General features: G+C 35.6%; 17 protein-coding genes and 1 pseudogene across 18 annotated transcripts; 10 read left to right on the plus strand and 8 right to left on the minus strand.

The window, feature by feature from the left end:
- The first annotated feature begins 13,000 nt into the window (after positions 1–13,000).
- Positions 13,001–15,990, plus strand: LOC136818744 (uncharacterized). The gene is made up of 2 exons (XM_067074982.1): positions 13,001–14,456; positions 14,809–15,990. Exons 1-2 carry the CDS (start codon positions 13,022–13,024, stop codon positions 15,960–15,962), a joined length of 2,589 nt encoding a protein of 862 aa, XP_066931083.1. The 5' UTR covers positions 13,001–13,021; the 3' UTR covers positions 15,963–15,990.
- A 12,385-nt stretch (positions 15,991–28,375) lies between these two features.
- On the minus strand, positions 28,376–30,353 carry LOC136818741 (uncharacterized). Its single transcript, XM_067074979.1, has one exon. It carries the CDS (start codon positions 30,297–30,299, stop codon positions 28,929–28,931), a length of 1,371 nt encoding a protein of 456 aa, XP_066931080.1. The 5' UTR covers positions 30,300–30,353; the 3' UTR covers positions 28,376–28,928.
- Positions 30,354–38,903: 8,550 nt separating this feature from the next.
- Positions 38,904–55,663, plus strand: LOC136818813 (mitochondrial import inner membrane translocase subunit TIM50-like). Its single transcript, XM_067075050.1, has 10 exons — positions 38,904–39,215; positions 44,857–44,873; positions 45,034–45,055; positions 45,391–45,449; positions 52,944–53,063; positions 53,258–53,365; positions 53,594–53,692; positions 54,062–54,218; positions 54,865–55,061; positions 55,237–55,663. The coding sequence occupies exons 1-10, from the start codon at positions 38,933–38,935 to the stop codon at positions 55,240–55,242; spliced, it is 1,068 nt and encodes a 355-aa protein (XP_066931151.1). The 5' UTR covers positions 38,904–38,932; the 3' UTR covers positions 55,243–55,663.
- A 549-nt stretch (positions 55,664–56,212) lies between these two features.
- Positions 56,213–65,441, plus strand: LOC136818771 (uncharacterized). The gene is made up of 12 exons (XM_067075010.1): positions 56,213–56,406; positions 56,602–56,694; positions 56,926–56,985; positions 58,656–60,102; positions 60,356–60,441; positions 60,667–60,728; positions 62,089–62,185; positions 62,526–62,704; positions 63,177–63,349; positions 64,230–64,308; positions 65,022–65,090; positions 65,429–65,441. The coding sequence occupies exons 1-12, from the start codon at positions 56,338–56,340 to the stop codon at positions 65,439–65,441; spliced, it is 2,427 nt and encodes an 808-aa protein (XP_066931111.1). The 5' UTR covers positions 56,213–56,337.
- A 6-nt stretch (positions 65,442–65,447) lies between these two features.
- On the plus strand, positions 65,448–86,656 carry LOC136818812 (uncharacterized). Its single transcript, XM_067075049.1, has 6 exons — positions 65,448–65,543; positions 65,970–66,044; positions 66,193–66,278; positions 66,640–66,709; positions 86,045–86,188; positions 86,547–86,656. The coding sequence occupies exons 1-6, from the start codon at positions 65,481–65,483 to the stop codon at positions 86,649–86,651; spliced, it is 543 nt and encodes a 180-aa protein (XP_066931150.1). The 5' UTR covers positions 65,448–65,480; the 3' UTR covers positions 86,652–86,656.
- Positions 86,657–86,680: 24 nt separating this feature from the next.
- On the minus strand, positions 86,681–91,261 carry LOC136818811 (chymotrypsinogen 2-like). Its single transcript, XM_067075048.1, has 6 exons — positions 90,868–91,261; positions 90,184–90,314; positions 89,708–89,843; positions 88,721–88,971; positions 88,024–88,149; positions 86,681–87,244 (listed from the first exon to the last, which is right to left on the minus strand). Exons 1-6 carry the CDS (start codon positions 90,908–90,910, stop codon positions 87,068–87,070), a joined length of 864 nt encoding a protein of 287 aa, XP_066931149.1. The 5' UTR covers positions 90,911–91,261; the 3' UTR covers positions 86,681–87,067.
- Positions 91,262–91,352: 91 nt separating this feature from the next.
- On the minus strand, positions 91,353–112,383 carry LOC136818810 (sacsin-like). Its single transcript, XM_067075047.1, has 8 exons — positions 112,231–112,383; positions 108,190–108,289; positions 107,659–107,741; positions 107,425–107,538; positions 106,566–106,713; positions 104,842–106,332; positions 93,606–104,137; positions 91,353–93,325 (listed from the first exon to the last, which is right to left on the minus strand). Exons 2-8 carry the CDS (start codon positions 108,197–108,199, stop codon positions 93,050–93,052), a joined length of 12,654 nt encoding a protein of 4,217 aa, XP_066931148.1. The 5' UTR covers positions 108,200–108,289; positions 112,231–112,383; the 3' UTR covers positions 91,353–93,049.
- Positions 112,384–114,622: 2,239 nt separating this feature from the next.
- Positions 114,623–137,400, minus strand: LOC136818725 (Bardet-Biedl syndrome 1 protein homolog). Of its 2 annotated transcripts, XM_067074961.1 has the most exons (22): positions 137,313–137,400; positions 124,966–125,015; positions 124,613–124,680; positions 123,882–123,916; positions 123,653–123,710; positions 123,122–123,211; positions 122,534–122,616; positions 122,170–122,258; positions 120,935–120,976; positions 120,686–120,758; positions 120,192–120,323; positions 119,757–119,863; positions 119,271–119,391; positions 118,807–118,891; positions 118,541–118,614; positions 117,910–117,979; positions 117,430–117,495; positions 116,778–116,870; positions 116,510–116,643; positions 116,159–116,293; positions 115,681–115,767; positions 114,623–114,799 (listed from the first exon to the last, which is right to left on the minus strand). In XM_067074961.1, the coding sequence occupies exons 2-22, from the start codon at positions 125,001–125,003 to the stop codon at positions 114,713–114,715; spliced, it is 1,767 nt and encodes a 588-aa protein (XP_066931062.1). In that variant the 5' UTR covers positions 125,004–125,015; positions 137,313–137,400; the 3' UTR covers positions 114,623–114,712. The 2 variants fall into 2 exon arrangements, with proteins under 2 accessions (XP_066931062.1, XP_066931063.1); XM_067074962.1 differs by lacking the exon at positions 124,613–124,680 and having other exon boundaries at positions 137,313–137,329.
- A 7,360-nt stretch (positions 137,401–144,760) lies between these two features.
- LOC136818750 (GON-4-like protein) lies at positions 144,761–171,662 on the plus strand. Its single transcript, XM_067074987.1, has 14 exons — positions 144,761–145,084; positions 152,052–152,219; positions 152,489–152,873; positions 153,346–153,461; positions 153,976–154,127; positions 154,369–154,471; positions 159,504–159,703; positions 160,377–160,819; positions 161,175–161,353; positions 161,794–164,436; positions 165,770–166,002; positions 166,311–169,781; positions 170,477–170,579; positions 171,007–171,662. The coding sequence occupies exons 1-14, from the start codon at positions 144,806–144,808 to the stop codon at positions 171,130–171,132; spliced, it is 8,601 nt and encodes a 2,866-aa protein (XP_066931088.1). The 5' UTR covers positions 144,761–144,805; the 3' UTR covers positions 171,133–171,662.
- On the minus strand, positions 145,077–148,201 carry LOC136818751 (uncharacterized). The gene is made up of 3 exons (XM_067074989.1): positions 148,089–148,201; positions 146,569–147,904; positions 145,077–146,035 (listed from the first exon to the last, which is right to left on the minus strand). Exons 1-3 carry the CDS (start codon positions 148,126–148,128, stop codon positions 145,402–145,404), a joined length of 2,010 nt encoding a protein of 669 aa, XP_066931090.1. The 5' UTR covers positions 148,129–148,201; the 3' UTR covers positions 145,077–145,401.
- Positions 171,663–171,914: 252 nt separating the features above from the next.
- LOC136818752 (ATP synthase subunit s, mitochondrial-like) lies at positions 171,915–175,158 on the plus strand. Its single transcript, XM_067074990.1, has 5 exons — positions 171,915–172,059; positions 173,207–173,245; positions 173,643–173,803; positions 174,056–174,206; positions 174,970–175,158. Exons 1-5 carry the CDS (start codon positions 171,953–171,955, stop codon positions 175,073–175,075), a joined length of 564 nt encoding a protein of 187 aa, XP_066931091.1. The 5' UTR covers positions 171,915–171,952; the 3' UTR covers positions 175,076–175,158.
- An 851-nt stretch (positions 175,159–176,009) lies between these two features.
- Positions 176,010–182,136, minus strand: LOC136818749 (cytochrome b5 domain-containing protein 1-like). The gene is made up of 4 exons (XM_067074986.1): positions 181,924–182,136; positions 177,540–177,616; positions 177,077–177,295; positions 176,010–176,574 (listed from the first exon to the last, which is right to left on the minus strand). Exons 1-4 carry the CDS (start codon positions 182,048–182,050, stop codon positions 176,344–176,346), a joined length of 654 nt encoding a protein of 217 aa, XP_066931087.1. The 5' UTR covers positions 182,051–182,136; the 3' UTR covers positions 176,010–176,343.
- Positions 182,137–190,247: 8,111 nt separating this feature from the next.
- On the plus strand, positions 190,248–192,577 carry LOC136818734 (protein ZNRD2-like). The gene is made up of 4 exons (XM_067074972.1): positions 190,248–190,335; positions 190,561–190,697; positions 191,128–191,257; positions 191,989–192,577. The coding sequence occupies exons 1-4, from the start codon at positions 190,317–190,319 to the stop codon at positions 192,237–192,239; spliced, it is 537 nt and encodes a 178-aa protein (XP_066931073.1). The 5' UTR covers positions 190,248–190,316; the 3' UTR covers positions 192,240–192,577.
- Positions 192,578–192,704: 127 nt separating this feature from the next.
- Positions 192,705–194,438, minus strand: LOC136818772 (uncharacterized). Its single transcript, XM_067075011.1, has one exon. The coding sequence runs from the start codon at positions 194,436–194,438 to the stop codon at positions 192,705–192,707; it is 1,734 nt and encodes a 577-aa protein (XP_066931112.1).
- Positions 194,439–199,611: 5,173 nt separating this feature from the next.
- On the plus strand, positions 199,612–201,360 carry LOC136818773 (uncharacterized). Its single transcript, XM_067075012.1, has one exon. The coding sequence runs from the start codon at positions 199,612–199,614 to the stop codon at positions 201,358–201,360; it is 1,749 nt and encodes a 582-aa protein (XP_066931113.1).
- A 428-nt stretch (positions 201,361–201,788) lies between these two features.
- LOC136818755 (dual specificity protein phosphatase 18-like) lies at positions 201,789–210,914 on the minus strand. Its single transcript, XM_067074992.1, has 5 exons — positions 210,757–210,914; positions 204,699–204,815; positions 203,878–203,938; positions 203,046–203,230; positions 201,789–201,879 (listed from the first exon to the last, which is right to left on the minus strand). The coding sequence occupies exons 1-5, from the start codon at positions 210,857–210,859 to the stop codon at positions 201,830–201,832; spliced, it is 516 nt and encodes a 171-aa protein (XP_066931093.1). The 5' UTR covers positions 210,860–210,914; the 3' UTR covers positions 201,789–201,829.
- Positions 210,915–211,999: 1,085 nt separating this feature from the next.
- On the plus strand, positions 212,000–239,115 carry LOC136818754 (integrator complex subunit 12-like). Its single transcript, XM_067074991.1, has 7 exons — positions 212,000–212,194; positions 222,517–222,691; positions 223,011–223,203; positions 229,092–229,251; positions 230,804–230,944; positions 233,776–234,022; positions 238,039–239,115. Exons 1-6 carry the CDS (start codon positions 212,042–212,044, stop codon positions 234,013–234,015), a joined length of 1,062 nt encoding a protein of 353 aa, XP_066931092.1. The 5' UTR covers positions 212,000–212,041; the 3' UTR covers positions 234,016–234,022; positions 238,039–239,115.
- On the plus strand, positions 216,457–219,210 carry LOC136818767 (putative nuclease HARBI1; annotated as a pseudogene).
- Positions 239,116–242,526: the final 3,411 nt, after the last annotated feature.

Genomic DNA, 242,526 nt, shown 5'->3' on the forward strand with positions numbered 1-242,526 from the left:
AAACTAAAAAAAGGTGAATCTGAGGTTTACTCTTGATATTCAAGCTTCTCCACCGATGAAAAGTTGAAAAAAATGAAGAAAAAAACGAAGAAAAAAATGAACACATATTTGCTTCCTAGGTGAAGTTACTGGGTGAAAATTTGAGTCTCCCAGGCTTAAGCATATACACGTGGGTCAAGCCTGTTAGAATTGACAAATAAACTACGCTATGAATTTTTTTAAGGAGGATATTTATAAATTGTACATATTTGTTGAACAGTGAAAAATAATGTGGCTATTATATTTTGATGTTTACCGACATGTTTCCGATTCGGTCCGTTCTCAAGGAAATGATATTTCTATCATAATTATATTTGTATGCATTTCGTACTTTTGTCTCTCTAATTCAGGGTGTTTGTAGTGTTGCTTTTTTAGGAATCCATCGAAAAAAGCCGCAAAAGGAGCAGAGAAAATGTTGAAAATTCAGTGGCAATGGGTTGGAATGAAAAATGAAAAAACAAAGCTGGACAATTGGTGAAAACAATTCTTGATATTCATGACGTAATGTTTTCTACGGAAAGACCCTGGCTTTTGCCAGTAGTGGCAAATTTTATACAGCTTTTGTTTAGTTTAAATTTGCCACTACTGGCTAAAACCGGGGTATTTCCGTAGAAAACATTACATCATGCATACCATGAATAGAAATAATGTTCACATCGTGGTCATCTTTTCATCGACTTTTTGAAACATAACTGAAATCTCTTATGAGGATGTTCATTGGTGACCTAACTCGAAGGAGGTAAGTGAACTAAAGAAGACAAAATGCAGTTGTTGGCCATTTTTTGGTTGCATTGACTGCAGTATGTGTGCTTCTTCATGCCCTCTTTTGTTATTACATTAGGGAAGCTCAATTTGTTGTGAACTAATTTTTGTAATTTGTCGAGTTCTCACTCTTTGAAATAAGTTCTCACCTCAGGTAAGATTTCAGCTTTATTATAGAAAATAACCAAATTTGTTAACAAATAAGTCAAAGTAAAAAATATTTGAGAGCGTGGTATACGCAAAAATTAGATCTTGCAGAAATTCTTTCCCGTCAAACTAATCTCTCTTTAATGTACTTTTGCACATTCTGATTATGTGATGCTATAAAAAAAGTGTATAGAATAATTAAACCAGAAATTTTCCAAAAGTCCCAAAGCTAACCGAGAAACTCTTCCTTTTCTCTTGTTTAGAATGCAAGGACAAATACTCGAATTGTCCGACCGGATTGAAGAGATATTGCACCAGTACTGCTCATTCTTACGTCAAGACCAGTTGGTGTAGAAAAACTTGCAAAGATTGTACGCCCGAACCCACCCCTCCGCCACCAGGTGAGACAGAAGTAGTTGCCTTTAATAAACATAGATAATGGCTTAGATTGTTTTAAACAATAGATCTTATCGGAGTTTTTTATTATTCTAAAAAAGCTATGCATTGTGGGATTGTTTCGGGGGTACTACAATAGAAATCTCTTAGGGAATTCCTCGAGGGAATTCTATTGTTATACCCCCGAAACAATCCCGCAATACATCGCTGTTTTAGAAAAATCAAAAACTCCGATAAGGTCTATTAGCCCTTCCCGGACGCATGATTTCACGGCTATATGACGCAAACAAAAATTCGATTTTTGACTGGCTTCACTAAAATTGCAATAGAAAGTGATTGATAAAAGATATCACGATAAGTAATACCTCATTTTTTCCACATGTAATAGGGGTTTTGAAATACCAAAAAAAAATTTTTAAATATGGCTGATCCCTGGTCACGTGAACGAAAAATCGGCAGATTTTTTTTCGGAAAGGCAAAATTTTTGACTTTGAATAAAGAAATAAAGTAAAAGGCATTGGCTTTACGCCTTGAACTTTAAATATGATTTAGAAAATTCAATTACTGTCCAGGTAAAAAAAATTTCATGTCATAAGCTTTCCAAGAATCTGAGTAAAGTGATTTTTTGTCCAAATTTTTGAGCAATTTTTCCCTTACAGATTTAGCCTGAGTAAATTTGCAACAAACATTGAAAATTTATAATTCTTGTTGTAAACAAGATATCGAAAAGCGGTTTTTTGCAGGTTACGGGAAATTCATCTCAAAATCATTATTCAAAACCATGTTATTGTATTTTGGCGCAAAAACTGTTAAAACCTTTTACAAAGCTATGGGCCACCTGGTGGCCCGTGCGTCATATAGGAACACGATTCATGGGCCACCCAGTGGCCCGTGCGTCCGGAAAGGGTTAGTCAAGAATAACAATTTGTAAACAAGATGTAAAGGTGTTCCTCGATGAAATTGATTTGGCTTGTAGAAATTATAGCTATTTGACCACCATGTTGATATTCTTCACAGAAAACAAATTAGAAAAGAATTCCGAATGGATAGGGAATTCTTGGGGAATCTCACGAATGAGACACAGAATACCTAAATTATCTGTGAGAAAGAATTGATACGAACTCTGACTCATTTAAAATTTCAGCTTACGTCACTGCACAACCAAAACTTTCCAGACGTGAAAATAATGCTGAAAATTAGAGGTATGTTTAACAGCGTTATTTTTCATTGGGAACTAATAGACTAAAGTTTACTCCTGCGCTGAACTTCCCTTTTTGATAATTTTTTATAAATCCAGTGAAGTAGACTAGCAGCATTTGATGAAGTCGCCATCGAAAGAAAATGTTAAAAATCCAAAAAACAACATGAATAGCAGATTTGCTTTCTCTTATTTTCAAATAAAAATATTGCCTGTATCCTATTTCTACCTTTCAGAAATAACTGAAATCTGGGCGCACTATTTTACAGTCCGCCTAAGCAAAAACTCAAAATTGAAAACTGCCATATTGCCGGGCCACTTAATCGCTCCATCCGGGCTAGGTCAGTAGGGGAAGTTATAACATAATTTCGAATCTTATAAGCAGCAAAAACAGTTTTCACGCAATCACGCAAGAAATAATTTCTAACCAAACCACTGTGGCTCAATGGAATCTTTTTGCCATCATTTCCCAGGGGTTAATTTGGTAAAAATAAGCGTATGATAGATACTGTAGAATTATGTAGATCGCTGTCACTGTTTCTCTCGGGTGCCTAATAAACGGAAGGAGTTAGATATCTAATTATTATTAAGGCCAGGAGGTTATGGAAAAAACTAGAAAACTTATCAAACGAGAGGGGGCGTTTAGTACTCTAAGGACCCAAATTAGGGTGTCCGGATAGAAGGGGGTCCGAGTAGGGACGTTTATTCAGGACCTTAGAGTAGGCGACACAGTAGACAAATATAAATTTAAATGTTTTAAAGAAATAGTAAGCAAAGATATTCTCATTTAAAAGCTCAAAAATGTTTCTTTTCAAACCCTGCTACTAATTATTGTTTTTTTAGCAATTTGCTTGGCAGCTCATAATGCGAAAAGAGCGCTCCACAAAGATACACCACCGACGACATATGACATGGACCTCGCGAAACGTGCTCAAACTTATGCAGAATATATGCTGGAGAAAAAACAATGGAAGCATGACTCTTACAGAAAACATGGTTATAAAGGAGGTGTCGATCTCTACTGGTCATCTTCAGCCTATAAATCTTTAACCCATGGTGTTGATGCACGGTAAGAAATTTACTCTTTCCTATGTCTGTACAGTATATGGCCCCCAAAACGGAGACGGCCCCCAAAACGGAGGTTTTCATTAAAATGAAGATTCTGACTTGTAGATTTATCAGAATTAAACGATTTTTGTTTATTTTGAAATAATGATGGTTATACTTAAAAATGAGCATGTTTTTGCTGGTTTGAGACAGATTCAAAATAACATATTTGCGTCTAAAGGAAATATTTTAACACCAAAATTAGATAAAAATTGCATATAACTCACTCTAGCTCCTTGGATATTGAAAATAAGTTATGAAAACGGGGTATAGGAAACTTTCTACACCTAATACCGTTCAGAAAATGCAAATACATCTGTGACTTTAGAGGCTGGGTAAAGAATATAGCATCTTGAAGGTCAACCAGTATTTTGGAGCCCTAGAATCAGCATTGACAAAACCGAAAATTCTAAATATGAGAACAAGCAAAAAATCTTGGAATTCTATTCCTATCACCTTGAGTTAATAGTTTATAACAAAAAATTAGCATTATATATAAAATTTTCCGCTGAATCAGCAAAAACGGCAAATTCTGTCATTTTTTTGCAAAATATAGGAGAAAACTATCTTTAAAGCTTAATATTTTCAGTTTCAGTTAAGCTTTTTTTCTAAAATTTTCACAGCTTATTCCATACATGAATGGAACTATTTTCAAAAGAGATTTGTTTTCAAAAACTTGATTAAGACGTTGTTAAATCAAAATGGTCATTTTGAAAATTTCTAAATTTTCAGTTTGGACTTTGCAATATCGAAGATCTTGAAATATTTCATAAAAATCATAAATTTTACATCCATCGGGTCGTAATTTTAAGGGGAAACACAAATATGTTCATAGTTTTTCCCCCTATTACCACTGGGCTTAATGATTTGATTTTAAGTACACCTCCGTTTTGGGGGCCCCAAACCTGCATTTTGACAACCAGGGGTATACTGTAAAAATTTTATCAAATAGATTTATGCCCAAAACCCTCTAAATCATACTTCAAAACTATGCTCAAAATTTTGTATTCATATCTTAAAGATATCTCGAGAATTCGCTAAAATTTCAAACCTCCGTTTTGGGGGCCATTAGAAAAAAGCTACCTATCTTTAAGTGATTGAAAAATATTTTTGAAATTGAAAATTTTGAAAAAGAACTTCCAGGAAATAAAGTAGAGATGTTAAAGTTTTTCATGCAGCAAAAATTTTTGTAAAACCTCTTTTCCTCTAGATTTGAGAGAAATTTCAAATTTGATCGCCGTTTTGGGGGCCACATACTGTAGCGGTATTTATACCATTAAATTTTAATTGCCACCGCAGGGTGCCTAAAGCTCCTCGGGGATGGCATTCATAGCTTCACGCGTAAGGAAGTTGGGCAAACATCTCACAGTATTCTAGTTCTGCTTAACGGTAGCATTCTTATCTTACGGTCTCTCTATTGTTTTATCATCATCTAAAAGACTTTTCCGGAGTTATTTTGATCTGATTACTCATTTTGAAATCTCAGTTTGTCTTTTTCTTATTGTGTTTAGTTGAAAACATGACCTTTTAGGTACATAAGATATTCATCTTGTAAAGTTTACCTTTTACCCAAGTTTAAATAATTTTTTTGAATTTCCCTCTTGGAAAAAAACCATCGGGATATTGGGCCCTTTTTACAGACTAAAACTAAACGTAATTTTGTGACCATCAGCAAACGATTGATTTACATTTCTGAATCAAAATCTTTTCTTTTCAATTTTTCGAATTTTCAGTTTTTGAGTATCTTTCTCGTTTTTTTTTCCTTTTAAATTTTTAAGTCCGAAAGAATAGTGACAGAATTAATAAAAATTTTGGGTTTTACCTTATAAAAACGCTATTTCTTTACTGAGCGAAAAGTTTTTAACTAAATTAGAATTCTTTTTCTTTATCAATTTGGAAATAATTGTTTCATTCTTTGTGCAAAATTTTAACATTGACCGATTTTTAGTTCTCTGGATATTTCTATATTTCAGTTTAATAATTTTTTTCCGGTCACGAATAAAAATAACTTCTTGCATAGCATTTTTTTTCATTCGAAATTCAAAATTTCTTCGCCTTCAATTTAGAAACATTTTTCTCGTTCTGTTTGCAAAATTTCAGTTCCAAATTATTTTTGGTTCCTGAGATATCGAGATTCATTTTTTGTTGATTTTCTTTTTTACTCCGTGAAAAGTTTGAATTTCTTCTTTTTTTCTTCAGATGTTTGGAGGAAAATTTTGCGCAAAAATAAATTCGCGAAATTCGAAGAAATTTTCCACCAAAAACCGAACATTGTCAACTCGTTGCGTGGTTTAAGTGGTTACACACTTCTCATGTGGGCTGTTTGGAATGATCGTTTCGACATTTTCGTTCACTTGATGGAATATCCTCAAGTTTTTTCTCTCGTGAATGATGCTGGTCAGAATGTTCTTCATTGGGTTAGTTTGAAAGGAACAGTTCGTCATTTGGAAAACAAACAATCGAAATGTTGATCAATGGAGGAGACGAACTGAAACAAACACCATTGCATTTTGCAGCACGTCACAACAATCATGACGTCATCAGATGGTTGTTGGCCAAAGGAGCGGATCCTGAATTAGAAAAAAAATATGGTCAACGCCCTGATGAGCTTAGTGATTGTAAAGGTGTTTCAAAAGACATCTTTCGATCGTTTCATTCGTCTTGGTAAGAACAATCGGATAAATTTTATCTTTTCGGAGTTCGAATGAATAAAACGGATGAATGAATTTCGATTGAAATTTTTCATTGCGATGGAGCACACATATTTTGGAGACGGTTGAAATTTGCAAATAGATGGTTGTTTGTGAAATGTTTTCTCAGTTTGTTTAGAATTTATTTTTTGTTGGAGGAAAAAATTGTCGTTTTTTTATTTTATCGTACGTCTTTTAAGATATTGTTCATGTTTTCCAAAGTTTTTTTATTCGATACAGTTGACGCTCTCTAATTCGACGTTCTACTATTCGATGGGCTCCCTTATTCGATGAAATTTAAACTCCCCGTCAACAAGAAACTCTCATAAACAACCCTCCCTTATTCGATGAAAATCCAATTCCCCTTGAAGATCGAATTAGAGAGCGTCAACTGTATTTATTTTTCAGATTGATTGAATGTTTCCATTGTTTGTTTCATCGTTTCCAATGACGTCATCGGTTCCAAATTATCTTTACGTAAGTATATTTAATCATGTACTTGGTTTCCAGCTGATGTGAAATTGGCAAAAGCCTAAATTTTTCTGCATACCGGAAATTTTTGCAAAAAGTAAATCTATTCAAAAAACTTAGAAAGGAGGGCTTGGTTAGCCTGTACCAAACTTTTCTTGGTGGACTGAAAAGACCAAGGAAAATTCAGTATGATGTACAATTCGGACTTATGTGACTGAGACGAATCCACGCAAGGCTCGGTTGTAAAGAGTTGAATTATTTTCAATTAGTCGAATAAATGCAATTGTTTCTTTCTGTAGTAAAAATAGCTTATAAAGACTAGAATACCTCAATTTGACCTTGAAGTAAGAAAAGAGGTTATACCTCAAAGAAGTTAACGTATTCCGTGTTTTTCAAACTTTTCCACCCCATCAGATTTTAAGCATTTTTATTAAAACTATTTATTCATTTTCGAGTCAGCAAGTTTTGTTTTGCAATTAACCTTAGTCTAGCAAGCTAGACGACTAATTCATACATAGTTTAAATAAAGCAAAAAGTAATAAAGAGAACAATTTTAGTCGTCTAGAAACCTTTGTGCACTAACTCCAAACAAAAGAAAAGTGTCAATATTTGCAATTATAATTTTTTCCCCGGGGGGGGGGGTACTACCCTTGTCGTCCGACGGGGGTGCTCCGCTGAGGTTCGAAAAATGGACCCTACGTGGAACTCGAAATTTGCGAAAAAAGTGACCCTGAATGGGACTGAAATTTCAAAATTTTCTCAAATTTTCTACTTTTTCCCCAAATTTTCCAAAAATAGGCACCCTACGAGGGACTGATTTTTCTATTTTGGTGTTTTTGCGACCCTACCTGGGACTCGTGGAGGTTAAAAAAGGTACCCTGACCAGCGGAGCATCCCCGTAACCCATCTTGCCCTAGTACCCCCCCCCCCGGGATTTTTTCCTGCTCAAAATAATTCTTGAGAAATGCATGTGTGTGGATTTGTGTATTGAAAGTTTTTCATTTGAGTTGATTTTGTTTTGAGAGTTTGTTATTGCTTGATAAATTTTTTTCTCGCTACGCAAGTTTCTGCGTAGCTAGCCGGGGTATCTATAAGGCTGGAACACCGGATTCTTCCAGTCGTTTATACAAACTAAATCCCGTATTATTATTATTAGTATTGATATTATTAGTATTACACGCATTATAAACGACTCCATTCTAAATTAACCTCCAAAACTTTCAATTTTTTTTTAGATTCCCAGCATGACAGCACGCATGGGAAGTTACACCCGTCATTTTTGACGCCGTGTCTACGATTACGTTATTTATCCATTCCGTCTCAACAGTTCTGTTTGCGTTCAAACATTACTACCTTCATTTTGGCTTGTTTTTAAATGTATTGTAAACTTTTGTAGTACTTCATTCAGATATGCTATGATCATCTACTGATATTTTCATCTAATAATTTTCATTTTCTTTTCGACGCTCACAAATAAATTCTATCGGATATTTTTATACAGTGGCGACCTAGCAGGGGGTGCAGGGTGTGCAGTGCACCACCCGGAAAGATCTGAGAGGGGCGCCAAAAAACCTTTTCAAGGGGGCGCAAAAATTTGTTGATGTTTAATTGGGCGATGTGGCCCTTCGACACGTTTATAGCGTGCCTTCTATAAATGCAATGTTAATTTTTTCATAAAACTACTATCGACATTGAATTGCGAAAAGTCAAAGCAAAAGAAATTTTGCGCATCCACCAGGGGTTAAAAAGGATGCTCACCCCCAAAATGAGAGATTGCCAAAAAGATCGAAACTTAATGATGCTCGCTGTGATTTTTGTGGTCTTATGATGAATAACTTTCTCCTTTTCAGAAGATCTTTTAAGCTGTTTGACCTTTCTTACACCAAATATTTTCCCTGCGGCGCCAAAATTACAAAAGAACCTTATTCCTGCCAATTTTGGGGCCTCTTTCAGCCATTTATCTTTGAAGGAGAGTAAACGGCGCAAAAGTTTAAAGATTATCAGGTAATTTTTCTAATAAATTTTTAGAAAACAAAAGTATATACCAAATCGACTTACTAGGTATAAAATTTCCATTTCAAGTATCAACAGCTCATGTTTTTTATTTGAGAAGCTTTATTCTTCTATTTGTTCAAAAATTTTCAGAAAATTTGAATGACGTCATTTGTTGTCGGGAAAAATTAACATACGTCAAAAAATGCTGACGTCATCATGAATTTTCAAATTTTTTTTGATGAAATATTTTAGAATCGTTAATTTACATCTCCAGTCAAAATTTTGCTTTGATTGTAGTAAGTTAATCGGAATTATCGCCTTTTTTCAATAATGACGTCATTTAAATTGTCTTTTTGACGTGTTTTTTCGATGTATTTTATAACGTCAAAATCAGTTTTTGGCCGATATCTTGAGATTGGCTTGATGTAAATTTTTGACCCAGCACTTTTCGAAATCCTCTCGTTGATACGATTCTTTTGACTTATATATGAACGTTAAGGAATAATTGGAAGCGGTGCGCGTCACGCAAAATATATTTGGGACATGCCTTGTTTCACCCGATGTATAAATTAGCGGGACATTTTAAAAGTTAAAAATCAAAAAATATTCCTTGTTCCGAAAACGATGACTTTTCAAATTTTTATCATTGCTTGTTTTCCTTACTGGAATGAGATTAGTTCTTTCTTTTGTTTAAGAAATTTTTTGTAAGCAAAAGGTGTGAAAGATCCTTTAAGCTTGAATTGTAAAAATCATGCTTAAGGAATTTTATAATAATTTAATTTAATAATTTTTTATTCAATTTAAGGTGTAAAGTCTACCATAGTTTAAGAATATAAACATAAAAGGTCTTAGTACTGATATCAAATGAGTCACCAATAATGTCATATGATTAGGTTTTTTGTAGTTGAATTAAAAATTGAAAACAAAGAGATCTAATTAGATCTGTTCCAACAGAATTACTAATGCTGGTCTTTTATTTACATGCGTCTGTTTTAAAAATACGTTCTTATCCGTTTTTTAAATATCATTTTAACATATAGCATTTAAAATTGGTATTTAAAGACTCTATATTTTGCCATTGATGACTAATCACACTGTAATCAGATGATTTAAATTCACTTTGTTTATAAGCAAAACATAGAAAAAACTAAGCCAGGTCGCTACTGATCTTTAAGTAAGTAAGTTGTTATCTGGCTGCTCGATCAGGGGATGCCATGTGCTCTAGCGACCACCCCGCAACCCGCGGGGTAAGGCCAGTTTGGACGGCGTGTGATGGTCTCACTTTAATTGTAGACTTATGGTAGCTGCTATGTAAGAGATTCTAGCGTTCCACACGATAAGCTAGACACTAAGGAGATCGAATCCACCTCCCCACACTGGACGGTTATAAGACGTGAATTATAGGGCATATTCGTTATCGACCGTCACAGTGCCTGCATCAGATGTTATTCTGCATTCGAATGCTTTACACCTGCACTATTAGACAATGCTGTGATATCACATTTGAATGATGGTGAAATTGCCATTCTTAGTGATCTGACCAGGGATCGAACCAGTGCCATTCGACAACTTCCCCTCTCTAAGTAGCTAGATTATAAATGCGCACCACCTCGCGCACCACAACATTCGGTTTGTTTAAAGCTAAACTAAGGAGGTGGCCGCACGCTACTGTTACAAGAAAAAATAGTTTCTAAGATCTTACTTGGATACATTGACAATAAATTTTTAGTAAAAAAGCAATAAAGAAATTCAGAACCAAAATCAAAAATTGTAAAAATCAAGTATATGAGGAGAAGAATTATAATCTTGTTAAATCTTTGAGACGATCCAATGTTAATGTAGAGATGTCGTCATAGGCTAGGTATTTTTGTATTTGATTCCAGGGCTCCAAACCAAAATAGATTGGTATAAAATCGAGTAATTACCATAAGTCACTGTAGTTACTTCAGGAATTTTTAAAAGACCGGAACGAAAACAGATGCTGATGTATGTACTCTGTCGAGTCTGTAACAATGTGCAGGATGAAATAATTGGCAAAAATGAAAAATGTGTATCATTACCATAGAATTTACTAAGTCTAAGAATGTCATATTAACGTTAGCATTTTAGCGTTTGATGGGCGATATTTCCATGGAGCTGAAGTGATTTTGAGAGGTTAGAACGGGCTGGGATACTCTGTAAGATTACAGCATTGTACTGGTTGATTGCCTACTTGATTCAATAGGATTTACTTGACAATTTTGTACGTATAAGTATAAGTGGTGAGCAATGTTAAGCTGATTGTATTCACAGAGGATTAAGCTTTATTAAGAAAATTTCATATGACGGCTAAAAGTAACTAACGAAGCATTTTTTCCTGAATAGATTTTTAATTAATCAGTAAGAAGTCTAAACGTGATTATAGATAAACGAGTTACGAGTTATGTTATTTAAGGAAACTAAATCAAGAGTTACGAGTGACGATTTGCTAAAGTTACGTCACGAATTGAATTTAAATTACAAGTTGAAAATGGAATCACGAGTTGAAAATAAAACAAGTAAAAGATGAAGTGCTCTGTAAAAACGCGAGTTTAACGTACACGCAAATCATCAAAATGGAATGATATGACTTACCTGCTGAGGAATACCAAGTTTGTCTATTCATTTCGTGCGCTGGCAAATTATTTTGGAATAGACAAAGCCGGGAATCATACAATTTGAAATTTGCTGGCAAAACTTTGATTGGCTAAGAAATCACTTGATAATACCGTTCCCATTCAAAGCATGAAAATTTGATTTGCTAATCTTTAGTAAGGCTTAAAACAAACATGATACCATTCTAACAAAAAATAGCTTTTTGGATTAACTTTGTTTGGAGATTATGGAACTCCAGAGAAACTACCACCTTGTCACCTCTCGCGTCACTAATTAACCACCTCGGATGGGACCTCGAATCACCTTCCCAAATATTACTATGTCTAGGAAAGTTACATAATTGTTTGAAAGAGTATTCAATCCGTTAAAACATTTGAAATTATTTCATCTGCGAAATATTTTTGAAAAAATCCCAAGCACTGAAACAATCTTTGCAGCGGCAAAATCCTAACATCGAAAAACTTGAACTATAATTTTGTTAGAGGATTTTTGTTCAACTCATTATTTTATTTTTAACTCGTGATTTTAATTTCAACTCGTGAAATAAGTTTCTTAAAATGCAGCTCGTAACTCGAAATTTGCGATTTTATTTTCTTGAATTGCAACTCGCAACTCTTAACTGGTAACTCACAACTCATGAATGTAAAATCCCTCGTCTAAACAACCTTTTGAACCTTGATTGAAATATTTGAGATGGAATTCATCCCTATTATTCCGGTTGCTTCGGTTTTATGCTTTCATCCAATCATTAGGCTAAAGAAAAACTTATTATCAATTTCTAATTGATACTTCGCGATGGGGTACCCCATTGAATATAAGTTGAAGGCTAGACCTGAATTTTCTGATTCCCAGGCAAGAGAAAATTTTCCCTTAAGATATCTACGTATAGACAAACTAGAGATTTCATTTAGCGTTCTCTTTGTTTCCGAGTTTATCTTTTTAGAAATTCTAGCCATAACTACTATCTCCAATCCATCGTTTATATGTCCACGCGGGTCATACAACTTTTGTAGGATTTAATTTTAAAAATTTCTCATCTAGCCTTTGGCTAGACTTAATTGATGTACTCCATTGTTCTTTTTTAACAATAACCTCATTAGAAAAAGATCTACGGTATATATAATCATGTGTTCATATCGTAGCAGTGTTAAAAGGATATGGAAATGACTAATGGTTGAAAGTTTTGATGTTATGCAGTACTATTAAAAAAGCGTTTTTTGTTTTGAAGCAAGTGGCTTAAGAATGGGCTCTAAAAGAATTTGCAAAATTTATTTCTGCTGAGTCAGCTGTTATTTTCAGAATTTTGCACCGGGTTATAGTTTACATGAAGAGACTTTGGCTTTATTGAAGAATTTTGCTTTTAAATTTTTGGAAGTCCATTGTTATGTAGCATTTACGCTTATAGCTTAGGGGCTATTTTTCTAAAGGGAATAAATATTCGCCGGGGAAAATGTTTTTCAAAATAGAATCTACCGATAAAGTGAAATCAAGGCTTCCTAGTTTCCTCCATTGAGAAATGTTTATTTTCTATAATTTCATTACTCTTTTGCTGAATAGGAAAAAGTCAGACTTTCAAAACGCAATGGCAAGTGTTGGTGGCGTTCAGGGCAACCCTGGAGAAGCACAGGACGATTTCGGTGTTCGCTTTGGTACGGCTATTATTAAATTCATGGATAGCATATATCTTCTCAACCCTGTGCGTGCAGAAATGAGAGAATGTACGAAAAAAGTCCTCGGCTTGATCGAAAACATTCAAAAAGAAATGGATTTGTCGTATGTTTTGCTATATAATGGCAGCCAAGCTGATGGCTTGTGGAATCGATCAGATATCGACGTCATGTATTGCTACAATGATTTCATAGTTGTTGAAAAGGCCTCACAAATACCTGACAATTATGAGGGTGGTGTATTATTGATTGATTATAAACCATGTCACCCTGGTTTCACTCGTCTCCGCCTGTACCGCCCAAACCCAGATTTACGCTGTTTTCATCTATTTACAGAACTAGAAGGAGAATATTACCTAAACAAGGACAAATATTTAGTATATACTTCTAAAACGTATCCGGAAGATACAGAATTACACGGTCCATCTTTTAATGCTAAGCCCGATATCATAACCGGTAGACGCGATTTGGATCATGTGACATGTCTCAAATGTATTTTTTGGCCATCTTGGTTTCGTGATTTTTCACAAGTCAAAAACAAAATGGCGGATCCCGAACGCGTGTTTGATCATTTCCACGTGGTTTGTTTGGCACATAGAGATAGCCTAAAGCCAGAGCTGGAATTTCGTCTCTCTTTTTCTGTGGCTGAGAAACAAATGGCTCAAAATTGGACAATACCTCAGATGAAATTTTTCTTGTTTTGCAAGAAGGTTATCAAAGAGTTTATTAATATAGATGGTTTGAGCGAAGAAATTGAACCGTCTCTATTGAGGGAGGATCTTTTAGGCTCCAAATCTCTTTGCTCGTACCACATCAAGACAAGTTGTTACTTCTTCTTCGAATTATTCGGTGCAGAAATGTTTGAAAGTGAGGATTACTACTCGACCTTTCGAAACCTGTTTCTTGCTTATTTACGAGATGATTTAAGGAGGAGATCGCTACAACATTACTTTGTGCTTCCCCATAACATCTTTGAAGGGTTGAGCGAGAAAGATTTTAAAATCTATTTAGCAATGCTTACTAATAATTTTGACCCTCTACCAAGTACTGATGAACACTTTCAAAAGAATGTACTTACACTTAACGAGCAATTGTCTAATGTTGTCGAAACGAGGCTGATTACTACTTTACATATCGGCTTCGAGGTTAGCCGGTTACTTACCATCTCATCATATTTATTTGCCGAGCATGAGAAGTTCACAAGTCAAAATTTTGATGAAATCGCTCAAAAATTGATAGTAAATGAATGTTTTGCATCAAAGTGCTTGACAAGTATTGATCATTTAATTAGTGAAATGAAAACGAGATGTTTGGCTGTTTTCCATTTGTACGAAGGGCTCTCAAAACCAGGTTTGTTCATTGTCTTTCTTTAGAGATATTACAAAAAGTTGTTATAAAATCCTAGCCCTAATAAATGAGTTTTGGTCAAAATATGACCCTCAGAGAAGCTAAATTGCTAAAGGAACAAAAGTGTTTCCGATTTTCGAAAATCTTGTTCAAATAGTTTTAACTTTTTATCTCTATTTTTGATTCTAGAAAAAACCGAACCTTTAGAGAGACTGCTTTGGTTCTTTGTTGTTTCAGCAAACTTTAAAGAGAGGCTATATAACTCAGAGGGACTATGGTGGGTGAAAAAAAGCTAACGAAAAGGGGCAGCGCAGTACTTCATACTCACTTTTTTCCTGATTTTCTGTCTATTTAGAGGATGATGAGCAACGTCGCATTCTACTTGCTAAAGCTGAAAAGGAATTCAAAGCAACAGTCTCGCTACAACATCATCCCAGACCTGACTATGGAGTGATCGGGTTTGCTTATTTAGCCCTCTACTATTATCTAACAAACCAGCACGATAAATGTAAGCAATGCTGCTGTTTATGTTGCATTCAATATATGGTTCAACCGGAAGCTTTCTACCAAATACAACACGCAGCTGTTATTTTACCCTCACAGAAAAATTCTGGTCTTTGGCCTAACGCAGGCCCTTCATTTCTCCAGAGTACGCCATTGAAATTATTATTCGGCCTTCATGGAAACACTGTGGAACCTCTACAGCTTGACCCCGTTGTTCTCTCAAAATGTCTTTATCGGTTCCTTTCTCGTGGTGATCCTGACGAGTTTCTTTTGGAAACAACACCGACCTATGAAAATTCTAAAAAAGCAACTCGCCTTGAGGATATTGCAAATTATTTATCACCCAATAATCGATTTGCCTCTCTGCTTTTGTTGAGAATCACTAACTCGGTCATTGGGCCAAACCAAAACTCCCTGTTAGAGAATCTCTTCGATGAAGTCCGTCAACACCAAGATGGGGATGTGTTTGAATCCCTAATGCGCATGTTTCAAGACAAAGAAAATCACTCACTCATACAAGCATTCCTTTTCTCACACGTTGGAGATGTTGATAGTGAAGATGTCGATGGTGGAGATGTTGATGGTGGAGATGTTGATGGTGAAGATGTCGATGGTGGAGATGAGGTACAAGAAGTACTCTATAAATTCCTTTTATTTCGGATGTCCCAAAATCCAATTAAAAGTATTTCAGAATTTATGAAATTAAACAGTATGCATCAGATTGTGGGAAAACCAATGTGTACTGGCAAGTATAACGACTTTGTGGATTCTCTGATAATTAAAGGTTCTTTGAAATCTCCTTCCACCTACAATGCAGTTGATGAAGATGACAATAATGATTTGATTGGTTTAATGGAAGACCTGGAGCAGAATGTGAAGGGTGGATCGGGTTCATCGATTGTTGAATTGATTATGGTTGATGAAATTAACGATTTGGAAGCTTTCAGGTCGACTCTGAAAAAAATCGAAGAAGCTGACATGTGGAAATCATTCTCAAATAAATAAGTGTAAATAAACTTTTCTACGTTTTCACATGATACTGTAGCCAAGATGAGTGCAAATACTTTATGAACAGACTTTGGAAAATAGCCATTGCAAAATATGTTAGGGTATTACATAATGGTGTCATGCAAATCTGTAAAGCCCGAAAGGCTAGATGATCTGTAACTTTGGCTGGATGAAAATTACAAAAGAACAGAACAAGAAAACAAAAAAAAAGAACAATTGAAAGCTAAAAAATGCAAAACTTTTAAGAATAGTTTCAGCCCAAACTCAAACTGCATTTCTCATTATAAAAATAGTATACATAAATATTGGATAGATTTATTAATTTTTAGTTAAACATGAACGTAGTGAAAATATGCCTTGTTTCATAAAACATGATAAATTAATTGGTGAATTTCACTAAAAGTCTGTCCAGATATAATTGGCAGTGGAAACAAGAATGCCTGTAACTTTTGATAGTCAAATATAATTATGGAATATTTTTTTGCTTGTTTTAGAGAATCAAAAGCGCTATATTTGAACGTATTTTTGGTTGAAAAATTCGTGATTTTTAGCGGTTAAATTTGCGATTGTAAAAATTGAGCTTTTTTTCTACTTATGCTATAACGTTCATTTTTACACCAGTTGTAGTTCAACCTTAGGTTAAGAAGTTTGTTAAATTTCAAGGTAAACAAAAGAGTCCTTCGGAAGATATGGGACCCGAAATACCCCTTGGTAGCACTTTTCTGTGAAATATCAAATCTCCAACTTATTACTAAAAACGGGGGTTGTGATATGATTGATAAAACAGTTTTTCGATCATAACACATTTTACGATCTCTTTAATGACCTCATAGCCAAACTGGTCGTGTTCAGACCAAGGTTTAAAGTAATTAAGTCTACATGTTTCTTTTATATTCCTTTTGTATTTAGCTGCAGACTCCTCATAAGTTAAACCAAAGTTTAAAAAGGAATCACCCTCTGGTTTAAAAAAAAAGTTTTTACGATATTATCACAGTTTTCTGAATAGACGAAATCAGAGTTCGCAAGTGAAAAGCATGCTCCTTTTGTAAATTATGAAAGGAGAACGTGAAATTTATGACTTAGAGATGCTCGGAGCGTCTCTAGCAATTTAGGCAGCTAATGGGCTTTTAATGAGAATATCATGGATCGAAGTATGGAGATTCCCATACTCTGCAACAAAACTGTTTGCGATCTCCTCTATCAAAAACGAAGCCTCACTCAAACATACAAAAGGGGATTCCTTTTTCCTCTCTTATGTAATCCATCTAAAAGATGAAATAGCAATTAAGTCGTTGCATTTCTTAATTCCCATATCAACTTAGTACTACTTACGCCTTAAACTTAAACTTTCATGTCTGAACACGACCACTGTGTTTAGTGTTTTGGGAATTAGCAAAGTTCTTTAATGACTTAAAAATAACAAAGGCAATATAAGTTCATGCTTATCTTTTCAATAAAAACAATTATACTGTGATTTCACTTCGTTTCGAAATAATCAATGATACCAACTGCAATACATTAACATTTTCCAACTTTTAATTGCACTGTTCAAAAAAGATAACATAACCCCCGTTTTTAGTAATAAGTTGGAGATTTGATATTTCACAGAAAAGTGCTACCAAGGGGTATTTCGGGTCCCATATCTTCCGAAGAACTTTTCTGTTTGCCTTGAAATTTGACAAACTTCTTAACCTAAGGTTGAACTACCACTGGTGTAAAAAATGAACGTTATAGCATAAGTAGAAAAAAAGCTCAATCTTTACAATCGCAAATTTAACCGCTAAAAATCGCGAATTTTTTAACCAAAAATACATTCAAATATAGCGCTTTTGATTCTCTAACGAATATTCAGGCCCAGATAAGGAAGAAGAAGAAAATGGGAAAAAATATGACAAATTTCGGTTCCGAGAACTCCTAGATGACATCAATGTTCCAGAGATCAATGTTACTCACCACAGATTAGGAGACAGAGCAAACGATCAATATGGCGACAAACATTTGTGATCAAGAGAAAAAACAAGATGTTTTTCAAGGTATTCAACTGTTTGTTCAAATGTTATTAACAATTTCAATGCTTCATTTTGAGATGAAATATCAAGCTCAGATATTCTCAAATATATTTCTAGAACCCACTAGATTTCTATCCTTGCAATTCATAGGGAATCGGCTAGAATTTCTTCAGTTCTTCGGTCTTTTCTCTCTAGCTCCCAGCATTCAGTAAGTAGGCATGATCTGGTATGAAAAGTTTTCTTCAACCTAATGAAGCAAATTTTGCTTTTGTGAATTTATGTTGTGATCTGCATTCTAAAAGAGACTGGATTGGTACAAATGAAATGAGAGATCTGAGAGGAGACACTAGACACTTAGATAATGTAGTTAGTGTGTTAGTCTATTTATATACAGACCTTCTAATCCTCACTGTTGATCAAATAACTATAATTAGTCCCGCTGCTGAGATCGAAAAAAGTGGCTAGAAAACGATTTTCGTGATACATCTCTTAGATCTAACTTTTTTTGGTGGAAACTCGTGAATTAGTATGTGTAGATTACAAAATCGAAAAGTTTCCGCGAATTTCTAGTGCAGGTGTCGAGAAAATCGACTTAAAAGTTGACTTTTTATCGAGTTAATCGATTTTAATCGATTTTCATAAACTTAACAGTTTCTAGGTCATGAGTTTTCACTTTTCTGATGCATTTTGCTTGTAAATACTAAAAGCCATCAAAATATTACACTAATAAATAATTCAAGTAATGAAAATGTAGGAAAAACGGCTAAAATCGATAAACTCATCGATAAAACATCGAATGTCAACTGAAAAACTCCGAATGAGTCTGTAGACTTCAAAAGTTGTCTGATTTGGCTGAAATTTTGCACACTTGGCCCTTGAGTGAATATCTGCAGATCTAAGTTTTAATTTTTTGAAAATTTTGATTTTTGGGGTCTGGGGACGAGTTTTTCGTCAAAACGAGGCTGAACCTTAGGGGCGGCCTGCAGACCTCAACAATGGTCAGAATTGCTGAAATTTTGCACACTTGGCCCTTGGGTGAATATCTACAGATATAATTTGTCATTTTTTGAAAGTTTGGATTTTTGGGGTCTGGGGACGAGTTCTTCGTCAAAACGAGGCTGAAACTTTAAGGCACACTGTAGACTTAAAAAATGGTTGGATTTGTCTAAAATTTTGCACACTTGTCCCTTGGGTGAATATCTGCAGATCCAATCTTTTTTTGAAAATTTGTATTTTTGGGGCCTGGGGACGAGTTTGAGACGAGTTTCTCGTCAAAACGAGGCTGAAACTTTGGGGCAGCGTGGCAGTATTTTGAAGCAGACTTGTTCCCTTGGCTTAATGTTTTGGGGCAACAGTTTACATTTTATATTACATAAACTCTGGCACAAAGGGCCTGGAAGCAAGCGTCCCTAAAAGAAAAATCGCAATTTTTAAAGGGCAGATGCAATTCTTTTCTTCAAGATATTGATTGCGATGTTTTTAAGGTCTCACTTTTTTGATGAAATTGCCTTTTTATTTTGACTGAAACTTCATCATGATCGAATTTCGTGTCAATAAAATAAAAAGTGTACGGCAGTATGCAAAAATTCAAGGAAAATCTCATTTTTCTCTTTTGCTAAATTCCTTAAGCTTTAGCTGCCGCAGTTATTTAAAATGTCGCGCATCCTAGCTTTGTTTTGAAGAAATAAATAAACATGGTACTGCCTTGAAGAAAATTCTTGATCTTGACAACCATTTCCTGCACTCACCACGAGCAATGAAGTCCATTGTTGAGATGACATATCAATCCCGATGATTAAAAATCTATCGAAAATTGCACCTCTGTCTCAATAACTGGGTAAAGACTTTAAAAGTAGAGATGGAGATTCAGCCCCAAAAGTTTAGTTTTTCCTTCTGGAGATAAATCTCATGAACTACTTCATTGGAATTTCAGCATATCTTTCTTAGCGGGGACGATTTTACGGCAACTATTTTCAATGAGTAGGGTGGTCCCACCAGATCGTGACACAGGGATGTACCTCTCTCTCATGAAAGATTTATATCTCGTTTTATTCAGTGCAGTGACAATTCATATTACCTCATCGGTCCTTTTTACGCCACTGCCCATTTTTGGGCCTACGCCAATAAGGGCTGCAAATAACACCAAAACCTGCAAAAACTGCAATTTAATTTAGGCTTCAAAACAGAAAATTATGACAGAACATTTCATCAAAATGACATCTGCGAGTAGGAAAATGCGTAAAATTTTTATCGTCGAAATTCACTTATTTACATTAAGTTTTGGATACGAGGCAAAAATTTCGGTAATTTCCACCTTGAATTTGTTCAGAAAGCCACTTCGATTGCGAAAAAATGGTTCAAAAAAAAAGAAACACCGCTTTTAGGTTTAAAATGTATAATTTTGGCTCTTTTTACGTCGGCCTTTTTAACGCCGGTCCGTTAGGCCACGAACTCTAAAATAACGCCAATAATAGAGCCGGCGTAAAAAGGGTCGATAATTTGAACATCAACTTCCCCATCCCTTGATTCAGTGGCAGAGATCTCTGACCTAAAACCAGTCTTTCATTGAGGGGAAGAACAGGAAACGGGAGGTTTTATTAGGCTGCTATTAAAAGTAGTGCACTGATTACTCTAGGAATTTTTCCTGAATAGAGAATACCGAACGTTGGTCCCGTGTAGAATAATAAAGGAGACAAAGTGAGGTAATAACTAAAGGCTTGCTATTATAAACATTATCTACAAAATCAATTTTGTTTTCTGGTGATTCTTTCTCACTTTTTCAATATTCCTGGATTAATTACGACGTCTTATCGAGCTGATAAAAAATGAAGAAATGTTTAAAGACGTCTATCAACCTTGATTCAACCTCAAGAGTGAAGAAAGCGATTGAGATCTATTTTACTCAAAGAACCAGGTCCCCTCATATTGCAATACGTGATAGGTATATCAATATAATCCATAACATAAAAAACTAGGCTTCAACCGCTATCAAGAAAAAATATACAAGATTAAATGCGATATTGGTCTAAAACGAGTGCTCGTTTGTTCTCATCTACAAATCCTACGGCGTTTAAACCTACTCAGACTATAGATTAGTAATATATACGACAGTCAAAAGCAGCCGACGAGGCGATCTTTTTTAGGAGGTGTTCTGAACACATGTAGGAGCTAGAAAACTTGATGTGTTCTGAGATGCAATGAGACAGGGGTATCGAAAAATTATGAAAAATTGGTGTGTTCTTGTTGCCTGGTAACCCTAGAAAGCTAAAGAAAGCTAAAGAAAGCTTCAGAACACATCTTTCAAGGAAATAATTAGACATTTGTAGGCAAAAGGTTTCTCCTTAATTTCAGAACACATCCTCCATGGAATAATGATAAATTTTGGGAGACATAGCTACAGATTTCCTAGAAATTAGAACACATCATTTGAATAAAAAAACTTGAAGACCATAAAAAGCTCCCTCCTAGCAAATAAGAACACATATTTCTAAAAAATTGCTTCGCCGGCTGCTTCTAGACAGTCCTGGCAGTGATACGATCACTATACGCTCATATCATAACTCCACATAAAGATCTTGAAGAACTTTTTAAGTGTTTGTTCCTCGTGTCAAAGTTTGTTTGTTCATTCGTCTACAAATTTCGCTAACTGAAGATGATCCAGCAAAGTAATTTTTATTTTCTTTGGAGCTAACGTAAAAATTTTCCCATTGATTAAGTGTCGTCGACGGAAAACATGTTTCTGGTCTTTCAAAACAATTTAAAAAAAGGAAAATCAGTATGGAAAAGTTTGCAAAATTTCATCCATTTAACCCTGTCCAGTCTACAGGCTGCCCACGCAAAGCCTCGTTTTCACAAGAAACTCGTCTCCGGACCCCAAATATAAATATTTTTAAAAAACTGGATGTTTAGATTTGCAGATATTCACTAACGCAGCAAATATGCGAAATTTCAGTCAAATTAGACCATTTTTTAAGTCTACAGTGTGCCTTAAAGTTTTAGCCTCGTTTTGACGAAGAACTCGTCCCCAGACCCCAAAAATCCAAACTTTCAAAAAATGACAAATTATATCTGTACATATTCACCCAAGGGCCAAGTGTGCAACGTTTCAGCAAAATCTGACCATTGTTGAGGTCTGCAGGCCGCCCCTAAGTTTCAGCCTCGTTTTGACGAAAAACTCGTCTCCAGACCCCAAAAATCAAAATTTTCAAGGAATTAAAACTTAGATCTGCAGATATTCACCCAAGGGCCAAGTGTGCAAAATTTCAGCCAAATCAGACAACTTTTGAAGTCTACAGACTCATTCGGAGTTTTTCAGTTGACATTCGATGTTTTATCGATGAGTTTATCGATTTTAGCCGTTTTTCCTACATTTTCATCGCTTGAATTAATTATTAGTGTAATATTTTGATGGCTTTTATATTTACAAGCAAAATGCATCATAAAAGTGAAAACTCATGACCTAGAAACTGTTAAGTTCATGAAAATCGATTAAAATCGATTAACTCGATAAAAGTCAACTTTTAAGTCGATTTTCTCGACACTTGCTTGCACTAGAAAATCGCGGAAACTTTTTGATTTTTTTGATTTTGTAATCTACACATACTAATTCGCGAGTTTCCACCAAAAAAAGTTAGATCTAAGAGATGTATCACGAAACGAAACAATTTTCGACCTCAGCAGCGGGACTAAATGATCAAAGTAATCGAATGACGACTTAGAGGGTCATCAAAAAATTGTTCTATTCGCGTCACCCGCCCGCATCATATTTTCCGCTGATTTTCTGGTGCGGAGCTGCGGAAAAAAATCTGGGAAAAGCAATTTGTTCTTTTAAAGTATTATAAATTTTTTCTCACTTGCTCTGACGGCCATTGAAAAATTGTTTTGCTCACGCCACCACCCGCCCCTGAATTACTGGCGTGATAAAAAAACCCAGGAATTTTTTTGGCCGCCCGTCTGCCCGCATGCATTTTTAACACCTGTTGTGGTGCGAACAGAGCATTTTTTCGATGACCGCCTTATCAATTACCGTAACTTGGTCTAATGCTGACACCCCTCCTCTAATTCCGACACCCTTTTCATCAGCTGAAATTTATTATAGAAAGGTTGAAACTGTTTTTCTTTGCTTAGTGGTCAGAGAGGAATAATCCTTTTCCAATCAGTGATTCAATCAAGCTTTCATATTATTCCTTTATCTAAAGAAGGGTGTCGGAATTAGATGAGGCTGTGAGGGATGTCAATATTAGACCAGCAAATCGAAAAGTAACGGAAATGATCAAACAAATCGAAAATGATCAAACAAATCGAAAATGGTGGAAGAAAATGCTATAATTTTGGAGTCAATAACAATCGAACGTGTGATTAGTAAAAATTGTGTCTGTTTGCATCGCAGGGGTTGTTAAAAAAACAGGCGGGGTGGTCAGAAAGATACCTTTTGATTGATATTTATAAAAATGATTAAATGAGATTAATGAATGCCACAAGATCAAGAGAAACCAAATTTACTGTTTTTTTCTTAGTTCCCGCCACTAGCCTTTTCGGTATCACGCTACTTATCTACCATTATGAAGATTGTCGTGCGCATGCTCAGCGCTATAAAGAAGTGAGCGCGATCAGTATCGGTATACACGCTGCTCTGGAAATCTACATATAGAAGATATACTAATGCGTATCGCATACCTTTGACGAGGATATCACGATACTTATAAAGATTTACCTGAATTTTTTTTATTTTCCTTTTGAAAGCCAGTGATCTAAAACATAGTGGTTTTAGCCAAATTTTAATCATTTGACGTCAAATACAATATGTACGGCCACGCTCTTGCGAATGAATGAAAAAGAATGGCAACAATCGATGAAAAATCCACTGAAAATGCTGAAAAATATGGATCCTGTACCGCCAATAAATGCTTCACGAATGAAATAATAAAGGATAATGACATGTTACAATGTAGGAAATGCCAGAGATTCGTTCATTATGCTTGTTCGGAGCTTCCCGCATACCAAATTCAGCTTTGTCTGCAATACAAAAGCCGACGCTTCGAATGTAAAAAATGTGTTACAGTCACGCCAATACTTTTGGAAAAAATCAAAACAAGTAAGCAAAGAGTCAGAAGTAACCAAATAACGCAAACAATAACGGAAGCAGAATGTCAAGATGGAGGTCAGCAAATATTTGAATCTGTTTTCAACACTAGATTGCATAATCTAGAGAAGAAAATGGAGGAACTTATAGCTATGAACAAAGAAGACGTCGCTAAAGAACCAAAACGGGCAACATATGCAGATATCACAAAGGAAGAGGTGAAGAAACAGGAGGTTATCATCAAGAAATTTATCAAAAACGAAAAAGAAGAAAGAGAAGAAGATCGCTGGAAGAACTTAACTAGATGTAACATCATTGTCCATCATTTAGGTGAAAATAAAGATGAGAACAAAGAGGAACAGCGGGCCGGTGACAAAGATTACGTGGAGGAAGTTGTAGGAAATCGTATGGGATTAAAGATAAATGTTGGCACTGCAGAACGAATCGGTGCTCGAAAGGATGATATGTTCAAGACGAAAAGATGGCGGCCATTGAAAGTAACGTTGGCCAATGAAGAAGACAAGAAAAGAATTATGGCCTCAGTCCATAAACTAAACGAAGATAATTTCAGTGTAACAGATGACTTCTCCAAGAAAGAACTACCCTGAGTATCAGAGGTTAAGTTTTCAAAGAAAATAGTAACCTCTGAAGACAAATAATATAAATTTTATCGCGCATGTGTCAATCTAATCACTGTAGAAAAAATCAAAGATGAAGAGCAAATATTACCATATTAATGTCTAGCAGACTGTATCAGTATGCAGTTTACTATTTACGAATTCCCCAGAAACCTCCAAGTGTAGCTGAAATGAGTTTATTTCGAAAGAAATCTTTTACATGATCCCCAAATGTATAACAGTAATTACTAAACTTTTAATTATGGAAATGTCACTTTAATTGAATCGAAATAATAGACAGACTTTATGTTATGATCCTCTATCACTGACTCTTTTTACAAAGCATTGATGACTTTTTGTAAGTTGTGTTTTCAACGACGGGAATAAAAATATCGACTATGACGCTCATCCAAGATCTTGGATGGTCGTCATGGTTACCTTTGTCTTCGCTGATTGCGCGATGAATAGAATCTCGATTCGTCGGCACAGCGTAAATATATGATTTTGAGCTGTGCTTTTCACGGTAAGAAAGAACGTGAAACCATTAAAGAATGGCATGAAAAAGCTAAAGAGAAAACGAAGAATGAGAAGGATGAATGTTGTGTATGGAAAGTGAGAGGTAGCCCTCGGGCTAAGCTCTACTTTAAGAAAATATGTAAAAAGACCGTTATTGATGAACTTTAAATTTGAATTAGATTGTTTCATAGAGGTCAATAGACCTGCGAAATATACTCCTATAATAATAATAACAAGACGACTTAAAGTCGAAGATTTCGCCTAGAATTTAAACTACACAGGAAAAACAAGAAGTAGAGATTGAAGCCAATTTGAAATCTACTTTACATCGAGCCTTGATGAAACAATTTTACAAGAACAACGAGGCTTAAAATCGCTAAAAAAAGAGACCAATTTAAGAACATGTTGTTTAATTTTTAAGAACTAATAAACAAAGTTAATATCACCGTATATCAAAAGTTATTGATTTGATTCTTATAAAGTATATGCATATAAGAAAAATAAATATGCTCGTATTGTGCGCCATACTTTTTTTACTTTGTAAGAACTAATTACCGAAAGGTATATTACCGTCTATCAAGAGTTTTTGATTTGATTCTTATAAAGCAAATGCTTATAAGAATAATAAATATGCTCATAATGTGCGCCATTGCTTGTTTACTTTGTAAGAGCTAATTACCGAAAGGTATATCACCGTCTATCGAGAGTTATTGATTTGATTCTTATAAAGTAAATGCTTATAAGAAAAATAAAAATGCTCATATTGTGTGCCATTGCTTGTTTACTTTGTAAGAACTAATTACCGAAAGGTATATCACCGTCTATCAAGAGTTTTTGATTTTATTCTTATAAAGTATATGCTTATAAGAAAAATAAGTAAGCTCGTATTGTACGCCATCCCTTGTTTACTTCGTAAGAACTAATTACCGAAAGGTATATCACCGTCTATCAAGAGTTATTGATTTGATTCTTATAAAGTGTATGCTTATAAGAAAAATAAATATGCTCATATTGTGCGCCATACTTTGTTTACTTTGTAAGAACTAATTACCGAAAGGTATATCACCGTCTATCAAGAGTTATTGATTTGATTCTTATAAAGTATATGCTTATAAGAAAATAAAGAAAAAATCAAAACTGTGGAGCTAAAGACACAAAGATATATGACGTAATCCAAAGAAAACCCGCGAAAATCGTCCGTGGTTATACGAGCGTGTAATTTGTAAATTAAATTTAGTGAGTTCGTCCACCGTATCAAGCACTTTCGTTTTCTAATTTTTTTTCCGATGACACTGCCGCCGCCGCAGAAAGGCTATCGTAATACTTTCGCTAAGCGAAATTAATAAATTATCGTATACACGTTACATAAAAAGGTGCTACACATCAATATATTTCCAGTAATTTCGATTTTAGATTTTTTGCAAATTTAATCTTACCAGATTTTGAAAGATGAAGTCCTTTTTTTTCCAAGATCCTTACTTGTGATGTTTTTGTTGTCCACAATTTCAATATCGAGTTGATGTAGGTGTTTATTGAGATTTCGTATTGTCAAGGCTGCTTTCCCATGATCGATTCGGGTAGTTGGTGCAAATATGACGACTTTTGTTATATGAGACTCCTTCTCGAGGCGATGTTTTAGGGAAAGAATTTCGTCAACGATTTGGTTTGATGCCATGTCAGTTGCATTGTTTGTCCAACATGTAGAATTATACAATCTGGTTTCTTATTAAGAAGATCATCAATTTTCTCAGCAATATTGTGTACTTTCACTCCAGAAAAATATTTTATATTTACATCAAATTTTGCATCACATACACGTCCCTCTTCTATTCCGTTTAACATCGAATCACCCACTATTATCACAGATTTCTTGTTACAAATGTTTTTAAGAGTGGCAGAATTAGTTTCAGAGTTAACGACTTTCTTTTCAATATATTCATTAAATATCAACTGTTTCCTTTCTCTATATCTAGCGATTTGAGTGGAAATGTCATAGTTTTCAACATTATTAACGACCTGATAATTATTTTCAAGAGAAATGATTTTTTTCCTTAGATTTTGAGTGTTAACTTTTGATACATCAACCTGCGTTTCATTAACCTCTTGTGAAAAAGATTCTTGAACAAAATCAGCCTCTTGTGAAAAATATTCTTGAGCAAAATCAGCAAGCGTGTGTTCTTTTAAATTGTCAGTCAAAGTTCTGATGAGATAATTCTTTTCTCGTATTTCCTCCTTCAAATAAAAATTTCACTTTGTAGACCAGAGATAAGTTCTTCTTGTTCTGGATTTTTCTCCCTCTTTTTCTTCCTGTCAGTAATATTGTTTTGATTGTCATTTACGTGTTGCATTACTTTGTCAAGCACATCTTTATACAATCTTTCATATAAATTGTTATAAGATATTTCTTTGAGAAAGTTGTCTATATATTTCTCCGTTTCATGAATGCTTTCAGCCATCTTGAAAAAGGCGCGTCCTTCCTCTTCGACGTTCGAGCGAGAAGTGAACGCCAGTGAAGGCCTGATAAGCACATTTCAGTCACTGCGTTTGGCTTGGTAGGCTAAATGCGGTGATCGGATAGCAAAATTAGCAATTGGGCAGTGTTCACAGGTCTATAGTAAGGGTTAGAAGGCCTGATAAGCAAATTTTAGTCACTGCGTTTGGCTTGGTAGGCTAAATGCGGTAACAGAACGTGTAATGAAACGCTGAATAGCCCAAAACTATTCATATAAGTTGTGGATGAAAAGAGATGGCTACACGTTTATGTATATATGTCATCTCCCATAGCAAATCTTTTGTATTTCCTGATCCTATCCTCGCTCTTTTGTTCTCTCGTACATGCCCTTGACCATGTATTACTATTAGTGGATTAGATAATTAAATGCGTGAAAAATACAAAAGATTCAACGATTTTTCTCCTGTGTTGCTCCGGGAAATATAATACTTTTCCGAAAAGAAAAAATTAACGAGCAACCATCTCTTTTCATCCAAAAATTGTATAAACAGTTTGGGCTATTCATCCTTTTATGAAAAAGTTACATTAATCCAGTTAGCTTAAGCCGTCAGTGGAAAAACACCCTATACCTCCGACCATCAGAGTGAGTATACATTAGTTGGGTATAGTTTAAAAATGATTTTGAATGTTCTTTTAGCTACAGAAAAACAATTCTCTGGAACACTTTTGTCTTTGAATATTATGAATGTACTAAATATATGAAAATGTACTAAGAAGATACAAAAAATTACGAACTCTGATTCAGTGAAAAATATGAAGTGAAAGCTTACTGATAATGATAGTATAATAAAAATAACTTAATTAATGTAAATACTCTTTGGAAATAAATGCGGATTACATGAGTGGTGTAATAAATAATAGAGCAAACAGACAATAAATGAAAAAACCCCAAAAAATGTAGACCAAACAAAAGACCTGCAAAAAACCTGAACAGACCATGACGATGTAAAACTAAAAAACCCCTGTGAAAAGCCAAACCTATATAATAAATACTATATTTTCAAACGCCGCTCTTCGCACATCACTCAAACATTTGGTGCCAAATGAATTTGGAAACATGTCTTTTATCAATATGTTGTATATGTGGATATGATGTTCTAATTCAGTACTGAATTTTCAACAATTATGTTTTTCTGTTAAATATCTGACGGTGATGTGTGTTTTGTTTTTACGAGATAATCAATTTTGGATTTTGAAAATGTTTCTTTCTCCAAATCAAGAACAACATCAATACCAAAGAAATGACCATACATGATGGACAAACATATAAAATATATTCAAAGGCAAAAGCTGCAGTGAACAAAGCAAGGTTGCTCCTAATCTTGAGAACATCAAACGAATACTTTCAGAAAATGCTTGAATCTTGGATGGAACCATTTGGGCCAAAACACTCATCGTGAGTAACTCATCAACGAAGACAATAGTAGACATCATAAAAGGATATATAACCCATAATGCCACATTAAACCATTCTATGCTGTTAACCAAACGGAAATATAAAAAAATTCCAAACGTGTAGCATGTTGCTATAAAACTGGCAATCCCAATATTGACCAACTGATTCTTTGATGGTGGTTTGAATACCAAGACCAAACAAGTTGAACTGATAATGATGCCGTTGAACAGGAAAATGAGATTGATTTCCAGAACTGTCCAGTTTAATAACTTGATGACTGCCATAGATATCCATAGATCTTGCAATAGTATTGTGATGTAAGCGAAAAACGCGAAAACAAAAATCAGAACGATGTCGATTGAAGAAAACAGCTTCATAATGATCTCCATTATTCCTAATTTGTTGACTTCCGTTCTATTTTCGGAAGGGTCTTCATCCAACAGAGGTTTGTTATCGAGAGCCTTTCTTTCAGAAAGTGTTGTGGATGGATTTTCTTCATTTGCAACACATAAACTATCTAATGATAGTTTGTCAGCATCCATCTTTTGTATTTCCTCCTTTAAGTCAAATTCTTTTGATAGATCACTTACAAAAAAGAGAGACATAGCAAACGCTGCTAGAAATACGATTGATAACGCTAATCCAGCTCCATTAGCATAGTTGATCGGTATACCAAGTATTGTAAATCGTGCTTTCACAAAAGCAAAATTAATCACAGGACCAACTGTGGTACCAATACCATAACTAACAGTCATTGCCGGCAGTTGTGCCATAACTTCATCACTAGGATAAATCCTGGTCAATTCAGATAATATAATCGGTCTCAGGGAGCCTCCAGCTCCGGAAAGGAAACGTCCGGCTAACAAGAGATACGGCGAGTATGGGATTGTGTACAAAACATTCCCAACAAACGTTATAAATATAACGAGAATAAAGAAAAGTTTCAATGTTCGATATTTATCAAACAAACGGCACAAAACCAACGATGCAACAATCTGTGTTGAAACATATATTCCACAAATACTGCTATAGAAAGCATTGAGGTTGTTTGTGACATGTAAAACGTCCTTTAAGTACAAGTACAATGTTGTAAAAGTCATCGAATATTCGATACCTAGCGCAAATTGAATGACAATAAAAACTTTTGTTGTTGTTTTTCGCTTTTTGAGCCACTCTTTGTAGTTAAAATTAACTGCAACCATGCTAAGTTTCGTCCTTCAATAAGATAAAGAAAGGCATTGAGGTATCTTGTGAGCTTAAAGTGTCTTTTGATTAACAAAGTTGGAGAGTAAACGACTCGATAATGGCCAAGCTGATTGATTGTTAAATTCTTTTATAATTTCATTCAATTAGGTTTTCTTTGATTGACCTATTATTGGAAGCAAAAAAAATCCGAAATGTAAATTTATAAGAACAGAAGTGAGAATGTTATCCTGATTGAAATAAACATATTATGCAAAAAGTTCTTGTTCAAGCGCAATAGAAAAATAATTTTCTCAAAGTAAGGTTACGATAGTTCTCTGATTTCATATCGATGTATTTTTGGGCGAACACTGTGCTAATTTTGAGAGTTTCAGCATTTTCTTAATTAGAAATTTTTACGTTTAAAAGGGAGGCTTTCAAATTCTGATGGATGGTCAATTTAAAAGGTTGACAAAGAGTTGAATTCTTTCTTCTTTATTATTCGTCATTTTCTTTTCAAATTTCACGGAAAAAACTAACAGTAAATTAATAAGCTCTTTCCTACCTTCCCAACGATACCAAACTTTTTAAGATTGAAGCATTGTTTGAGAAATAACAAGCAAAGGAAAATTTAGTGCACACTTATCGACTTTAGTAAAAGTAAATTGTTGCTTGAAGAGATTTTTGGCCTAATTTGAAAACTTTATCAAAATTTTCTATTGCATTACATTGGAATTTTAATAAATAAACAAAGTTTGCCTACAGGGGTACGGTTTCGTATCAATACTTAAGCTTGGTACTTACGTTTTTAAACTAGGTCACAGTGTGGATGTAAACACACTGAAGCAACCACCTTCCATATCACGCATCACGCTCGCGAAAGAGCGCACGCACATTAATTGACGCCTACATGTCATCTCCAGTACAGTTTAGATTATTCATTGAAAACAGATTACAACATAGTCACTTTTCATGTCTCGATTATTCAATTCCCAATAAAAGAGATTCAGGAAAAAAAAGAGAAACACCTGGGTAATGGGCTTTCCTAGAAAAAAACCGTACACCCCTGTTGAGGAGGTCAATTTCCGTTCCTAGGGGGTAAGGTTTGAAATGTTGCGGAATTCCATGGGGGTTTACAAAAATCCATTAAAAATAAGTGGAACTCCATGGGGTATTGTTTGAAAACCCACAAGAATTCGGAATTCCAGAGGGTTTTGACACTTAAGTTTCTTGGAATTCCAAGGGGGGTACAATATTTTAAGTTGGAATTCCAGGGGTAGCTCATACAAAAGGTTGGACCTCCTCAACAGGGGGTGTGTGGTTTTTTTCTGGAAAAGCCAAATCTAGTTTTAAAAAAACGAAAGTAAATGGTAGACAAAGTAATGAGCCAAGGCAAAACGAGATTAGCGTACCACTATGAAAAAAACCGCCACCGGCGGTCGATAAAGTGACAATGAGCAGAAGTCGTACGGGTCTAATGTTAGCCGCAGGGGTTTAACTTTCTAGATCATCTATGCTCCCACCACTGGGAGCTTTTTCTAAAGAGATATAGTAAAACAGCTATCTGATATTCCGATGGCGTATTTAGTCCAGGGAAAGTGTGCATCAATTGTGCGTTTTTGACTAGAAAGCATGAAATTTGGTATAGTGGTACCTTAGGGGGTAAGAAACATTTTAAGCCTCTGACCCACTTCCGGAACAGTTGTTTGTGTATTTTACAGACTAGAATGCTTCCCAGGCAAGAAAAAAATTTTTATCTTCAAAGCATGTCATATGATATATCGTTGGAACGGTTTTCTCACACTGATTCTAAAAAACATCACAACATGCATCTCAAAATAGACTGAGTTTTAGGCCATGGGAATATTTTACAGACCACAAACAGGTGTTCCGAAGGTGGGTCAGAGGCTTAAAATGTTTCTTACCCCTAAGGTACCACTGTACTAAATTTCATGCTTTCTAGTCAAAAATGCACAATTGTATTCATTTTTAGCACACTTTCCCTGGACTAATTGGAGGCCGCCAACGCTAAAGCTCTATAGGAGTGGACCAATCTACCATCAGAGAGGTTTAGTAGTCGCCCTTTGATTTACCGACAACAACTGGGTTCAATGGCTTTATCTTCGCTTGAACAATAATTTAGCATGAAAATTTCTGCTCCACTGATAGTCAAAAACTAATTTTATAGTTTCGGCGCTTCGATAACAAAGCAAATTTCGGATTCAAGAAGGGATAGTAGGTAGTGAATAACTTTCGTTATATTTTGGTTGTTTTTGTGGAATTTTCGACCGCCGGAGGCGGTTTCTTTCATAGTGGTACGCTAATCTCGTTTTGCCTTGGCTCATTACTTTGTCTACCATTTACTTTCGGTTTTTTTAACTAGATTACCCAGGTGTTTCTCTTTTTTTTCCGTGAATGTCTTATATTCGGAATTGAATAATCGAGACATGAAAAATGACTATATTGTAATCTGTTTTCAATGAATAATCTAAAATGTACTGGAGATGACATGTTTATCTGGTACATGACATGTAAGCGTTAATAATGTGCGCGCGCTCTTTCGCGAGCGTGATGCGCGATTGCGTGATGGAAGGCGGTCGTTTCAGTGTGGTTTACATCCACACTGTGACCTAGTAATTTCACCTAGCGAAAGTATTACGATAGCCTTTCGCAGCGTCGGCTGTGGTGTAATAAAAAGTTTAGAAAACGAAAGTGTTTCATACTCTGGACGGACTCACTAAGCTAAGTTGAAATAATAATGTTAGCTAATTTACAATTTCGTGTAACCACGACCCTTTTCGCGCGTTTTTTGATACTGGGCCTGATATTGTAGTGATTTTGTGCGTTTTTTGATACTGGCCTGATATCGTAGAGATAATCAGTTAGTGAATGAGTTAGTTATAAGTTGTATCATTAGTTCCACTGTTTATAGCGCACAGATACTTTTCGTCATAAATAAAGTCTGTACAACGTGAACAGGTGAAGCCCTAGCCCGGAGTCCACTTAAAGTTTTTTCATAGACTGGATGGCGCGATTAAGTGGCCCGGTAGTATATGGTAATATGCTTTCGCTTAGGCAGACTGTAAAACAGTCTGCAAGATTTTAATTGTTTTTTGGTAGGTAAAAACAGTACGAAGCAAACTTTTTGCCCCCGCAACGAGCGCAGCGAGTGAGGAGGCACTCATAGCTTCAGGCGCAAAGATTGTTGGACTAGAATCTCGCATTTTTGTTTTGTTGTCGTTGTTGTCGCGCAAGCCTACCCGTAGTTATTTTCTTCCGTAAATGTTCGTTCTTTTTTCGGGACGGCAGTTGCTAGCCTAAAAACGTTTTCTTTTTAATAGCAGGCGCCGCAGGCATTTTACTCAGCTTTCGACAGTAGATTCTATTCCGCTTGTAGGATTTTGTCCGATTGGTGGTCAACATGCAGGAAATGGAATGGAGAAATTTCTGGAAGTTTTTTTAAATTCAAGACCTCTCCACCTCCTGCAGTCAAAATACTTATACGCATTTACTTTTGACTTTTGGGATTAAACAAGATATACATATACCAATTAGTGAATTTGCTGACAGTCAAATTACAATCTGTCTCCTGTCTTAGACATTCAGATTGATTCATTTTTCGACCCAATTAGTTTGTCCCCAATAATGAACAATGATTAGAATGATAATAGAACAATGATTGAATATGGACAAAAGTGATTATTGTTGGTGGTTGAATTGGCAACGAAATTCCACTGTACAGTATGTGGCCCCCAAAACGGCGATTAAATTTGAAATTTCTCTCAAATCTAGAGGAAAAGATATTTTACAAAAGTTTTTGCTGCATGAAAACCTTTAACATCTCTACTTTATTTCCTGGAAGTTCTTTTTCAAAATTTCTAATTTCAACAATATTTTTCAATCGCTTAAAGATAGGTAGCTTTTTTCTAATAGCCCCCAAAACGGAGGTTTGAAATTTTAGCGATTTCTCAAGATAGCTTTAAGATATGAATACAAAATTTTGACCATAGTTTTGAAATATGATTTAGAGGGTTTTGGGCATAAATTTATTTGATAAAATTTTTACAGTATACCCCTGGTTGTCAAAATACAGGGTTGGGGCCCCCAAAACGGAGGTGTAGTTAAAATCAAATTATTAAGCCCAGTGATAATAGGGGGAAAAACTTTGAACGTATTTGTGTTTTCCCTTAAATTTACGACCCGATGGATGTAAAATTTATGACTTTTATGAAATATTTCAAGATTTTCGATATTGCAAAGTCCAAACTGAAAATTTAGAAATTTTCAAAATGACAATTTTAATTTAACAACGTCTTAATCAAGTTTTTGAAAACAAATCTCTTTTGAAAATAGTTCCATTCATATATGGAATAAGTTGTGACAATTTTAGAAAAAAAAGCTTAATTGAAACTGAAAATATTAAGCTTTAAACATAATTTTCTCCTATATTTTGCAAAAAAAATGACAGAATTTGCCGTTTTTGCTGATTCAGCGAATTTTTTTATATATAATGTTAATTTTTTGTTATAAACTACTAGCTCAAGGTGATAGGAATAGGATTCCAAGATTTTTTGCTTTTTCACATATTTAGAATTTTCGGTTTTGTCAATGCTGATTCTAGGGCTCCAAAATACTGGTTGACCTTCAAGATGCTATATCTTTTACCCAGCCTCTAAAGTCACAGATGTATTTGCATTTTCTGAACGGCATTAGGTGTAGAAAGTATCCTATACCCCGTTTTCATAACTTATTTTCAATATCCAAGGAGCTAGAGTGAGTTATATGCAATTTTTATCTAATTTTGGTGTTAAATTATTTCCTTTAGACGCAAATATGTTATTTTGAATCTGTCTCAAACCAGCAAAAACATGCTCATTTTTAAGTGTAACCATCATTCTTTCAAAATATACAAAACCTGTGTTCTTGTTGATACGTACCAGGCACTATTTGGGAAATTATTATCAAAGATCGAAAGAAACTTTTGTGAACAGTTTTTGAGGAAATTTCAGTACACTCAACATATATCATCTAATTTCATGTTTCCTATCTTCCCTTTAAGCTTTTCATGAATGAGGATTCGTTTACCTTGACAACGCAATATTACCCCGTTACTGATACTATTACCACGTTACGTCATGATTTTCCATCCTTCTACACGATATTGCTGTTACAACTGCAAGATAACTGGCATATCTTTTTAATGTAAACAATTTTGTCCATGAGATCCCTTATCATGCCGTTGGAAAAAGTCCTGAATGTACGCTATTTCCTGTTATTAATACCTGCTTCCTGCTCATCAATATTGCCTCGTTACTGATACTATTACCACGTTACATATCCTATCATCTTCCAAAGCTTGAACATCAATTGTTTTCTGAAACAATGAAAATACAATGATCGCTCTCCATCGTTTTAGGGTCGTTTATCCAGTGTATAATAAATCTTTGGTCGGTGTAGGATAAAATTTTGAAAACGAAAGTGCTTGACCACGGTGGCCACGGTGTTAGAAACTTCTCAAATATTCTAATAAAATTCTAAGGATGGACTAACTCGCTAAGATAAAATTTAGCGTTTTGTTTAATAATTCCAGTCCGCAAGTGCTACAATCCGTGCCATAATATATTTGCACTTTTGGATAATTTACCATTTTTCGAAAATTGAAGTTCAAGCGAGAATGTCAATTTTAGGCCCTCGACTTGATTTCATCGATTATTTCAATCTGGGAGGGATTTATTGGTTTTTAGGCTATATTTCAAGCGCTACTGGACCATTTTTGAACTTTTGGATACTCAGATCCTAAGGTGCTGAGTCTTAAGTCTCATGTTAAAGCTCAGAGTTAAAACTCTACCCTTCCAACCTACTTTAGAGCACTTACAAATCGATTGTGGTTTCAAAACACCCCGGTGAATTTCCCTTTTGTGCCAAGTATTTTGTCACTGATTGTAGGTAGACGTAACCAAGCATTTGTAAACATTGCTCATTTTTAACAAAATGGCGTATTCAGCATGCTGTCAGGTTTTATGCTTTGGTTGTTTGTATTTTTATCATGTTTTTGATGTTTTTAGAGTGCTTCAAGAGGTTTATATTTCTTTTAGCATAGTATTTTATGTTTGTGTAGTTAGTACGTATGCACCGATACACGTTTTTTTTTATTAGAAAAATTTAAAATATGTACAGAAGATGACATACAGGCGTTAATAATGTGCGTGCGCTCTTTTGCAAGCGTGATGCGTGATGGAAGGCGGTCGTTTCAGTGTGGTTTATATCCACACTGTGATCTAGTATTATCCAACCCTTCATGATTATAATGGTACAGTCTGTTTACTGCGATTGCGACAACTCTTTTTAAATTCAAGATCCCCCGAAAGTGTTTAGTATTTTCATCTTACTTTAATATACGGCGTTTGTTTGTCATTACATTTTTTGTTTGGAACTTGCAATAATCGAGGAGGCTCTGGATCACTTTTGCAACGTATATTATAAACATGATATTTACGGCTTGTTTTTGTCACTCTCGCATCTTGCATGACTTTGCTTAGACGATGCTATCGTCCGTATAATATATTATTATGATACAACATAGTTTGTATATTATAAAACGTAATATGTTGCGCGGTGGATAGAGTCTGTGTTTACGACAAACAACAGCTATCCCCGAAAAAAAACTCCTGTCTTCACGTTTGTTCCTCTTAGATTAAACTCGTCTTTAGTCTAGTCTTTGCTGTGCAAACAAAGTGAAGGGACGGAAGAGTTCTGAAACACGCGCAACCCCTTTTATATTGATGCATGGAGGTAATAAAAATATAGATGGAGAGAAAACGTCTCGGTAATGATCTAAATGGTCGTTGAAATCTTTTTGCCCCCGCAAGAGCGCAGCGACGAGGAGGCACTCATAGCTTCACGCATAGATATTGGACTGGAATCTCGATTTTTTGCATTTTTCTCCCACTATTAAGGATACCATTTTTTTTTAGCCGTACCATATTGATCGAAAGTATACTAAGCTAACCGAAGAAAATTTTTACCGAAGACAGTTAACTTGGTACGGCAAAACGCACGGGATGGAACAGTGGAATTTAATCTTATCACAGTCTCCTTTTCGTTCTTATGACTTTGAGTTGTAAAGATCAGCAAAATAAACAATCAGATTGGCCAATGTTAACATAATACCTAAGATATGTTAGCCTAGGGGCCAATTAGAGATAAATCATTGAGTGCCCAAAGAGCTAAAGTAGAATCTCTAACCTTTCTCAGGCAAGAAAAAGTGAAGCCTAAAATAATGCGACGTATTTTTGACGACAGATTGAATCTAGCAATTCCTTTGTTTACAATTGATATTTTTTTCGAAATTTAGCGGTAAATTTTAGTTTCTTGAGATCTGTCATTTGTGTAAAAACCAGGCGAGCCGCTCAAGGCCGCGCAATTCAAAGAGATTGACTTCTAGCCTTCGGCTTCTACTTCATTGAGATAAATGCTTTCTGATAGACTGGATGGTGTAACTTAACAGATTTTTTGGGTGGTTGGCAGCACAGATATCTGTAAAGCCCGAAGGGCTAGATTTGCAGCTTTTATCGAAAAGTGAAGCCTAGGTTTGGAAGGATTTCCTACCAAAGTCACGTAACTAAAATATGCAATTTGCCGCCTACGTTTTTTGATCTCGCGCTCCGAAAACAATTAAAATGCTAGATCCTATCCATCGGCACGAAATTTAAAAAGTCAAACGTTTGCCAACCCTTTGCTTGAGGTGGTAGCAAACCCGTACCGTAGTCTGGTTTCACAATCTTGTCTGTGAAATATCTGTTTGGAATATAATGTGGTTTCCAGTTATGGGGAATTCACTTCTCAGTTCATATCATATTGGCTATTGGTATTGGTCAGAAAGTAGGGGAACAATAGGTTCAGGGAAGAAGGAGCATTGATTGGTTAGTCATGTAAACCTAAGTAAAAAGCCCTCAACCCGCAAACCTAGGTACAAAGTACAAAGCGTAAACCCATGTTTTAAAGCGCAAACCTGGGTTTATGGGGCGTAAACCCAGTTACAGAAGCGTAATTAAACCTAGCTTTTAAATCATAAACCCAGGTTTGTGGAGCGTAAACCTAGGTTTAAGGAGCGGAAACCTAGGTTTGCAATATTTTTGTGCATTTCGGCTTCCATACCAAAAGTAGTCTGGAGACCATACTCTGTTACAAAAATATTTCTATCCTGTCAAAATCCCAACAACTTCACTGAAATACAGAGTATGGAATTATTGACTCGATTCAAATCACTTCAAATCACAAAAGAAAAAACCGTTATTTTTTCAAAACAATTCAAAAGCTCGCGCCACTTCTTGAAACAATAGAGCTGTTTGACGTCATACTTTTGTTTATCAAATCATAACAATAAGATATTAGCCAATCAAATTCTGCGATTAATTCTTGCATCTTGTATAATTCCCGGCTACTACTGTCTATACTTTGATATTTTTTTGAAACCACATAGACAGAGAAGTCGGTTCTCCCAGCTATACCAAAAGCGATATTTTGTCCAAATATATTTTGGATATATATAGTAACGCGCGTCCGGTTCGGGTATCGTTGTTCCGGTTGGTACTACCTGTTCCCGGTTGTGACTTTAACCGGTCACACCCATAATATTTCAAAAAAATCCAAGATGGCGGGTGCAGTCGCATGTGTTCGAAGATTTGGAAATTTTTCTTGTTTATGTGGCTTTTCACGTCTATCATCGCTAACGAATCTGACCAGAAATTACTCTAGAACTTTAAATACTCCGAAACCTTCGAATCTAAAAATAATTTGCTGCAGAAAACCATACCAAATTGCACACTACTATGTGAAAAGCAAACCAAAAGATCCTCATGCCTTGTCTTGGAAAGCTGTTTTTGCACTTTGCTCTGGAATTTCGTGTGGAATTGGATTTAGCATCGCCTATTTAGGTATTTTTTATTTGTTTTCATTATAACATAGTTTAAAGAGAAGGGTTGGAGCCAGAAATACAGAAGCAGCCTGGATGGAATTACAGACCTGCCAATAACTAAACCTCTTGATGATTGAGATGTCCATTTTTATTTTGTGTGAGATAAAAAATTTCCAAGTGAAATCCGAAATCTTAGCCCGGTTTTCCGATCTTCAAAAATCGGAAATAGGGGAAACTTTTTCCGAAAATCGAAAAATCAATCAATTAAAACTTCTTTCCAAAAACCAGGCCATATTATTGGGGAAACGTTTTTCCAGAAACCGTTACATCAGGGAAATATTTTTTCGGAAATCACAAAGCCTTTTGATGGCTATGCAAGTTTTCCTCCATTGATGCAAGTTACCCAACTTCACGGTAGTTATCTTTAAATGTGTACCGTGAAGTCGGGTAACTTGCATCAGTGGTAGGGTGGACAGGCCAAAATTTTCCCCTCAATTTTTAGAAACCAAACTAATTTTATTTGAAAGTCCTTAGGCGGTCATCGAAAAAATGCTCTGTTCGCGTCGCAACGGGTGTTAAAAATGCATGCGGGCGGACGGGCGGTTAAAAACATTCCCGGTTTTTTTAATCACGCCAGTTAACTCAGGGGCGGGTGGTGTAACGCGAGCAAAACAATTTTTCGATGGTCGTCAGAGCAATTGAGAAAAAAGCTATACTTTAAAAGAACAAATGGCTTTTCCCAGATTTTAATCCGCATCTCCGCACCGGAAAATCAGCGGAAAATTTGATGGGGGCGGGTGACGCGATTAGAACAATTTTTCGATGACCGCCTTACCTTTGTGAGAAAAATGAGGGGTCATTTATTAGAATTGGTTAAGTATAGACCTTTTTTTAAAGAGGCAACCATGTTGAATAATTATGTACTCCAGCATAAAAACAATGATACAGCCAGCCATGCATAATTTTAAAAATATGCATGATACAGTAATTATGCATGGCTATATCATTGTTTTTATGCTGGAGTACATAATTATTCAATATGGCTGCCTCTTTAAAAAAAGGTCTATTCCCAAAGTTATTATATATATATATAAAATTTTACTATTTCCTATTCCTAGAAAATAAGGACAGAGAGCCCTTTAAGAAGACTCTCTGTCTATCTTGCATTTTTCTTTGCAATAGCCAGTCCACAAAACTTTTCAATCGAACAATTCTCATTTTTAATTACTTGATCGAGTAAAGTCAAAGAAATTCTACCACGTTTGCAATTTTTATCATCGTTAAACATTAACAATTTACTCAAGCGACCAGAAGGCATTCTCACAACATGAGCTGCGTAGTTTCGTTGCTGTTGTTTGATAAAAACATTAACATCTGAGGCACCACATATAGTGTGAAGCTGGTTGTTGCTAATGACGTATCGAAAATCATTATTGACCTCATCTACATAACGAAATCCACCTCTGATCATTCTCCTCAAAAACATTCTATAGGTGACATCGAGGCGATCGTACTGGAGAGACGTTAAGTTCCAGTTCTGACATGAATACGTTAACCGGCTCCTGACGAAACTGTTGAGGAAGAAGATACGAACACGTAGGTTGATTTGGAAGTTTTGTAGCAGGTTAGACATTTGGGCGAATTTTACAATTGCAAGTTGAATTCGTTGATTGAGTTCTGCTTCCCCTGTGTTTGGTTGAAGGTGATTAAGGACAGCACCAAGATATTTGAATTCTTTGACATTTTTGAGTTGCTCTTCACGAAGAGATATGATAGAATCGAGATGTTGTTCTTGATTGATGGTCATTGTTTCGGTTTTCGAGACATTGATTGTCAAACCAAAGGCAGTGAAAGTTAAATCCAAAAGCTCTGTTGCAGCACTGATACCCTCGAGTGAAAGTAGAAAGAGGACGATGTCATCAGCATATCCACACCAAGAGAGAGTCGCTTCTCCCCAAGTTCTTATACCACTTGCTCTCATCTCGAATCTTTCTGCACGAGAGTGTGCTTGTGGGTTAACTCGATATTTGTGTTTGAAGTACTTGATTCGGTTATCATCTTTACATTTTTCGATAAATACTCTCATAACGAAGTCTAGATATAAATTGAACAAAAAGGGACTTTCGGGTCCCCCTTGACGCACACCGGAAGTCGTTTTGAAGGATATCATAGCATCGTCGTAGGTGAGGGTGGTATTTTCGTACAAGGTTTGAAGAATTTCGAAAGTTCGAGGGATGGATCTATCAGGGAAGCGCAGTTTTATACTTTCAAAGAGCCAGCTTCGTGGTATGTGGTCGAAAGCTGCACTTAGATCAACAAATAGAAGAAATGTAGGTTCAGACTTTTTGTTTGAAATTTGGTGAACTCGTTTGACTGTGTAGATACCGTCTGTTGTTCCACGGTCCTTTCTAAAGCCATTTTGCTCATCCGATAACTGATTCTCGTACCAGGGTCTGAGTCGTTCAAGAATCATATTAATGGCTAATTTGCAGACGGTTGATCCTATACTAATTCCGCGGTATTTTGTTGGGTCTTTCTTTGAACCTTTCCCTTTCCACAATGTCTTAAGTCTAGAGTTTCCCCACACACCAGGGATGTCGAGATTATCCCACAGGTTGAACATCATTCTCTGTATCACCTGAAGCATGATTGGTTCGGTACATCCATTTTGCGCGGAACGAGGAAAAATTCACAAAAATGAACTTCAATGCATTAGTACTTACCTTTAGATCATCCAAATCTGTTCATTCTTTTTTTTAAATCAATCAGGAATTATCAGGGAAACAAGTTAAAAAAATTCTGCATCCAGGTATCTATTTTCTTTCCAAAGATATTCATGTTTTTCAATGTCAAGGTGAAAATGCGATTTAGCGCTGACCACGGCACCGGAAAATTCTCGACCCACATTGAAACAAATGGCTGTCGCTATTGAGCTGGTTCATCTTTTCAATCGTGGTTTTTTTTAGTAAACCCAGGGTAAGATTAGGCTTCCGCGCATATTCCATTTTCAAAACACAAAAAAATCACCTTTTCAAAGCATGGCCTCCTTACACCACGCCAGCAAGAAATAGTTTTCGGAAGCACCAAAATCGCGCCAAAAATGGAGGATGAAATCTAGTCTTCCGTATGGCGGGAAGTGGGGAGTTTTGCCGGTGCGGTCTGAAATAAGCCCGACAACTGTTAAACTTTAGCTTATTGCTAATGAGCTGGAAATGATAGCTAAAAACAAATTTCACCACTAGAAAGCTGAAATCCTCAGCTTTCAGGTGGTGTACGGTGCTTAAATGAAAAAATCTGCAATCTTGTTAAAAAATCGCAATTTCTTCTTATTTTTCGAAATTCCAGACAGCCTGTAGATTTTCAAATAAAGCACTTTGTGATAGATTGTAGCCTAATCTTACCCTGGGTTTACTAAAAAAAACCACGATTGAAAAGATGAACCAGCTCAATAGCGACAGCCATTTGTTTCAATGTGGGTCGAGAATTTTCCGGTGCCGTGGTCAGCGCTAAATCGCATTTTCACCTTGACATTGAAAAACATGAATATCTTTGGAAAGAAAATAGATACCTGGATGCAGAATTTTTTTAACTTGTTTCCCTGATAATTCCTGATTGATTTAAAAAAAAGAATGAACAGATTTGGATGATCTAAAGGTAAGTACTAATGCATTGAAGTTCATTTTTGTGAATTTTTCCTCGTTCCGCGCAAAAAATCCCGACGGGTGCGCACCCTATCAGTGGAGGGTAACTTAGGGGGGTCACTCGCAAATCGATTTTAGGTTAGAAGATCGTTAATTGACGTTTTAAAAGCTGACCCACCCACCCACACCCAAACGTCAAACACCTTGATATCCCCGAAAATCGATAAAAACTGCCTTCATCACTGTTTCGTCAGCCATCTTGATTTTCACTACGGCTCGCATACCCTAGAATCGTCTAATATAGACACCCCTCCTTTAAAGTCGACACCCGATCTGTAAAATAATCAAAACAAACCCTGAATGAAATTCTTGGTATCATTCTTATCAAACAAGTTCATCCATCAAACTAGAAGTTCAGTAAACATTGCAATTCTTTCAATTAAAAAAGCAGCCAAATTATATAAGCAATTTCACACAACATATGAAACATGAAACGCATGCAAACTTATTAATAATCGTTCTCGTGCCCATCATTAAAATTTTACATTTTTATTACGCGTGATAAAACTAATTTTCGCGTTTAGTCAGCCTGGTTTGTTGTTAAAGAGGGTCAAAACAGGCCATAAACAGGCAAAAATGGCTTTTTTTACCCATTTTCTCCTTGCGAGCCCTCAGAAAACATAAAAAGATAAAATTTAAAAAGAGATAAAAAGATATGGACTGATGTTACTGGCAAAAAAAACGGCTTCTCAATAGTAATTCCTTACCCGAGCTCTTTTAGGACCCCCTAATTCAAAAGCCCCCTTAAAACGCTATTTACCTCTTCATTCCATAAACTGGATGTTGAGGAGCACGAAAATTGTATAGAAAAATACTACCCCTCTAGGTTGGCGCTACTAGGCACTCAGGAGCTGGTCTAAAAACACATGGCTTGAAGCTGTAAGGAGATTCCCTGCCATTGAGAATAGTAGGGACAGTAGGGTTTTTTCTGATACTCATAACTTTTTCCAGGTCTCAGGCTTATTCTACCTGACTAATTGATCTGAACCCCCTAATCTATAGCGGCAAAAAACATTCACTTTTACTGGCTTGCTGGCTTGTTGCGCTGGCTTATTCAGGCCTGCTGGAACAACCGTTAAAAAGTGAGGAGGCTGAAGGCTCAAAATGAGATAAAATTTGCTAGGGATTGTTCAAAAGTGGTAAGGCTAAAATGAGTTGAAATTTTCATCAATCAACCTAAGGATAAGTGACCTGGGAAACTGCTTGTAACCTTAATAAAAAAGCAGATATTCTCACATCATGTTATATAATTAAACCTTGTTCAACTAGATCAAAGTTATGGTCTAAATTCTAAACATTACTTTTCAAAAAAGGCAAAAAATTAGGGTATAAAATTTATTGTAAAGCAAAAACACAAATGTTGCTCATTCATCAGGAAATGTATTTTCACTTTTTAATCCAAAGCACTTATTTACACGATCAACCATTCCTGCAAAAGCGTTTCAAATCATTTGAGGGTCTAGATTAGCTGCAACATTTCTGATTGAAGCTTTTAAATTTGATCGAGGGTCTGCGGTCGCAAAATTTGGGGTTGCTCCCAGAACTGTTGTTTCTTGTGACCCCACAAAAAGAAATCAACACAGTGAGATCAAGCGATATTTGGGGCTACTAGACATCCCCTTGATTGTTGACCATCTTACTTGGAAACTGGCCACGAAGGGCCACGAAAAGACTTTGATCGTTAATAAATTGATTAAAAATAGTGCTTTTTTATGGTGATTTAATACCCTCGATGTTCTCATTGATTATTTCAGATTATTTAACAGTCCATGGAATTTGAGAAAATTCACTTCAAAGAGGGGGACTTTTTTCTTGGACACCTGGTATTACTTTGTACATTCTCTGGACTGCTTTAAAGTATTTAAAAACAATTCTTTTACTCTTTTTCACACAAAAAACACTGTTTATCCAGGCAAAATTGATACCTTACTAATACAAATCATTTTTTATTATCTTCAGGTCAAGTCAGAGACGAGGTATGAATTGTTTTATTATCTTAATTTCTTTGACCGATCGGATCTTTCTGTAAACTTACCAAAATAGTTTGTAGTTTGGCGTCGAGTCTAAGCTGAGTTATTAGATGAATTTTCACCTTTGTAATTTCTTAGTTTTATATAATCTATTATTTTTCTGCAGGAAAACGATATCTACAAAGATGGTAAGATATTGTTTTAATAAACCTTGGTCAAGAAATTTTGAAAATTCTAATTTTCTTTAAAAACCAAATCCGCCTGATTTTTATTCATTTTTCGTTTCTCAACTTTTCAGCGTTTCTGTTACGAAGTATTAAGCAAACGATATTATGTTTTTGCTGTGCATAGCTTGGTATACCCTGGTCTAGATAGTTGTAAACCCACAATCATTAATTTTTTAAAGTACACATGTATGTGCTGCCTTCTGATTTTAGATCAAGAAAAGTACTTTACTGACTGGATCTTTAGGCTAGATCTACCTTTTAAATACTCTTTTAAAACTTTATCTCTTTTATTACAGAAAACATAGTACTGGCACACTTATACAGAGCTCGGGACTGGCTTCATGAATTCAAAGAAGTATTTCTTTTTAAAATAATTTTTCATTTCTTATGTCGGAAAACGTGATAGCGAAAAGGGGGTGATCATTTTTTATCATGATGTATTTTGGTAGTCAAGATTGCTAATTGCCATGTTCAATTCTCTTTGTATTATTTGAGAAATTTTTATAGTTCGCTCCCCTTTTTTATAGGGGGAGATGCTAACTTTTTGGAGGCCTTAGTAAGGGGGGGTACCAAAATTTGACAAAAACATCTGGGTATAATTCTGGCATGATTAGTTTTCAGTGGTTGCTATTCACAACTCTTAATATTTTCCTTGGAAATGATTTTATGTGAAAATGAGGTAGATCAAATAAGACAGAACAGTCACATTTGCTCATGATGGTTCAATTTTATCCTAAAAGATTGAATACAGAGAAAATCTTTCTTTCAGTCATTTGCAGAACCATCATCAGATCTGTTCTTACCAGACCCTTTATCAGAGAAAATCTTTCTTTCGGTCATTTGCAGAACCATCATCAGATCTGTTGTCACCAGACCCTTAATCAGAGAAAATCTTTCTTTTGGTCATTTGCAGAACCATCATCAGATCTGTTGCTACCAGACCCTTAATCAGAGAAAATCTTTCTTTCAATCATTTGCAGAACCATCATCAGATCTGTTGTCACCAGACCCTTTAATCAGAGAAAATCTTTCTTTCAGTCATTTGCAGAACCATCATCAGATCTGTTGTTACCAGACCCTTAATCAGAGAAAATCTTTCTTTCAGTCATTTGCAGAACCATCATCAGATCTGTTGCTACCAGACCCTTAATCAGAGAAAATCTTTCTTTTGGTCATTTGCAGAACCATCATCAGATCTGTTGCTACCAGACCCTTAATCAGAGAAAATCTTTCTTTCAATCATTTGCAGAACCATCATCAGATCTGTTGTCACCAGACCCTTAATCAGAGAAAATCTTTCTTTCAGTCATTTGCAGAACCATCATCAGATCTGTTGTTACCAGACCCTTAATCAGAGAAAATCTTTCTTTTGGTCATTTGCAGAACCATCATCAGATCTGTTGTCACCAGACCCTTTATCAGAGATAATCTTTCTTTCAGTCATTTGCAGAACTATCATCAGATCTGTTGTCACCAGACCCTTAATCAGAGAAAATCTTTCTTTCAATCATTTGCAGAACCATCATCAGATCTGTTCTTACCAGACCCTTAATCAGAGAAAATCTTTATTTCAATCATTTGCAGAACCATCATCAAATCTGTTGCTACCAGACCCTTAATCAGAGATAATCTTTCTTTCAATCATTTGCAGAACCATCATTATATCTGTTGTCACCAGACCCTTTACCAGAGATAATCTTTCTTTCAGTCATTTGCAGAACCATCATCATATCTGTTGCTACCAGACCCTTAATCAGAGAAAAATCTTTCTTTCAGTCATTTGCAGAACCATCATCATATCTGTTGCTACCAGACCCTTAATCAGAGATAATCTTTCTTTCAGTCATTTGCAGAACCATCATTATATCTGTTGTCACCAGACCCTTAATCAGAGAAAATCTTTCTTTCAGTCATTTGCAGAACCATCATCAGATCTCCCTTAATCAGAGAAAATCTTTCTTTCAGTCATTTGCAGAACCATCATCATATCTGTTGCTACCAGACCCTTAATCAGAGAAAATCTTTCTTTCAATCATTTGCAGAACCATCATCAGATCTGTTGCTACCAGACCCTTAATCAGAGAAAATCTTTCTTTCAGTCATTTGCAGAACAATCATTATATCTGTTGTCACCAGACCCTTAATCAGAGAAAATCTTTCTTTCAGTCATTTGCAGAACCATCATCAGATCTCCCTTAATCAGAGAAAATCTTTCTTTCAGTCATTTGCAGAACCATCATCTTATCTGTTGTTACCAGACCCTTAATCAGAGATAATCTTTCTTTCAGTGATTTGCAGAACCATCATCAGATCTGTTGTCACCAGACCCTTAATCAGAGATAATCTTTCTTTCAGTCATTTGCAGAACCATCATCAGATCTGTTGCTACCAGACCCTTTATCAGAGAAAATCTTTCTTTCAGTCATTTGCAGAACCATCATCAGATAATGTTGCTACCAGACCCTTAATCAGAGAAAAATCTTTCTTTCAGTGATTTGCAGAACCATCATCAGATCTGTTGCTACCAGACCCTTAATCAGAGAAAATCTTTCTTTCAATCATTTGCAGAAACCATCATCAGATCTGTTGTCACCAGACCCTTAATCAGAGATAATCTTTCTTTCAATCATTTGCAGAACCATTATCAGATATGTTGCTACCAGACCCTTAATCAGAGAAAATCTTTCTTTCAGTCATTTGCAGAACCATCATCAGATCTTTTCTTACCAGACCCTTAATCAGAGAAAATCTTTCTTTCAATCATTTGCAGAACCATCATCAGATCTGTTGCTACCAGACCCTTAATCAGAGAAAATCTTTCTTTCAATCATTTGCAGAACCATCATCAGATCTGTTGCTACCAGACCCTTAATCAGAGAGAATCTTTCTTTCAGTCATTTGCAGAACCATCATCAAATCTGTTGTCACCAGACCCTTAATCAGAGATAATCTTTCTTTCAGTCATTTGCAGAACCATCATCAGATCTGTTCTTACCAGACCCTTAATCAGAGAAAATCTTTCTTTCAGTCATTTGCAGAACCATCATCATATCTGTTGCTACCAGACCCTTAATCAGAGAAAATCTTTCTTTCAATCATTTGCAGAACCTTCATCAGATCTGTTGCTACCAGACCCTTAATCAGAGAAAATCTTTCTTTCAGTCATTTGCAGAACAATCATTATATCTGTTGTCACCAGACCCTTAATCAGAGAAAATCTTTCTTTCAGTCATTTGCAGAACCATCATCAGATCTCCCTTAATCAGAGAAAATCTTTCTTTCAGTCATTTGCAGAACCATCATCAGATCTGTTGTCACCAGACCCTTTATCAGAGATAATCTTTCTTTCAGTCATTTGCAGAACTATCATCAGATCTGTTGTCACCAGACCCTTAATCAGAGAAAATCTTTCTTTCAATCATTTGCAGAACCATCATCAGATCTGTTCTTACCAGACCCTTAATCAGAGAAAATCTTTATTTCAATCATTTGCAGAACCATCATCAAATCTGTTGCTACCAGACCCTTAATCAGAGATAATCTTTCTTTCAATCATTTGCAGAACCATCATTATATCTGTTGTCACCAGACCCTTTACCAGAGATAATCTTTCTTTCAGTCATTTGCAGAACCATCATCATATCTGTTGCTACCAGACCCTTAATCAGAGAAAAATCTTTCTTTCAGTCATTTGCAGAACCATCATCATATCTGTTGCTACCAGACCCTTAATCAGAGATAATCTTTCTTTCAGTCATTTGCAGAACCATCATTATATCTGTTGTCACCAGACCCTTAATCAGAGAAAATCTTTCTTTCAGTCATTTGCAGAACCATCATCAGATCTCCCTTAATCAGAGAAAATCTTTCTTTCAGTCATTTGCAGAACCATCATCATATCTGTTGCTACCAGACCCTTAATCAGAGAAAATCTTTCTTTCAATCATTTGCAGAACCATCATCAGATCTGTTGCTACCAGACCCTTAATCAGAGAAAATCTTTCTTTCAGTCATTTGCAGAACAATCATTATATCTGTTGTCACCAGACCCTTAATCAGAGAAAATCTTTCTTTCAGTCATTTGCAGAACCATCATCAGATCTCCCTTAATCAGAGAAAATCTTTCTTTCAGTCATTTGCAGAACCATCATCTTATCTGTTGTTACCAGACCCTTAATCAGAGATAATCTTTCTTTCAGTGATTTGCAGAACCATCATCAGATCTGTTGTCACCAGACCCTTAATCAGAGATAATCTTTCTTTCAGTCATTTGCAGAACCATCATCAGATCTGTTGCTACCAGACCCTTTATCAGAGAAAATCTTTCTTTCAGTCATTTGCAGAACCATCATCAGATATGTTGCTACCAGACCCTTAATCAGAGAAAATCTTTCTTTCAGTGATTTGCAGAACCATCATCAGATCTGTTGCTACCAGACCCTTAATCAGAGAAAATCTTTCTTTCAATCATTTGCAGAACCATCATCAGATCTGTTGTCACCAGACCCTTAATCAGAGATAATCTTTCTTTCAATCATTTGCAGAACCATTATCAGATATGTTGCTACCAGACCCTTAATCAGAGAAAATCTTTCTTTCAGTCATTTGCAGAACCATCATCAGATCTTTTCTTACCAGACCCTTAATCAGAGAAAATCTTTCTTTCAATCATTTGCAGAACCATCATCAGATCTGTTGCTACCAGACCCTTAATCAGAGAAAATCTTTCTTTCAATCATTTGCAGAACCATCATCAGATCTGTTGCTACCAGACCCTTAATCAGAGAGAATCTTTCTTTCAGTCATTTGCAGAACCATCATCAAATCTGTTGTCACCAGACCCTTAATCAGAGATAATCTTTCTTTCAGTCATTTGCAGAACCATCATCAGATCTGTTCTTACCAGACCCTTAATCAGAGAAAATCTTTCTTTCAGTCATTTGCAGAACCATCATCATATCTGTTGCTACCAGACCCTTAATCAGAGAAAATCTTTCTTTCAATCATTTGCAGAACCTTCATCAGATCTGTTGCTACCAGACCCTTAATCAGAGAAATCTTTCTTTCAGTCATTTGCAGAACAATCATTATATCTGTTGTCACCAGACCCTTAATCAGAGAAAATCTTTCTTTCAGTCATTTGCAGAACCATCATCAGATCTCCCTTAATCAGAGAAAATCTTTCTTTCAGTCATTTGCAGAACCATCATCTTATCTGTTGTTACCAGACCCTTAATCAGAGATAATCTTTCTTTCAGTGATTTGCAGAACCATCATCAGATCTGTTGTCACCAGACCCTTAATCAGAGATAATCTTTCTTTCAGTCATTTGCAGAACCATCATCAGATCTGTTGCTACCAGACCCTTTATCAGAGAAAATCTTTCTTTCAGTCATTTGCAGAACCATCATCAGATATGTTGCTACCAGACCCTTAATCAGAGAAAATCTTTCTTTCAGTGATTTGCAGAACCATCATCAGATCTGTTGCTACCAGACCCTTAATCAGAGAAAATCTTTCTTTCAATCATTTGCAGAACCATCATCAGATCTGTTCTTACCAGACCCTTAACCAGAGAAAATCTTTCTTTCAGTCATTTGCAGAACCATCATCAGATCTGTTCTTACCAGACCCTTAATCAGAGATAATCTTTCTTTCAATCATTTGCAGAACCATTATCAGATATGTTGCTACCAGACCCTTAATCAGAGAAAATCTTTCTTTCAGTCATTTGCAGAACCATCATCAGATCTTTTTTCTTACCAGACCCTTAATCAGAGAAAATCTTTCTTTCAATCATTTGCAGAACCATCATCAGATCTGTTGCTACCAGACCCTTAATCAGAGAAAATCTTTCTTTCAATCATTTGCAGAACCATCATCAGATCTGTTGCTACCAGACCCTTAATCAGAGAAAATCTTTCTTTCAGTCATTTGCAGAACCATCATCAAATCTGTTGTCACCAGACCCTTAATCAGAGATAATCTTTCTTTCAGTCATTTGCAGAACCATCATCAGATCTGTCTTACCAGACCCTTAATCAGAGAAAATCTTTCTTTCAGTCATTTGCAGAACCATCATCATATCTGTTGCTACCAGACCCTTAATCAGAGAAAATCTTTCTTTCAATCATTTGCAGAACCATCATCAGATCTGTTGCTACCAGACCCTTAATCAGAGAAAATCTTTCTTTCAGTCATTTGCAGAACAATCATTATATCTGTTGTCACCAGACCCTTAATCAGAGAAAATCTTTCTTTCAGTCATTTGCAGAACCATCATCAGATCTGTTGTCACCAGACCCTTAATCAGAGATAATCTTTCTTTCAGTCATTTGCAGAACCATCATCAGATCTGTTGCTACCAGACCCTTTATCAGAGAAAATCTTTCTTTCAGTCATTTGCAGAACCATCATCAGATATGTTCTTACCAGACCCTTAATCAGAGATAATCTTTCTTTCAATCATTTGCAGAACCATTATCAGATATGTTGCTACCAGACCCTTAATCAGAGAAAATCTTTCTTTCAGTCATTTGCAGAACCATCATCAGATCTTTTCTTACCAGACCCTTAATCAGAGAAAATCTTTCTTTCAGTCATTTGCAGAACCATCATCAGATCTGTTCTTACCAGACCCTTAATCAGAGATAATCTTTCTTTCAATCATTTGCAGAACCATTATCAGATATGTTGCTACCAGACCCTTAATCAGAGAAAATCTTTCTTTCAGTCATTTGCAGAACCATCATCAGATCTTTTCTTACCAGACCCTTAATCAGAGAAAATCTTTCTTTCAATCATTTGCAGAACCATCATCAGATCTGTTGCTACCAGACCCTTAATCAGAGAAAATCTTTCTTTCAATCATTTGCAGAACCATCATCAGATCTGTTGCTACCAGACCCTTAATCAGAGAAAATCTTTCTTTCAGTCATTTGCAGAACCATCATCAAATCTGTTGTCACCAGACCCTTAATCAGAGATAATCTTTCTTTCAGTCATTTGCAGAACCATCATCAGATCTGTTCTTACCAGACCCTTAATCAGAGAAAATCTTTCTTTCAGTCATTTGCAGAACCATCATCTTATCTGTTGTCACCAGACCCTTAATCAGAGAAAATCTTTCTTTCAGTCAATTGCAGAACCATCATCAAATCTGTTGTCACCAGACCCTTAATCAGAGAAAATCTTTCTTTCAGTCATTTGCAGAACCATCATTAGATCTGTTGCTACCAGACCCTTAATCAGAGATAATCTTTCTTTCAGTCATTTGCAGAACCATCATCTTATCTGTTGTCACCAGACCCTCAATCAGAGATAATCTTTCTTTCAGTCATTTGCAGAACCATCATCAGATCTGTTGTCACCAGACCCTTAATCAGAGAAAATGTTTCTTTCAGTGATTTGCAGAACCATCATCTTATCTGTTGTCACCAGACCCTTAATCAGAGATAATCTTTCTTTCAATCATTTGCAGAACCATCATCAGATCTCCCTTAATCAGAGAAAATCTTTCTTTCAATCATTTGCAGAACCATCATCTTATCTGTTGTCACCAGACCCTTAATCAGAGATAATCTTTCTTTCAGTCATTTGCAGAACTATCATCAGATCTGTTGTCACCAGACCCTTTATCAGAGAAAATCTTTCTTTCAATCATTTGCAGAACCATCATCAGATCTCCCTTAATCAGAGAAAATCTTTCTTTCAATCATTTGCAGAACCATCATCTTATCTGTTGTCACCAGACCCTTAATCAGAGATAATCTTTCTTTCAGTCATTTGCAGAACCATCATCAGATCTGTTGTCACCAGACCCTTTAATCAGAGATAATCTTTTTTTCAGTCATTTGCAGAACCATCATCAGATCTGTTGTTACCGGACCCTTTACCAGAGCCGTACATTCAACCCAAATACACATTGGTGCTGGAATTAACGGATGTTCTTGTTCATCCTGAATATACGGTGAGTGAATTCCATAATTTCCTATTGTTGCTGAAAATAGTCATCAGTTTTTTACCTACAGGTTATAGCTGTATCTAAACTTCGTGCTTATTTATCTTTATCCTGGTCGAAATAAAATCAATATCAATATTTTGTGGATTAGATTGTGCATCCGATTTTAGCTTTTCTTTCATATTTTATTTTTATTGCTACAGACTACGAGTGGATGGCGGTTTCGTAAACGACCTGGAGTGTCACAATTTTTGAAAGCATTGACGCTACCCATGTTTGAAATCGTTATCTACACACATGAAAACGGATTTGTAAGTTAAAATTTCAAGGAGAATCACAAAAAAAACTCCTCAAATCAATGCAAAAATTAGTTAAAGAAAATTTAACATAATTTCTTAAACATATCCTGGGAAGTTAATGGTAATTTGAAGAAGAACCTCTAGCTTTATAATCTCTCTGAGCTCCAAAAATTGCAAAGTGAAACTAGATAACCTTTTTCTTTGGAGCTTTACCCTTAATGAAACTTTCTTTTCTTTTAGAGTTCAGCGCCTGTAGTTGATGGGGTAGATCCCGAAGGTTTCATAATGTATCGATTATTCCGAGATGCTACTAAATATACAAATGGAACGCATGTCAAAGTTTGTTTTCTCTTTTTCAAAAATCACCACTCAAATTACTCATTTTCTAAGATATTGTTCGATTATCAGTTTTTTGACTCTCTCCTTTATGCCAAAGATTGCCGATAGCTGTTGGGTGTCAGTAATATTACTTGCTTACAACTTACCGTGTCAGTAGGCCAGATTCGTAGAATGTCATTAGAAATATTAGAAAAATTTAAACAAAGCACTTAATTTTGACCAATTTGCTCCTGAAACTGCCTGAAACCCTATGAATTGATATTATTGGTATATTTTTTATATTGACACATAATTATCTTGGGTCACCGCTGTAATATTAATCTATAGGGAATAACAATAATATAATAACACCAATTGCGTCACTTTTAGGACTTGTCGCGACTGAATCGAGATATCACCAAAGTCGTACTAGTGGATTGTGATTCACGGACGAGTCAATTACAACCAAGGAATTCTCTGGTGTTAAAGAAATGGAATGGCGATCCGAAAGATACTGACCTCTTTGAACTTATTCCTTTCTTCCACAGTAAGTGAATAACATTGTTAATTGGGACTTTTGTTTAGTAGACACAAGATGCTGACTGCAAGATGTTCTATTGATCATGCTTAACCCTTTAAGGCTTTGCGCCCCCGCTGAGTGTCCCCAGGGCAAAAATGAGTTCGTCCAATTCTAATGAAATTAAGAATATAACACAATAAAATGGTGTAGAATTGAATGACAATATTGATTTTTGTGTATTTTGGTCTTATAGGGGGTAAAATTGGGGGTTTTGGGCCCAATTCTGGGCTTTTAGGGCAAAAAATGACCCAAAAATCAAGTTTCTTCAATTTCGATTAGACTTTCCACTTTTATCCAATTTTTCATGTAGAATACGAATATGAAACTCAAAATTCTTCAAAAGTCCTGAAATACCCTCAAAAAGTTGGTTTTTGGCCAAATTCTGGACTTGGGGCAAAAAATGACCCAAAAATCAAGTTTCTTCAACTTTTCAATTTTTCAATTTTATCAACTAAAAGAGATAGGCCAGTTTTATGTGTTGAACTTTTCACTTTTTAATGATGAAGGGTTAAAGTTTGGTAGCCAGAAGTATGATTTACTTTATATTGCTTTTAAACGAAACTTCTTTTGCTACTAATGTACAGTTTTATAACCTTTTTCGTTTACTTTTTAGTGATTGCAACATCAAACGTAGATGATGTCCGGCCCATCCTCGATTTCTACCGGAACGAAGAAGATCCGGTGGCAGCCTGGCGTAGGAACCAAGACCTTTTAAGGAAACAACAGGAAGAACTTCTTCTACAACAGCAACAACAAAAACAACAACCTAGTGGCGGTGGCTTTTTTTCTAGAGGGTTGTTTGGACCAAGGGTGAGTGAAGGGTCTTCATAGCACGGTCTTCATAGCACGAGAGTGTGTTTTTGTATAAAATCGTGATCTCTGAAATATCAATACATTCCGAATTCTTCCTCCTAGCTTTTGAATGCTGTAAAGTTACTGGTAATAAAGCGTCTATTTCATTCACATATTGATTTTTTATTCATAGAGATAAATAGCTGAGATGGAGGTGCTTCGAGAAAGTTGAACGTCGTTTTCTGCGGACGAAGGTAAAATATCGAACAGAATGGTAGTCAGAGATCATGGAATATAATTTACTATTGATTACTTAACCTTCCTACTGAGTGGATTGAACCTGGCAGGGATAAATGCGCTTTGATATTCGAAAGCTGGTGTAAATGATGAACAGTATTTTACTGAAGCTGACAGTGAAAGAAAATGGAATGGTAAAATAAACTATTCTAACGTAGAGATTTAAAATTTAGGAGAAATAAATTTCATATTTTTGTTTTATAATATAACATTTAATTTTGATAGAATTTGAATATAAATTTTGCATCTTTTTTCTTCAAAAAAACCTCAATCAAATGCTGTACCAAACAACTTTAAATAAAGAAAAAAGACAAAGTTTTTATTACAGAATTTTTTTGTTGCAATTGTTATAAATCCTTTGAATTTATTTTAGCCAAAAAACAAGACTAGGGTGTACCACTAAAATAGGGTTTAGGTTTCGGTTCTCTCCTGTAATTCCTGCTGGGATGTGGTCAGTACCAGACCATTGTATTTATTTTTTTACAAATTCAGTCTCGTGTAATCTTTTTTGAATATGTCGTTCTTCTTTGCTTGATATCTAGGATTTTCTTAAAGTCTTTGTTCCATACTTGAAAAAAAAAAGGATTTACCATAGAAACTTCCAAAACAACAACAAAAGAAGAAGCATTATTTATGAAGGACTGTATCGGGATCTCCCTTCTTGTTTCTTGCAACAAGTTACTCCTGTCTAATCTTATCTCATCGATTTCATTGGTGTTCGAGTATTTTTTTGTATCATATATACATTGATTAGCTGGTATGAAAAAATGGGCAAACACATGTATTATGTGAATTATCAATCGAATAAACTGTCAAATGTCTACTTTTAGTGGATAAAATTTCCCCAATATACTAATTTTGAATTTTTCTCGTGAATATTGAATTTCGGGAAGATGGCTGAAATAAATTAATCTACGCAAAATTTAGTCCAATTACTGTCCAGTTACATTCTCATTCATTCAGTCTATCCTAGATTAGGATTCAACTTGGTGACAAAATGATATCTTTATCGAATGGTTCATTGGAGCATCTTCTTCAGCGTATCATACCGACATCCATGAATGAGGTTTTCTATTTTGTTAATTCTCATAACATTTTTTCGTTTCCTCCGGTACTCCTGAACCTATGTATTGTAAGTGTTAGTGTGCTTGTACCAGCTGACCAAACTTTTATGTCAACATTTCTTTAATCAGTTTTAGGCATTTAAAAAAAACTTTGATTGCTGTTTGATAATACCTACTCGTATTCTTGTATTTTTTAGCCTCCCTCAACTCAAAGGAAAGAATATATTTGCTTCGTGAAAAAATCTCCCTTTACTCGTATTCATTTTGATGCACCCGTTAAATTGCAGACGGTTTGTCTTGCTTATTATTGTTTTAAATTTGGTTTGCCAGAATATGAGAACATATCATTGAGAGGGTATCGTTCTACCAAAAACATGTATTGTGTTTTGTTTTGATGTCGCTTATCAGGAGGATAGGTATGAAATGAAAAAAATCTTTGATTTTGTTGTTGCTGAACTTTTACCAAGCCTGGCTGGACAAGCTTGATAACTGGTTATTTTGACTTCTCTTCTTGCTTTCAGATGACAGAAGATGCACCAGAATGCACAAGATGTGTACAAAGAGAAAGAAGATATGAACTGGTAAGTTGCGTGTACATTTTTTGCAATTTTGACTTCTTTTTGAAGTTTGAAAATCCAGGAGACTTCAAAATTATAATCAATTGATTGCAAGACTTGCATTTTTAACCCTTAAAGTCTTATTTTAAAGTCAAAGAACAAAATTTTAAGTGGATAAAAGTAGTATTTCCTGTCATTTCTAATTAGAATTTTTCCTTTTAACCCTTTAACTACCGTGGCATTTTTTTACACCCTCGACCTATTTACCAATGTCGGCATATTATGCTGACATAGGCAAAAGGTAGTGGTTTTCACTTCATTTTCTGAATAATATATGAAGTATCAGCCAGGGACTATAATTTTGAGTTGAACATTGTAGAATAGTCATTTTTCAACATAGAAAAGTTTTTAACTATTAATTTTCTTTCATTTCAAACCATCTAAAGTCTATTCACGATTAGACAGGAGAACCGTCGTGTGTTTTTTTATAATTTGATGTAAACAAGACGGGTTCGAGCTGTGAGTCCAATATTGGACTCACATTTTTTACAGTGGGAAATTCAAATTTAGCGCTGTCCTCACTTACTAAAATAAAAACCAAATTTCGAAAGTTGCGCTTTCTCTAAGAAAGTGTGACCAGTAAAAGAATAACAAAGTTTGATTGGCTATGTTTTCAACCGTTATTAGGATCTGGGAAATTCAAACTCTCAGCCCGTACCATGATATACATTTCGCCATCAGTTTATCAAAGAAGAAATCATAGCATGGATTCCCAGGCTAATTCACGATAAGTGTGCACTCTTTTTTTCTTTTACCTATAACTTTTGAAGGAATTCTTCAATCTTTATAAATTTGGTATCATTGGAAAGATATTAGTGAGTGGAACAATTTGAAATAAAAAAATCTTTAAAAAGATTCTAAAAATGAAGATGAAAATGAAGAAGAAAAGAATGAAGATCTTGTAGAAAAGTGCTATAACTTTCATTTTCATTGGAGAGATTCTTTGATCTTAGGAGGTCATCACTGTGAAGAAATTTCATTATAATATTAATTAAGTATAAAGTTATGATACAAAGTTAATAAGTGATTAACCCCCAAAAACAGCAGAAAACAGCGTTTATAGACGTCAATCAGCTTAACTTTGTTTGATATATTTTTACTGAATGATTATTTATGAGAAATTTTTTCACAGCGATGACGTTCGATAATCAAGGATTCACTTCAGTGAAAATGATAGTTAAAGCACTTTTCTACAAGATCTTCATTTTTTTCTTCTTCATTTTCATCTTCATTTCAAATTGTTCCACTCACTATCTTTCCAATGATACCATATTCATAAAGATTGAAGAGCTCCTTCAAAAGTTATAGGTAAAAGAAAAAAGAGTGCACACTTATCGTGAATAGACTTTAATGCAAAATCTTTGTAGACGTGTTAAATTTTGCGGCAAAGAAATTTCACATGTCGGTATATGCCGACAATGGCAAGGAAATAAAAAATGCTCATGTCGGCATATGCCGACATCGGCACGGAAAGGGTTAATACGCGAGCTTGTATTGTAAATTTAGCAAATTTTAGACCTCCAGGAACTATTTTCTTGGAAGTATGCGTTCGCCTAACGAAGGTAAATTGTTGATTCTGAACAATGCTAAGCATCCGGTTGGTTGTGATATTTCAAAAATTACTTTAATTTTAGATTCAAAGAGCAAAAGAAGAGAAGTATTTGAAGTTACCTAAAGTGGCTTGTCACTTATGTACACAACAATTGACGTCCCTCCCTTCATCCACTGAAACATGCAAATCAAGTGATGACCCTTCATCCACACTCTCCAACTCGGTTGTTAATGATAACACCAACGACAAGCAATTCATCAAGCAAAGGAGAAGATATTCTACCGGAAATTTAGACAAATGTCTTGATATCAACGGTCACGCTTTGGAGTGTATAGAGAGATCATTCGTCGGAGATTTAACAGAACAACATCGACAAAAACGACCTAGTCATCAGCAGCTGAGACTCGATTCTGACCTCTTGAAGGAAAGGCTGACTCAACTACGTCTTTCAGTCAAATGTAAAAGAATTCATGATTCTGGTGGTCGACGTGTAAACAGGAGAGCATACGGTGATCCTTTCCCAATCACATCCACTGAAATATATCCTTTCTCAGAAGCCAAATCCTGGGCGCATGGAGCCAGCAAACCTTTAACACCGATCGAAAAAGCTAGGTTAGTCAACGAGTTAACTTATCAAGAGCTACAAGATATAGCTTTTACGATGCTTGAAGGACGTAAAGAAGAGCTAGACTCACCAGATTGCCCACCTCCAAGTAGGAGAGTTTCGTTAGAGAACACTCCACCCGATGTGGTTTCTCATGAAAGAGAAAAGCAAAGGTTTTCAAGACGGAGATCCAAGAAACTTAATAAAAGATGTCAGCTCATAGGAGATGAAGAAGAAGATGAGCAGGCCGTTGAACTGTTGTTAGTTCTTCGATGTTTTTTGAAAATGTCTACCAGTGAGGAACCGTTGAAACGTGTTTTAAAAGCCATGGAAATGTTTTTGTGTGGTGATTCTTCTATTGTCGACAATTTTGTTCAACGGTACCACAACAAAGATGGTATCGGTGCTCATTCGTTGAAAACGAACAACATTTTACGAGAAATTGTTTTGGAGTTGCTACACGAGTTTGAGAAGAATCCAATCAAATCGATCCACGCTTTAATGTCGCAATTCTTGGCAAAATTGAGAGTCGTGAACCAGAAACTGAAGAATATTTTTGATTCAGATTTAAATGTAAAGGACAGTAGATATTTACTGAAATCAGGATTCACTAAGTCAGAAATTGAAAATCTAGAAGAAAGCGTTGATTGTCATTTAGGTTCCGAGGTTGTATCACGAGCGAAGAATAGAAAAGTGAAGAAAGACGTTAAAAAACCCATTGAACCACTTCCTGACCTTTTGAGAAACCATGTTTTACCACATACGGAGGAGATCTGGAACCGAATACAATTTGTTGGTCGAATGAATGCTGCAACCTCATTGGATAATACATTATCACGTGAACAGGAGCAGACGAGGAATGGTGACATATCATCTGACAGCTCAAGTGTAGATGATGAGATTAACAAAAGGGGTCTTAATAATGGTAAATTTTGATGTTCATGCTTGTAAAATCAAAAAATCTCGAAATTCTCGCATATCTTATCAGAAGAATAACTAAAAATCGCCTGTGGTCAGGATGTTTTCAAAAATTTCCACCGAACACTCTATTTTTCATCAAGGAACATCATAGGATTCGGCTCAACGTGAAATTCATATTTTGTCAATGATAGTTTCCTTTCGAATGTGGTTTAGAATAACCATAATATTTTCAGTTTTATTTTTCTCTTATCTTACAGACATACACCGAAGGAACTCTCTCACAAACTTCGGAAGTAGACAGAACGACAGAATGGATACAGAAAGGTTTAAAAATTATTACCCTGTAAGTTTTAATTCCATTGAAAATATCGCTGAATATTTTTGTTCTAATAAGTGTCATGGGTATGGGCCTCAGTAAGAGGTTTTTTTTCTGTGACAGGGATATTAAAAATGGTATTCTTCATATCATTCTTTTCGGTGTCGGCCGGGTCTTTCCTTTCCACAAAAACCAGCTTTTTAGCCTAAAAGGGGATGCTTTATTTTTTAAATCAATTTCTATCCTCCACAGATCACTGATGACAAGGAAACGGAAGAAGAGTTCTACGTCGAAGAACTTGTAGAAAACCATCAGTACGTAATGATATTGAAACAGATTTTTAATGCCTTCCTGATAGTTTTTGGAACCCTTGACAATTGCTCAAAGCATTTATAATTCTCTCCTATTTTCTAGCTTATTTATCTAACATAATACGTCGGAAATCTCTAGCATCTAATGGTATTTTTGGCATGATTCTCCGTCCAATATAATAGCATACATCGGTATGAAAAGGATTTTCAACTATCTGTCAGAAATCCCTTTAAATAGCACTCACAATTTTTCTAGACATTTTAAATGCTAATTTTTATGAGCTTAACCCTTTAAGTACCAATGACGAGTATACTAGACATGATGCCCAGTTTGAGTTAGAAATCGTCATTTTTGGTTTAACTCATAGGAATTGGATTGGGTTTCATGGTCAAGCAAAAAAAAATCAAAAGTGAGTCTTTCCAGCGAGATTTTAAGTCAAAAAGTCAAAAAAAAATGCAAAAATTTGACAAAATACATTTTTTTTAGATTTTGATCGTTTTTTGACCATTTTTGGTCTACGATTGATCCAAGAACCTCCAAAATATTGACCCTGTTTTACTTGATTCTGTCCTCTAGCGAATTAATTTGAAGTTTTACTACTGGGCACTTTTCTATCATTCAGGCAGATCCTTCTAACTCCTTCTAGATCCGGAGCGATTTTCTTTAAAAAACTTAGAAAAAAATGACTGTGGTACATAAAGGGTTAAGATCTGGAGTCTCAAAAGTTCTGTTGTTCAATTATAACTACGTGCAAAGCCTATTTTACAATCGAAATGAATCATGGATAGTAAGAACTGTTTGTGCCCCCATAACAGCTTCCTGTTGGTTAGACGCAAAGCATCTAAAATTTTAGTCGTTATGAGAGTGCAGTGGTCCTGATTACCCATGAATCATTGCGACCGTGAAATGACCTATGCTATGCTATCCCGGGGGGGGTACTAGGTTTGCGAGGTGACGGGTATGTCCGAGCCGAAAATCGAAAATCGACCCTTTGAGAGACAAAATTTTGGTGATTTTGGGACCCTTTGAGAGACTTTTTCCTAAATTTTGGTCCATTTTTTCCAAATTTTGGTTTGATTTTCACCAAATTTTGGTCAAAATTCTTGGAAATCGTGACCCTTTGAGAGAGAAATTTTTGATTTTTGTGATTTTGGGACCCTTTCAGAGACTAACTTTAGAATTTGTACCCCTTTGAGAGACTTTTGAGGAATGGAAAAAGGTACCCTTATGGCTCGCACATACCCGGCACCCATTTTGCCTAAGTACCCCCCCCCCCCCCCGGGTATGCTATCAAAGTAGCTGGTGTTTTTTTACCATCGTTCAACAGTGTTAATATCTACTTTGAATGTTCTTACCTTCCAGCCCGATGACGGTCGAATCATTTGAGAATATGGAAAATGAGGAAGATTTATTTGATGCACTTTCGACGATTTCTCTTCAACATGTCCAAGTAGATGAGGTAAGGTTCACTTAAAGTTCATAATCTGTAAACCCGCTTGCAATGACGTGATTGAAAACTTTCTAAATTTTAAATTCCTGTCGTCGTGTTTTACAAAATTCAGAAAAAATGCTCCTCAAAACTTTATATTAACGTCAGAAATAAATTGGCACTTTATGTGTACCAGCAAGCTAAAATCTTGAGTATCAATCTCACAGATAACCCGATCAATCTCTGAACAATTTTAATTTCTTAAACTTTAAGAATAATTGAGTATATGAGATCGTAATGATATTGTAATGTAAATGTATGATTAAACAATGATAAGATTCTAAATCGTTTGCCATTGGATCTCCTTCAGGTAGAATCGCCAGAAGTGTTCGAAGATTCTGTCATTCTGCAACAACAAGAAGAAAATTCGGACAAAATAAAGAGAGATAAATCCAGACTGAAACCTCCACGCTTAAATCTGGTGAAAATCAAACAATTGGCCAATAAAGCAAGACAGCGAGCAAAAGCCACCAAAGAAAAGACTCAAAGGTAAGGGTAAATATCTTGAAAAAGATTCGAATTACAGAAATAAGCTGAGGGGACCAATATTTTATTTCGAATTACAGAAAGATTTGAATTAGAGAGAGTTGACTGTAGAGAGTGGACTGTAGACGACAGTTTATATTAAAATTTCCCAATTCTTCAATCTACCCAGAACCACTTGCACTGTTTTTGATTTATTTTTACTGGTGGATTATCAGAATAAAGAAAGCGAGCTAAGAGAGTGGTTTCGAGATTGCCTTTTCTACTAATTCTAAACTCAGGTTTATTTCGGTGCGGATACTCGACACATTATTCGGAATAAAGGAATTGCGAAAACAAAGTATAGGATATTTGTGAATCCATGTTAAGGCTGAGGTAAACGATTCCAGCATTCCATCCAACCTTCCATTTTCTCTCTGTTGCATGGAATGTTGGCCTTTACGAAATTGCTTTTAAACCAAGGTTTCTTCTTTTACAGTGAAATAGAAAGGCCAAAACATACTGAAGAACGCCCCCATGACAAACGATTAAAGCGAAGAGGGAAAGAAGCGAATATCTTGTTAAGTGGCCAAATGAAAATAAAGGTTGATTCGTCCAAATCACGTGATCACTCCAGCCCTTCTTGGCTGACAGATGTGGATCTTGAATCATGTAAGTTCTTTCTGAGTTTTAACGGTCGGAAAATTTTGATGAAACTCTTGGAAATGAAATAAAGCCACTTATTCCCCATCTGAAACAAGTGACTCACCAAATGCAGGATTGAAAGTAAAATCCTTCGCTAGTTTTTTGTTTTTTTTCTGCGTGAATACGAAGAAATCGCTAGATTTAATCCGGCATTCCAAGAGCGACGCAAATATTTTAAGGCTTCACTTTTTTCTTGCTTAAGAATGGTTGAAGATTCCTCTTTATCCCTTCGGGCTATAAACTCAATGGGTTAGATGGTGGGGCAGAGTAAAGCTTTATTGCTAAAGTTACCAGATGGTCCATTCAAACTACATAATCACACTGCGTTTTAAGATTAACTGCAACACTTTTAGAGTGATCATTCAAAGACTTTTCTTGTTTCCAAAGTTCTGAATTACGGTGAAGGCTCACAAGACACTTCCAGTTATTATAAAATTTGTGAACTGAAACTGTCTAGGCTCAATAGCCCAGAAGGCTCAACTGACACTACGCACTTCTGAAAAGAAATTTACAAGCAAGCAAAAAATACTCAAGAGTGAAAATTCTCAAATATGATGTTCATGAAAATTATTTTTCAGTATTGGGACATTTAGGCCGAGTTATAGGAACGAGTTATGGTTTACGAGGTCGCGATTTTGGAACTATTATTACCGAGTGATTACTTAGTCAGTAAATTTTTTGTCAGAAATGTGCAGTGTCTATTTTGAGCCTTTCTGGGCTGTTGACCCCAGGACAGTTCCAGTTCTTATAAATTTGTGAACTGGAAGTGTGCCAGAGCTGGAAGTATGCCGTGAGCCTTAGCGGTCACCTTACTGAATAACTGATTACTAATTGTTTTAATTTACAGTGGAACGTTCAAAGCGCGTCGAAGCCTATTTTCAAATGAACCCAAAATTATATGAAGAAATTGTTGAAAGCCTATTAAAGTAAGATATCACTAAAATTGATAGATTGTATTTCATTTACTGTTACCATAATGGGATAAAATTTCGCAGGGATTAAATTTCGCGGTTGGGCCTATCTGCGAAATTCAAAAATTTCGCGGGGACTTTATTTCGCGGGCGGCACTATTGGGTGGCACTATTTTCACGATTTTATCTATTTTATCTTTATACTGTCAAATCATGCATATTGGTTGTTGAAATACCCATTATTTGCACTTTTTTGACGCAAGTAACCATTCAAAAAGTTTATTTGACATATTTTGTTGGAAAAATCTCGATTATTTAAATTTTAATAAACGGGGAGGGGGCCTAATTGCCGGGCGGGGTTGGAAATTGTACTTCTGAAAACCCAAAAATAAGGTAAATATAAGCTAAAATCAGACTATTTAGAGCAAAATAAGGGGCCTTATCTTTGACAGCCGAAAATTTTCAAAAAATTAACAAGCGGGGGGGGGGGTGTTTATTTGGAACCTAAGGGTAATAAACTTCAAACGAAGGAAACTTCGTGAATGGGTTTTTCTGCCAAAGAAAGTTTACATCAGTCGAGTTTAAAACTTTGGGACCCTAACGCGGCAATTTTTTCTAGTTATTATCATTACCTACTATAGACTTTGTATATATTTTTTTCCCGCGTTTATATTACCGCAATTACGGACGATGATATTGTCTACTCTTCGTTGTTTTATTTACCACAGACAATCAACATCGCTCTATGGAGGTGTGACTGGCAAAGTGGATCGAAGAGCTGCTCAAGGTATCGTACCGTTCGTTTTTTTCGAAACTTTTTTTTGATTTGAGTGAATTGTCCATCTCAATCTCGTACCCAGAGCCACTTGATTTTACTTAGGGCATGATATAATCAAAACCTTTTGCATGCACTCTCAGAATCGTAAAAAGGAGAACTAAGGGACTAGGTTCGAGTTTGGACTCATCTCTGCAACAATAAAGCTATTCCAAACTAAGCTGCTACCTCACTCCTCATGCTTCCTGCGGTTCAGACTATTCCAAACCTACCACTACAATCTCTTCACTACGTCCGTATATCAGAGTTTTATTTTAAGCAATGTCACATTTCAAGAATGTTTTCTTTGTATTTCTATAGTGACGAATATTGATATATTTCACATTACAAATTGGTTGACCAACAGAAAGCCATGTTGTACGCAAGAGCGTTCGCTATAGCTGATAAAGACCAAGATCAACTCATTTGTATAAGTGTAAGAAATGGCCCTCTGATTCTCAGTTATTCAAGAATTAACGAAAAGGCGTCATGATTTTCCTAACTCGTATTATTGCCACGTGCTATTTTTCGAAAGCTTTTTTAAAAATCAGTGCTGACTTACTTAATACAATTGAGATGGTGAGAGCTGCATGGCTGTATTGTCCATTAGATGGATCTTGTAAACGCGTGGAAATATGAATGTGTGCGGAGTTAACAGACGTACTGTAATGGATGCTAAACGAAAAACTGCTGAAGTCGACAACGACCATCTTATGATCTTACAATCTTACTTGTTGGTTTACTAGTTTCAGGTCGGGCTCTAAAGAGAAGACTATGCTTGCGTTATAATGAACTTATGGTTAGTCATCAGACTTTTGTTTCGGTGTAATGCTGAGTCATGATTCTTTTACGAATATTTCAGGAGTTAAAAGAAGCTGTGTTGACTGTTGGAATGTTGGACAACCTACCTGAACAATACCTTGAATACATCTCCGAGGTAATAATCCTTTTCTCCTCGGCACTTCTCCACATCAAAAATTTATCCATAAGAAAATAACACTAAGTCTTCACCCTTAGAGCAAAATTCTCTGCGATAAGGGAAAATATTTTCAAATGTATTTTCATTCGTTTCTTTTCATGTATAGGTCTTACAACTTGATTCCATTTCAAAATGTTCCTTTCGAATGTTTTCCGTCATCTGTGCACTGCTGGAGAAAATGAAAATGTCCAGGTAATGAAATAGCTTTCTTTTAATACTCCTTACTGTAACTTAATAGACTTAATAGCATAAACCATTCGACCCATTATGACTCTTATGACGAACTCTGCCTACTTCAGATCTTCTGTTGTGTTCTGCAAAGATGGTAATCCTGTGCTGGCTCTGCTTTGTTCGGACCATCTCTTTGATTGTTTTTCTCTCGGTTGAAAAATCTGGCTTAATAAAGCTTTGAAATCTTCTCAATTCGACAAAATCGATTTTATTTTATTTTGTAAAGTCAACTAAACAAAAGTAAAAAAAAACAAAAACAGATTGCTTTGGAACTTTTAAGGAAGAAAGAATCCTCTAAATATTTCCACCTCCTTTCTTCCAGTTCAATGACGCACGATATAATGCAAGGTCTTGATTTGATGGAGGTCGAACGAAAAATCACTTTCTTCAGGGTAACGGCTTTTCTAAATTGTTCACTTAGAGGTTTTTCAATTTTTGTAACTTCGGCAATTGCGTAAGGGGTCGCCTCTACACAAAGCCCGAAGGGCTAGATGTCGTGCTTCAAGCTCTTTCAAGCAAGAAAAAGTAAAAATTGTTGCTATTGGTTAAGCGCTGAAATTCTATTATAATGTCACGTGACCTAGGTAGGATTTCCTACCTTACCTCTGCACACTTTTCAGCCGAAGCACAACATCTAACCCTTCGGGCTTTATAAATCTATGCTCTATTCATTCGAACGTTTACTTTCATAATGGCGGAGATTACATATTCTACCAAAAATGAATAGCCTCTATACATCTTGAAAGAGTAGGAATGGATAAAATGCTTAAAAATCTCGTATTCTCTTAGTGAATTTTACTTTTAAAAGTCTTCGATCCTTTAAATTGCGTTCTTAAAAGATTATAAAAAACTATATTCTGAAACTGCGGGAAAAATACCGGGTGCGCCACAAAAAAGTTTCTCTCTTTAAAACTGATTTTTTCGAAATCTAAGAATTGAGAAACAACCATTCCTATTCCATCAGAAAGAAGAAAGACAAACTTAAATTTTGATGGGTCATTTAATAAATTCGATTAATTAGAACAAAAGTTATGCTCAATCGAATAAAAAAGTTACTTTCAGAAAGTGCCCGAAACGTTAAAAATCGACCTATCAAATTTTTATTTTGATATTGGTAATCGCAATAGGCTTTGAATGATTAAGACCATTTTTCAGTAATTAAACCATTCATGTCCAGTATTAAGGCATATTGGAATTCCACTCAAAATCCATCAAATTCCAAATCGAAGTGTCGCTTGCCATGGAACCCTGCTTTAACATATCTCTTTGCACAATATACTAGGGAGATAATATCTTTGATTAAATGAAAAAGAAAACAAGTTCCACGAACAGATTCAATTAATTGGATTTGGGGGAAATCCACCATTGGAGTCCATTGGACTTCAAGAGCTGTCATTTGAAAGCCATAAGAAAGAGGGTAGGATGCTTGGAAATGGGGATTCGGTGGAATTCCACAAATGGATTCGATTAATTGGATTTGGGGGAATTCCACAAATGGAGTCCATTGGATTTTAAGAGTTGTCATTTGAGAACAATAAAAAAGGGTAGGATGCTTGGAAAGCCATAAAAAAGAGGGTAGGATGCTTGAAAATGGGGATTTGGGGGAATTCCACAAATGGATTCGATTAATTGGATTTGGGGGAATTCCACCAATGGAGTCCATTGGATTTCAAGAGTTGTCATTTGAAACAGTAAGAAAGAGGGTAGGATGCTTGGAAATGGGGATTTGGTGGAATTCCACAAATGGATTCAATTAATTGGATTTGGTGGAATTCCACAAATGGAGTCCATTGGATTTTAAGAGTTGTCATTTGAGAACGATAAAAGGAGGGTAGGATGCTTGGAAATGGGGATTTGGTGGAATTCCACAAATGGATTCAATTAATTGGATTTGGTGGAATTCCACAAATGGAGTCCATTGGATTTTAAGAGTTGTCATTTGAGAACGATAAAAGGAGGGTAGGATGCTTGGAAATGGGGATTTGGTGGAATTCCACAAATGGATTCGATTAATTGGATTTGGGGGAATTCCACAAATGGAGTCCATTGGATTTCAAGAGTTGTCATTTGAAACAGTAAGAAAGAGGGTAGGATGCTTGGAAATGGGGATTTGGGGGAATTCCACCAATGGAGTCCATTGGATTTCAAGAGTTGTCATTTGAGAACGATAAAAAGAGGGTAGGATGCTTGGAAATGGGGATTTAGTGGAATTCCACAAATGGAGTCCATTGGATTTCAAGAGTTGTAATTTGAAACAGTAAGAAAGAGGGTAGGATGCTTGGAAATGGGGATTTGGTGGAATTCCACAAATGGAGTCCATTGGATTTCAAGAGTTGTAATTTGAAACAGTAAGAAAGAGGGTAGGATGCTTGGAAATGGGGATTTGGTGGAATTCCACAAATGGAGTCCATTGGATTTCAAGAGTTGTAATTTGAAAAGTATAAAGGATGTTACTGTTACTTTATAATAATCAAATAAAAAGTTTTTAACAAAACTGCTATATGTTCCTGTAATTAGCTGTTCTATAATAAACAAGGCATTGTGCGCAATACGAGCACATATTTTGTTATAAGCACTTATACCTTTCGGTTATTGGTTTTTATAAAGTAAACAAAGGATGTATGACATGATCAGCATTGTTATTTTTCTTATAAGCACTTAGTTTATAGGAATCTAATTAATAACTTCTAATTGAAGGCGATATACCTTTCGGATATTGGCTTTTATAAAGTAAACAAGGGATGACGAGCATTATCATTTTTCTTATAAGCACTTCAATAGTGCCGTAGTACAAATTGTGCTATTTTTTAGTTAGTCACATGTTTTTAGAAAATCACTTTATTCTTTTGCGATTAAGAGCTATTACAATCGCCCCAAATGTTTCAAAGTTTCGCGTATATCCTATCTAACATTATATTAGCATGGGTCCACAAGTTTATTTGTAACGGCTCGTATTTCAATCACGTTTCTACGTGGAAACCTTTAACAAACCAAACTTTTTAATTTTTTTTAACATGATCTAGAAGCCTTTGAGTCCAAACTAAGCTTCCTTATGGTTGGGAATATACATTATTTGTTGCTTTTTTAATGTCCGTAAACAATTTGATGGCGGTATTTTCACGTTTTACAATTTTTTTTAAAAAAAGGTTGGAGGTGAGACATCAAGTAAACTTTTTTAGGATTTGATTTTACGCATTCTCACTTCTTCTTCAAGACTTTTAGACGGCTTGTCACTGTGCCGGGTGTATACTCGGCGCGCTGGGCCCCGCAGGGTTGCTAGTAACGGCTCGAATTTCAAAAAGGTTTTACTTAAGTGGGAATTTCTAAAGTTAATTTAATGACATGGTGAAATTAAACAAACTATTTCGTTTAAAAATTATAACGTGAAATAGAATTTGAGTATTTTGTAGCATTTAAAATGAATTGCCACTTCTTAAGAAAGACTTTTAGACAGGTTGGCACTGTGCCGGGTGTATACTCGGCGCCCTGGGCCCCGCAGGGTTGCTAGTAACGGCTCGTATTTCAAAAAGGTTTTACTTAAGTTGGAATTTCTAAAGTTAATTTAATGACATGGTGAAGTTAAACAAACTAATCATTTCGTTAAAAAATTATAACGAGAAATTGAATTTGAATATTTTGTGGCATTTAAAATGAATTGCCACTTCTTAAGAAAGACTTTTAGACAGGTTGGCACTGTGCCGGGTGTATACTCGCCGCCCTGGGCCCCGCAGGGTTGCTAGTAACGGCCCGTATTTCAAAAAGGTTTTACTTAAGTTGGAACTTCTAAAGTTAATCAACAATCTAATGATCTCGTTTAAAAATTAAAATATATGGCCTTAGATGTCTGGCTGGTTGAGAATAAAAAAGACATTTTTGCTTTTTTTTATATTTTTCTGAACCAATCAGTAATAGACTTTGAGCTGTATTTCTTGAAATTTCTTTCACGTCGGTAAATATGTTCTAAGATTGAAGATTCGTTGATTTTGAGTGTTGATTTGTACATCAGATGCACCGTTGGTAGATGGGGTAATATTTTTAGTTTCTAATTTTTATATTTATTCCAAATAAAAACAGATTTATTGTTTATCCTAAGATTGAAAAAATATATTCTGAAAATGCAATACACAGTTGTTTTTGTTCATTTTTATGAGCTGCTTTCTCCTTTGCGAAATTAGAGCTAATGTTGTCCGAAATACACTAATGTATGTAGATTAGTTTTAACCTATGATTCCAAAAACAACATTTATAAAAATTAGCATAAAATTTCAAAAATGCAGGGAACAGAATGGGTAAATAAGAAGAAGGGTATATAAGTATTTGAGTGGAAACTAAGCTTTTGTTGGTCGAAATATGCGTTAGTTGATGCTTCTGTGATTGTCTATAAACAATATTTATGGCGGTATTTTCGCATTTTTTATATTTTTTCAAAAAGCTCCCTGAATGAGACCTTTTCCAAAATCTATCACTAAAAAATATTTGATGTGAAAGCAAAATCTTACAAGAATACAAGAATATATACAATCAGTTTCTATGATATGTCTCATTGAGTTTCAAGCCCGAAGGGCTAGAGGCGAATCTTTAACCCTTCTCAGGCAAGATAAATTGAAGCCACTTATTTCCAATCCAAAACGCGCATAGAACGCGACGTAATCATGACCATGGATTGTATCTAGTGGAACTTTTGTTTTGGAGGACTACATTTTTTCGAAACTAGCGATGGATTTTAGTTTCATCCGGCGTTTGTGTAAAAACTACGCGCGGGCGTTTAGGATGGGAAATAAGTGGCTTCATTTCCCATCCAGAAGAGTCGCCTCTAGCCCTTCGGGCTAGAACTCAATGATATGTCTATAACTAGCCTGGATATCCAAACTGCAAATTATTTTCTTATTTTGCTGTTTCTGTTATTTACAGCTTCAGCTTGGTTTACCTAGATCCTTGTAAACCCATGGTCTGCAAATTTTTAAAGTTGCGTAATATTTGAATCGTCGAAGTACGCATGCGCTTCGTTCCGATATTGGAATGCAAATCGCTCTAGGTGAACCAGGCTGTAAACCAGAAACATGAAAAATATGAAAAAAGCTTACAGCCTGGATATAAACGTTTTTTAATAGGCATAACGCTTATAAGCATATCCAGGCTCAAATCTTACAAAAACTTAAGCATTGGCTAAGCATATGCTGAGGCTCAGTTTACGAAATCTCAAAAGATTAATTCAAAATCTACCAGAAATCAGTAGAAATAAAATCAGACACAATTTGATTGCGCAATGTTAGAGCATTTTTACTATAATCTCATGGTTGATTGAAATTCGATTGACGTTTTAGCTTACGTTAATTTGTAATTTCCCGCGAACTTGTAATTTCCCTTCTAGCTTTTGTAATCTCCCTCCTAGATTTTGTAATTTCCCGCGAAAGTGAAATTTCCATCGTTTGGAAATTCATCACCTTTTTCAAATTTCTTACTAACTTCGAAGGCTTAATTAAATGGAATATTATTCAATTAAAACTCGAATCGCGCTTCTATGACTTTTTTCAGACCTCTTTTTAAAGTTTCAGATTGATTTCCAGTGTAAAATTGACGTCTTTCAGAATTGCTAGAATTTCAACCCAAACCATGAGATTAACCAGGAATCCCATGCTTGTTTTCGTGAAATTCTGGATAAATTACCCTCGGTCAAATTTCGAAATGTTTTAAATTTCCCTCGTTGCACTCGGGAAATTTCAAAAAATTTCAAAATTGACCTCGGGAATTTTATCCCGAATTTCCCTCATAACCATGAGATTACTAGTACAAATAATGGTAATATATTTGGGGTCGGAAAATATAAACCAACAGGGTAAAAGACGTACGTCATTACATAAGCATAGTATAAACATATTTGAGGCTCAAAAATAGAATATTGCTAAGCATAATGAGGCTGAGCAAATATACCCATGCTTATAAAAAAAACGTGTAGTCTATAAAATCTTTCTTTTCATAAACCTTAACTTCTCTTTAATTGAACTTTAGTAATTCATTTTTAATTTCTTTTTGTTATGTAGATGCAACATGTATAGTGTCAAAAAGATGTATCTTTGCCTGTTCATATGTTTCGTCATGGGTGCGTACTTTGAGAACCAAGAAAACAATTGTTCACAAGCCTCTGTGTTTACCTGAAATTTAACGGAAGTTTAGCTAGTTTGTCTTTTTGGGTAATCTGTGTGTCCTACTTGTTTGTAGATAGTAATTTCCACACTCACAAATTCGGAAAAAAGCTGTGACAATCAGCTTATATATATTTTAACAGATTTTATGATGCACCTAAACTTAAATCAGACAATTCATAAACCAACACATAAAGACCGTTGCTTTCCTTAATTCGCAGCTTTCTTAACGATAGGGATCAGAGAGTTGTGTTGAATGGGAAAACATCTGAGTGGAAGCGAATCAATGCTGGGGTACCTCAAGGCTCAATTCTTGGTCCATTGTTCTTCTTAATTTATATTAATGATCTTCCAAAAAACCTTGAGTCAAAACCGAAGATCTTTGCTGACGATACCTCTTTATTCTCTCTTGTGATTGATCAACTCTTGAGCCTTGATGTACTTAACAGAGATCTCTCCAGGATAGCTGACTGGGCTCATCAATGGAAGATGTCTTTTAACCCTGACCCATCTAAGCAAGCCATTTAAGTCTATTTTACCTGTAGACTCACTCCTCCTAATGTTCCAGCAATCTCCTTTAATAATTCTAATATCGCGACCAGTGAGTACCAGAAACATCTTGGCCTAATCTTAGATTCAAAACTTTCTTTTGATCGCCATCTAGACGAGAAGATAAAAAAGGCCAATAAAGGAATTGGTCTTATTAATCGACTTCGCAAGCATGTGCCTAGGAGATCTCTACTAACCATTTATAAATCTTTCATTAGGCCTCATCTTGATTATGGTGATATCGTATATGACCGCCCAGGAAATGCTACCTTTGTGCAGAAGCTTGAATCTATTCAATATAATGCCTGTTTAGCTATAACAGGCTGTTTTCGTGGAACGTCTCAAGAAAAACTATATTCAGAACTTGGTCTTGAAAGTCTTGCTGACAGGCGCTTTGCTAGAAGATTGACATTCTTCTATGGAATTATTAATAATTTAGCCCCTTCGTATTTACGTAACTACCTGCCAGTAAGACTTACAGCACCAGGTGGCCTTAGAACAAGAAATCCTATTTATCCTCTTAATATACGAACTGAGCGTTTCGTAACACTTTTTTTCCGTACTGCATATCTCAGTGGAATGTTCTGGGAGGTAATATACGAGATCTACCTTCAATTAAAACTTTCAAAAAAGCAATCTATGAATTTTTGAGACCCAAGCAATCTCATGTTTTTGATGTTCCTGACATTCAAGGAGTGATCTTTCTTAATCGACTTCGGGTCGGTTTCAGCCATCTCAACGAGCATAAATTTAGACATGGCTTCCGCGACACTTTAGACCCTTTCTGTGGTTGCCGAACTAACTCTGTTGAAAACAATCAGCACTTTCTTCTGCACTGCTCTATATATTCCCATGCAAGACAATCTTTGTTCGACAAACTTCAGACCCTAGGCATTATTTTTCATCCGCCGCTTAACCCTCCTTTTTTCTGTCGGCTTTTATTATATGGGGATGAAATTTTGAGTTCAAATCTAAATAAATCTATTCTTTGTTCTGTTGTTGAATTTCTTAACGAAACTGGAAGGTTTAGCGGTGCTTTATTTTAGGCTTTTACCTAACAATTGTAGCTTCCTTCTCCAAGATTTTTTTTTTTTATTTACTTATTTATTTATTTTTTACATAGTCTAGTACCTCTGGCGATATAACGTTAGTTCCTAGGGGGGGGAGGGACTATATTTTATGTTTAAGTAATGTTTTGTAATATATGTTCGTAGTGTACACGTGTTTTTGTTTCAATAAAGAAAAAAAAAAAAAAAAAAAAAAGACGGAAATATTTTAAAAATAGTGAATTAAAGTCTATTCACGATAAGTGTGCACTCTTTTTTCATTTACCTATAACTTTTGAAGGAATTCTTCAATCTTTATAAATTTGGTATCGTTGGAGAGATATTTGTGAGTGGAACAATTTGAAATAAAAGAATCTTTAAACAAATTCTAAAAATGAAGATGAAAATGAAGAAGACAAAAATGAAGATCTTGTAGAAAGGTGCTATAACTATCATTTTCACTGAAGTGAATCCTTGATTATCAAACATCATCACTGTAAAAGAATTTCTCAAAAATAGTCATTCGGTCAAAAGATATCAAGCAAAGTTATAAGCTGTTTGACGTCTAAAAACGCTGTTTTCTGCTGTTTTCTGCTGTTTTTTGGGGTCAATCACTTATTAACTTTGTATCATAACTTTATATTGAATAAATATTTTAGTGAAATTTCTTCACAGTGATGATCTCCTAAGATCAAAGAATCTCTCCAGTGAAAATGAAAGTTATAGCACTTCTCTACAAGATCTTCATTTTTTTCTTCTTCATTTTCATCTTCGTTTTTAGAATTTTTTTGAAGACTTTTTTATTTCAAATTGTTCCACTCACAAATATCTCTCCAACGATACCAAATTTATAAAGATTGAAGAATTCCTTCAAAAATTATAGGTAAAAGAAAAAAGAGTGCACACTTATCGTGAATAGACTTTAGTTACCGTTGAGGACAAGACTTTAGAGGTAATAGATTAAGGCGATCTCTAAAACGATTTTATACCCGAAAATGAAAACTGAATCGTTCAAAATAAATACAGTAAGTAAATTACTCCAGTTAAGTAGTTTGAAGTCTTTGGATTACAAACTCTTAGGCACCAGGGATCAACATGGTTATCATAATGAAATCGATTGATTCGCATATCTAATTCCGAAATAAGTTTGCTTGTATTGGTTTTATCTTTTCTAACCGGATTCCTTGAATATTTTAACAGATGACATGCATCATCGTAAACAAAACACTCTAGATATAAAAGATAAAAAAGAAAATATAAATATCATATTGAAATGATAATGGTTATTCTGAATTTTTGGAACCATTAACCCTTTAACTGCCGGCGTCGGCATATGCCGACATTGACTGTTGGAGAGAATAAAACCCTCCTGTAAGCCTGATTTTCAATTTAAAGTCACCATTTTCGGTTAAATTTGACGGAAATAAGTTGTGCTTCTTGGTTTAGCAGAAAAACATTTCAAATTTAGTCTTTTGACCGAGATTTTGTCAAAAAAAGTCAAAAAGTGCTAAAAATTTGCGAAAATTGACTTTTTTAAGATTTTGACCGTTTTTTGAGCATTTTTCGTCAACACGTAAACCTAAAGCCACAGAAGGCCGCAGCACAAAGGTTGACCTGTTTCTGGCTAAATTTCAGGCTCGTGTTCTTATAAAAAAAGCATGTAAATTGAAATTCTCTAGGCAGGAAGCAAGGATATAGTTGGACTAAAAAAATAGTTTAAAAAATGTTATACTGATTTGTTTGTATTCCTCTTGACTCAGAAGATCGTGTAAATGACCATATACTAAGGAAATTGATTCGCAGTTGAATAATTCTTTGATGTTGACGACTACACCACAAGGCTTTGCCATTACAAGAATTCCTTAAACGGCATTTAGAGAAAACATTTTCGTATTTGTAGAATTGTACGCTCTAGCGTCTGTAAAGCCCGTCACAAAATAATTGGCAGTGGCGAAAAAAAGGAGTAAACTTCTGATAGCAAAATCCAATATTAAAACTTATTAAAACGTTCATTTTCGTGAGAAACGAAAATTTGACATCATTAAAATTCTAAATTGAATTTCTCGAGAATGTCTTATCCAATCCAGTATCCAATTTTAAACAGAGATAGGTCTTGGTAAAGTCCATCTTTCAACTAAAATTTTCTTTTCAATTTTGATTACGTCAGCAGAATTATAAAATGATGTCATCACTCCAGCGAGTTACGGCGTGTCCAACTCCAATGCAGACCAATAGCACTATCTTAAAAGGGTACTAATTTATACATCAAAAAAAGCGTATTCTGATGGAAATCAAAGTAATGATGTTGGAATTATTTTTTGTACTTAAAAAAAGTTATTACCCAAAAACATGGTTTTTGACATCATAACGATGACGTCATAAATTTTAAAAATTAAATATCTCAAGGAGTACTTATCAAAATCATTTCAAATATGAGGGCCCGTGGGCGTGTAAGGTGCATCATTTAGCAGAATCAACAACTAACGAAGTGGAAACTTTATCACATTTTACTTCTCTTGACTTTGTAACAGTCAGGAAAAAATGTATGATGTGAATATCCTTTTCTGACGAATGCTGCATAAAGTTCTTTTTTAAAAGCGGTCGCCAACAGTGTGTTTGAAACGCACTGACCCATTTCCAAGCATCCTACCCTCCTTTTTATCGTTCTCAAATGACAACTCTTCAAATCCAATTGACTCCATTTGTGGAATTCCACCAAATCCCCATTTCCAAGCATCCTACCCTCTTTTATCGTTCTCAAATGACAACTCTTCAAATCCAATGGACTTCATTTGTGGAATTCCACCAAATCCCCATTTCCAAGCATCCTACACTCTTTTTATCGTTCTCAAATGACAACTCTTAAAATCCAATGGACTCCATTTGTGGAATTCCACCAAATCCCCATTTCCAAGCATCCTACCCTCTTTTTTATCGTTCTCAAATGACAACTCTTCAAATCCAATTGACTCCATTTGTGGAATTCCACCAAATCCCCATTTCAAGCATCCTACCCTCTTTTTATCGTTCTCAAATGACAACTCTTAAATTCCAATGGACTCCATTGTGGAATTCCACCAAATCCCCATTTCCAACAGCATCCTAGCCTCTTTTTATCGTTCTCAAATGACAACTCTTAAATCCAATGGACTCCATTTGTGGAATTCCACCAAATCCCCATTTCCAAGCATCCTACCCCCTTTTATCGTTTCGCAAATGACAACTCTTCAAATCCAATGGACTCCATTTGTGGAATTCCACCAAATCCAATTCATTCAATCCATTTGTGGAATTCCACCAAATCCCCGTTTCCAAGCATCCTACCCTCTTTTATCGTTCTCAAATGAAACGCTTCAAATCCAATGGACTCCATTTGTGGAATTCCCCACCAAATCCAATTAATTGAATCCATTTGTGGAATCACACCAAATCCCCATTTCCAAGCATCCTACCCTCTTTTTTATCGTTCTCAAATGAGAACTCTTAAAATCCAATGGACTCCATTTGTGGATTCCACCAAATCCCCATTTCCATCCAAGCATCCTACCCTCTGTTTTATCGTTCTCAAATGACAACTCTTCAAATCCAATTGACTCCATTTGTGGAATTCCACCAAATCCCCACTTCCAAGCATCCTACCCTCTTTTTTATCGTTCTCAAATGAAAACTCTTCAAATCCAATTGACTCCATTTGTGGAATTCCACCAAATCCCCATTTCCAAGCATCCTACCCTCTTTTTATCGTTCTCAAATGACAACTCTTAAAATCCAATGGACTCCATTTGTGGAATTCCACCAAATCCCCCCTTCCAAGCATCCAACCTCTTTTTTATCGTTCTCAAATGACAACTCTTCAAATCCAATGGACTCCATTTGTGGAATTCCACCAAATCCCCATTTCCAAGCATCCTACCCTCTTTTTTATCGTTCTGAAATGACAACTCTTTTTTTTTTTTTATTTTATCTATAGTATATGTAACACGAACAAATAGTACAAAACTAAGGGTTCCTAACCTCCCGCAAAAGGACCACCAGATCATACCGCCAGGAGGAAGGAACCCAAACTAAGCTAACAATAAATTAATAAATCAATTGATAAATGCATGGGAAAAAAAAAAAAAACTTACTACAGAGGATAAATACTAACAAAAAATAAAAAAAAAAAAAAAAAGAGCTTGGAGAGCAGTTAGAGTAAAAGACTAAAATAACGGCCCCCCAAAACGGCTTGTATCACAGACAACTCTTCAAATCCAATGGACTCCATTTGTGGAATTCCACCAAATCCAATTCATTCAATCCATTTGTGGAATTCCACCAAATCCCCATTTCCAAGCATCCTACCCTCTTTTATCGTTCTCAAATGACAACTCTTCAAATCCAATTGACTCCATTTGTGGAATTCCACCAAATCCCCATTTCCAAGCATCCTACCCTCTTTTTATCGTTCTCAAATGACAACTCTTAAATTCCAATGGACTCCATTTGGGAATTCCACCAAATCCCCATTTTCCAAGCATCCTACCCTCTTTTTATCGTTCTCAATGACACTCTTAAATCCAATGGACTCCATTTGTGGAATTCCACCAAATCCCCATTTCCAAGCATCCCTACCCTCTTTTTTATCGTTCTCAAATGACAACTCTTCAAATCCAATGGACTCCATTTGTGGAATCCCACCAAATCCAATTCATTCAATCCATTTGTGGAATTCCACCAAATCCCCGTTTCCAAGCATCCTACCCTCTTTTATCGTTCTCAAATGACAACTCTTCAAATCCAATGGACTCCATTTGTGGAATTCCACCGAATCCAATTAATTGAATCCATTTGTGGAATTCCACCAAATCCCCATTTCCAAGCATCCTACCCTCTTTTTTATCGTTCTCAAATGACAACTCTTCAAATCCAATGGACTCCATTTTTGGTATTCCACCAAATCCCCATTTCCAAGCATCCTACCCTCTTTTTATCGTTCTCAAATGAGAACTCTTAAAATCCAATGGACTCCATTTGTGGAATTCCACCAAATCCCCATTTCCAAGCATCCTACCCTCTTTTTTATCGTTCTCAAATGACAACTCTTCAAATCCAATTGACTCCATTTGTGGAATTCCACCAAATCCCCACTTCCAAGCATCCTACCCTCTTTTTTATCGTTCTCAAATGAAAACTCTTCAAATCCAATTGACTCCATTTGTGGAATTCCACCAAATCCCCATTTCCAAGCATCCTACCCTCTTTTTATCGTTCTCAAATGACAACTCTTAAAATCCAATGGACTCCATTTGTGGAATTCCACCAAATCCCCATTTCCAAGCATCCTACCCTCTTTTTTATCGTTCTCAAATGACAACTCTTCAAATCCAATGGACTCCATTTGTGGAATTCCACCAAATCCCCATTTCCAAGCATCCTACCCTCTTTTTTATCGTTCTCAAATGACAACTCTTCAAATCCAATGGACTCCATTTGTGGAATTCCACCAAATCCAATTCATTCAATCCATTTGTGGAATTCCACCAAATCCCCATTTCCAAGCATCCTACCCTCTTTTATCGTTCTCAAATGACAACTCTTCAAATCCAATGGACTCCATTTGTGGAATTCCACCAAATCCCCATTTCCAAGCATATCCTACCCTATTTTTATCGTTCTCAAATGACAACTCTTAAATTCCAATGGACTCCATTTGTGGAATTCCACCAAATCCCCATTTCCAAGCATCCTACCCTCTTTTTTATCGTTCTCAAATGACAACTCTTCAAATCCAATTGACTCCATTTGTGGAATTCCACCAAATCCCCATTTCCAAGCATCCTACCCTCTTTTTATCGTTCTCAAATGACAACTCTTCAAATCCAATGGACTCCATTTGTGGAATTCCACCAAATCCAATTCATTCAATCCATTTGTGGAATTCCACCAAATCCCCATTTCCAAGCATCCTACCCTCTTTTTATCGTTCTCAAATGACAACTCTTCAAATCCAATGGACTCCATTTGTGGAATTCCACCAAATCCCCATTTCCAAGCATCCTACCCTCTTTTTATCGTTCTCAAATGACAACTCTTAAATTCCAATGGACTCCATTTGTGGAATTCCACCAAATCCCCATTTCCAAGCATCCTACCCTCTTTTTTATCGTTCTCAAATGACAACTCTTAAAATCCAATGGACTCCATTTGTGGAATTCCACCAAATCCCCATTTCCAAGCATCCTACCCTCTTTTTATCGTTCTCAAATGACAACTCTTCAAATCCAATGGACTCCATTTGTGGAATTCCACCAAATCCAATTCATTCAATCCATTTGTGGAATTCCACCAAATCCCCGTTTCCAAGCATCCTACCCTCTTTTATCGTTCTCAAATGACAACTCTTCAAATCCAATGGACTCCATTTGTGGAATTCCACCAAATCCAATTAATTGAATCCATTTGTGGAATTCCACCAAATCCCCATTTCCAAGCATCCTACCCTCTTTTTTATCGTTCTCAAATGACAACTCTTCAAATCCAATGGACTCCATTTGTGGAATTCCACCAAATCCCCATTTCCAAGCATCCTACCCTCTTTTTTATCGTTCTCAAATGACAACTCTTAAATCCAATGGACTCCATTTGTGGAATTCCACCAAATCCCCATTTCCAAGCATCCTACCCTCTTTTTTATCGTTCTCAAATGACAACTCTTCAAATCCAATTGACTCCATTTGTGGAATTCCACCAAATCCCCATTTCCAAGCATCCTACCCTCTTTTTTATCGTTCTCAAATGACAACTCTTCAAATCCAATTGACTCCATTTGTGGAATTCCACCAAATCCCCATTTCCAAGCATCCTACCCTCTTTTATCGTTCTCAAATGACAACTCTTCAAATCCAATGGACTCCATTTGTGGAATTCCACCAAATCCCCATTTCCAAGCATCCTACCCTCTTTTTATCGTTCTCAAATGACAACTCTTCAAATCCAATGGACTCCATTTGTGGAATTCCACCAAATCCCCATTTCCAAGCATCCTACCCTCTTTTTTATCGTTCTCAAATGACAACTCTTCAAATCCAATGGACTCCATTTGTGGAATTCCACCAAATCCAATTCATTCAATCCATTTGTGGAATTCCACCAAATCCCCATTTCCAAGCATCCTACCCTCTTTTATCGTTCTCAAATGACAACTCTTCAAATCCAATGGACTCCATTTGTGGAATTCCACCAAATCCCCATTTCCAAGCATCCTACCCTCTTTTTATCGTTCTCAAATGACAACTCTTAAATTCCAATGGACTCCATTTGTGGAATTCCACCAAATCCCCATTTCCAAGCATCCTACCCTCTTTTTATCGTTCTCAAATGACAACTCTTCAAATCCAATTGACTCCATTTGTGGAATTCCACCAAATCCCCATTTCCAAGCATCCTACCCTCTTTTTATCGTTCTCAAATGACAACTCTTCAAATCCAATGGACTCCATTTGTGGAATTCCACCAAATCCAATTCATTCAATCCATTTGTGGAATTCCACCAAATCCCCATTTCCAAGCATCCTACCCTCTTTTTATCGTTCTCAAATGACAACTCTTAAAATCCAATGGACTCCATTTGTGGAATTCCACCAAATCCCCATTTCCAAGCATCCTACCCTCTTTTTTATCGTTCTCAAATGACAACTCTTCAAATCCAATGGACTCCATTTGTGGAATTCCACCAAATCCCCATTTCCAAGCATCCTACCCTCTTTTTATCGTTCTCAAATGACAACTCTTCAAATCCAATTGACTCCATTTGTGGAATTCCACCAAATCCCCATTTCCAAGCATCCTACCCTCTTTTTATCGTTCTCAAATGACAACTCTTAAAATCCAATGGACTCCATTTGTGGAATTCCACCAAATCCCCATTTCCAAGCATCCTACCCTCTTTTTATCGTTCTCAAATGACAACTCTTCAAATCCAATGACTCCATTTGTGGAATTCCACCAAATCCCCATTTCCAAGCATCCTACCCTCTTTTTTATCGTTCTCAAATGACAACTCTTCAAATCCAATGGACTCCATTTGTGGAATTCCACCAAATCCAATTCATTCAATCCATTTGTGGAATTCCACCAATCCCCATTTCCAAGCATCCTACCCTCTTTTATCGTTCTCAAATGACAACTCTTCAAATCCAATGGACTCCATTTGTGGAATTCCACCAAATCCCCATTTCCAAGCATCCTACCCTCTTTTTATCGTTCTCAAATGACAACTCTTAAAATCCAATGGACTCCATTTGTGGAATTCCACCAAATCCCCATTTCCAAGCATCCTACCCTCTTTTTTATCGTTCTCAAATGACAACTCTTCAAATCCAATTGACTCCATTTGTGGAATTCCACCAAATCCCCATTTCCAAGCATCCTACCCTCTTTTTATCGTTCTCAAATGACAACTCTTAAATCCAATGACTCCATTTGTGGAATTCCACCAAATCCCCATTTCCAAGCATCCTACCCTCTTTTTATCGTTCTCAAATGACAACTCTTCAAATCCAATGGACTCCATTTGTGGAATTCCACCAAATCCCCATTTCCAAGCATCCTACCCTCTTTTTATCGTTCTCAAATGACAACTCTTCAAATCCAATGGACTCCATTTGTGGAATTCCACCAAATCCAATTCATTCAATCCATTTGTGGAATTCCACCAAATCCCCATTTCCAAGCATCCTACCCTCTTTTATCGTTCTCAAATGACAACTCTTAAAATCCAATGGACTCCATTTGTGGAATTCCACCAAATCCCCATTTCAAGCATCCTACCCTCTTTTTATCGTTCTCAAATGACAACTCTTCAAATCCAATGACTCCATTTGTGGAATTCCACCAAATCCCCATTTCCAAGCATCCTACCCTCTTTTTTATCGTTCTCAAATGACAACTCTTCAAATCCAATGGACTCCATTTGTGGAATTCCACCAAATCCCCATTTCCAAGCATCCTACCCTCTTTTTTATCGTTCTCAAATGACAACTCTTAAAATCCAATGGACTCCATTTGTGGAATTCCACCAAATCCCCATTTCCAAGCATCCTACCCTCTTTTTTATCGTTCTCAAATGACAACTCTTAAAATCCAATTGACTCCATTTGTGGAATTCCACCAAATCCCCATTTCCAAGCATCCTACCCTCTTTTTATCGTTCTCAAATGACAACTCTTCAAATCCAATGGACTCCATTTGTGGAATTCCACAAATCCCCATTTCCAAGCATCCTACCCTCTTTTTTATCGTTCTCAAATGACAACTCTTCAAATCCAATGGACTCCATTTGTGGAATTCCACCAAATCCCCATTTCCAAGCATCCTACCCTCTTTTTATCGTTCTCAAATGACAACTCTTAAATCCAATGGACTCCATTTGTGGAATTCCACCAAATCCCCATTTCCAAGCATCCTACCCTCTTTTTTATCGTTCTCAAATGACAACTCTTCAAATCCAATTGACTCCATTTGTGGAATTCCACCAAATCCCCATTTCCAAGCATCCTACCCTCTTTTTATCGTTCTCAAATGACAACTCTTAAATCCAATGGACTCCATTTGTGGAATTCCACCAAATCCCCATTTCCAAGCATCCTACCCTCTTTTTTATCGTTCTCAAATGACAACTCTTCAAATCCAATGGACTCCATTTGTGGAATTCCACCAAATCCCCATTTCCAAGCATCCTACCCTCTTTTTTATCGTTCTCAAATGACAACTCTTCAAATCCAATTGACTCCATTTGTGGAATTCCACCAAATCCCCATTTCCAAGCATCCTACCTCTTTTTATCGTTCTCAAATGACAACTCTTAAAATCCAATGGACTCCATTTGTGGAATTCCACCAAATCCCCATTTCCAAGCATCCTACCCTCTTTTTATCGTTCTCAAATGACAACTCTTAAAATCCAATGGACTCCATTTGTGGAATTCCACCAAATCCCCATTTCCAAGCATCCTACCCTCTTTTTTATCGTTCTCAAATGACAACTCTTAAAATCCAATGGACTCCATTTGTGGAATTCCACCAAATCCCCATTTCCAAGCATCCTACCCTCTTTTTTATCGTTCTCAAATGACAACTCTTAAAATCCAATGGACTCCATTTGTGGAATTCCACCAAATCCCATTTCCAAGCATCCTACCCTCTTTTTATCGTTCTCAAATGACAACTCTTAAAATCCAATGGACTCCATTTGTGGAATTCCACCAAATCCCCATTTCCAAGCATCCTACCCTCTTTTATCGTTCTCAAATGACAACTCTTAAAATCCAATGGACTCCATTTGTGGAATTCCACCAAATCCCCATTTCCAAGCATCCTACCCTCTTTTTTATCGTTCTCAAATGACAACTCTTCAAATCCAATGGACTCCATTTGTGGAATTCCACCAAATCCCCATTTCCAAGCATCCTACCCTCTTTTTTATCGTTCTCAAATGACAACTCTTAAATCCAATGGACTCCATTTGTGGAATTCCACCAAATCCCCATTTCCAAGCATCCTACCCTCTTTTTATCGTTCTCAAATGACAACTCTTAAAATCCAATGGACTCCATTTGTGGAATTCCACCAAATCCCCATTTCCAAGCATCCTACCCTCTTTTTTATCGTTCTCAAATGACAACTCTTAAATCCAATGGACTCCATTTGTGGAATTCCACCAAATCCCCATTTCCAAGCATCCTACCCTCTTTTTTATCGTTCTCAAATGACAACTCTTAAAATCCAATGGACTCCATTTGTGGAATTCCACCAAATCCCCATTTCCAAGCATCCTACCCTCTTTTTATCGTTCTCAAATGACAACTCTTAAATCCAATGGACTCCATTTGTGGAATTCCACCAAATCCCCATTTCCAAGCATCCTACCCTCTTTTTTATCGTTCTCAAATGACAACTCTTAAAATCCAATGGACTCCATTTGTGGAATTCATTATACGAACTTCAGTTCTTCTTCATTATTAAGTCCCGTATAGGTTGTTTTATCTCCCTTATACTGTAATTTGATATACTGGATCTTGCTTAAGTCTCCATTTCCAATAAGTGTTTCTTTTGGATGTCATTTGATGTCCCATTTCCAAAATGTCAGCGTACTGGACATAACTCAATTAAAATATCCTACCCTCTTTTTATCGTTCTCAAATGACAACTCTTAAAATCCAATGGACTCCATTTGTGGAATTCATTATACGAACTTCAGTTCTTCTTCATTTATTAAGTCCCGTATAGGTTGTTTTTATCTCCCTTATACTTGTAATTTGATATACTGTAGATCTTGCTTAAGTCTCCATTTCCAATAAGTGTTTCTTTTGGATGTCATTTGATGTCCATTTCCAAAATGTCAGCGTACTGGACATAACTCAATTAAACACATAAATTTTGAAACTGATGGAACGAAAGGGTTTAAAAGGTTCATCAAAATCATTTCAATTTACTTTTAAGGAGATTTTCCTGAGATTTTTGGTTCTAGACTGGATAAAGTATATGTAAGGCTGGATGTACCTCGAAACCCATATTTGATGTATTTTTATGAATTTTACCAGATTTTTTGGCTTTTTTCGACGAATTTTCTGCCTTTTATTGAAATTCAATCTTCCTTTATATAACAAACGGTCATTTAGACAGCTAATTATCATTTTTAATGACTGAAACGAAAATACTGATGCATTATGTTATTATTTTTCTGTTTAATTCGATAGGTCGATTTTTAACGTTTTTGAGCACTTTCAAAAAGTAACTTTTTTAGTCAATAGAGCATAACTCTCGATCTCATCAACCGAATTTAATAAATGACCCATCAAAATTTAAGTTTATCTTTCTTCTTTCCAATGGAATAGGAATGGTTCTTTTAAAATTTTTAGATTTTGGGAAAATTAGTTTTAAAGAGAGAAACTTTTTTGTGGCGCACCCGGTATGAAATATTATCAACTTAGTAACCTTCATCATTTCTGTAGGATATGTTTTATTCGAACGAGGAGCGCGGATCGAATAACTTCATTAATGTTGACCAATTACGTTTGGAGCTTGCAGCAGGTGGTTTAAGTAAGGAACAAGAAGAAGACGTCCTCCAACAAATACAAATTGATGACTCTGGCGAGGTACTCATTTCTTGTTATCCTTGTTGACCCCTACCTAATTAACAATATTTCTTTTTAGTGTAACTATCCTATCACGAGTTTGACTCTAATACTTTGAAGAATCCAACAATCGGAATGTTTTTATTCCAACCTTCTCCGAAATTGAGATATGACAGGACCGAGAGCAGTAGTTTATTTTTTGGTGCATCTCTACAGCACCCAAACTATTAAGCTAAGAGAGAGCGTGCTATGTGGAAAGGTTTACAGGGCAGGCTTCTGCTCATCCTCTAGCGAAAGAAGTTTCTTATAGGAAGTATATCTATAGAGGTCTGCGATTCCGACGAAAATTTACTTTACAATTAAAACATTCATTTTCCAGGTCTCATTTTTGGATTACATGGCGTACATTCCATTATTCATTTCCATTCACAATAATATCGTCGCAAATGCGTTGGACAACTCTCGAAATAGGTACAACTCGTAAAGCAGCCGGAAAAGGAGTGGACAAAAAAATTGATGCTTATAATATTATATTCATAATGATGACTACTAAAAATATATTACTAAATAAAAATATTGGTTTTATCTTAGAGATTTATGAAATATAACTACTACAACCTTTAAATTTGCAAGAAATGTTTGACCAAAAGCTAAGAACTTAAGGGCTAGACTTCAGAAATGGCTAAGATTTTACATATTGACCTTTTGTAGGTAAACAAAGTGAGCATATTAAAAAAAGGAGAAAAGCAAAGATTTTTTAAAAATTTAAACCTGAAAAATTGATAACACCTGTTCTTAGCTAAAATTTACTGAGATATACTAAATACTACATACTAACGTTCCAAAATTCAAATAGTCCGCCAGTATTCAATTTATTCTTCCTAATAAACTTATAACGTTCTATAGATTGGTAACAGTTTTAATCCAATCAGACATCGTGTTGACTTTAGCGTAGACACCGTACATTTCGGGACGAGCACAGCCGATACCCCAGGAGACAACACCCCACAAGTACCATTGATCCATGCCGAGAATCTTGTTGCGTTTGCGGCATACCAAAGGACCTCCAGAATCACCCTAATATAGAAGTTTCGAATTACATTACTCTTCATTGAAGGAAAGAAATCGTTACTCAAATGGCTGATGACTCCCATTTGTTAACTTTTCGATTTTCTTTTCAGTCTTTTAAGGCATTGCTAAATTTTGGTGAATCCAGGTTGGCAAAATCCTTTTCTATCCAAGTAATTATTTGTTTTGTTTTTAGCACATACCACTCGCATTTATTCGAGTTTTTACAAGCTCTTATTTGATTTGGTTGGTCGTTAAGATGTAATAAAAGAATCTCATTACTTTTTCTAAAGAACGCGTCATCTCTATCACTTTAAATGACCAATCAGTGAAGTATCTTGTAAAAACTCCAGCTCATCCCAAAATTGGGCCTTTGAAATCGGACCCCTTAAAGTGCAGAGAAAATTTAGCCAAGTTTGAGTAAATTTGTGCGAAAAATCGACCCTTAATAGGCAAGGGTGCATTTTCTTGAATTTCTTTTGACCATTTTAAGGCAAGATATGATCAGATCTTCCTAATTTTACACTCTTTTAGTACATCTTTGCTCAGTTCGACCCTAACAGTGCGCTTTGGGAAGTTTGCCTTATGGGACCCACGTACGGTAGGTCGATTATCTTAACCCGAGCCGTGATAAAGCTTTTGGGAAAGTTGCCAAACCTTCAAGTTAAAAATATCTCATTTACTTATAGAATATCTCTTATGGTTATTTCTTCGGACAAAAAGATGTATAAAAAGATTTGAAATGGACGTTGATGACTACTGAAAAGCTATACGATTCAATCATTTACCTGACAAGAATCAACACCGCCCATCCGATACCCTGCACAAACCATTCGTGAAGTGATTGTATAATTCTGTAGCGACATTTGACATACACTCTGTGGTACTAACGGTGTCTTCGCTTGAAGCAAAATCTGAAAATTTAAATACAGAAAACAAATTTGACTTTCAGTTACAAACTAGTTTTTACAGTGAGTTCGAACACCCTTTCTTGGGGTGTGACACCAAAAACCACAACAATTGAAATTGTCCTAAAAATTAGGGGCCCATTTAAGAGGGCTAGATTCGATTACTTCGAAGTTGCTACTAGACTAGACTTCGGGCCGAACTTTGCTTTCTGATAATTTAATAATTTAATTATAATATAATTCAATTCTGACGCTGCGAGTTCAGTGATGTAGATTAAGAGCAATTAACGAGATCGCCATTTTGAAAGAAAACACCAAAATTCCAAACAAAAAACTACTTGGAGTTGGAAAAATATAATTAAGAACGGGAAATAAAAAAGTGTAACATATTTGCAATCCCTTATTTTCAAATTTTCAAATGAAATCATTGCTTCATCCTAGTTTTGCTTTCCAGAAACAACATCCTAAGTAAAATCCGTAAAAGATCAAAATTGAAAACTGCCATTATGCTACCGGGCCACTTTAGCGCGCCATCTAGTCTATCAGAAAGCCTTTAATTAGACCCTGGACTACTTACATGTGACTGATTTCCGCCTTGAGTGGTATCTCCCCAACCTGTCACATAGCACTCTTCTCCACTGTAAAATTGAACGGTGTCATCAGGTAAGCAGGCGGGCCGCGCGTACTTTGAGAATCGTGCTTTTCTCTTCAATCTTAACAAAGCGAGATCGGAGTTATAAGAAGAAGAGTTATATTCGGGATGCATGTGAATCTCAGCGATTTCATATTTTTGTTGGTGTGACTCATCCACGTCAATGTCGTGTTCACCTGATCAAAGATTGAATGGGAAATGAAACGGATAACTGAATATTCATCAGAAAAATATTCAAACAAAGATATCAAATTAAATCTAAGACGAGGTAGGCTTTCATTACCCCTCTGATATGTTTTGCAATGGCAAAGTTCAGGGATGCAAGAAGTACTAGGCAGGTTGACAGCTTCTTCTGATTAAATCACAATCTGAGGGGGCGTCAGAAAATCAGGGGTTTGGATAAGTTTAATTACCGGAAATTGTTGAGAAATTATGCTTCTGAACACCCCCAAGATAATAGATAAATGTAGTCAAATTAAAATAAGGAACTTTTATTTTGACAGCTAAGGATATTTTTGAAAAGGGAGGGGTCCTTATAAGATACGCACCTGTGTCACAGACCCGCTGGGACCCCAGCCCTACTGGAAAATTTGACAGAAATTTCGTTGGAAAAATACCGGTGGAAAAATACCCAGGAATTTTAGCCCCACTGGGCATTTGACTTTGATTTCATCCCCATTCGAGATCCAATGTTTAAAAATTGTACTCCACACCCATCCCCACTGGATTTTTTAACCTTGGAACAGTAAAATTTCTATCCCCATTGAGATTTCAATAGGAATTTTTATCCCCACTGAGGAAAGAGATCCACCGGGGCTGTGAGATAGGGGTGTTAAGATCAAAGGGGTGTTGTAAAGAAATTGGAAAGAAAAACACTTGACAGTATCAAAAGAACAAAGTTCCAATGTATACCAAGATAAACTGAGTAGTTTTTGGGAGTGGGGTCTCTTTCGAAACAATGGGCAGCAGACATGATCCAGTCTTCATTGAGGAGGGTTCCACCACACCAATATCGTTTATTATCTCGTCCTGTATTGTCCACTTGCACCTTGGATAGAAGAAAAAATACATGATTTCAATTTTTAGAACGCCCTTTTCTTTGTGAGCGAACTATATATGTAATAACAAGACACTGAAAATTGGCCAAAAGTTAAGAACAAATTAAAACTAATCTCAATCTAAGAGTTTAAAGTGTGTATTTTCAGCATTTATTTTCGAAATTAAAACAGACAGATGTTCCCACAAAATGAATCGTTAAACAATGGAACATGCTTTTAACAGAAAGACAGAAAGAAAGACAAAAACACAGTTCCCGCAATAGCGAGATGAAAGAAAATTATTTCCTGGACCGAACTCGAAGCAAAGTTTTATGTTTATAAATTGCTGACCTGCCATGGCCAGTAACCAGGTTTCGATTCGCTTCCACCAACGATCTTCGATTGACCGTTCCCTCTCAAGCCACAAATTGCTGGAGGCGCCTTCAAATTGTCGTCATCGCTGCTGATTGAACGCCCTGTGGCTGAAAAGAGTTCAGAGTTCTTAGAAAAATCTCGATATTAAGTAGGGATCAGATTTAAGCGAAAGAAGGTCTCGCTCGTTGACTTTAAAACCCAAAGGGCAAGAATAAGGAATTTTCAACCTTTGTTGGCTTTATTTCCCAGTCAAGAGGTTTACCTTAAAGGAAGAAATTTTGGCGGGAATTTAATTTGGCGGATGGCCAAAAAAGTTTTTTCAGAGGGAATTTAATTTGGCGGATGGACGAAAAAACTAAATTTGGCGGTCGCTTTAATTTAACCTTAAGATGGCGTCAAAACAGCGAAAAAAATAGCAAAAACACCTTAAAAGAGATCATATTTTCAAAATGTTTAATTTCGCGGGAATTTAATTTGGCGGATGGCGGAAAAAAGAAATTTTGGCGTGAACTTAATTTGGCGGATTTCAGTCAAATCCGCCAAATCCGCCAAATTTTCTTTCCGCCAAAATTTCTTCCTTTAAGGTAATTCTAATGGCCTCACTCATCGAATCACATTTTTTTAAGTACGAGAAATACAACAAAGATTCAACCAACCAACCTTCTACAAATAGCAAAGTTACAAAAACATAAATGGTGCGCATTTCGACGACTCTTTTTGTTGAATTCTGAAAAATGGTGATGTTGAATTGATCCCCTTTTATAGCACAATGTACCACAATAATGAAATAAATCTTAGAACAGGTGGACTAATAACCGATGAATTCGAAACCCGCCCACAACCTAACATTATGTCATCAAATGTTATTCAAATGTTGAGAAAATATTCCGACACGAAGAACCTGAATCTCAAAATGATCAAACATGTACACAGCTTTAAAAATATTTTGAATTACGGTGAGATAGCGTTTAAAGTGATATCAGCTGAACTAAAATGAATTTGTAATTTACTGCCCTGTATACTAGAGTAGTTGTTTTTTGTTTCAATCTCTCACTTGTTGTTTTCTTGCAGCACAAACGATCAAATTGCCATGAAGAATATCTACTAGGAGTAAAAAAAGATAAAATGTTACACAAACTTTCAGATTCAAAAGAAGCACACTGACATATGACTTTTTCTTACAAGAAGAAATGACTAAAAACTATCATAAACTAAACCGTTGATTGGATTCTAACATAAAAACATTACATCATAAAATACTTTTCAACATCTATCAATCAAAATCTATAAAACAAAACATTAAAAAACGTCCAGACAATAAGCTTACAATAATAAATTTCCCGGACGAGTTAAAGAATTTTGACCGTGTGTAAGTAAAGTCTTCTAGCTAATTCTCGAAAAAAAAAATCAAAACACGCAAATATTCTGACATCAATAAAGTTAGCCTGGATATCCAGGCTGTAAACTATTTCACAGTCTAGTTTTTGATATTTTATGTTCTGGTTTACAGCCTGGTCTCCCTAGAGCAATTTGCATTCTCTTTAAGAGAATGCAGTCCGCTTGCTTGCGCTCACTTCGCTAAAACCGTAAGGGCCAATCTACATGGCGTTGAGCAATTCTAAAGCAAAAATAGGATAGTCCTCCAGTTACTAGTGAAGATAGGGTTTTCTGTTACATGAAAACATGAAAAAGAAGAAAACAGAGGCAAGTTCATTTTCCAAGAAAACATGGTTGGTCATGATAATGCATGCAAACTTTTTTATGGACTTTGGTGTAATCTTTGGATGTTTTAAACGGTTTTAAATAGTTTTAGATCTTGTAAGACTGCTTTTTATTAATTTCTGTTTTGCTGCCCTGGGTTGGCTAGGAAACATGGGTTTTCACTTTCATTCTCTAGGGAGACCAAGCTCTATAATTTTAGAACTTTGTATGTTGAGGTAAATTTTGTTTTTTCTAAAATTTTGAGCTTGGATATCCAGGCTACAATAAAGTAACAGCATTAAATATTTTCAAAACCTAATTCAAAATTGTACTCAATTAAAAAAAAATGGATCACGGGTCTTTAAAGGTAATTTAATCAAAAGTTTGAAAAATGCTTTTATAAAGACTTATGATTTCGAAGAGTCCCAAAACAGTAATGTCATCATGTAAACAAATAAAAACAAATAATACAATATAATCAAAACCCTGATCGATAGAAATGCAAATAATAATCAATAAAAACTCACAATAAAAACAAAATCAAAAATTTTGCGAGGTTGGTTGCACTGCAACAAGAATTTTCGATAACGAAATTGGTGTAGGAGACAAGAATGCCAAAGAACTCAAAACCGATGAAAATTCTAGACGTATTTATTAAAGTTTCTGAGTAAGAGAAAAACACAAGAAATGAATTTAAAGATTATTGGGTAGGTAAAAACATGTATCAATAAAAAATCTATAAAATTTGGGTTAGGTAAAAATCAGTGTCAAGTGAATCAAAATGGAAAGACAAGTAATGGTCTCCATATCGACTTCTCATCAAAATTTCCGGAACATAATGCAGGGACTTTAATACAAAATCGAACGTCCGTCCTCATGTTGTCTCTGTATCGAACTAAGTTGGAATCGGTGTAATATACCAACCACATTAAAACCAATGTTCAACAATCAATCAAAATGATAAGAAGACATAAAATCTGAACGAGGCTCATTCTTACGCGTGTCAATAAAATTATCAAACAAAAATCAAATATGTGTTCATGCTGTGTCCCAAAAACGTAAACAAAAATAAGATTGCGGAGTTGTACAAAAAAATGTGCGTAAAAAGTGTGTTTCAAAACGATGACCATTGTCGACTTTCTTATCGATTGACGATATTTCCAACATGATCGACTATTTTTCGCGCGTACTCGATCGCTCGTCTTGCTTTATCCGCATCGTACTGAGAATGAGGAATGATAGGTGCAGACCAGTTGTCAGGATATCGCATTCGCTCCGCGCGGCCGACCAAAGATTGTAGCTGGGAAGCCCACTCACTACATGGTGAATATTGCATAGATAGAATATCTAGGTCATGTGACATGAGTCGTTGATAGTTTTTCAAGTATATAGCAGCTTTCAATGCTTTCTCTGCCGCCTGAAATAAAAAAAAAGGAAAAAAGTCTTATTTCGAAATGTTTTTAAACCCGTGAAAACTACACACACCAGAGTCCGTGGGAATTTTATAAAAAAGTTACAGGGAGCACAAGGATGTACAGTATTGTGGAAACAGCATGCAAGTGTGTCAAAAGATAAGACTTTTAGACCGCATTCTAAAGTGAAAATTTCGATTTCAAATATGAATAAGGGAAATCAGTAATGGATAAACTAAGGAATATGCTGATGAGGTGACGAAAGGAGAACGAAGAAGGAAATACCTGATGTGCAATATAGCAAGCCCATTCATGATGGACGTTAATTTCTCGTGCTGCGTTGACATCATGGTTTGCTTGTCTCCACCAACGTCTGGCTTCTCCGGGTTGTGGGTTGTTCGGTTGAAAAGTGGGTGGCGGAACATTGTATCCGGAACTGTAATGACAGCCTCCCCATGACCTGTATCGAGACCTGTATCCGCGATAGTAATTTCTCCAGCTGCTGGCGTACTGATTCCATTGGTCTGTGTCAACGTCGAAGTTTTCACCGCTCTTCAACTTTTGTAACAAGTGCTGGATATACTTGAACACTTCTGTCGCAAGATCTTTCGTCTCGTCCGAATGCTTGTCCGGATGCCAGGCTAGGTATAATCTTTTTAAAATCAACTTTTGTGTTTTCTTGTCTTTTCCTATCATGTTTTCAAATATTTTCTTGATTTCTTGTTTGATATCTTCCAAGGACTTGCCAGCAAAGTCGACAGAGAAATCAGATGCAACATCGTCACCTTGTGTCGCCTTCACGAAACTGCGCTCAAATTTGAACACCATATAAGACGGAACGTCTGTAATCTCATCTTCTTCTTCACCAAGCTGAAGACCATATATCCTCGATGTTTCATTCGGATTGTAATCGTCTCGACGGAATATAGCGTAGTAGAAATGTGGTTCGTCTGAATCAGTTTGTTGGACTGCCACATATTCATCAATTTCAAAGGAAGAGAAATCTTGACGAAGAAGCTGGTGAAGTTCAGCAGGTACAGGTTCACCAGGAATTGGAGTGTTACCAAGCTTCTTAAAATCACTATCTTCAGATCCGCGAGTTATGTTTCGCTCATCAAGCACTCCTGGCAGTGAAGAGATATCTTCTGATAGAAGCAAAGGCAAGGCTAGGATGGATTTTTTATCCGTCAATTTATTACTAAGAGCCATCAGGAATCCTTCTGCGATGTCACTCTCCAATTTTCGGTCCGGGATCGCATCTAAACTGAAGTAAATCTGAAGTGAATCATCGTGTATCCGCATGGAAATCTTCTTGGTCATTTGACTGTCAGGAATCACAATCTCTTGGTAAAGAAGATTGGTTTCAATACTTGGTCGGACAGTCACTTGAACATTTGCCAACGATTGAACCACAGAGCTGACATCTAAGTTTTCAAAGCGAAACAATCGCTCAATACAATGAATGAAAATCGGGTGTTTGATTCGTCGTTTCAATTCTTTGCTGATATGAGAACTACTGACTGTGATGCTACCTTTATTTTCTGATTCTTCCGTCAGTTTCTCTACTATGCTTTCACTTAAAACTTTCGGACGTCGACATTTCTGTAGATTAGTCATCAATCTCTTGTTGGTCGTCTCTTCCGAATCCAACTCCTTACCATACGAAAACATTAGAAGGGGCTCGTGGAATTTCTTCAGCCGTTCTTCCATGTGAGTATCATCAACAAATAAAGCATCAGTTGAGAGGATCATTCTAACGGAACCTTTGTTCACGAAACTAACAGTTGGCAAGTACAGATTGTCTTCAATGGAGTTTTTGGTGTCTGTCATGATCTTGCTGCTTAGGTAGCATACAGCTTTCTTGGAGTCTTCTAGTTCGTTTGGTCCAAGTGGATTGCTATCCGATCCTTCGTAAATATCTTTTAACACATTGACAAGGTGAGATACATTGACTTCTTTGCTGCAGCCAATTTCTGTAAGATTGTCGAAATATTTTCCAAAAGTAACTGGGACTGTGTTAAGATAAGGGTAAATTGTACTTTCCTGTCCAGTGATTGATTTCGAGGGGACTTCTAAACCTTTTCCAGCAAAGACAACAACACAGCTCAAATCTTCCAGCATTTCTTTAGACTTGACCAAATGATCAGAATCGTAAAACTCTTCCAAAACGTTCACATAGGTCTTGCAATATTGTTCTTTGATTTCCTTATAAGTCGATGTAACTTGCTTGAAGTTATTGTCTTTGTTCAGGATATGTTTGAAATGTGTCAGTACAAAATCGGTAGAGACAGTATCCTTCGTCACGATACCAAGTTTTTCCATGAGTTTCGGCTTCCTCCAAATTGGATTCGTACTGTATTGCGGCAAAAGGAATTTGGATGTCCAGATCAGTTTCTCCAGTGAATGGAAGCATGAATCGCGGAAACAAATACGATCAACTTGAGAATTCCGGCTACAGTGAATCTTCTCGAACGCTTCTAATACTTTGTGCGGGATCAAAAAGTTTATGTTAGATAATTGACGCAAGAAAAAAGAACACTGGAATTCCTCTTCATTGTAAGACAAACGGTCACAAAGAAGCTCAGATACAGTTTCTACTTTTTTGAAGTCATCAGCTGTAGAAAGTTCTCGAGCGAATCTCAGGAACAAGTCACGGTTAAGTTCATCGACAAGACCGAGTTCGACCAGAAAATGCATCCAATCGCCTCCCCGATACTGTTCAGCTGGAAAACATTCGTCTGGAAGCATTGCTGCGAAAATACGTTCAGTTGGTCGATACATATCTTTACACAGGGTCTTTTGACCATGTTTATTTGGGAACAATTTCATTTCTTTCAATTTCTGGATTAAGTTCCAAATTTTCTGTTTCCCCTCTTTTGATAAATAACTGATTTGAATTCGAAGATGAACCAGATGGGACTCCATTTCTTGGTTGGAGAAGTGATTCGTACACGGAAGAATATAGCTATAATAGAACTCATGCCATTCCATACAATTAATGCCAAGAAATTTGAATAAGTCAAGATGGCTTGAATTGTGTTTCAGTAAGACGCAAGACTTCATGTCCTGGACGTGTTGCAGTCCTTCATGAGGGATACCTGATGGCAGCATGATGACTTCAGCATTTTCAATGGACGTCAATTGCTTGTTGAACTTCTCGAAAATTTGCAGCGATTTGAGTCTAGGTATACATTTGATTTGTTCACCATACATCTTCAAGTGTTGGGTTAGGTAAGTTAGGATGATTTCTGCTTCGTCTGTATCTAAATCATATCGACTAAGAGACTTCACAAGATACATCGCGTTGATGACATCATTAGGATCACTGACTTGACCAAACAGCCAATCCCGGATGTCATCTTTGTAAAGATCTTCAATGCGTTGTAATTCCTTTGAAACTTGAACCACAGCCATTGCAGGTTGAAAAACACCAATTCTTTTCAAAATGTTGTTTAATGGATTAATGGGGTCCTTTCTGAAATTAAGAGCATGTTTTCTTTCCCTGATTGGCATGAGATAATGTGCACCATATTCATCTTTTTGCACTAACAGAAGTGACCAATCTCTGACAATATCTAAATTCAACTCTCTTTCATCCTGATCGCAATGACTCTTCAAGGTTCCGATAAATTGCCAGAACCTTTTGACCCAATGTTGTTTGAGGTTTGTGTTTGACAACAGTATCGGTTCACTCAAAGACTTCAATCCTTCTTCATCAAAATTTCGATTGAGCATATCATGGAATGCTTCTAGATCAAAATACTTGAAACAAGACTTATCTAGCAGTGGCTTTTGACGCGTTACTGAAAAGACTTTCCCGTGAACAAAGATTGGTTTTTCTCGGGGGAAGAAATCAAAATATTGTGTGCAGAATTTAGCATCTTGTACTGAAAATGTTGTCAGGTGATCATTGGCTAGCAGACATAACGGCAATCCATCGAGGCGGACCTTTGGAGGCTTTTCATCTTCTTGTTTCTGAGAGTTTGAATCATTTACACAATCTTTGACGCAGTAGTCCAGCAAAGTGATGAGATTTGAGGTGTCACCAAATAAGGTATCTTTGATGTGTACAGGAGCATCTGTTGGGAGAATCTGAGATGCCAAAGTCACCAGAACGTCTCTGATCAATGCTGGTGATGCGACAGTCAATGGGAGCTCGATTTGCTTGAAATTATTTTCCACATGGAAAGGGATAGTATCGGTATGTAGCAAAACTGCTTTCATCACGGTTAAAAGATTAGGAGCAGTTTTTGTGGGTATCGTGGTCGACGAAAAAGAGTTTGCTGAAAACGATGGAGTGTAAGAAGGAATTTCTTCACGCGGATAAACAATAAAATCTTCTTGTGGTGCACATGGAATGATCTCACCATTCTTGTTCACCAACAACACGCTGCTATTCTTCTGATAAAGTGCTGTGTAGAATTTCTTTGTTAAGCCTTTCCAGTAGTCGTCTTTCATCGATTGGCAGTGAGGAAAATTCTCATAAAACTTTCTGATTATTCCTTCTGTATTTTCCTGTTTCTCATGTTGACCAGATATTTCTTCAACTCTTCTCAAAATGAATTTTATGTAACAGGGTAAGACGCAGCCTTCAAGAATCGAATTATTCCAGGATTTGTCTAGTTCAGAGCTTGTTTTGAGATTTCGACGAGTTTCATATTCAAGTATAAAGCTACCATTCACAATGGCAGGAAAGCCAGTTTCGCACGGTATGGGGAGCGTGCAAAAAACTCCAGTGTCAGCAACTTTCTTCTCACCAGTAGAAGACTGGTGCGGTGGTTTTTTCTCCAGATCTTTACAATGAACACACTTATCATTTTCGAGCAGTTTTGCAATGCCACCTTTAGGGACAAGTTTCAATTGTTGTTTTTTAACTTGGCGTTTTAAATCATCTTTGAGTTCGATATCGGAGAAACCACATTGTTCGATTACTTCCCAATGAAAAGAATCGAACAATTTCTTTCCACGCCAATGTTGAACGCACAACCTTCTGATCAACATTTCTCTGCACTTCTCTAACTGCTCAATACTTGTCAATTTGGATGGAAAATTTCTTTGATAATCTTTGAATTTTTGAAACTCACTAATGGATACGTCAATATTATGGACTGTAAACCGCTCTTCCATGAATTTGCCATCTTGGGTAATTATTGTGAACTTTACTGACGAAATGTTTTTCAAAAACAGCAATATATCGTTCGCTCTAGATTTGATCTCATACATCAAAGAATTCACTTTATCAGCTGAAATCGATGAATTTGATATTTCGGATGTTTTTGACATATCTTCGTTTCGAAGAGGAAAGCGGAACAAGGTCTTGCCGCTCGTGTCAATCTCATTGAGTAGAAGTGATGACATGACGTCAGGATACTTCTGCAACAGTCTTCGAGCACTTTTCATCATTCGTCCAGGTTTTTGTTCTGTTGCGCCTTCAGCGTACAGTCTGTTCGGATCAAAGATGCATAACACGTCATCGAATTCCTCCACGTGGGTCAAGAGAACAGGACAATCCGTAATACTGTAAACAGCATTGAACCCAACTCCGTATTTCCCCGTAGTCAAAGGGTCCTCCCGTTTGCTACCAGTGCCAAGGTTTTGAATCCCTTTCAAATCTCTAGCTGTAAATTTACCATTATTGCAGACAAGAAAAGCTGGCCCTTGCAAGGGTTTCCATTTCTCAGAGAAAACTTTCGTTTTATTGTGATTCCTTCTGTCCAAAATAAACTCAATTTCAGTCGCGCCAGCGTCGTCAGCATTCTGGAACATCTCTTTGAAGATGTCTTGCGTGTGGGAATAACCACTTAACAGATTCTTGATTCGTGTTGTTAAAGGCTCCTTTTGACCAAATTCACACCAAGAACCCCACAATTCACTGGCTTCTGGATGTCTGATCATAAGGTCTGCTCTCAGGGATTTAATATGCAAATACTTGTTGAACTTCCATGGAAATTCTGAGTGAAGGTACTTGACGTTCTCATCGTCGGGAAGCCATTCAATATCTTCCCTGTAGCACAGCTCATGGACTGGATACATCTTACCATTGTCGTCTGGGAGGTACAACTCTTCTGGACTGATATCATAATTCATCCCATGCAGATAAGGAATAACTCCATGGATAATCGCTTTGGTGGCTTGCTTAGACAAGGTCCAGTCGTTTTGGTGAATCATCTCAAATAGGTTGATGAAATTTTGAGGAGTACAGACTTGTTGCACACCAAAGGAAATCATCAGGTTCATCCAATTTCTCCTTTGTAATTCTGGATGTACTCGGTGCAGATGTCCTGGAATGGGTGCTTCAATTTCGAAAAAGACATCACTTGGTTTCGCAAGATGATCCTCTGAAGTGCGGATACAAGCAATATCTTTTAGCTGAGGGTAAGGATTATAAACTTTAGGGAGATGAAAGTAAATTTGGTGCAATACATCAGACATATTCTGTGACAGCATTCCTTTTCGTTTATATTCAGTGACAAGATGTTTTAATTGGCTTACTATTATGTCTGTTGAAAAGTCACTCTCACTTTTCACAATGGAGGATATGTTTGCAGGAAGAGCATTTTTGCTGACCAAAGAAGTGCAGGAAACAACATCACTCAATTCATTGGAAAACATTTGACTTGGTTTTGCGAAATTTGTTTCTGATGTAAACCATGGTAGAAATTGTCTGTTTTTCGGTTGAGAGAGTGATTCAATGAAAGGTAGATCTCTGAGCTGTTGGAGATCATTAGCAGATGGCTGACCGCATTCACCTATTAACATCAAAAGCGCACTCAATCTTTCACTAGCTGAAGTGTTTGAAGATTTGGATAAGTTGACAACAGAACGTGCTCGTTCGATCAACATTGACCAAGGTAGCTTGTGTGTCTGCATGCCAAGTTGAGTGAGATAATCATTGTGTTGCTTGGAGACATTGGCAAAGACTTCGTCATCGATTGTGTAGATTTTTGATGCTTTAGATTTCTCTTTGACAAGTTCCTTTGGAAATACAAATTTGTTGTTCGGTTTAGTGGGAATACATTGAGTATTCTTTATCATTTCTTCAAGAGGACCGATAGGCTTCGATTGCAGCAGATAGTCTAAGAGTTTCATCCTTATTTCTTGGTCGAGCTCACGGTTTTCTCTAAGTGATGTCAGGAACATCGTAAACAGTTTTTCTTTGTTGATTGTAACTTGCTTTAAATCTTCCGTAAAACCAAATCTATCGAGAAGTTTACAAAATTTGTTGGGTAGGAGAACACATTGCTTTCCACTATTCACCAAGTTGACGAACTTGATAGCATCAGGTATAATATTGTCGTTATCAAACTCTTGATCAAGGTTGAGGATACTGTTCCAGGGTTTCCATCCTCCAGGTGTAGGAATCACTTTGTGTTGGTCTTGTTTGTTGAGTAGTTTTACCAAAAAGTCTTTGACCAGGAGCTCGGAATGCATGTTGTGGGCTAGCATTTGCTCATCAGGCAGAATCTGGGACATCCACTCATCTATGGTAAGCTGTGGAAAATGTTGTGGTAACACTGTAACCAAGTTGTAGAACGCTTTCCCCAAATCCATGGATAGTAGCTCATTCCAATGTTTGTTGTTTTTAGAATAGCTTTTGTCATCTGAGGATGATGTTTCAAGGTTTTGTCGGTTCTTTGTGACATCAAAAGCTGCATTCAAATGAACAGAGAGGTGCGATTTGATTGGCAGTGGTAAAAAACAGTAGAGTTTTCCATTGTGTTCTTTGATAGTTTTCTGGTTGTTCTGGACAGTAAATGGGAGAGCAACGCCACCACAAGGAAGGTGACCCTTGTTTTGAAGAGCATAATTGAACGTTTGAGGTCCTCCAATGGAAGAAGAGATTAACCAGTTAGTAGACGAGACTAACTGTTCTCCATAGTGAACGTCAATACTTGAGATTGTTGTCAGATTGTTGCTGTTATCACAAATTGGTTGATGTGGATTTTGTTGCAAAGAGCTCAGCTGTTGGTTTGCCAGCTCTATGATATTACTGCCTCCATTGATTGTCTTTTTGTTGACTTCAAACAACTTAGTAGTCAATCCATCTCCTTTCTTTTCCCAAACTTCGACATGCTTCACTTTCTCGGTAAACAAGATCAAATCATGCAAAGAGGATTTCAGGTTTTCAAACAGTTTGTTCATTTCACTGTCAGAGTATTCCAACTTCTTGATGTCACTTTTCTCGACTGTCTCTTGTCTGCGAAAAGGTAAACGAAACAGAGTTCCCTCGTAATGTGTGAAGGGTACTTCACTGTCGAAATCGAATTTTGCACCAAAGATGCTGTCGAAAACTTCAAACTGGTGTCTGAAACTGCTCAGCTCCTTAATGTTCTCCGACAATGGGATTCTGATTCCAGGCACATCTTTACTCTCCAGAGCGTCACCAAGATACGTTGTATGTGGATCAAAGATCACAATGCTGTCACCACTCAAGAAGCTTGGAACATCAGTTAGATGGTATACGGAATTGAAGCCTAGTCCAAATTTACCAATTTTCTTCGTGTCATATTCCTTAGTACCAGCATTCAATTTGGTTATATTCTCAAAATCTTCCTCTGTAAACATCTTGTCGTTGTAAATCCACAGTGCTGGTCCTTGCCAATCTTTCATACCTTGGTCGACCAACAAATCTCTCTTGTCACCATTCACTCTTCTATCATACAGTAGTTTCACAGTATGGGCACCAGCATCATCCGCATTTTGTACAAGTTCTTTTATTATTGCCAACCCATCGCGATATTCATCCAATAGTCGTTTCAGCCGCAATGTCAGTGGTTCGGTCTGCCCACAAGCTTTGAAGAATCTCGATTTTCTGCCACCCAGTACCTTACTGATAAGACTTGGAACTTTTAAGGCGGCTGCAACATCTTGACCTAAATCACTATGGATGATGTTATTTGACGAAACAGTGGATGTATACTTTGTACTTTGCACTTTGTCGATTGAATAACAATCATTTGCTGGGCACAGTTTCAATCCAGAACCTTCAACTGGGACCATTAGTTGAGATTTGTCGGTAAGGCATTCGTCCAAATGATTTTCAACCAGATAATGAACAAGCTTAATTGAAAGCTGGAAATCAGCAGCATAGTTCTCGTTGGCACTTGCATTATTGTTTACTGAGATTTGCTTCAAAACATCGATACAAAGCTGAAAGCTGTTCTGATCATCAATGATTCTGGACACGACCTTTGAAACAAATGTCTGCGGTATTTCCTTTGGTAGATCGAAATAATACGGTGTCAAGTCGATGGCCATATCACACAACTTAATCTTCGAAATTGGTACAAATCGATCTCCTTGCCATAAGTGATGTAACATTTGTCGGTAGGGTAAGATTTGGTTTGCTTGCTTTGAGAGTTCTTCATATACAGTAAAGATGATTTTCTTGAATGCTCCTTTCTCATCACTGTCATAACTGCTTTCAACAATCTGTAGATTCTGCAGCAATTCGGCAACTGTTGGCTTTCTCAGGTGTTTCTGGTAACATTGAAGGAAGCTCTGGTTCAATTGCTCATGGACCATATAATGGGATGCACCAATATAGAATCGATCATCGAAAGAGAACGTTAAAGCTGGACTTGACAAGGTTTCATCTAACCATTTTAAGCTGGTAGGGTAGTCAGATGGCTTCTTTGCTGTTGGTATCCAATTAATGTTTGATGGTAGATTCAAGTTGTTAGCATTTCCAAGCTTCAAGATGGCATTAACCTTCTTGAACAATGTTGATTGATTGAGTAGCGAAGTATTGTTAGCAATGAGGGTTATCGAAATCATTAAGTCTTGAAGGGAAACGTTTTTTTCTGATTTTGGCAGAAGTTGTGTTAGAATTTCAATGCTGTAGTCAGGAGCTGGAAATCGGTTTTCAGCTTGAAATGCATCTTTCAGTATGTTTGTTGGTTGGAATAACGATGAAATTGACACTCGTGGCCCGTCACCATTTGTTCGAAGAGTGAGAACTGGAGCAAGTTTGTGAATGAAATGAGCTGGTAAAATCATATTTTCTGATTGAGCTTTCTTCAGGATTTCATCATAAAATTCTGCAGGATCAGGGATAAGATTATTGTAGTCGAGCATTTTATGGCAAACATCAACAAAATTCAATTCTCTTAACTTCATGCTTTTGATGAGAGAATCTTTCACTTGATCTTTACAAACCAAAGGGAACATTTTGGAAGTCCAACTTTCTGATATGTTTTTCCTATCAATGATGTTGCACTGTTGGGAATTCACAAAAATTGTTGAATTGTGAACTTTGAAGATTGGTAACGTGAAAAACAGCTGTGGAATGTTTTCACATTTGGAGAGTCCTGAGATGAGTTCACAAAACAGCTCCTCACTTTGATGGTTTTCCAAACATGTTTGTATGTTGATTCCTTGTTGATGTTGACGCTCAATCAAATTGATAATCTTTTGTTCTGTTGCTTCAAGAATGAAACCCTTTTCCTTCAGGTAATATAAATCATCTTTCTGTAACATTTCTTCATTGACAAAGTGAACTCCACAGCTATTCAGGAATGCTTTCATCTGTTCAGAAAGGTTGGAATTTAATATTGGTTGACATTGTTTAGACAGTTTCCACAAGAAGGACTGATATTGGTTGGTTGTCAGGATCAGAGGAACTCCTTCCAACAGGCTTAGATGGTTCCAATTGTAACGAATCTCTTTCAGTAATAGTACATTCCAGTCAGAGAGTATGTTTGGAGATGGCCATTTGATTGTCTGCTCATTTCTCCATTCTTGGGGTTGAAGGATAATGATTGCTTTGCATAACTTTTCAAAACTGTCGACAACCATAACATTTGATACATTATTACCTTGAGAAAAAAAGAAGGAATTTTTAAAAAACACAGTGTTTCCTTCCCAAGTGCTCAGTAAATTCTCAAGAATCAGTCTTTGAACCATTAATAATAAATGAATTAAATTTTGAGTATAACCTTTGTTTTTTTTGATGTGCAAAAACATTCAAAAACAAATTCAAAGCCAAAACTGGTACTCAAAATTCTAAGATGCACCTCTTTATGAGAAAAGTCTTTGGGAGTAGGGTTAAAGAATGAAACTAAGCAGAGGAGATAAAGAAACTTAAATTAAAAATCAAACTAATGCTTTGTGGTCTCCAAAATTTTGGTCCTTTACTACAAAATTAGTTTTTTGCAAAAAAGAGTTTTTTAAGTTGAACCTGGAAACTCTAGAAAATAATAGAACATCTGCAAAAGAGAGTATCAATATATCAATGGCAAAATTTAGCTCTGCTACAAAAGGTTCCAAATGTAACTATTTATTTTGATGTATTTTAAAATGATCTCACAAGTAGCAGAAATTCTCAGTTTCCCAAACGAAAGATCCATATATCTAAATAATGGACGGATGCAAATTGCTCCATCAAATTGGATTTTGTTTGCAGTTTAATTTGAATCAACAGTTTTCAAGTAATAATCTACTAAAAGATTGGACACAGGTAGAAAATAAGCTAAAAGGAGATAGAAACAAACAGTTAAAAAGTCAATAAATTTGGTCTTACGATCACATATCCATTCTTTGAAGGAATCCAATAAGCTTTGCGACTGTTTGAAGATGTTAAAATCCAAGAGATGTTCTTTACTGGGTAGGATTTTCATGAAATCTTCATTCTCAACTAAGTAAGTGGAAGTAGTTGATAATGAAATGTGGCTCCCATTTACTAACGGTAACAATGGTGTTTGATAAATTTGCTGCCAATCATTTGTGGATTTGATTGCAAACTCCAATAGCATGGCTTTATCATCAATTGGTAATGTATGATATTGTTGTTGATTCTGCATTATCAGCTTGATTAATGTTGTAGAGTCTAACCATAATAAATTGTGTCTCTCAAAGCACTTAAGTATTGAAATGGGTACTTCAGCAACTTTAAGGTTAGTTAGTGTAAAGTCTGAAATGAGGGACTTTTGCTGACATGATGAAAAGCTTTCAGCGTTTATTAAGTGTACATTTGTTAGAAGTGCAAAGTCTTTGACATTTTCAAGATAAATGAATTTAATCGAGAGCATGTTCTTGTAAAACTTTTCCAAGAAAATGTGCCATCTCTGGTCGACAGCATCAATGCAGGGCCAAGCTTTGTACACTTGTGCAGAGCTGAAATCTGTAACTAGAAATGTCATTAAATCAGCATAGACAACAGGAGCAAGTTCTGTTATTAGGCAGCTGTTCCAGTTGACAGTTTTGTCGTTGCTGCTACCTCCCTCTGTCAAAGTTTTCCATTTCAAATCTTTACGATCCTGGAGCAGGGCAAAAAACCCATTGATGTGAACAGGCATACCCGTCATTTTTGGTGTATGTAACGGGAGTGGCAAAGCAGAAAATACATGCCCACCAGGGTCACTATCATCAAGAGGCAAAGCTACAGATAATAAAGGTATGTATGACAGTTCCTCATCATGCATCATTGCTTTAAAATCATCATCACTACCGGAATAGCCAAAGTGTTCACTGATAGCGTACGAGTAAGACCGTAAGTTTCCTTTCCACATTTGGTTAAGTTTTAGGTGTCGGTTTAGTTTTTCTGTTTTTTCAAATTGTTTTTCCTTGACATTTTGCTTGATTTGATCCGTGAATGGTTTTGTCTCAACTGTGTTGTTACCATCAAGTGAATAGATTTCTTCAACTTCTTTGCTACCATTATCAATTATAAAAAATTTCATTGTTTTGATATTCTTTAAAAATATCAATGATAGAAATGCTTCATCAAGAAATTTGTCAATCAGTTTCTGAAATCTCATTTCATTGCTATAACACCTCGTAGAGAGCTCTGATTCTGTTTTCCTCAGTGGGAATCTAAACAAAGATCCATTTGATACTCCAACATCCCAATACTTCTTTGGAAGTCTTTTGAACGGTTCAAAATCACCTTTGTTTTGGACAAGTGCAATGTTCTCAGTCTTAGTCATATCATACTCAATAACCTCTGAGTTGAAAACCTTTTTCATTGGGTCCATCAATACAGTGACACCATCGCTTATCACAACCGGAAGGTCTAAATAGACAAAAAAAACATGACAAATTCTGAGAAAATGTCAAAAATCAATCAAAACTAAACAAGTAAAAGGGAGTGATTTTTCTTTATAGCCATGTTATTATGATTATATTTGTTTTGAAATTGCAAAAAAAGGTCAGCTCAATTTAGAGCTCTTACTAATCTGATAATCCATTTAAAAAAACGTTAATTCCCTAAAAAAGTAAAAGAATAAATAAAGATCCATGTTGTACCTGTTAAGTGAAAGACAGATTTAAATCCCAAACCAAAACGTCCAACTTTTAGAGCATCTTTGACTTTGTTTGAAGTACCAAGTTTCAGAATGCCTTCCCAATCAGAATCTGTAAACTTTGCATTGTTATATGAGTATAACGAAGGTCCCTAAAAAATACAACTTTGTTTAAATTCCTTCACCAAACTAAAAATCAAAATTGTTAAGTTCAAGGAACCTAGAAACTACCATTAGAGACCAGTTCTTGAAAATGTAAAGAATAAGTTTCAGATTCTAAAAAGGAAATTTGGAAATATTAAACTCTGAGTTAGAGTATCAGGTTTGATGTGCAGGGTGTCCCCAAAAAAAACCCTGTTTCAGAACACAACCACAAGTAGAAACGTTTTTGTGTGTGTACGTTGTTTCTCTCTTTAACGCAACATGCTAATTAACACTTAAATGGCTACAATATTAAACTAAAAACCCAATAAACTTATAAAAAAGATCAATTGTATAATAAAACATTTTTTTTGAAACTATGAAATCGATTAACATACTAAACATTATGTGTAATAAAAACCCTAACGTGAATACTAGTTTATGACATAATATACACAAAAATCCTTCTACTTGTAGTCATGTTTTGACACATGACTTATTTACAGGACACTCTGTATAACCTCCTTTTTTCTCTACACTTTACTGATGTCTGATCTCAAACTCTAGTTGCAGCCTGCTTTAACAAGTCAATAACATTCAAATAAAAACAATTTTTTAAGAAAAAACTATTTAAAGGACATTGAAAACATCTAACATTCAATCTTTAAAATTGTCTTATATACTTCAAATTTTACAAAAAAATTACAAAAATCTAAACTCACCTGAAAATCTGTAAGTTTTGGACAGTGATATTCCTTTGATGTGTGTAATTCATTTTTATCGTAAATAAAGACAACTTCTGTAGCACCTGCGTCCTCTGCATTTTGTATAATTTCCTATAAATAAGTTTAAAAATTAAAATTTCTAAAAGTACAATAAAATACATATAATTTAAAAGTGAAAACATTTTACTAATCAGGATTGATAACAAATGTTAGAGAAATAGATTTACTTACTTTAAATATTTGTCCATCATCAGGGTATGTTTGTAGGATTGACTTAATTTCTTCACAAAGTGACTTTCGTATGAATGTTTTTGCTGAAAATAATAAACATCCGGCATCCATGACATTGGTCTCAAATCAAACTTTATCAATCATTTCTTATAATTGGTAAAATAGCCCCTACAGATTATTCTTCTCATTTAATGCATCTGACCTCCTAATTTTGACGTTCTTGAGCAGTCAGAAATTGAGTTATTTTTCTTTTCAATGTAAATTCTAATCTAATTGATCTAATTTAATAAATGATGTGTCAAAGTCCACTGTTCCTCTCTCCAATAGAATAAGTTTGATTTTTCAAGACTTTAAAGAACTCAAGAAATTTATCCTCGACATAAAAGAAACATAACAAATGCTGAAATAAGTAAGTTTTTAAATTGCAAGAGCTAAAAATTTACGACTCATTTAAAAATGAAAAAAGTTACGAAAATATCAAAATAAAAAAGGCAACAATAAAGAAGATGATAAACAATATGATTTACATACCAACACTCATGGTTTATGAACTGGAGGAAATACACCCAGTACACAGGAATCTTAACCAATATCCCACATGTCCCAATTTGAAGAACAACAAATAATCAACCTAAAATTTCAAAAAGATTCATTTTTCTATAATTGTTTACTCTAAAAGAAAAGTATCTACTTTTACATAAATATTTTTTGTTTTCACAGTTTGAAAGGTTTTTTTCAACTAACATAAAAACTAAAAATTTCATTTCTCAAGAATGGTTTATCAAATCTTCTTCAAACTTTGACCAAAGATGTATCTAGCGAAAGTTGATCATTTGAAAAAAGAAATTTTTCGAAATTTTCATGACGTCAGCAAAAATTAGTAAAGAAAGAAAAATCCAATCTTTTGCTGACACAATCTAAACTTCGGAAAAAATATATTTTCAAATGATTGACTTTACTGAGATACATCTTCGGTGAAAGTTTGAAGACAATTGGATAAACAACCCTTGAAAAATTCAGTTTTTAGTTTCTATGAAGTCATCAATTATGGCGTCATAATCAGTTTTTGCGGTTTTTCACGAAAATCGGCAAAAAACCAATTGGGTTACACATCAGGTTAGAAACTACATCATAGTACCCTTCATGTTCAGTCATTTGTTTGGTCGTTTTCTGTTGGCTAATGCAATCTAAAAATTATGGTAATTTTAAGACATACCATAACTTAACCGAGAATTAAGGGCCATTCCTGAAAATCACATAATTTTGTGGACACTAAATTTTTTGACATTAAAGTATTGTGCTATGAACAAATGGCAAGCTTGGCTACGTTTCAGTGCTAGGGTACCACATTTGATAAAAGTGGAAATATGACATAACCGTAAGGTACGCAAACTAATCAAAAACCTTTTTTAACCCTATTGTGTAGAATCTACTACGCTGGTGTACTTTTGTGTATGTCTTGGAGAACATTTTTTTAAACGATTTAAACTTTCTGACTTTTAGTAAAATCTTATGAAGAGTACTTTTATGAAATTTTTTAGGGTCATAGGTTCTCTAGATCGGGTTTTATGACTTTATTATGAAGCGTGACATAAAACCCAGCAAAAATAGCTTAAAACTCTAAATTCTAAAATGCTGATAACTTCTGAAATATTTATCTGATCATATTTAAATTTTGACACATGATAAGTATTGACAATATGAATTCAAAAAAAATTACAAAAAAATTTGAAAATGATGAACAATACATTTGGGTTTTTTTCCAACAGGGCTAAAAAAATCAAAAAAGCTTGGGGCTAAAGGGTTTTTGAAGACAGACTGACTGTTCAGACGTTATGGTATCGCTTCAAAATGAAAAGTTCTAAAACACTGTCTGAATGTCAAAATTCAAAACGTCAAAAAAGAAGACTTTACAAAGCAAAACAGATCGAAACAGTTTCACTCCACCATTTTCACCGAAATTGAATTGCTGGTTTCATTGCTCCAAAATGTTCTGTAAGCAGTCTTATCCGTAACATATATCATTCCCAGTGAGGATCTTATCGCGATTCTCAGATTTACGGAAAACAACAGCTTTTTGCTAATTTTTGCCTCGATTGCAAAATCTGTAAAACCTATTTAGCTTGAGGGAAGAAAAAAATTAGAGTTTTTAGGTTTGCCAAAAAAAACCCTAGTCAATTTTTTTTCATCTTCACAGGATCCATTCCCAACCTCAAAAGACATTTTTTGTGTAGGGTTTTTTTTTGGCAAGTTCTTCCTTCGAAGAATTTTGATCACTTTTGTTTTCCCCTGAAGGCTGCGATAGAAAAAATATTAGGTCTAGTGGTCTCTAGACGGGCGGCCTAGACTCGCTTCCGTTTTGTATAATTTTATGATAACGTAAGGTAGCGTAATTTATGCAGAAATAATAATAATCTTTTTGTTTTTATTTTCAGGTATGCCACCAAACATTGAAGTCATCGTATGGATTTAGCATGAACAATAGGACTAACAGACTTGACAAAAGGAACAAACAATAAGACGACCCGAGAATCTTACGATGAGGGCGTTTTGTCTCCGCCTGATATCGCACCCACTCAAGTGAGTTATGGCATGTCCAAAGAAAAAGTGAACCAGTTCCACTCACTTTCAAAATGTCAAACACAGCTGGAAAGAAGTGCCTTGTGATGTAGATCAACGTGATAGGTGTATGAGAAATTTAAGTGAGGCTATAAGAAGTTATATCCCAAAAACCTGTATTATGACGTCATAAACATAACATAACATTACGTCATAAAACTAAAAATTTTAATATCTCGTGAACTAAAAGTCATATAAACGTCAAATTTTGACCACAAATAGATATTGATGTAAAAAAATTTCTAAGTTAAAAATATTTTGAAAAAATGATGACATCATTTTTTACAGCCAAAAATCGAAAATGGCTTAAAAATGCTGACGTCATCATTTTTCAGGAGATTTTGAAAATTTTACTTCTAGAGAATTATGATATATTTGTTCTGTCAAAATTTCATATTGATATCATTAATAGTTTATGAGTTATTTAAATTTTAAGTTTCGTGACATAATGTTACGTAATGTTTCTGACGTCATAATACAGGTTTTTGGGCTATAACTTCTTATAGCCTCAACTTAAATTTTTCATACACCTATCACGTTGATCTACATCACAAGGCACTTCTTTCCAGCCATGTTTGTCATTTTGAAAGTGAGTGGAACTGGTTCACTTTTACCTTGGACATGCCGTAATTCACTTGAGCACAGAAGACGCTGTTTAAAAAGCGGGGGTAAAAATAGTATAAAGTAATATCTTTTTGTAAGTGTTTATTTTGTGAAATATGTAAACATTTTCTAATATGATCTACAAATTGGTCTGCATTTCTAGAATTTCGATAACGGAAACATAAATATGTAATGAAGAAAAGATAAACCGCTCCAATTTTCTTTCATATGTTTAACCCGCGGAAAAACAGTATTTTCTTATTAAGTAACTTTACATTTCCCGACTTGCTAACTCCCATTGGAATTCTGATTGTAAACCCGATTGGTTAATTTCGGAACATCTTCATAATGGAAGATAATTTCTCTATCTCTATCTCTATTTTGTTGGTTGGCTTGTTGAATCTTGCAAGAAAAAAGTAAACAGGTATAGCTTTTTCTAACCAAAGATCTGAAGGATTCGAGCCACACTGATTCTGGAGTGATACGAAACCGTAATATCTGAACATGGTCTGAATTATGTTTCTGACCAGCATCATTGGGCTTTTCCAGTTAAAGTCCATTACAGGGGGGATTTTTTTTTGAAATTCCTGGATTTCCAATACAAAAGCAATTGAAACTCCTGGATTTCACAATCTGGAATTTCCGATTCTTTTTTCAAAATTTTGAGAAAATATGTGGCATTTCCAAGAGTTCAAATAAAAAATTGAGCAGAATTTTCGAAGCACTTTGCAAAAATTGACTGGATTTTCGAGTGCTTTTTTTATCTGAAAATTGAAGAGTCCATTTATCCACATCCGGGGGGGGGGGCACTGGGTTTGCGGACTGACTGTATGTGCGGGCCAAAAATTGGCTTTTAAAATTTCACCCTTACAGTGCAGCAAAAATCAGTGAAAATCATACCCTTAGATGCATTTTCCCCCACATTTTCGATCCCTTTCGTGCAAAAAATGGTCAAAATTCTAGCATTTTTGGTCAAAATATCTAGATTTTTCAAGAATTTTCTGAAATTTCTACCCTTACAGTGCATCTCTAGTTTTTCCGACCCTTACAGTGCATTTTAAACATATTGGAAAAGGTACCCTTAGGACCCGCACATACCCGTCGGTCCTTTTGCCCAGCTGCCCCCCCCCCCCGGGATCCACATTTATACTTGTTTACTTGTAAAATCGCAAAAATCCCTTACTGTTTGACGACACAAATCAGATTATCAAGGTCGAGCCCTGTAAATCTCATAGGTAATCTATATATCTTGGGCTGTATATCTAGGTGTGTTGCTGGAGAAAGGAAAATACTGAGGTCAAGCAGCTAGCAGGCAAGTAGAATGCCAAAAAAAAAAAAATGCTTGCATACCTTTGGAACCCTGGAAGCTTTCTCGAAATTCAAACCTTTTTGGATTCAACCTCTTCAATAATCTTTGTTTTCTCAAAAAGTATTTTATGCTAAAAACTGTTTTACAACAGTAACAACTGTACTTCTCCTCAGGTCAAACCTCTTCGAATGAAGTTTGAATGGACTTGCCAAAGCACGCAGAACAATGTTGTTGAAAATTTTTATCGACCTCGTGCAATCCAACCAATCAGAGGTCATGGTTTTGTCACGTGACCAAGTTCTAAGAAGTCAAGAAGCCCCGGGTTTGCCGTGTGTCAATCACAAAAAAGCTGATGAGAGAAAAATGGGCGTATTAAATGGCGCCCGCCAAGCTAAAAATTTTAGAAAAGAAGCGGGCGTACCGCCGGGTCGTTTCAGATAAGAGATTTCACTGTCACTTTTCTACTAGGGGAAAAGACTTCGGGTATTTGACAAAATAAGGTTCGGAAAGTTACCTATTATCGGGGAAAAAATGTCGGAGTTTTATTTAGTCGGGTTTTTTATTTCGTCGGGTGGGGAAAAATTTCGTAACCTACAGCAGAGGTTATCGAAAATTGATCTTGTAATTCGACGTTTAAAGCACTAATTTCGGTAAATAAAGGTGTAAGAAAATTAGATTTGAATTTTGGTTGCGCTTGGGTAAATGTTTTTGTCGGGGATAAAAAAATCGGGTGCAAGTTTTGTTCGGGTGATAAAATGTCGGGGAAATATTTCGTCGGGAAAAAATTTCGTCACCCCCCCCCCCCGGATAATTTTTGGGTATGCAAACGCACAACGGTGGTAAGAGTTTAAATTATAAATGCTGCTCCCGTGTTTCGCCGAAAGCCAACTACAGTATTCCCAGTTATTCAAATCAAAGCTCCAAGGGGGATAAGAATTTACTTCGAATAACTGAAAAATTTGTTTACTGCCAGATTTTCACCTTAAGTTAACCTTAATGGGATGGATTTTTTTTGAAGTAATTGACGCATTGAGATGTTCAGTTGAGGTAATGAACACAAAGAAATACTTGAAGAGTGTTAATAGCCATAAATTAAGACCTTATTTTTTTTAGGAAAAAAAGTGTCATGCAGGTTTGAATAACTGCGGGAATCTAGTGTACTACAGGAACGTATGAGATTTTGGTATTGCAAAATTTATTCGTTCGGTATATTTTGGAATCCTAAAATTTGTTCGGTATCGAAAATAGACCTTAATATAGCTATAGGTGGAAATCTCGGTACAGCGGCTATTGAGGTAACTTTATTCTTAAATGTTCACCCCCTACAATGAGAGTCAGATAAATTAGAGTATGCATCACAGGGTTCAAAATAGCTCAGTTATTCTATACCATTAAAATTTCAAGTCCATTCATGTCTTTCTTTTAAGTGAGTGTTCTCAGAAAAACCGCAAATATGTGCTAACTCGACAATTCAACAACAGTGTGTTGCATAACATAAATAAAATATGTTTCAGCAACATGATTTCTTGACGCACCGTTTCGTGTTTGCTTAAACGACAAAATAAGGTCAGAAAAAGGGTCAAATAGTTTTACTTCTGAGAAAAGTTAAGTTTTCACTTCAAATATTTTCAAGAAAAGGGTAGGAAGTGTAATGTCTTATAAAAAATGATTGGCAGTCTGCACATTTTGATACATTGATTGCTCTTGAAAGACAAAATGAACAATTAAAAGTAAAACCTTGTTGGAAAGATAATTTGTAGTATTTGTGGAAGATTCCAAAGCTTTACAACTTTTGAAAATTTTAGAAAAAAAAAGAATAATTTTTTTCTAATGTACCAAAAATCTTAAATATATACTTTTCAGAGCTTTGAGGTTTTTCCTAAATTAGTCGAATTTAATGAAGTTTCTTGGAAAATTTCATCGAAAGGCAATTAATCTTTTTTAATTCATAATATATGTATTTACATCGTTTATATTATCTCGCTTTAAATATTTTACACACTTTTAAAAATTTCTACATAAAAAAATGGAAAACTGAATACTGCATAGTGAGTGGTCTGTCGAAAGATTTGTATCTCATTCAAAGAATGAAAATTTCGGTGAACTATAGATTATTTATTGAGAAACATGTGCAATCCACTGTAAGAGTTTTAATCTTTAATTAAAAGATTCTATTTAAAAATCGTCTAAACAAAATCTTGATTATATTTTTAAAAATTCAAAATTCTCTTATAATTTTTTTTTGAATAAATAAATTAAAAATCATACGCAAAATCTATCAAGATAACATTTCCTAATAAATATAAAGTGTACAGTTCAATGTGTTCAAACATTAAATTCATTTCATATATAAGTTCTGAAATTTCTGCTTCCCCTCGTTTCCGCAAAGTCTTATCGGTCGAAGGCTGACATTGTTTTTCAAAGGTTCATACACAGTCAAACAATTGCGGATATTTATTAAGTTATTTCTATATAGAGATGAAGTGGTTTTAACTTGACACACATTGTGGGGTTTAGGAAAAACTATACGACGACCATGGCCTCACTGACCGGCATACTTATGACAGCGGTAATAATTGGTACCGGATCACCTCGATGCAACAAGAAGACCTGCAAATGAAAGAAAAGTTAAGCGAGGATATTAAGAGCGAGTGAAAGTTTTTTTACAGTGAGCCACAAAATATTGTGTAACAAAACTACTGAATGCCCCTTCCCTAATATCAATATCAAAGTTAATCATGAAATTTATTTGTAGAAGCCCCAAAATACACGCTTTTTTATAAGAATACACTTTATAAGAATGTCCATGATGAAAATGGTCAAAAAATTAAAAATATGCTAAGCATATCACCATCATGGAATTTGGCAGCTAAACCTAAGAATGCCATTTTTAGAGCATGTTCAATTATAAATTGTCAATTACCCCCAAGTAAGGCTCATTCCTTTTACAAAAATTCCATTTTATCCTTGAGACGTATGTACTAAATGTTAAATCTAGTCGGAATAGGATCCTAACCTAAGAATACTGTAAAAATATTTTTGGATAATTTTCCCAAAAAAGTTAAGAATATCCATGATGAAATGGATTTACACCATTCTTATAAAAAAAAAGCGTGTACATTGAAGGCGTTTTAAAGGCGTTTTTGTGGTTGGCAAGGCAAAGGTTTCAGACATACATGTTTATACCTGCAAAGGTACATTAAGTGCATATTGCAGATATGGTTTTCTCTTTTTTATTTGGTCAATGATGTAATGTTGGGTGTTTCACAATCCGCACAAGAGGGCTTAAGGAAAAGATTACAAGTAAAAAATGCTTTGAATGGGTTGAAGTAAAAAACATGGCCCTTATTTGTGAGCTTTATTTAGTGTTATCTAAATACACACAAAAAAGCACACATGTGACTTTTTTCAAAAATTCTGAGAATTTTAAAAAGCGAAGTGACACGAATGATAAGGAAAGAAAGGATTTGGGACAGGAGAGAGTATCATACCTTGATTTTATCAGAGACAGCGTTTTCTGTGATGCATTCGACAAATGTTTCATAAGTGTATGCAATGCCTGGTAGTAGTAGAGGTACCTATTCGAAAAGAAAACGAAAAAGAATGATAAGAAAATAAGCTCTAGTTTAGACAGCCAACTTTCTGCCCTGCCAATTCAAAATAAAATATTGCAAGTAAATCTTAAAGTTGTCTCTTAATTTTGAAAGAACAAGACATTAATTTTATCAATCGTACAAGTATGGTTGTTTACCACAAGTCAATTTTGTTAGTCGACTATTGAAATTAATTCAAGCAAATACTGAAAAAATCTCGCTTCGGTACAGTTATTTCCCCAATTTTCTAAAACGAGTGATTTACATTTAAATTTCATTCAAACGATTTCTTTAGATTTCTTAAGATTTTGTGTCAGTCAACATTTTACGTGTTTAAAATACCCTTTACACTTTCATTGGAAAACACGACAATTACCTGAATACTAGGTTTAGCAATTTTATATAATTTATGATCGGCCATGAAAGTAAGGAGAAGATCTGTAGAAGGTGAGGAGGATGAAGTGTTTTGAACTGACATGATCAACTTGAAACCTGGTCCTATGCCTTGAACCTGAAACGGAATGATTATAAGAGGTTATGAGAGTTTTGAATTCTTTAAAAAACAGACCAAACATTCTTTAAAAAACAGACCAAACATTCTTTGAAACAATGGAATTCCCGAATTTCTAACTCGTGAGAATGTTTCGTAATTCTTTCTAAAAATAACAGAAGAATGCCACAGAAAGATAATTATCAAAGTAGAAAAGGCAAAAAAAATAAAAAATACCTGAGCAGATAATTTGAGTGGGTCATCAAAAGACGAAGATACTGGGTTAGAGCTTGTTTGAATGGTTTTGACCAATGAACGCGCTGCATTCAGTCGTATTTTGAATAAATCTGATTGAAACACTTGATGCATTTCTAGGAGGAGAATACAAGAAAAGGGAAAAATTCATGGCACAGCTCAAATTGCAAGCAAAGTTAAATCCTTAACGAAGCCTGGGCTTCATTATTTTTATGAGAGCCAGACCAGAATTATTTTATAAGTAACAAACCTTTGGCGCATTCCTTTTCACGTAAAGCTTGATCGACAAATAATTTCGTTTTCCGTGGTATGGGTATCTTAGCTAATTGTGAAACAGGCGTAGCTAAAAAAGATTGATAAAGCAAATGATTAAAAGAGCTGTGTTTATCAATGGGTCATTCCGTTTTATATCCATACAAGAGGATGGACGAACATTTTCGAGGGAGTGAGCCGAGAAGAATTTCCGGTGGGGGGTCTAAAGGAGCACTTAGTACACATTTTTCAAGGGGGCTCAAGACTGATTTTAGTTTGTTCACCCTCACTTAAAAGGTACGAAAATAATTTTTGAAACGTTTTTTTTGTTGAAAATTTTGATATTTTCCAGAGGGTATCAACACATTCCAAAGAATTTCTTTGACGTGAAAAGGTTCGTCCACCCCCCAGTATGGATTTTTAATGGAAAAGCCGAATTTGGTCCACTGATTCAAAACCTCCAAAGAATCCTTTAAACAAGTTCTTTCTTGTTGAATGCAGTAAGTTATCGAAGTAAAATATTTCAACCAGGTTATTCAGCAATAATCTTACTTTGTACTACACAAATGTAAACAGGATTTCCGATCCCCGTTTTACGGAGAAAATGTTATAGAAAATCTAATGTCTTCAGAGCTATGAAGAAATCTCACCGGACGAATGATCGCTGCCATCGAAGCTTGCTGTTCGTTTTAATATCTTCACTATCAAACCACCGCCTATGAAAAGTTTTAAGCAATTAAATCCACTGTCATACCCCTTGTTTGTTTAGCTGTGATTAAGTTAACCCAAAAGGCCACAAAATTTGTCATTATAAAAAAAATCGTACTTTTCAAAAGTTATGATGCAGAATACAGTCCCGATAGTCACTTCTCTAACCTTTAAGTCAATTAAAGAACAAATAGAATTCAAGTATTTCATCGGAGACCGCGCTGTTAATGTAAAACTGCAATGGAGTCTCTTTAACTCGAATGTCACCTTAACTCGAGCAAATTTGTGTTCCCCGTGCGTGACCGAGTAGTATTCTATTAATGTATTATATATTACATCTCTAGATATAATATATTGTAATATATTGTACTATTAATATTAAACTAATGTTTTGATGATCAAAGAAATCTGTAATTTTTTACCAATTGTCGTCATGACCAGAGCACCATCCTCTCTCCCGAAACGTCCGAATTTCATACCATGAACCACGTCCTATAAAATAAAAATGCAAAAAACCTATGTTGAGCACTACGGGTAACTAATTTCCGTAGGAACTAATTTGAGCGGGAACTATAAGTTACGCGGTTTTGTTTCTACCGCGAAAACTAGTAACCGCGGGAGCCAATATTTACTGGCAACATATAAATAATCCCAAGGAAATGAAAGAATTTCGGAAAAATTGGGTCGGTGTCATCCGCATAAAATGAGCTCAGCGAATTAAACAAATTTCACAAAGAACTCAGAAGGAATTTGAAATTCTTATCACAAAGATTTTGGAATGTTTAGCAAGAAAGTTCAGAGAATTGCATTTTGCACCTTTGTACCAAAAATCAAAAGATTCCTATGATTCAATCCTGAGAAAAGTTAGTAACAGACGAACGAACGAACGGACGGCAAATTTTGTCAAAAATCGCTAAATTAAATCCCTGCCAAAATTTCAAAAATCGGCCATTTGCCAAATTAAATTTCCTCCAAAACGAAATTCTATGGAGAATATGCATTTCTTAGTAAAATACTGTAAAACCAATCGTTTATTTAACTTCCAAGACTCACCTGCGTATGAAGTGTACTAGCCAGTACTTTATCCCTATATATTCGTACTTCTGCATTGTCAAGAGCTACCAGCACTGAAAAGACAGAAAACATTGAAAAGTTACACACAGGGGGTTAGGACAGGCGAAAGAAGAGTAATTGGAAGCCGTAAAAAAGCCAGATCTTTCCGCAATTATGGAAGTTAGTATTGTCTGACAAAATTGCTACATTACATTGCAATCACATATAAAATTGATAAATCTTTTAAAAGCTACGAGGATACTTACAAGCTTTATATCCTTTAGATTTATGGTTGAGAGTAGACATAGTGGTGATTTGCGCTGGTAAATGGTTCGCCCATAACTTCTTACCCTAAATTTGTAAGTAAACGTTTCAGAAAAAATGATGGTGAGAAATACAGTAGACACGATTTCAAAAAAATGAATTTGAATTTTATCTTTTGTTATTTAGGATATAATTAAATGGTGTTAAAACAAAATTCAGAACAGAATTTCATAAAGAAAATCGATTTCTTGGAATAGAACAGATTCTTCGATCTGAATCTGAGACGAAAATGCTAAATTATAAACCTTACTTTGAAAATCAAATATCTAACCATGTGTATTGGTGTCTGGACCTTAGGACGATCAATTATGTAACCATGTGTATTGATGTCTGGACCTTAGGACGATCAATTATGTAACCATGTGTATTGATGTCTGGACCTTAGGACAATCAATTATCTAATTACCTTCGTCGTGAAACAAGTGATAGTCTTGTCCATACATCCAACAACGAGAGTTTTGCCAACTCTCTCCAATCCAACTATGGGTGAATGCATTTCAAATGCCAGTTTTGCTGGCCCACTACCTCTGCAAACGAGACAAATAAATTATGTCCAATGTTTTATAATAAGACCTTTACTTGGTACCTCGTTTTTTCCATATGGTTTATTTTTCAATTCCCTTTGTTCAATATATTTTCCTAACAAATACATTTAAAATAAGACTGAGGCAATTCTGACAAAGAAATATCAGTGCCCCACATTTTTGAAATGTGAATTTCAGTTTCATAAGCTTTTACACTTCACAATTATATTGTGTCTAAAAAAATATGTATCTTTTTAAAAATCAGTCACCTTCTCTCTGATAAAGTAAAAACGACTTTCAGGTCGAATTTTTTGTTCATTTTCTATTCCTAGGATTCATTCAGGTAGAATATAAGAATAGAAGCTCACTTTTTCAACATGTAGACTTTGGCATCTCGACAAGCGATAGTGATCCGGTAATCCACATCAAACAATCCGGAAACATCAATGAATACCGGCACACTTTTGACACTGTGCTGTAAAAATAAGAAATGAAATTTTTTAATCCGTTGAAGATATAGTATTGTGTTTAAAAAATCCAAGGCTAGCACTGGCGCAATAACATAAAATAAGATATGATAAATTTTCAAAACCTACTACATATAATATACTTTCAATAATGAAATGAAAAGGTTTTCACAGTTCTGTTTCATTAATTCAACGAATATTGGATGGTCTATAAATCGAGTCGAAAAAAAGGTGAAAATCTATCTTGATCAAGCGCCATTAAAAAAAACAATCAATGTTTTTTCTAACAAAATACCGCCCTGGGGGCTTAAGATGTTGATAATTTTGTGAACTTACCTTGCTTAATATGGTGAATGCTTCAGGATCAAGGATGAAAACTTCTTTACTTTCAGAGCCTACAACAAGACAACTGATTGATCCTTCATCACTGGAACTCTTCATCAATGTGTCCATACACGTCACCACTGACTATTAAATAAGTTGAAAGTTGAGATAAAACGAAATCGAAACGGAAGACATTTTTTTACATCAAGATTGTCATGTTCGCTTTACCTATCTCTTAATTTATTTTGTATGAAAATCAAGAAGATTGTGGTAAAATCAATTGCTGTTCGATGTGGCGAGTCTATCTGGTGACCTAAGAACTACCTCTTATTTCAGTAGCAGGATAAAGGTGAAAAGCGGATACAGATGACAATGGGGAAGAAAAATCTTTCGATTTTTGATCTTGAAAAATCCAGTAATGATTAAAAAGTTTCAAGTATCTTTTCAATTGGCTTTAGCATTCATTTATGTCTTTCTTCGCAAGATTTAGCTTGATAAAAACCAACCTGCTTTTTCAGAGGGGTGTGTTTGTGTACTGCTGCGAAAGCTTCAATTTCTTCAGGTGGTAGATTCAATAACCTTGATAAGAAGTGAAACAAAGTAGAAAATTCAAACTTATTTAGAAAGTAGAATGACTGATTTTTGATTGAAAAGGTGAAAATCTATAAACGCCTAAAATTTAGAATCCAGCTTTAAGAGAAAAAACTGAAAGGAAACTAAAGCAAGAATATCATGAACACGATTTAATTGCTTACTTTAAAGATCGAACAGTCAATCCAGACGATCCGACATCATCTCTAAAAAGAAACAATCAAAAAACTAATTATTTGGAAAATTTATTTAAAAAAATAATAAATAAATGAGGCGAAAATAAAAAAATGTTGTGTTTCCGGAAACCGGCCGGGTGAAAAATGATAATTTTCTGACCCGGCCACAGGCTATGGGTTCATCTATATGGTTCATCATAAAGAAAATCAAGTTGACCGTTCAAGCCATCAAAGTCGTTTGATTAGATATTTCCGCTTGTAAATCAAGTTTTGTTCGTTAGTAGTTGATACATTAGTATTCATACTGTTTGTACATAAAATTTATCTTTAAAGTTCTATTTCAATGATCTAAAGTTATCAAAAAAAGGAAAAAAAAGATTTTTTCCTGCTGGCCGGATGAAATTTTATTTTCCTTCACCCGCATTCCGGAAACACTACATTTTTTAATTTTTGCCTGATACAAAAAATTTCAGTTGATTAGTTGGTTGAGGCCAGTTTTGGACTGGCCCATTTATTGAAATGGACGTTTCGAAATGGTTGCTTCATAGATAAAAACCCATAGTGACCTTTTGGGGAATTAAGAACGTTGAAAAAGCTTATTGATCTGATTTTCAGGTAATTAGAAAGCTATATTGGGTCGCAATAGACTTAGGCTGCACAGTAGACAGCTCCAGGCTTTTAGGCTGGATATCCAGACCATAAACTATTTCACCGTCTAGTTTTTTTATAATCTTGTCTCTGGTTTACGGTCTGGTCCAACTAACTCGTCTGCAGGGATATTTGTCCCTGCATATGCGAGTGCATCTGATTGGCCAATACGCGACCAGTCACTGATCAGAATCTCTGCGGGATTTTATATATTTTTCTGTGCGCGCGCATAATTTATGGAAAAAGCTGACCTTGCAAAAAAAGATAAACAAATGAAAATGAAAACACAGGTTTATTTTTAAACAAAATGGCCGCTGGAAAGGAGCCTTTATAAATGTGGCTAATGTTTTGATGTAGTTTAAAGAAGTTTTAAAAAGTTTTTTGAGTTTGTATAAAAGAGGTTTTATAGTAAGTTAATTATGTGTGTCTGCCTGGGTTTACAAAGTTTTGATAGTCTGTCAACAAGGGTTCACTCACAGGCAGTCTTTTTTAGTTTCACCAGACTCTAAAATTTTAGAAACTTTGTATGATGAGGTAAAAGTTTTTTTGGCCTGAGAAAGACTTTAAAGTTATACCTGACAGAAGCGAGCATTTCATACAACATTGCAATATCAATCATCTCCTCTTTTGATTGGTTCCACAAATCTTTCTCTATGGGATTCACCTTAAAAAAGATGGGATTTAACTTGCAGAAACACTAATTCAGTGAGAGACAGTGGAAAGAGGAAGTATCGGGTGCACCACAAAAATATCTCTCTCTTACAACTCACCCTATCTTCTTCCCAATGGAATTAGAAATAGAGAGAGAAAATTCACTCAAAATGTCACACTCAGTACATAGAGTAAATTTTTTGGTTAATTTTTGCTAGCTCACGCAAGCTGTGAGATGAGGCAAGTAAAACTTCATCTCATATTTAATATATTTCTTGATTCACTTACATCACCAAGTGGAAGTGAAAATTTGAAGTATGGTCTCAAATTTTTGTAGATATAAATGAATGGTCCAGACGCAACAGCAATAGCTGAAAAAAATGTATGAAAATTATATCTGCGGTCAAATGAAAACAAATGTTCTATTCACTTAAGCTATACATGGTATAGACTTCTTCACGTTTTACCAAAAAAGGAATGATAAAAATAGTCAAGTTATATCTACAATCAGCGCCAACATATAATGGCAATTTCGGGTATTTTAACGTTTTTCAGAATTTAAAGCTCGGGCGAGAACTGCAATTTTAGTACTTCCACTTTGTTTCATTGGATTTTTCTTTTGGGAGGGGTTAACTGGCTTCCAGGCTATATTCTCAGCCTTATTGGAACATTTTTTTAACTTTTAGATCCTAAAATCCTAAGCTCCTAAGTCTTAAGTCTAATGTTAAAACTCATCTTCCCAACCATACTTCAAAGCACTTAAAAATCACTTGCGGTTTTAAAGTTTTGAGCAAATTCCCCTTTTGTGCCATATATTTTGGCGCCGATTGTAGTATTATTTTCTTTTTGTAAGATTTCCTGAAATATCTGATATACCTGGAGAGCGTGGTTCATTTGTATCCATATGAAAAGTGGCTACAGCTGTTGGTAAATCAATGATGGCGCTCTCAGACATGACAGATGTGCCTGAAAAGGTTAAATAGAGACTAAAAACACACACAGTGAGAAAAAATAAAAATTCTACAAGTTCATTCTAAAGAAATTATCTAAAGAATTATTACCCATGGTAACCTAATAATCTATTATAGGATTTTTATAGCAAAGAGCCTTTTTTGGCAAAACCTCAGGAATGGATGATAATAAAATAATGATGGCAATCAGTTTGAAGTTAGATTATTAGCCCTGTAGTGTCATATTGCACTCTCCAATTTGCATTTGACTAAATTGCTAAAGAGATAAAACCAGATGGTTTGAAATATTGAACAAGTGGATTCCTTCTATTGTATTGAACTATAAGCCTCGAACTTATTTTTCAAAATCAAATTTTCAAGTTGCTTTTAATTACTTCTTTTGTTTGAGAATACAAGAGCTACATTAGGTGCTAAAGAAAGAATTCAATTTTTAAACCTTTGTAGACTTTAAGCTTCATGTTAGACTGTCCTGTTCCAAGATCTGCTACCACAAGCTTAAAGAAAGAGAATTTATGACATACAACAACCAACTGTATCAACTTTATGCAAAAGTCTTAGGAAATTTAAGCAAGAGTAATATAATTTTCAACAATTTCCAAAATGTAGACAGTAACATACCCGGATTCAAAGAATAGCAAAACTAACAAACACAAATTTTATTATACCTTGTATTCTCCATCTGCTTGTAAATCTGCTAATGCTATTTAGAATAGAAAGAACAAGAATGAACATTATAATAATAACAATTCTCAAGAAAAATGTTTTCAGAGTTATATTTGTGTACTATATAAACAGACAGCTTTTCCGATGCTTTAATTTGAAAATTGGATCTTGACCTTTTCAGACTATGTGTGCAAAACTTCACGTTTTTTACAGAGTTGGTAATATTCTACATGCTTGCTTTATGCACAACCCCAGGTCACTCTAATTTAGCTTAAATTTTGACAAGACTATTATTGTCACTACCTAATACTGGTCAATAACCGTTACCAATTCTATAGACTAAAAGGCTTTAATATAACACACGAAAGTGCAAATTTTATCCGGTCTGTAAGGATACATAATTAAAATATTAAAAAGAAGGCTAAGTATTGACCATGTGCTTATAATCAGCTAGATTTAATATGCCAAATTTGAGAAAACAATGTACAAGTTAAAGAAAGAAGTTGTCTAGGATTTTAAAAATTTGCCCAAACTGTCAAAATTTCATGAAAAATAATAAAATTAAAAGATAAGTTCAACAAAGGTACAAAGGTTCTCCTAAAATACAGTGAAAAAATATTAACACTGGACTTTGTATTTAAATTTAAAAGACTGCCCTGAATAGAAACCCTTAACAGGAATGAAGCAGAACTTGGAAAAACAAATAAAAAAACATTAAAAGACAGATTTATACCGATGCATGAGGTAAAAGTATTGAGTGAGGCCACTGGATTGAAATGAGCGTCTAACCATGGTGAAGGTCTGGTAAATGATAAGATATATTTTGCTTTTATAGATATTTTGTTTGACCCAATCTTTATTTAATTCACTGGTTCTTTCTTTGGAATAAATGACTTGCAGGACAAAATTATTGTTTAAATTTCTAGAATTTACAATTTATTAGTGCTAGTTATATCATGGTTTTTAGGGAAATTTGGTCAAAATTTCTCAAAGTCACTTTTAACAGATTAACATCTAGGCACAAACGGGAAACGTCAATCAGTCATGAGATTACAGACGTTTCTTAGACTAAATTTTCAAACTTACTTTTTCAGTGCCTCTTCTTTTGAGTCTTCAGCAACCATATTTGGATTTAACTAAAAATGGAATGAAAGCTCAGTAGACTTTAATCAAATATTAAATCTAACAGAAAAGTAAACATTTGGTTCTCCAGAACAATTCCATAACTTTAGAATTTGGGATCGATTTCAAAAACTTGATTCTTTGTTTAATTTTCCAATATCTCTTGGTTATTCACGGAGCTCAACTATTCAATGATTAAAAACTTTAAAAAATTGATTACAAAATTGATTACAATAACAACTTTTAGAAACCTAAAAATAAATAATGGGTTGAAAGCCTCAAAAGCAGCACTTTCAGTAATTTCTTAGTCTTCATTCTAACTTTTTGAAACTTCTCCAATTAAATGTTTTAATTAAAACATTTTATTGAGGTTAGTGTAAACCACAGGTCACAGGTCACGGGTCACAGGTCACGGGTCACAGGTCACAGGTCAGTGTTGACAGGTCAGCTTCAATTACTGTAAAACACAAAGAAAATGCATGAAAAACAGCTGTTAATGTCAAAAATATAATTCCAAAGGTATTTTATTGATCTAGAACTATTTCAAAGCTAAAAATCTGATGATGACTGGCTGCTCTTTGCAGAGGACACCCGGTTCTGTATTGAGCGGTCTAGGAGTCGTCTCATTAGAACCGTCTACGCAATGGTTTATACTGCCACCAGCTTGCGAGACACTGACGCTCAGTTTTTGGATCGAGTGCGTTAAGTCCAGCGTGAACCACTAGGGAACAAGACCAGCGCACTCTCACCTCATCCACGATGGATTGTGGAATCGATACCTAGCACAGTCACCGACAGGCTTCTTGAGTTTCTGTCTACCCAATTCCCCTCACATGGCATGGGTTGGCCCGGGCGAAGGTACATTCACTTGCCAAGTGAATCACAGCACCGAGCGAGAATCGAACCCTGACCTCCTGGACGGCAGTCAAGATTGATAACCACTACACTACTGCGCCTATAATCTACCCACGTGCTTACCGCGTGATTTCGCGTTTTATGCTGTGTATAACACAGACCTGTAATATACTTGTATTATATATTACATCTATATCACACATATTGTCTTTTCAACGTTATATGCATGTTACATTATGTTATATACAAAGAATAAAGAAATATTCAAATATCGATCTCACCTTTGCTTTAAACAGCCCTCTAACAGGAAAATAGCTATTTCACAATCACTATGTCATATCTCATTTTATCTCCTGCATCACCTTGGGTATGATAACAAGAATTGATGAAAATAGCGTCAATGGGATTATATTTTACAAAGGTTTCAATATTTTTATCCCCTGCTTTGTATTTTTGATAAAATGACGTCACTATTTTCATCTCTCTAAAACAGCTCTCTTGGAGTATTTATTGTTTTCGAAACCTGTCAATCTATATCCACTTGCAGTGTCAGCATCCTATTATGCATGAAGAATATTTTATTGTTAATTGGTGTACGAAACCTCATACTTTGAGATAACATCCTTATTTACATAATTTAAGTGTCATTTGTTGTCAATATTTGGGGTTGATGATTTGTCGTTTAAGTCTTCTAAATAACTAAAGACTTATAACTTATAACTTAATATTTTGATAATACATTTCCATTACATATTATAATATGTTATGAGTTGTATGTTACAAGTGCATTACAGTTTTCCGGTCTGTAATTTGTATGACCTGTAACCTATGACTCGTAACCTGTGACCTGTGACCCGTGACATATGACCTGTGTTTTACACTAACCACTTTTATTGCTTGTAATTCTATAGAAATCTGTATAACAAATGCTATGTAAGCTTTTAGCTACTAAGGCTGGCAAGTATATGAAAAAGTTATCAAAAAGTTCAAAAACCAAATGTTTTCGATGATCATGATGTAATTTTGAATTGATTTGAAATCAAAAACTCCAGCCAAATTTCGACATAGATTATAAATTTGTAATTATTGAAGTTTCATTCATACATCTGTTGAAATAGACCAGTGTCCAAGATTCAGAAAAGCCTTAAAACAGGCATTAAGGTATTAGGAAAAAATAGTACTGAGTGTAGTACCGAGTGGCTCACAAAAAATTATAAGACTTTGTCATTGTCTGCCACTCTTACCACACTCACCACGGCCTGTCGTTTGTGAAGATTGACCTCCAAGCAGGACGAGAGAATTTTTTAAAAGCTTGCTTGAGACTGCTCTTTTAACGGCCCTTTCTTGAGCAAGAGACTTCCAAGCGGCGTCTGGAGTGGTCGATACTCTGATTCTAAAAAACTCAATCTTCGAAAGTACGATCTTTTTCAAAAATAGAATTGAGGAGACATCAAGTTTAGCATTTTAAAATCTTTTCGATATGAACCTGATGTATGATTAAAATTGTTAAAAAGGTGTATCAATAGTAAAATTATCGATAGCTTGATTTATTTTATCGATAACTGCAGATTCTTCTTTGATGGTCTGGCTTGTATCGATAAGGAAATTCGATGAAATCTATCATTGGAAAGTCTTTCTCGATAAAGTTTTATTGTTAAAAAATTCTATCGATGAATTCTATTGCTAAAAATGATAAGGACAATAAGGCTTTTTCGATAAAATTGGTCACGAGACGTTTGTAAAAGCTACAAAGAAAGCGAGTTGATAAAACTAAGCATTTAAGAGGCGTTCGTGAAAATTACGAAGAAAGCAATTTGATAAAACTAAGCATACGAGATGCTTGTGAAAGAAATGTAGAAAACGAGTTGATATTTGTTGACTATTATTTTAAAACTTACAAAGAAAAACAAGTTGATAAAAGTGTGTACTAGAAACTCTAGTGAAATTTATGAACAAAACAACAATGCTTTAGAGAAGCTCGCTGATGTTACAAACAGATCGGCTATAAACAAAAGTTGTGGCTAAGAAACAGGGGTGTTCTGTTTTTTAAAAACTCTGTTATCGTACTCATGCAACCTACTATGCCTTAAGACATTTTTGTTTGTAAAAGTTTGGACACTTAAAAACACTACAATGAATTCTAAGTTGTATCGATAAAGTTTTATCGCTAATTTTCTATTGCAAATTTTGTAATTGTTATCGATAAGTTTCTATCACTAAATTGTGGCCATCGGGACAAAGTGGACCGGGCATTTGACTATTCTAGGGCCCCTTTAGCGGCCTTGAAGCCTCTTCGCTATGGTTGCTTTTCATGATCGACCATGTATCGGCTCTTTCGATATTTGAACGGCCATAACGGTAAAAAGGCCGGTCCATTAGAGGCCAAACTTGACTTTCGTGTACTCCAAATCGCTTGGGGAGTCACATTTACCAGTGTGTATTAATACAATATTAACTGTTTTGGAGGGCCGTACGGGGAAACATTACCTGAGGGCGCAAGTTCAGACCGAGCTTGCGATGTCTGAACTCGCGCCAGAGGGCAATATTTTCCCCAGCCCTCCAAAACAGTTAATATATATTGTCTTTATTAATTGGTGGGAAAAAAGGAATAAATTTTTATTCTTCTATTATCATTCATTCTTTCAATGTGACTAAAATATTGACAAAAACAAAAAATCATGTTTCTTAAAATTTTGAAAACAAAAAGTACAAAACATTCGAGTTATAACAATGCACAAAACAACTGAAAACTATTGCACGGCATGACTGAAAACAACCATCACGTGATGGTAAAACCATAAATAACAATGGAACTAAACTCGTGATTCAACTGGATTCAACCATATTAGGATTTTTGAACGTTCAAATGTTCATTGCAACATATAGAAAAAAAAATAAAATGGAACAAAAGGACTTCAAAGAGAAAACTTCATTCAGACTCATAGGAAAACCAAGTCATTCATGCTGTTTTAGTTTTCAGAATTTTTAACATTTATATTGAAAGTACAATTGTTCAACGTAGCACCTTCAAACAAATATTTGAAGCCAGATTGATACGATGCGTTGCTTGTTTTTATCTGAGCTGTTTGATTATTTTTATGTTGGTGTGCATTATTTATCATGTCGGACATTTCCTGTTGTTGTTTGGAGGACACTGTGTGGTACGACGAGAGACTTTTGATATTCTTATGACCACTCAACTGGGCAACGTGTATAGGATGTACGTTTGAAGGTTTGTTCACTTGCCAAGTGAACCGTTGTGAGTGGGAATCGAACCTTGGTCGCCTGTACAGGAATCAAGGTTGATGTCCACTATACCACAACACCTATTGTATATAGTAGGTCATACTGTCTACCACTTTCACCACTCTCCGCGGTCACACAGCAATTGAACAATTACTTAATTAGCAACTCCAGAAGTCAGGCAACTTTCGTTGACGTCAAACCGAATGTTTCATTTTTCCGTGAACTTTGAATCCTTCGAACTTTTTTCTATGTATATATGCTAAAGCGTTCCAGTTTTTACCAAAAGAAAACCTGTGATCTTAGCTTTCCATCCGTATATAACAACTGTGGACGGCAAATTGGTAAAGTGCCAAACGTTTTGCAACATTTTCCAAATTGTTTTCCGTATTTGTATGTTTATCAGAAAAAGGGTGAGGAATTCAAAAATCACAATCGCTAATTCTAGTTCTTTCATTTTCATGTAGCTTTTTTCAATTTTTTGCTTCTTTAGCATGGGAATGTCCCCAAAAAAAGTTTTTATTTCTGCCGAGATGGATTTTCTTTTGATCTGGGGTTTCTCCTTTCAGAAATACTTATTCTTTACTTATAACTTTTTGTTCCTCCATTTCCAGAGGCCCTTTGAAAATGGGTCCTACCACCTTTTTTGACTCATTTCAAACTTTTCCAAGCTATTTTCTTCAAAAACAAAAATAAAACAATGCAATGTCTTCTTTTTTCAAAAAAAGATATATACCGGGTGACCCACGAAAAAGTTCAGACGTTTCCCGACGTCTTGAGGCCAAAAAAATGTCCCAAAGTGCTTGGAGTTTTGATATTTAGAAAGTAGATATCCTAACTTAAAATTTGAGCTATCACTTTTTAAATTTGACCAACTTGTTCTATGCTTATGAGCTTTTAAAGTCAAAATTCACTTTGCGGAAAGTGTAAAAAACACGTAAAAAAGGGGTATCAAATTTGGTATGTTTAGACGTTTTTGATATACAGTTTTTGAAAAGAATCTATGAAAGCGCCAATTTTTATAAAAACTAGTCTTGTTTTAAACAAAAACTACTTTCAAAGGTGTTTTTATTAATTATTAATATCATAAAGCTCGTTAAATAAGTCAATTTGTAAGTGATTTTCTAATTGATTGCATGAATTTAATACCTCTTTTTTACGTGTTTTTTACACTTTTCGAAAAGTGAATTTTGACTTTAAAAGCTCATAAGTAGAGAACAAGTTGGTCAAATTTAAAAAGTGAGGGCTCAAATTTTAAGTTAGGATATCTACTTTCTAAATATCAAAACTCCAAGCACTTTGGGACATTTGTTCGACCTCAAGACGTCGGGAAACGTCTGAACTTTTTCGTGGGTCACCCAGTATATCTGTCGTTATTTTCATAAATATACTAAATATTTTACAAATATTTTTATATAATAATATTCTAAGACCATCAAAGAATTCTCCCTCCAAATTTCAGGTCTCTAGCTACACTAGAAAAAGAGATTAGCAAAATTAAAGAAGCATGACTAGAAAAAAAAATTTATTTCTTTTTTGACACATATTTTGAATTTTTCCAAGCTATTTTCCTAACCTTTTTTTGACATTTTTAGTCAAATTTTTGACACTAAAATTTGAATATCTTTACCACCACTTATCCTCTGGCGGAGGCCTATGACCCCTATTTTCTTTCTTTTTCAAAGCTCTACACAAGATAGGATATATATATAGGTTTTGAAGAAAAAAATTAAAATTTGAAAAATCTTCTGGAGTTGCTAACTTAATACCGCAATGCATATACCTTATTGCTAGGTGATGAAAGGGATTTATTATCATTATATTTTGCTAGCGGAAAGAGCCCTCACCCAGCCAATCATCAGATCACACATTTAATGTTACGGAGTGGTTATATCCACGTCAGGTTATTTTTAGAAAGGACGTGGACCTAACACCGTTCGCTCAATCTTGTTATATCCACGTCAAACTATTTATACTTTGCATTTTCGGTTGAGGATCAGCTGCAGTGACCGAGTGGTTAAGGGAATGCCCCTGGAGCTATTGGTTCTTTTCTTGTGCGAGTTTGAGCCCCAGTTAAAATCTAAAGTTTTTAAAAAGCGAGAAAAGATCCTGCTCAGTTCATCACGGCTCAATTCACTGCCGCAGCTGGACTGGCTGAGGCTGAGAATTGGCAGACAGCTTGACAACTGAAAACACAGAAAGAAGGTATAATATTCCTAGCTTCTTGAGGCATTTTGTCACACTATTTGGTGAAAGCTTAAGTTTGCTTGACACTTGAGAAATCAAAACAAAAGACTAGATATTTAGCAATAAAGTCAAGGTAAAAGGGTCAGTTTATCTGCTTATGCACTATACAAAGTGTAAGTGGAGCAAGTTTTTACTGCGGAGGAGCCAGGAGGTGGCGGGAGTCCTGTCCTGTTCTGAGACAAGGCAAGAAGTCTTATCATTCAACGTTAAAATTTGGGTGCAGTTCACAATTTAGTTTGAGTCTTTTAATATGGGTCTGAGGGTATGTATGGCTATGGGGTGTTTTTGCCCACTGACGCACTGTTATGACGACTGCGATTGATCTGAGTGGTGCACACTACTACGCTGGTTGTATCCATACCATATGGATCATGGATGTGAGTTCGGAGAACTTTCTTTTGTTTTGGCATCTAAATGCAGTTTCTATTCAGAGTTTTTTATTTCTCCCTGTTTTCTACTTTGCTATCTTCAATCCTGATTTTCTGACTTTTTAAATGTTTTTGACTGTTTCTTCCTAAGTGCTTTTACTGAAATCTGCCTATACCGGCAAGTCACTTACCCCAGCTCGAATCACCAAAATGCAAGTAACCTTGTTTTACAAACCCTGAAGCCCAGTCGCGGCAGATTATCGTTGTTCACAAATAATACTGTGTAATTCACAGACCTTAAATTCAAATAACTTCTAACCCTACCAGAGTCCATATAAGCCATATAAGGATCCCTGCTATGGGATCTTATGCTATGTTTAGTCACTGACACTGGGTTCAAGTGCCCCTTAAAAGGCCTTCAGCCTTGAGACTCTTGGAGAAGATCTTTCCAGGAAGTTGACAAGACAGAATTGGTCGATAGATACGTAAATTTGTATGAAGTTCCAGAAGAAATATCGATATCGTATACTCAGTCATTACAGGAGCTTAAACAGTGGCCAAAATTGAGGTCAAATGACACTAAAGGCTTCAGACGTTTCTACAGTTTCCTGATGAAGTACAAGACAACCATTCTATCCATGAAGTCACCGAGTCTTGCTGAGTGTTTTGACGTGATTACCGAAATTCCACACCCCCCACCTCCAGGTGTCATCAGAGGATAAGTATGAGAAACCTGACGTGGATATAGCCAATCCTCTTATATCCATGTCAGGTGTAATACGATAGTATATGAACCTGACGTGGAAATAGTGACGCTGAGTTGATCATGTTATTTCCATGTCAGGTGTAATACGATGATCATGTTATATCCACGTCAGGTGTAATACGATAGTATATGAACCTGACGTGGATATAGCTGATCCTGTTATATCCACCTCAGGTGTAATACGATAGAATGGGAGACCTAACGTGGATATAGCTAATCGTATTATGTCCACGTCAGGTGTAATGGGATAGAATGGGAGACCTGACATGGATATAGCCAATCCTCTTATGTCCACGTCAGGTGTAATACGATAGAATGGGAGACCTGACGTGGATATAGCTAATCGTCTCATGTCCACGTCAGGTGTAATGGGATAGTATGGGAGACCTGACGTGGATATAGTCAATCAGTGCTGCAAATAGGGAAATTTCAGTTGGCCGGTAAATTTTCGAGTGTAACGAGCAGGGGGTCTGGCGGAACCATATTAGAAAATTTTGTAGTCTGTAATGACCTTTAGATTGGCTAAACACCTATTTTGATTTAAAAACTGCTCCTCTTTTAATTAGAAGCGCTATTAATCTAAAATTTTAACCGGACAAAATGAAAAACTGAGCTTCAGAATGACCGGTAGAAACTACAAAATGACCGGTATTTACCGGTCACCGGCCGTTATTTGCAGCACTGGTCAATCCTCTTATGTCCACGTCAGGTGTAATACCGGGTGCGCCACAAAAAAGTTTCTCTCTTTAAAACTTATTTTCTTGAAATCTAAAATTTTTAAAAGAACCATTCCTATTTCATTGGAAAGAAGAAAGATAAACTTAAAATTTGATGGGTCATTTATTAAATTCGATTCATTAGATCAAAAGTTATGCTCAATTGAATAAAAAAATTACTTTCGAAAAGTGCTCAAAAACGTTAAAAATCGACCTATCAAATTAAACAGAAGCATAATTACATGATACATCAGTATTTTCGTTTCAGTCATTAAAAATGATAATTAGCTGTCTAAATGACCTCTTCTTATTTAAAGGAAGGTTGAATTTCAATGAAAGGAAGAAAATTCTTCGAAAAAGGCCAAAAAATCTGGTAAAATTCATAAAAATACATCAAATATGGGTTTCGTGGTAGATCCAGCCTTACATAGACTTTATCGAGTCTAGAACCAAAAATCTGAGGAAAATTTCGGTAAATTTAAATCAAATTGATTTTGATGAAGATTTTAAACCCTTTTGACCCTTCAGTTTCAAAATTTATGTGTTTAGTTACTGAAAAATTCTCTTAATCATGTAAAGGCTATTGCGATTGCCAATTTAAAGTAAAAATTTGATAGGTCGATTTCAAACGTTTTCGAGCACATTCTGAAATTGACTTTTTTATTCAATTGAGCATAACTTTTGATTTAATGAATCGAATTTAATAAATGACCCATCAAATTTTAAGTTTATCTTTCTTCTTTCCAATGAAATAGGAATGGTTCTTTTAAAGTTTTTAGATTTCAAGAAAATTAGTTTTAAAGAGAGAAACTTTTTTGTGGCGCACCCGGTAGGATAGTATGGGAGACCTGACGTGGATATAGCTAATCGTCTTATGTCCACGTCAGGTGTAATGGGATAGTATGGGAGACCTGACGTGGATATAGCTAATTGTCTTATGTCCACGTCAGGTGTAATAGGATAGTATGGGAGACCTGACGTGGATATAGCTAATCGTCTTATGTCCACGTCAGGTGTAATACGATAGCATGGGAGACCTGACGTGGATATAGCCAATCCACTTATGTCCACGTCAGGTGTAATACGATAGAATGGGAGACCTGACGTGGATATAGCTAATCGTCTTATGTCCACGTCAGGTGTAATGGGATAGTATGGGAGACTTGACGTGGATATAGCCAATCCTCTTATGTCCACGTCAGGTGTAATGGGATAGTATGGGAGACCTGACGTGGATATAGCCAATCCTCTTATGTCCACGTCAGGTGTAATGGGATAGTAGTAAGGGAGACCTGATGTGGATATAGCCAATCCTCTTATGTCCACGTCAGGTGTAATGGGATAGTATGGGAGACCTGACGTGGATATAGCCAATCCTCTTATGTCCACGTCAGGTGTAATGGGATAGTATGGGAGACCTGACGTGGATATAGCCAATCCTCTTATGTCCACGCCAGGTGTAATAGGATAGTATGGGAGACCTGACGTGGATATAGTCAATCCTTTTATGTCCACATCAGGTGCAATAGGATAGTATGGGAGACCTGACGTGGATATAACCAATCCTCTTATGTCCACGTCAGGTGTAATAGGATAGTATGGGAGACCTGACGTGGATATAGCCAATCCTCTTATGTCCACGTCAGGTGTAATAGGATAGTATGGGAGACCTGACGTGAATATAGCTAATTCTCCTATGTCCACGTCAGGTGTAATGGGATAGTATGGAAAACCTGACGTGGATATAGCCAATCCTTTTATGTGGATTTCCACACGCTACGGCTATATCCACGGCAAACTTTTTCTGTTAGGCGGCTATCTTAAATATTTCCCGTTCGCGTCGCCCGACGGACTCACCCTCAAAACATAAATCCCGAGTCGGACAAGTCGGAAAAATGTCGGAAAAAGTTTTTGATAGCTTCAGTAAGCACTTCTTTGAATCATCATTCGCTACGAGTTTTTATTTACTTAACCCACATTGAGTCCCGTTTGAGTTTTTTCATGTACCCTTATTGAAATTTTCAAGTCAAAATTCGGCGACGCGGTAGGGCCAATAACCCCGAGAGCCGAAATAAGGTCCGCTTTTAAGGTTCACACATGCGCGCGCACATTTAATTTGGCAAATCAAAGATGGTGGCAGGAGATTTCGTTGATTGCCGACTTGATTCTTCGGGATTTCCTAGATTTAAAAAACCCGACAAAATTTACTACCGACCGACCGACCGACTGGATTTGAAGATGTTTTATGACGCGAACAGAACATATTTTAGATTGTCGCCACGACCCTGCCCATGCCCCGGACAGTCCGGGGTTTTTTTGATGCGTGCCCGGGGTCCGTATTATTTGTTTTTGAGAGACTACCCCGGACGCCCAAGACAGCCCGCGCGGTCGCTTTTTATAGAATCGCTGACCGCGTGGGCTTTTTTCTAATTTTCTAATATACGTCCGGGGTAAATTTATGGTACAAAAATTGGAGCCCCGGACGTAGGTCTGGGGAAAAAGTTATTTTTTTCAGACCCCAGACATTTGCCCCGGACTGTCCGGGGCATAGGCAGGGTCGTTTGTCGCCTTAAATAAGATTTTTTCTGGGAAATTTTATAACCTGACGTGGACGTAACAACACGGTTAATGTTATTCTGGATGACCTGTGGTCAGGGGACTCTAAAAGGAGATTGATTTCCTTGATAGCGACTGCAGAAGTAGGATAGGTTTCGAAAAAAAAATTAAAATTTGAAGAGCTGCTATTCTGGAGGAATGGTCCATCATTTATAATTGCTGCCAAAAGAAGAGAGTTAGGTGGATTTAAAAGTTGTAATTGGTGTTTCACAAGAAAAAATAAAATCATTTAGCAAAGTATAACGTTAGGGTGCGCACTCGTCGGGATTTTTTGCGTGGAAAAAGTCGAAAATCAAAATTAGAACATTCCATCCATCATAACTTATCCTTAACAACCCCAAACTTGTTCATTCTTTTTTTTCAAATACTCAGAATTTATCAGAGAAAACAAGGAAAAAAACCCCATCCCATTACCTACCTTCAATAAAAAGATATACCATTTATTAGACATCAAGGTGGAAAAATGGCGACTCGGAATTCGTGGCACCACCGTCTACCTTGACCACCATTTTTCAAATGGCTATCACTAATGAGCTGGATTAGTTATAGACTCGCGGTTTTTTTTATAAAACGTGGGAAAGATAGTACTTTAGTTTGTCACGTGGTAGCCTTTTCGATAATCTAGGGGCCGTCTTTAAATCGAGACAAAAGAAGAAATTTCGATTTTTCGGCACTTTCCTGAAATTTTTATCAGGGCTACCATATATGGTTGGAAAGCTAAGGGTTTCAGCTTTTCATTGGTAAAATTTGTTTTTAGCTATCATTTCCAGCTCATTAGCGATAGGCTAAAGTTTAACAGTCATCGGGCCGATTTTCAGACCGCGCCAGCAAAACTCCTCACGCCCAGCCACACGGAAGACTAGATTTCATCCGCCATTTTTGGCGTGATACCTAGATTTTCTCCAAAAATAGAAAAAATCGCACGTTAAAAAGTACTTCATAAGATTCTTACCATTCCATTTAGGTGGGAAAGAAAGATTGAGCTCTTGACTTGCTCGGGGGACCGAGCTATAATCCCTAGAAAAAGCTTCACTTTTCCCAGTAGTAAATTCCTAAATTGACATCTTATTTATAAAATGCGGGAAACTCACTTTCTGTTTTTCTTTGTGATAATACAAACAGCAGTTCGTTTAATTCCTAATTTGGAATTATTTTTTTGGGGCGTTAATAATCCATCCGCGAATGAAATTTTTCAATTTTTTGCACAGTTATCATATTTGGTATACCGAATCTATTGGTCATACTTTGAATTTGCGAATGTAGCTTGTTTCAGAGATATTAAACTTTTAAATATTTCTTCCTAATTAGGAATTTTTTTCTTCCTAATTAAGAATAAGATTCCTAATTAGGAATACTAGTAAAAGTAAGAAACCAATTTTAACAAATGACCCCTCATTTTTCTCACAAAGGTAAGGACTTTCAAATAAAATTAGTTTGGCTTTCAAAATTTGAGGGGAAAATTTTGGCCTGACCACCCTAATAACGTAAAGATATTCTTACCTTTCAAACTTTGAATGTCTTGAAGGAGAAAATGTGTGAGAAAATTGGATGGAACTGTCTTCTCTAAACTTCGTCCGGTAGCTTGGGTCTACCATTTATGTTTATGTTTTGGAAAGTCTCATTACTAAGTTGGCCTTTATTCTTTAAAGCTTTTTTCCAGAAAAACCTGGCAAAAATATTTCTAGTATGATCGATGGGTTTGGGTTAATAACAATGAAATTTTATACTTACTAGATCTCATCCGTTTCGTCTGATAATAGTAGGTTCAACTCAACTTACTAGGAATTAAAATTTGTATTCCAAAGTAGATGATATTTAGATATATACGCGCCAAGCGAAGCGAAGGAGTAGGGTAGGAATGAGGAAGGAGAAAACCTCCAGGATGTCCAACTTTTTTTCTATTTTTCATTTCTTTACTATCTTTCTCTTGTTTCTTTTGACTGACCAAGTGAAACTTGATTTTTGTTAATACTGTCAGATATTAATGTTTGCTAAATTTGTTACCCTTTCAGAACGAAAAATCAAAAAAAATTTCCTAATTTTAACCCTGAAAATACACTGTTCTGTTTAGTAGTGTCGACGCGTCGCGCACACGTCCAAGCAATTTTCCATTGTTTTGATTTTAGTGATCGCTGGAAACTACGGGGGAGAGCGTGAAAAAACGATAGGTAAAAATTTGGTTTTCATGAGGAAACTCAGCAGAAAAAACGGTAGGTGTAAAGAACCCCTTTTAATCATAACTTCTTTTCCTCATGATGAATTTTTATGAAATTTTCAGTAGAGATCCATAAAATTATCATTGATATCATGTTCAAATATAAGTCATTCTTTTTAAGGCTGCAATCACAAATATCTTCGTTACGCGTCGCCCGACCGACTCTCAAAAATTGAGTAGAATTGAGTCGGTAAATTTGTCTGACTTTTTCTGTCAATGACCTTTCCTTCGTTCAAAAATTTTATTTTTGCCGAGTTTTTCAAGCGATTTCTAGCATTCACAGCATTTTGACTTTGTTTATCATTACATGCGCCATTTTGGGGTCGGAGGTCACAGTGTCCAAAGGTGATAATTTTAAATCACCCATTACACGCGGTTGTTTTGGCTGCTGGCTGGCTGGCAGTTTCCTCCAGCAAGAATACACTCAAAAAATGGATGGAAAAATGGAAACCCGAAAACTTTTAGACCGACCGACCGACCGACTGGCATGGGTTGACCCGGGCGAATGTTTGTTCACTTGCCAAGTGAACCGTTGTGATTGGGAATCGAAACCTTGGTTGCCTGTACAGGACAATTAGTCACACTAGCGTCCCGCCAAAATGCGTATCAAAGATTAATGCTGCGAAAGCGCCATATCGTTTACTTGACTCGCAAGCAAGAAATTGCCTAAAATTTGAGCCATAGATGAAAAAGTTTGAGCCAAGCCAACCTTGAAAACTAATTTGAAGATCAACTTCCCAAGAAAAAGATCTACGGGGGAGACAGAACCCACCTAGATCCGCGCATGGCCGGATAGGCTAACTCCCGGAAATTTTGCCGGACCTCAAACACTGACCCATTTACATGTGCAAAATCTTTTTTACTTTAGCGTATAGGCCTTAAAGATCAAAGCGCTGTCTCTGGAATTGAATGATAAAATTTGGTTGGTTGATATTCTGGTTACTGCACGTTCACAATCAGTCATTTTGTCTCATTTTAAGTTTTCAAGTTTTTATTAATTGTCTTGGGAACTTGAACTTGATTCAGGTAACTCTCATCCTTGTTGTTTCAAATACATCCTGTAGATGACTGATGTTGTTTTTTCTGAAAGCTAGATTTCCTAGTGTGACTAACTGCAGGAATCAAGGTTGATGTCCACTATACCACAACGCCTTCTAACCTTCCACAGTACTGAAGTGCGCAACCTACCGTTTTCATGGTGGAGGAGGCGAGACTCCTAAACGGTGTATTGTCCAAAATGACCAAAAAAATTGACCCTGTCAGGCCAAAAAAAAAAGTAGTTTTGTTTCCGGAAATGCGGGTGACGAAAAAAAATCTCACCCGGGCGGCCGGAAAATATTTTTTTTTTCAATTTTCCTAGAAAAACTCTAATTGACGTGTACGAAAAAATAATCCAGGTTCGATGTCTCTTTACTTGAAAAAACGAAATTTTAAGAGGAAGCTGTACTCTTAGGTAATTCTATTCACAACAACATAAAACAGGAAAGTAGATTGCACAAAAAAAAAAGTTTTTTTCTATTTGCGGCCGGGTGAGATATATTTTTTTCTAAAAAAAGCTCACCCGGCCGATTTCCGGAAACAAGACTACTTTTTTTTTTGGCCTCAGGTCCGCATCTTGAAAATTAGTAAATTGGGGACCCTGTATATACGAGATATCTCTAGAGTTTGTCTAAATTAAAATAAAGGGACTCTGATCAGTGGCACGTCCCTGTGTTCTACCTAATTTTGCCAAAGTGCCCTCCCTCGCCCGGGCTTCTACATGTGCGTTTGCATAGGGTAAAATTGCGAAATACGAAAATTGATTTTTAAAAAAAAATTTTGAAAAATGACCCTACAAGATTTGATTATATCTTTTTATTCCATGAAGAGATTACTTTCAAATCAAAAATATATTGACAATGAATGGGTAAGCTTTCTACTAGAAATCCAAACATAAATTGCATAGCTTTTAGGCGGCAATCACAAATATCTTCATTTCGCGTCCTCGTTGGGTCTAAAAAGTGAGTTGGTCGGTCAGTCGTAAAAAATTTCGGGTTTTCTTACCTCAATCATCCATTTTTGGAGTGTATTCTTGAAGGAAACTACCAGCCAGCCAGCAGCCAAAACAATCGTGTGTGTTATGGGTGATCTCAAATTATGACCTTTGAACACTGTGACCTCCGACCAAAATGGCGCATGTAATGATAAACAAAGTCAAAATGCTGTGAATGCGCTAGAAATCACTCGCAAAAAATCGGCAATAATAAAATTTTTGAATGAAGGAAAGAAAAAGTCTGACAAATTTACCGACTCAACGTCTCAATTCTACTCAATTTTCAAGAGTCGGTCGGGTGGCGCGAAACAAAGATATTTGTGATTGCCGCCTTACCAAAAAATAGCACTTTAGGATCAGAAACAGTCAAAAACCAGCTTTTTCCAATTTTCATCGAGTTACAGGAATTAATTCCTTGTTTGTTTTGTTGATCTGAAATTTTCAGTAGGGGTGGCCAACATGGTTCCCCTGCTCATATCAGGGGGCCCGAGACGGGGGTAAGAGAACTAAAGTTTCTAAGTAAAATCTTAATTATATCACCTAAAAAAGTGCATTTTTGTCCATTTCTTTTAAATAGATAGTCCCAGTTCCTTATCCCTCTTTCAGTAAAGCTTCCCACACAAGTTCGATTAAAAAAATTAATCCAACTCTAAGATTTTTTAAAAGATTGTGAGTGTTCGATTAAGTTCGATTAATGGGTTTTGGTTCGATCAGTTTGATAAACAAATTTTGTTCGACAAGTTTGTGCTGCTCCGCCAGCATATATTAGCTTCTTTTAAAGCCAAATTTGGAATGTAAATCGGGAAATTACTTCCGATAACAGATTACACACTTTTCCTGTATCCTTTTAGCGCCAGAGGCGGTTTGTTGGGGCATAGTATTCCGCCACTCTGCTGCGCACGAAATCGCAACAGAGGGGCTACGGACTTTATTCCGGATGGATAGACAAATATCCGGGTACAATAAACGTCAAGCGGTTAAGTCCGGGAACTGTCAAAATGGCAATCGCGTGCCAGGACAAAGTTTTTGCAAGCGAGGGAAGATATATGAGAACCCCTTTTTTTTTTGAACCAATCAAGCCTAATCAAACATAATAAAATAAAATTCAACGTAATCAAAGCAATCGAACGGTAAATCCTGGGTGATACAGGGTGATATTCTATTACAATTTGATTGCATTCAACAATCGAATGGCAATTATTCAATTGCGTTCAATTCGCGTTCAATTGATTTGGCGTTTGATTTGTTCGATTGACACCATCTGGTTATAAACTAGGTTCGTCTTGCCTCTTTTCACTTTCCCTTTACAACAATATGCTGACAAACAAGCTGACAGAACTTTCTTTGCACTGGTGCTGACCAAATCACCCTCTCAACAGGGGAGTAGGTTGAAGTTTGTGTCTGTCACCTGCGGCAGATTTTTGAAAAAAAGCCTTCAAATGTTTTTAGCTTAAATGTTTTTTCCAACTTCAAGAGAATTCATTAAACTTGTGTTAGCGGCACGGCACGGCAATTTGAAATCAAGTGACTACCCACTGTATAATGTACGGATCATAATACAATACAATAATATATAAATGTTATTACACAATTCTCAAGGTGATAAAAACTAAACTTATACACATGAGACAAAATAAATGACATAAAGGAAAGAATTATACTAAATCTACCTACAAAAGACCAATGAAATACAAAGTAATAATTGTAAGAACATCAAACAGTTACACAAAAGAAAAAATATAAAATCAATGCCGAAACGGCATTAACAGTGGTAATTTTCATGTAAGATGGGATAAGTATGGTGGTCAAAAGAGGTAACCACCGGACGCCCCACCAGACACCACTGCGCAGTGTAGGGCAGTGTCCAGGGTCGTAAGCATTCACTTCCACAATAATTTATGTAATTACACTCTCGGTCAGTCAGGGTTCATCATAATACGCATGTTTTTAGTCACATGACTGAGGTACCTACTAAAAAACAATCCGGGGATAAGTGCCAAAGCAACACAGATTATTCTTAAAGTAAAGAAGTATCATTTTGCATTGACAATCAAATATAATATATTACATTGTGAATCTCCAAGCAATTTTTGGCTTTTGCTGGCAATCTGCCGGCACTTTTTCCACACCATGTCATCCAGCAACTTGCCAGCTACTGTTATTACATTGTTGGCATTAGAACCGCAATATGCCCGCAAAAACTAAAGCCGGCTAGTTGCCTGCATCCGCCCATTTGTAATAATTATGCATTGCCAAGTTTGGCTCCCCATTGTTCTTACTGTCAAGTAACTCCATAATTACTTGAAAAGTTTTTTATTCTTCTTAAATATACTAAATACTGTTAAAGGGGGTAATATAAGGGTGAAAAATCTAAAATTTCTCTGTCGCCCAACCATGGTGAGCCACATAATTTTTTAGCCACCTCAATCTATTGCACGCCGGGGGCCATATAATTCCATGTTTCAATCTTACATTGAAGACAAATCATACTCTTGAAAGAAAAACATTTTGCATTATGGATCCATAATATTTTAAGATTTTGCAGGGACTTAATTTTGTGGATGGCACCATTGGGAGACAATACTTTCCTATGATAACGTTATGAAGTGTCACAATAATAAACTTTTTGTTGAAAATTTCATTCTTTGTCTTTTGACGTGATTCCCAAAATCCATAACACGTAAAATGATAATTAATTACTTTCTTAAGATTTGTTGTTGAAGCCATTGTCATCATAAAAGTAAGAAAGTCCAGCAAGCAGGATTTTTTTGCAAGGTTTGCAAGGGCTAACCTTTTTTAGAATAAGTCTTTTGAGGAAGGACATAAACTTAACATTTTTCTTTTTTTAGACATGATTTGTCAGATGTGTGTCCTTGGATAGGGAATGAATTTTAGTCATCAAGAGATAAAAGCTGAGGTTGACAATGAAGTTTGGACATCTAAAAACTATGGTTTTCATTTTAAACAAGAAGCTGCCTTAGTTGATGGCGAATATAGATTTTCTACTTGTGAACTGCAATATTCTTTAGATAGTAATGATGATAGAGAAAATTCCTTTTTTGAAGAAGGATCAGCTTTAAATGATCCTGATCTTGAATGTGAGAATGAAAAGAAATTGTGGAAATTAAAATTGAAGTAGAAGAAGAAGACTTTTATTTATCAAGCAATGGAAAAATACCAGCTTATGTTGATCAACCTTTCCGGGCTAACCATTGTCAATCTATTTCTGATGAACAGTAGAACTATGATTCAAAAGAGGAAGAAAATTCTGTAGAGAAAAATTATGTTGCAGGAGGCAAAAAGCTATCAAAAAGCATCAAAACTAATAAACAGGGCAAAAGTACTACACAACGATTGCAATGTGATTTATGTAATGTTCTACTTCAAATTTAAAAAACCACAAACTAAGAGAACATATTAATAAAGGAGAAAAATTTATCAAATGTGAAAGTTGTGGTAAAAGTTTTTCTGTAGAGAAGAGGGCAGACGATTCAAATGTAGTTGGAAATATTGTCAAATGTCTTTCAGTCAACTTTATGACCTAGAAGCTCATTTGAAAGACGCACATGGAGGTTTTAAGTGTGTTTCTTGTGAAAAATCTTTCATGACAAAATCAGGTCTTATTACACGTCAGAAGGAGTTTCACAAAGATAGGTCTAAATGTCAACATTGCGGTAAAGTACTAGCTACTGAAGAAAGCCTTAAAAGACATTCAACACGCCATCCCTGTCATCAAGAAAAAAGATTTTCATGCATCAAATGTGGAAAAGGCTTTACAACCAATTCCTCTTTAGCCCTCCATGATAATGAAATACATAAAATGATTGAAACTTTCAAATGTAGTATATATGCGGTAAAGCTTATTTGGGTTATTTTCGAAAAATCTCAGTATAAAAACCACATGAATTCTCACAACAATGTTAAGCCATTAAAATGCGAAGAATGTGGTAAGCGCTTTCAGCAAAAAACGTGATTTGAAGACACACACTGTGATTCTCGTAAAGGTCTGAAACCATTTAAATGTGATATTTGTGGAAAGTGTTTTCCAAACGCCAGAAACTTACGAAGACATAGCAAAGCTTTACATACAGATATGGAGGTTTCCAGAAAAGCTGATTTAGCCAGCGAAAACGACGAGGGCGAGGCGCTTTTAATTTAAAATTCTTATTCATCATAACATTTTGAAAGTAATTCCTTTATTTAAAAGTTTTTATCAGATCATCTACTCCTCTACACACAGATACGGAAGGCGCAAAAAAGATTAGTTAGTCAACATTTTTATAATAAAATTTTCATCAAAAGTTTTAATCAAATTGTGTGCTCTTTTGAAGAATTTATTTATTGCTTTACTGAATTAAGAATTTAATGGTCTAATGGTAACACACCTTTGTTAAGCACCTTTGAACTATCAGTCTCTTGCTTTTTTAGTGTTACAGACAAAACTCTAAAGCAATAAAATGGGTAAAAAATTTCCAATTTTCAATAGTCGTGCGCAACATTTTTTTAAATAAATGCTAGATTTTGTGCAGCATAGTATTTTATTGACCTTTCCCATGCAGCATAATGTCCTATTTTTCTACTTTTACATTTCATTTCTGTCCAATAGAGTGGTAGACCTTGTATGGATAACTCAAGTTCTTCTGGATTTAATTATGATAACTCGGGGAGTCTTTATTGGTAAACTTTTTCATCATCTTTTATTTTCAGAAAAGCGAATTAAGACTAAATGAATAAGGAAAATCCACAATGTCATTTTTAACAACGCCTAAAAAATGTAGTGGTAAAAGATCGCGCAAACAGAAGACTGTTAACCAATCACTGAAGCGGCAGAAAACAGACAATGTAGAGGATGAAGAGAACCATTTGAGGGATTGTTTTTTGTCTTCTTCATCGACTTCAGGTGAAGATGAAAATGAAGAAGAAAACCTTGAAGAAGAAATTGACTGGAAAAAATTAGAACAAGTTTTAGAAGAAAGTGCTCAAAAAGCCAACCTGACTGCTGTTAATGTCAAAAGTATTTTACATGTAAGTGATATTATTTTAGACCAGAATCAATTTATTTGGATATTTGAATATTTTTCTTACTAATCACTCGAGACTAAAATATAAGATAATATATTAAATACCTAAATAAAATATTTAGGTATTTAGGTAACAAATACAATTTTATATATATTCTGCCCACCATAATCGTTGACGATTTTGAGGTAAAAATATTTTCTTTCCACTGTCGTAAATGACAATAAAGAGATTGTAAAAAAGCCATAACCCAGATTATAGAGGACAGACTATACTAAACAATTTCTTGCAATGTTTAAGGGATCGATAAGTAATAAAAAAGTTTATTTGGTATGATTGAATAAATGTGACCACCATGCTTTCTTATGAAAGGAACTTAGCTTCAATCTGGTTGGTTTAGTCTGAGATTGTTTACTGTAACCAGTGTCTTTGCTTAAATTGATTTTACTTTTAAATCTCTTTGATAAGTTGCTGTAACTTAGCTTTTTGAATAAGTGTTTGACGTTATTGTTAGAATCCAATATGGAGTTGTCACTATTTGATCCAATAGATATTTCAAGATCACTATGCACAGACTCCGTGTATGATGTTGTACTACTAGACCCACAATCAATAGTGGAGTTGCCAGTTGACTCGTTATAGAAACTGCTATTGAATTCTCCAGACTCTGAAAGGTCACTGAAACTAGAGTCAGAAAGATATTCATCATCTTCGGAGTCATAAAATGATGCGCTACAATCAGAGTCGTCATCAACATCGCTGTAGTCTGAAGACAGGTCTGTGTAATCGCTGAAGCAGTCACTTTCATTTTCTTGGTCAGAGTAGGAATCATAGTTCTCGAAGCCCTTATTTTCGTGAAGTAACGATCCGTAACCAGAATCATATGATTGAAGAATGTCTTCGTGCTTTGGCTGAACCCCTTCTTGTATATCCTGTTCGAGTGATTGTCTTTTGCAGCTACAAAATAATAAATCCTCAATTACTTTATTGGAACCATTCTGGAATTTTCGCGGGTTTTAATTTTCGCGGTTTTGCCTTTTTTTGGACAAATTTCTTTCATTTTCCTAGGGATTTTTCAAATTTTTCGATAAAATTGAAAAAAATTGTATTTCGCGGGAATTAATTTTCGCGGTTTTCGACTCTCAACATTTTTCGCGGGATCAAATTTTCGCGATTTTGACGAAAAACCGCGAAAAACGCTAAAATTAAAACCCGCGAAAATTAGTTCCAATAAGGTATTTATTTACAATCAGCAGCAGTTTCTTCAAAATCTAAGGAATACTACTTTCAGCACTGAGGCAAAAATTGGACAGAATCTTTGCTTGAAAAAGATTGAAAGAAGACATTGCATTCGTGTCAAAAGAAGGAACTTTCTTCCATATTTAATTAGAATTTGAAGGGATTTTAAAAATAAATTAGAATAGGCAGGTCGAAAAGTGTGCCATCTCAACCAGAGCTCTCTCCTTCTCTTAAAAAAATAAAATATTAACCTCTGAAGTTGAGAAGAATTTTGTACGTCTTGCCCCATCGACATCAAAATTTTTCTAGTGTAGCACGAGTATGATCTGCTGGAAATATTGTTGAAGTGTTCTTTAAGCGAGGAAAGATAGTTCACTCGATCTCCTAGAATATTCACCATTGAAATTGCTTCATCAATTTCGTCTTCCAGTGGTAGGAATGCAACCACGCCCCCGTCAATAATCTCTTGTAAGACTCCAGCAGCTTCCCATCCAAGATCATTGGTGACATTCAGTAAAATATTGACATCTTTGAGCAAAAAATGTGTCATGTAGGGTTTGATACCGTCTTTTAGCTCTGGCTTCAATGCTTGCCTTGTAAAATCCAGCAAACGCTCTACCAGTTGAAAAACGCCTTCAAAAAAATTCGAACTCGTCGGTTGAAAGTTAGAAACACCAAAACAATTCAGTGCTGCACTCTTTATAATATAAGATCTGATCTCAGACTCGCCATCTCTAAGGTGTGCCAAATACTTGTAATACACAATTTTACAGATGAAAAATGCTAGATATTGTTGTTTGGTAAATCGTTTCATAACCTTTGATTCGACTTCACTTAAAGATAACCTCCATGTGCGATCGCTGTGTCGTGAAGGCTTTGGCACTAGACAGCATCCTGTTCGCTTAAGCTCCTCGAAATCCTCCTCACTCCAACTTGAATTTTTTGTCCAGTCTTTTGCACCCCTTGGCCAAAAGTCTTTACAATGAATGGCTGCTATGTTATCACATGAAAAGCAAACTCGTTGTTCTTTATCCTCTATATCAAGTAGGGTAGATAAACCTTCCATCTTAAGGCTCACGCGTGGTTTAGTCCAAGGGAGTTTCTTAAAGAAATAGTCTTCTTTCCCATGCAAGCCTTGGAAATCATTGATGCCAGATCGCTCGTGGAAGACATTGCTAAATTGTCTTTTGATATGCTTTTTATGTCTTGTCACAATGTTGGACCATTTCTCGAATAAGTTTCCTCTGTATACTTCTCCGTCTATGTGTGGCCCAGGCTGCTCTTCGTCCTGGCTTCTCTCATGAACACGCACATAACCTGGGTAATTGCTTATCTCTTGAATCACGTAGTTCTCTTGCTCTATTTCTAGGTTATAATACTCCACATCCCATTCAATATGAATCCTCTGAGGTCCGTCCGTCTTTTTGAACCACCGAGAAATAACGGAACCATCCCGGGCACTCCCAGTTAAACGTTTTTTGCATTTGTTTAGAACGGTACCATAAATGGATTCGAAGACCTTTTCACTCATCAAGCATAATTTTTGATCCGATCTTTTCAAATCTTGATATTTCTTCAAAACAGCTTCTAAAATGCAAATCGAACATTTTGATTTTTTTAATGATCAAGTTTAAAAGCAGATTGAAAGGGCTCCCTTTTTACCCTGTTAGAGACTCATGTCTGGTTTTCCCTTTAATTTACTGTTCACTATTACATGAGCACCGTTTTAAAAAATGAGTCAATAAATATTATAAACAAATAAATATTTCACCTTTTCGTGCCCATGACATTTGAACTTCACTGTCAGGCATTTTATTGTATATTTACAACACAGCTATCAAATTCTAATCTCTCTGAACTGTAACCGTTGCGAAATATAGAAATGCACTTAATAATGCAATCAATTACGATAGTTTGTGGTCTGTCAATTACTTTTACTGGTCGATATTATGCCACTCAAAGTACCAAAACCATTAACAGTTTCAGCTTAAGATCAAACCAGCAATTAAATTTCTATAAATTTCGCTTCTCTTTTTTATGCTTCCTTAAACTCAAGAAACCCGAAGTATAATTTTATGCTCTTCCACTTCTCAATCGTTGGCTGCCGGGACCTTCCCAAATTATTTATGTTGATAGTTTGTCCCATTTCAACTATTTATTATAATATTAACCTCGCGTGCAGGAAAGAGTACTTTTCTATAGGGGAGAATGACATTAACATTTTAATTTTGGTTAGAAAAAAGCGAAAGAATTAAACCGCGACTAAATAATAATCCTTTTAAAAGAAAGAAAATTGTTAGAATTTATTTAAAAATTGATCAGTCAGATAAGGGTTTACACGAGGACAATAAAAAATTTCCCAGAAGGAAAGTCCCATTACATGACAGTAGAAAAAACATAAATCGAAAATATAATAATAACAAAAAAAGTCATTAAAATACAACCAATGGAAATAGCATATCAATACCAGACATACCATCCGAGTTGCCGAATCAAAACACACTCTTTATCAGAGTTACGTGCCGATTTTTAGGGGAATTACTCATTTCTGAGGATCTTAGTAAAATTTTATGTGTGTGTGAAAAAAGCTTTAGAACCTCTTAATCAACAAAAACTCTACGTAACGTCGGAGAGATTCCCAAAAACACATACGTTCAATGTTGGAGAAATTTCTAAAATTTCACATGCACGTAAAATTTTACTTTATACCTTACGGAAAATCGTTCATAAAGCTGTCTTTTGGAAATTTCCCCGACATTATGTAGAGTTTTTGTTGATTAAGAGAGTCTTACGTGAATTTTCCTTCCGTTCAAAACTTTTTGAACGTAAGCAAACATAAGGCCTTAAAACACTACGTAAGCTTAGGGAAATTCCCCATCCTTCAAGGTCTTAAGTAAAATTTTACGTACATGTGAAAAAAGCTTTACGAATGATTTTCCGTAAGGTCTTAAATAAGATTTTACGTATACGTGAAAAAATAGCGTAAACATTGAATCAAAAAATGAAATAATGAAAGTACCCTGGGAATCCTGGAAGTTTCAGAGAATATTTTGCACTTTAGGGTCTACAATCAGTTCCAAAATACTTGGCACAAAAGGGAAATTCCCCACGAAATTTTATAACCACAAACGATTTGTAAGTGCTCCAAATTAGGTTGGAAACGTAGAGTTTTAACTCTGAGTTTAATCGCTGAACTTCAGACTTACGACCTTAGGATCTGAGAATCCAAAAGTTCAATCATGGTCCGGTAGGGCTTGAAATATAGCTTACAAACCAATAAATCCCTCCCAGATCGAAATATTCGACGAAATCAGGTTGGAGGCCCGAAATTGACATTCTCGCTCGAACTTTAATTTTCGAAAAATGGTAAAATAGCCAAAATTGCAAAATGTTATGGCACTGATTGAAGAGTAAGACTCTCGAAAAAGTCTCCCTCTTTAGTCAACTATCATCGGCCTAAAGTATTCCGGATGTCTCCAATAAAGATGGCGTTCAAATTCTTCCACATTTTCATCGTCAGTTTGATTAATGGATTAATGAAAAATCTCACAAAAACAGATTTTTCAAGATTAAAACACCTTATTTTGTTCCGAAATTCAGAAAAACTCGAGGAAAAGTACCTCAGAATTGAGAGAGGTAAGATGATGTATCAAGGTTCTAGGCAGTTCTAGGCCGACTTTTTGTACTTTCTTCGTTTTCTTCTTTTTGCTTTCTTTCATTTATTTCTCTTATCACTTCTGGATAGTGTCAGTCCAACAGTACTCCTTTTCTTTCGGGAAGATGACAGGTGACTAGCGGGTGGCAGGGATGCTTACTCTAGTACCACACCTGTTCTCTGACTTCGGTCTTCATCTTTCCATACTTTTTTCATTTTCTTTCGGTTCTCTTTTCTCTACTCGCTAAATTTGTTTTTAATTTTTTTTTATCATCTCTTTTATCACCAATTTATGGTATAACTAATAAAAATGTACAGTTTAAAAATTTCGTTTTTTAATTATATACTATATTTTATAATATATAAAAAGGGATCCCCAATCTAAGGCCTAGGACACACTATGAAATATAATAGAGAGAATCAAGATCTACACAAGGCAATAATATTAAGAATCATACCAAAGTGAGGCCTAGCCGAATCACCCTGGGGAAAGGAGTTTTCTGATATGGGGCCTATCCGTAGCAGGAGTGATCTTTCCTCAGAGAGACTACAGCCGCCATCTTGAGAAAAAACAAAAAACAAAAAACAAGGAATCGCCTAAAGTAGACACGAGTGAGAAAAAACAAAAAAGACAAAAATTGAATTTAAGAACTAAGGCCTAGGGCAAAGCTTTGAAGTGGTGTGTACTCTAAGGTTCCAAATAAACGCCCCCCCCCCCCCCGCTTGTTAATGTTTCGAAATTTTCCAACCCCCCCCCCCCCCGTACCTTATTAGGACCCCCCCTGTTTATTAATCTCTAAGAATATTTTCAGCTGTCAAAGAGAAGGTCCCTTATTTTGCTCTAAATAGCCTGATTTTAGCCTATTTTTACCTTATTTTTAGGTTTCAGAAGTACAATTTCCACCCCCCCCGGCAATTAGGTCCCCCCCGTTTATTTGGAACCTAAGAGTAGAGGAGAAAAAACTTTTTGTCTACGTTTCACATAAATAAAATATATTGAATATTTACTTTGGCTAAAAAATAATATAAGTCTAAAAATACGAAAAGGTGATTCCTTTTGAAAAACTCGGCTCAGACTGTCTGTGGATGGGGAATCACCTTTGGGGTATACACGAACTAGGGAAATTTGGCTGCCCACAAATTAGGAAAGTCAAAGGATTGAAAATTGGAAATGTAAGCAAAAGGAAAGCAATATTTATCGCTAGTGGAAGTTGCAAATGTGTTGAGGGAATTGTACCTATAGAGAACGACTAGCTCCAGTTATCAAAACTATATTATGTTATATACTGTATTACATCAAAAATATTTTCATCTATTGATTTCAGCTTCCAAAATTTGCTTAAATGACAACCTTTTATCATGCAGGTGCCAGTTCAGAATACAGTCATGTATTGCATTCAGTTGAACAGTGTTAATTTCAACGTCACAAGTGGTAAGGGATGGAGTTGACTTTCCAGTGCGATTAAAAAGGCAACATAGTATAAGGTTATCATACGCCATACAGGTACCAAGCAGACTATTCAATATTGAAAATGATCGGTCACAGTTTGGGATGGATAGAAGGTGAATGATGTATTTTGACGTGTTCTTGTTTTGAAAGAGTTGGTGTACAAGATCTAGCCTGCGATTGTCTAGCAGTGTTGTTATATCATTGAGTCTGTAATAACGGCTTATGAGGTTTTTGGAATGTTTTGAGACTCCAAACAGTTGCTTCAGCGAACAGCGTGCCTGTCTGTTGAGATATTGTCTGTCGGTGTTTGTTAAGTTGACGATTTCCAGGCCATATATCAGTTTTGAACCAAATAAAGATCGATACAACGTGATAATTTGGTTTGGGTGCAGATGACGAACACCAGACGAAACGAGAGAAGATACTATTGTTATATATAATTGTTCTAGTAATGTCTCTAATGAAATTTGGTTTTTTTGTCTTTTGTCTTTTAGGATTTTGGGTTGTTAAAATTCATTGGTCATTTGATTGTTGTCATATGATGGGGGAAAAGTTTTAGTGTTTTCTGAAGTTTGATTAGTTTCTTCAGATAATAGGACTAATTTGACGAATCTTTTTTGATATTTCAGCACATATTACGTGACAAAAGAGTGATCGACTATGCTCAAGACATTGCTGATTCCGTGCCCCTCCCTGAGACGAAAGTCACTGAAGCCACCAAAATGACTCGTTCAAAAGCAAAACTGTTCGGTCAACAACCTCTTCTCACAGCACTGGAGACGACCAAACCTAAAAGTGTAAGTAAAGATATGATGTGTCACTTTAAAGCCATCAAAGTGTTTGAAATCTAAAAAGCTTACCTGATAATTAAGTACTGATATTAAATCTTTTGAATTGCCTTTATTGTTTGTTTGTCAGTTGGTAATTTATACCAATTCTATAATTAAGTCTCAGCATGATTTTACTCGTTTTTATAGTCGAAAGATGAGAACCATGACGAAACCAGGCAGTTTGAAACAACAAAACCGATACAAACATTATTTACATCTGCTTTCGTTCTTTTCAGATTTTGGATTTAGAGTTTTCAGACTCATCTTCAGATGACGAAGATTTCCAACCAGGACATGACACTGAAGCTTCTCAAACCAGTGATGATGACATGACTGACCGTTTGAGCGATATCACGGCGGACGCGCGCTCACCACGTGTTCTGACCACACCTAAACCAGAACTGAATAACTCTTTACAAGTAATCGACGAAGGTCAAATAATGGTGGGCGCTGTTTCAACACCGATATCGAAAGACGACTTGATAGCGTCGCGGACGAGATCAAGGTGCCCCATGGAAGATGTCACCGTAGAGGATTTAGAGGCATTGTTCAACCCACCCGATTTTGAGCCGACTTCTTTCGTTCCTGAGGATTTAGATGCCGATGAACTGATATGGCAAGGTTTGGATTCTTTTTTTTTTGATTTCATTTGTATAAAGGTTTGTCATTGTCTTGTTTTGTTAAATTACGTAAAAGTACCGCCATTATGGAAGCAAACGTTCGATTTTCGGTAGGGTAATATGATTTAGGAAATTACGTAATTTAACAAAACATGAAAAAACAAATTTTTTTTTACGTTAAACTGATTTGATTAGTTTTGAACGTTGGTAATCTGATCGGATTTTATTTGTTTGGTTAGTTGGCTGGGTTAACTTAAAGAAACCGGAGAAATCTGTTGTGGAATGGCAGTAATCCGATCGGGTTTCATTTCGTTTAGGTCGGTTGGCTGGGTTAGCTGGTTTAGCTAAACCGGAAAAATCTGTTTTGAACGTAGGGAATCCTATCGGGTTTCATTTAATTTAGGTTTTTTTACGTTAATCTGAATTGATCTGTTTAGAACGATAGTAATCTGATCCGGTTTCATTTCATCTAGGTTGGTTGGTCGGGTTAACGAAACCGGAAAAATCGGTTTTGAATGATACGAATGATGACGATAAAGATGATGAAGATTTCAATTATATGGAAGCGACCGCGGAAGAAGAAATCGAGGTGAGAAAATGATGAGATTGACTGATTTTAAGTGTTCAAGGTCTTCCGCTTTAGACGGGGATTTCTGTCTTGCGGAAGTTTCAAAAGTGAGTGCTTCCGTCTCGAGTATAGTAAAATTCAATGAGATTTAAAATCTAGGACTATTTGTTATGAAAATCTTTTCTCCGTCTGAGAAGGCTCTGCACTGGTCACTGACACCGGCTGATCTTTAAATAATCGAAATCTTCGGATCAATGTTTAACGAGACTTTCGATTTGTGTGAAAGGAGCCTGACGCTCTATATTTAGGAAGAGCCACGATAAAGAACGACTTGCATCATGTTCTTGTTTTTAATTTGCTACTGAATGAAGGTTTTTTACAAGATTTTATACCAATAATGTTGATGATTGGACTAGTTTTACTCTCTAAAAGAAAGGTAACTACTCCAGAGACGATCCTATTGGTCAAAAGCATTTGAATCTAACTGTGGTAATATTACTTATAGAAGATAAATTACCTGTTTTGACACCCCTAGATTGAAGAGGAGTTACGGGATGACCGAGCGACGCGCATTACACAAAAGGAACTTCAAGGATTATTTAACGAGCTGTTGTTAGGTTATGACCAAGATGCAATGGATAATTATGATGAATTAATACAAGAATTGTGCGAGGAACAACCGCAAAGGTACTAGTTGTTTGGATTAAGATTTTATAGAATGTAGTTTAAGGTTTCTTTTTATCGTGATTTTACATCAAATTTTACCTAGATTTTAAAGGGTTGTACGATTTATTATTTCCGGGTTCCTAAAAACTTTTTTACGATTTTCAGGACATCTTTAAGAAAGTTGTTTATGAATTTTGAGCTAAATCGATAATGATTATATTTTAAGTTTTACCTCAATACACACCCCTCGCATTTGTTTTAGCCAATCAAATCGTTTTGAGGTACCGTGTGACTCGATGGAAGCAGCTGATGGCTTAGTGTTGACTTATCAGATGAGACAACAAATGACTGCACAATTGCAACAGGTACAACGTTTTCTTTATAAGAACAACATAACATAACAACATAAGGCTTCGATGGCCAAAATGTTAAAAACAAGTTAGAAACATTTTGAGGCTTTGTGGACAAAACACTCGTTTTCTTAGGAAAATTGACAAAAAAACTCACAAAATTGACAAAAATAATCACAAAATGGTTAAAATAAGAACATATTTAGGCTTAAAACTCAAAAAGTTAATAACATCCGAAGGCTTCAAACATAATATCAACAAATGTTAATTTTTATAACTCGCTTGTATAACATTTTTATTGCAGCGGGAGGAGTATTCGATAAATCAGCAAAAAGACTAATCATGGTCTAGCGTGGTCTACTTTTTAAGACTGATTTCGCCATTTAAGCCTTACATTTCGATTCTATTTCGACTTTATTTCGATTCTATTTCGACTTTATTTCGATTCTATTTCGACTTTATTTCGATTCTATTTCGACTTTATCTCGATTCTATTTCGACTTTATTTCGATTCTATTTCGACTTTATTTCGATTCTATTTTGACTTTATTTCGATTCTATTTCGACTTTATTTCGATTCTATTTCGACTTTATTGGACCTACCTCCGGGTACCCCGGTGGAGGTTCTAGAAATTTACCCATGTCCGTTCGTCCGTCCGTTCGTTCGTCCGTCCGTCCGTCCGTCTGTTACCAGCTTTTCTCAGGATTGGCTTATTAGTTTTTTCTGATTTTTTGCACAATGATGCAAAATGGCAATGCCCAGAACGTGACGGAGCCCGATTTTTGAGAAAAAATTTATTTGGGCAAATTTGGGCCAAAAACTACCTAAAAAAAGGGTTTTTTGAACTTTGTGCAAAATCTTGTCATTACTTTTTTCTGATTTTTTGTACAAAGATGGAGGGCAAGATTCTCTAAAGAATGGCTGAAGTGGCTTTTCCCGGAAAATTCTTATTCGCCTTAAAAAACGGATTTTCGTATTTTGGGGAAATTCCTTTTAACCAAATAAGAAAATATAGCTTTTCTCAAAGTTGAATCATTTTTTTTTGTGATTTTTTGCACAATGATGCAAAATGGCAATGCCTAAAATGTGACGGAGCCTGATTTTCGAAAAAAAATATATTGCTATTGGGAAATTTGGGCCAAAAACTGCCTTTTCTCTCCGCTAAATTTGTAGATTTATATTGATTGTTTGTCTATTGTAAGATTGTTTATTTGTGCGTTGTTACTTTTTGGTTCTTTGTTTTTATTTTGTTATTGTTGTTGGTTTTAAGGTTTGTCGCTGTTTTGTTTTGTTGGTTTTCAACTTTTGTCCTTGTTGCGTTAAGTTGGTGAAAATGATTTCTCGCTCAGTTTGAATGTTTTTGATTTTTAGTTTGACACGCGTTTTCTGAATTTTAATTAGCTTTTTCAGATAAAAATAGGGTTTTTTGGACTTTGTGCAAAATCCTGTCATTACTTTTTTTGATTTTTTGTACAAAGATGGAGGGCAAGATTCTCTAAAGAATGGCTGAAGTGGTTTTTCCTGGAAAATTCTTATTCGCCTAAAAAGATGGATCTTCGTATTTTGGGGAAATTCCCTTTAACCAAATAAGAAAATATAGCATTTCTCAATGTTGACTCATAATTTTTTTTTTGATTTTTTGCACAATGATACAAAATGGCAATGCGAAGGAGCCAGATTTTTAAGGAAAATTTTTTTGGGCAAATTTGGGCCAAAAACAGCTTAAAAGGTTTTCTGGGCCTGAATGGTTTAAGTGATTTTTGTATTTGGGGAAATTCCTTTTTACCATTTTACATTATTCAACACACAAGCTTTATTTTTCCATTCTGAATTTTTGTACAATTATTGTCACTTTTTTCTTATTTTCATCTGATGTTAATCATTAGGTAGGTCCATTCAGCATGTTGCTTGTTTCGATTCTATTTCGACTTTATTTCGATTCTATTTCGACTTTATTTCGATTCTATTTCGACTTTATTAATTTCGCTTAGCGAAAGTATTACAATAGCCTTCCGTGTGTCTGGCTGGCGAGACATTTTTTGGGGCGCAAATTATGGCGTGGGCGTTTGGCTGCGGGCGTACTACGGCAAATATTCTAAAGGTGGACTCACTCACAAAGATAAAAAAGTGATAAAAAACAGGGCTTTTCTTAATAAATAAAATACGCTAGTGCAAGAAGTGTAAACAAGCCTTTGTAAACATTCATCGTGAGAACTTTTAATGGCTGCTTGATTGCACATGCTTTTGAAAATTTTTATCATATTTTCTGGTCTTTTGTAGAGTGTTTAAAGAGGTTTAATATTTGTTTACTACCTGTTACTGCTAAGTATTTTATGTTTGTGTAGTTAGTGAATGCACCAATAAATTGATCATGCTTAGTAAGTAGTACAAAAAGAGTTAATTTTCCACAACAAACAACAACATTATTAAAACCCTCTCTTCTCTTCTTCACCAAAACTACAAACAGCACAGGTATGATCTTTTTTTTCTTTTTTCACCAGATAGTTATGTGTTAATAGTGAAACCAGTTGTGACAAAGAGTCATTTTTAGCAAGTACCGTGAAGTCGGGTAACTTGAGGGGAGGGTAACAGAGGGTAACTTGCACAGCCATCAAATGACCGACCAATCAAAGCAGCAAAATTTCAAAAATGAACTATGCAGCTCCGCTTGCAGCTCTAGCCTACCATTTTTGTTTTGATTTAACTTTGTATTTTAATGACCAAATGGGTAATTCATTTGAGGGCTTATGCAAGTTACCCGATCTCACGGTATTTCTTACTTAGAAATCATGTCAATTGAAATTCAGCAATCATTTTTGGATAATCGAAACAACCCTGCCTAGACACTGCCGACATTGTCATTGTACAGTGATTTCTGGTGGGTAAGGTGGGGTGTACAGATATAATACAGCAGATTTCAAATTAACCTATTTTCACCGTCGTACAAAGGACATTTAGATCCAGCCCCACCGTACACCACCGTACAATGTACAGCGGTCCCTCGTTAACGATGAAAGTTTTTTATTCGATGAAGTTTGATTGGTGTTCGATGAGTTTGGTTAGTAAAAGTTCCAGCTTTTCCTCCCCGATGGGATGATAGATATTGCCTCGCTCTTTAAGTTTTAGCGTGGACGTCTGCTAATAAGCCGTTGGAATGTAAAAAGAATGGGCTATAAGGTAATAAATCAAACTAATCGAGCTTCAATCAAACTTCACCGATCTTGATACACCTTTTGCTAATTAGGATTTTCATTTTGAACCATGGTACGTTGTTTGTATAAGATTCCCATTTCCCCACTAAGATTCTTGTTACTTTTCTGGAATCTTTCCCCTATATATTTTTCACGGGATAATCGGCAAGAGATTGGGGAGGGTTTGTTTAATGGGGTACAGTTTAAAACAGTTATATTATAAAGGAGTCAAAGTTTAATAATCTCAAGGAGTATTATTTCTTTAAAGCTTAGAGTTGGCTAGTTTTTACCCTGCAATTTTCTAGTCCAGAAGCTGGAGCTCAACTGCACTCATTTTCTTTATAAGCATAACGTTTATAAGAAATCTTTAGAATCATAATTTCCCAAACTTCAGAAAATAACAGAAGAATGAAGAAGAGAATTACAAACAAAATTCGAAAAATTGGTGATTTTATTTTGTTTAATCTCTTATAAATAACACAACTTGGTCTCTTAAGAATGTACACTATGTAAACTTACAAATTTTTTTTACCAAGCATAGGGTTAAGCATAATTCGAGTCTCAAAATTGAGCTTTACTTAAGCATAGTGAGCTTCAGCTGAAATTTACCGTATGCTTATAAAAAAAAATGAGTGTGCTCAACTTTTTGCCTTTAATGGGCTCTTCCAGAAAATGTCTGTGCATGGGGTGGAGGATATAGTGTCTGGAGGGAGGGTAGTGAAAAATCTGCCTTGTCCTGGGGGGGGGGTAAACTTGCTCTCGATGGGATCAACTGATGCTTGTCCGGGGCGGGGGGGGGGTGTTAGACCTGCTGTCCGGGGGATCAAAGTCACAATTTCCAGGGGGGGGGTTTCCAAAAAATGTTATATCCTTCATCCATCCCCCATATTCGAATTTTTTCTGGAATTGTCCAATGATTTTGATGGTGGTGGGCCATCATTTATATCAGAAAGCGAAGATAGTATACAACAGATTTTTCTGACTAGCCATTTTTCTCAATTTTAGATAAATTCTACTGTTTATAAAAAGAAGTTGATATAAACTTTCCGCAAGTGAAAGAAGTCTTTATCACAAGTTCCTTCAAAGCACAAAATGAGGTTTCTGGCATCAAAGAATAAAAAGTTCATTTTTTCTTCTTCGTTTTCAAAAAAATTTAAAATTATTCTTCTCAAGTATAATGCAGTTCTCTGAATTATTCTGAATTGAAAGATTTTGTTTACGCTTTTTATAGAATAGAATTTTTTCTCTAATTCTTTCAAGGAATCTTTTTTTTAATGGATTGAGATTTTTCATTAAAAAAACAGGGTATCTATGACATCTATGACCTGTGTGTACAATACATTGTGTATATTTTGTGTAACGCTTCATTCAAAATGCATAATGCTGCAGGAGTCACGTTTCACGCGTCTTCGTCGTTGATGTTCAAGTATTATGCGAAATTTTCGACTTTAAGTCGTCTTGTTTCGATTCTATTTCGACTCTATTTCGATTCTATTTCGACTTTATTTCGATTCTATTTCGACTTTATTTCGATTCTATTTCGACTTTATTTCAATTCTATTTCGACTTTATTTCGACTACGTTACGTTCAATCTACGATACCTGAAAAATCAGAGAGGTTCCTTACATTCCTTACTTTCGGCAAAGAAAATCTTTACTGCCACTCGCCTTCACGCAGTTTGTATACATGTAAGATATCCCTAGTACCCTTATCTCTATAAGCTATTTCCTAATTCATATTTCTTAATTTTTTTAGAAAATGCATTTTGTCCTCTTTCTGGTTTAGAGTTTATGCTTTGTCAGAATCTATTTGGAAATTGATTGATGATAATTGTCTAATCTTTCACTTTTTCAGCATGTGCAAATGTTATCGCAAGTTTACATGCTTTCCTGCACCCATTCGTGGCTCCGTAACGAAACGCATCAATGTAAACAATACATTGAAGAACTTGCAACCTTCCACGATAAAGCTGTTCAAAACTCACAGGATTATTTAGGCTCTCTTTCTCCTGAATTATCCATGTTTTGCACACCTGGAATTTCTGACTCATTCAAGTAATTTTTTTTTTCTCCATTTCTTTTTACCTTGAAGGGCATCATTTTAACATCATCTCCTACCATTTGTTTACACAGTATTCAACTTTCTTCCCTTTTGGCGTGTCGCGAGCACACATTTTGAGAACTTCTTTGTTTATTCCTTTTTGTCAGCATAAGAGATGTGTCTCCTTTTCAGGAGCGGTCAGTCATGTCATCATCGAAATAATATCTTACACCTTTAACTGACATATTGATCAAAAGTTTACCTGTTAGTATTCGAAAATTACTTGTGCGTGTAATTGGAGAATTTTATATTGCGCTGTTCCAATTAATATCCATACAGGGTATGGACGAACCTTTTGAAGTTGAAGAAATTGACGAACAAAAATCAAACTTACCCCCTGAAAGAATAGAATAACACAAATTCTTCTCGGATCACTCCTTGAAAATGTTCGTCCCCATAGCGAATATAAAATAGAATGACCCTTTAAAACGGTTCTTTTTTTATGTCCATTGTTTCCTTTAAGTGAAATTTTATGTCATAAAATGATATCTTTTATGGTAAATTCAAAGAGGAATTGCTTGTGTTTCCTTTGAATATGCCATCTTGTTTGAATTCCCAGAAAATTAAGTTATATTAAAAATCCTTGATTTCACTTGCTGACCATCAAATTATCGTTCTCGCTTTCAGCATAATTAAATCTCTTGCCGGTCAAAAGATCGTTACACGGAATCCCAAATCCCAGATGCAAAAAGCAAAGAAGAATGTTACCATCAGTGATACAATCGCTGAAATGTTTACGACCATTCCTTTCTTTGCTACCTACATCGAACTCGTACCAAAACAAGGACCTCAGAACGAAGAAATGCAGAGAAGAACGCGTCGTAAAAAGTTCCTTCAATGTGAAGACAACCTGTTAGCACTCGGGTTGGACCAATTCAAAGGGAAACGTTATGAACGCTTCGAAGCTATTAAGGAACACCTGTTACCCATCTTTGATCCGAAACAACTTCAAATACGCGTCAAGAATTGTACGTCAACGCTCAAGCTAAAATACAATCCGATCGCTTATGTGAAAAATGAAAAACGTGTTCCTGAACTTGAGAATGAAGTCAATATTACTGTCCCTAGAAGTAAGTGGATACAAACAATGTTAAAATTGTTCGTCTAAATAGATTATCATCGAGAACTTTCAAAGAAGGATCGTATTTTTTTTGCTCGATGTTTTTCTTAGTTGAAAGTAAGCTATCGGTTCTAGAAATCTTTCCGATCTGAAATCATTTAACTCTCTTTGGATTCGCTATAAATGAGACACTGTTCTAATAAAGAAATGAATTCCTTGAATTTGTTATTGTGGTAAAGGTCCGTTTCTTAGAGAATCAGTGAAATCTTTTTTAGGGCGCAATCACTTTTGATGAAAGTTGAATGTATTTGGAGTCAGAATCTTTAAAAGTGGTATTAATGTTAAATGCGTTTTTTTCATTTCAGACATCTCGGAGATTCCTTTATACAAACTGCCGAAGATGGTTTGGAAACATCGTTTCATCCCCAACTGGTTTTTGAAAGTCGATAGAGAACTCGGGAAAAATGAGAAAATCATACTGGAACAAAAACACTTGAAGGAATACGAAAAGAAAAATAAATTATTTGAGATAGCGCAGCAACATGTGAGCAAAACCTTTTCTTAAAATTTAAATTCTAGTATCGGTCCTCCTTGTTAGTCTTTTCATGTTCTTTTAATCTCCAAAAAAGTTTGTTCGTTAACTCTAGTTTAGACGGCCGACTTTCTACCCTGCCTATTCTAATTATCGAAGTAGGCAAAAAGTGGGTAGAGAATTGACAGTTAAAATCTTTGCTTGAAAATGATTGAAGGAAGACCTTTCTATTGACGTCAAAAGAGGACAATGCATTGACTTTAGACGGATAACTTTACTGTCTACATTAAATCAAAGTTGGAATAAACAGGGCGAATAGTGGGCCGTCTTAACTAGAGCTTGGGCGTCTCAAGTAACAACTTAATTCACTTTGGTCGACCATCTTTACTTTACCGCGAGTTAGCCTTTTGGCTTAAAAAATTCCCCTTCAAGCTTCTAACTCCTTTTTCCAGAGTACACCCAGCAACAAAGCGGTCCTTTCAACACCTTTGCAATTGGTATCAACGCAACACAACATCGAGCGATTGTATAACTCCGCTCCTATCTTCCCAACGTACCAAGTCAAGTCAGGCATAAACAACGCTACCATGACAACTGCAGATAAAACAAACATGACTTCTCAGCAAGAAAGGGGACAAGATTCGACTATCAAAAATCGTGTCAACCGATCTTTGAGTTATTCTGAAGTCCAGTCAAGCCTTTCATTCAATAATAATTCCAATCTTTCATCTACGAGTATTTCGAAAGAGAATAACACGTCGGGTGACGGTTTTCCATTGCCGGTCAACATGTTGTTATCCGATTTACCGATGCCGGATTCTCTACCTCACTTGACGTTTAGTCCTTCCAAACCGCTTCACGAGACGTCCTTCAGCGAAGTTAAGCAATTCTTAAAAACACCACAAAAACTGAAAAGTCTAAAAGCTGAAGATAAGAAGACTAAAGATGTATCTTTGAATCTAAGTCCGTTAAAGGATCTGGATGTGAGTCAAGTTTGTTTCGGTAAAAATCTTGAAACTCCTCAAAAGACTGACAATAAAAACAACAATGATGGAGAGCTGTCATCACCAGGGACTGGATATTCACCGGAGTCAAGTTATGGCGACTCTCCAATCAACCACAAGATTACCTCAGAACACGGTCAAGTAAATTCGCCACACGCTCCAGTCGCTAACAATCTAATAAAAGCGAGCTCTCCTCAAACTAAAACTTGTGATATTTTTCAACAACCACCCGATGGGTGTATTACCACCTTTGGGTCGCCTTCATCTGCTCGATTAAAAACTCTTAAAGACAATCACCCATCAAAATCTCATTCACCGCTGTCGCAAGTCACGCACTCACCAGGACTTACAAACTTACCAGTCAACTCAGCTGGTTTGCAATCCCCAGTTGTACAAACTATGAATCTTGCTTCACCACAAAACGCTCAAAACGTACAACGACAGTCTTCCCAAGCTATATCACCGTCTTCAACTAATGATGTTTTCGATTTGCCCCAAGTAGTTCGTTCGCCAATTGTACAAGTTCACTGGCCACAATATCAATGGCCGATGGTAAACTCACCAATGGCTAACTCGCCTCAAGTTCAACTACCACAATTTCACTCGCCGATGGTACAAGGTAATTCGCCACAAGTTCAACAACCATTAGTTCACTCGCCGCAAGTTCACTTGCCAATGGTACTAGTTAACTCGCCACAAGTCCACCCGCCACAAGCACACTCGCCACAAGTACACTCGCCGATGGTACATTCCCCACAGATGACACACTCACCAATGGTCAACTCGCCTAAAGTTCCTCAAACAATACCCACGCAAATCGTACAAGGCGCAATGATTGCTCAATCACCTTTAGCAACAGGCAACTTTGATCAACAACTACAGTCTCCAGCTACACCGATGTCTCTTCAATCGCCTCAGATCGCTTACCAACCAAACATTGTCCAGCAGCAACCACAATCACCAGTGATCACCAATTCACCTGCGTCTCCTCAAGTCCTTCACAATTACCATGTTGCTATGCAATCATCTTTAGCTTCACCACACCCTCATAACTCTCTACCAATGCATTCACCAGCTCACAATCATGTCATCGCAAATTCGCCAAACGTTCAAAGCAATATTATTTTCCAACAACCAGCAAATCAACAATCAGCCTCACCTTCAGTAGCTTATCAAGTACAAACTTCTGCTAGTCTTGTCACCATTAACCAACATCAAGCAGAACAAAAAACAAGCGAACCAATGTCTATGCAATCACCAATGCAGTATACTCCATTGCATTCTCCACGAGTCTACCAATCGCCTGCTGGACAAACCATTGCGCACTCACCTCACATAGGATTAGAAAACAATCAACATATCGTTCAGTCACCCGTTCCTCCATCACAATCATCTTGTCAACCTGCATCTACAAACCAAATACAGCAAAGTCCTTCTCAAGTGCAAAACGTCAACCAGTCCAACAAACAACAATCAACTCTCCAAATTTCACCCTTTGCCGGACACTCGTCTCAAAACACTCCAACTATCGGACATGATGACGAAACACCAAACGATCATTCGCCCATCGTAGAAACACCAACTAATTCACAAGATGCTTTCTTCGGCAAAGATACCCCTCCATTTGATCGAAACACGCCGATCTGTCAATCACTTGCAACCCCTACACACGAATCAGCTGCATACACCAATGGAAATACAGAGAACTCAATGACTAAATTGGTGGATAAACAACGAACTGTCGATGAAAACCTAGAAAGTCTGATATTTATGGATGATCCGAAAAAAGAAGGGAGGCGTAAAAAGACTCAAATCAAACGTAAAAAGAAACAACAATTCGATTACGAGCAAGCTTTGAAACAGAGAGCTGTAGATTTCGCGCAAATCTATTTCACACGTGTTCGAGAAACACTTGCTGATCAGCCAGACTTGTTTGAAGAGTTTTTTGAACTGATGAAATCTGTTAATCAGCGGAGGATCAGTAAACTAGAGACTTACCAAAAGATTTGTGTATTGTTTGTTGATTATCCGGATCTAGTGGAGAATTTTGTAGGTTTCTTGGATCAACATGAAGCAAGATATGTCGGAAAGGTGAGTGTTTTTTCTTTCAATTAACTAACTGGTTTTTTAAGAAACTTCCCACAAACCTTCGGTTGGTACAATTTTTTTCAAAACTTACTCCTTCAGGCACAAACCTAAACAATGGCTCTATTGTTTAAGAACGATAGAGTGCTACGTATAATGCGAGCCTGATTATAGGGGTAGACACTTACTTATCGAAAAAGACATCTAAAGTCTGTCCAGATATAATTGGCAGTGGAAACAAGAATGCCTGTAACTTTTGACAGTCAAATATAATTATGGAAATTTTTTTTGCTTGTTTTAGAGAATTAAAAGCGCTATATTTGAATGTATTTTTGGTTGAAAAATTCGCGATTTTTAGCGGTTAAATTTGCGATTGTAAAAATTGAGCTTTTTTTCTACTTATGCTATAACGTTCATTTTTACACCAGTGGTAGTTCAACCTTAGGTTAAGAAGTTTGTTAAATTTCAAGGCGAACAGAAAAGTCCTTCGTAAGATATGAGACCCGAAATACCCCTTGGTAGCACTTTTCTGTGAAATATCAAATCTCCAACTTATTACTAAAAACGGGGGTTATGTTATCTTTTTTGAACATTGCAATTAAAAGTTGGAAAATGTTTTAAGTGTTGGTGCATTGGTATTATTAGTATCATTGATTATTTCGAAACGAAGTGAAATCACAGTATAATTGTTTTTATTGAAAAGATAAGCATAAACTTATATTGCCTTTGTTATTTTTAAGTCATTAAAAGAACTTTGCTAATTCACAAAACACTAAACACAGTTTGGCTATGAGGTCATTAAAGAGATCGTAAAATGTGTTATGATCGAAAAACTGTTTTATCATATCACTACCCCCGTTTTTAGTAATAATTTGGAGATTTGATATTTCACAGAAAAGTGCTACCAAGGGGTATTTCGGGTCCCATATCTTCCGAAGGACTTTTCTGTTCGCCTTGAAATTTAACAAACTTCTTAACCTAAGGTTGAACTACCACTGGTGTAAAAATGAACGTTATAGCATAAGTAGAAAAAAAGCTCAATTTTTACAATCGCAAATTTAACCGCTAAAAATCGCAAATTTTTCAACCAAAAATACATTCAAATATAGCGCTTTTGATTCTCTAAAACAAACAAAAAAAATTTCCATAATTATATTTGACTATCAAAAGTTACAAGCATTTTTGTTTCCACTGCCAATTATATCTGGACAGACTTTAGTCAAAATAGTGTGCTAAACTTATATTTTTCAATAAATTAATCCTTCTCAGCCCTTTGATATAAAAGGGACTTTCTACATTAATTAAGTTCACATCTTCATTTTTAATCTTCTGATTTTAGTACATGCATTGGTTGCAATTTGAACTGAACATTAAATTCCTAACAGAATGTGAACAAACTTTCTTCGACGCTCCTGAACAATACGAGAAAATAACCAAAAAGATTGTCGAAGTCACTTCGCGAACCAAAAATGCACAACAAATATTGGATGAAGTCACTCCATTGTTTCAAGGCGATGTTCAATTACGTCATATGTTTATTCGTCTCTTCCCAGACCTCTCACCGCCACCCTGGTATGACCTCGCAAATGTTCCTTTACTTACATGATACAGAATGACTATTTACATCAGTTTTTCAGTCAGTTGGGTATGCTCCAGGTACCTAACAGACAGGGGTTAGAAATCTCTTGTAAAAAACTTCCCGGACGCAGAAATTTTTAAAAAGGAGCTCAATAAGACTGAAGAATGAACTTTAAATAATAATCATAATAATAAGCATGGAACTAAGAAGTCGTTTTTCTGTCCGTTAAATCTTTTACCAATGTCAACCTTAAATAATTCAACTAATTTTCTTCTTTATTTCATTTCTTTTTTCTTCTCAGCAATGACGAAGACTTTGAAGTTATTGATTTCTCAGCCGTTTCATCTGGTCTCAAAGAAATTGACGATTTTGAGGAAATCCCGTATCAGCCTCCTGATCTCGACCAATCAATGAACGCCCTTGATGATGACTTCAATCAACTAAACACGCCATATTCTACCCGTGGTGGAAGGCGTGATTCGACGTCTCTTAAATCGCCTATAGTTATCAAGAAAAAGAAACGTATCCCAACTTTCTCTCCCAAAAAACGGTCCAATAAAAACATCGCTGCTTCCAAGCTCAAACAATTGGCTACGAAACGTCAACAAATCAAAGAACAAAAGAAACGCAAATTTCGTGCATCTCCTACATCAGGTGAAGATGATTTCCATGACAACGATGAAGATGATGATGACGTCATTGACGATGAATTTTTCGAGCGTTTGGCGCCTCATGATGACGAGAGTTGTTTCCCGTTGAAAGAGAACAGTAAAGGTGGCCATCAAAGCGATGAGTTGGAGGATCGCCAGAATTGGCCGAAAACGCCTGAAAAACAACCGACTGATTCAGAACATTCAAACCTGGATCAAAAACCGGATCGAGCTCCTCTAAACAATGAGCATAGTAATCTATCCAACAAAAGCACTGACCGTAATATTTTCGAAACGTTGAATAAAGATCAAGAGAGAACACCAAGTGAACTTAGTTTCCGTACTCATTCACTAGGCTCAGATCCAAGTAACTCTCGACTAGAAGCTAAAGATGACGGTAAGAGTGCAACAAACAATATAAACATCAATGACGGAGATACTGAGGGAGTCGTTGAATCCGAATCTGGTAACGATAAAGCAAAAGAAGAAACATATCCTGTATCGCCGAAGTCTGTTGTTGATCAGTGCATCGATCCATTAAATGGAACAATAGTTGTTGATGATTCACGGGGCGAGGAGAATTTAGAAAACCAAAATTATGAGCCTGGTGATACAAATATTGATCAGGATAAAGAAAGTAAAGTATACTTGGACGAAACTTTGAAACCAGACCCAATCCCTTTAGAATCAGCTTCGGTTGCAAGCGCAGATGTCGATTTCAACGTTGTTACAACAAAGCAATCAGGACCAGATATCGTTGATCTATGTTCCGTATCCTCCTCTACCATAGATTCTTCGACTAAACATTTGGCAGACGTGAAAACCATCGAGCAAATTGTTACGGAAGCCGAAAGAGATGAGATAGAGACAGATAATGAGGTCGAGAGAATTATGTTTAAAATACCGAAAGTCACTTTTTCGACGCCTAAAATAACGCAGAATTCTTCAGACGATGATGTTCCGTCGTGTTCAAAAGCGTCTAAAGACGCTCTTTCTCAACTGTCGGTTATATCGGTAGTCAAATCAGACGTGGAGACCAATTTTCAAGAAGAAGTTATTACTAAGAAGAGCGAAGTTGAAGATTTCAACGAGTTGACTTTTCCTTTTCCAAATGAATCACAAACCAGTTCAAAGACTCTCCACCAGGACAAAAGTGTGCTTCACAATGATATGAAAGAACCACAAAACCTCAGCAAAAATATCGATCAAGCGTCAGCACCTCGAAGCGATATACCATTCTCTTTTCCAAAAATTTTAAGTGGTGAGGAGTGCCCTGAAAAGCAGAATGATATGGAAGAAAAACCAGATTCGAAAAAGAGGAACGTTGTTACAGAACCAGACTTGACAAACAATTTAACTTTCCCATTCCCAGCAGAATCAAACCATAAAATATCAAATCAAAATCAAAAGATAGTTGTTGATCAGTTACACCAACCTTCGCTCACGAACGACCTCACGTTCCCTCACTACCCTGAAGATACCAAAAGTCGTCTTCCTGAAGGAACAAAGAAAACTGATGAAATCTCTTGTCGTTCAGATAGAGTCCAAGACACTGGAGAAGGAAAACCAGGCGATAACATAGAAAAAGTCGTGCTTCCCAAAATCGATGCTCAGAATAGTACTACTGTCAGTGTGAATCTTGGGAAAAGCGATATGAATAATTCTCCCTCTAGACACGTGGATATCTCGAAAGAAACATCGACATCAAAGTCTAAAAAGCTTCATGAAAATATCCCAATAAAACCTGTTTACATTAAAAAGCCAGTTCGAAGGTTATCATGTCAAGACATTACTACTCTGAGTACGGAAGTGGATCCTTTGTTGTTTAGTGAAGATTCGATGACTTCTACGTTAACTAGCTTTGGATTGAATTCGAAATCTGTCGCTAAAGTATTAAAGAAACGGAAAATAAAGAAATCTCAATCTATGGTTGTCATTCCACAGAAACCTCCACGTCGATTATCGAGTCAAGAAATAACAACCCTTTGTACTGATATTGATCCTATTCTTTTCAGCGAAGACTCTACAAATTCAACCCTTATAAGCTATGGCTTGAAAAAACGGAGGTTAAAGAAATCCGAAATTGTAAAATTATCCGATATTTCATCCGATCGGGATTACTTGAGTGATAATGAAGAACTGGAAAGCCGATCGGTTCAAGGCTCATTTGATATGAATTCGAGCTTGACCAGAAGTCCCGATGAGGCTCAACCTGGTCCCTCGCATGTGAGACGCGACTCTAAGAAACTGATTAAAGGCAAAACGAAACGCTATAAAGAGACCAAAAGACGGTTGAAACATACAGACATAAAAACATTATCGAAGAGAGAAAATAAACATGCTTTCAGTGACGAAGATGATGATTATTTCGAAAGTTGGTCTGTTGAAAGTTCGTATGGTCTGAACCAATCTATATTGTCAAGTCAAAGTGTGAATTCTCCAGTTTACGCTATGAATGGTGATACTAAGTCTATTCCAGAAGCTGATAACCAACGAATTGGTGAGAAAAATGTTGACTCAAAACGTCCATTGCAGTCTGATATTCTTGAGATATCACCCATCGATTGTCAAGAAAAGGCACAACAGATGAAGAACATTGAATGTGGTTCACGCTCTACGTCTACCGAAAATGAAGTTTCCTGTGCTGTTATTCTAAGTAGCTCTGGTAAAGAACTAATGTCCATTAAAGAGGATGACGAAGAACAAAATGAGATTCATGAAGATGCCAGAGAAACTGAAATAGAAATTCGTTCTATTGTAAGAGACCAAGAAACTCTTGACGAAAACAACAAGAAAGTCACAAAGGAATTCTTGCAGCCTGTTGATGAAAATCCACCCTCAAAAGGACTCATTCCCGCTCAGCCGATGGTTACGCGCCAGTTATATCCCACAAACTCGCGTGATAACATCAAGCCGTTACCTCAATCATCAGAACCAAATGAACAAACAACCGCAGCAGAGAATTCCATTAAAAATATTGACGATGCACTGCAAGATGATACAATCGAAAGTTCAATAGGAAGAAAGCCAGTAGAAGAATCAAGTCTTGCAGCAGAGAAACCTGAAAATCTTCATCAAGATACAATAACAGCGGCTTCAAATGAAAAAGTTGAATGGTCGAGGTATGATCTTACACATTATTATTGAAAAAAACTAACGATCCTTTTGCTAGAAGCTGCATGAAATGGGATAGACATACAATCAACTCTCTCTAATTCGAACTTCTAAAACATCGATCCCTTAAGCTGGGAAGTCGTATAAAATACTCTCCGTAATCCGAATCTTTCTCTAAAAATTTTGGTCCCTTAAAGATCGAATTGTAGAGAGTCAACTGTAGCATTTGACGCCAATCGACCCTATCAAACTCGAGTCCGAAATTCTTTAATGGAAGGGACCGTTATTCCATTCTTTGATACTTTTGGGATTTTCTTTGAAGCTCGCTTATGACGTTAGTGCTCTTTTTTGTAATTCAAAGAAAGGGCAAATGTTAGTGTCCTTTTCAGCTTTCTCGAAACGTATACACGTTTTTTTTATTTTTAAGAAACACACTTTTAAGAAACATGAGGCTCAGAATGCCTAAAAACTAAGAAACATACTGAGGCTCAGAATGAGAAAATAACATTTTTTAATTCGTTTTTTTTAAGAGCCTTCCAACCCAGCCTTCCATGAGGCTGATTATGTTAAAAAATTTAGAAACATGTAAGAAACATTCCAGGCTCAAAAGGCCGATTTCTTAAGAAACATTGAGGCTGCTTGGTAAAACTAGTTTCTTAAAAAAAAACAACGTGTATTTCATTGACTGTATTCTTTATGGTAGAGAGGAAGACACCATCATTTTGTTTGCGTTGAAAAACCATGGTAACCAACCGGACTTACACCACACAATTGCTCATCAATTCCCAAAACATACACTTGGAGAGGTAAAGTATGATTCGAGAATGGGGTAGAACACTGGACACCAATTTCATTCATTTTTCATTTTTCTTATTACAATAAAGGCCATTTTAGGAAAGATAATTGACTTTCAAAATGGAAGATTTAACATTATTAAAATTATTCAATAATTAGCTCTGAACATTAATTGATCTGGAAAAACGCATCCCACGAGCAAATTAATTTCCAGAACCAGCAATATTAAAGAGGACTGGTTCGTTCGGGCGTTTAACATTCACGTATCTATTTGCTATTTGATGCATCACCTTGAGTGTATGCCCTTTTGTACCTAACAGAAAGTGGAAATCGGGATGGGTGGCAGATAAGCGGGGATAAATTGTACCTAGTGGAATTAGTGGGGAACAAAATTTGATTCCAACTTTAATTGATTTTATGTCATGTTGCTCTGCCTAGGTTCAAGAGCGCGTTGCATTTTATTTGAAGATGTTGCCACCATCTTCGCACGTAGACGAAAGCGAAAGTGAAAGTGATTCTTCAACGTTCGACTATGAGGGAAGTTCAAGTAGCGATTCTGAATGATAGACCTACAAAGATGATGTTGGAATTGATCAGAATATTGGTATGAAATGGAAAACCCCTAATGTTCTGGTCTGTTATTTACCACGTCAAAGATAATGTCTGTCTTCTCTCAATGGCTTCCATATAAGAAACAATGCTATATTTTATATTCTTACGTTGTTTTAGAGGATATCTTTAAGTTAGAGAGCTTCTATCCATTATTCTGTTCGTCTATTTATCTTATGGTAGAATTCTTAGAAGGTCATTATTCATTCCGGCGAGTTTTTGAATTTATTCTCTAATTTCTTGTGTCAAGGAAGACAATTTTCTCGTGTTCTACTTGTAAAAAAGTGTAACTTTAAATTTTCCCTTAGTAGGTAGTAGATTTTTTATCGCAATTCTTTTGTTGTATTATAAAGAAAACGATGTAAATAAGAGAGGTATTTATCATACATATATTGAGAGAAATGTATATAAGTTGTGTTTATAATGTTTTATATGATTTTCCAAAAAAAAAAAGAGATAAATATTTATCAGAGGAAAATTATACCGAATTTTATAGATATTCATTACTCTGTGTATTGTTGTTATAGAGGCCTGAATTTTAATTGGTTTACAAATGGTAAACTTTTTTTTGTTTGTCTTGTGAATCCTAATCTAACCTAGAAAAATTTCAAGCCTCTGAAGATTTTAACTCGTTAAGATGATTGATTTTGAATTATTACATAAAAGTCTAATTTAATAACAGACTAAATTTATATTGCTTTCAGCAAAAAAATTTTTTTGATAATTCCTTACCCGAAGAATTATGAAGTATTCATTTATTTCGTTTAGATAGAAAATGATGACAAATGTTTTGATAAAAACTGCTCGATTGAAATCATTGTCACAAGTTGGTAGGCAACTGACAAGACCCTTCTACAGCTGGTTGATCGAAGTTTTTAACAGGTAATTCGTATGATATTCAATTTTTTTTAATTAGAAATTTTAGTAATTATTAGTCCAAAAAAACTCCCTGAGTCGTTTATAGTGCATGTAATACAGTAATATGGGTGTAATATGATAATACCATAATTGTTACGGGATTTAGTTTGTATAACCTACAATTTACCATTATTTTTGCTTATTTGCTTATGTCTGAATTAGTCGTCTAGTTTGCTGACTATCTTCCCGGTGCGCCACAAAAAAGTTTCTCTCTTTGAAACTGATTTTCTCGAAATCAAAAATTTTTAAAAGAATCATTCCTATTGCATTGGAAAGAAGAAAGATAAACTTAAATTTTGAGGGGTCATTTAATAAATTCGGTTCATTAGATCAAAAGTTATGCTCAATTGAAAAACAAAGTTACTTCAGAAAGTGCCCGAAAACGTTAAAAATTGACCTATCAAAGTTTTATTTTAAAACTAGCTATCGCAATAGGCTTTACATGATTAAGAACATTTTTCAGTAATCAAAAACGTAAATTTTGAAACTGATGGGTCAAAAGGGTTTAGAGTTTTCATCAAAATCATTTTAATTTACTTTTACCGAGATTTTCTTCAGATTTTTGGATAAAGTCTATATGAAGGCTGGATGTACCTCGAAACCAATATTTGATGTATATTTCTGAATTTTACAAGATCTTCTGGCTTTTTTCGACAAATTTTCTTCCTTTTAATGTACTTCAACCATCCTTTATATAACAAAAGGTCATTTAGACAACTAATTATAATTTTTGATGACTAAAACGAAATTACTGATGCATCCTGTAATTATGCTTCTTTTTGATTTGATTGGTCAATTTTTAACGTTTTTGAGCACATTCAGAAAGTAAATTTTTTATTCGATTGAGTATAACTTTCCATCCAGTTCCATCTAATGAACCAAATTTAATAAATGACCCATCAAAATTTAAGTTTATCTTTCTTCTTTCCAATGGGATAGGAATGGTTCTTTTAGAATTTTTAGATTTCGAGAAGTAGTTGATTGATTTTCACTATTGATAACCTGTTTTCGAGGAAGGTCGTGTATTTTGAAAACTCTATCCACAATAACGTCATATTTTACAAAAAAGCTTGGGGTTGGACTTTAATCTTCCTTTTTTCTCATTTTACAGTAAAGATGAAAAGCGTGTGAAAGAAATTGGTGCTGATAGGTAATGAAATCAAGCTTTTACTTAAGCAGAATCGAGAATGTTAAAAGCGAGTTTATGTATTTGCACAACACTTTTGAGGACGGTAAAGTGACTGAAGCGATTTGGAAAAACCCGCAGTTCTGACCGGCAAAATCGAGGACGGTAAAAGTGCTGATTTACCGTCATCCTCAGTTGGGCATGATCTAGTCAAATTAGAACCTTACCGTCTCCGTCGCTGAAAAACACACATACATAAACTCGGTAAAGTTTCGCTTACGGTAGATTGACCCTCTTTTTGTTCAACTTCTTGATTGGTCTTCAAACTTGAACTTCGCTGTGACCACAGTGTAATTACGACAAATTATTTGTATAGTTATTTGCAAACTGATAAAATATTTTCCTTTTCGTAAATTTGCAGAGCAGCAGGTGAATGGATCATACGGAACGGTGGACAAGTCAAATTTGCATCCAGCATCACACTTGCTACCAACTTAACCTCCTTGCCGTTCAGTAAAAGCCCACTGATAGAAATACACGCCAAAGATGTAGCTCTAACCAATTCTGGTCTCAGACATTTGGGTAAGAATTTCACAGTAGGATTTCAGGCTAATCTATTCTAACAATCTTTTGCTTGTATTGTCATTTGCCTAGAATGAAAACCCTGAAAATTACTACCATTCAAGGATCATTCCTACCTTAAAGTTATCTCCTCGCAAATAACATGAAGGTTAGTCGATTCTAGAAAATGCATCAAAATTCAAATCTATGGAATTCTTGAAAAATAAGTAGTAAGTAGTGTCACTGTGAGTTTTCTTACCTCATCTCTTACAGAAGGACTGGAACATCTTGAATGGTTGGATTTGAACGGTTGTAAACACATCTCAGATTTGTCTCCTCTTGAAGAAGTCATGGACACCCTCAAACATTTAGATATCGGCAATTGTGCGGGGCTATCAGATGTTTCACCCGTTGCAAAATTAACGTAAGTTTTGGATACATGTTTTTATAAGCATTGCACTTATAAGCATATCTAGGCTCAGATACGGCAAAAATTTAAGCATATACACTTTTTTATAAGCATACGGGAAAATCGGGTCGAGGCTTAGTATGGTTTGCAAAGTCTCGCTCTCAGCCTTAATTTATGCTTATATGCTTGGACTTCGTTTTATTGATTTTCTTTGGGTTCATGGAAATTTCGAATTTTCAAGTCATAACATTGGTTCGGCCAAAAAGAATTACTAGTACATGTTTTTTTTTTGTAATTTGGCGCCGCAGGCGAAAATCTTTGGTCTAAGAAAGTTAAAACAGCTTTAAAAGTAACCCTGAAAAGGTCAGCGTTTTAGAAAAGCTGCACAAGTTTTTTTGTATTCAGCTTGGAGGTATGCTTAGCACTATGTTTGTTTTTTTACCGAGTTTGAGCCAAAGTATGCTTATAAATGTTTACTTATCCTATTGGCTGTTTTTGGCTGGGAATTTTAAGAATTTTCGGATGTAATTATCCTTTTAATAATATTATCATTCTAACAAAAGGAGTAAAAAAAACATTAATAACCTCAAGAACCGTGTAGTTTTTGTCTTGGGCTCGGTGGGAGTATTCATCCTTCTTTAAGTTGTTGTTGTACTAAGCATCTATACATGCATTATAACTCAGCTAGGATTTATTTGTGTTTCGAAAACATCGTGTTTAGCTTGCATTGCAAAATAGCCCACATTTTTTATGAAAGCTTTTTAATTTTTGCGTTTAGGAAACTACAGAAGTTGGTTTTAACCGGTACGTTGGGCGGTGAAAAAAGGTCGGGCGTTATCGAAACGTTAAAGAAGACTCTTCCGGACTGCGAAATTGTAGACTGAATCTGAATGAATGTTTTTTTGTTTCAATATTTTGTAATCAATTTTTTTTAATAGAGAATATAATTAAATTTTGGAAATATTGATACATCTTTTCTACATTCTTTGAACTTTGTCCATCATAGTGTTTTAGAGTTTAAAAAAATATTCAGAATTGTTTGATGAATATGACTTAAAACAAGAATACGGAGCTTTTGTAATTTTTGTAAGTACTCCACCCCCGGATTTTTTCTGGAAGAGCCCAATCAACAAAAAAAAATCAAAAAATTAAAAATATTCTAAACATGATGATTTTAAACATCAGACATAATTTTGATTGACACATTCTCCGCGCTCACTAGTATACTTGTGAAGTAGAGGTGGTCAACACTCAAATATACCGGCCTATGACTATAATTTTTATAAAGATGTTTTGCATCTTTGAAATTACAATACAATTTAAATAGATTTCACTCAGGCCACAGGAGCCGAGAATTTTGAAATTTTAATGCGTAAGTATTCATACTGCATAATGTTCTAATACATCATTAATGAGATACTATTGCCAAGTGGACACAGCACGTGGACGAGTCAATGTTCTTAGAATGACAAATTTTTGACGAAATTCCAAGCCGTTCTTTAGGTTAATAATTTTTGATGAGTCCAGTGAAGTAGACTAGGAGCATTTGATGACGAGGTCGCCATTTTTAAAAGAAAATGTTAAAAATCCAAATAACAAAATAGCTATTGGAGTTGAAAAATAAAATCCAGAATAAGATAAAACATCAATAACAGACTTAGAAAGCAAAGTTAAGCCAGAAGTAGACTCTAGTCTATAGAAACATGAAAGATTTCATCTTTTTAAATTTGCTAAGATTTTCGAAAAGGGGAATTGAACAATTTTTCTCCAATAAATTTATTGACTCCCCTGCGCAGTAAAGTATTAACATCATATTCATTTTTAAAGGTAATGGAAGCAATATTATTTTTATCGCGAAATATTTACAAAAAGTTATTTTTACAATAAAATGTGTTTCGAATAATTTACCCATAAAAAAAAAGAGAAATGTCCACTAGTCAGCCGTCAATCTAAAATCATCTCTACCGTAGAACGGATAAACTTTCTTTGCCTTTTTGCCGTTGTTATGCTCGATAAAAACAGATAATTCTGATAATGAAATGCGCCATGAAAGTTTTCCAGAAAACAAGAAAAGTCAAGCGCTCTACGGTATTTTACCAATATTTTACAATGAGAGATGTTCACGCTTTTCGAGATCGTACATACTTCGTAATCAAGCCTCAGTCAGATCATCATTGAAATATAGGTGAAGAGCTGGCAAATACTGCTCTTCATCCATTCCCAAAACATAAAAATCTTCACTTTCATCTTTCACATTGTTCTCTTGTAAAGTTCTTTCCATGTTCAAATTTTGTCCATTGAATTTCCAAGTGTAACTACCGGCATGCTTGTTGTAGTGAAAATAACGGTTCTGGATTTCTCGCATATTCTCTTCCGAGCAAACCTGTAAAAGATGAAAAAGTTGGTCTTCTGTTAATAATTTACTTGAAAACAAAAAGACATTTACAGTTGAACTAGTGTAATTCGAATTCTCAATGGACCGAAAATTTTGTTCGAATTACATGAGTTTCGAACTAGATGAGTTTTCGTATTTTCGACCTGATTCGATGAAAAATTTTATTCCCAGGTTTAAGCTAAGAGGCTACAATGATAGTTTTTTTCGAACAATTTTTTGTATTTTCGAGTTAGAATAATGAAATACTAAATTCATAATTTTTCAAAAGTCTTTGATTGTTGATTGTTTCATTTTCTTGTTTTTTTTTTTCTTCAGTTTCTTGGAAATCTCTTCGGAGATCTTCTGAATTAGTGGGATATATATTTTTGAGAGTCTCGATCGTGTCGTCAATCTCATTTTGAGATGAGGGTGGAATTGGAATTGGTTCGTAATTCAATGCTTGATCAAATACGATTTGTAAAAAAAATTAAAAAAAATTACAATATGTTACCTCTAGAACTTGTTCTTGGGAAGTTAACGTGTTTACGATTCGAATCTTTCGCGTTTTTTGAGAAAGTACACCAATACAATAATTTTCATTCTTCCACCAGGGTCTTCCAAAATCATTCGCCCAATCCGTCCTTGGACAAAGAGGAGGTGTGTGTATGATTCGCCCGAAAGGAGTATAGGGAAACTGACATTTGGTGATCGGGTCTACGTACATTCGAATCTGAAGAAAAAAGAGTGTTGTGATTTAACTGCTAAATGTATCATACCAAAACAATCCAGAATTCTTCCATAATATGCAGCTTAAGTAACTTCATCTTATTTAAATCACTGCACACTCAGCTAAAAGTTTTTGAAAGCTGCTTTTCCTGACGAGCGGCTTTATTTTAATTCCGATGTAGAAGGATGTTCTAGTGAAGCTTGTGAAAGTATGAATTGAGGGATTGTGGTGATCTAATAATACTTACATCTTTAGTTTTCTTGTCAAACCAATGAGATAAATCTTTACCACCGTTTGCTATGATAGGTTTTAAAAGTACATCACCTAAAAGAAGAAGACGAAAAATAACAACAACAAAAACAGCACGAATGGCAAGAATAGGCATTTTTAAGTGCTTGAAAATGATTGGTTTTTGACTGAACTTCAATTTGGGTAGAAGTATGTATCAGAAATACATCGCAAATTTGATTAATCTCATACAATTTGGTAAAAAGTTGAGTCAACAATTTTGAGATAAAAAGACCAACAATGGTATCATATTTAATTTGACAATAGATTTATTTCGATCAATTTGATCATCTTCAGATCTAAACTCAAAAATAAAAAGTTACAATAGAATATTCCTTGTATATATCATGTTAAAACAAAACATGTTTTTTTGAAGTTCCAGTGATAGTTTCATAATGAAACTATACAGGCCATGGCATGCCCCCTCAAAATGCTTCACTTATTTTCAAGATTTCGAGGGTGCTGATTTGGTATTCAAATATTACCAAGCTTGAAAACCAGTAGTTTTTGCGTAGTTCTGTTTTGTTTTTTTTTAAGGCCAGAAAAATCAAAAAAACACCTATCGTATTACTTGGAATAAATGTGCAGACATTCATTAAATTTTTTGAATTTTAGGAGGGGTGTATAATCGAGGGGGCGTTTTAAAGAAGCAGGTGTTTATTAAATATTCTTTAACCATAGGGTAAATGGCAACTTTATGTTGCCTTTTCGTTTTTTTTAGTTCAAGAGCCATACTCTCTACGAACCAAGAAGGAAGTGTCAGTATGAAATTTTGTTTGCCTTTATTTTTGGATATTTGGTAGACAATAATGAAAAACTCAAAATCCTAAATTTTGGGTTCTAATCCCTAGTGGACCAATCATGTTACCTTACTCGCACTTTCCATAATGGCAGCCTAGATATGGCACAAAACTCACTTTTTGACAAATTTATTAACCCTTGATTACTCACCCGTTGAGCAGCTTAGGAATTTTATTTTTGCCAAAAGCTGTTCACCTACTAACAAAGATCAAATGTCTTTCATGTCTTTCACTCAACCTGGCTGGGCTCTACAGGCCCTAAAAGAAGGTGTTTAAAGTTCGAAAAGTGTGATATTTGCGAATAATGTTGAGAAAAACTGTTAATTGTCCCTGGTAGAGAAAGTTGCCTAGTTTCAGCAACAAAAACAAAACCCATGTGATCTATAAGCATTTTTGAGAGAAATTAACGCATTTTTAAGTGCAAATTTTCTGGAATGGCGAGGTAAAAACAAGGCCCTGGGTACACCAGCAAAAGTTTTTAGGTTTGGAAAATCATTGGAAGTACTGTTTCTGCTAAAAGAATAGAAAAATTCCATTTTCAATCACTATATAAGCCTGGGATTTTCAATAGCCTCCTGTAAATCCAGGTTGCAAAGTGACCTTTCAGTTAAAAAATAATAACGGTGATTAAAATTTATTTAAGTTTTCCTCTAAATGATTCTCCTTCAAAAGACACTTGTTTCAAATAAACACCCCTCCTAGAGTGGAGGGGTTTATTTAAAGGGGACATTTTCTGAAAACTTTTCCTTGAGGGGAGGGCTTTTATTCAAGGTAACGTTTAAAGGAAGGGGGCATTTACCTTTAAGGGGAGAAGTTTTCATGGGAAAAAAAATTTACAGAACAAATTTTCATGGGATTTAAAATTTTGCAGTTTTTCGTATATTTAAAGAAAAATTCCTCTCAACCACGAAATTAAATTCTGTGAAACTTCCAAATTTTGAGCTAGCTGTGAACCGCAAAATTAAATCCCGCAAATATTTCTTCCTTTACTGTCCCTTAAGGTATTCATATATTATAGTCACTTGATAGAGCTCTGCAAACTGAGAAAAAAAATGTACTAAAGTACAACAACTTTCCAACTTTTATAGATCAGATGGTACCATATGGACGTTTTAGTAGTAAAGAATGCCTTTAATTTTGCATAAATTATGCAGAATTTAGGGAAGTTCCCCATTTTCCATTATTTTTTACCACAAAAAACTCAAAGCTTCTGATGATCTAAAAGATAAACCTTTTTTTATTAATCATATAGGCATAATTGCACTTGAGTCCCCCGGGGGGACTGATTTTTTCAAATCTAAATTGATGATCTTATTTGTGAAAAAATTGGAAAGAAATAAAATGAAAACTCACTTATTTGATGGCTACTATTACTCTTGATAACCTTCACTGTGCACTATAAAACTAAACTAAACGTCAAATTAACGGGACCGATTCATTTTTGATTTGCCTAATTCCTGATTAATTGAGGACGACAGTAAATCAGTACTTTCAATAATTGGGTATGGACTATCAAATATAATAGTGTATCTTCCGTTCTTTAAAATAACCCCTTTCTATAATGCTTTTAAAGAACGGGCAAAAATTGGGTATGGACTATCAGATATGTTAGTGTATCTTCCATTCTTTAGAATAACCCCTTTCTATAATACTTTTAAAGAACGGGAAATAATTGGGTATGGACTATAAGATATAACAGTGTATCTTCCGTTCTTTAGAATAACCCCTTTCTATAATACTTTTAAAGAACGGGAAATAATTGGGTATGGACTATAAGATATAATAGTGTATCTTCCGTTCTTTAAAATAACTACTTTCTATAATGCTTTTAAAGAACGGGCAATAATTGGGTATGGACTATAAATTATAATAGTGTATCTTCCGTTCTATAGAATGACCCCTTTCTTTAATGCTTTTAAAGAACGGGCAATAATTGGGTATGGACTAGTTATAAGATATAATAGTGTATCTTCCGTTCTTTAGAATAACCCCTTTCTATAATGCTTTTAAAGAACGGGAAAAATTGGGAGTGGACTTTAAATTATGACAGTGTATCTTCCGTTCTTTAGAATAACCCCTTAGTATAATCCTTTTAAAGAACGGGAAATAATTCCGTCCCGCAAAAACTATATATACTTGCAGTTCAGTCCCGCCAATTACTATATATATACTGGCAGTTAAGTCCCGCCAAATACTCGGCGGGACTGTATTTCAGTCCCGATAATTTAATGGCGGGACTGAATTTCAGTCCCCACAAATAATTAAAAGCCTTATAATTAGTGCGTATTATTTATAATTAGCCCCGTTCTTCCCTGTTTTCAAAGTTCAAGCCGCCAATCCTTCTTTTAAAGGGACTAAACTAACAAAAGGAAAATTATTATTCAATTACTATATATATATATACTTGCAGTTCAGTCCCGCCAATTACTATATATATACTTGCAGTTTAGTCCCGCCAAATACTCGGCGGGACTGTATTTCAGTCCCGATAATTTAATGGCGGGACTGAATTTCAGTCCCGACAAATACTTAAAAGCCTTATAATTAGTGCGTATTATTTATAATTAGCCCCGTTCTTCCCTGTTTTCAAAGTTCAAGCCGCCAGTCCTTCTTTTAAAGGGACTAAACTAACAAAAGGAAAATTATTACTCAATTACTATATATATACTTGCAGTTCAATCCCGCCAATTACTATATATATACTTGCAGTTCAGTCCCGCCAATTACTATAATATATACTTGCAGTTTAGTCCCGCCAAATGCTATATATATACTTGCAGTTCAGTCCCGCCATTTTTCTTCTTTCTTTAACGAAAATTCTTAAAAATTTCGTCGGGAGTGAATTACAATCCCGTGTCGGGACTCAACTACAATTATGCCATCATATAAACCTACAGGGGGCTACTGAAGGACCCTCCTGGCGCTCCGATCCAGAAACGTCCGGAGCTAAAAGTGCTGTTTTTTTCGTGCTCTGAAACACTACTGGAAAATTCTCAGAGTACGTTTTTCGACGATTGGTCTGCACCGGAACTGTGTTAAGAATCACTTCCTTCGGAAGCACCGGAAGAGCTCCAGAACTTTTTGGAGAGAAAAAAATTGTTTTTTTAGCTGCTCCGCCGGAAAACTCAGGAAGTTTCCGGAGCGCCGGGAGGGTCCTGCTACCGACCTTGAATCTTCCTTGATGACATAAAAGAGAGGTGCTTGCTGCTGTAATCTGATAAGATATAAGATGGACACCCTGTCTCTGTCTGAAAGCAGTTTTTAATGCTTGGACCGAAAAATTTCACGAGCTGCCAGATACAAACAACATCAACAAAGCTTAATATTTTTTTCTGACCAGTTTTTGACCGGTTTTTGGTCAACCAGCAGCCAGCACATCCCGAAACCTATACTGTGAGTGACCTCCAGAACCTGACCATGTCAAATAAATTTAGTATTAAAAATAACACAATGATGCATACGCATAATATCAGACCACCACCAGTCCTGTAAAAGTAAAGTTGAAAACTTAAAAAATTTGGATAAAAAAAGCTACAAACATACCTTGATGTTGAACACTCAAAGGAGTCAAATCGTACACCTTTCCCAAAAAGGAAACCCATATGTCTTTCTGTGTATTGTGAACACTTACTTCATTTGGAGTGAAGTATTTTGGCCTTGATGTTGACATCGTGCTGTCTGGTGCTAGCAGTATTTTTTGCAGAAAAATGTTCTTTTTTGAGATTGTTTACAAATTCACGGCTTCTCTACCATATTTGTTTCCATGTAATATAGGGAAATCCCAGGGCTTAAAGCTTAGCCTACATCACCAATAAATATTTTAATTCTTACAGGAATTGGCTTTAATTTTCTCATTTCAAGCAAATTTTAACCATAAAATGTAAAATCAGGTAAAATGTACGAATTTCTTTCTTATTATTGTATAATTGTTCAAAAAGACTTTGACTATGAAATATTGGAATCGCCATGTACACAGGGTTTTATTTTGGGAAAACCCAAATTGATTTAAAGGCCTTTTAAAAATGGTAGCCGAAAATTTATGAAAAATGGACGAAAAATGCGGAAAAATTGTTGAAAGTGGAAGGAAGTCAATTCAGTTAAAGTATTTCAGTCATTTTGCAAGTTCAAGACCACTGTCAATTAGGGATACTTTCATAAGCACAATTAATTTTCATAGCCTCCAAACAGTAGACTTGAAAGCAGACATATATATAATATATGACCTATCGGGCAGGTACCGTAGTACCTTTTATGGACCTAAACTAAGATCCTTTGATTGTTGATTTATTACTGATATAGAAATCCTCCCCTATAAAAATAGAGACTATTCCTAGCAGAAGTCTTTCTTCATCTATCTTGTGTTTTTCACAAGGGCTTGCGTTCACTTCTCATCAGGGGGGGGTCGGTACTAAGTTGTGGGGGCCAGTGCCGGGTGGTGGTCTGATAAGGTAAGTAAAAAACAACTTAGTACATGGTACTAAGTTGTGGTCCTAATTGAAAAAAACATTTTTGCAACTTTGTATCAAGGGGCTAAATGGTGGTCTCACTACCAAATATGAGGCATCAAGTTAGTATCTGGTACTCAAAATCCTGCAAAATCACAAAAAATGTTCTTTCACTTTCTCTTGACTTATCCAATTTGTAAGAAAATGAAAGCTAACTTTTTTGTGTTGCCCTTTTTTGCCCTGATGAAATTTGAAAGTTTCAGCAGGGCCAAAAGAGATTTTAAAGGTTTTGTTTTTAAATAAGAGTGATATCGTTTGGTTACTCATCAATTTTAATTTACAAGCTTTTTCACATTGGATTGACACGGATGTGGAGCAAGATTGGTTAGAAAGAGGAAAAGAAAAACCTTTTTTGCTTATATCAGCATAATATAACAATAACAAGACACTGTCCTGATATGAAATATGTGTCTGATATGAAACGGAAACACTTATGTAAAAACAAAACCTTCAATTCAATAGTATACTTTATAAGTTCTTAGGATTTTCTTGGGATGGTTGTTACATTTTTACCTTTGGATGAGCAGTTTTAAAACTATTTTTAGCTTTTCTCCTACTCTTAGGTGCCAGGGTACGCATAAACGGGGGGAGGGGGTTGAAAATATTTTTCAAATTAAATAAACGGGGGGGGGACGTAATTACCGGGGGGGGGGGGGGGGTTGGAAAATGGACCTTTAAAAACCCTTAAAAAGGGTTAAAATAAACTAAATTTAGGCTTTTTAGAGTAAAACAAGGAACTTTTCTTTTGGTAGCTGGGAATTTTTTCAAAAATTAATAAACGGGGTGGGTCCTAATAAGGTCCGGGGGGTTGGAAAAAAATCGTACCAGAAAGTACCATTACTAAGAATTAAAGGGTGGTATACTTATTTTGAGGGGGGAAATCAACTTAGTACAGGGTACTTAACGGTGGTGTGTCATTTCTCAATGGTGATATCAAGATTGTACCGGGTACTAAGGGGTGGTATACCTTAAGGGGTAAATTCAACTTAGTACCAGGGTACTAAGTGGTGGTGGTCTCAGATAAATTTCAAAAAACAAGAAAGTACAACTTTTCGGCACTGGTCCAGTACCACAACTTGGTACCCCCCCCTGTTCTCAAAGAGAACACTTGGGCCAGGCCCAGCAATTGTGTTTAGTTCGTGTTCTAGCAAGAAGCTTTGAAAAATGAGTTGGTCGGTTGGTAGGTCGGTCGGTAACTAAAATTGGAACTGTTTTTCATTTTCTTACCAAAAACCTCAATGTTTGAAATTCCTAGAGCAATCGCGCACGCAATCCTGGAATCCGTACGCAAATGTAAATCTATTTCTATTTGGTTGAGTTGCAGGAGGCTTTAGAGGCCTATTCTCACAACTATAGACGCTTACTAATGAGCGTCCAACCCACGGCATAGCCCGAACATGTTACCTTCCCTGGTTTATCATCATCCATTGTTAAATATTTTCATTAGACAAAGTTCCAAATACCAGTTTGATTCACAAAGTTGTATAACAGTACAAAAAACGATCCAGAAAAATTCTGCTTCGAATAGGAGAAGACCACGAGAAAAGGGAACAAGATAAAGAATAAAATGACCATATTATGTAAGATTCAAATCATTCTTTTTAATAATTTTCCTAACTTAATTGGAAAATAGATGATAAACTTTTATATTTGAACAATATATTATATTTGAATAAAGATGAAGATTTTTAAATTTAAGTTTGCTAAAATAAGGAATTTAGAATGTAAATATTGGGTCCTGAAATTACATGTGCGATCGTAGCAAGTTTTCGAAAATCTGGCCCGAACATGGTCTGAAACTGCGCGGGCCACGCGCGGGTCATTTTTAAAAGTATAACTCAAGAGGCCCGAACATGTTCGGGCCATGCCGTGGGTCGTTGAGCGTCCCGTCAGCACCTTGAACTGACTATCCAATTCCCCTCACATGGCATGGGTTGACCCGGGCGAAGGAACGTTCACTTGCCAAGTGAACTGCTGTGAGTGGGGATTGAACCATGGCCTCCTGCACAGAAGCGAAGCGTGTTCTTTAAAGAAACACAGGTGTGACTCTGTGCCTTTAGTTGCGCAATATTTGATTTAAAGTATGGATTATATAAACCGGGACATTTTCTGTGCACGGATTTGATGTTGTTTATAGAAGAATCAAAGCAGTCAGTTAGTAAAAAAGAATCGCAGAGATAAATTATCACGTGAAAAGGACTATCAATTGGGCCTGGCCCTGTTTAGAACAGCCAGCTATAGTTATAGAAATAGAGACACAGTTACCATCAAGTGACCTGCAACCTGCGGGGGGACATATACGCAAATTGCCCTTTGGTCCCGATGTATGTCTGCATGCTCTGTGTGTCCCGCATTTTCAAACATTTATTAGAATTACTCTCAAAATCACTTAAAAATGACAAAATATATACAACCAATAAACATTAGGAAGATGATTGATAAATATAAAAAAAGTGAAATATTATATATTGGATATGTTTTATAATATCCTCATTAAATTAATGTTGAAAATTTTTCTTAGGAGGCTTGGCTCCCTTTACAGTATAGACCTAACTCTTCATACAAAAAATACGGGAAACGCATAATTGGACTTTGTACCCTATGCTGCATGCAAGCTCTTAAGCTAAAGTCCCGCAGTTTTTTTAAGTTTGCAAAAAAACGCCACATAAGAAGTGTTTCAAATTCAGAATGTGAATTTGAGCAGTAAAAAATACAACTTTTCTATGATTCTTTTTTTTTTTAAAGTTCTAGGGATGAAAATAAAGGGATAATGATAATTGAATACTATCCACTGATGATCCCCCGCACTATTGTAAAGCTAGAATTGCTTAGCGTACTCTTCGCTTGAGAAAATGATTGACAGATTAAAGTTTTTCACCGTGCGGGAGCTGCCGGGCGTTCTGCTAGCGTTCTGCTAGCGTTCTCGGCTCAATCCTCAGACTGCGCTAAAATGGTATAGCAGTGACAGATCATTTTGATGGAAGTTGTTGAAATGTTTAAGGCTCTTGACAGAAAATTCTTTGTTTTATTGTCAACAGATGACAATGCCGTTATATATTGATTTTGTTAGATCTGACATACTATATTGATGTTTGTAAGTGCACTTTTTAGTTTTGATTCCCATTGAAGAATCATATTCTGGTTTTCATGTTATTAGATGCTGTTTTAGAGCTTTAGAGCTAGCCTGCTTTAGAAACCCCAGCCCAATAGTGCGCTTGCTTCACTCGCACCTTAACCCACATTCAAAATTTCAAAACTTGGAAACTATGTAGAGACAGAGCTTTAATAGACCTTTGATGTCATTTATATGAAAGCAGCCATTTTTCATACAAATCATAGATTGAAAAAAGATAAACCATTTCAGAAAATGACGTCATTTATATGCGAAACTATGCAAATCTGTTTCGGCAATCTATGATCTATATGAAAAATCAGGGGGGGTCAGGGTCCAGGATACCAACCCAGGGCTCAAAAACCTGACTTTTCGAGATTTGAAAGTAGTAGACACCACCACCCCCTAAATTGGTATCAATACCAACTTGAAAACCCCAATTTTCTAAAAAAGGGGGACCCACCCCCCTAAATTGGTATCGATACCAACATGAAAATCCTGATATTCTGAAAAAGGGGGGACCCACCCCCCTAAATTGGTGTCGATACAAACTTGAAAATCCCAATTTTTCCGAAAAAGGGGGATCCACCCCCCCCCCCCCAAATTGGCAATCAGTAAAAATGCAAGAAGTTATATGTGTACTAAAGTTCCTTCGGCTATACCTTTACTGATCGTATCTAGCGCCCTTCTAACGCCCAACTGCGCCTTCCACGCTCCACTGGGCAGCAACTTAGCAATTGCTGTCCAGCCCTCCTAAACTTTAGTGTTGTTTCGGCAGCGATCGGCGGCGGACCTGCTCAGGACATAGGTTTGTAAGTATCCTTTTCATATTTGTAGCACGATTGTAGAGCGTTGTCATTATTAAATATTAGTTTTATTGTAACTGCATAGTCTCCCGTTCCTGTCTACAAATAGGATTAGGTTCTACTCCCCTAGGTTCCTTTAGCCCGCCCCTTTCGTAGTCTAGACTCACTCACCCACTGCGTCTTATTCGTCTGCTAGGCAAGAGCACCCGGATAAGGCTCCAGTACATATGCATATAATACTGCATACAAGGGACGCTAAACAAAATATGTGGATGTTTTTATTCAAAGAACATTCCTCTTCTTAATCACTTATATTATGTACCACACTTTGGACTCCTGAAAATGAAAACAAGTTTTTCTCATTCTAACACAACGTAAATTAAGTTTCTTGAACTAAATTTGCAAAATGTATCAAATTCATAAAACTAGTTGATAAAGTAGACTAGATAAAAAACTCATTGTATTAGGCACGCCTAGAGTCTTTGTAACATAGCCTATATGATGAACGTTATGTACAGAAAAGTTTTATCCTGACTAAAAAAGTTCTAAGATGCAGATCATACTTGATTCAGTTTGTTCAACTCTAGTTTTGAATGAGTTTTGGTTGATTGAAAGGATTGAGAGAAGCAAAAGTTAAAAAAAATTTATTTAAATTTTAGAATGAAGAATGCTTTTATATGGGATCAGGGTATAGTGTAAACGATTCAAATAAGTTTTTATACTTACATTATACAACATTTTAAGTCAGATACCAACTTCAAATTCAGCAAAAATTAAACAAAGGGGGCCCACCCCCTCATTTTGGTATCGATACCAACTTAAAGATTCCCTAATTTTCAAAAAAATTGACACCACCCCCCGGCCCTGGGTTTGGTATCTGGATCCTGACCCCCCCCCCCCCCCTGGAAAAATGACTGATTGCATATAAAATGATATCAATGGTGAAAAGGTCTATTACCAGCTCTTTTAGGTAGATTGTACATAAAAGCTAATATTTGGCATCTATGTGAAACATTTTAGCATTGCTGGAAAATTATTGGCAATATACAGGAAAAATTGCTCTCAAACTCTTAGGTTCAGTTGCCAAATTCCATGATGGTGGTGTTCTTAGCAAGTTCCTAACATTTTGACTAATTTTATCATAAATAGTATAGTAAGTATATTCTTATAAAAGAAGAATGCTTATCTTTGATTTTGTGAAAAAAGTATTTCTTCACAAAAAATCAATTTAAGCAACCCAAAAAGACTTTAAGTTGCAGCAAAATATGGCAAAGCTACAAAGTAAAAGTCCCCGGGGGGGGGTACTAGGGCAAAATGGGTTACGGGGATGCTCCGCTGGTCAGGGTACCCTTTTTAACCTCCAAGAGTCCCAGGTAGGGTCGCAAAAACACCAAAATAGAAAAATCAGTCCCTCGTAGGGTGCCTATTTTTGGAAAATTTGGGGAAAAAGTAGAAAATTTTGGAATTTCAGTCCCATTCAGGGTCACTTTTTTCGCAAATTTCGAGTCCCACGTAGGGTCCATTTTTCGAACCATAGCGGAGCACCCCCGTCGGTCGACAAGGGTAGTACCCCCCCCGGGTAAAAGTCAGACTAGGGCTAGGAATGTTACCTGTCGCATGCGTGTAAAAGTAATCCCAGTCGACTGTGATTGGTATTTGACCTTTTATTCTATCACTTTCAGGTAAACACAAAATATAAATTGGTAATAATGTCAAGCCCAAAAAATGATCAGGGTCTACCCTTTTATTCAAAGCTTATGTTTTATGGTATGAATGGGTTTTTTCTTGAGATTGTCTTTACAGCAATATGGTATTTTGTTGATCCAGCTTACAATCATGGCTGGAAACTTCATGGTTCAACTTCATTATGGTCTTTTCCAATTTATGGAATCTCAATCTATGTCCTAGAAAAGATATCAGATACAATCAAACCACATGTTTTGTTACCTTTCCGAGCTGTGATTTACATTATGTGGACCTATCTTTGGGAATATTCTACGGGCTACATTCTTCAGAAGTTTGACGCGTGCCCTTGGGATTACAAAGACTACACCACCTACCATCTTCATGGTTTGATCACCTTTGATTATGCCCCTTTATGGTTACTTGCTGTTGTTTTATGTGAAAAGGTCACCATCGATATAGCTCAGAATCTGAGCTATAACACATCATCTGGAAAAGCAAAAGCTAAATAAATAAATGGGCTCTTCCTCAAAAGCTGGATAAAACTAGAATGTACAACAGCTAAAAGATCACCAGAAAATGCCTGATTCTTTCATACAACTTTCTGTTTTAAAGATGAGAATGTGTCCAGTCGAGACAAGGCCCTGTAATTTTCATCTGAACAGTAAGAGACCTCTAAGACTTATTACTATTTCTGTTCTGTTCATACATTGAGTCAATTTTTACCAATTTTTTTCACACCTTCTAAACAGAAACTATTTCAGGTGACTTTTTGCTGAAAAATTCTTTTTTTTTCTGCATTACTGCATCAACATACATTTAAAATGCTTATTTTAAAGTTCTAAGTTTTAAGAATTATGTTTGTTTAGTAAAAATTATAGTGAAATTTCTTTTGAAAAATTACATGAATTGCCTTTAGAAGCCTTTTAAACTTAACACTAACTGCAAGGTAAGGGTATCGTGAAAATGTGGTTGGTAGCTATGGAAATGCTGTAATAAAGATCTCTTGTTTGTTTTTGCCTAATCAATCAGTTATCGAAAAATTTATTATTACTAATTGCTTCAATTTATTTTCAGTCTATTTTTATAGTGTGAAGTTGGTGAAACTAATTTTTCATCCATTAAATATTAATTATATGAGAATTAATATTTCATTCTATCTTTGTATGCTACAAGCTTTTTAAAATATATTTATTATATTAATATTATTTGTTTTTAATATTCCTGGTACAATTTGAGAATCTAGTCTAACATTTTGTCATTCTTCTTATATTTTTTGTAATTATGGGATTAATCAATTGAAATAGATGGAGAATTTCAATGAAAGGAATTTATTTTAGACATAAAGTTTTGAAAAATAAGAACAGCTGGGCGTCAACCATAAGACCATGGTTGTTAATATGATACTCTTTAGTAATAGCAATTCATCACATTAACGCTGGAGTCGCTTGCATTGTTATTTTTTTCGTTTTTCCAAATTGTACCAGTTACCATGTCATTTGTATATTCGTATATAATATCTAATCTATTTTATTTGCAATGTATTGAAATTTACAGTATCAAAGGAACCACAAACAGTCTCGACTATATTTTTGTTTTTCCTGTTTTTCCTGTAATTTGTCTGATGATAAGACTGCAAAGTGGAATTTAATAATTCAGCTATCTATGGGAGAGATCTAAAGCTTGCATCATAAGTTGTATGAAGTCCATTACTTTATCTCAACATTTACATGTTACAATGTTTTCTTTCGTTTCTAGTTAAAAATATAATTCTTGAATCATTCAAGCTTTGTTATCACAAAGAGAAGAATACAAGAAACTTGAAACAAGATGGACTACATGGCAGACGGTATGCTCCTCTTTTTATTTTCAATAAATATAGTTTACCAGTTAACTACATTTATCTGTTGTTACTGGTTGTTAGGAAATTTTAGTACGGAGGATACGATATTTTCAGTTCTTACAAAGTAACTCACTTATTAAAAATAGTACTTTCTTCAACGTTGATTTATGCACCGCTGCATTGATTTGATATTTCGCATTGCAAAATTTGAAATGTATGTATTTTATACAGGTTTAAATCCAATGTCTGAAGAGGATCAACTTCGATTGAAGAAACAACGAGAGAGAAACAACAAGATCAGTAAATTGATGGGAGATTATTTGCTGAAAGGCTACAAAATGCTTGGCTCTACTTGCAATAAATGCCAGGTAAATAGCTACCTTTTTATGGTCATCTCTGTCTGAACCGATTTAAAAAAAAATCGTAGCAATAAACAAACTTTGACCAGGGTTTTATCGATATTCTTAGAACGAGTAAACATAACAAATTTTAAGAGTTCATGTTCTAAAGTTGTGTACCGTTTTAAAGTGTTGTTTTTTGTCAGGAAGAAAAGGAGGACTTTCGAAACTTAATTCTGTTTTCTTCTTAGCCTTTAAAAATGTATAAGCTTAAAATTGAGTTATTTGCCCAAACTATCTCATATTTTATCAGATGGTAAAAAAATACGACCAGTCTCTTATCAGGCTGCTGAGGTATTGTCACCTGTCGTTCTGCGATTCAAACTAGACCTCAGTCTCCCATAATAGCTGTCTCGCTTTAACTCGTTTGGGCTCGTTCATTTTCAACTTTTAACACTAGGCGATATTATTACGTGATCGACAAGGAGAGGATTATTGTGTGGGTTGTGTTGAAGTTGATGCACCTCCTCAATACCAACCAAATTCATCATCATCTCAATCAAGACCAAATACAACAAGCCAAATCACAGGTTTGATTTATCGTTCATTTTACTTACAAGAGCTTGCAAGGTGTTTTTCTTCAAAAGCTCTTCAACTTTGGTTTTAGATTCTCTAAAAAATGAAGAGCTTTGACTTTGACAAATCTCTTCAAAAATTCACATTTCTTGGGAAAAACTTCAAGGGAAGTTTATACAGGCAAACAGGAATACAAATTGATTACAAATTTTCCTGAAATGAAGAAAAAGTTCACCTAATTTGCAAAATGAAAAATAGTAAATAAAAAACATTAGAAGGATTTTGACTGATCTATAAGCCAATTTTTCTTCTCATAGCGGTTAACCCTATTAACACCAAGCTTTTTTGGCTTTCGTATCCCAGGGGGGTACCACCCTCGATTATTTTTTATCTAGAAGAGCTATGGCCATGAAATTTGGTACAGATGTTTTCCATCATAAAGCAAATTTCAAGGAAGACAAAAAAAATGACGACCTCATCACAAAATTTCCACCTGTCGGAAAAAAGCCTATGACCTATGACCCTAAACTTTTGCACAATTACTCTTAATAAAATTTTATTAAAAGTCAGATAGTTTCAAGTCGTTTGAAAATTTTTTCTCCGAGATATACACAAAATAACTCCAGCGTGGTAGATTCTACTCCATGGGGCTAATAGGGTAATCGATGGATGTCTTTTTGGACCTAGATTTATTTCATCCAAAGTCGAAGCGAATCCTTAATTATTCCATTTTTCAATTTTACAGGAGGACGAATGGAGTTAGATAGTCGGTCGACACCAACATCTAGAAATGAGCCGACCAACTCAACAACATTCAGTAGTAGCGAAAGTGACAAACAGACTGTAGAACGTTCTATTGAATGTATTTATGCTCAAATTGCATGGGCTAATCATAATTTATCGATTCAAGAAGCCAATTTGGAGCAGAGAAATCAACTGATTAGTTTCTTACGAAATTGTTTTGAGACGATTGAATGCCTCAAGAAACATCGGTGATCAAACATCCCTCATCTGCCAAAAATGAGGCTTATAACAGAAAATTTCATCTCAAACTATGTGAAATTGGTTTTATCTGACTTCGAAATCGATCAAATGAACACATGAATTTCCCGTAAACTCTTTTAAAAGGAAGACTGAAATAAACTTGTCTGTTTTAAAAGATTTGTTCATTGTCTTGGAACCAATATAAAGTAATGATCAGTGAAAATGACTTTTTTTCGGTTAGAATTCTTCACTATTTGGTTTACATATTTGCATTTAGAAAATTATAAGATTACATTTGTGAATTTAATCAATTTAAAATTGAAATTGAAAGAGTGATATCATAAATTTTATTTGCTGTCTGGTAAATTACTTATCATACCTTTCTTCAATTTGTTTTAAAACAAAGTTTGGTCAAAGAATTGTTGTACTACTTTTTTACTAATTACAAACTCGGTAATTAAATATAGACTGTTTTATTTATGCCGCTTTCTCAATTCGATCAGCGATAAAATTGTCAACTTGTCCTTCCACAATGAACATGGGTACATCACCTAACGAACACAACATTGTATGAAATTCACCCACATTGAATCTCTCACCCAGACTCTCTTCTGCTTTCTTACGATACTCAAGGAATTTATCTTTCCCAAACAGATAACATAATGCTTGGCCAGGAAGAAACATATATCTGAAGACTTCATTTCGAAGCTCCAACTCGTCACAACAACAATTATCTAGCATGAATTGGTAAGCCTTCTCTCTCGACCATCCATACAAATGAAGACCAACATCCACCACATAACGACAAGCTAATTCTATTTCTCGTGATATACTCCCAATATGATCATAAACATCGTCATAAAGTCCTAGATCGTGACCGATATGTTCTGCATAAGTAGCCCAACCTTCATGATAAGCTGACTTCATACCAACGTGTGCCGGTAGATCCCAGTATCTCAGTTCATCAGCGAAACGTCGGTAATCACGAAGGTCTGATTCTGCAGCAAGAGCAAGTTGGATGTGATGACCTGGTAAAGCTTCGTGAAGAATGATTCCTGATACATCGTACTTCTTTCTGCTTTTTGGTGAATATGTGTTCAAAATGAAGAGCCCTGGCCGGTCTTTTTCCACATCTCCAGCGACATAAGCTCCAACACAATAATGTTTTTCAATCTCCACCGGTGCTGGAACGACTTTGTAGGACATTTTTGGAAGCTTAGAAAAGACTTTCGGTAGAAGGCTGTAAACGCGTTCACTCTCCTTTTCGTAGACTTCCATCATCTCTTCGCGTGATGAAAAGGAGAATTTTGGATCTGTTCTCAGGTATTCGATGAATTCACGCTGTGTTCCTTCGAAACCGACTTTCTTCTGTTGCTCTTCAAGTTTCGGTTTCAACATTTCCAGTTTCTCCATTCCCAAGTCAAATATTTCTTTAGCAGTAGTAGCTCCATCGGTATGGAAACGAACGTATGATTCATAAACTTCAGGTGGTAAACCAGGACCTGGTTTTGTTTCTGGCATATAGACATCACGAATGAAAATAGCCAGTCTTTCATACGCGGGAAGAACAAGTGTGGTCAACAAGTGATTGACATTATCAGCAAAATTGCTCCATTTTTCATCAGACAACTTCGTTGGTTTATCCTGGAATGGCTGAAATAAAGTTGATTCCTCCTTTTGTCTGTTGCAGAATTCTAACAGCATTGGTGGGTAACATTCAACAACGTTGATGGCAACTGTCTTCTCTAAACGTATTCCTTCTTTCATCAGCTCGATCATTTGATCGATTTGGATGGAAAACTGGCGAAGGCGTCGTTTGATGTTTTCTTGACCCTCTGTTGTGTCTTTGGGCATCCACGAAAGAAGCCTTGGAAATTTTATATGAGGTCCGTCAGTAGGGTTCAAAGGGCAGAGATAAGTCTGATGTGTCAATCCTTCAAGAAATGTTTCAGTATCATGCTGAAGATAATCTAAATGAATTTGACATCCATTTGATGGAGGCGTTTCCTCGGCCAATTTACGGATTTTGTGAGCTTCTGCTAACCATGTTTTGGCATCATCTCTACGTCGGAGATATCCGTTTAAACTCATGTCCATTAATCGGTCATCGTGTTTGTGCTCTCCAACGAACGTGGCGAATTCCGGAATATCCAATAAACGCCAACTCCAATAATTGTCAATTGTATTGTTTAGTAGTTCATTTATATCCATCTTTTGAAATTTCAGTACTTCTATGTGTCAGAGATCTAACTGCTAGACGTACCTCTTTTAAAAGCTTCTCTGTTAAATGCTTCGTCTCTTGAGGTTTATCTTTCTGATGACCTCCTTGTCAATACTTTATTGTGCACGTCTGTCAGACCCTTTACCCTCTTGTTGTTTTTCATTGCAAAAATAACATGACAAGGCTTGCATTATTGACTCAAAATTTGAAATAATATTTGGACTAGTGAGTTCATGTATGCCGATATAAATGGATTTATTGCTGAATTTATTGTTTTTAGAATGACTATATTTAATATTGCCATATCCCTTCGAAGTATATTTTCTGTGCCTTTTTTAATTTTTACAATCAGTTCTAAAATAATTGGCACAAAAGGGAAGTTCCCCACGAAATTTTATAATAAATTGATTTGAAAGTGCTCTAGAAGGGTAGAGTTTTAACTCTGAGTTTTAACGCTAGACTTAAATCTTAGGACCTTAGGATCTAAGTATCCAAAAGTTCAAAAATGGTCCGATAGGGCCTGAAATATAGCCTAGAAACCAATAAATCCCTCCCAGATCGAAATATTCGATGAAATCAAGTTGAAAGCCCGAAATTGACATTCTCGAACTTCAATTTTTGAATAATGGTAAAATAGCCGAAATTGCCAATATGTTATGGCACTGAGTGTAGCGCGAAATCAATGAACTAAAAACGCTTATGGGGATGGGAAAATCAACTGTATTTATTGAGTGAGTATTTCTATCTCCACTCGTGGCTTATAAATCTATTTTTGAATTCTCAAAATTTCAAGTTTTTCTCGCCATGTTGAAATACAGATCTTAGTTACATCTACACCCCCTTCTCATAGACCCGGTGGGATTTTATCAGCTAGTGGGGGTAGAAATAACAGACCAAAACTCAATGGGAATTGATATTCCCATGTTATTCCCATGTTTTTATGGCTAGGGATTTGAATTCAATTGTTTTCTAGCCAGAAAATTCAGTAGGGATGGAAAAAGTAGCACAATATTTTGCAGTGGGGATTTGCTTATCCGACTATTTGGATTAAATTGATGCAAGATGACCCTTGAATGAAACCCTTGAAATGGGTCCTAAAATATGGGTGGCCCCCATGAATATCCACATGATGCTAGTTGTTGAAATATTTCGATAGATAGGAAGCATTTTCGCAAGTGGTTATTTCCTTATTTCTAGCATATCAAGATTAAACCGTGGTCTCTTTATCGTGCACGGCCAGCTTTTCAAAACAAATTTTTATTTTTTATTTTTGGCCTTTGTTTTGATTTTGCTAGTATAGGGCGTTCGTATGTTCACTGCTGACGTATACGTTGTTCTTAAATGCATTTTTAGAATACCTAAAATTTGGCTGAGTCTGAATGTGCTTATTTTTTTAGAAATTTTCAGCCTAAAATGTTCTTAAATGCGTTCTTTTTCAGACTACTCTAGATCGACAATATTATGCAAAATAAAGAGCACTTAAAATTGGTAAAATTTGGACAATATTTGACTCTCGATTTTAGGAAATTTCCAAACTGAGGCTGGGCATGTTCTTACGTTCTTAATTTTTCGACGAATTTCAATGTACTTCAATGTACTTATAAACTGGGTTCTAAAAAAAAAAACACGTGTATTTCGAAACCTAATTATGATAAGCTCGTCGCTCAGGGAACTTTTGTCAATTTAATTTTTCATCAAATTCCGATCAACAACAGGACCATGTATACCAGCTGATACAAGGCTTCAAGCATGTAATATAATCAAAACATCTTCGAATAAACTTTTATTCTTTAAAACGTAAACATGGTATTTTTCAAAGATGTTATAGACGTTAACAGATGCATGCTAAATCCCAGTGTATAAACATATGTATCTAACTCGGGTCAAGTTACAAATTTATTATTCACAACAAATCTATGATTGGTTTCAATAGATTACCCCTTCACCCCTGTTTCAATGATTATGGCAAGAATTTGAGAAAACTTATTTGATTTTTCGCCAACATAAGTTGAAAAATTTTCATTTTGAAAGGTTAAGGTCTCTGGACATACCCAATTTTTCGATTAATGTATAACTTTTTTTATATGTCCTGTCAAACCTACCTTTTTAGAATTTAAAAATCGAAAATTTGAAATGAAAAAATAAAATGAAGAAGAAAACTAAGATTATTTCACCTTTCAAAGCCCTAATCTCGGTAAAAATCAAACATTTTGGATTTTTTTTGGGTCAGGTGATGTATCTATTAAGTATCTAAAAATACAATTTCGGAAAATTTTTGTGGAAGTATCTTTCCTTTAAAATCTCCAAAAAACCTCATTTTTGGCAATTTTCTCCACTAAATTTCCATACAAAAACAGCTATAACTTGGGATGTAGCCAAATAGAAAATTTTTCCGAAAAAATCTAAATAAAGAAATTATTTGTCATTAACTTAAAAAAAGTTTGAAACAATAAAATGATTTCCCCAAGGCTTTTTTTTGTGAAAAGTATATGAATAGCGTCGTTTTGACGTTTTATTAAGGTCCATGCCACACTTATTCTTTAATTACTCATGATGTAATTACTTAAATTCCCCGGGGGGTACTACCCTTGTCGACCGACGGGGGTGCTCCGCTGAGGTTCGAAAAATGGACCCTACGTGGGACTCGAAATTTGCGAAAAAAGTGACCCTGAATGGGACTGAAATTCCAAAATTTTCTCAAATTTTCTACTTTTTTCCCAAATTTTCCAAAAATAGCCACCCTACGAGGGACTGATTTTTCTATTTTGGTGTTTTTGCGACCCTACCTGGGACTCGTGGAGGTTAAAAAAGGTACCCTGGCCAGCGGAGCATCCACGTAACCCATTTTGCCCTAGTACCCCCCCCCCCCCGGTTAAATTCATTTTTTCAAAAGCAGTTTGTTCTTAAACATGTCAAAGAAGTGAAAACATAAGGTTTTATCTTCAAATTCTGAAATTGATTTTTCACCATGACCAGAGCCCTTAAATTTGGTCTGAGGGAATGGAATCTTATATTTCGATGGTCAATTACTTCTCACATTTTAGAAGGAAAGATCAATACTGTTCAGGGGGCGGGGGGGGGGGTGTTTCAGAGTTTTCAACCAATACGGCAAAATATAAATGTGAAAATAAGAAAAAAACAAAGTTTGTGCGTTTTGATGAAGTTTAAAGTAGTTTTGCAAGTTTTTTAAGTTTGGAAAAGAGGTTTACTATTAGCCTTGGTTTCCTGCTGCTTTTATGATCTTTGTAACGTGACATTTTCATTTGACATTTTGATACGTATTATCCTTCTGTAACAAAAAACCGCAATCATGTGAGATACTCAGGAGGAAAGCTAAAGGTGTGAACAGAGCTGACGAGCAGGTCATTACGCAAAAAAGCTAATCTAGAAAATCTTTAGGGGCAGTTAGTGGGATATTGATGAAAATCTTATTTGCTTGTGAATTCATTTTTAAAATCATCATGTTGTATATTTCTTTGAATGTCGTAACGAAAATAAAATTATTCACCGAACGCATTCATTTTTCGAGTCGTGTTCAGCTTTTGATTCAGTAAAAATTTTATCCGTACCAATAAATTAGCTTCCTCGTTTTTCAGCAATTTCTTGAGAGTATTTAAAAAAAATTAGCGGAAAATATGAACGCATTTGAATATCTTTCCAACGATACTAAATATTTTATTATACAACCACTTTTTAGAAAGCTATGACCAAAAATAAAAAAACATACTTTTTTGACACAGACTTCAAATTATTTCACCAAAAGCTTTTTGGCTTTCTTATAGTGAGCTACCTCTTTAGATATACTTCCTATAAGAATACTATGAGAAACTCTTTTCACTAGAGGATGAGCATCAGAAGCCAAGAGGAATGCTAATCAGGTGTAAACAGGAATGATGATTAGGTCAACTATATCATGCAAAAAAAGATATTCTCGAAAACTTCCAATGGCAGTGAGTGGGACATTTATAAAAATATTATTTTGCTTGCGAATTCATTTTTAAAATCATTTCCATATAAATAATACAAAATAAATAAAATATGATGCTAAATTTTAAATCATGAATATGTAATAAATTAATTTATAATCCGCATATCAATCCTAGATCATCTTAGGCAAACGTATTTTGACGAGCAATAATATTGACGAATTCAGAGAATTTGCCAAAATAACAACTTGTCGAAATCAATTTTTGATAATTTTTCATCAATAACCGAAGGGGTTAACCACTTCAAATAGTCAAAAAACGGAAGAACTTATTTACACTGTCATTTGCCAAAATTAATTCTCTGTTTAAGCAGAACATGAAATCATTAAATTTTGAGAACAGCTGAATGCAATTTAAAAAATTCATAGTTATTTTAAAAATAGTTACTTCTGCTCTGGAAGGAGCTTTAGAGACAGGTTGATCAATTCAAAGATATATAATTTAACTCAAATCCCGCTAGAAAATCTAAATATTTCATACACATACAATCTTCCACAGTTTAAAAATTCAATCTGAAATAGACGAAAATATTGGACAAAAAGTGAATAAAGGTAATTCAGAAATCGACAAGTGATGGATTTTATGGACCTACCTGGTTATGCATTTAACACATATATAATTGATATCTACGTGAGCGTTCAAAATCTTTTTTTTTTGAAAATCGGGCCCGTTACATTTTGGCCATTACCATTTTGCACCTTTTTACCAAAAATCAAAAGATTCCTATGATTCAATCCTGAGAAAAGTTGGTAACAGACGAACGGACGAACGAACGAACGAACGAACGAACGAACGAACAAACGAACGAACGAACGAACGAACGAACGAAGAACGAACGAACACAGGTTAATTTATAGGACCTCCACCCCACCGGGGTAGGTCCAAAAAGTTTGAAACTTTTTTGAAAGTCGTCTGCAAAAACGGCAGGGGTATTCCAGACACAAAGTGATTGAGTATTTTTACATCGTGTGAGAGCGCACATGCGAAGAGAGCTGGACCTCTTTCATAACTTGACATCCCAGCTTCAACTTGTTTTAGATGTATTCATGAAATAACCTATTACATAACCGTGTTTTTACAGTAAACAATATCAGGTCACACAGCTTACTATAAAAAGGAAACATCTATTGATTGGTTTTAAACAAATTGAAGCACGTCATCCAGTTCACAGCTCGAGATGGACATAAACGAATTACTAAATAATACAATTGACAATTATTGGAGTTGGCGTTTATTAGATATTCCGGAATTCGCCACATTCGTTGGAGAGCACAAACACGATGACCGATTAATGGACATGAGTTTAAACGGATATCTTCGACGTAGAGATGATGCCAAAACATGGTTAGCAGAAGCTCACAAAATCCGCAAATTGGCCGAGAAAACCCCTCCATCAAATGAATGTCAAATTCATTTAGATTATCTTCAGCATGATACTGAAACATTTCTTGAAGGATTGACCCATCAGACTTATCTCTGCCCTTTGAACCAGATCGATGGGCCTCACATCCGATTCCCCCTTCTCTTATCTTGGATGCTCAAAGAGACAAAGAATGACTTTCAGAAGATTCTGGCTCGAATTCGTCATTTCCCACGTCAAATCAGCCAAACAATCGAACTGATGACTGAAGGAATACGTCTTGGTAAAACGGCTTACATCAAAACTGTTGAGCCGTACCCCGATTCATTGTTAGAAGTCAGCCAAAAGCCTGTCACCGAATCTGGCCTGTTTGTACCTTTCAAAACCAAACCATCTGGAATGAGCGATAAAGACTGGGCCGAAATCGTCAAAGAAGCAAAAGAAGTTATCGGAGATTACGCCTTACCTGCTTACAAACGCCTTTCTGACTTCATGCGCAACCAATACGTACCAAAAGCACGTCCAGGGATTGGCGTTGGAACACTACCAAACGGACCAGCAACCTATGAGGCATACGTACAATTCCACACTGGCTCTGACATGAACGCCGAAAAGATCTTCAAGTCAGGATACGAAAAACTTGAAGTGCTGACAAAGAAACTTGAAGAGCAACAGAAGAAAGTCGGGTTCCAAGGTACACGACGTGAATTCATCGAATACCTGAGAACAGATCCAAAATTCTCCTTTTCATCACGCGAAGAGATGATGGAAGTCTACGAAAAGGAAAGTGAACGCATTTACAGCCTTTTGCCGAAAGTCTTTTCCAAGCTTCCAAAAATGCCCTACAAAATCGTTCCAGCACCCGTGGAAATCGAGAAAGAATATGTTGCAGGAGCCTACATTGCAGGAGATCTAGAGAAAGATCGACCAGGGCTCTTCATTTTGAACACATATTCACCAAAAAGCAGAAAAAAGTATGACATTCCAGCCATCATTCTTCACGAAGCTTTACCAGGTCATCATATCCAACTTGCTCTTGCCGCAGAATCCGACCTTCGTGATTACCGACGTTTCGCGGATGAATTGAGATACTGGGATCTACCGGCACACGTTGGTATGAAGTCAGCTTATCATGAAGGTTGGGCTACTTATGCAGAACATATCGGTCATGATCTAGGACTTTATGACGATGATTATGATTATATTGGTAATATTTCAAGAGATATGGAATTAGCTTGTCGTTATGTGGTGGATGTTGGTCTCCATTTGTATGGATGGTCGAGAGAGAAGGCTTACCAATTCATGCTAGATAATTGTGTAATGGATGCCTTAGAATGCCAAGTTGAAGTCGACCGGTATATCTCGCTACCGGCTCAGTCTCTTGCCTATCAATACGGCCTCGATAAGTTTGAGAGTTTCCGTAAGAAGGTAGAAGAGAGCTTGGGTAAGAAATTCAATTTGGGTGAATTTCATACAATGTTGTGTACGTTAGGTGATGTACCCATGTTCATTGTGGAAGGACAAGTCGACAAATTTATCGCTGATCGAACTGAGAAAGCGGCATAGATAAAATTAATTAGTTTAACTAATAACAAATAATTTAGTTATTTTATAACTTTAATAAATTTACTAAATGTTTTTATACCCATACACCGCTTTGAGAGAAACTTTAAACAATATTCCTGAATATAGAAGTTAAGAGTAGTATAAAGACTTACGAAGGACTTATTGAAATTAATTCGATTTTCTAATTTTGGGAAATAATAATTATCTTTGCATGAGATCAAAACTAGGACCAACTGCACTAGAAATTAATAATGTAAAATTTTATGTAACATTTTTTAAAAGTATATTACAGGTGGTATATTCACATGTAAATTTTAAAGCAAGAATATGATATCTGATATCTACACACAATGATATATTATTATTGTATTTCTTACATTTCCTTATAGATATCAATATTACTTGACCTTTAAGAACAATGTTGTCGGATCAAATTTTGTGATGTTTTCTTTTTACACAGCTAGCATTCTCAGGTCACCATATTTTGATAATCTTTTGCATAAACACTTGCATACTCAGCTGAAACGTAAAAAAAGTAGATATATGATAGGAAAGCGGTTTAATAAAAATAATTCTACAGCTTTGATCTCCTCCGCTCTATTTTCGTAACGAAAAAGTAAACATTTCTATATAAGTGGGATTTTCCTGAGTTTCAATCGTCTTCCCGTAGAAGATAAGTGTCGAAATTAAATTCTAGATAGTTTATTTTTGTCAAAATGTATTTGGGACGAATTCTTTTCAGTGGACATCCATTTAATAGATATACACATTACAATATCAATTCTCAAAGCGATTCTATAGACTTTTCAATTCCAGAAATTAAATTGTAAGGGTTGTATCAATGACAACATTTCTATAAATCAATACACTCTTCTCAAGATGCATAAATTTATTGTTGTCCTCGTTTTCAAACAGATTTCATTGTATTTCATTGCTATGAAATTATACATTTAAACCAATTTAAATTCCCAAAAGGCAAACATTATATCTAAAACAAAAGTACTTGAATTTCAAAATGTCTCATGAGGTGTAAACAACACAATTATCATTGTGAATATGTAATTTTATAGCAATAAAATCTGTTTGAAAACGAGGACAACAATAAATTTATGCATCTCGAGAAGAGTGTATTCCATTCCGACTTTACGAACACGTATACAGTACGGAAACAGCATCAGGTCAACCCTATACTATATTTGCGGATCGACACGTGTGTAGCTTTGAAAAACCATATTTAGGAATCATGAAGGTGAGAAGTTTAGCCGATCCGATGGCACAGTTCGGCACCCGTAACGCTTCTGTTTAAATAACCCTACTATTCTTGCGTCACCCGAAGATATTAAATTGTAAACCCACTCTCCAATCATATTAATAATTTCTTTAAACCATCCCTTTCTTTTGGACCGTAACATTCAGAAGTAATAGTTATCGCACGGTACCGAGTACAATATGCGATATATTTTTCGAGTTCAGATATTTCGTCATACTTTCCGAGCCTTTAGGCGAGAAAAATATATCCATTATGGTACGAGTTACAGTGTTATAAGTTAAAGTGTGATATCTGGTTTATCGTCAACTTGAATAATAAGAAATATAGCATTTATGTACGCGTTTTTAGCCAATCAGATTGCTCATATTCTTCATGTTGACGATAAGATATATTACAAGAGTATTTGAAAACTTACTTTTCCCGTGGTTCATTACAGTGACTGTGTTTGAACCAAACAACTTCAATTCATAGTCAATCAATTGTTTCCAAAAACCGAGATTCGGTCGTACGAACGTCCGTTTACTCTTAACAAGTTCGTGAGCATCTACTAACGTCATTTTTTCATGCTTCATCAAGTACGCCAAGGTCAGGGAAGGAGCCCTGTTGAGGGGAAACAAAAAGATTCGAAAATTAGAGATCTTTTTACTTGAAAGTAAACCCTGGAAACTTCATTCATTTCACTTTTTTGCCACTACTACTTTTTGGAAAACAAAGAATTCGTCAAATTTATAGTTTATATACACGCTTTTTTTATAAGAATGGTGTAAATCCATTTCATCTCTCAACTTTTTTGGGAAAATCATTCTAAAATATTCTTACAGTATTCTTAGGTTAAGATCCTAATTCAGACTAGATTTAACATAAGTACATACGTCTCAAGGATAGAATGTCATTTTTGTGAAAGGAGTGAGGCTTACTTGGGGGTAATTGACAATTTATAATTGAGCATGCTCTAAAAATGGAATTCTTAGGTTTATCTGCCAAATTCCATGATGGTGATATTCTTAGCATATTCTTAAGTTTTTGGCCATTTTCATTGGACATTTATTTATAAAGTGTATTCTTATAAAAAAATGCATGTATTATCATACCTGATCATACTACCTAAATTATAGATATAGTGAGGAAATTATAACTACTCGCTACAATAATGACTTTTATCAATTATATTCAAGATCTCGATTTTGCTATTCACAAGGAAAAAGTTGGGAGATTAGGGACGAAAAATGATGGTTACATTACCCTACCTGCTTATACCTCCAATACAATGGATGTAAACTTTCCCATTCTTCTCTGTAGTTTCTTTTTCTGAATGAATGAAAAACTGAAAGATTAAATTTAAGAAAAAACTCTTAACCGTTACTAAAAGTAGTTTCCAAATAATCTGGAGGTGAAACAAAAAAGACCGCAACTTTTGAATTAGTTTTGTTGAGGAGGAATGGAATGGAGTGTATTAAATAAAAAAAACTTGAAAAATTGGAAAGTGAAGATGAATAATGAAAAAGAAAATTCACTAATTGACTTATACTTGTTTATACTCAGTTTTAACCACGGATGGTTTTAACCAAATATAAAAAAGGCCCGGGGTTTTTCTAGTCAATCAGACAAAAGTTTAAAACCAAATTTTTTGAAATAATATTTTTTGATCACGTTTTAAGACTGAACATATTTCTTTATGAAAATGGTGATACCAATTCTACGAAAAAATTCTCATCTTCATTTCTGATTTTCATTTTCCAATTTCTGCAATTTGTTTCAATTTTTTATTTGATATAATATTTCTACTGCTGAATATATTTTCACAAAACTGATATAATTCAAGTTCTATCATTTTTGTCTCAACTGGAGATTATATTGAGATACTATATTATATGTTACTAGACTGGTGTCTTTTTCAAAAACCTTTGTCTTGTTTTTTGAAACAAATCACTTTTTAAAATTAAATTCATTTGTGTGATTTGTTGTTTTTCAAACCAAACTTATAGTTTTTGTAAAACACCCAAATCAACCCAATTATGTATTCAGGATTACTATAATATAAAATCAATTCAAAAACAATGTGATTTACTTATTTTATCAGCAACATCATCAAAATGCTGTGATAGATTATAGGTAGGGTGGTCTTTAGCATTGATTTTGTACTGTGTTACATAACATTTTGCCAAAGATGGATTGTCTCCTTCAGCTAAAAGTTTATAAAATAACTACATTAGTTTCCTTTTCCCACATCTCATCAAAATTTCGGTTTAGTCCAAATCAGTAAACATTATTTGGATTGTCAGTGAGATTAAAAGTTGATGTAGTGGTAGCCCGGGGGGAGCACTTATATATGATCTGGCCTACGCCATGTGCCGCGCTTAAGGGTGGGGTTTTCAGCATCTCAAAATGCACTGTAAGAGTGTGTGTCTGTGAGAATGCACTGCAAGGGTCGAATTTTAAAACAAATTAAAAAGAAAGGTTTTTACTTCTCGTTTGTTAAGTTTCTATTGTCTGATGATTACAGCTGACAAGAATAATTTTCTCAGTTTTCTTTGAAACAGAAAATTTCCCAAGCTTCTTCTTTCACGCAAAGGGTTGGGTAAATCAAGAGAAAATGCACTGAAATGGTACCTTTTCAGCCATTACCATTATGAGCTGCACTGTAAGGGTACGATTTTGAAAAGCAGATTTTGCGCAGCACATACCGTTGTTTCGAAACCGAGTGTCCCTGGGAGTGGTAGTTGAAGGCGGGCGGGAGCAGAGGTTTATCTTATGGACTTGTAGTAAAAGTTAACAAAATTGAAGTGACAAGAAAGAGCTACTTTACACTTCTTGGGATTTGCTGCCAGAAAAAAAATTGTTTCCCAATTGATGGTTACTACAGTAAGTAGCCACAAAACAAACAACACAAACACAAACCCAGACGTTACTAATCGATAAAATCGCTTATCGATTAAAGACAATAGCTAATTGATAATTAAGCGATTGATTAAATATTGATTAAAAACGATAATCGATAGCTAATCGACACCTAAAAAATTGTGAGTAACGATTATATCGATCAGATATAAGATATCGATTATATCAATTAGAAGTTTCATCGATATTATCGATTAAAAATCTATAGGGTTGAGGTATCGATTATGTAGATGTTAATCAATATTATCAATTATTAACACTGTAATCGATATTATCGAATAAAAATCCATGGTGATAATTTAATTGAGTGCTAAAAAATTGTGAGTATCGATTAGCTATCGATTATATTATCGTTTTTAATTTATATTTAATATTAAATTTGATATTAATTAATCAATATTTAATATTAAATAGACCTTTTTTCAAAGAGGTCACCCTGTTGAATAATTATGTAGTCCAGCAGAAAAACAATAATAAAACCATGCATAATTATTACAATATGCATGATACAGTAATTATGCATGGCTCTATCATTGCTTTTATGGCTGGACTACATAATTATTCAACAGGACGTCCTCTTTGAAAAAAGGTCTATTCAGTATTATTCAATCGATTAATTATCGATTAGCTATCGATTTTAATCGATAATCGATTTTATCGATCAGTAACGTCTAGACAAACACAACGTTTTATGTTAGGGCTGATTCCAATCTAAATTCAGACTGTTTTGTAGTCAGAATTTGCAATGTTAGCTTTTTTAGGCTTATGCAAGTAAGTGGATAGGAATAGAAAACGTTCAAACAGTCAAACTATTTATTTTATTTATTTATTAAAGGATTTACAGTCCAGGCACACTAGGGCCTCTAAACCGGTCTATCTACATAATGATTACAAAAGTGATCTTGAATCGTAACGTAACGGGTGCTTTATCCATGCCTGAGTCAGTTCTTCTTTAAATGCTTTGATTGACTTAGCATTAACAACATTTTTTGGGAGCTGGTTCCACGCCGATATGCATCTATAATAAAATGATTTTGTTTGCACACCCCTTAATCCATCATCTGAGAAATTAGGGATCAATTCGTAATCATGTTTACGATGGGGACGAGTTCGGCGAGAAAACTTTTTGACGATGGTATTTTTGTCATAGAAGTGAAGGTGTTTGTATATTTGAACCATGTCGCCAAATTGTCTCCTAAATTCAAGAGATGGTAAGTCCAGTTTTCGCAGGCGCTGCTCGTATGTTAAATTTCGTAGACGACGTACCATTCTTGTTGCACGCCTTTGAACCCCTTCAAGTAGGTTGACGTGCTTACGCAATCTAGGTGACCATACAGATTGAGCATATTCCAAATGAGGTCGAACAAAGGTGGTATACAGTGTGTAAAGTGTCCTGGGACATAATTCCTCGAAGCCTCTTCTGATCACACCGAGAATTGAGTTTGCTTTCTTGACCTGTTTCGATATGTGCTCTTCAAAGGTAATATCGGAGTCGATCAGCACACCTAGATCCTTTTCAAGGGAAACGTGTTCAAGTTGGTTTCCATCTAACGAGTATGGGTGTGCATGGATGATGTTCTCGAATTTCCCGAGAGTTAGTACATGGCATTTATCTGGATGGAATTTTAAAAGCCATTTTCTCGACCAATTTTCCAGTTCATTGATGTCCTGTTGGATTGTCAAAGAATCCTCGATTGAGTTGATCTCTTTGACTATCTTCGTATCATCGGCAAATAGGAAAATAGATGAGATGACGTTGTCCGGGAGGTCATTGATATAGATAACAAAGAGAAGTGGTCCAAGGACACTTCCTTGAGGAATACCACTTACAACGGAGTTTGTACTTGATCGAGCTTGATCGACCTTTACGAGTTGCTTTCTGTCTGTCAAGAAAGACTCTATCCATCGTAGACAGTTACTTGATATTCCATATCCTTCAAGTTTCTTCAGCAAGCGACGGTAGGGAACAGTATCGAAGGCTTTAGCAAAATCGAAATATATCGTATCAACTACTTTACCATTAGCAATGCTTTCGCAGCACTTATCCAAGTAGTTCAGGAGTTGAGTAACTGTTGATCGGTGACTGATGAAGCCGTATTGTTTATTTGACAATAGTTTTTGATCTTGTAGATGATTCATGATATGCCTCCTTAGAAATGATTCCATCAATTTACAAACAACTGATGTCAGGCTGACTGGTCTATAGTTTATTGCTAGATTTTGAGCACCCTTGTTCTTGTAAATTGGCGAAACGTAAGCCATCTTCCATTCTTTCGGTATGATTCCACACGACAAGGTTTTATTCATTATGATCGCCAAAGGCTCGGCTACGTGGTCGACCAATTCTACCAACATTTTGGGATGAATTTCATCTGGACCAAAGGATTTGTTGGTGTCAATCAGTTTTATCTGTTTCTTCATCATCTCCTCGGTGACGAATAGATCACTAATCTTCTTATCTGTTCGTGCAGGGAAGTCTGGTAATTCACCCTCTGGCTCATCAGTAAAGACAATACAAAACTGCTTTTGCAAGATGTTTGCCTTCTCGTGGTCGTCATTTTTAAGAGACGATTTATCGTCAGGGTTCTGAAGAAGTGGCGAAACTCCACTTGTTGATTTGAGTTTACTTCTTACGTGAGACCAAAAGATCTTGGGTTTCTCTTTGGATTTGTCACAGATACTCTTCTCATATGCCCGATGTGCCTTCACCAGCATTCGATTTACTCTATTCCTTGCGAGTACATAGTTGGCGCGGTGATGATCTCGGTAGAGAGGTGAAGATCTTAACCACCTTCTATTCAGCAATTTCTTTCTCTTGATTTCATCTCGCAGGTCCTTTTTTATAGGGATTTTGCCTTTATTCTTCCAAAAGCTGTTTACCTACTTCTTTCAGTGGTACAAACCTATTTCTGAGGTCGAGTATAGCTTCTTTGAAAGTTTTCCAAAGATCATCCACTGATGTTTCCACAGATGCTTTCTTGAAACTTTGTTTCCAGTCTCTTAAGCTAAGATCGTTATTCATCGATTGGAAATTGGCCGACGCAAAGATATATCTTGTCTGTACACTTTTGGGGTGAGCGTAACAAGCAAATTTGAATGCTAACGAGCTATGATCACTTTTACCAAGTGGACTTAAGTAATCTAGATTCACTATTTGATTTTCTTCCCCTGTCAATATCAGGTCGATTAGAGATGGGTCATCTGTTCCACGACATCGAGTTGGCTCGTCAACGTGTTGATGAAGATATGCATCTCTCAAAGCATCTAGAAACTTTTCTTCTTTACTATCTTCTATGTGTGGGGTTGTCCAATTTTCCCAATTTATCGTTGGGAAGTTGAAGTCTCCTAGCAAACATTTGTGGGAATACTTGTTGTTCAGTGCAATAGATTTGATCAGACAATTCAGGTTGCTGTTATTTTCGTTTGATGATGTAGAACTGCTTGGACTTCGGTAGATGCACGCGACAACAAGCAAATCTTTTCCAGATAATTGTACTTCAATCATGCATACTTCGTTGAAAGTGATTGGAGGTTTGACATCGGCTACTAAATGTTTTATCGAGGTGTGAACAAGTATGACAACGCCACGCCCTTGATATGTGTCTAAGTTAACTTGACTAGCAATTTTATAATCATCGAATTCGTATTCATGTAATTCCCTCAACGTACCTACTTTTGTCTTCGCTTCGCAGATAGCGACGATGTGAGGCTTTTCCTCATGGGCCATGGACTGTAGTTCCTTAATTTTAAATGAAGTCAACTGATCGGGATTTGTATACAGAACTTTCATATCTTTGATTAATTTTTCTTTTTGAGCAAAGTTGGCTCCTGTTGGTCGATGATATTTGTCTCCGTTAGGTTGTTCGAGAAGGAGACATTCTTCATTGTTGGTGACTGGTTGGGGGTTGACGGTTTTCTGAGTGGTATCTTCTTGACAGTGAAGCCGTTTTTTGAATCACCCCGGACGGGATATATTTCTGTTGCTGGTTTTTCGGTTTTATTAAGTTCTTTAGCTTCAATAGACAGTAGGCGCAATTTCTTACGCATTTCAGGTGTAAGATCTTCAGTAACGCTCACTCCAGAAAACTTTTCATTCCCTTTCAGAGCTGGTAAATTTCCAAGCAGATTGAATTTCTCGTCTTCGTTCAAGAGGCAGATCAGAATGGGACGCTTCTTATCGTTCGAGGTCTTACCCAAACGGGCAATACGCTTAATGGTAACGTTTGAATGGGTTGTTTTAATGAGATCCTCAACCCAGCTCCTGTCCGTGTTGGCATCTTGTTCTGGTACTCCATGAACAATAATGTTTGAAGCACGCTTCTGTTTGTTCGTTTCCTCGGCTTCTTCTTCCCGCAGAGCTTCTTTAATCACCTCTTTGATCGAAGTATTGGGCTCATCCTGTGAAGGGTCTTTCACCACATCAGCATACGACTGCTTTACCCTCAGCCATCTGGTTTTCAACACTCAAGAGTGTCGCTTTGATTTCATCAATAATTGACGCCTTCATGGTTGCACCAAGTTCGGTGATTTTCTCATGGATTTTATCGTTCATTTCTTCGACAGTACATCTCTCGATTGACTTGTCTTTGAGTTTTGTTTTGCATTACGGGACTTTAGTGTCTGGACTGACTTGATTAACTTCCTCTCATTATCGTCATATACTTCGATAGCACGATCACGCTCTGAGATATCATTTTTTAGTTTGGTAAAGTCGTCGTCCTCAACTGCACCACAAAGAGCAGGGAGATCTTTCGGTACTTCAACACAGTTGTTGCAGCAGAAGGTCCATCGTCCATTTCTTTTCGCTTTTGCGTTCAAAAAAGCCTGAATTTGGTATGGTGGGAGTCTGGAGCATTTATAATGTACAAAACGTTCACATGCCATACATACTAAGATGTTTTCTTCGAAACCGTAACATTTCGCTTCGGAGCATCGGAGATCGTCGAAATTTTGACTGGGATGTTCTTCTATGGAAGTGTCAGCTGATGTGTCCTCATCCATCAGGAATCGATGTTGAAGTGTGGAAAAAAGCTCTAGTTTAGGTGGAAAAAATACAGATTTTTTGATTATCTACTAGTCAGTAGTAGTCTTGAGTAGTGAGATGCACCCAAACTATGATGAGCATAATCTAATAGACATAGGAAAGGTAGCAGTAGGTGGTCAGATCTCACGCACTATTTTAAATCTAAACTACTGAATGATAAGATAAATTAAAAAAATAGCTTTACCATTAATCACCAATGTAATGTCATTATCTTTGAGAAATGACTTAGTTCTTGCAGCGGCACTTCCCAGAAATAGATTATCAAAAATTTCTGCAACAAGGTTCATGGTTCATAAAGTTAAAGGCAAATCTATCAGCAAAACCATGGAATTATTATAGACACTGGAAACACAATGAGCTGAATTTTGCCAATTTCTTGTGTACTAGCTATGTCCGCAGTAATGATATTATTGTTCACTCTCCTTCCCTCATTAAATGATTTTTCGAAGCATTTTTATTACATTTCTTATCGAAAATCACTCATTTAATTCCCAAAAGAGACTTAAAACTGTCCTGTGAGAGTCAAACTCTTCAACTTAATTGATAATTATAAGTCGTTATGACGTTTCAAGCTGTGAGAAAGATGCAAAAGACGTGTTGTGTATAAGAAATTTAATGTTGACACCGGAAATTTTCAAACTTCAACCTCAAAAAAACCACCTTGCCTCCACGTGCCTCCAAAGGATTTTCATACCACAGTGGAGCCAAGAGACTCAAGTCTTATTTATGTTAATTTCAGCTCTTCTGGGGACAGTCTTGAAAAGATATTTCCAATTGAAAATTTTGTTACATTATAAGCATTTTGTCTGAATTTCTTGTCTAATGATGATTTTCTCACATTAGATTTCACAAATGTATCCAGCTTGGTATGCTAGCCTTACTTTCAAACTTTTTTTCTGCAAAATGTACAAAAAGAAAGAGCTAGAGAACTTTTTAAACATAAGACTGATAAACGTTTTTTTAAATCAGACATCTTCGAGCCGCCATGACAGTTGTCCTTTGTGGACAAAGCTAGAACATCAATTGTTTTCTGAAACAATAGAAAGACAATACTTCGCTCTCCACCGTTTCATTCAATGTTTATCCAGAGCCTCTATAATAAATCCATGGCAAAACAGAAGACAAAAAAAATTATTATCAGACACATAAAAATTTCACTTTCGTTTTCTTACAATTTTTAGCGTCTATAGTTTTGACGGGAATGGCGCTTTTTTAATGCATTTCACACGATTTCACAGACTAAAAAACCTAATAAATATTTTAAAGATTTCATCGTTTTTTGATACAAATATTACAAAAAGTAACATAAAATTAATATACATTTAGTCATGCTAGATTTAAACAAATATTAGTAAATAATAATGATTAAAAAGCTATTTTTATATCATACGTTTTAGTCTTGTTTATTACTCTTTTGTTTTGAATTAAAAATTGGTTTTAGCGCTCCATTCTAAAGCTCAAGAGCAAAGATGGCGGCCTCATCACTCATGCAACCAGAGCTAGACCCGCTTTTTTCTAAAGCTTTGAAGTTACTTCAGTCAAGAGAGCCCGATTCAGCACAGCTTTTAAACACATTAGTTCAAGAACATAGGGACAAATTGTTAGGCGGTGGAAGTAAGAAGGTATACCATTAATTATTTTCTTTAATTTTTCTAATTTTTGTCGAGAGGAGCCCTCTTCTTCTTCAAATAACGCGAAAGTTATAGTCAACTGCTCTAACTTGGGACGATTGATCGAAACATGGGACTGTCACATATCATGTCTGTATTTTCATTTACTGTAAAATCGAAAGAGAAATCGTGTATTTTTTGATAGTAATACATTGTTCCTTACACAGTATAAAAAGCTAAGTCAGTTCAGCAAATTGCACAGATCTGCAACATTGCAAAATGCTGCATCTTTAGGGATTTGTGATATTCCGCAATGTTGCAAAATTCCACAGCTTTACTGCTGCATAATTTCGCAGCTATGGCCTTTGGACCAAAATCGGCATCGCATAATGTGCATTTTGAAGAACAACCCAAAAGGAAACTTTTCACCCTAGCATTTTAATTTTCTACCTAGCGATTATTCACAATCATTCTTGGAAGAAATGCTATTTCGTTCAAAAAAGCGCTACTTTGTTCAAGAAAGCAAGTTTTTGCCTGATTTTGCATGTTTTTAGAAGAAAATTGGGAGGCGCTCATAATAGCACGTGCGTTTGCGTAGGGTAAAATGGCGAAATGCGAAAATCGAATTTGGCAAAAAAATTTTGAAAAATGACCCTACAAGATTTGACTATATCTTTTTATTCCATGAAGAGGTTACTTTCAAATAAAAAATGTATTAACAATGAATGGGTAAGCTTTCTAGAAATTCAAACAAAAATTGTATAGCTTTTACCAAAAAATAGCACTTTAGGATCAGAAACAGTCAAAAACCAGTTTTTTCCAATTTTCTTCGAGTTACAGGAATTAATTCCTTGTTTGTTTTGATCTGAAATTTTCAGTAGGGGTGGCCATCATGGTTTCCTTGCTCATATCAGGGGGGGCCGAGCCGGGGGTAAGAGAATTAAAGTTTCTAAGTAAAATCTTAATTATCACCCAAAAAAGTGCCTTTTTTATGTCCATATCTTTTAAATAGATTGTCCCAGCCTTATCCCTCTTTCAGTAAAGCTTCCTATACCTTTTGTCCTTCAGAAAAACCAAAAATATTGGCCTTAATTGCTTGCTTTCAGTTCCTGTAGCCAGTAGTGTGACCCCCTGTATTTCTATTTTTGACCCCCTGTATTTCACGCGGGTTTTTTAATAGAAAAGTCACATGACTCAAATCCCGCAGTCTTATTGGACTAGAGAAAGCGAAAGTGAAATCGCGCGATCTGATTGGATGAAAAAAGACCGCAGGAGCTGGAAACGAATGGAACTCTCTAGAATTCTCATTTTAAATTCAAGATGGCGGCGAGAAAAGCACGTCTTTTGCTTTAGACGAAAGGTTGTAAATTCTGGTTGATTTTAAGGTTTTATCTTATCTTATCTCATTTACTTTAATTAGTAGAGGCTTCTTCAATGTTTGGGGAAGGTAAGTCTGTAAAAGTTATTTGTTTTTCGGTGGAAAAAAGTGTTTAAAAAAGCATTTTTTGTGCTCAAGGTATATTTTTCTTCGCAAATTTTTGTCTTCAATCTTAAATAGATGAACGAGTATTTGACTGATGCTTATGATTTTTCCATAGAACATAGTACTAAAACTATTCAGGAACTTAGACCTTTTTACAGAATTTCAAAAAATCTGTTAGTTCTGGAGATATATTGAAAAGTTTAGACATGGGTAGTTTGCGTTCGTGTTTCGCGTTCCCAAACCAAACGCACGTGATAGACCTTTTCGCCTTTCCATCCGCCATATTGAATTGTATGCAAATATTATGGTGGCCGAATTGCCGTGGTGAAATTCCCTTAGAAAGTATGCAAAACATATACAAAAAAAAAGTATTAAAATAAAACTTACATGCATAATTGGCATTATATTAAACTTTTAGAAGAAAGATTAAATTTGCAAAACATTGATAATCTGTGACGTCATAATTACTGCTTTTCAGTTTGCATGTTTTGAAAGTTTGATGTGTGTACTCCGTCTTCCTGGAATTTCTTAATGGCATGAAAACAGAATATGCTATGTCTTTAAGAACAAATTTCTAAAAGGCTTTTGTTGTCCTGTGAATATTTCTTTTTGGATTAAGAAATTCCATCTTTTTTATTGTTCTAATGATTATAATATTTATTTATAAGATGCTTTGTTGTCTTTTTGATCTTTGTGTAAACTTGCATATGTTTTGCATACTTTCCAACTAAATCCAACCACAGCTGTTTCGTTCCTCTATTTTTGCATACAATTCAAGATGGCGGATAGAAAGGCGAAAAGGTCTATTTTTAAAATCACAAGCTTCAATTGGAAGCGTTGCGTAAAAAGCAGCGCAACCCTGGGGAAACGCTGCGAAAAACCGCAAGGTTGCGGAATATTGCAATTTTTGCTCTAAGCAAGCCTTAAAAGATAAACCAATATACAGAACTGTTTACAACTATAAAAACATTGATACTGCTAAGTTAAAAAATGACATTGCAGTAGCTCCCTGGCAAATTTGCGACATATTTGACAATGTAGATGACACTCTTTTTGTTTGGGAAGGATTGTACAAGAATGTAGTGTCCGAACATCTCAAAACTCGAAAAGCTAAAATTAGACCCAAGCTGCATCCATGAATCAATGGTCAAATTCGAAAACTTAACTCAACATCAGATTCAAACTGTTGAAAAAGGCCCAAAAGACACCCAAAGACTCACATAAATGGAAATTTATTGAAGGGCTAAAAATCACTGTACATATGTGCTGAGAACTGCTGAAGCCAAATATTGGAGAGAGAAATTTCAAGGCATTTCACCTTCAAGTAAGAGCTTTTGGAACAGTATGAACAAATTTATTGGTAAGAGCAAAAAGAACAGTATTGGTCCCCTTGAGAACGAAAAAGTGGTCCTGACCACAAGTGATTCTGCTAAATGTGAAATTCTGAACAACTACTTCGCAAACATCTGTAAGGTCAGGTGAAGCAGTTAGTACAAGACATCGCCGATTAGTACCGTGGTGGTGTGCCATATGAATTGGATAAAATCACTTAGTACTCAGATGTACTAACTGCAAAAAAGGGTGGTCCCCTGCTAAAAATTTGCCAAATTTTGGTACTAATTGTGTTAAAAATAGGGTTTTGTGAGAAAATTAAAAAAAAAGACCATATTTTACCAAAAATTTTTTTGGGAAGTAGATTTTTTTTTCAAATTTTCGAAATTTTTTTTTTAAATCTAAAAACAATTTGCTGGTTGCAATAGAAATTTGATTTTCTAAAATGTTGTTTTTTCCTATTGAAAGCTATGGATATTGAATCATTTTTAAGATTAAATTTGATTTTATTGAATTTATGAAGGTCAAAAGCCTTTTTCAAGGCTAAATTCAGTTAGTACTAACTGTACTAAGTGTACCAAGGTGGTGGTGTTACTAACTTCTTCTGAGAAAGCAGTTATTAGGCATGATGTCTTGTACTAACTGCTTCACCCCCCCTGGTAAGGTAGACAAAATTCCTGAAAACGCCAAACTGCAAAGTCATGTCTATCGGGTAACACCAACTTTGCCGCATATCAACTTTTACAAACTAAGTAGAACATTTAAAATGGTGTAGTCAAACCAAACAAAGCTGGAGGTCACGATGGAGTGAGCTCAAAAATCGTCAGGATGATCAGTGAAGATATCCTACCAGGACTCCACTACGTTGCCAAATCCAGCTTCGAAACTTGCGTATTTCCAACCAGCCATAAAGTTGCAAAAGTTACGTGTATCTTCTAAAATAAGGGTGCAAAGACCAATAGTTAAAACTATCCACCCATAACATTGCTGTGCCTACCAGGAAAAGTTTTGAGAACTTTTCCTGTATAAAACAAAAAATTTGGTCAATTTGTTCCAAAATTACGAGGTTTTTAAGTTTTGCCTGGAAAGGCTTGTGATGACGTCATCACAAAACTTTCAACCTCCATAGCTTTTGATAGGAACATTTTCAAGACATGTTTATACCTTGATTTTCATCAGCATTTCATGCTCTTTCCGCTGGAATCATCAGATTTTGAATTTTTTCAAAAAAAATTTTTGGCCAGCCACCTGATGACGTCATCTGGCAGGTGGCCAGGTGGCAAAATTTGGTGTTACTGTTTAAAATTAAGTTTTAGACCCTCTAAGGATCATCTGTGCTAAGTTTCATGCTTTTATCACCATCCGAGTTTTTTATTTGACGTCAAATAGTCAAGACGTGTTCTGCATCGCTTTAAAAAAAAATGGTGGAAACTCAAAGAAGCATCAAAAGTCGCTAAATATGAACAAAAATCGCGACATAAACACCCAAGACCCACCAATTGAAGCAGCAAACACAACTGCAACATGCACCCTTGTTATGTTAACTGATGATGAAGATCAAAATCGAATCAAATGCTATAGCTGCCAATGTAAAACATACGCTGATATAACCAAAGCACACAAGGAAAATCTTAAATCTGTTGTTGCGGAACAAAAAGAAGAGGAGAGGAGAGAAAAACGAGACATCGAATCAAGAAGAAAAAACATCATAATTCATGGACTTGCTGAACAAGTTGAAGACACGAAAGAAGAAGATCAAGAAGAGGACAAAAAGGAAATTGAGGATCTGCTCAAAGATATAGGCATCCGCAACATTAAACCAACGCATCAACATCAAATTGGGTTCGAACATGAAAATGGGCTGAGGAAAAATCGTCCGATAAAGGTGACCTTGCAAAGTGAAGAAGAAAAAGAAAGAATCATGAGCAACCTTAAAGCCTTAAAAAATCTGAAGTGGCTTGGATATCATCTAAGCATCACTGATGATTTCACCATCAATGAAAGAAGAAAAATCAAAGAGATGTGCGAAAAAGCTAAAAAATGGAACTCCGAATGTGATGGTGATTTCATTTGGCATGTGAGAGGAAGTCCCAGAACAGACAACCTTCACTTGATAAAAACAAACAAAAACTTTGCCAACCAAAAGCTGTCACTATCTAGCCTCAGTAGCAGCAACGATGAGCTGCCAACAAAACATTAGTCTTTTTTAATTGTAAAGTAGCGTTGACTTTTATTAGCCTTTGTTGCTACCTTTTCGTCAACATGAAATAAACTATTACTTACATATATACATACATCTGAAGTATTCTTATGCTTTCATGTGCTAACAGACCTCACTATAAAAAATTTTCATTTGTATACAATTCATTTAACATACACTACAATTTTATCTTTCTGTAGTCTATTTTTTATATCCCAATCTACTTATACTTATTTATAAACCTTAATACTTTTACTTTTGTAGTAAGATTTTCCTTACTCTAAATTACATAATGATGAATTCCAATACTACAACATTTAGCGCTCTTCTTACTACAATTTTAGGCTTAGTCTCATAATCTTCGATTTATCACACTATCACTTCTGACTTTATTTCTAAACGTCAGTCTCGGTCTTGCCTTGCTCATTAAACCTCCTAAGTCATAAACTTTTTTAGATTTTATAGATTTTTAACATATAACTTTTAAAAATATTTTCATTTTTATTCTAATTTATTGAATTTTATGTTGTAGGTTCACATCAGCTATGTCTGCCCTTTTTTAACCTACATTATCAAATAAATGAAATAAAAAACAAACAAAAAAATCCTGCTCCTAAGAGCAGATTAAGATTAAAAACAAGAAAGATGGTGAATGTTATGAATCAATACGGAAACCTTGGAGGAAATAATCGAAAAAGGCGAAGAATATTTTGATAGATAACACCTTCTCTAACGAAGTAAGAAATAAGAAATAGATTTCGATTTTCAAGACAAGGCAATGCTTTTTTGGCTAATTTGCTGCGAAATGACTTAGTGATAGACCAACAAGAAAAATTCATGCATTGTCGGTGGAGACCCAAGTTTTCATTGCTCTCAGGTTTTTTGACTGTGGGAACTTCCAACAAGTGGTTGGAGACAGTATATGAGTTGACAAATCCACAGTATGCCGAGTGACCCCAAAATTCTGCCAAGCATTGAATGCAAAAAAAAGACAATTTATAAAATTTCCCACAACAAACGAGGAAAAGAGAATCATAAAACAGGGCTTTTATGAGATGTCTGGTTTCCCTAGTGTGGTTGGTTGTATTGATTGTGTAGTGACCCAAAATCACTGAAGAATGGTGGATGGTACTGGGACAAAAGTCAGTAATTAGGAGACAGTAATTTCACATGTGAAGACATTTCTTCTGCAGCAGCATGATCAGAATTTAGTCTATCACTGGCTAAATTCCCCATGCTCTTATTGGGAATCTGGGATTTAGGGTCAAACTCAGGCCCAGCCCCTCAAAGCATGGGTAAGTAAGGCAAAAGAGACAAATGACAAAAAGGCAAAACACAGAAGGGAATGATGACTCTTGACTCCTTGACCAAAACTCTGTTCTGCAAAATATCCTTGTGAGTCATCATTATGGGGAAAGTGAAAGTGAAAGTAAATGATAACAAGATGGTAGCCTAGCTATGTATAAAAGAGAAATATCCCCAGGGACATATAAAATATGGTTCCCACAATTGCACCCATGTTAGAATCTCATGCCCTAATGAAGACGAAAGTTATATAGATTTATCGATGTTGATGCATCTTTGCCTGGTTCAACACATGACTGTTTTATCTTTACAGCTTCTCGTTTGAGTAACTATCTCGACACAAATCATCGATCTATCGAAGATGGTCTTTTGCTTGGTGATTCTGTATATGCCCTATCTAGCTATTTACTAACCCCACATGACAATCCTGTCACTTGTCAAGAAAGAAGATTCAATAGGAGCCAAAAATGTGCTCGAAGTTCTGTTGAGAGAAGTTTTGGTTTACTGAAGAGAAGATTTCCAGCATTGAAATTTGGTCTTCGCGTTGACCCTAAGGCTTGCCAAATTATTGGAACCTACTTTATATTACACAACATTGCAATAATGCTCAATGAAGAACCTTTTGAAGAAGACATTGAAAATGGTGATGATGAATTTGAGGCAACCCTGTCCACTACAGATATAGAGACACTGTTCGAAACCACATAACAAACACTTTTTTTAAGATAATATAAGATAATATCAACTTGATATCAAAACCAATATCAAGTTGATATTATCTATCGTTTATAAGTTATAAAGTCACAAGTTTGGACTCCTCTCAAAGTAAATGAATATTATTTAAATAGTTTAAAGTTTATAAGTTTTTATATACAATGAACAAAAAAAGAAACAGCAAGACCACCACCATCCAACTCCTAAGTTTTCCTTGCATTTGTTTTTTTTGTGCGCCTATTTTTGAGAAAGGAATCCAGACAAAACGTAAACATTCGAAACAAAGAGATTTGAATCCATTGTTTTTTCTCAGTGATTGACATTTTTATCCAAAATTCTAAGGAATTCCTTTGTTTTTTTAAAGAGGAATGAGAAGGAACAAAATAACAATAGAATTTAAGAGGCAAGAATAGGCCCATTCGAAATTGTAGAAGGCTCGAAAGTTTGAAAGTGTTAATTCAAAAAACATTTCAAAATAAGTTAGACAGTTAGAGATCTGGTTGGTGGTGGCTTGCTTTCGTTGCTTGCCATTAATTTTTATTGTGATTTGTGAAAGCTTGTTTTATTCTTCAATGGGATTTTCAACATCTGGTTCAACATATAAAATGTTTCCTTTCATCAAACAGAATTTGTCCTCTCGTCGAAGGTTTCTCTTTCAAAAGAAGGTTTTTGTTCCTGAGGCGTTCGCCTTTCAGACGAGCCTTTTGTATTGCAAGTTCTTGAAGAAGACATTTTTACTGAATTTTCTTATTCACAGCTAGCATCGAGCATTTGATTACAGACTTCCCTTGTTTGGGTGCTGTGGCTTTTTGTTTTCCTTTCGTAGTTTTTTGAATTGTTTCATTGGTTTCATCTTGAGGACCCATAACAGAGGTTGATGAAAGCATTGGGTCTGCTGATACCTCACTCATCATTGACGTTGAATAAGATCCGATTTCTGTAAAAATAAATAATTAGGAAATTATTATCTTAGAATAATAATTAGCTGATTGCTTCATTAGTCTCTTGTTTCCCTGGATGGAAGAAAGACATCAAGGGTAATAAGTATCACACCAGAAAGATCATCAGCAAGAGTATTGAAAAAAAAAACAAGGAAACTTACCAGTTTCATGTGCGTTTGTTGCAAAACCATAAAGGTCCTCGAAAGAGGGACACCCTTTGAATAAACTCATTATTCTCTGGTCCGATGAAGACGGTTCTTTTGGTGGAGGACCACCACCAGTGCCATTTTGATGTTTCTTGAATTTGTTATACGCCAGCTTTGCTTCAGATTTAATGTTTTTAAATTTGGTTTGTATACTAGCAATCGTACGAGGGGTTACCCCAACAGCATTAACGTTGCTGGCTATCTTTTGCCATGATTCATTCTTGTTTTGTTGTGTTAGAGCATTTGAAAATTTCCCTTCAAAGATATCTCTGAATTCTTTGTATGAGTCCTCATGTTTCATCTGCTGAAAAGTTCGGTTTTCTTGTGAACTTTGGTTTCTTCTCATTTACATTCTCCATTTTTATTTGAGTTCGGTAAAATTTTAGAATTTTTTTTGTTCTGTTTTTGTTTTGGAAACGAGGGAAAACCCCTGTGCATTCGATTTTGCTCGAATTGCGCTTCAAGGTCTTTTTTTTTTGGGAAACCCCTCGGATTAGTAAATCAAGTTTTGAACAACGCTAGCAAGTCGTAAGATTAACAAATCGGAAATTAATCGCGATTAGCGGTAATCGGCTCTTAATCTAATCTTAATCTAATCGTTTTTTGAACAACCGGGCCCTGGAGCATAAAAATGTCGTTTTTTTTGTGCTCCGGAGCACGATTTTTGATGATTGGTCTGCACCAATCAGTCAAATAAATGGACTGACAAAACCTCCTAGAGCATATCAGTGATATACATAGAGAGAGTGTAAAAACAAGTCAAATTTTTGTAAATGCATCAGATTTGTATTTGCATAAATTCTTCATCTATCATTTTTTGGGGGGATTATGATTTTGAATTCCTGACTCAAAATTGTCTCATTTTTTTTAATTTGCTATTTTATAAAATAGAGTAAGACTCTTCTCTTTTGTGAAGTGTGCCTGCCTTGAGCGGTTGGCAGACAATATCATCGACCAGGATGCAAGTGAAATTTTTCAATCTGCAGACCTAGACGGGGGTTTGGTTTTATCAGTTAGGGTTAGGGTTGGAGCTCAAGAGTCACAATATAAGGCTGAAGGTCTTCTTAGGGGCATCCATACCATGGACCTAACTTGTAGGGGCACGGGTAGGGTTGGGAGCTTTCTCAATAAATGGTCTGTAAATTACACGCTATAAGTATTTGTGAATGACATCTTTCTTCCGTGTCTCGTTGGCGCAAGCGGTTAGGCATTGGGTTGGTAAACCAAGGTTGCTTGCATTTGGTGGTTCGAACCGGGGTCGGAGACCTATTTCATCGGTACAGGCAAATTTCAGAAAAATACTTAGAAAACAGTTAGAAACACTAGAGAAAGTCAGAAAATCTGGATAAAAGATAGGAAAGTAGAATATAGGGGGAAAATAAGAGAGGATGCATTCTGGTGGATGATATCATTTGCCAACCGCCTTAAGCATGAAGAACCCAGTGTCAATAATGTCACCAATTTTTCTTTCAAAAGACCTATACATTAAGGGGGTTTGAAAATGGTTCTGTCAACTGCTCTAACTTGGGACTATCTGACAAAACATGGGACGGCAATTCGGCCACAATTTCACCGAACCTCCAAAGTCATTTGATTTGAATTAATGAACGGGGTATTAAAAAATAAACGATTTCTTTTTCGCACCCAGTAGGCTTTTAAATCGAAATATGAAAAAAAAAATGTAGCGGAACACACGCGAGTGTCTGTGCACTCTCAGAGGAACGAAGAAGTATGATTGATAAACTTGGTGGAGTTATCAAAACAAATTTGATGTCAAAGAGATTTAACAGTAAGTGAAAATATAGACCAGATATCAACCAGTCCCATGTTTCGACCAATCGTCCCAAGTTAGAGCAGTTGACAATTTGAATTATAAAATAAATTTCATGAATTACAACAGCAAGTCCTCGCTGCCCCTTGCTGGGATTTAAAACTTGTCATTTATGAATTCTAATTTTAATTTTTTTATAATCTTAGTCAGCACAATTGATTTATTCTAAATTATTTTCAAAATTGCAAAATGGTTACATGAATAAATAAACATTTGCTAGTTTTCTAAACATTTTTATTTACTATGCATCCGCACAGATTCTTATTACATATTTATTTTAATAACCTTGTTTTTTTTCATCCTTGTATTTTTCAATCCACAGGGATCTGATGTTGGTGGTCGTCAAAGCCCAAAGGTTGAAAGTGTCAAGAGTAACAATGGTAGAAGTAATCCCAGCTCAACGATTGAGAACAAGAGACCAGTGGTCAATAGTCTTATGGATTCTTTAAAAGAAGTGTCTTATGAAGGAACTAAGAAAATCGTCAAGCCTGTTTCAGGTAAAGCTTATATTTTATCAACACATATTCAATATCTTGTCTGATTATATTTTGCAAGGAATTAGGATGTGATGATGTGACAAGCTTGTTCAGACAAATTTTTGCAAAATGGCACCGCCAAGGGGATCACTTTACTGTGTACTGGATCTTTTAGATAAACACATCACTGGTGAATTTTTAAAGGTATTACAAAATGAAATTGATAAGAATGATTTGTGTTTGAAACTGTCTCACACACCAAGAGTTCGCCCTAATGCTGCTTGCTTTTAGAAGGTGGTCTTTTTTTCTATTTCGAGAAACTCTCCACCTTTTCTTACAGTTACCACAACTGAGGCTGAAGGGTCAATTGAAGAGATGCCACTTGGTAGCTCGCATAATCTCAAACGTAAAAAGACAGGTTTAGATCATTCACTGGATATCTCATCACCTGATAGTGATGCTAATGATAGCATCCCACTTGATGATATTATAAACATGGACTTTGGTGGACCAACCTGTGCTTCTTGCCATCTGTAAGCTGCTTTTGTATATAGACTGTAAAACTTTCTTTGAGTAATGTTCTCCAATTCGAGATAAAAAATGTATATTTAAAAGGTTTTATATAATAAATTGGGGGTGGGCCGAAAACCTCATCGCTCACCAGTTCAATCTGTACTACGGGAGCCAGGGGTGGTGTTTCGGTGAGGGAAAGTAAGCAGGGAAGGTTGACGCGTTACCACATAGCCTCTCACCTTCTCAGACTGCTGTGTGTGTGGTAGGAGCCACATCCTTCACGAGGTGCCCCTGTTTGGAACAGAACACAGCCGATCTAGAGGAAGGAAAACCTCGACAAAACAACCCCTCTCTCCCACCGCAGGATGAGAGTGTCCCTACAGATGCTGATACCGACCGATTGCCGACTGGTCTATCGACATTTAGCGGTGAAGACATTGGAAAGCAGGATGTCGGATGGTAACCAAGGTGATATCAAAGTTTGATTTTGGCTTGCAAACCTGTGGTGAGGCAATTTGACATGGAAACCTCTCCATGCAATTTGGCGAAGCACACCCGCTCCAAAACGGGGCACTGCTCTCTCTTGTAGGACTGACGCCCGCAAGTTATATCTAGTCATGAAAGCTTTATGATGATTACAAACTTACCCCGACGTTCATCCCGCATCGCTCGTCGCGCGGTTAACCAAGGAGCGCGTCCTGTCAATGCACCTCAGGTTACAGTCGAAAAATGTGCTACTGGGGACGTAGACCCTGCGACACAAACTGTCCCAAATGATAGACTTATTAAATGCAAGAAATCTGTATGGCTCTCTACCTTCAATACTCGCACTCTGCGGGATACCCAAATCTACGAACTCGTCGCGTCTGCTGAACAGCTAAAACAAGAGATTATTTTTATTCAAGAACATCGTTACCTACATGAAGAAATTCCGATTAAAGAGCACGACCTAGGAAAACAATGGAAACTTATCACATCTTCAGCTTGGACAGCGTCAATGCTTCCACTGGCGGCATTGGATTACTTTTAATCCCCTTAGCTTACAAATTTCTAAAATCAATTGAGAGCATTACTAAGAGAATTATGATAGCTACCTTTCACGGAAACCCACAAACGACCATAATTAACTGCTATAGTCCAACTAACGTTGAAGATGAAACTGTTGTCGAAAACTTCTACACTGAACTTACCTCCGTCACACGACAAGTCCCTAAACACAACCTGCTGTTTATAGGTGGTGACTTTAACGCTCACCTCGGACAAGAAGACGGATATCATTTTGCCTATCACCATACAACAAATCGCAACGGAACCATGCTGAATAATTTCATCAAGGAACAAAACCTCTTAGCTCTTAACACATCCTTTCAGAAACGTGTTGGTCAAAGATGGACATTCACTGCACCAAACGGAACAAAGGCTCAACACGATTATCTTCTGATCAACACTAAATGGCGAAATAGTGCAAAAGACTGCAGAGCTTTCAACTCATTTCAAGGAGTCAGAACAGATCATCGAATTGTTTCTGCTCATATCAAACTGACACTTAGAGCTAATAAAAGTAAATCCAAAAAATCTCCGACGTTTGATTGGTCTTCTCTCAAAAATGACCAAGAGACAGCCCTTCTTTACTGTGTTAACCAAATCTCAAGTGCCTTGGATGAAGGTGATTTCGGTTGTTCCATCTTTATTCATCTGCAAAAAGCTTTTGACACTGTCGACCATTCCATCTTACTAGCTAAACTAGATTTCTATGGCATTCGGGGAAAATCTCTTGACTGGTTTCGTTCTTTTCTAACTGACAGATCACAGTTTGTTTCAGTTTCAGGTAAAAATTCTACATCTAGACGCATGCAACATGGTGTCCCCCAGGGTTCTGTTCTTGGCCCCCTTCTTTTCCTTCTTTATGTGAACGATCTTCATACTGCTCTTCGATATTCTCTTGTCAATCTGTTTGCTGATGATACTATGCTCTTTCTGAGAGATGAATTTTTAAAACCTATAGCTAAACGAGCAAATATCGACCTTAAGCTTCTCATGAACTGGCTGAAGGCGAACAAGATCTCGTTAAACGTTGGTAAGACTGAACTTATGATCTTTCGTCCGATTCGAAAGAAGATCAACTATGACTTAAAAATCAAAGTCAATGGACGCAAACTCATACCAAGCAAAGTTGTCAAGTATTTGGGTGTATATCTGGATGAACATTTGAACTGGAAACACCATATAAACTTTGTTTGTAATAAATTAAAGAGAGCTAATGGAGCTCTCAGTAAACTTAGGCATTATGTCGACAAGAAAACATTAACATCATTATATTATTCTATTTCTCAATGTCATCTTTCTTACGCAGCCCAAATATGGGGTCAACGGCAGACAATCTATGCTCGCAGGGTCCACATTCTTCAAAAACGAGCTCTTCGGATTATGACTTTCTCTGACTTTCGTGCACATTCATCTCCTTTATTTTTAGAATTCAAGATTCTTCGCTTTTTCGATTTTGTCAAATATCTAAATATTATCTTTCTTTTCAAGCACTTAAAAAACAAACTTCCTACTCCTTTATTGCAAAGTCTCGAGTATAAGCGATTAAATGATACTGATCGTCATGAAGTTATCCGTTCTAAGTCCGGACTTTTAAAAACACCCGAAGTAAAAACAGTGACTTATGGCAATTACTCAGTTTTATACCAATCAATTCTTGCTTGGAATGAAATTCAAGATTTCTTAACATAACTCCACACTTGCATTGGATCGTCTTAAGGACTTTCTTAAGTTATACTTTTTGTCTTCGTATACTTAGCTCTCGTTACAGTTTGTCTTCTTAGGTATTTGGTTATTTGAGTTGGTTATTTTATTTTTAAACTTTGTTTTTTTAAAGCATTTTTACGAAAAATTTCTTGTCAATTTCTACTTAAAATAAGACCTTTAAAATTATTCAATCTTGTAACTATATCGTGCGGCCACCTCCTTAGTTTAGCTTTTTTGTCTATGAATGTGGTCGCTCGTCTCGCTTATTAGGACAAATAAATCATTTACTTACTTACTTACTTACTTACTATATCCAATCGCTTTACAATATCCTTAAGAAACAGATTCGATGCCCTACAAGACACAAATGAAACCAATTCACCTAACCAAACCTTCAACAACTTTGTCATTGCCTGTGAAGAAGCAGCACATAATAGCATACCAATAAAAAAGAAAGCCAAAAGGCACATACCCTGGGACACAAACGACATATCCCTAAAAAGAGATAAGCTCCGCAAATGCTCAGAAGTAAAAAACTCAAACCCTTCCCAGACCATCATCAATAAATACCTATCTGCAAGGATTGACCTTGAAAATACATACAAATCGGAACAAACAAATTATCTAAACCAGAAAATTGATGACATTGCATCAAAATCCATTAACCAACAATCTTCTGAAGCCTGGAAAATAATCAATGAGATAACAGGCCGAAAATCATCCAATAACTCCAAACTTAAAGCCCTAAATGATGAAGAAAGGCTAAAATTATGGAAAACTCACTTTGAGACACTTCTAGGTGGGACAACAGACACTGACGAATCTACCATAAACATTATCTCACACGAATTACCAATAATTAAAGGTGATTTCACCATTGAAGAATTGGACAGTGTTTTAAAAAGTATAAAAGACAAGAAAGCATGTGGCTTAGACAACATACCCGCTGAAATCTGGAAGCTAAGAAACTTCAATGATATCCTGTTATCACTTTGTAACTCTGTCTATCAGGGACAGCCAATTGACAAATGGAGAGAAGGATGTATTCTTCCTTTTCCCAAAAAAGGAGACCTTGGTGTTGCGTCCAACTATCGAGGAATCACCCTCACATCAATAGCAGCTAAAATTTACAATACCATGCTACTGAATAGGCTTCGACAACACATTGATCCATTATTGCGAAAAAACCAAAATGGCTTCCGACAAAACAGATCAACTAACGGCCAGATCCTGACCATTCGTAGATTAATCGAAGGAGCAAAAGAAAAGAATCTCCCACTTGTCCTTCTATTTATCGATTTTTCTAAAGCATTCGATTCCATAAATAGAACCAAAATGAAACAGATCTTACTCTCGTATGGCACACCTGAAGAAACAGTTTCAGCAATAATGATGCTCTATGAGAATACAAAATCCATGGTCAGATCTCCAGACGGTGACACTGAATTTTTTAATATAACCAAAGGAGTATTGCAAGGTGACACTCTCGCACCATACCTCTTTGTAATTTGCCTTGACTTTATAATGAGGAAAGCAACCGAAGATAATACGAATCTTGGCTTTACTCTAAAACAACAGACAAGCCGTAGACATCCCCCCGATATGATTACTGATGCTGATTATGCCGATGAACCTTACATCACCTCTGACCTTCTCAATGATGCAACTGTCCTCCTACATCGTATTGAAGAAGCGTCCATCAAAATAGGTTTCTGTGTCAATGCAAAAAAGACAGAGTTCATGGTTTCAACCAAGCGCATTCAGGTTCAATTAAATCCCGAACAAACCAAAACATCCAAGCTGTTCAAGAATTTACCTACCTTGGCAGTAACATTTCCTCTACAAAACGAGATATGGAAATCAGACTAGCAAAAGCCTGGTCAGCCCTCAACAAACTGGACAAAATATGGAAATCTAACCTATCAGCAAAATTAAAAAGGAATTTCTTCAGAGCTACAGTCGAGTCAGTTCTTCTATATGGAGCTACCTCGTGGACCCTAACTAAAACCCTCGAGAAAATGCTGGATGGCGCGTACACAAGAATGCTTCGGGCAGTTCTGAATATTTCGTGGAGAGAACATCCAACAAAAAAATTACTCTACGGAGACCTTCCACCAATAAGCCAAACATTGAAGGACAGACGTCTCAGGTTTGCTGGACATTGTTTTAGGAGCAAAGATGAGCTGGCTAGCGATCTTGTCCTTTGACAACCAAATCACGGTTTCAAAACACGCGGTAGACCAGCAAAGACGTATCTTGACCAACTCTGTGAAGATCTAGGCTGCTTGAAAGAAGACCTCCCGGTGCTCATGAGAGATCGAACACGGTGGAAAGATCAAGTCATCAGATGCCGAGCTCGCTCGACCCGGTAAGGTAAGGTAATATAATACATGTTTCCGGCTGCAATTTTAGTACTACAATGCATCAAAATGCAAACTTCATTTGGACCGACCCGGTGGGGTGGAGGTCCTATAAATTAATCTCTGTCCGTTCGTTCGTTCGTTCGTCCCTTCGTTCGTTCGTTATTAGCTTTCCTCGTGATTGGCTCATTAGTTTTTTCTGATTTTTTGCACAAAGATGTGTAACTATAAACCCTCGAATGTAACGGAGCCCGATTTGGGCCAAAAAACGGCTAAAAAACGGGTTTTTTGGACTTTGTGAAAAATTGGATCATTAACTTTTTCTGATTTTTGGCATGAAAGTAGGGTACCATCATAGGTAAACGATGGCTCAAACAGATTTTTTCAAAAAAAATTGTTGGCTCAAAAAACGCAAGTTTATCTATAAGAATCACTATTAATAAGCATACATCAATGTTCTTAGTTAAATTACTCAATTTTTTTATGAGATAGAAGTTTTATTTGCTCACGAAGTCTTGAATATGAAAGAATATTTCAAGAGCATGAAATTTTGGTTTCTAAACGTTTTTTTTTATAAGAAACAAACGACTAGTTTTAATAGATCGTCACTATTTGTGTTATGAATGATTGTTTAATGGTCACGCTCACGTAGATATAAATTATATATATATGTGTGTTAAATGCATAACCAGGTAGGTCCATAAAAGTATCACTTGTTATAATTGAAAACTATGCATGACCTTTTGATTTACTGTCAAAAGTAAAGGTTTTACTTAATTTTTCTGTCATTTTTTCAGAGGGAAATCAAACGAAGAAGACAATGCATTGGTGGAATGCATGGAGTGTTCTTCTTCTTACCATCAAAAGTGTCATAAACCAAATGTGACGACCAAAGAAATCAATGACCCAAGACACATATTTTATTGCTCCAAATGTACGAAAAAACAAAAGAGAGAGGTAACGATGATTGGGAGGTGGAAAATCACCCTTTTCATTTTCTTGTTCAAGATCAGACGATTTCAATATTTTCAAAAAGATATAGGCCTTTCCCGAAACCTACACGTGATCAATTTATGACGTCATCTCAAAATTTAAACTTAGAATTTAAAATTATTTTTTTATTAAAATTTTCAGGGATTTCTCATGAGACCAAAACAAATTGAACTGTGATATTAGATTAATCAAAATTTACATTTACAGAAGTTAATATTTAAGGACATGTTTTTTAATTCTTACCAAAATGGACATTTTGGGAAAAAACCTTATACGGCTTTTGTATAATAGTGGTTCTCTTAAATAGTCAAAGAACAACATACCGAAAAATCTAGTTCCAATTCTAATTCTACTTAAAGTTATCCTATTTCAAAGTGTGCCCAAAAAATGAGCTAAAACTTAGCATTTTAGCATGAGCAAAAAATTAGCATTGAACTTCAACTCTACATAACTCTATCAGTTCTAATGCTATGCAGCTGAAATTTTGCAGGGACATCCATACACCTTTTGCAAATAATTTTCCGTATAGATTAGCATCTAAAATCATTGTAGGGCCTAATTGTGAGCAGATAATTAGCACTGGTTGTTGCTTTTTGAAAACCTCTCACTGTGCTAAAAATAACTGCAGTATGGCTCTTGATTTTGATCAATTATGTTTATTCAACCCTAATTATTGATAAAAAGCTAAATTTATGATTATAGAGTCATTACAAGGCCTGATTTCGAGCAAGAATTTAGCTTGAGTCGATTTTCGAATTCTGGAAACTATGATATCTTATTTTAGTCATTAAATTTGGAAACATTTATAATTTCTTACCTTTTGTTAAGTGAAATTCTATTCTCTAATGTTTACAGGAACTAACTTCTAATAAATTTAGAATAAAACTACTGTGTTATGGACCCAAAATGAGCAATTATTTAGCATTTCTTCCATAAAACTAATTTTTGCTCTTTTTTAACCATATGAGGTTTTTATTCTTGGTTTTATCTTCATAGTCTATTAGCATGTGTGTAGAAAACTCAAATATACCACTTTTGAAGTTCCAAGGTCCTTAATTAGAGCAAATTATTAACTTTTCTTTCAAATAGGGTTGCTAATTACTAGCTTAAAACAGGGCCATAGAACGGAAAAATCTGGGCCCTTTAACAATTTGCATTCAAAATAACTCTCCAATTACCAATTTTTTTCAGTCAGATTAAGAAAGTTCATGCTCATATGCACAAAATTAGCAATTTAGAAAAAAAAAAGTATTTTTGAGGTCCTGTGTTCATAACAAATGACTTTTTTAAATATTAAGAACCCCTAAATTGCTTTTTTCAAAATTTTGAATTTTTTAAAATGTCATTTTGGTAAGAATTAAAAAACATGTCCTTAAGTGGGTTTCAGGGAAGGTCTATTCTTTGGATTTTTTACACTTGATCCTTTTTGAATATTCGATGGGGATTCCCATTTTCATTAAAAAGTCCATTATAACCTTTTGTACACTTTATGACTTACTTCTTTGTTATCATTTAGGCAGCACAACAGCAAGTATCAAGTATCGCCAAAACAATTGAAAGCACACCACCACCAGCCAAACCAACTGTATCAAATCCTTTTCAGCAATCCAAACCATTTCGAAGACCATCCGTCATTCCTCCATCAGAACAACAAAAGGTATGAATCACGATTTGATAAGGTTTTTATTTCGTTCTTTTCATTTGTGTTGAAATTTGGTGGTAGAAATAAGTCATCAATACTGTGGGTATAACAAAGATCGAGAACATCTTAATCGAAAAGAAGCAAGATGCGAAAGATGTTAGTTATACTGAAGCTGTATCCAAACAGATGAATCAAAAATCAAATAAGTTGGAGAAAATAACTCGATGTGAAACAGTCGGCAAACAACGATCCACAGCATGTAACCTAATTTTCCATGGAATCAAAGAACATCTGGAGGATCCTTAGAATACAACGAAAATCTACGACGAGAAATTTATCAAGTACAGAATCCTTGGATTGCAACTGGGTATCAAGGACATAAAGATTATAAACACACAGAGGATTGGAGTATTCACGAAAGAGAGAGAGAGGAGGAAGGGAGGATCGACCAATCAAGGTAGTATTCGAAAATGAAGAAGACAAGAACAAAGCCTTGAGAGCCATCACGACATACAAAGGCCCTCTTTCATCCTATCGAGCAACAGAAGACCTCACAATTATTGAACGATTGGCAATCAAAGAATTGTGCAAGAGAGCACATGAGCTCAATGCTCAAAGGAAAGACAAAAACATTCATTTTAAAGTCAGGGGAAGCCCCAGAACAAAACTTTACCTAAAGAAAATTGTAACAACAAGCGATTGTAAAAAGACAGGTTCTTAGAGGCCCACGGCGTGCCTTGAACCTCAATCCTTTAATAAATAAATAAATAAATAACTGGATCACAAAGTACGTTCAAAACCCGATAAGAACACCAATTCTATTGCCGAATAAAGTCCCACAGTCCCAAACGGATAGAAGAAATTGCATCCGAATTCTCCCAATTGCAAAGGGATTTTTGTAACAAAATGAAATACTAAACATACTCCAATGTATGTTATGAAATCTGATATGGCCAAATTGATGATTAGATAGTGATATGAACTCATCTTCTTCAATTTTTTTTATTAATCAAAAGATTTACTAACATTCCTAATGCAGTGATGGTAGCAGGGTTCAGACAGACCCTGGAAAACCTGGAAAACCTGGAAATATGATAAATTTTCAGAAAAATCGGGGAAACTCAGGGAAACCCAGGGAAAAATTTTTTTCTCCCCGGTCTGCTCAGGGAAACTGACCAATCAAGGTAGTATTCGAAAATGAAGAAGACAAGAACAAAGTCTTGAGAGCCATCACGACATACAAAGGCCCTCTTTCATCCTATCGAGCAACAGAAGACCTCACAATTATTGAACGATTGGCAATCAAAGAATTGTGCAAGAGAGCACATGAGCTCAATGCTCAAATGAAAGACAAAAACATTCAATTTAAAGTCAGGGGAAGCCCCAGAACAAAACTTTACCTAAAGAAAATTGTAACAACAAGCGATTGTAAAAAACCTCAATCCTTTAATAAATAAATAAATAAATAACTGGATCACAAAGTACGTTCAAAACCCGATAAGAAACACCAATTCTATTACCGAATAAAGTCCCACAGTCCCAAATGGATAGAAGAAATTGCATCCGAATTCTCCCAATTGCAAAGGGATTTTTGTAACAAAATGAAATACTAAACATACTCCAATGTATGCTATGAAATCTGATATGGCCAAATTGATGATTAGATAGTGATATGGACTCATCTTCTTCAATTTTTTTTTATTAATCAAAAGATTTGCTAACATTCCTAATGCAGTGATGGTAGCAGGGTTCAGACAGACCCTGGAAAACCTGGAAAACCTGGAAATATGATAAATTTTCAGAAAAATCAGGGAAACTCAGGGAAACCCAGGGAAAAAAATTTTTTTCCCGGTCTGCTCAGGGAAACTCAGGGAATTTAATTTTTTGAAGAATGAATGGAAAAAACAGATTTAAAAGTTTTTTTAGTTTTAAAGTGTTTATTCATATGCAGTATTTGTAGCTTTAATTTTTACCTTAGGTTTACCATTTGATTTGTGTGCCTTTTGTTTAAAGATACATCTCTTTTGACTCTGCTTAGTTTTTATGGTTTGCTTGATACTCAGGGAAAAAATAGCTTAAATGAGGAATTTCTCAGGGAAAAAACCTTTGAAAATTGATTAAAATTCAGGGAAACTCAGGGAATTTTATTTTCGAAGGTCTGTCTGAACCCTGGGTAGGTACAATTGAATACATGTAATATGCGAATGGTTCATATTCCCCAATATATCCATATTGATTTACACTGATGTTACCTCGAGTCATATCCTTTGTGACTATGTATCAGATGTACACAAAAAATCGCAAAATGTTCCTCTTTGTCGGTAAAAACCCATAAATTTTCTCATTCGCCGTACCAGATTTCAATAGCGTCCGTTGTGCCTGATGCGGCATTCATTAGTGAGATTTTTTCCTCATTTTTCAAATCTAAATCACCTTTATCTTTGATAGGATAAACTAATGGAAAATAATTGATATGATTTTTTTTTACTGGAGGATATGAGAAACACGTTTGCTTTCAAATCTGAAATTAGTCTGTGTTTAATTAATTTTTTTTTCGCTGCAGGTGATCAACCATCAGTTCTTTTATTTTTCAGCAACCCAAACTATTCTTAGTTTTTCTCGATTCATAATTTATCTATCAATATCACGACCCTATTATTTTCCATCTTGTTCTATGATTTCTCCACTTGTTATAGATTTTCGAAAAGTAGGTTTTCCAATCACAAGTGATCTTTGTAAATAGAGCCGTGAAAGACATTAAAAAATCAGTTAAATTCGCTAAATTAAAAAAACCATTTCAAGTTTTGATGCATTTCAAAATGAAACTTTTTGTTGTTTTTCTCCAGGCTGCTACTTCATCAGGCGCAGTAACATCTGAATCGTCCATGATGTTTGGTGCAGCCTCCACCAGCCTTGACGAGACAACATCCAGCAGCTCATCATCTGTCTCAAGGGAAGGTTCACCTAACACTGCCAATGCTAAATATAATCGAAACCGTGAAATGGCCAAACATGCTATGAACAGATTGGAGCAAGTCCGCAAACGTGCCAAGTTACAACAACAAGCTCTCAACAAGCGAAAATGAAAAATAGGTAACTAGTTTTTAATAGTTGCTCCCAATGTTAAAATTGTCAGTACAAAGCAAACAATACCTTCCATTATGATTTAAGCACCAAAAGACACTGCAAACAGTAATTTTGCATTTTAACTGGTTTTTTTGCTGCCTCCTCATCATTTTCCAAACGCTTATAAATGGTTTGTAGCAAGTAACTTCAAAATTGTTTTGCAATGTAATATGGTTTGCTTTCTTAGCTGCCCTTTATTAAAGGAATAGAGTACGGGTCAAACGCTCTGCTGGAATTTGATTAACTTTTAGAAATTTATAAATAGTTTGAGGGAAATGACGACTTCGAATATATTTTCATGCTATATCTATAAGCCCTATAAATATGTGGACCTCTCATCTTCGTTGCCTAGGTGACCCAAGTAATTCTCACTTCCAATGCTAATGTTTTCGTTTTAATTTGATAAGACTTGATAATTTCAATCGTTTTGAAGAAAAGTAAAACCGCTCGTCTCAACAGTACCTTGCTAATTGAAAACTTTTACACAGAAACCCCAAAAAACAAAATTTTCAGGAGATATCGTTTTTCCTATTGTACTTGTTATAGACCACTTTAAGACGACTATAACCTATTACTTTGTTATTTTTACATTTTTTGAGGTCCTTTTACTGAAGGGTCATCGAACTATGGGACTGTCTAAGTGAAAACCTGTTTGTTTTGTTGATTGCTGCTGCAAGTACTGGCCTCGTCTTTGCAAAATATGCTTTGAACTTTCTGTACTTTGTGCCAAGTTCTAACTTATGTGTAGCCTTTTTCCGCTGATATTTGAAATTTGTTTCCGTGTTTTGGAAATTTGTTTTGGAGTCGAATTTATGAGAGAACGGCGAGATGTGTTTGTGTCTTTTTCGTAGCTGAGGCTTGATTTATGGTTTTCAGTCAAGATTTATGAAGTGTCATTTTCTGTATGAAGTTTCCTTTATCACTTTGAAAGAGTTTTTTATAAATTTAGTCTTTCGGGCTTTTGAAAGAACTTTTTCTTTATATTTTCACCAGCTGCTTACATCTTACATGAAATTTGAGTTTACCATAACCGGTGAAGACTATGTGGTCTCTATATTAATACCGGTTGAGAATGTTCGTAAACTTTTCACTGTTTTCTACTTCCAAGCACTGTATACAGAGTTTATGAGTTTCTCTATTCTGTTTGCGAAGTATTACAATTGAAAGATAGGGGACCTCCCGTGGAGGCGCAGTTTTATCGTGGTAGCATGTTTCAGTGTTTGCTCCTTTTAATCTCCCCGTGTATTGAGTTCGCTTCTCAGCCATAAAGAAGATATTCACAATTATTTCATTTCCCTGAGATTTCTCTTTTCGTTTTCATAAAACTAAAAAAGTACACGGTGAAACTTTTCTATATCGTAAAATACTAACCAAATAGTTTTATTGTAAGAGTTTATCTGGAAGCTTTGAGGTTTGTATTAAGGGTGATAAAACTGATCTTTGAGGATTTGTGACTAAGTTAAAATTATATCAAGTATTTTTTCAAATAAGAATTTTTCTACGTCGTTCCGATGCCAACCAATTTTAATGTGGCCATTACGATTTCACAGGGATTTAAATTTGTAATTATGCTCGATAACAAGGTCGGTTATTTTAGTACACTTATTAGCGCTTCTTTAATGTCAACGAAACATTTAAATGTGGTCTTTCCAGGTCTTTTAACATTTTTTTGTTCAATAATATTTCAAAGATGTGGCCTCTTAAAATCTCAATCGAGACATATTTTCCCGGATGACACCCTAATGACACGCAACATTTTATCCCCGCGAAAAAATTTTCCCATAAAAGTATTTTGGGTTAACCCAATGAAGTATAAGTCCGAAGGACTAGAATTGAATCTCTTACCTATCACAAGAAAAAATGAAACCTTATAATATGCGCCGTAATTTTGACGACAAATTGAATCCAGCTATTCCCTTGTTTTCGAGTGATTTTTTTTCGAGATTTAGCGGTAAATTTTAGTTTCAATCTGGCATTTGTGTTTATCATTTTGGTAGGATTTGTTAGCTTCAAATCCTACCAAGGAAATTTGATTCTAGCCCTTCGGGCTTATACTTCATTGGGTTAACCATCAGCAGATAACAAACGAGTTTTGACTTTTATTGTGGACATAAACTGTGGTGAAAACATTGATATTGCCTTTGATTATGAACATTACTATCTTTGTTATTGATTTTTGTTATGTTAATCTCTTGTTCCCCTAACTTGGATATTTGGTACTGATTAGGAATAACAAGATGTTTTTGTACATCATTATATTGTAAATGAAAACAACACCTACTATCTTATACTCTCTTTCGCTTGGAAGACCTGTGGAAGAAATTTTTACACTTGTTTTGGTTAGAGTTAGTAAACACAAGATTGTTTTCCAAGTAGATAAAATATTTATCTGTTTGTTGCTCAGATTTTTAATATGAAATTTATATTCATCATCTTTTACAATATGAAATTTATATTCATCATTTTTTACAATATTTGCGAAAATACACCATCAGACTATCTATCTAAATCTAGTACAATTTCACATTTGTTTGGTCGCCATGACAACTCATTCAATTCTTTTTTTCGAAACAAATTGAAAAAGTGACAACAGGGACGGGGTGCGAGATTGTTATATTTTTCTTATGTATTCAATTTCGGTTGAATATCTCATCAAATTTTGATAGCCCCTCCCTTCACAACAATGTTTATTACTGATTTTGATTTTCTCGATTGATTCTTCGCTAAACCTATCTATTTTCAATTTTATAATTATACAATGTTGCGCTATTTTTAAATAGAAGATAAATAATATGAAAATTTTAGTAACCAGTCGGTTTTTCAGTCGGGGAAAATCTGACGAGATTGTTGTTTTGATTTTTTTTGGACAAACATGACTTTAAAAGTGTTTTCGCAAAGGATTAAATTTTTCTAGGAAAAGCATCTCTTGACGTACTTTTAATTAATCCGGCTCAGAAGGAGCTTATTTCTTTATTGTATTCTTTAAAAGGGACAGGTTAGATTCGTTCTTTGAGTACACCTTTTTTTATAAGGAACCTTAACTTTGCTCCGAGCCTGGAGTTCGTTATTTTACCAGAGAAATTCAGCCTCAAAGTTCCTTATCAAGTTCCTTATTTACTTAGCTGCTAAGTTAAGATTTGTATGTTTAGGTTATTGTAAATGTGAGCAAGTTCAAGTTTAGTCTCTGTTTCTTAACTTGTTTTTTATTCTCAGCCTGAGCAGTTCCTTATCAATTCTTTATTTTTCTTTGACTTTTTTGAGCCTCGAGTTCCTTATAACGGGTCGCAAAAACACCAAAATAAAAATATCAGTCCCTCGTATGGTACATTTTTGGGAGAATTTGAGAAAAAGTGAAAGTTTTCAGTCCTATTCAGGGTCTCTTTTTCGCAAAAAAATCTATTTTTCGAAACTCAGCGGCACACCCCGTCGGTCGGCAAGGGTAGTACCCCTGGGTTTAAAGTGATAGTTTTCTCGACGTTTCAATCAATATCTTGCCTCAACAAATAGTTTGTTTTTCCTTGATTCAGTTACCTGGTTTAATCTGATTAACAAATTGACTGTTATGAGAGTCTTCGGTGTATTGGTCTAAGGGGTATTGTGACTTCCCAAAACCTATTAAATGGCTTAAGTTTGTTCTGAAATACTTTTGTTGTTGTACCGTTACTTTAAAAACATAAATTTAACACTTCGCTTTTCACACTCTCTGTGCCTTATATGTCTTCGTTAGGGGAGGGAAGGAAAAAAAAAAAATGGGCAAGCTATGTGAAGGTAGACTAATGTGAGAAGCGTCGGATGGCGAAAGTGTGAAAAAACAAACGGTTGTGAAATTATTTTTTTTTCTTCGTTTTAAGCAATAGTTTTAGATAGGTGAAATTTTGACTATATCATGTGCCTCTCATTTCACAAAAGCTTTATTGGATTTTCGTCGCAATTTACTTCAAATATAATCTGGTTTAAAATGTTGATGTTTTTTTTCTTTTTAGAAAACAATCTACATGTCATACCAAAGTAATGCCAGTACCTACCACTATTGATGCAAATAATCCTTGTTTCAATATCAATATCGGTCGATTAGGAAGTGCACCGCCATATCGTCGCCCTAACAATACTATGACAACTGAAGCAACTTTATTACCAAAATTAAATGGACATTGGTCTCCGGCGGACAGCCGAGTTTATAATAAAACAGACAGTTATAATAGAATTTATTATGGCACGAAGACGCCAAGGAAAAGTACAGCCTCGCCGAAAAAGAGCCGCGTTAATGATCATAAGCTGGTAGAACGGCAGAAAACGATAGCGACTAGTATAACAACAGCGCGTTCGAATCATCGTAAAGATACTGTCACTATGAAACGCCTAGTAGCGTTGAACGGGAAAATTCAAGAGCGTCAAGCAACTGCGCTTCGAGTCGATAAACTAAAGATTCAAGGTGTCGGCGTGAATGGACCCATACAAAGGGTTCCTACTAAATTACAAGCTGATCGGAACACTACAAAAAAGATCGATACGGCTGAGCTGGTTTCGCCTCTTTTAAACGCGCTAAGAACTGATAATACACAGTCGGCTCAATATAAAAAACTTTTGAATCGAAACTCATTCTTATCAGCGAAACATCCGACTCAAATTATTAATAAGACTTCAGCTAAACCTAGACTGGAAACTCGGTACTCTCTAGATGAGCAAAAATTACTAGAGAGAAGGGGGAGTGATGAGAAGACTTTACTAACAATTCGAGAATATTTGAGGCGGGAGAACGCACGCTATATCAAAGAAGAAGAATCAGTGAAAAAAATTTTATTTCAAAATTGGTTACATAATATTCAGATAGTGACAGTTGATGAAGGCTTTGATGGCGATGGTCGAGATTCGATTGATTGTTCGGTTTTTGATCTACCCGTTGAACTAGAATCTCAAGTATCTCCTGTTTGACATTTTATTCTATTATTATGTTGTCTTTTGAATAACTAAATTTTGTCGCAATTATTTTGTGAAATTTTCCCAAGAAAGTGTTTATAAATTTCTATATTTGAGCAAGGAATACAATCTTTCATTTTTAACTTTCAGTTTTTGGACCTACCTCCGGGTGCCCCGGTGGAGGTCCTATAAATTAACCCATGTCTGTTCGTCCGTCCGTCCGTTCGTTCGTCCGTCCGTCTGTTACCAGCTTTTCTCAGGATTGGCTCATTAGTTTTTTCTGATTTTTTGCACAATGATGCAAAATGGCAATGCCCAGAACGTGACGGAGCCCAATTTTTGAGAAAAAATTTATTTGGGCAAATTTGGGCCAAAAACTACCTAAAAATAGGGTTTTTTGGACTTTGTGCAAAATCCTGTCATTACTTTTTCCTGATTTTTTGTACAAAGATGGAGGGCAAGATTCTCTAAAGAATGGCTGAAGTGGTTTTTCCCGGAAAATTCTTATTCGCCTTAAAAAACGGATTTTCGTATTTTGGGGGAATTCCCTTTAACCAAATAAGAAAATATAGCTTTTAACAATGTTGACTCATTATTTTTTTCTGATTTTTTGCACAATGATGCAAAATGGCAATGCCTAAAATGTGTCGGAGCCCGATTTTCGAAAAAATATATATTTGGGCAAATTTGGGCCAAAAACTGCCTAAAAATAGGGTTTTTTGGACTTTGTGCAAAATCCTGTCATTACTTTTTTCTGATTTTTTGTACAAAGATGGATGGCAAGATTCTCTAAAGAATGGCTGAAGTGGTTTTTTCCGGAAAATTCTTTTTCGCCTTTAAAAACGGATTTTCGTATTTTGGGGAAATTCCCTTTAACCAAATAAGAAAATATAGCTTTTCTCAAAGTTGACTCATTATTTTTTTCTGATTTTTTGCACAATGATGCAAAATGGTAATGCCTAAAATGTGACGGAGCCAGATTTTCGAAAAAAAATATATTTGGGCAAATTTGGGCCAAAAACTGCCTAAAATAGGGTTTTTTGGACTTTGTGCAAAATCCTGTTATTACTTTTTTCTGATTTTTTGTACAAAGATGGAGGGCAAGATTCTCTAAAGAATGACTGAAGTGGTTTTTCCCGGGAAATTCTTATTCGCCTTAAAAGACGGATTTTCGTATTTTGGGGAAATTCCCTTTAACCAAATAAGAAAATATAGCTTTTCTCAATGTTGACTCATAATTTTTTTCTGACTTTTTGCACAATGATGCAAAATAGCAATGCCCAAAATGTGACGAAGCCAGATTTTTAAGGAAAATTATTTTGGGCAAATTTGGGCAAAAAACAGCTTAAAAGGTTTTTTTGGCCTGAATGGTTCAAGTGATTTTCGTATTTGGGGAAATTCCTTTTTACCATTTTACATTATTCAACACACAAGCTTTATTTTTCCATTCTGAATTTTTGTACAATTATTGTCACTTTTTTTTTATTTTCATCTGATGTTAATCATTAGGTAGGTCCATTCAGCATGTTGCTTGTTACTCTTAAAATGAACCGTGTTGAGAATTGGGTAGTGTTTTATATTTTGGGCAAGTACAAGCCCTCTTTATAAGAACATTCAACATTTTTGAAGCCTTCAAATGTTCTTAGCTTTTTTAGTTTAAAGACTGAGATGTTATTAATATGTTCTTATTTTCAGCATGAGTATTTTTGGTTGTTTTTGTGAATATTTTCGGGTATTGTAGTATGACGTGCCCTATGTTGCAAAACTATTTTCTCTGGCTTAAAAAAACATTGTTTGCTAAAGACAGTTCATGATTTTCTCTTTTAAAAATGAACTTTTTTCACTTTTGATATTGAACTTTTTTCGAATGAAATTTAAAACATCCGATCATCATCAGTAAAAATTGAAATGGATTTGAAATTGAAAATGAAATTGAAATGCATTTCAATTTTTACTGTGGTGATCAGAAGACACCGAAGCGTCTAAATTATGTTTTAAATTTTATTCAAATAAAATGAAAACGCTTCTGTGCTTGAATTTTACGTTGAAAATATTCAGGAGGATCAATCAATTTAATGAATCTTTTTCGCTTTTAAAGAGTTAAGCTTTTTCGCTTTTAAAAATAACTTTTTTCGCTTTTAAAACTGAACTTTTTTCGCTTTTAATCGGTGTTTTCCACCCGGACCAGCTGCATCAGTTCAAAAAGAGAGTTACCCCGATTTTACTTTAATTGAATATCGGATTTAACAGGATATGGTTGCGTAATTTTACCAAATAATTGCATCATCCCTTTTAGTGGGAACCGTAAAGTGGGAACACTAAGTGGGAACCCCAAAGTGGGAACCTAAAAGTGGGATCTATAAAATGGAAACTCTAAGTGGGAACCTCAAGCTGGGAATCCTAAAGTGGGAACCCAAAAGTGGGAGCCCTAAAATGGAAACACTAAAGCTTTTTTCACACGTACGTAAAATCTTACTTTAGACCTTACGAAAAATTGTTCGTAAGGCTGTCTTTTGGGAATTTCCCCTCCCTTAAGTACAGTTTTTGTCCCGTAAGAGGGTCTTAAGTGACTTTTCCTTCCATTCAAAATGTTTTGAACATAAGCAAACTCTACTTAAGGCCTTAAAACGCTACTTAAGCTGAGGGAAATTCCCCACTCTTCAAGGTCTTAAGTAAAATTTCACGTACATGTGAAAAAAGCTTAAGAGTGAACCTCAACATGGGAACCCAAAAGTGGGAACATTAAAGTGGGAACCGTAAAATTATTATTATTATTACTAGTCATAGCTTTCACTAAATGCCCTAAACAGAAGATGATGTCATGCACTTATAAAGCTTTTAATGCTTCAAAGATTATATAAAACATTAAAAATAATCAGGAATAATTTATTGATTAAATTATTGAATGATTGATTAATTGATATAGGCATATGCTTGAAAAAAAAAATTATATTCCATTAACACAATACTTGAAGAATTCATGCAGCTTGATAATTTGATAAAATTTAAGGAAAAGCTATTCTAAAATATATATTTCAAAAATTATGGTATCATTAGCTTACTGGTTTTCACATCTCCTGTTTGTTTTTTTCTCCCAGTTCCTTTCTTACAACAATATATGTCATGACTGTTATTCACAATAGACCTTTTCTGCTCAGGTGAGTTAAGGAAAGTCCAAAACCTATTTCCCGATTTTTCCACCGCTTCCCATTGTTCCTTAACTCTCGTATATAGCTCTAAAAAAGCGTATTAATGAGAGGATTTCGGAAAGTGATGGGCCGAAAATTTAAATTAAGCCAATCTCAAGATATCGACCAAAAACTGATTTTGACGTCATGAAATACATCGAAAAAACACGTCATAAGTAAGATTCAAATGACGTCATTATTGAAAACAGCGATAACTTCAAGTCTATTAATGCAATCAACACCAAATTTTGACTGGAGACGTAGATTAACGATTCTAAAAAATTTGTTGAGAAATTTTCAAAATTTTTAGATGACGTCATTTACTGTCGGTAAAAACTAAAATACGCCAAATAATGATGACGTCAT

This window comes from Clytia hemisphaerica, unplaced genomic scaffold (assembly GCF_902728285.1).
Source record: "Clytia hemisphaerica strain Z4C2 unplaced genomic scaffold, Clytia hemisphaerica genome assembly, whole genome shotgun sequence".
Taxonomy (NCBI): Eukaryota; Metazoa; Cnidaria; class Hydrozoa; order Leptothecata; family Clytiidae; genus Clytia; species Clytia hemisphaerica.

Excerpts from the sequence above, each read along its gene's own strand:
- LOC136818725 (XM_067074961.1), bottom strand. The coding sequence starts at position 125,003 with ATGGTTGCTGAAGACTCAAAAGAAGAGGCACTGAAAAA. Across the intron at positions 120,324-120,685 it reads ACACCCCTCTGAAAAAGCAG|TCAGTGGTGACGTGTATGGA; the intron begins GTTGGTTTTTAT and ends CTTATTTAATAG. Across the intron at positions 116,871-117,429 it reads TGGCAGCGATCATTCGTCCG|CTACGCCTGTTTCACAATTA; the intron begins GTGAGATTTCTT and ends AATCTTTTTTAG.
- LOC136818752 (XM_067074990.1), top strand. The coding sequence starts at position 171,953 with ATGATGACAAATGTTTTGATAAAAACTGCTCGATTGAAATCATTGTCA. Across the intron at positions 172,060-173,206 it reads TTGATCGAAGTTTTTAACAG|TAAAGATGAAAAGCGTGTGA; the intron begins GTAATTCGTATG and ends CTCATTTTACAG. Across the intron at positions 173,246-173,642 it reads AAAGAAATTGGTGCTGATAG|AGCAGCAGGTGAATGGATCA; the intron begins GTAATGAAATCA and ends GTAAATTTGCAG.
- LOC136818744 (XM_067074982.1), top strand. The coding sequence starts at position 13,022 with ATGGCAAGTGTTGGTGGCGTTCAGGGCAACCCTGGAGAAGCACAGGAC. Across the intron at positions 14,457-14,808 it reads CGAAGGGCTCTCAAAACCAG|AGGATGATGAGCAACGTCGC; the intron begins GTTTGTTCATTG and ends CTGTCTATTTAG.
- LOC136818755 (XM_067074992.1), bottom strand. The coding sequence starts at position 210,859 with ATGAACCTTGTTGCAGAAATTTTTGATAATCTATTTCTGGGAAGTGCC. Across the intron at positions 204,816-210,756 it reads CATTACATTGGTGATTAATG|CTGAAGGAGACAATCCATCT; the intron begins GTAAAGCTATTT and ends ATAAACTTTTAG. Across the intron at positions 203,231-203,877 it reads TGTATTGGAGGTATAAGCAG|GGCTCCTTCCCTGACCTTGG; the intron begins GTAGGGTAATGT and ends TCCCCTCAACAG.
- LOC136818734 (XM_067074972.1), top strand. Across the intron at positions 190,698-191,127 it reads CTACTTGCAATAAATGCCAG|GCGATATTATTACGTGATCG; the intron begins GTAAATAGCTAC and ends TTTTAACACTAG. Across the intron at positions 191,258-191,988 it reads TACAACAAGCCAAATCACAG|GAGGACGAATGGAGTTAGAT; the intron begins GTTTGATTTATC and ends TCAATTTTACAG.
- LOC136818773 (XM_067075012.1), top strand. The coding sequence starts at position 199,612 with ATGGACATAAACGAATTACTAAATAATACAATTGACAATTATTGGAGT.
- LOC136818810 (XM_067075047.1), bottom strand. Across the intron at positions 107,539-107,658 it reads ATGATGGACAAATATTTAAA|GAAATTATACAAAATGCAGA; the intron begins GTAAGTAAATCT and ends ACTTATTTATAG. Across the intron at positions 106,714-107,424 it reads CAAAACTTACAGATTTTCAG|GGACCTTCGTTATACTCATA; the intron begins GTGAGTTTAGAT and ends TGTATTTTTTAG.
- LOC136818754 (XM_067074991.1), top strand. The coding sequence starts at position 212,042 with ATGGCGGCCTCATCACTCATGCAACCAGAGCTAGACCCGCTTTTTTCT. Across the intron at positions 212,195-222,516 it reads TAGGCGGTGGAAGTAAGAAG|GGATCTGATGTTGGTGGTCG; the intron begins GTATACCATTAA and ends TTCAATCCACAG. Across the intron at positions 229,252-230,803 it reads CGAAAAAACAAAAGAGAGAG|GCAGCACAACAGCAAGTATC; the intron begins GTAACGATGATT and ends GTTATCATTTAG.
- LOC136818811 (XM_067075048.1), bottom strand. The coding sequence starts at position 90,910 with ATGCGCACCATTTATGTTTTTGTAACTTTGCTATTTGTAGAAG. Across the intron at positions 90,315-90,867 it reads AACTTTGCTATTTGTAGAAG|CCACAGGGCGTTCAATCAGC; the intron begins GTTGGTTGGTTG and ends AACTCTTTTCAG. Across the intron at positions 87,245-88,023 it reads GCGGTGTTGATTCTTGTCAG|GGTGATTCTGGAGGTCCTTT; the intron begins GTAAATGATTGA and ends CTTCTATATTAG.
- LOC136818772 (XM_067075011.1), bottom strand. The coding sequence starts at position 194,438 with ATGGATATAAATGAACTACTAAACAATACAATTGACAATTATTGGAGT.
- LOC136818741 (XM_067074979.1), bottom strand. The coding sequence starts at position 30,299 with ATGGTTGCAGTTAATTTTAACTACAAAGAGTGGCTCAAAAAGCGAAAA.
- LOC136818813 (XM_067075050.1), top strand. The coding sequence starts at position 38,933 with ATGGCGGGTGCAGTCGCATGTGTTCGAAGATTTGGAAATTTTTCTTGT. Across the intron at positions 53,366-53,593 it reads ACACACATGAAAACGGATTT|AGTTCAGCGCCTGTAGTTGA; the intron begins GTAAGTTAAAAT and ends CTTTTCTTTTAG. Across the intron at positions 53,693-54,061 it reads CAAATGGAACGCATGTCAAA|GACTTGTCGCGACTGAATCG; the intron begins GTTTGTTTTCTC and ends CGTCACTTTTAG.
- LOC136818771 (XM_067075010.1), top strand. The coding sequence starts at position 56,338 with ATGATATCTTTATCGAATGGTTCATTGGAGCATCTTCTTCAGCGTATC. Across the intron at positions 60,103-60,355 it reads CAAAAGGGGTCTTAATAATG|ACATACACCGAAGGAACTCT; the intron begins GTAAATTTTGAT and ends CTTATCTTACAG. Across the intron at positions 60,442-60,666 it reads GGTTTAAAAATTATTACCCT|ATCACTGATGACAAGGAAAC; the intron begins GTAAGTTTTAAT and ends TATCCTCCACAG.
- LOC136818812 (XM_067075049.1), top strand. The coding sequence starts at position 65,481 with ATGTTGTACGCAAGAGCGTTCGCTATAGCTGATAAAGACCAAGATCAA. Across the intron at positions 66,710-86,044 it reads GAAAAATCACTTTCTTCAGG|GATATGTTTTATTCGAACGA; the intron begins GTAACGGCTTTT and ends TCATTTCTGTAG. Across the intron at positions 86,189-86,546 it reads AAATTGATGACTCTGGCGAG|GTCTCATTTTTGGATTACAT; the intron begins GTACTCATTTCT and ends TTCATTTTCCAG.
- LOC136818751 (XM_067074989.1), bottom strand. The coding sequence starts at position 148,128 with ATGCCTGACAGTGAAGTTCAAATGTCATGGGCACGAAAAG. Across the intron at positions 147,905-148,088 it reads AATGTCATGGGCACGAAAAG|AAGCTGTTTTGAAGAAATAT; the intron begins GTGAAATATTTA and ends TTTGCATTTTAG. Across the intron at positions 146,036-146,568 it reads AATTCTTCTCAACTTCAGAG|CTGCAAAAGACAATCACTCG; the intron begins GTTAATATTTTA and ends ATTATTTTGTAG.
- LOC136818750 (XM_067074987.1), top strand. The coding sequence starts at position 144,806 with ATGTCATTTTTAACAACGCCTAAAAAATGTAGTGGTAAAAGATCGCGC. Across the intron at positions 160,820-161,174 it reads CAATATTACTGTCCCTAGAA|ACATCTCGGAGATTCCTTTA; the intron begins GTAAGTGGATAC and ends TTTTCATTTCAG. Across the intron at positions 170,580-171,006 it reads CAAAACATACACTTGGAGAG|GTTCAAGAGCGCGTTGCATT; the intron begins GTAAAGTATGAT and ends TGCTCTGCCTAG.
- LOC136818749 (XM_067074986.1), bottom strand. The coding sequence starts at position 182,050 with ATGTCAACATCAAGGCCAAAATACTTCACTCCAAATGAAGTAAGTGTT. Across the intron at positions 177,296-177,539 it reads TTGACAAGAAAACTAAAGAT|ATTCGAATGTACGTAGACCC; the intron begins GTAAGTATTATT and ends TTTTTTCTTCAG. Across the intron at positions 176,575-177,076 it reads CCCAAGAACAAGTTCTAGAG|GTTTGCTCGGAAGAGAATAT; the intron begins GTAACATATTGT and ends CATCTTTTACAG.